Consider the following 288,358-nt stretch of genomic DNA (forward strand, 5'->3'; position numbering starts at 1 on the left):
CTGGCTCATGCTGACCTGGAATTCACTATGTAGTCTCAGGGTGGCCTTGAACTCGTGGCAATCCTCCTACCTCTGCCTCCCAAGGGCTGGGATTAAAGGTGTGCATCACCATGCCCAGTCTATCTTTCCTGCATTTCTTGTACTCCACAATACCATGTAGGGTGCCAATTTTTTTTAAAATCAATTAATTAATTTATTTATTTATTTTGTTTTATTTTTTGTTTTTGTTTTTGTTTTTTTTCGAGGTAGGGTCTCACTCTAGTCCAGGCTGACCTGGAATTCACTATGGAGTCTCAGGGTGGCCTTGAACTCATGGTGATCCTCCTACCTCTGCCTCCTGAGTGCTGGGATTAAAGGTGTGTGCCACCATGCCCGGCTATTTATTTATTTTGAGAGCGACAGACACAGAGAGAAAGACAGATACAGGGAGAGAGAGAGAATGGGCGCGCCAGGGCTTCCAGCCTCTGCAAACGAACTCCAGATGCGTGCACCCCCTTGTGCATCTGGCTAACGTGGGACCTGGGGAACCGAGCCTCGAACCGGGGTCCTTAGGCTTCACAGGCAAGTGCTTAACCGCTAAGCCATCTCTCCAGCCCTCCAATTTGTTAATCTAGGGGGAGAATAAAGCAGACTTTGAAGAACAGGACACTCCTTGAACACTCAGACCCCTTCAAAAGAGTCTATATTCTTCCTGTTGCCCCTGTGCAGGTCAACTGGCCCAATCTCAAAGGTTGTAATCTCTCAGTTGCAGCTGAATGGGCAGCAGTTCACCCAAAGATTTTTCTTTCTGTGCCATATCCCTCTGTTCACACCAGTCCATTTCTATGCAATGCAACCCTGCACAAGTTCTCTGGACATGGCCACAACAGCAAGCCTCTCACAGAAACTGCTTCTAGCCCAGTCCAGGTAAAGCTCTTTCTCATACTCACAAGCCAGACCTCACAGTCCATAGTTCTTACTGCATTCAGTCTTTCAACTCTGGCTATTCTGGTCAATATAAGTACATCAAGCTGTACTTACAGCACTGTAAGGCATCTCTTAGGCCAGGTTTCAAATCCTTCCACATTTCTCTTGAAAATCAGCTCCAAAAGGCTAGAGTCACAGTAAGGTGTCTAACAGCAATACCACTCCTTGGTACCAACTTTACTATTGCAGTCAGGTTCGCTTTGCTGGCAGAAATCACCTGACCAAGAGCATCTTGTGGGGAAAAAGGTTTATTTTGGGTTATAGACTTGAGGGGGAGCTGCATGGTGGCAGGGGAAAATGATGGCATGAGCAGAGGGTGGGTATCACCCCCTGGCCAACACAAAGTGGACAGTAGCAACAGGAGAGTGTGCCAAACACTGACAAGGGGACACTGGCTCTAATACCAATAAGCCCACCCCCAACAATTCACTGCCTCCAGCAGGCATTAAGTCCCAAATATCCACTAGCTGGGAACATAGCATTCAGAACACCTGAATCACCACCACACCCATCCCATCAGGAGCAGCTTGTGGAAGGAAAGGGTTCTATTTCAGCTTATAGTTTCAAGAGGAAGTTTCATTATGGTAAGGAAAGCATGGCAAAGCAAAGTGTCATATCTTGTCACATCAGGTAGGAGGCAGCAGGAAAAATGAGTTAGTTAGCACTGGCATGTACTATAAAATCTCAAGATCTAATTCTAGCAACACTCCTGCAGTATTTTATTGGAGACTCTACCTCCCACAGACCTCACCAGCTGGGGACTATGTAAGAGGCTTAACCAAAAACATAGGAGGCTGTGGAGGACATTTTACATTCACACTATCTTCAAGCTTTTAATTTTTTGTTGTTGTTGTTGTTTTGAGGAGGTAGGGTTTCACTCTAGCCCAGGCTGACCTGGAATTTACTCTGTAGTCTCAGGGTGGCCTTGAACCCACAGCGATTCTCCTACCTCTGCCTCCCAAGTGTTGGGATTAAAGACGTGTACCACCATGCCAAGCCAAGTTTTAATTTAATTTAATTTTAAAAATACTTTTATTTAAGCCAGGCACGGTGATGCACGCCTTTAATCCCAGCACTCAGGAGGCAGAGGTAGAGGATCACTGTGAGTTCAAGGCCACCCTGAGACTACAGAGTGAATTCCAGGTCAGCCTGGGCTAGAGTGAGACCCTACCTTGAAACAACAACAACAAAAATTACACACACACACACACACACACATACACACACACACACACACACACATATAATTTATTTGTAAGGAGAAAGAGAGAATGGGCACTCAAAGGTCTCTTGCTACTGCAAACAAACTCCAGACATATAAGCTACATTGTGCATCTGGCTTTATGTGGTCACTGGGGAATAGAACCAACCAAGGCCATTAAGCTTTGCAAGCAAGTACCTTAAACATTGAGCCATCTCTCCATTCCTATTTTATTTTATTTATTTTTATTTTTTTCCAAGGTAGGGTCTCACTCTAGCCCAGGCTGACCTAGAATTCACTATGTAATCTCAAGCTGGCCTCAAACTCATGGTGATCCTCCTACCTCTGCCTCTCGAGTGCTGGGATTAAAGACATGAGCCATCACACCTGGTTCGGTCCTATTTTATTTTTGAGGCAGGATCTTACCATCACCCAGGCTGACCTGGAACTCATTTTGTACCTTGAACTCATGGTGATCCTCCTGCCTGAGCCTCCCAAGTGCCAGGATTAAAGGCATGCACCACCACTGCCAGCTCCATCTTCAAGCTTTTATTGAACATGGGCTAAGTGCTTCAAGAGATCCCAAAGGGGCTGAGGAGACTGCTCAATTGTTAAAGGCCTAAAGACCTGTGTTCAATCTTCCTCAGAGCCTATATAAAGTCAGACACAAAATGGCACACATGTGTTTGTGATCTCAATGACCTATAGGAATGGGAGAGGCAGAGCCAAGAGAATCTGGAAGCTTTCAAGCAGCAGTGTCAGGAGAGACCCTGTCTCAAAAGAGTAGAAGGGCTGGAGAGATGGCATAGTGGTTAAGGCACTTGCCTGTGAAGCCTAAGGACGTAGGTTTGATTCCACAGTGCCCACATAAGCCAGATGCACAAGGTGGCACATGCATCTGGAGTTTGTTTGTGGTGGCTAGAGGCCCTGGCATGCTCATATTCTCTCTCTCTCTCTCTCAAACAGGTACAAAAAAAAAAAAAACAAAAAAAAAACTTTGGGGGCTGGAGAGATGGCTTAGTGGTTAAGGTGTTTTGTCTGCAAAGCCAAAGGACTTAGGCTTGATTCCCCAGAACCCAGGTAAGCCAGATGCACAAGGTGGTGCATGCGTCTGGAGTTCTGAAGGCCCTGGTGTGTCCATTCTCTCTCTCTCTCTCTCTCTCTCTCTCTCTCTCCCTCTTTCTATCTCTGTCTCAAATAAAAAAAAAAAACCTTTTATAAACAGAGTGGATGGAGAGAAGAAACACCCCAAAGTTGTCCTCTGACAGTCATGCATGTGCTGAGCGAGAGCACAAGCATACGTAGACATTCACATACACATACATACACGCAAGTGACTTATAAAATTGTAAGGACTGGGCTGGAGAGATGGCTTAGCGGTTAAGCGCTTGCCTGTGACACCTAAGGACCCCGGTTCAAGGCTCAGTTCCCCAGGACCCACGTTAACCAGATGCACAAGGGGGTGCACGCATCTGGAGTTTGTTTGCAGTGGCTGGAAGCCCTGGCGCGCCCATTCCCTTTCTATCTGTCTCTTTCTCTCCCTCTCTCTCTGTCACTCTCAAATAAAAGAAATAAAAATGACAAAAAATATTTTTTTAAAAAATGTAAGGACTGATAAGTAAAGACATGGCAGGGGGCCTGCTGTTACGTAAATGTAGCTCCCCGCACTCATTCCACAGAACACAGTGGCCCAGCGCAGACCTGCAGCCCTCCCCTGGGAAGCAGGGTTGCACTCCTGTGTGTGTGCTCCTGAGTGTGGCTGCAGGGGCTGGGCCAGGTGTGGCCACCTGTGCTGAACAGTATTAAGGCTTCACCCGGACATCGTGATGTGGGGACCCAGATTACTATAAGGAGGAGAGTGGAAAATGGAGACAGGGAGGCTGGTGGCTGCAGATGGACTTTCAGTCAAGACGGCTGAGTCAGCGGGAAGAGGAAGCCAACATGTGTGTATTTGCACACGCACATACTCTGAACGTATAATCTCGCTGCACAAAGGTAAGAGAGAGAAGTGGATTCGTAGGCCTTGAACTGGAGGAGGCTGGGCTACAAACCCAGGGATGAGAAATCGGTCTGTACCTTAGAGGTACACACACACACACACACACACACACACACACACACACACACACATGGGAACAGAGTTCTGGAAGTGGCCCTCTGAGTACAGCTGGAGTCTGACAGGAAATACTCCTTTTTTGTTGTTGTTTTTGAGGTAGAGTTTCACTCTAGTCTAAGCTGACCTGGAATTCACTATGGAGTCTCAGGGTGGCCTCGAAGTCACGGCGATCCTCCTACCTCTGCCTCCCGAGTGCTGGGATTAAAGGCGAGGGCCACCGCACCTGGCTGTAAAAAAAAATTTATTGACGACTTCCATAATTATAGGTAATAACCCAAGGTAATTCCCTCCCTCCCCACACTTTCCCCTTTGCAAGGAAATGCTCCTTTTTTAATTTTTTTTTCAAAATTTATTTATTTGCTAGGAGAGAGACAGAAATAGAGAGAGAGAGAGAGAGAGAGAGAGAAGGAGAGGGAGAGGAAGAAGGAGAGAATAGGCATGCCAGGGCCTGTAGCAGCTGCAAACAAACTCCAGATACATGTGCCCCTTTGTGCATCTGGCTTTACATGGCTACTGGGGAATTGAACTCTAGCCGTTAGGTTTCTCAGGCAAGCACCTTGACTGCTGAGCCAAGTCTCCAGCCCCCTTTTTTAATTTTTTTGTTTATTATTTTTATTTATTTATTTGAGAGCGACAGAGAGAAAAAGAAGCAGATAGAGAGAGAGAGAATGGGCGCACCAGGGCCTCCAGCCACTGCAGACAAACTCTAGATGCGTGTGCCCCCTTGTATATCTGGCTAATGTGGGTCCTGGGGAATCAAGCCTCGAACTGGGGTCCTTTGGCTTCATAGGCAAGCGCTTAATCACTAAGCCATCTCTCCAGCCCAAAATGCTCCTTTTTTAAATAAAAATTATTTATTTATTGAGAAAGGAAGAGAATGGGAATGCCAGGGCCTCTAGACACTGCAAACGAGCTTCAGTTGCATGTATCACCCTGTGTATCTGGCTTACACGGGTACTGGGGAATGAAACCTGGGTCTATGGCCTTTGCAGACAAGTGCCTTAACTGCTAAGCCCTTCCTCTAGCCCTGTAATTACCTTCTTGTTGTTGTCTCGAACTTGCAGCGAACCTGATTGTCCTACCTCTGCTTCCTGACTACTGGGATGAAAGGCAAGCACTACCATGCCCAGCTTCTTGTTTTTATTTATTTATTTATTTACTTACTTATTTACTTTTGTGAGGTAGGATTTCACTCTAGCTCAGGCTTACCTGGAATTCACTAGGTAGTTTCAGGGTGGCCTTGAACTCATTGCAATCTTCTTACCTCTGCCTCCCAAGAGCTGGGATTAGAGGCATATGCCACCATGCCAGGCTCCTGGTTTTGATCTTTTTGTTTTGTTTTTTGAGGTAGGATCTCGCTGTAGCCCAGGCTGAACTGGAATTCACTATGCAGTCTCGGGGTGGCCTTGAACTCATGACAATCTTCCTACTTCTGCCTTCCAAGTGCTGGGATTAAAGTCAAGCACCATCGCACCCAGCCTGTTTTTGATTTTTTGAGGCAGGGTCTCATTGTAGCCCAGGCTGACCTGGAACTTACTCTATAGCCCCAGGCTGGTCTCAAACTCATGGTGATCCTCCCGCTTTGGCCTTCTAAGTGCTGGGACTACAGATGTGCACCAGCACACCTGGCCCTGGTCTTGAACTTGTGAGCTTCCTGCCTCCACCTCTCCTCCTGAGAGCTAGGATTGCAGGCACGCATCCCTAAACCCGGTTTATACAGCGCTGAGGCAAAGCCAGGGCTTCGGGCATGCTATGCAGGCACTCCATCACCCGAGCTGCATCTTCAACCTGAGTTTTGTACTTTTGCACACTAGGCTGGTACCTAGTCGTGATGCCACAGGACAGCTAAAGCTTCAACTCCTTCATGGCAGCCGGGCACCTCAGACGGGAGCCATTCTCAAGCCAACAACCAGCTTTCCAGGCATGGGCGGTGGCTTCACCTCTGCTGCTGGCACCCACTGCAGCTGTGGGCTGTGTGCTGTGCAGCCTGGCACAGGCCGGGTTATGCCCTCCCTGAACCTTGGGGGAAGGAAGCAAGGCTGGGCCCTTAGGCCTGGCATTTCCTCCAGGAGCCCGGCTAGCCAGCCTCAGCAGCTTGTCACAGCTGCTAAGAGGCTGAGAAGACAGAGTTTTAGGAGTGCGCCCACAACCAGGACAGCCTGCAGCTCTGGGAGGGTCTCAGCAAAGGGCTGTGGCGGCTCAGGCTTGCACACGGCCTCACCTAACCAAGAGCTCCAAACTGGAAAAGCAGTAAGCAGGGCGCTCATGTTGCAGTTACATTCGGGGTGCTGGACAGACATCCGAGCAGAAACCGCTTATGGGAGGAAAGGGTTGGTTTCAGGCTTACAGAATCCAGGGAAGTTCCATCAGTGACAGAATCATAGCAGGGACACCACCAAATAGGAAGAGCCAGAATTCACACTGCTTTTAACACTCCTTAGGGCTATACTTAAGATCCTCTGCCAGTGACATGCCTCTTCCCCAGCAAGAGACTCAAGTTGCAAGCTCAACCTTAATTAAAAATAAAAATGTCTGAGAGGCTGGAGGGATTGCCCAGTAGTTAAGGCACAGGCCTGCAAAGCCTATAACCTGGGTTTGATTCCCCAGCACCCATGTAAAGCCAGATGCACAAAGTGGCACATACATCTTGAGCTCATGTGCAGTGGCAAGAGGTCCTTGCATGCCCATTCTCTCTCTCTCTCTGCCTCTTTTTCTCTGTCTATTAAATAAATAGATAAGTAAATTATAACTTTCCTTTAAAAAGATGGCTGAGTTTATGAAGCTTTACATTCAAGCCGTCACACACGTCCAAGGTGATTTAGCACAAAAACTTAGTTGACAGTATAACTGTAAAGCCATCAGTTAAACCTCTGCTGTCATTGATACTTTCCTTTTAAAAACATCCCAGTGGAGGCTGGGAAGCAGCTCCTGGGTATAGCGTTGTCTAGTGGGAGTGAGGCCCTGGGGCCCATCCTCAGTACCACAAAAGAAAAACAGATCCTAGAGATTTACAGTGTTTCTACTGCCTGAAGTTTCATCAAGATGGTGTACAGTGTGGGATCAGGCAAGTGCTGTGTGACTTCCTTAAGCCAACTGTTGTGTGGCTTTTTTTTAGGTAGGGTTTCACTCTAGTCCAGGTTGATCTGGAATTTACTATGTAGTCTCAGGGTGGCCTTGAACTCATGGCAATCCTCCTACCTCTTCCTCCTGAGAGGTGGGATTAAAGGAGTGTACCACCACGCCCAGCTTTTTGTTCTTCTTTTTTTATAGAGAGAGAGCATGAGAGAGAGAAAGAGGAGAGAGAGAATTGGCATGCCAGGGCCTCAGCCTCTACAATTGAACGCCAGACACTTGCACCACCTAGTGGGCATGTGCAACTTTGTGCTTGCCTCACCTTTTTGTGTCTCCCTAATGTGGGATCTGGAGAGTAGAACATGGGTCCTTAGGTTTTGCAGGCAAGTGCTTTAACCACTAAGCCATCTCTCCAGCCCTGTAATTTTTATTATTTTGTTTAAGTTTTAAATCTTTTAAAAAAATTATCTATTTAAGAGATAGACAGAAAGAATGGGTGCACCAGGGCCTTCAGCCACTGCAAACAAACTCCATACACATGTGCCATAATGTGCATCTGGCTTACATGGATCCTGGGGAATTGAACCTGGGTTCTTTAGCTTTGTAGGCAAGTACCTTAACCACTAAGTCATTTCTCCAGCCTGATTTTAATTTTTTTAATATTTCATCTTTTAAAATTTATTTGAGAGAGAGAGAAAGTCAGATAGAAAGAAAGAGAGAGAATGGGCATGCCAGGGCCTCTAGCTGCTGCAAATGAACTTGACTCATGCACCACCTTGTGCATCTTGCATTTGGCTTATGTGGGTACTGGGGAAATTTAATTTCCTCCTCCAGAACCACAACTGGGTCAGAGGTACTTTCTGTACCTCCTGTCAGCTGTGAACAGATGTTTTTGGTCATCTGTCCTTATCACACCTCTGTTCTTCACAGACTCAGACTTCATTGCCTGGCTTCACCTTGATGTGCAACTCAGCCATGGACCACTGAGCCCACGAAGTTCCCAGCACCAGCGGCTCATTTCGCCCTCCCTTCCTCATTCTTGGTTCCTGGGATTTTTCTTCCTTCCTTCCTAGGAATGCAGCCATGAATTTAAAAAGGCTGTCAGGCATGTCTGTGTGGTCTTTCCAAGTGACTGGATTAGGAAAGCTGCCCTCCTTCAGTCTGGTATGTTTGAGGCAAGACAATTTCAAGCCCATCGTTCTCAGTCCCAGGGGAACTGTCCAGAGCATCTGTACTTGGACTTCTTTGGGGCAGGGGCAGGAGTCTGATGAAAAGGTAAAGTGCTTGCCTCCAAAGCATGAGGACTCAAGCTCAATCCCCAGCGCCCACGTAAATGCCAGGTGTGGTGGTCTGCACCCTGGAGCCCCAGCGCTGGGAGACAGAGACAAGCCAGTCCCTGGAGTTCACTGGCTGGCTGGCTGGTCCAGTCTAATTGGTGAACTCTAAGTCATGGAGAAACCCTGTCTTTTGAAGTTGTCCTCTGGCTTCCACATGCAGGTATGCGTGCACACATGAGCACACATACATACACACAGGCACATCACACAGAAGAGAAGAGAGGAGGGAAGAGAGAAAAAAAATGAAACGAGGAAAGAAAAATATATATAAGAGGCCAGGCGTGGTGTCGCACGCCTTTAATGCCAGCACTTCTGAGGCAGAGGTAGGAGGATCACCTGAGTTAGAGGCCACCCTAAGACTACAGAGTGAATTCCAGGTCAGACTGGGCTAGAGTGAGACCTTACCTCGAGAAACAAAACCAAAACAAACAAACAAACAAAAAATGTACATGAAGCCCGGCATGATGGCGCACGCCTTTAATCCCAGCACTCCTGAGGCAGAGGTAGGAGGATCGCTGTGAGTTCAGGGCCACCCAGGGACTACATAGTAAATTCCAGGTCAGCCTGAGCTAGAGTGAGACCCTACCTCGAAAAACAGAAAAACAAGAACAACATATATATAATGGAAAGGAAAGAAGAAAAGAAATAAAAAAGGAGAAGAGAAAGAAAAGAAAAGAAAAGAAAAGAGAAGAGAAGAGAAAAGAAAAGAAGAGAAAAGGAAAGGAAAAAGACCTGGCCTTACGGTGGGTCGTCACAAGTACACTGGTTTGGCCTTCCGCCGGCCCAATCTCCTCCACTCCCTATAGTCTCGCGCTGGCCCTGCCAACGATGCCCGTGCACACTTGTGCCGCCTGTCTGTCCCCATTCTCGCGGTGGCTCTCCTCCTGGCACCTCTGGTCCCCGCAGCTGCGCAAGTCTCCACCAAGCGGATCCTGGCCTCCGACCCCGCCGCGGCCGGGACGGGGAAGACTCGGCCGGGCCCCGGGCGCCAGGGCGCGAGCGGGTGGTGGGCAAACAAGGCGGTCAATTATTAACCACCAGGAAACCCGAGCCCGAGCCGGCGCCGCCGAGCGAGCCGGGAGGAGAGAGGCGCGAGGACCCGAGCCGCCGGCGCGCCATGGACGCAGGTGAGGGGTCCCCGGGTCGCCGCGCCCCGACCGATGGGGACTCGCGGTCCCCGCACACCCCGCCCACAGCACCCCCATTCCCGGGGACCCGAAGGCTGCGGTGGAAAGTTCAGGAACTCGCGCTGTCCCGCAGGCCCGGGGACTGCAGGGGAAGGGCAGCTGGGGGCGGGGTGGGGTGGGGGGGGCAGCAGGGGTCCGGGCAGCCTTTGCGAGGTGGCTTTGTTCACCCCCTTGGGCCCGGCTGACGACCCTCCCCGAGCTGGAGGAAGGGGCGATCTTGGCCCGGGAGGCAGGCAGAGCCGGACTTAGGAGAGGTAGGGAGATGCGGAGCGACCACGCAGGCCGGATCCCAGCGACGGCTGGGGAGGCGCGCCGGAGCCGGGGCGGGAGGGATGTGCAGCCGAGGCGACACCTGGAGGACCTCACCGCGGCCACACACCCCAGCGGCCGGTCGGGGGCCGAGACCCCCATTTCCGCGCTCGGGAGTCCCAGGCCGGCCGGGAGAGCCTGACCGAGGCTCATCGGACTACCTGCACCTGCGCCAGGACATGCTGGGTCCGCTGTGCTTCCTGGGTCCTCCAAACTTGGGACCCCCACCCCAGACTCAAGGACCCCCCCCCCCGAGATCTGAGAGCATTCCTCCCCCCAGCCCCGCCCCAAGCCAGGCTGGAATGTCTCCGCCGGCTCCAGTGTCCTGAACCCGAGAACCCCAGGCCGAAGCGGGCAGCGCTGCCAGCAGGTTTATTTACTCGGCGGCTCTATCTCCGGGCAATCGGGCCAGGTATTTGCCCTGGCGGGATCCAGGGAAACTGCGGTTTTTGTTATGATAACTGGGTCAGGGGCTCGGCATTCCTGGGACCGAGTCCTCAAGGGACAGACTCCCTCTGCAGTGGCGCTTGACGTATCCCCAGTTCCCTCTCTTGTGTGATGGGGAGGAAAGTGCACTTGGGGAGTTCTACACCTGGAACCAAGCCTGGATACAGGCTCGCTGTTGCTGTTCTAACCGGACGATGGAAAGAGGCCAGAGGGTGAGCTCCAGGCCCCAGGTCCCATATCTGCACCTGCCAGACCAGCTCACCTGGGCTGGTGCGAAGGGGACTGGCAGGCTGGCTGCTGGGGGGTCCCCATTCTTTGTGGTCTGCCTGGTCACTGAAAGAGTCCTCATAAAAAAGTGGACCTCAACGTGCAGTCCTTAAACCAAGTTGTTTTTTTTTTCATTAAAAAAAAAATTATTGAGAGAGAAAGAGGGAGGGAGGGAGGGAGGGAAGGAGAGGGAAAGAACGCGCATTCTAGGCCCTCCAGCCTCTGCAAACAGACTCCAGATGCATGCACCACTTTGTGCATATGGCGTACTTGGGTCCTGGGAAATCGAACGTGGGTCCTTCGGCTTTGCAGGCAAGCACCTTAACCACTAAGTCATCTCTCCAGCCTAAGTTTTTTTTTTGTTTTTATGTCCCCCCCCCCACCCCCGTAGGGTCTTACTCTACCCAGGCTGACCTGGAATTCACTATGTTGTCTCAGGGTGGCCTTGAACTTACGGCGATCCTCCTTCCTCTGTCTCCCAAATGCTAATGCTAGGATTAAAGGCGGGCACCAGCAAAGAAAGAATGAACGCAACAGGGCCTCTAGCTGCTGCAAACAAACTCCAGGTGCAGGTGCTACCCTGTGCATCTGGCTTTATGTGGGTACTGGGGACTCATACTCCAGTCATTAGGCTTGTCAGGCAAGCACCTTAACCGCTGAATCATCTCTCCAGCCCAAACCAAGTTTTAATTTCTTGTCTCTTAAAAATTTTTGTTTGTATGTTTGGGTGTGTGTGTTAGGGTTGCTTGCTGCTGCAAATTGATGCCTGTCAGGCTTTTTGGGGGGTTGCTGAGGGCTTGAACCCAGCCCCCACCAGTGTTTCTATCCCCCACTTTCACTTCTTCCTTTTTTTTTTTTTCTTTTAAAAAATTTTCTATGAGAGAGACAATTGGCACGCCAGGGCCTCCAGCCACTGCAATAGAACTCCAAACATGTGGGCAATCTTGTGTGCATGTGTGACCTTTTGTTTGCATCATCTTGTGTGTCTGGCTTATGTGGAATCTGGAGAGTCGAACGTGAGTCCTTAGGCTTCATAGGCAAGTGCCTTAATCACTATGCCATCTCTCCAGCCCTCTTTTTTTGGTGTGTGTGTATGAAATATGTGTGGTGTAAATGCCTGGTGCCTTGTGTTTTAAACTTTTTTACTGACAACTTTCTTTTTAATTTTTACTTATTGGTGGGGGGGGGGGGGGCAGGTAGAGCATCCCAGGGCTTCCAGTTGCTGCAAACAAATTCCAGATGCATGTGCCACCTTGTGCATCTGGCTTACGTGGGTCTTAAGTAATTGAACCCTAGGTCCTTTGGCTTTGTGGGCAAACACCTTAGCCATTCAGCCATCTCTCCAGCCCTTAATAACTTTCTTAAATATAAATTATGTCTATAATTCCATCCTACCACCCTCCCACAAACCTCCCCTCTACTGAATCTACTGAATTCCTTCTTTTTTTCCAACTAGTCTCTCTCTCTCTCTTTTTTTTGGTTTTTCAAGGTGCTATCTCACTCTAGCCCAGGGGAACTGGAATTCACTATGTAGTCTCAGGGTGGCCTTGAACTCACAGCAATCCTCAGTTTCCCAAGGGCTAAAATGCATCACCACACCTGGCTTTTTCTATTCTGATGTCATTTTTCTCCCTCCTCCTATTATGCAGGTCTTGTGTAGGTAGCATCAGCCACTGTGAGGTCATGGATGCAATGTATGGCAAAGCAGTTCTCCCGTCCTTTGGCTCTTACATTCTTTCTGTTACCTCTCCCGCAATGTCCTTGGAGGGTGTGATAGAGATGCTTCACTTAGCAGGAATGGTGGCTCATGCCTTTAATCCCAGCACTTGGGAAGCAGAGGTAAGAGGATCATTGTGAGTTTGAGGCTAGCCTGAGACCACACAGTGAATTCTAGGTCAGCCTGGACTAGAGCTACTCTACCTTGGAAGAGGGGGGGGGGGAGAGGAAGGGAGGGAGGGAGGGATCTCAGTGCTGAACACTCCACTGTCACTTCTCAGCACTTTGGTGAGTTTTGAGTTTTGCCTTCTGTCTTTTCTTTTAGTTGTTGTTGTTGCTTTTGGTTTTTCAAGGTAGGGTCTCCCTCTAGCCCAGGCTGACCTGGAATTCACTATGTAGTCTCAGGGTGGCCTCGAACTCATGGCAATCCTCCTACCTCTGCCTCCTGAGTGCTGGGATTAAAGGCATGTACCACCATGCCTGGTCCTTCACAAGTTTCTTTTTTTTTTTAAATTAATTAATTAATTTATTTATTTGAGAGCGACAGACACAGAGAGAAAGACAGATAGAGGGAGAGAGAGAGAATGGGCGCGCCAGGGCTTCCAGCCTCTGCAAACGAACTCCAGACGCGTGCACCCCCTTGTGCATCTGGCTAACGTGGGACCTGGGGAACCGAGCCTCGAACCGGGGTCCTTAGGCTTCACAGGCAAGTGCTTAACCGCTAAGCCATCTCTCCAGCCCCTTCACAAGTTTCTTAATGCTTTGACTATGAGGTATCTAAGTACACACTGCACATAGTTGACACATGCATTTTGGTCAGTTTTGAAATATCACACAAGCTAACGTTTACGCTAGGTCAGGACTAATGAAACACCACCCTAGCTTCCTTTGTCCTGGCAATTCCTCCTTCATCCTGGTCTTTATCCACCACTATCTTCACTCTAGATCACATTTTCATCACATTTTCTTTCTTTCTTTCTTTTTCTTTTTTCTTTTTGAGGTAGGGTTTTGCTCTAGTACTGACTGACCTGGAATTCACTATGTCGTTCCAGGGTGGCTTTGGACTCACAGTGATCCTCCTACCTCTGCCTCCCAAGTGCTGGGATTAAAGGCATGTGTCACCACACTCAGCTAGGTCACATTTTCTAGGCTTTTTGAAAATGGAGTCCTGGCTCAAAGTTCCCTGTGGCAGCTTTCTGTGGTGTGGTATGGGTGATTTTGAGATTCAACCATGCTGTGTGCTTTCAGTTCATTCCTTTTATTGTGAAGCAATCCCATCACACCCTACTGCTGCATTACAAATTCCCTCTAAACGTGAAGCTTAAAACAAGCCATTTTTACTTGGAGCCGGGACTCAGGAGTTTCGCTACGGCTCATTTCTCATGAGGCACATTGGTCATCTCAAGACTCAAGAGGGCCTGTGGTGACACATGCCTGTACTCCAAACACTCAGGGGACAGAGAGGAAGACAGAGAGTTCAGAGCTAGCCTGGGCTCTGTAGCTAGACCATCAAAAACCAAACCACAGGCTGGAGAGATGGCTTAGCAGTTAAGTGCTTGCCTGTGAAGCCTAAGGACCCGGTTCAAGGCTTGATTCCCCAGGACCCACGTTAGCCAGATGCACAAGGGGGTGCATGCATCTGGAGTTTGTTTGCAGTGGCTGGAAGCCCTGGCACGCCCATTCTCTCTCTCTCTATCTGCCTCTTTCTCTCTCTGTGTCACTCCCAAATAAAAATGAACAAAAATTTAAAAAAAAACAAACCCATAAGCCAGGCGTGGTGGCACATGTCTTTAGTCCCAGCACTTGGGAGGCAGAGGTAGGAGGACCGCCTGTGAGTTCAAGGTCACCCTGAGACTATCAAGTGAATTCCAGGTCAGCCTGAGATAGAGCAAAATCCTACCTTGAAAAACAAACCAAAAAAAAAAAAAAGAGGGAAACAAAACAAAAAAACCAAACCACAGAAACATGAAATTTATTAGGGCAGAAGATCTTGCTTCCAATCTCACTGCCTGGCTTTTGGCTGTAGGCCATTGGCTGGTTTCAGTTCTTTGGCATCCTAGGCCTGAGGCCCCTGCAGGGGGACTTCGCACAGTATGGTGCCTTTGCTTCCTCTTAGGGAGACACTGAGACAGTAGGAGAGCAAGTGAGAAGCCACATACCTTTATTTTATTTGCATGCATGCATGCCACTGTAAATAAATACCCATACCGTGTTTTTTTTTTTTTTTTTTTTTATTAGGTGGGTGGCTGGGGAATTGAAAATTGAACCCTAGGATCTGGGGAGATGGTTCAATGGTAAAAGGTGCTTGTTTGTAAAGCTGGGAACCCAGGTTCAACTCCTCAGTACCTATATAAAGCCAGATGTACAAAGCAGCGCTTGTGTCTGGAGTTCTATTACTACAGCAAGAGGCCCTGGGCACGCTCTCGCTTGCGCGCCCGCCCGCCCTCTCTCTCTCTCTCTCTCTCTCTCTCTCTCTCTCTCGATATAAAAGGCAATATGTAAAGAAAGAAATAAAGAATATAAATTGAACCTGGGCCAACAGATTTTGCAAGCCAAGTGACTTTAATCAATCTCAGCAGTGACATCCCATGTCTCTTGCTATGTTCTCTTCATGGTGTATTGGTCATCCATTTCTAAGCGTCCAGGTATCCTTGCCTTGCCCGGTCAGACCTTTGCCACTCTCCACCTCCAACTGACCCTCTGCATTCCTCCCCAGCCAGAGAGACACTGTTGTAAAGCTCTTTCTTGCAAACGGTGACAGCGTCCACTCGGTTAGAGCTCGTGGCAGGCTCTTGCCCAGACTGGGAAGCGGAGGGCCCAGCTCTGGTGCCACTCGGCTGGGGGAAACAGCACCCCAGATGCGCGCGGGGATCAGCCTGGGTGCTCTAAGGCTTCACATCCCTGCCATTTCTGCCCTAGATCCGGACACGAAACGGGGCGACGGCTCTGCAGCCCCAGAAGACCCGCGGAGTCCCGAGCACCCTGCAGCCGCTGAGGACCCCCAGAGCGCTGCGCGCCCCGAGCTCCCGCAGCTCCCGCGCCGCCCGCAGCTCCTGGATGAGGACGCGGGGCCCGGCGAGGACGAGGCCGCGGCGGCCGCTGAGGACGGCGAACGGGATCCAGGGAACCCCGCGCTCATACCGGGCGAGCCTGGGCCCAAGGCGGCGGGTGGCGCGATGCCCCCCATCGGGTTCGTAGGTGAACCTCCGCCCTACGCGCCGCCAGACCCCAAAGCCGTGGCGCTGCTCTACCCGCCCTTCCCGCAGGTGCCCGTGCTTTTCCAGCCCGCACCCGCGCCCTCGCCCGCCGCGCTCTACCCGCCGCCACCCGGCCCGCTCTTCCCGCCGCCCACCGCCGCCGGAGCCGCCTTCCCCTTCCCTGCGGTGAGCGCTGGGCAGCCGGGTCTGCCGGGCGGTCATCCTGGTGCCTCTGGGATGGACGGGGTTGAGTGTGGTGCTTTGGTGCCTGAGGGGAAGGTCCCTGGAGGTGATGGCCTGACACGGGGGTCTCATGTAGCCCAAGCTGGCCTTGAATTCGTTGTGTTGCAAAGGATGGCCTTGAGCTCCTCCTCCCTCTATCTCCAGCAACTATATTCACTTTCCTTTGTTCCCTCCCTCATTCCCCTTCCCCTCCCCCTCTTTCAGACAGGGTCTCACTCTAGCTCAGGCTGACCTGGAATTCACTATGTAGACTTAGGGTGGCCTCGAACTCACAGTGATCCTCCTACCTCTGACTTCCAAGTGCTGGGATTAAAGGCACGCACACGCTTTTAATCCCACATTTGGGAGCTAGAGAGGTAGGAGGATTGACTTGAGTTGGAGGCCAGCCTGAGACTACATAGTGAATTCCATGTCAGCCTGGACTAGAGCGAGACCCTACCTTGAAAAACCTAAACAAACAAAAACAGGAAAAAAGAAAAATAAAATAAGGGGTCTAGGAGATGGCTCAGTGGGTTAGAGAGCTTGCTGTGTAAACATGACAATTTGAGTTTGATCCCAGCATCCGAATAAAAAGCAGGGCATGGCCCAATGCTGAGAGGAGAGGGGTTGAGACAGGAGGCTCACTGGGGCTCTCTGGTCAGCCAGTCTAGTGGAAAAACAGGGAGCACCGGGTTCTGTGAGAGATTCTGTCTTGGGAAGATCGAGTGCAAGATCAATAGAGCAGTCCTGAAGACCTGTGGTCTCCACTCCTGTGCGTCTGCACATACACATACACACACCAAAGAAAGAAGAGAAAAGGCAAGGCAAGGCAAGGAAAAAGGCTTCCTGTGGAGAAGAGGTTAGAGGTCCCCAGGAGGTGTGGGGGCTGGGACCCGTCCTAGGCAGGGCAGGGTGTACTGGGTGGACCTGAGGGGCTTTATTGGGGCTGGGGAATGAGTGTCTGCTCTCTTGAAAGGGACTGTAGAGACAGGGTGACCATCCATGGATCCTCACCGGGGTGGCTTTGTCCCAGCAGTACAGCAGCCCCGTGGTGGCTGGGCCGACGCCCACTGTGGAGCATAGGCCACTGCCCAAGGACTTCATGATGGAGTCGGTGCTGGTGACCCTGTTCTGCTGCCTGCTAACCGGGCTTATCGCCATCGTGTACTCCCACGAGGTAGGGGATGGGCCGGCCCGGCCAGCCTCAGGCAGCATGTGGCTTCTGCCAGCAACAGGGTGGGACTGGGGAACTCCTGCCCACTGGCGAAGCTTACTCATTATTGTTTGGGTGCCTACTTCTCTGTCCTTTCAATGACCCTGCCCTTCAAATTCATCCTAGAAAGTTCTGAAATAACAAACGTATTATTTACCTTTAGTAAATAGTTATAAAACAAAAAAGGTTTCGTCAACAATAGGTGGGCATAGAGTGTGCACATCTATCCAGCCAACTCAGCTGTCCTTCTGTCCAATTACCTGGTTGCATTGGTACCTATTCACCAACCATCCTGGTAGCAGGCATGTGTCCATGACTATATCATCCACTCACCCTCAATACTGCTAGCATGAATTTCTACGTGACTCTATCATTACGCTCCATCCAGCTAGCACACACGTGTTCATGATTCTGTCATCCCCTCCATCCAGCTAGCACACACGTGTTCATGACTCTGTCATCACCCTCCATCCAGCTAGCACACACGTGTTCATGACTCTGTCATCACCCTCCATCCAGCTAGCACACACGTGTTCATGACTCTGTCATCACCCTCCATCCAGCTAGCACACACGTGTTCATGACTCTGTCATCCTCCTCCATCCAGCTAGAACACACGTGTTCATGACTCTGTCATCTCCCTCCATCCAGCTAGCACACACGTGATCATGACTCTGTCATCACCCTCCATCCAGCTGGAAAACACACGTGTTCATGACTCTGTCTTCCCCTCCATCCAGCTAGCACACACGTGTTCCTGACTCTGTCATCACCCTCCATCCAGCTAGCACACACGTGTTCCTGACTCTGTCATCCCCTCCATCCAGCTAGCACACACGTGTACATGACTCTGTTATCCCCTCCATCCAGCTAGCACACATGTGTTCATGACTCTGTCATCCCCTCCATCCAGCTAGCACACACGTCTTCATGACTCTGTCATCCTCCTCCATCCAGCTAGCACACACGTGTCCATGACTCTGTTATCCCCCTCCATCCAGCTAGCACACACGTGTCCATGACTCTGTCATCCCTCCATCCAGCTGGCACACACGTGTCCATGACTCTGTCATCCCCTCCATCCAGCTAGCACACACGTGTCCATGACTCTGTCATCCCGTCCATCCAGCTAGCACACACATGTCCATGACTCTGTCATCCCCTCCATCCAGCTAGCACACACGTGTTCATGACTCTGTCATCCCCTCCATCCAGCTAGCACACACGTGTCCATGACTCTGTCATCCTCTTCCATCCAGCTAGCACACACGTGTCCATGACTCTGTTATCCCCCTCCATCCAGCTAGCACACACATGTCCATGACTCTGTCATCCCCTCCATCCAGCTAGCACACATGAGTCTATGACTCTGTCATCCCTCTATCCAGCTAGCACACACGTGTCCATGACTCTGTCATCCCCTCCATCCAGCTAGCACACACGTGTCCATGACTCTGTCATCCTCCTCCATCCAGCTAGCACACACGTGTCCATGACTCTGTCATCCCCTCCATCCAGCTAGCACACACGTGTCTATGACTCTGTCATCCCTCCATCCAGCTAGCACACACGTGTCCATGACGCTGTCATCCCCTCGATCCAGCTAGCACACACGTGTCCATGACTCTGTCATCCCCTCGATCCAGCTAGCACACACGTGTCCATGACTCTGTCATCCCCTCCATCCAGCTAGCACACACGTGTCCATGACTCTGTCATCCCCTCCATCCAGCTAGCACACACGTGTCCATGACTCTGTCATCCCCTCCATCCAGCTAGCACACACGTGTCCATGACTCTGTAATCTCCTCCATCCAGCTAGCACACACGTGTTCATGACTCTGTCATCCTCCTCCATCCAGCTAGCACACATGTGTTCATGACTCTGTCATCCCCTCCATCCAGCTAGCACACATGTGTCCATGACTCTGTCATCCCCTCCATCCAGGTAGCACACACGTGTCCATGACTCTGTTATCACCCTCCATCCAGCTAGCACACACGTGTCCATGACTCTGTCTTCCCCCTCCATCCAGCTAGCACACACGTGTCCATGACTCTGTTATCACCCACCATCCAGCTAGCACACACGTGTTCATGACTCTGTCATCACCCTCCATTCAGCTAGCACACACGTGTTCATGACTCTGTCATCCCCTCCATCCAGCTAGCACACACGTGTCCATGACTCTGTCATCCCCTCCATCCAGCTAGCACACATGTGTTCATGACTCTGTTATCCCCCTCCATCCAGCTAGCACACACATGTCCATGACTCTGTCATCCCCTCCATCCAGCTAGCACACACGTGTCCATGACTCTGTCATCCCCTCCATCCAGCTAGCACACATGTGTTCATGACTCTGTCATCCCTTCCATCCAGCTAGCACACATGTGTTCATGACTCTGTCATCCCCTCCATCCAGCTAGTACACACGTGTCCATGACTCTGTCATCCCCTCCATCCAGCTAGCACACATGTGTTCATGACTCTGTCATCCCCTCCATCCAGCTAGCACACATGTGTTCATGACTCTGTCATCCCCTCCATCCAGCTAGCACACACGTGTCCATGACTCTGTTATCACCCTCCATCCAGCTGGAAAACACACGTGTTCATGACTCTGTCTTCCCCTCCATCCAGCTAGCACACACGTGTCCATGACTCTGTCATCACCCTCCATCCAGGTAGCACACACATGTTCATGACTCTGTCATCCCCTCCATCCAGCTAGCACACACGTGTTCATGACTCTGTCATCCCCTCCATCCAGCTAGCACACACGTGTTCATGACTCTGTAATCACCCTCCATCCAGCTAGCACACACGTGTTCATGACTCTGTCATCCCCTCCATCCAGCTAGCACACACGTGTTCATGACTCTGTCATCCCCTCCATCCAGCTAGCACACACGTGTTCATGACTCTGTAATCACCCTCCATCCAGCTAGCACACACGTGTTCCTGACTCTGTCATCCCCTCATCCAGCTAGCACACACGTGTCCATGACTCTGTCATCTCCCTCCATCCTGCTAGCACACACGCGTCCATGACTCTGTCATCACCCTCCATCCAGCTAGCACACACGTGTTCATGACTCTGTCATCCCCTCCATCCAGCTAGCACACACGTGTCCATGACTCTGTCATCCCCTCCATCCAGCTAGCACACATGTGTTCATGACTCTGTCATCCCATCCATCCAGCTAGCACACACGTGTCCATGACTCTGTCATCCCCTCCATCCAGCTAGCACACACGTCTTCATGACTCTGTCATCACCCTCCATCCAGCTAGCACACACGTGTCCATGACTCTGTCATCCCTTCCATCCAGCTAGCACACACGTGTCCATGACTCTGTCATCACCCTCCATCCAGGTAGCACACACATGTTCATGACTCTGTCATCCCCTCCATCCAGCTAGCACACATGTGTTCATGACTCTGTCATCCCCTCCATCCAGCTAGCACACACGTGTTCATGACTCTGTAATCACCCTCCATCCAGCTAGCACACACGTGTTCATGACTCTGTCATCCCCTCCGTCCAGCTAGCACACACGTGTTCATGACTCTGTCATCCCCTCCATCCAGCTAGCACACACGTGTCCATGACTCTGTCATCCCCTCCATCCAGCTAGCACACATGTGTTCATGACTCTGTCATCCCCTCCATCCAGCTAGCACACACGTGTTCATGACTCTGTCATCCCCTCCATCCAGCTAGCACACACGTGTCCATGACTCTGTCATCCCCTCCATCCAGCTAGCACACACGTGTTCATGACTCTGTCATCCTCCATCCAACTAGCACACACGTGTTCATGACTCTGTCATCCCTTCCATCCAGCTAGCACACATGTGTTCATGACTCTGTCATCCCCTCCATCCAGCTAGCACACACGTGTCCATGACTCTGTCATCCCCTCCATCCAGCTAGCACACACGTGTTCATGACTCTGTCATCCTCCATCCAGCTAGCACACACGTGTTCATGACTCTGTCATCCCTTCCATCCAGCTAGCACACATGTGTTCATGACTCTGTCATCCCCTCCATCCAGCTAGCACACACGTGTCCATGACTCTGTCATCCCCTCCATCCAGCTAGCACACACGTGTTCATGACTCTGTCATCCCCTCCATCCAGCTAGCACACACGTGTTCATGACTCTGTCATCCCTTCCATCCAGCTAGCACACATGTGTTCATGACTCTGTCATCCCCTCCATCCAGCTAGCACACACGTGTCCATGACTCTGTCATCCCCTCCATCCAGCTAGCACACACGTGTTCCTGACTCTGTCATCCCCTCCATCCAGCTAGCACACACGTGTCCATGACTCTGTCATCTCCCTCCATCCTGCTAGCACACACGCGTCCATGACTCTGTCATCACCCTCCATCCAGCTAGCACACACGTGTTCATGACTCTGTCATCCCCTCCATCCAGCTAGCACACATGTGTTCATGACTCTGTCATCTCCCTCCATCCAGCTAGCACACACGTGTTCATGACTCTGTCATCCCCTCCATCCAGCTAGCACACATGTGTCCATGACTCTGTCATCCCCCTCCATCCAGCTAGTACACACGTGTTCATGACTCTGTCATCCCCTCCATCCAGCTAGCACACACGTGTCCATGACTCTGTCATCCCCTCCATCCAGCTAGCACACACGTGTCCATGACTCTGTCATCCCCTCCATCCAGCTAGCACACATGTGTTCATGACTCTGTCATCCCCTCCATCCAGCTAGCACACATGTGTTCATGACTCTGTCATCTCCCTCCATCCAGCTAGCACACACGTGTTCATGACTCTGTCATCCCCTCCATCCAGCTAGCACACATGTGTTCATGACTCTGTCATCCCCTCCATCCAGCTAGCACACACGTGTCCATGACTCTGTCATCCCCTCCATTCAGCTAGCACACATGTGTTCATGACTCTGTCATCCCCTCCATTCAGCTAGCACACACGTGTCCATGACTCTGTCATCCCCTCCATCCAGCTAGCACACACGTGTCCATGACTCTGTCATCACCCTCCATCCAGGTAGCACACACATGTTCATGACTCTGTCATCCCCTCCATCCAGCTAGCACACACGTGTTCATGACTCTGTCATCCCCTCCATCCAGCTAGCACACACGTGTTCATGACTCTGTAATCACCCTCCATCCAGCTAGCACACACGTGTTCATGACTCTGTAATCACCCTCCATCCAGCTAGCACACACGTGTTCCTGACTCTGTCATCACCCTCCATCCAGGTAGCACACACATGTTCATGACTCTGTCATCCCCTCCATCCAGCTAGCACACACGTGTTCATGACTCTGTCATCCCCTCCATCCAGCTAGCACACACATGTTCATGACTCTGTCATCCCCTCCATCCAGCTAGCACACACGTGTTCATGACTCTGTAATCACCCTCCATCCAGCTAGCACACACGTGTTCCTGACTCTGTCATCCCCTCATCCAGCTAGCACACACGTGTCCATGACTCTGTCATCTCCCTCCATCCTGCTAGCACACACGCGTCCATGACTCTGTCATCACCCTCCATCCAGCTAGCACACACGTGTTCATGACTCTGTCATCCCCTCCATCCAGCTAGCACACACGTGTCCATGACTCTGTCATCCCCTCCATCCAGCTAGCACACATGTGTTCATGACTCTGTCATCCCATCCATCCAGCTAGCACACACGTGTCCATGACTCTGTCATCCCCTCCATCCAGCTAGCACACACGTCTTCATGACTCTGTCATCACCCTCCATCCAGCTAGCACACACGTGTCCATGACTCTGTCATCCCATCCATCCAGCTAGCACACACGTGTCCATGACTCTGTCATCACCCTCCATCCAGGTAGCACACACATGTTCATGACTCTGTCATCCCCTCCATCCAGCTAGCACACATGTGTTCATGACTCTGTCATCCTCTCCATCCAGCTAGCACACACGTGTTCATGACTCTGTAATCACCCTCCATCCAGCTAGCACACACGTGTTCATGACTCTGTCATCCCCTCCGTCCAGCTAGCACACACGTGTTCATGACTCTGTCATCCCCTCCATCCAGCTAGCACACACGTGTCCATGACTCTGTCATCCCCTCCATCCAGCTAGCACACATGTGTTCATGACTCTGTCATCCCATCCATCCAGCTAGCACACACGTGTCCATGACTCTGTCATCCCCTCCATCCAGCTAGCACACACGTCTTCATGACTCTGTCATCACCCTCCATCCAGCTAGCACACACGTGTCCATGACTCTGTCATCCCATCCATCCAGCTAGCACACACGTGTCCATGACTCTGTCATCACCCTCCATCCAGGTAGCACACACATGTTCATGACTCTGTCATCCCCTCCATCCAGCTAGCACACATGTGTTCATGACTCTGTCATCCCCTCCATCCAGCTAGCACACACGTGTTCATGACTCTGTAATCACCCTCCATCCAGCTAGCACACACGTGTTCATGACTCTGTCATCCCCTCCATCCAGCTAGCACACACGTGTCCATGACTCTGTCATCCCCTCCATCCAGCTAGCACACATGTGTTCATGACTCTGTCATCCCCTCCATCCAGCTAGCACACATGTGTTCATGACTCTGTCATCCCCTCCATCCAGCTAGCACACACGTGTTCATGACTCTGTAATCACCCTCCATCCAGCTAGCACACACGTGTTCATGACTCTGTCATCCCCTCCGTCCAGCTAGCACACACGTGTTCATGACTCTGTCATCCCCTCCATCCAGCTAGCACACACGTGTCCATGACTCTGTCATCCCCTCCATCCAGCTAGCACACATGTGTTCATGACTCTGTCATCCCCTCCATCCAGCTAGCACACATGTGTTCATGACTCTGTCATCCCCTCCATCCAGCTAGCACACACGTGTCCATGACTCTGTCATCCCCTCCATCCAGCTAGCACACACGTGTTCATGACTCTGTCATCCTCCATCCAACTAGCACACACGTGTTCATGACTCTGTCATCCCTTCCATCCAGCTAGCACACATGTGTTCATGACTCTGTCATCCCCTCCATCCAGCTAGCACACACGTGTCCATGACTCTGTCATCCCCTCCATCCAGCTAGCACACACGTTTTCATGACTCTGTCATCCTCCATCCAGCTAGCACACACGTGTTCATGACTCTGTCATCCCTTCCATCCAGCTAGCACACATGTGTTCATGACTCTGTCATCCCCTCCATCCAGCTAGCACACACGTGTCCATGACTCTGTCATCCCCTCCATCCAGCTAGCACACACGTGTTCATGACTCTGTCATCCCCTCCATCCAGCTAGCACACACGTGTTCATGACTCTGTCATCCCTTCCATCCAGCTAGCACACATGTGTTCATGACTCTGTCATCCCCTCCATCCAGCTAGCACACACGTGTCCATGACTCTGTCATCCCCTCCATCCAGCTAGCACACACGTGTTCCTGACTCTGTCATCCCCTCCATCCAGCTAGCACACACGTGTCCATGACTCTGTCATCTCCCTCCATCCTGCTAGCACAAACGCGTCCATGACTCTGTCATCACCCTCCATCCAGCTAGCACACACGTGTTCATGACTCTGTCATCCCCTCCATCCAGCTAGCACACATGTGTTCATGACTCTGTCATCTCCCTCCATCCAGCTAGCACACACGTGTTCATGACTCTGTCATCCCCTCCATCCAGCTAGCACACATGTGTCCATGACTCTGTCATCCCCCTCCATCCAGCTAGTACACACGTGTTCATGACTCTGTCATCCCCTCCATCCAGCTAGCACACACGTGTCCATGACTCTGTCATCCCCTCCATCCAGCTAGCACACACGTGTCCATGACTCTGTCATCCCCTCCATCCAGCTAGCACACATGTGTTCATGACTCTGTCATCCCCTCCATCCAGCTAGCACACATGTGTTCATGACTCTGTCATCTCCCTCCATCCAGCTAGCACACACGTGTTCATGACTCTGTCATCCCCTCCATCCAGCTAGCACACATGTGTTCATGACTCTGTCATCCCCTCCATCCAGCTAGCACACACGTGTCCATGACTCTGTCATCCCCTCCATTCAGCTAGCACACATGTGTTCATGACTCTGTCATCCCCTCCATTCAGCTAGCACACACGTGTCCATGACTCTGTCATCCCCTCCATCCAGCTAGCACACACGTGTCCATGACTCTGTCATCACCCTCCATCCAGGTAGCACACACATGTTCATGACTCTGTCATCCCCTCCATCCAGCTAGCACACACGTGTTCATGACTCTGTCATCCCCTCCATCCAGCTAGCACACACGTGTTCATGACTCTGTAATCACCCTCCATCCAGCTAGCACACACGTGTTCATGACTCTGTAATCACCCTCCATCCAGCTAGCACACACGTGTTCCTGACTCTGTCATCACCCTCCATCCAGGTAGCACACACATGTTCATGACTCTGTCATCCCCTCCATCCAGCTAGCACACACGTGTTCATGACTCTGTCATCCCCTCCATCCAGCTAGCACACACATGTTCATGACTCTGTCATCCCCTCCATCCAGCTAGCACACACGTGTTCATGACTCTGTAATCACCCTCCATCCAGCTAGCACACACGTGTTCCTGACTCTGTCATCCCCTCATCCAGCTAGCACACACGTGTCCATGACTCTGTCATCTCCCTCCATCCTGCTAGCACACACGCGTCCATGACTCTGTCATCACCCTCCATCCAGCTAGCACACACGTGTTCATGACTCTGTCATCCCCTCCATCCAGCTAGCACACACGTGTCCATGACTCTGTCATCCCCTCCATCCAGCTAGCACACATGTGTTCATGACTCTGTCATCCCATCCATCCAGCTAGCACACACGTGTCCATGACTCTGTCATCCCCTCCATCCAGCTAGCACACACGTCTTCATGACTCTGTCATCACCCTCCATCCAGCTAGCACACACGTGTCCATGACTCTGTCATCCCATCCATCCAGCTAGCACACACGTGTCCATGACTCTGTCATCACCCTCCATCCAGGTAGCACACACATGTTCATGACTCTGTCATCCCCTCCATCCAGCTAGCACACATGTGTTCATGACTCTGTCATCCTCTCCATCCAGCTAGCACACACGTGTTCATGACTCTGTAATCACCCTCCATCCAGCTAGCACACACGTGTTCATGACTCTGTCATCCCCTCCGTCCAGCTAGCACACACGTGTTCATGACTCTGTCATCCCCTCCATCCAGCTAGCACACACGTGTCCATGACTCTGTCATCCCCTCCATCCAGCTAGCACACATGTGTTCATGACTCTGTCATCCCATCCATCCAGCTAGCACACACGTGTCCATGACTCTGTCATCCCCTCCATCCAGCTAGCACACACGTCTTCATGACTCTGTCATCACCCTCCATCCAGCTAGCACACACGTGTCCATGACTCTGTCATCCCATCCATCCAGCTAGCACACACGTGTCCATGACTCTGTCATCACCCTCCATCCAGGTAGCACACACATGTTCATGACTCTGTCATCCCCTCCATCCAGCTAGCACACATGTGTTCATGACTCTGTCATCCCCTCCATCCAGCTAGCACACACGTGTTCATGACTCTGTCATCCTCCATCCAGCTAGCACACACGTGTTCATGACTCTGTCATCCCCTCCATCCAGCTAGCACACACGTGTCCATGACTCTGTCATCCCCTCCATCCAGCTAGCACACATGTGTTCATGACTCTGTCATCCCCTCCATCCAGCTAGCACACATGTGTACATGACTCTGTCATCCCCTCCATCCAGCTAGCACACACGTGTCCATGACTCTGTCATCCCCTCCATCCAGCTAGCACACACGTTTTCATGACTCTGTCATCCTCCATCCAGCTAGCACACACGTGTTCATGACTCTGTCATCCCTTCCATCCAGCTAGCACACATGTGTTCATGACTCTGTCATCCCCTCCATCCAGCTAGCACACACGTGTCCATGACTCTGTCATCCCCTCCATCCAGCTAGCACACACGTGTTCATGACTCTGTCATCCTCCATCCAGCTAGCACACACGTGTTCATGACTCTGTCATCCCCTTCCATCCAGCTAGCACACATGTGTTCATGACTCTGTCATCCCCTCCATCCAGCTAGCACACACGTGTCCATGACTCTGTCATCCCCTCCATCCAGCTAGCACACACGTGTCCATGACTCTGTCATCCCCTCCATCCAGCTAGCACACACGTGTTCATGACTCTGTCATCCCCCTCCATCCAGCTAGCACACACGTGTTCCTGACTCTGTCATCCCCCTCCATCCTGCTAGCACACACGCGTCCATGACTCTGTCATCACCCTCCATCCAGCTAGCACACACGTGTTCATGACTCTGTCATCCCCTCCATCCAGCTAGCACACATGTGTTCATGACTCTGTCATCTCCCTCCATCCAGCTAGCACACACGTGTTCATGACTCTGTCATCCCCCTCCATCCTGCTAGCACACACGCGTCCATGACTCTGTCATCACCCTCCATCCAGCTAGCACACACGTGTTCATGACTCTGTCATCCCCTCCATCCAGCTAGCACACATGTGTTCATGACTCTGTCATCTCCCTCCATCCAGCTAGCACACACGTGTTCATGACTCTGTCATCCCCTCCATCCAGCTAGCACACACGTGTTCATGACTCTGTAATCACCCTCCATCCAGCTAGCACACACGTGTTCCTGACTCTGTCATCCCCTCATCCAGCTAGCACACACGTGTCCATGACTCTGTCATCTCCCTCCATCCTGCTAGCACACACGCGTCCATGACTCTGTCATCACCCTCCATCCAGCTAGCACACACGTGTTCATGACTCTGTCATCCCCTCCATCCAGCTAGCACACACGTGTCCATGACTCTGTCATCCCCTCCATCCAGCTAGCACACATGTGTTCATGACTCTGTCATCCCATCCATCCAGCTAGCACACACGTGTCCATGACTCTGTCATCACCCTCCATCCAGCTAGCACACACGTGTCCATGACTCTGTCATCCCCTCCATCCAGCTAGCACACACGTGTCCATGACTCTGTCATCACCCTCCATCCAGGTAGCACACACATGTTCATGACTCTGTCATCCCCTCCATCCAGCTAGCACACATGTGTTCATGACTCTGTCATCCCCTCCATCCAGCTAGCACACACGTGTTCATGACTCTGTAATCACCCTCCATCCAGCTAGCACACACGTGTTCATGACTCTGTCATCCCCTCCGTCCAGCTAGCACACACGTGTTCATGACTCTGTCATCCCCTCCATCCAGCTAGCACACACGTGTCCATGACTCTGTCATCCCCTCCATCCAGCTAGCACACATGTGTTCATGACTCTGTCATCCCCTCCATCCAGCTAGCACACATGTGTTCATGACTCTGTCATCCCCTCCATCCAGCTAGCACACACGTGTCCATGACTCTGTCATCCCCTCCATCCAGCTAGCACACACGTGTTCATGACTCTGTCATCCTCCATCCAGCTAGCACACACGTGTTCATGACTCTGTCATCCCTTCCATCCAGCTAGCACACATGTGTTCATGACTCTGTCATCCCCTCCATCCAGCTAGCACACACGTGTCCATGACTCTGTCATCCCCTCCATCCAGCTAGCACACACGTTTTCATGACTCTGTCATCCCTCCATCCAGCTAGCACACACGTGTTCATGACTCTGTCATCCCTTCCATCCAGCTAGCACACATGTGTTCATGACTCTGTCATCCCCTCCATCCAGCTAGCACACACGTGTCCATGACTCTGTCATCCCCTCCATCCAGCTAGCACACACGTGTCCATGACTCTGTCATCCCCTCCATCCAGCTAGCACACACGTGTTCATGACTCTGTCATCCCCCTCCATCCAGCTAGCACACACGTGTTCATGACTCTGTCATCCCCTCCATCCAGCTAGCACACACATGTCCATGACTCTGTCATCCCCTCCATCCAGCTAGCACACACGTGTCCATGACTCTGTCATCACCCTCCATCCAGGTAGCACACACATGTTCATGACTCTGTCATCCCCTCCATCCAGCTAGCACACATGTGTTCATGACTCTGTCATCCCCTCCATCCAGCTAGCACACACGTGTTCATGACTCTGTAATCACCCTCCATCCAGCTAGCACACACGTGTTCATGACTCTGTCATCCCCTCCGTCCAGCTAGCACACACGTGTTCATGACTCTGTCATCCCCTCCATCCAGCTAGCACACACGTGTCCATGACTCTGTCATCCCCTCCATCCAGCTAGCACACATGTGTTCATGACTCTGTCATCCCCTCCATCCAGCTAGCACACATGTGTTCATGACTCTGTCATCCCCTCCATCCAGCTAGCACACACGTGTCCATGACTCTGTCATCCCCTCCATCCAGCTAGCACACACGTGTTCATGACTCTGTCATCCTCCATCCAGCTAGCACACACGTGTTCATGACTCTGTCATCCCTTCCATCCAGCTAGCACACATGTGTTCATGACTCTGTCATCCCCTCCATCCAGCTAGCACACATGTGTCCATGACTCTGTCATCCCCTCCATCCAGCTAGCACACACGTTTTCATGACTCTGTCATCCTCCATCCAGCTAGCACACACGTGTTCATGACTCTGTCATCCCTTCCATCCAGCTAGCACACATGTGTTCATGACTCTGTCATCCCCTCCATCCAGCTAGCACACACGTGTCCATGACTCTGTCATCCCCTCCATCCAGCTAGCACACACGTCTTCATGACTCTGTCATCCCCTCCATCCAGCTAGCAACACGTGTCCATGACTCTGTCATCCCCTCCATCCAGCTAGCACACACGTGTTCATGACTCTGTCATCCCCCTCCATCCAGCTAGCACACACGTGTTCATGACTCTGTCATCCCCTCCATCCAGCTAGCACACACATGTCCATGACTCTGTCATCCCCTCCATCCAGCTAGCACACACGTGTCCATGACTCTGTCATCCCCTCCATCCAGCTAGCACACACGTGTTCCTGACTCTGTCATCCCCTCCATCCAGCTAGCACACACGTGTCCATGACTCTGTCATCTCCCTCCATCCTGCTAGCACACACGCGTCCATGACTCTGTCATCACCCTCCATCCAGCTAGCACACACGTGTTCATGACTCTGTCATCCCCTCCATCCAGCTAGCACACATGTGTTCATGACTCTGTCATCTCCCTCCATCCAGCTAGCACACACGTGTTCATGACTCTGTCATCCCCTCCATCCAGCTAGCACACATGTGTCCATGACTCTGTCATCCCCCTCCATCCAGCTAGTACACACGTGTTCATGACTCTGTCATCCCCTCCATCCAGCTAGCACACACGTGTCCATGACTCTGTCATCCCCTCCATCCAGCTAGCACACATGTGTTCATGACTCTGTCATCCCCTCCATCCAGCTAGCACACATGTGTTCATGACTCTGTCATCTCCCTCCATCCAGCTAGCACACACGTGTTCATGACTCTGTCATCCCCTCCATCCAGCTAGCACACATGTGTTCATGACTCTGTCATCCCCTCCATCCAGCTAGCACACACGTGTCCATGACTCTGTCATCCCCTCCATTCAGCTAGCACACATGTGTTCATGACTCTGTCATCCCCTCCATTCAGCTAGCACACACGTGTCCATGACTCTGTCATCCCCTCCATCCAGCTAGCACACACGTGTCCATGACTCTGTCATCCCCTCCATCCAGCTAGCACACACGCGTCCATGACTCTGTCATCACCCTCCATCCTGTAGCACGCTCGCGTTAATGAATATCCGTCTGCCTACTCACCCTGTTCACAGCCTTCTATAATCCCACCTCCTCCCTTTTCTCTAGCCTTCATTTCCTCCCTTCATTTGTCTTCTCTATCTTCCTCCCTCTGCCTCTGTTTTCTTCTTTTTCTTCTTCTTCTTTTTTTTGGTTTTACAAGGTAGGGTCTCACTCTCGCCCAGGCTGACCTGGAATTCACCCTGTATTCTCAGGGTGGCCTCGAACTCATGGTGATCCTCCTACCTCTGCTTCCTGAGTGCTGGATTAAATGTGTGTGCCACCACGTCTGGCTGTTCTGTTTTCATGTTTTTATTTTCACACCTTTTCATCTCCTCTCATTCACCTTCCTTCCTCCCTTCTTTCTTCCCATTCTCCTTTATTGACCACATGCCTGGCACAGGGTCAAGCTTCAAGGGCTCTGTGATGCTGGTGTGATGACACTGACCTTCTGATAGAAGAAGGCAAGGCCCCTCTCTGGGTGGTGGCTTGTGATCACAGGCCTTGCTTGGTTGGTCAGACCTCTCCTTTGGGTCATCAAAAGCCAGGCTTATGGAGAATTAGCAGCTGTGTGGACAGCTGAGAGGTGGGATTGTGAATTCTGGCTAACCCATTAGTTGACCCTGGGCAGGTCACTTAAGTTGGCTGACCCTTTGTTTTGTCACTGGTAAAGTGGGGAATAATGATCCCATCTGAGCACTGCTGTAAGGTGGCAGAAAGGGAGGCTGGGAGCATGTGTCAGTGCCAACAGTGATGTCCACTATCCCTCCTGCCCTCCTATGAGCTATGGGCCTGGTGGGCTACTGACCTTCCTGGGGTGTGAGTTTTCTGGTGGGAAGCAGGGGCCTGGCTCCAAGGGCATGGTGGGAGGGAGACAGCAAGGTTCCTGGTCTTGCCTTCACAACCTGGCCCATCTCATTACAGACCCGTGCAGCCCTGGGCAGGGGTGACCTGGCCCAGGCGGAGGAGGCCTCGCGGAAGGCCCGCTCGCTTGTGCTCTTCAGCCTGCTCTTCGGGGTCTTTGTGTCCACCAGCTGGGTCATCTATGTGGTGGTGGCACTCTACCTCCCCTGAAGGGGTCACTGGCCAGGCTGCTCCCTTCCTGTGGACTCTGATCCCCACTGTGGCCAACTGCTGTCTACAGGGGTAAAGGCAAGAGCGAACGATGCGGCCTGCAGCAGGCTATGTTTGAGCCTTGAGCCCCACTGAGCCCTCAGGTGGATCCTAATCTGAGAGACGGGCTCCCAGCAGAACCCCCAGTCTTCCTGGAACCTCTGCCTTCACCTTTACCTCTGGGATCACAACCACCAGGGGACTGACATGCTCATTATCTTCAGAATTGTCTGAAGGACATGGCCAGTTCCGGGATTGGCTGCCAATGTGCACACTCCCTGGAAAGAGTTGAGAGGAACACAGCTCCTCTCTTCCCAGTTCTCTTGCCCATGCTGAGAGAAATCAAATCAGCCAGCAGGAAGCAACACAGCATGCTGTGTGTAACCTGCCATTGCTACTGTGGAGGAATACTTTGGCTTTCTTGCTTCTCCCATCTGTGTGCAGCAGAACCACAGTCTGAGTGGCCCTGGGCACACAGGCCCCAAAATGGGTTGGCCGAGTCTCCATTTGGGAAAGACTGCCCTGACTAGAGAGCATTCAGAGCCCAGGCCCTTCCCGCCCACATGGCCACACGCCTACTACAGAGAGATACACAGGTACCCTCACGGTCCTGAGAAAGGCCTTCCATTTTCACAGGATTCACATCTGTTTGCAGAGAGAGAGAGAGGGAGAAAGAGAGAGAGAGAGAGAGAGAGACAGAGAGAGAGAGAGAGAGAGAGAGCGCGCGCGCACGCCAGCGAGGGAGGGAGGGAGGGAGGGAGGAGGAAGGGCTGAGCTGAACCCTCGAGGCTGGGCGGCTCCGATGGAAGCTGGGGCTTTCTGGTGGCTGCCCGGTGCCGCTCACAGCCCTCTGTGGCAGGTGCTGAAGAAAGGCCCAGCCTGCTCTCCTCCAAGTGGCAGAGACTGGACATCAGTAAGGAAAGGCTTGGAGTTCTGCCACACAAGGACGGTCTGGAATCGGGAACTTGAGCACCAAAATGCATGATCGCCACAGGGGAAGGAAGTGTCTTGAAGGATTGGTAAATGACAAAGTGGCACTTGATAGCACACAACAGCCATGCTGCTCTCACCAGACTCCTGAATGGGTCGCACACCGTGGAATATCATCTAGACGGTCGCCCCTTAGAGGACCTCATGAAAATGCAGACACTCGGTGGGTCAGGGTGCCAGCTGAGCAAGCACGAGGGCCCGAGGTTGATCCCCAGCAACCCATATGAAAAACTAGGTGGGGCCACACATACCTGTAACCCCACTGCTGAGGGGCACAAACAGCATCATTGCGGCTCACCAGTCACCTAGTCTCGCTGAGAGGCAGCCCCTGGTTCAGTCAAGGACATAAGGCTGATATGTGCACACTCGCAGATGTGTGCGCAGGTGCGCCCACGCAGCGTGGTTCTTTGTAGCAGTGTGGGTCCTGCAGCTCTGAAGTCCTGCATGTCTGGCGGGCTCCCTGCTGCCGCAGGACACCGAAGGTGGAGATTACCAAGCTTGCCACCGCACTCACCCCAGGCCCATATCACCAGCGCCAGTGTCCCTAACTCAGCACTTGTGGGATTCCAGCTAATGTAAGAAACACAGCTGGGCGTGGTGGCGCACGCCTTTAATCCCAGCACTTGGGAGGCAGAAGTAGGTGGATCGCCGAGAGTTCAAGGCCAGCCTGAGACAACAGTGAATTCCAGGTCAGTCTGGGCGAGAGTGAGTCCCTACCTCGAAAAAGCAAAAAAAAAGAAAGAAAGAAAGAAAGAAAGAAAGAAGGAAGGAAGGAAGGAAGGAAGGAAGGAAGGAAGGAAGGAAGGAAAGGAAGGAAGGAAGGAAGGAAGGAAGGAAGGAAGGAAGGAAGAAAGAAAGAAAGAAAGAAAGAAAGAAAGAAAGAAAGAAAGAAAGGAAGAAAAGAAAGAAACACAGAACTGGCTGGGCATGGCAGCACACGCCTTTCACCCCAACATTTGGGAGGCTAAGTTAGGAGGATCACTGAGTTCGAGGCCACCCTGAGACTACATAGTGAATTCTAGGTCAGCCTGGGCTAGATAGAGTGAGAACCTACCTTGAAAAACCAAAATAAAAACTTTATTATTTTTTTTAAATAAGAGATAGGCAGATTGCTGTGAGTTTAAGGCCAGGATGGAACTACAGAGTGAGTTCCAGGTCAGCCTGTGCTAGAGTGAGACCCTACCCTGTAAAAAATCCAAAGACAAAGAAAAAAGAAACACAGAAGTGAAGAAATGAAACTCAGCACTGTGTACAAGGAATCTATAACACTGTAAAAGAAGAAAGAAAACCACATGATTCTCTCACTAGAATACTCAGAGTCCATGACAAACTTGGCAAAGTGGCTGGATTCAAAGTAAATATTCAAAAGTCAATAGCAGGGGCTGGAATTATAGACCTGTGGTACAGTGCCTGCTAGCATTCAAAAAGCTCCACATTCCACCTTTAATTCCAGCACTCGGGAGGCAGAGGTAGGAGGATCACTATGAGTTCGAGGACACCCTGAGACTACATAGTGAATTCCAGGTCAGCCTGAGCCATAATAATGATAAAAGAAGTAAAATCTAAAATATACTTCAGGAAAAAAAAAAAGATCTGGATAACTTTCCACACTGTCTTCTCTGTACCTTTATGTGAAGAAATTATATACTATTGCCAGGTGAAGTTTGTAGTAATTGTTCAGTCTTTGATTAGATGTGGAAATTTTTATTTTTTGTTTCAAGTATAAAATAAATTATTTGTAAAAAAAAAAAAAATCTGGGCCAGGCATGGTGGCGTACGTCTTTAATCCCAGCATGTAGGAGGCAGAGGTAGGAGGATTGGTGTGATTTTGAGGCCACCCTGAGACTACATAGTGAATTCCAGGTTAGCTTGGGCTAGAGTGAGACCCTACCTTGAAAAACCAAAAAAAAAAAAATAAATAAATAAATAAATAAATAAATAAAAAATAAATAAATTAAATAAATAAATAAAAAATAAAAAATCTGGGTCCAAATGAAGACCTACTTGTTAAGATTGGGCTTATGGGCTGGGAAAATGGCTTAGCAGTTAAGTGCTTGCCTGTGAAACCTAAGGACCCCAGTTTGGTTCCCCAGGACCCAAGACCCACATAAGTCAGATGCATAAGGGGGCGCACATGCCTGGAGTTCATTTTCAGTGGCTGGAGGCCCTGGCATGCCCATTCTCTCTTTCTCTCTGCCTCTTCCTCTCTCTCTCTCAAATAAATAAATAAATAAAATATTTGTTTTAAAAGTGGGCTGGTGGGGGCTGGAGAGATTGCTTAGTGGTTAAGGTGCTTGCTTGCAAGCCTGACAGCCCAGGTTCAAATCCTCAGTACGCATGTAAAAAGCCAGATGCACATAGTGGCACATGCATCTATAGTTTGTGGTGGCAAGAGGCCATACTGTGCCCATTCTCTCTCCCCTGCTTGTAAATGATAATACATTTTTTTAAGTGGGCTGGGAACATAGCTCAGTGGCAAAGTACTTGTCTGGCATAAGTGAGGCTCTGTGTTCAATTCCCAGCACAGGAAAAGAAGATCATCAAAACACACAAAATAGCTAATAAGATATCTGGAAAGAAAGATGCAATATCATGAAATGTCTAGTGCAACTCTAACACAAAGTAAAGATTTTAAAAATAGGGCAAAAGCCAGGCATGGTGGCACATGCCTTTAATCCCAGCACTGGGAGGGAGAGGTAGGAGGAGAGGTATGTGAGTTTGAGTCCAGCCTAAGACTACATAGTGACTGGGCTAGATAGAGACCCTACCTCAAAAAGCAAAAAAAAAAAAAAAAAAAAGGGGGGGTGCGGGGGAGAGGCACTAGAGAGATGACTCAGCAGTTAAAGCACTTGTCTGCGAAGTCTAAGGATCCATTTCAACTTTCCAGGTCCCACATAAGCCAGTGATGCAAGGTCACACATGCGCACAATGTGGCACGTGTCTGGAATTCGGTGGCAGTGGCTGGAGATCCTGGTGTGGCAATTCTCTCTCAAAACATAATTTGAAAAAGGGCTGGAGAGATGGCTTAGTGGTTAAGGTGCTTGCTGCAAAGCCTAAGGACCCACATTCAACTCTCCAGATTCCACATAAGCCAGATGCACAAAGGTGAGGTAAGTGCAAAGTCACACATTCTCACTAGGTGGTGCGGTGTCTGGAGTTTGATCGCAATGGCTGAGGCCCTGGCACACCAATTCTCTCTCTCTTAAAAAAAAAAAAAGGATGGGCTGGAGAAGATGGCTTAGCAGTTAAGGCATTTGCCTGCAAAGCCAAAGGATCCCTGTTTGATTCTCCAGGACCCATGTTAGCCAGTTGCAACACAAGGGGGCGCATGCATCTGGAGTTCATTTCCAGTGGCTGGAGGCCCTGGTATGCCAGTTCTCTCTCTCTCTCTTTCTCTTTCTGTCTCTTTCTATCAAATAAATGAATAAAATAAAGGAAGAAACTGGGCTGCGGGTTTAGTGATGGAGTGAATTCCCGCATATACAAGGTTTCAGGTTTGATCCCAAGCACGACAACCAATGTGAAAACCTTAATGAAGAAATGAGCCAGGTGTGGTGGCGCACGCCTTTAATCCCAGCACTCGGGAGGCACAGGTAGGAGGATTGCCATGAGTTCAAGGCCACCCTGAGACTACAGAGTTAATTCCAGGTCAGCCTGGACCAGAGTGAGACCCTACCTCGAAAAACCAAAAAAAAAAAAAAAAAAAGAAAGAAATGAGGGGCTGGGAGGGTGACTGTGGATAAAGCGCTGGCCATGCAGGCATGAGCAGCTGAGTGTCACTCCCCAGCACCCATGTCAGAGTGCTGGGTGTGGTAGTGTGCCCTTGTAATCCCAGTGCTTTATAGGGAGGCAGAGACAGAGGGCAAGTTGGCTAGCTAGTCTAGCTGACTCAGTGAGAAACCCCTTCTAAAAAAAAAAAAAAATGAGGGTGTACACCTTTAATCCCAGCATTTTGAAGGCAGAGGTAGAGTTGCCATGAGGTTGAGGCTACCCTGAGACTATATAATAAATTCCAGGTCAGCTCTACCAAACCTACAAAAAAAAAAAAAAAAAAGAAACGCCAGGCATGGTGGTACACACCTTTAACCCCAGCACTGGGCATGCAGAGGTAGGATTGCCATGAATTCAAGGCCACCTTGAGACTACATAGTGAATTCCAGGTCAGCCTGAGCTAGAGTGAGACCCTACCTAGACAAACCAAGAAAAAGAAAAACCATAAAACCACATCAACAGTCAGTTTTGGCATCGCCACATATGGACTGTCAGTGAAAAATGACAGAAAGTCTAGAAAACATCCCAAGTAAAAATTAGAAAACATTTCAAGTATATGTGGAAAGATAGCAACTGAAACAATGCCATTTGATTGGAGGGAGAAAGGATTCCTAACAGCAGAGTTGGATTAAAGGTCTAAGAGCGGGCCTGACATGGTGGCACATGCCTTTAATCCCAGCACTCGGGAGGCAGAGGTAGGAGGATCACCATGAGTTCAAGGCCACCCTGACACTAAATAGTGAATTCCAGGTCAGCCTGGGCTAGAGTGAGACCCTACCTTGTAAAACAAAACAAAACAGCGCTAAGGATGGGCTCCAGCGTGTTAGCATCACAGAATCACAAAAGTGCGCTGGGGAGTTGGCTAGGCAGGCAAAAGCACTGGCGACCTGAGTTTGGGTTCCCAGAACTCAGGGAAAGCCAGACTTGGCGGTGCACAGTTGTAACCCCAGGGAGCCTCAGGGCAAGATGGGAAGTGGACACAGAATTCCTGGAAGCTTGCAGGCCAACTCTCCTGGCCTACAAGACACCCTGCCGCAAACAAGGTGGGAGGTGAGAACCAACACTTGAGTTTGCTGTCTGGCCTTGACAAATTTGCTGTGGCATGTGCTCTGAACACATAGTGATAACAGGAGAGGATAACATGCCCCTGTAGTGCCAGCTGCTTGGGAAGCTGAGGGAGGAGGACTGTTTGAGTTCAGAAGTTTGAGATCGGCCTGGGCAGCATAGTGACACTATCTCAAGAGTGAAACCCCTTAGGAAAATACATTGTGTTGTGGCCGCATAGAAAGTGAAGGCTTCTTGGGCTGGAGAGATAGCTTAGCAGTTAAGATGCTTGCCTGGTAAAGCCTAAGGACCCAGGTTTGATTCCCCAGTACCTACATAAGCCAGATGCACAAGGTGGTACATGTGACTGGAGTTCACCTGGCATGCCCATTCTATCTGCCTCTTTCTCTCTCCCCGTCCCTCTCTTAAAAAAATAAAAACCAAAAATATTGGCTGGGTGTGGTGGCCCACACCTTTAATCCAGCACTCCAGAGGCTGAAGTAGGGGGATCTCCATGAGTTCAAGGCCATCCTGAGACTACATAGTGAATTCCAGGTCAGCTGGAGCTAGAGTGAAACCCTACCTAGAAACACACACACACACACACACAAAGGGAAAGTTTGTTTTTTGAAATTCCATAGAGAAAAAGACTGAGAAAGATTACACTCTGTGCATCAGAGAAGTACAGATTTAAACCATGAGACACAATTTTTAAAAAATTTATTTATTTGAGAGAAAAAGAGAGGCAGATAGAATGAACACACCAGGGCCTTAAGCCACTGCAGACAAACTCCAGATTCATGTGCCACCTTGTGCATATGACTTATGTGGGTCCTGGGGAATCAAACCTGGGTCATTTGGCTTTCCAGGCAAGCGCCTTAACTGCTAAGCCGTCCTTCCAGCCCTCAATTTTCTTTTGAGACAGAATCTCATTATGTAGCCCAGGCTAGTCTCACACTTGTGACCCTCCTGTCTCAGTTTCCTGAGTGCTGCTGGAATCACGCACTCATCACCACACCCAGCCTTCAACTGACACCTTTACAATGCCATTTTCTAATGGAAATGATGAATTCTCTTATTAGCTCGTGTGTGTGTGTGTGTGTGTGTGTGTGTGTCACTGGGGATTGATCTAGGGCCTCATGCATGCTAGTACACTCGACCACTTATATCCCCAGCCTTTAGTTAGGTCTTTAAAATTTCTTCCTCTATGTACTTTTTAGTTTTCTGTGAAAATATAGCAATTTCATGTGTGAGGGTTTTTTCTTCTTTGGTGTTACTACAGTTATAATTTTTTTTTTTTTTTTTTTGGTTACTTGCTAGTCTGAAGAAATACGTTGACATTTTTCTTGTCTCACTGCATTGTCTGGGGTCCCCAGCACAGTTCTAAACAGGAGCACTGATTATGAGCAACTTGGTCTCCTAGGCTCCAAAGGAAGCTTTTGTGAAAAAGCAGACAGAGGGCGGGAGAGATGGCTTAGCAGTTAAGGTGCTTGCCTGTGAAGCCTAAGGACCCAGGTTCGACTCTCCAGGTCCCATGTAAGCCAGAAGTACAAGGTGATGCAAACATGCAAGGTTGCATGTGTGCACAAGGGGCCCATATGTCTGGAGTTTGATTTCAGTGGCTGGAGGCCCTGGTGCGCCAATTTTCTCTCTCATAAAAGAATTACAAAAAAAAAAAAAAAAAAAAAAAAAGCAGATTAAACCAGGTGTATATATTTAATCCCAGCACTGGGGAGGCAGAGGTAGGAGGATCACTGTGAATTTTAGGTCAGCTGGGGCGAGAAACCCTGCCTTAAAATAAACCCTCCAAAAAAAGCAGATTAAAAAAAATAAAGTACTCTTGTGTTTCCAGTTTTCTAAGAGCATTTTTAGATAACACAAAAATACTGAATTTTATTAAATGATTTTTTTATGAATCTACTGGAAAAACTGTAAGATTTATTCTATTAATGTTAAGTTTTCAAACGTTAGAGTGATATTTTTTGTTCTTGGAATAAACTTATTCTGATCATGATGTAAAGTATCCTTTTCATATAACACTTGGTTCATTTTGCTAGTACTTTGGCATTTTTCCTACTGTGTTCAATAGTGAAAGTGGACTGTGATTTTCATTCTTAGAGTTTCGTTATCAAGGCTGAGCTGGTTTCCTCACAAGAATTGAGGACGTTTCTCTTGATTTCATTTTTTTGGCGGTGGTGGTGGGGAACTGGTGGTGGGTAGGATTTACTTATCTATTTACTTCTTAAAAAAAAGTATTGGGGCTGGAGAAATTAGTGGTTAAGGCGCATGCCTGCAAAGCCTAAGGACCCATGTTCGATTTTCTAGGTCCCACGTAAGCCAGATGCACATAGTGGCGCATGCTTCTGGAGTTTATTTGTAGTGGCTGGAAGCCCTGGGGCACCCATTCTCACAATACTCTCTCCTTCTCTGTCTCAAATAAATCTTTAAAAAACTTTCTTTGTGCATGTGTTCATGTGGGCATGCATATTCCACCATGTACATGTGGCACTTTGCAGGTGACCCTGGGTGTTGGTTATCCTCCACCTTGTCTGGGGCAGACTCTCTTGTTCACCACTGCACGTGCCAGGTTAGCTAGCCCACCAGCTTCAGGCTGTCTTGCTTGCATAGCAAGCACTTTTACACACACAGCCATGTCCATAGCCAAGATTTCCCTTTGTGTGGAATTTGCCTTTAATTTCTTTTTTTATGAGCAAGAGTGAGAGAGAGCAAGAGAGAAAGAATTGGCATGCCAGGGCCTTAGCCATGGCTAATGAATTCCAAATGTGTGTGTCTGCTTGTGTGCATGTACCATTTGTGTGCATGTGTCACCTTGTGCATATAGCTTACCTGAGTTCTGGGGAGTCAAACCTGGATCCTAGGCTGGAGAGATAGCTTAGTGGTTAAGGTGCTTGCCTGCAAAGCCTAAGGACCAAGGTTTGATTCCCCAGTATCCACATAAGCCAGATGCATAAGAATTCCCTGAAGCTTGTGGGCCAGTTTGTTTGCTAGAGGACCTGACACACCCATTCCCTCTCTATCTGCCTCTTTCTCTCAAAAATAAATAAATAAATAAATAAAATATTAAAAAATATTTTGAAGCCAGGTGTGGTGATATATATCTTTAATCCCAGCAGTTGGGAGGCAGAGGCAGGAGGATTGCCATGAGGTAGAAACTCTTAGCTCAAACAATGACAGAAATCAAGACATCTGGGCGTAGTGGTGCCTGCTTTCTCAGCACTTGGGAGGCAGAGGCAGGAGAATCGCAGTGAGTTCAACGCCAGCGGGAGTCTACATAGTAAATTCCAGGTCAGCCTGGGCTAGAGCAAAACCATACCTCGGAAAAAATAAGAAACAAACAAAAAAAGAATCAAGACTAACAAAAGCAAACAAACACCACCCAGAGGTAGGGGAGGGAGGCATGAAAGAGAACATAGAACTTTAAAATGTCTTTATTGTGTCTGGGAAGGTGGACTGTGCAATTCACACCTTGATTTTTTTTTTTAACATCGTTTTTTCTAAGGGGTGTTGGTGAGGTTCCTGCACACTAGTGAACAGCCGAGAGGGCAGTGGATGCTATGTAAAACTCGTTTATGTGTACCGCTGTGTGTGACAAGGCACGCACATGGAGGTGACGGGATAAGGTGTTTTGCGCTTCGCTTTCTTTGACACAGGCTTTTGCCACTACAAGTGAACAGTGGACTAGCTGGCCTCTCAGCTTCTGATTCTTCTGGCTCTGCCTCCCACTGTCAGCGATTTGGGCTCACATGCACGTGCCACTTTGCATCTGGAGTTAAGTGGGTACAGGGGAATTGAACCTGGGCTGGCAGGCTTCACAAGCAAGCCCCTTTAGCCTCCGAACTACTTCCCCAACCCTCCTCCTTTTTCATTTTTTGGTTTTTCGAGGTAGGGTCTCACTCTAGCCCACTATGTAGTCTCGGGGTGGCCTCGAACTCATGGCGATCCTCCTACCTCTGCCTCCCTCCCACTTGGGAGGCAGAGGTAGGATCACCCTACCTCAGAAAAAAAAATTTTTTTTAAAGAGGAGGAGGAAGGGAGGCTGTCTAAATATGTTCACCACCACGCCTGGCTCCTCCTCCTTTGTTAGAGGAACAATTGAAGCATTTCACTATTAAATAGAATGCTTGGAAGCTTAAGGAAAATATAAACTTTAAGTATATTTCAGTAACAGTCACAACCTGGGTGTTGCATTAAAACATATATGTGGGTGCGTGTGTGTGTGTGTGTGTGTGTATATTTTATTTATCTGAGGGAGAATGGTTGTGCCAGGGCCTTCAGCTATTGTAAATGAACTCCAGATGCATGTGTAACCTTGTGTACCTAGCTTACATGGGTTCTGGGGAGTTGAACCTGAGTCCTTAGGTTTCGCCATCTCTCCTGTCCAAAATATGTATTTTTTACTTAGTTATCTGTAAGGGAGAGAGGCAAATAGAGAGAATTGACACACCAGGGCCTCTAACCACTGCAAATGAACTCAATATATGTGCCTCCTTGTGCATCTGGCTTAGCACAGGTACTGGGAAATAAACCTTGGGTCCTTAGGATTTGCAGGCAAGGTGCCTTAACCACTAAGCCATCTCTCCAGCCCAGGTGCTGCATTTTTTGAGGAAGGCTGTTCTGTGACTTGAGGGATTGTAGTTGGTCCTTGCTACCCATGGGGAGGGCTCTAGGACCCACAAAGATACTAAAGATACTCCAGTTCCATACAGAAAATGTCCCAGTGTTTGTGTGGAAGTTACACACATCTGTAAATTACCTCTAGATTATTAGTGTTGCCTACAGCAATGTAAACACTATGGTAATAGTCTTTACCCTGTAGTATATAGGGAATAGTGACATGAAAAAAAAAAAAAAAACCCACAAAGACCCAGGGCTTGGGATGTAGTTCAGCCATAGAGTACTTGCCTAGTATGTGCAAGGCCCTGGGTTCAATCCCTAGTAATGGGGGTGGGGAGGAGAGGGGTGGGGAGGAGGTGGAAGAAGAGGTACAGGAGGAGAAAAAGGAAGAGGTAGAAGGGCTGGGCTTGGTTTCACACACCTTTAATCCCAGCACTTGGGAGGCAGAGGTAGGAGGATCACCCTACCTCAGAAAAAAAAAAAAAATTTTAAAGAGGAGGAGGAAGGGAGGCTGTCTAAATATGTTCAGTACAGGTGTATTTTTTTTTTTTTTTTAAGTAGGGTCTCACTCTAGCCCAGGCTGACCTGGAATTTACTAAGTAGTCTCAGGGTGGCCTCGAACTCACAGCAGTCCTTCCATCTCTGCTTACCTAGTGCTGAGATTAAAGGTGTGTGCCACCATACCTGGCACCATGCTCAGCTTCAAAAAATTTTTTTTATGTGAGAGGAAAGGGAGAGAACTGGTGCACCATGGCCTCCAGGCACTGCAACTGAACTCCAGACACATGCTCAATCTAGTGCATACTGTGCAACCTTGAGCTTGTGTCATTTTGTGCATCTGGCTTATGTGGGATCTAGAGAGTTGAACACAGGTTAAGACTTTACAGCAAGCACCTTTACTGCTACGCTGTCTCTGCAGCCCTCCATGCCCAGCTTTTATGTGGTTCTGGGGATCTAAACTCAGGTCCTCATGCTTGCCCTTTACCAAGTCAGACTCCCAGATTTCATTTGTGTGACTTCCTAACTATGGAGGTTAAATGAGGTGAGGCAGTATTAAGAGCACCTGGGGCCCAAGAAATTCCCCTGAAGCTTAGTAATGGAGAAGGAGCGCTCACCCAGCACCCTTTGGGATGTGTTATGGTCAGGACAGAGGCCCTGCAGCTAAGAACTCAATTCCTGTTACTGCCAGCAAATGCAGGACCCCAATGGGCCTATCAACAACAAATACTCTATTCCTAAGCCACACGCCTCCAATGAAGATCTACAGAACCATGGTCTGAGGGAGCAGCCACTGTACCTTAGAAGTCCAGCCTTGGGTCACTGGGGGTCTAGACAAACCGTTACTGCCTCTGAGGCCTGAATGGCTCAGTCCCCTTGATACCACCATGGTCTCCATTGGAGTGGTACCAGAGCCTCCTGTGACTGGATGAACATTCAGATTCCCAGGCCCAGACAGAAACTTGTTGGAACCTGGTTTGTTAACCTATGACTATGACCACTGTCTAGTGATCCCTGTGGTCTCCAGTCACCAAAGACTGGTGTGTGTGTGTGTGCGCGCGCACGTGCGTACACACAGGGGTGGCAGGGAACTGCTGTATCTCCCCAGGTCTGGGTGGAGGAGAAGCCTTAGGGCCTGCACCTGGCTGCTCACTGGTCACCTGGGGTGTTGGGCAAACAAAATCCTTGGCCTTGCTAGCAGGTGAGGAGCGGAATGGAGGATTCAAATTTCTCCCTGGGCCTCAGACACATCCCAGGGAAGCTGACTGTCTAAGGTCACAGCCAAACATGGTCAGTTTCATTCCAAGAGCGATGTGAGGCTCCCTGATGAGGACTCTGGACACCTGGGCGATCAGTAAATATCTGGACAGTGATGGAGCGGCTGGCCTGTTGTGAGAGGCCCTCGTGTCAGTCCACAACAATGTGACCAGTCAAGGAAATCTGTCCCTTTCTTTAAAGGGACAGGCTCAAGTTGGCCTTTTGGGGTGGGTGAGAGAAGGCCATCTAGGGTGAGACTGATGGCACAGGGGATCAGAGTGCCTGAGTTTCCAAGAAGGCCCCAAGCAAAAGCTGAGCGACGGGACTGAGTGCACGTGAGACGAGGGTCTCCAGCCACTCACTACCCTCTGCTGCTGCTCTTGCGCACAGCGTCGCTGCAGTAAAGGTGCTGGGGCCAGGGCCTCGGAGGTGATGCCAGGACGAGTAAGCAAAGGAAGATAGGAAATGGTTCCCAAGTTCCCGTGTGGTGGGACACAACTTACCTCAGGCAGAGGAGGCATTGGAGTCCACACTCCTCACATGGCCTTCCTACTTATGCACAAGGGCTGTCCCTGTAGCTGGGCCTAACAGTTGGGGTGCTGTCTGTGGACAGGAGAGTGGAACCCTTCAGGATGCACCCTGTGAGGGCAGCAGCTTTAGGGCCCTGTGCTCTGAATCCAAGCAAGCCTAGATGACTTTTTTCACAGGACCCTTGGGGTGGGCTGGTGCAGCTCTTGGGCACAAGCCCACTTGCAGGGTACGTGCAATTCTTATCCATTTGAATGTCTCTGGGACTAAGAACCTGGAGGGAGTTCTGAGAAGAGCGGCTGTGGGTGACATCCACTCCACCCAGCCATATCTATCCCAACTACAGCAAATGGGTCTGAGGACTGGACCACTGACCTGAACACTTAGCCCCTAGCTCAGGTCACAGGAAAGGCAGCCTGGCACACACAGCCTGTATGCACACATGGCATTAGACAGCTTTTGTCTATTTATTTTTCTTTCATATAAAAGTTACACGTCTGAAATGTTGTTGGAAGATGCCACTGTCAGACGGGTTAGTTGGGGATATATATTACAATGTCACACAGGGGAGGCCGTGGGACAGAAGATGTGTCTTGGTTCATGGTTCAGTCAGATGTGGCATATACCTGCCCTAGCCATGGCCCCACCACACCTGCAGGTGAGGGCTGGCCTCTGCAGGGAACCGGATCGTCTATGTGGCTCAGTCTGTCTGTAAAAACCGATCCCCACAGCTCTCTTGGCCCCCAAGAAAAGAGAAGTTGCAGCTGGGCTGCGGAAGGACTCAGCCATAGCCAGAGGCAGGAGACTGGGGAAGCCTTTCGGCCAATAAGTTAAACACACACACTGCACCGTGCTGTCCTCCCATGGAGAGCCGCCACAGCACCCTGCCCATCTGCTGCCCGGCCCTTTGCTCAGGCCTCCAAAGCATCCCCATGAGCGCAGGAGGGCCTGGGTACTCTGGGTCTGTTATGAATGGAGGAGGCGAGCCTCTTGCCACCCACTTCATGCCTGGGAATTGGTGAAAAGGCCTGACTGCAGACTCATTCTGTCCACTGTGGGCACCCGTGGATTGGGCCTGAGTTAAAAGCCAAAACTGGCATTGGCTTTGGCTACAGAGGAAGACTGCAGGAGCCTCTCAAACACAGGGAGGATTCTACTTTGCACACACAAAGGACCTTGTGTGCACAGTGCCCCCTACCCCATGCACACCCAGCAGCACTCACAGAGCCAAGCAAAGGACGGGGAGCAGGAGGCAAAGATTGAAATGAAAGGACTCGCAAAAGAGGGGACAAAGTAAAACACCCCACCCCACACACAATGCTGCTCATAAACCCTGACTGCACACACACACACACTCCTTAAATAATAAAGTGACGGTTCTGTGGGCCGCCAGCAGGACTGCTGCCAGAGGGGAGCAGAAGTGACTGTTCACAGATGTCCTTCCCCTCCACTTACAGGACAAATAAACATAAAGCTCGGGGAAAAACAACCCATGTTTTCTTTTTGATCAAAGCTGCTCAAAAACCAGGAGGGACCCAAAGGGGCATGGCTGTTTAAACTGGTTCCCTGTTAGCAGATGCTACTTTCTACCTTTTCCTCTGCTGTAAAAACTGGGCGGAGGAAGCACAGTGAGACCCTGGTATCCACCTGACCAAGCTCCGAGCCTGGAGAAGAGAGTGCTCATTCATGCTCAATAGGCCCAGGAGGCCTGGGGTGGGACTGGCAGTATGTCTACAGATCTATGGTGGTGGCCATGGAACCATGGGCAAAGAGGTTCCAGTGGCCCCCCTGCTTGGTGAGCTGTGCAAAACCTGCCCTGGATTGTCAACCTCAGCAGCAGTGAGTGGTTCAGCATGGAGGGAAGAACACCTGCCTGGAGTCAGGAGGCCTCAGGAGTGCCTCCACACCAGGCCTCTGACTCCCCACATCCAGGCTTGTTCAGGGATGCCTGACAGTTCCAGTCAGCACTGGCAGCAAGGTACTAAGACCCTGCTGGCCACTAGAGGTGGGACAAGTTAGGAGGGAAGTCCATGGGCCTAATAGGGACAGGAGATGGAGTTTAAGGCACACAGCAAGCATGGAGGGGGGCTGCTGGCCTCTCCCCAGGACAGCCAAGATCCTCCCCTCTCCTCTCTCCGAATCCACTGACTCTGGAGCTTAGCCTCAGCCCCAGCTCAGCAGTGTTTCTGTGATGATAAAGCTCTCCCTGCCTCCTGCCACTGCTTCCTGCTCCACAGAGTACTGGTGGCTATGGGCAGGGAGCATGGCCTATGATAGGGGCTAAAGGGGCAGCAGGAGAGCTGACACTGCTGCTGCTCAGGGACCAGCAGGGGAGCAGGTCTGCAGCCACTCCCTCGAGGAGCAGCCTTGGCTCCACAACTGCTGAAGGTCGCCCGACACTTCCTGGGCCAGCTGAAATTGCATGCCTCATCCCCAGTTAAAAAAAATGGGGAATGGACAGCAAAAGGTACCTGCCCTGACCCTTCTCTGCCTTCTGCCACTGAGCTGCATCTCCCCACAGTCTGCCCAAGGGTCCTAGGGCCTCCACTCATCTTGAGCTTGGGGAAAGTATGGCCTGCCTTTCCCTGGTCTGCTGCTCAGTTCTCTGCTGCTCCCAGCTGAAGGGGGACTGTGAGGGACGGAAGGGAGCAAAGATGTCAAGTAGAAAACAAAACCAGACCAGGGGCCACCCTGTTCACAAGCCAGTCCTGAAGCCCACCAGCCAGCTCATTGTTCCCACAGGGAGGGAGGCAGGAAGCTGCCAGCAGGCTCGGGCTCTGCCACACAGTTGAGCCATGGAAGAGCTCTGAGACTGGGACTCTGCAGCCCACCTGGCTGGTCCTAAGTCCTCTCCAGGCCTCTCGAGTGTTCTCTTCACACCCAGACCTATTCCTAGGTCTTCTCTTCCCGGTCTGTTTTCCTCCTTGTTATATTCCTGGGTTTAATTTTCAGAGAGAGTTCCCATAGGGCCTCCTCGGCCAGGTGGTCACTGAAGTCATTGAAGAAGTTTATGATGTCATCATTTCTCCGGATGTCATAGTGCCTGGTGGGAGATGAACAGTCAGCCAGGCTGGGGTTGGCTGGACAGCCCAGGTTATAGCCTCAGTGTGTGTGATCTGGATCACTCCATGTCCTTACAGCAAACCGCCTGGCAGGGGCCACTGCTACCCAGTATGACAATGGATGCCAGCACTGAGGTCAGAGCTGTCGGCTTGCTCGGTTGACCCCCAACTAGCATCCGTGCAGCAAGGCTCCCCATGGGAATCAGATTTGCCTGGTTACACTGGGTGTCTTCTGATGCCCTAGCCTCCTCCTGCTGCCCTAGAGCCAGACAGGCCAGCCTGTTTCAGGGAGGTAACCAACTTCCCAGATTGTAAATGGAGGACAAGCTGGCTATTGACACCAGGCCAGGCCCAGGCCCAGACAGGCTACAGAGACCTTTCTGTGAACTTCTCCATAATGTCCTTACAAAGCCTGCATCCAACCCACAGATGCAGGGCCCCGCCCCTCCTATAGGGGCTGGCCTGTTACTCACGCCTGCTGGAAGCACCGCATGCTGTCCAGGATGTTGAACTGCTGCCACCGCTTGGAAAAGTTCACTTTGCCATCAATGTAGTCTGGATTTCCCAGGTGGACAAAGGTCAGGTCCTGCAGGATCAGACCCCTGGACGGATGAAGGTAGAGGCCTGTTAAATCACTGCAGACAGACTCAGAAGAAACCTGCTTCACAGTGGACCAGACAATGACCAGGCCAACTACTGAACCCCAGGGTAAACCAGAGCCCAAGTTTATGGGCCTTTGTCCCCATGTGATTTCCTGCCTCCTGCATTCTGAGTGCCTCACAAGACAGCTCAGCACTGGAGGACCAGCTCAGAACACCCATGGGCTGGCCTAGTTATAGGATGAGGGCAGAGTTGTGGTTGCTAAAGAATTAAATGATCAGTAAGACCAAAAACAAAACAAAACAAAACACCTCAAAACTAAGTGGAGACAAAGACCTCCTTTATTTTTATTTATTTTTGAAGATTTTATTATTATTTATGAGAGAAAAAGAGAGAGAAAGAAAGAGAAAGAGGCAGATAGAGGGAATGAGTGCACCAGGGCCTCTCTGCAAATGAGCTCCGGACGCATGCACCACCTTGTGCATCTGGTTTATGTGGGTCTTGGGGGACACGAACTTGGGTCCCTTGGCTTTTCAGGCAAGTGCCTTAACTGCTAAGCCATCTCTCCAACCCAGAGATCCCTTTATTAACAGAGGTAGTGACCAAATAGTTGTAGGAGGGGGCTCCACTTACAAGTAAGGGATGCATGGTGGCTCCACTTCTGAAAGGGCTGCCCGGTAGGCTCGGAAGGAGGATGAGCTGTCAATTAGTGTGCAGTATTCAGCCAGGCCCTACAGGATAACAGGTGGTTAGTGATGCTGGGATGGTTAGATCCAAGTTCCACTGACACCCTTTTAATAGTGCCAGCTAAGGCCCTAGAGGCAGGAAATGCCCCGCTGGGCTCACTCCACATCTTGCTTTTTCCCTTTAGTAGTCTTGCTGCAGCCTACCCAAGAGGGCTATAGAGCGTCCAGGCCAAAGTGGCCTCTCTGGAAGGACAGGCTGAAGAAAGGACTCAGCAGTGAAGTTGGAAGCCAGGCACAGGCAGCCAGACACAGAAAGTGACAACTCAGAACCACCCATGGAGCCTATTGACTGGAGAACACAAATAGGAAGCTGGGGTGGGTGGGTGGCAACGGGGACCTGTATCAGTTTCCCTTGGGTCTATGCTGACAGGCGAAGCCTTCACATGCTGCCCACCTCTGAGGTCTGCCTCTGCCACTCTAGCCTGCGGATGGGTGCTGAGTCCAGTGCTGAGAGGATGGCCAGGTAGGAGTTGAAATTGTTCAGCTTCCGCAGGTGCTGCAGAAAGAGGTGTGTTTGTGAGTGCAGGCGCAGGGCAGCCCAGCTTCCCTGAGCAGGGTGGATTGGCAGCAGCTGTGAGAACAGGTATGGGGTAGCCTGGTCTCCCTGAGCGGGGAGCATTGGCTGTGGTGGCTCTGCGCATTACCTTCATGATCTTGATGAACTTCAGCAGCAGCCGCTCTCGGTCCTGGGCCTTCTCCTGAAGCATAATAATGGACCGCACCCTACAGGCAAGGTCAGAGAAGCAGCAGCTGAGCTCACTACCCGCGCTCCCTAGACTCAATGGCTCCGGCAGAGAGGATGTGTGGCCCTTGTGCCAGCTGGCCATAACCCCTCACCCACTGGGGGCCCAGGCATGGTTCTGGTCTCTGTTCTTAGCCCAGGGGTCCAGAATAGAAAGCTTAGCTTCTGCAGTGGTGGCTTGGGGAATGAACACACTTCCTTTCTGGAAGGGAAAGTCCTCATGGGTCTCAGCTCTGGCTCAGGAACCAGCTAGCAGCCAAGTAGGAGGCTCCCAAGCCATAAAAGGGGGAATCTCTTAGAATCTCAGCAACAACAATCAAAACCAAAACTAAAGGCCAAGGCCAGGGCTGGAGAAATTGCTTAGTGGTTAACACATTTGCCTGAAAAGGACCCAGGTTTGATTTCCCAGGACCACAAGGTGGTGCATGCGTCTGGAGTTCGTTTGCAGTGGCTGAAGGTCCTGGTGTGTCCATTCTCTCTCTCTCTCTTTCCTTCTATCTCTCTCAAATCGAATTAAAATTCAAAAAGATGAAAAAATCAAGAAACCCAAAGCCAGTCTCACGTGTGCTTTGGGGAACTGATGGTGGCTTTAATTTCCTTTAGTTCACAGGGGCCCCTTTAAGGTTAGGTTACTTGGGGAGGGCACACTGTGCATTACCTCTTCTCTCCTGTGCTAGGAACAGCTCAAGGACTGTGGCTCCAAAGGCGACTCTGTACTTTTAGCCCTCCAGGCCCAGTGTGGAGTGCCTGGAGTACTCTGCACCCAGCAAGGGACTGTGTCAGACTAGGCTCAGAGGGTTTATGCATTTCCTGTCTGCTCTAGAAATCACACTCCAACTGAATGCCTGTGGCTATTGCTGAGCTGTACAGCTGAGGGGAGGGTGCATCTTGTGCAGGGGAGAGAGGCAAGGAAAGGATGAGGTGCTATCTGCCTCTGGGAAGCAGTGTGGGGAGCAATGAAAACCATGAGACAAAGACCCTATTACTGAAGACTCCATGTGCCTGGGCAGCAAGGTCACTGAGAAATCAAGCTGGGGCTGAGCTGAAAACCTCTTCACTGTATACCAGCTAACAGAAAGCTGGAAAAAGTTACACTGCATACAGCCCCATGGGAGACAGAAATCACCAGCAGTGAAAACAGTGGATCCTGGAAGCCTCAAATTAGGCCAGGCAGGACAAATGACCAAATGGGTGCATAGTGCCATGTCTATTCTGGGGGAAAGCAACTGCTCTCTAATTAGACTGAAGGCCTGCTCTATGGGAGAGAATACATGCCTGGTACTGAAAATCTAATCAAAAACCTATGGCGGGGGAGGTCATGAGCCTTAGTGGTGTAAAGTCTGTTTCTGTCTGGCTAGATGCATATATTATGCTCACCAAACTGTCCTGTAAGCACTACACTTAATGCTCATTCACATTCACATGTCAATGCTACTCTTTTTAGTTAGAGAAGCTTCTCTTTTCAGATGGCAGTGACTACTGGTATGACCCAGAAGGCAACATAGTGCTGCAAAGAAGTGGTAGAGGAGTGCTCAGCACTGAAACATCTCCATCACATGCTCCAAGGCTCAGGGCTCATTGTGGAAGAAGTGGCAGAAAGAATGTAAGAGCCAAAGGAAGGGCAGGACTGCTTACAATGCAACTATCCAGAAAGAAATTGGCCTCTATATCCATGACCTCACAGTACCTAGCAATACCTTCACAAGACCTTCATAATAGGAGGAAAAGACAAGGACATCAAAATAAAAGAGAGACTAATGGAGAGAGGGAGGGATATGATGGAGAGTGGAGTTGTGAAAGAGAACATGGGGGAGGGGAGGGGATTATCATGGTTTATTGTCTGTAAGTATAGAAGTTGTTACTAAAAAAAAATTATACACTAAAAAACGATAAAAGAGAGACTGATTGAGATGGGGAGGGGGTATGATAGAGAATGGAGTTTCAAAGGGGTAAGTGGGGGGAGGAAGGTATTACCATGGGGTATTTTTTATAATCATGGAAGTTGTTAAAAAAAAAAAGAGACACTTCCTTGGGGTTACAGTAGACATGTGGGTGGGGCCTATGGTGGCACTTCTGACCAGCTGGTCCAGAGCTGAGAGGCTATAGCACTGAGTCATATCTCTAAAAAGCACTATTTCTAGTTTATTTTTTATTTTTATTTTTTTCTGAAGTAGGGTCTCACTCCAGCCCAGGCTGACCTGGAATTCACTTTGTAGACTCAGGGTACCCTCAAACTCACAGCGATCCTCCTACCTCTGCCTCCCGCGTGCTGGGGTTAAAGGTGTGCGCCTCCATGCCTGGCCTATTTCTAGGTTTTTATCATACTATTGGGCTTCATTTTACTTTAAGAATTAAAGGGCAAATGAAAGTGCTCATTAGTGGATCCCTACCAGGCAGCTGGGTGAGCATGAGCCCTGACGGATGCTGTTGTAATCAGCAGGAGAGGGAATGGCAAAGAGCTGTCCACGTGAAAGGACACCTGCCCTGCCACCACCCACTGCAGATACGAACGGATCCTGGCACTCTTCCTTGCAGAGCCTCAGCCAGCCTAAAGGTGGCCATCCCATGCCTGCCTTTTCTCTTTGGCCCACAGGACCCTGTAGTTCAGAACTCTAAAAGGTAGCTCACTATCTCTGTAGACAAAGCCTGACAAATGAGCCTTCTCAGGCAGGCCACTGCCCACATCAGCAGAGTTGTGCGGCAGCCCCTTCTTACCAGTAGGACATGTTGTTGAAGTGCTCCGTGAACTGGGTCAAGTTGGGGCTCTTCTCCTCGTTTTGCTCTTTGGCCCAAAGTAAAACCTCAGGAATCTGACAGGAAACAGAATATAGCACTGGAGCCTCTGGCTTTCCTGGGATCAGAGGCTTTTCACTCAAGACAAAGAACAGCAGCTCCCTGGACAGACAGCTGCCTCCCTTTGCTGGGTACCTCATGTTTTTTTCCCCAAGGTAGGGTCTCACTCTAGCCCAGGTTGACCTCAAACTCTCATTGATCCTCCTCCTACCTGTCTCCTGAGAGCTGGAATTAAAGGCATGTATCACCATGCCCAGCTTATTTTTTTTTAACAACTCTTCTTGACAGTCTTCATATATGTATGTAATATATTTTGATCATAAACTCTCAATTTACCCTCTTTTGCTCCCACAACCCATTTAAAAATCTGTGTGATAGCCAGGTGTAGTGGCGCACACCTTTCGGCACTCAGGAGGTGGAGGCAGGAGGACTGAGGAGAGTTCAAGGCTGCCCTGAGACTACATAGTGAATTCCAGGTTAGCCTGAGGTAGAGGGAGCCCCTACCTCAAAAAATCAATCCCCCTCCAAAAAAAAATGTGTCTGTGTATGAATGCATATACCATGGAGCATGTATGGAGGTCAGAGGACAACCTGGGTGCTTGTCTATCCTTAACCTTTCTTTGGAGGCAGGGTCTCTGGTTTTGCCACTGTGTGCCAGTCTAGCTGGCCTGGGAGCTTCCAGATTCTCCTGGCTCCACTTCCCATTGCTGTAGGTGTGTTGGGATTAGAGGTATGTGTCACCACTTTTGCATCATGCTTTTTTTTTTGTTTTGTTTTTCGAGGTAGGGTCTCACTCTGGTCCAGGCTGACCTGGAATTAACTCTGTAGCCTCAGGGTAGCCTTGAACTCTCAGCGATCCTCCTACCTCTACCTCCCAACTGCTGGGATTAAAGGTGTGTGCCACCACGCCCGGCTTGCATCATGCTTTATGTGGGTGCTGGAGAGTAGAACTTGAACTGGCAGGCTTGCAAGCAAATGCCTTTAAGTGCTGAGCATCTCCCCAGCCCTACCTCTATTTTATAGAAGAGCTCGGCATCCAGCAGGGTCAGCTGCTCGGCTATTTCATGGCTGTGAAAATCATGCAAGGTCCCTGGCCTGGAAGACAGAAGAACAAGGTGGTTGGGGATGGTGAGAGGGGCACTATGCCACAGGCTCTAGGTCCTTGTGCCCTTCTGGCCTCAAGGCTCTCTCTGGCATGATGTCTACCTCCTCCTTTTTGGTTTTTCGAGGTAGGGTCTCATTAGCCCAGGCTTACTGGGAACTATGTAGTCTCAAGGTGGCCTTGAACTCATGGCAATCTTCTTACGTCTGTCTCCCAAGTGCTGAAATTAAGGCGTGTGCCACCACGCCTGGCTACTGCTTCCTTTTTTACCTCTGCAGGTGCCTTATAGCCTTTGGAATCAGGAGACTGAGCCTTCCCTGTGTGATCACTGACAGTTTGGATGCTTTAGAACATATGCACAAGCTGACCCCATTCCTGGTGGGTGAGAACACAGCCATGAATGAGGGCTTGGTGTCTACCTCGAGGAACTGTTCAACACCATCTAGTCTGAAGCCCCTGCTCCTGGCAGAGGACAGGCAAGAAACCTGACCATTATCCATGTTCTCAAGAAGAGCCAGAATGGTGTAGGAGGTAACGTGTCACATCGCTGCTAGGAGAGGCCAGGGCTGACTACAGCCCGAGCACATTTGGTTTCTGTTTATCCAGTCCCACAAAGCTAGCATACTCCCCACTCCCTTTCCTGGTAACAAATGACTCACTGCCCACATGGACCTCCTGGGGGAGAGGCCAAGACAGGGGCTAGGCAGAATCAGGATATGAGATGGGGCAAGGCAGACTGAAAAAGTGGACTAGAGATGGAGCTACTGACCATAGCTCTTGTATAAAGTGACCAAAGGATGTTATCTTCTCACCTGGCTGCGACACCCCTGGCTGCCAGGGGCTGGTCGGAATTGGCACACCTGAGTAGCTTCTTCTGGTCTACCTTGTCTAGGATGTTCTTCCGGAGCACACGAGCCAAACTGAGCTCACCACTGCATACCAGGCGGAAGACCAACTCCATCAGTAGCTTCAGGATCTCCTCCGTCAACTCCACGAGGCTAAGGGACCAGGGGTACAGGTTGAAAGGCAGGCCACAAGGACCCACCTAAGGGGTGAAGGCCCACGATAGCATCAGCAAAACTGAGGGCCTACTATGGGAAGGAATGAGCTAAGGTCTTTGGGCAGTTCCATGACCGCCTCCCTGTCAAGAGGTCCCTTCAAAACATACTCACTGGCTCCTGCTGGGGAGAACCTCCTGGTCTAACCTGGGTGGAGTCAGGCAGTGTCTGAAAGATACCCTTTACTGTCTCCACTCGCCTTGCCATGTAGCCAGTCACTGCCCAAGGCCAAATACCCAGAGGATGCTACCAGAAGGCAGGGACTCTGTCCTGTTCACCCACCTTGTCATACCCAGGAAAGGGATTGCCACCATGTGCAACTGTTCAGTATGGAAATAGCAGGGGCCAGGGCAGTTCACAGTGAGCAGAGTGGGAAAGGATGCCTGTCTACACACCAGCCTCCGTTTGGCCTTTGCTGCTGCTATAAGCATGGCCCTCCATAAACTAGTCCTAAGACACTGAGGGGAGGGTCCCTCCTAAGGGCCCAGGACAGACTATGAGGAAGTCCTGGGTCTAACAGCTTGGTCTACAGAGTTGGTCATCTTTTCATAAGGTTACAATGAAACAGAGAAAAGCTCCATTCAAAGCTGGTGGGCACTGCTCTGCATTGTGGACACACCTCCCCTACCCCTGAGAATGCCATCAACCCGCTGAGCTGTGTTCAGGTTAGACCCTTTGCCACCCTCCCCCGGGACAGGGGTGGGGTGGGGAGGGAGTGAGGGAGGGGCGAAGCACTTACCAGAGCTCATCTACTACCCGCACCAGCACAAAGAACGTGTTCTTGCTGACACGCTTCTTGAATGTGTCCGCGAAGGGAGAGAACTTCTCATATGTGGAATTCACGTTAGTTAAGGAAACAGTCTATAAGGCAGATGATGTGTGGGGTGCTAATTTTGAGCTGCCACTACAGGGACTTACCATGTGCTGGATGAAGTGAGTGAAGGCTCAGCGTCTGGACGCAGAAACAAAGCCTAGCCCTGTGCACAGTGCCGCAGCTGCAAAGCTGGAGTTAAGCCCAGGCCACTGACCGCAAAGGCCATTCCCAACTGCCACCCTGTCCTGTCTGCAGGACCCCCGGCACCATCCAGGCTGTCCGTAAGTCTGACCCACGTTCCTGTGAGAGTGGAAACATGCTGAGAGCCATGGTGCTAGGCTTCAGGTAGAGACAGGGAGTCCTCTTATAGACAGTCTCAAAACTCCAGAGCCAAGGGAGTGTACAGGCTCAAAGGACTTTCCTCCATGCTCCACGAACTTCCCCTTAGACTGTCTTTCAGGGCTGCGTGGCCAGCTCTGGCTTGGGCGTTCCTGGGGAGCATGCACCTGCCTCAGAAAGCTGGGCTGGCTCCTCCAAGAGCAGCGCTCTCCACAGCTGCTGCTTGGCCCTGCAGCAGCCTTCGAACAGCGGACCCTTTCTCATCTCCTGAATCTGGTCTGCTGTGGAGACTGTGGCTTCCTGATGCTGTTCTGTTCCCCATCAACTCCCCAAACCTTCCTCTACCCCATCCCACTCCCCAGTGAACTTGTGGCCTTCTGCACGGTGATGCTCAGGATGGAGTCACATGCCAGGGATGTGCTTGGCCCTCAGCAAAGCAATGCCCTGAGACTTGCAGGAGCAATGTCTCCATGAACAGGCTGGATATAGCCAAGTGGAGAAGGGCTGAGAACCTGAGTGCTGGTAGCAGAGGAGGGAGATGGGGCAAAGCCAGTCAGTTACTTTTAGTTGCCAAGCCTCTGTCTCCTCTATGACACAACTGTAAATGGTATAACAAAATAAACTGTGCCCACGGGCACACCCACACCAGCCTGACGTGTGGGCAATAACCATTTGTCAGGCCAGGCTCTAGCAGGTGCTTGGAGTAACAACATGTGAGGCTGGAGGGGAGCCCAAACTTTACAAAGGGGAAGTGCCCTGACAGACCAGGGGTGGTCAGGGCAAGGAGAGGAAGTTGGAGGGGATACTGATGGGAATGGGGAAGAGAGGACTCAGGACTTTCTGCCCTGGTGATAGTAGCTGCCCAGCAGATGGCAGTCACAGGCTATGCTGCTGTGAGGTGGCCCAGGAGGAGTGGTCCCTGGGCTTCTGAAGAAAGCACTCCTGGTGGTCACTGGCAGTCTTAATCCCTTGGGTTCTTCCAAGACCCCAGGGGCTTCCTTGGTCACTACTGCAGTGTCAATTCCCAAGGGTGAGGCTCTGGGGCAGTTCTGGTGGAAGGCAGAGCCAGTTGTAGCAGAAGAAGAGTTGTATATCACCAGGCTAGCCCACGCAGAGGGGGTCAGGCCCACCCAGAAGCCATTGAGTCTTCTTTCAAGTCCAGCCCACTGGTGCCCACCAGCCTAGCCAGACACCCTGGGGCCACGGAGTAGAGAACCCACACTCTCCCCTTCCTTCCCTAGACTTCTATGTCTTTCCTGGTCACCTCATCCACCAACCGTAGCATGTCGGGACTCTGTTCAGTTAGTCTGCACTTGGCCGGAGGCAGGGCCCGGCTGAGGGAGGTGGGAAGCAGCCCCATTGTGCCAGTGACAGTACTGCTGCCGCCTGAGGGAGGATATCGGTACTGCAGCTTCTTGATGAGCTCCTCCGGGCTGATGAAGGTCCGATAGGTGGTCAGGAAGGCCTCACAGTACAGCACCAGGTCTGCAGGGGGGCAAAGAAGCCATTCAGGCAGGGTGCTAGCCAGCGCCAAGTCCTCTCTGTTAAGTAGGCCAGTGAGGCAGGGTGGGGCCCCCAGCCTGTGTCCTAGAGAAAGCTATTCGTGTCCATCTCTCACAGGAGTGGGCGGATCACAGTCTCAAGTCATCTTATAAGCACACTCCACAGATGACTGTGCTGTTTGGGGAGTCATGTAGAGGAGGGTCTAAGGCCCAATGTGGTCTGGTTGGGGAAACAACTTGAATCAGTTAGTGATGTCTGTGCTGGCAAGAGACAGAGACTGGAGCACACTGGCTGTAGGTTGTTCTGCCCTTGATTAGCCTAAGGTTCATGCCTGTCCTAACAGTGGCTTTTTTTTTTTTTTTTTCTTGAGGTAGGGTCTTACTCTAGCTCAGGCTAACCTGGAATTCTCTATGTAGTCTCAGGGTGACCTCAAATTCACAGTGGTCCTCCTACTTCTGCCTCCTGAGTGCTGGGATTAAAGGCGTATGCCACCATGCCCGGCATCCTAGCAGTATTTTTACATGACAGGGTCAAGTCCTCAAAACTGGGGGAATTCCATCTTGAGTCCTAAGGAGGGGCTACAGTGGCTGGCTGCTGGAAGGTATCACTAAAACGGAAGGGCCACTTCGACCCACACAGCACAGTATCTGGAAAATTCTAGCTCCCCAGGGTCCTGACAGTCCTGGGCATTGCTGTGACTCACCTCCCACCATTCTGTCTGGTATAGGCAATGCAGCATGCTGTGTGAGACAAAGTGGGCTGGAAGCTATGTTTCCTGGGCATGGACCAACTTCTCCTATAATCCCTCATTTCCAGGGAGGAATTTCAAGGAAGCCATTGGCATAGGTGTAACATTCACCCCATCACCCAGAGGCTCAGGAGGGCATGCCTGCTCCTGTACTTGACTACATGGGAACTGATCCCTGTAATGTGCTGAGGCTTGTTGTCAGACCCCAACCTACCAGCTGGCACGCTGCAATTTTTGTACAGAAAGCACTAGCAAGGAAGCAGGATGGGGCCTGCACATGCCAGCACCAAGTACTCACGTCACGGCAGAGAGGACCACTGGCATGAGCCATAGTGACCTCTTGAAGGGTGTCCCAGACATGCTAGTGAGCAGTGAGTGGGCCACACAATACACTCACCATGTCTTTTGATAACTGGCACAACTTCACCAGGGTAGGGAATATTGTTACCCAACTTGAGAGACCATGCCATTCACAGACAATGAGTGTGCCCAGGTCTGCTAACACCAGAGCACGTAGCCATCTAATGGCTGTAGTTTCAGGAACAGGTTGTCACCAGTGTTCACATGGCTCTGTTTAGCTAAGGTCCCTTTATCCCTCATGTCCACTGAGGAATGACAGCTTGGGGGTCAGATAACAGGTACAGCACAACCGGCTCCCAAGGAAGTCACAAGATTTGAGCTGCAGCCTAATACCACTCCCTACCTGGCCCTTGCCGACATGGCTTCTGTAAGAGCCATCCAGGAAAAGAGCTGTGTAATGACAGGTGCCTCCCCACCTGTTCACCTCCTGAGCTGAGCCTTACTTGCATGGTTGAGTCCCAGACATCTCTGAACCAAGGGACGCCCTAGTCAGTGGTGTCCTGGGTGCAGGAAGCCATGTGCTTGACCATCTTGTTTTTTTTACCTGCCATGGGCACCTTGCCCCCTCAGGTGTCTGCCTCAGACAGGTAAGACTTCCAGATAAAAACAACCAGTTCAGGACTGTAGAGATGGCTTAGCGGTTAAGGCACTTGCCTGTAAAGCCAAAAGACCCAGGTTCAACTCCCCAGGACCCACTCATGAAAGCCAGATGCCCAAGGGAGTTGCATGTGTCTGGAGTTTGTTTGTAGTGGTTAGAGGCCCTGGTGTGCCAATTCTCTCTCCCTGCCTATTTCTGTGTCTCTCTGTGTCTCTCTCAAATAAACAAACAAACACACAAAAACTGGTTCATCTGGGTGTAGTGGCACACACCTTTAATCCGAGCACTTGGGAGGCAGAGGTAGTAGGATTACCATGAGTTTAAGGCTACCCCGAGACTACACAATGAACTCCAGTTCAGCCTGAGCTACAGTGAGACCCTACCTTGAATAAACCAAAACCCCAGGTTCTAAAGGGTCCCCAGGTCCTTCCACTGAACAAACCAGGTAGAAGCTCCAGCCGAGCAGTCTGTTGTCAGTAGACCCAGGGGGCAGATGCAAGGTTCTTGAGTTCACTGTCCACTGAATGCTATGGCCTGGCTGCAGCTAGCACGACAGGGCTGCTGAATGCCCACTGAGCAATGCCTGATCAGCCAAGGGGGCCAAGGGGAAAGGACTGCCCTGTAGCTGTGTGGCTGTGAGGCTGTGGTGGGCTTAAGTAGAACTCAAAGTCTCCAGGATGGGCCTCCTTGTCTGGCTGGAAGAAACAGATGAAGCAATGCTGGAGGCAAAAACTGGCTGTGGTGACGATAAGTTTGTTGGAGCCATTTCTTCCTATTCTCTATTTTTCAGTTTATGCTAGGCAAACTTTTTCATAATATTCATAATACAGAATTTCCCCTAATCATCTGTGGGAAATCTGCTATAAAAGTACAGGGACAGGGTCATTTATAAATTGGTTAGGTTTGGATTTGAACATTGAAATACTTATTCATTTTACAATTTGACAGTATATCACTTTTTCAGTTTTTTTTTTTCAGTGTGTGGGCTAAATTTCATGGTCTCATACATGGTGAGGTAACTACTTTACCATTGAACTATAACCCCAGCTCCTTTTAAAAATAACTAAAAAAATGTAAGAAGAAGGCTGGAGAGATGTCTGGATGTAGATAAAGTGTCTGTCATATAAGCATGAAAGCGTGAGTTCATATTCTCAGCACCCACACAAAGGCTGGGGTGGTGGTGTGCATGTGAAATCCCAATGCTGCGGAGACAGACACAGAATGATTCCTAAGACTTACTGGCCAGCCAGTCTGGCCAAATTGGTGGGCTCTGGGTTCAGTGAGAGTCACTGTCTCAAAAAGTAAGGCGCTTCCTTGCCAAATCTGCTGGCCTGGGTTGACTCCCCAGCACCCATTAAAGCCAGATGCAAAGTGGAGCATGTACCTGGAATTTATGTGCAGCAGCATGAGACCCCGGTACACACACACAACACACAGACACACACACGCACATAAAATAAGGTGGAAAGTCATTGAAGAAGACACCTGACATCAATCTCTGTCCTCCACACGTGCACACATGTGCATCTATACATACACACACGCAAAAAATGTAAAAAGATAAGAATACGGAGAGGTAGACCCTGTTGGTGATGACAGCTTGCTAGAGTGTGGGCACAACAGTCACCATCCTGCCAGAACATGATTGTAAGGATAGCACCTCTGCAAGCAGAGCGTACCCAGACCTCTCAGATGACCAGGCTGTGTAGCGGGGTGGTGAGGTTGGGGCAGCTCTTAGACATAATAAACTTTGTTCCCAGGAGCTTGTGAGGAGAGTATATGAATTAAATTACATGAATACAGCCAGGCATGGTGGCACATGCCTTTAATCCCAGCACTCAGGAGGCAGAGGTAGGAGGATTGCTGTGAGTTTGAGGCTGCCCTGAGACTACATAGTAAATTCCAGGTCAGCTTGGGCTAGAGTGAGACCTTACCTTGAAAAAAAAAAAAAAAAAAACAACACACACACACACATGAATACAAGAATGGCTTGAATATTCAGAAAGGTATAAAGAGCTGCTCATGTGATACCATAAATTCTTTTGAGACTGTCTTATTATGTAGTCCAGGTTGGCCTTGAACTCATGATCCTCCTGCCTCAGCCTCTTGAGTTCTGGGATTGCAAGAATGTGCCACTGTGCCTGCTTTAACACTGATACCACTATCCAACGTGTCATTTTAGCAAGCACCACTAGGTATCCTAGCCCCCAGGATGTCCATAGGGTTGGAGGCATCGCCAACTTGTTCCAAGACAGGACACGCTGGGGGATGGCTTTGACAGTCGCACCATCTCCCAAGGTGGGCTCTCCTTTCTCTTACCCAGTACCCCCAAGGCCTGGTGTTCAAAGCTGCTCAGGGTCAGGGCAGCTGCCAGGAGATAACAGCATGGTAGGGTCATGTGGAACCTGTGGTGGGAACACAAGGGCAGCTATACCTTTCCTGTCTGTCTCAGTAGCATGGACCAGTAGGATGTCTCCTGATCCTCCACGGACATCTGGCCCGTCATCACCCTGGAGTGAAATCAGCAAAGAGAACATTAGGCAAGGCTGAGGTGACACATGCACTGTGCTTCAGAGACCCCAAATCGCCCCCCTCTGTTCTCCTCAATCTCTATAGCCTGCCCTCTGCAGCAGCCAGAATTCATTTGAGAACCAGGCACCCTGAAGGCTGTCCAGATGTTGTGGGAACCAGAGCAACTCACATTCTTGAGGACACATGGGGTTAGGGGACATGGTGTCATTTCCCACTCCTTGGCTCACCGATTCAGTCACACTGGCATGGGAGGTAGGCAGAACCTAATCTCCCCCAGAGAGCCTGAGAAGCAGCAGGACAGGTCCCAAGCATATTCCTGTTTCCTCCCTGTAGCACCCTGCCTTTCAGCTAAGTCTCTTTTCCCAGGTGGAAGAAGGAATTACCTGTGGTGACAATGCATCCCAAAAGCTCTCTGAGTGCTCAATGACATTGGAATACTCACATGATCACCAATCCTGTCTGACAAAGGGACAAAGTCCACAGGGCAAATAGGCTTTAACTTGGTTGGCTTAGCACAAGAGAGCTGCAGTGGGCTGGGAGCAGAAGCCAACCCAGTGGCCAGAGTTTCTGCCACTCCTTTGGTGTTTTAACCTTGAGTCCTGAGGGTTCTTGGCTTCCCACTAGGGATGAGGACTATGTTCATGACCTGATTTTCTGGAAGACATTTAGCTCTCTCCTCTGTAGCAGGGCCCATCTGTTCCGTGCTCTCTACCAATCCTGCTGTCTACCTGATGCCTCAAGGTGCCACTTCTTCCTGGGCTACCAGGAAGCCACTCAGGTTGGCCCAGGAACATGCTCAAGGTAGCATCTGCCTTCTTGTCCTGCATGTGTGTGTGACAGCCATCAAATCAGAGCCCAGACACATGATCAGCTTTGTAGGGGGGCAAAATAGCTCATGAATCTTTTCTTCATGTTTCCACCATATGTAGGAGGGAGAGGCAGGGCTCTTGGGGCCTAGCTTTTCCCTCTATCATGACAGGCTTGAGTGCTGCTCTACACAACTAAGAGATAGCCACTGAGTCCAGGCCAGGCTGAGGTGAGGAGGGCTGTTGGACCAACTACTTAGACATGACTTGCACAGCTAAGAGCTTCCTGTGCACGCAGCTGCACTGAGTGTGGTGTGCTTTTCTTGCAGCACCCTTGAAAGTGCCAGACTTTTAATGCCCAAGAACACTTTGTGGAAGCAGCAATATGGGGAAGAAAGCTTACTGGAACCCCTCCCAGCTGGGAATCTGAGAGTTCTGGTGTTTGCATCTTGCCTGACTCAGGTGTGCAGAAAACAGCCCAAGGCCACATTTTTTGGACCTTCCCTCACTCTTACTGTAAAATCCTCGAGTATAAAATCCAGGCCTGGGGAGTCCTCACCTCTTGCTTGAGTGTCAGCCTGGCCATAATTTCGTTGTGGTCAATGAGGGTCAGCTCATCCACTTCCTCCTCTGACTGGGATGACTCCAGAGCATCAGAAGAGTTTGGGGACCTGGAGGGAGAGACAGTTGGTGTTCTAAGTGTCAGCCAGATCCCAGGGTCCTGACCTCTAGAGGTCAAGGCAATGCTAGTCTAGGTATCGGTCAAAATGCCAGAGTTTCTGGACAAGTGACAGAGTTTCTGGCAGCTATGATATGAGGTGGGAGCAGTGGGTAAAGCCAGACATAGGCTCTTCTGGTGCTTAGCTGACTTGCTGGGGGCTTTCCTAGTCTCTCTGTAGGCCTCATCTGCAGATTGAAGGAATGAAGCTGGGTAGTGAGCTCTTTATGTGAGTGGTAGTTTCAGCCATCCTTAGACCAGCTCTGCCTGCAAATGCATAGTCAGCAGTTGAGGAAAGCACAATAAGGATAGCAGGAAGGGAGAAAGTCACACCATGTAAGTGCTCTAAGCTCTTTCCCAAGGTGAACTCTTGCTAAGTCTCCCACTCCTTACCCAGCCCCTTTGCTCCCACTACCACCTGGCCACACTAGTTCTGGGAGTCTGGGACAGCCTCTTGGTATAGTAATTGAGGACACGTCTGGGCTGAGAGGAAGGAAACTTCTGCACACTACCCAAGGCCCCTCGCTTGCAGGGCAGTTTCCTCTGTAAAACTCTCCCAGGCCCTTACTTTCTTTCAGCTTGCTCACTCACATACTCTTTCCAGGTTTTCTTTTCCCCTCACTCCCTCTCTCTTTCCCCCTTCCTTCCTCTCCCCATTATAATAAAATCTTGTATCCAAGAAATTTTCAGTCTATGAGTCTACTGAACCAAAGCTTCCTTCCTAACCTTTGTTGGGTCACACCGGTCTATCCTGATGTTAAATAAGACCCTGAACCCAAGAATCTGTCCCTTATTGTGAACCCCAAACCTAAAACCTATGTGGACCCTCTGCTCAGCAGTAAGAAAAACCAGGTACAATCCCAGATCCTCAGGTGCTCAGTCTCCCAGGGGATGGACTTTAAAGCAAGCAGCCCTAGCATCGGAGCAGTAAAGTACAGATGGGGCTGGAGGGTTGGCTTAGTGGTTAAGGTACTTGCTTGTAAAGCCAAAGGACCCAGGTTCAATTTCCTCAGGACCCACATAAGCCAGGTACACAAAGTGGCACATGTGTCTGGAGTTTGTTTGCTGAAGGCCCTGGCGTGCTCATTTTCTCTATCTGCTTCTCTCTCTCAAATAAATAAGCAGCACAGATGGATCTGAGGAAGTGAGCCACTCTCTGAGAGCCCCTGGAGGGGGAGGGAGGACAGACAGGCTGAGACTTATGTACAGGAGCTGACTGAAAGACAGGGAGGGAGGGACTCTCCCCAGTGTGGGCAGCTAAGGATGTCCAGGGAAGGTACAGGCTGAATGTGCAGTAACTGGTTCTCCCAGCCATCCCATGTTCCCTTGACTCAGGTTCTCAGAATGGGTCTTGTGAGGCACTGATTGGCCTGGTGGTCACAGGGCACATTTTCAAGCCACCTCCCCCACCTAAATCTATGAGAACATGATAGGCCAGAATTGGTGACCCTAGGTTTGGGAAGACCTGCACTGCCGCCTTGGGAAGGCCAGCCTATGGTATGGCCTTTGTGTAATGTCTCAGGAACCATTTCTTTTCGTGTGTGTGTGTGTGTGTATTCATGTTTATATACATGTGCAGATTCATGTGTGCATGTGTGTGTGGAGGCTACAGGTTGATGTCTTCCTCAGTTGCTTTCTACCTTGTTTTGAGATATGGCAGCTCACTGAACCTAGAGCTCACCAATCTGGCTAGGTAAGTTACTCAGTGGAGCTCAGGATCCTCCTGTCTCTGCCTGCGCAGGGCTGGAATTACAGACATACACCAGCACACCAGGCTTTTATGTGGATACTGAGAATCTGAACTGAGGACCTTATGCTTGTGCAGCAAGCACTTTACCTACTGAGCTGTCTCCCTAGCCCAGGAACTGCTTCTGATGGCCATGTACACCACTGGAATCCTACTGAGCTCTGAGAGTGGTTCCTGGGATAGTTCTCCCTTAGGAGATGGGTAACCTGAACATGTGAACTTGGAACACAATACTTCAGGCTCAGAGAAAGTGGGTGTCAGAACCCACAAGCTCCTTTTGTTTGGCATACACAGATTTTTTTTTTTTCGAGGTAGGATCTCACTCTAGCCCAGGCTGACCCAGAATTCACTAGGTAATCTCAGGGTGGCCCTGAATACACGGCAATCCTCCTACCATTGCTTCCTGAGTGCTGGGATTAAAGGTGTGTGCCACAACGCCCAGCATACACAGATTTTTGTTGCTAGGTGTCAAACTAGAAGGAATCACCAGACAGACTAACTGTGGAAAGCACCCAAGAGTGACCATGAAGCAGGAGGGCAGGTGGCCCTACCCAACTGGCTGCTGTTTTCGGGTTGTTTACTTTTTTGTGTTATGTTTTTGCTGTCTCTTCATAACTGTTGATTATCTTAGTTACATAAAAACAACAACAAAAAAACCCCCCAAAAAACCCCAAACCCAATGCCCTGTAAGATATTTTGGGGAGGATAGGGAAACTGGAACATGGTTTGCCTTCTAGATGCCAGGAGAGAATTTACATGTTAGGTACTGTGATCAGGATTTTCACTTGTTAGGAGAGGTGTAGTATATATTCAGGGGCCAGGTCACAACAAAGTAGTTCACCTTCAAAGTGGTTTAGCAGCACAGTGCACACAGATGACTGGAAATGTACACAGTAACAAGTTTGAGGGTGGGCAGGTCTTTTGTACTTCTATAGTATCTATCTCAAGTTGGAAGAAAAGTGGGTATAGGGTTTGAGACAGAAAAGGTCTAGCATGGGTGAGTGGGATGGGGGGGCCACACAGGTACGTACAATTAGGAAGGAACGGTGGACTCCTGGGGACTTGAAGGGTAGGGTTATTAATGACTGCTTGTGGACGATTTTGAGAGTCAGAAGACTCTCAACATGAAACAGGAAATCGTGGTGGGCTGGCTGACCCCAAGGCACTTGGAAAGGCTCTTGGGTGACCTAGACGCTCCCTGATCACGTCCTACCTCTCCCCGCTGTCTCTGCTGTCCTTCCCAGGTGCACTGCTGGCTGTGGTCTGATCTCGAAGAGGTCCATCTTTCCCAGCTGGTGGTTCCTGTGAAGAGAAGGAGTTTTGGGCTTTGGACAGGTAGTCTACACCAGGGTGATCTGACTCCCCAGCACTCCTGCCGGCAAGCGGCTGTGGAGTGTGAGTTCCTATGGAGCAATCTGAAGTGGGAACAATAATAAATGGAGTTAAGTACAGGAAATACAAATTTTCTTGAGATCAGTGCCTGCCTCTGGAGAAGATAGAGGACTCCTCCTTATAACATCTGTCACCTGTCAGCCTGGATATAGCCATCTTACCCACTTCCTAAAGGAATGTCTCTTCCACAAGGGAGCCCCATTCTGAGTTGGCCGGTACTGAGCTGAGGGCTCTGCATACCTCTTCTCTTTCACCTTCACAAATAAGCTAATACCAACATCCCTCATCCCTCCATAGAAAAAGGCACTGGGGTAAGGGGCTGCCGAATGAGAACACACAGCTGGTCCATGGCAAATGACAGAGCTGTCTGACGCCAAAGACTGGGCACCTCCATCATGTAGCAAAGCTCTGCTGATCTCCTAGAGTCCTCAGGGTTCTAATGCCCCGCCAGTGACAGTACCAAAGAATCTAGCTGCTCAGGCACGTGACTGTGAGCTGTCCCCAGTAACTCACTGCTGCCCTACTCACTGACAATATGGTGCTGGCTGCCATAGAGGCAGTGGTGGTGAAGTGAGGCTTGGTAAATGCAGGCACGTCAACAAAGAGAGCATTTCAAAGTGGAGAGTTGGCATTAGTGGCGACTGTTGGCAAAGGGAGGGCTGTGGAAGCTGGGCATGGACTTCCTTAACCACAGATGAGCCAGATGCTACTGGTGATACTGATTCAACTCCTACAGGCAGAGTCAAATACCACTGGAGTAAAAATTCCCCACTATTCCATGAGGTGCTGATGTCTGAAGGGGAGGCTTCCTTAGTGTAGCAATCTCAAAGCCCTAGGGGGCTACAGCTGGACCTTAGCCTGCTGGGGAAGAGCCCAGTCCTTGGGGAACTGCCTTTCTCCCTGGAGGAATTTGTCTTGCTTGGACTCACAAGGACAGTGTCTCTGAAGCCCTTCTCATTTTGCTGTGGTTTTGCTAAAGCCAAAAGTAGCAAGCTAACTGCTCAACACAACTCTGTCTCTCAAGGTATTGAGCTGGGCAGTAGCATAATATGGGTGCCAATGACAGGGGATTCTGCTCTCTCAGAAGGGAGAAGCACAGATGCCCACCAGGGCTTTCTGCCACTTGTCCTGCTTCCTCGGGAGCAGCTAAGAGGAATGTAGGGAGCATGCTGGTGAGGTGGATGGAATAGGACAAGCATCCCTTAGAAGAGAGCTTAGCACTAGAAGGACAGATAGAAAGAAATCCCAGGAAGCAGTTGGATCGTGGTTGAGGCCCATACCAAGTGGCTCCTGGAGATTTCTGAAAGACCCACCTGCCAGGTTCTGAAGAGTACCACACCCAATGAAAGCAGGGGCAAGGGCAAACTTTCACCTAGAAGCCAGCAAATCTTCTCCCACAGGGCTCAGTCTGCCAGAGGCCAGGAAGGGCTCAGCCAACACAAGCATGTGCAAGGGAAGCGGCCTCTAGGAGCAGGGACCCGGCCCTGCCAGGCCAGGCCACATGCAGGAGGCCACCCGCCCGAGGTTACTTACTCCTCGAGAGGGAGCCAGTTCCTCGCTGCTCTGGCCAGAGGAGTACAGACTGACATATTCACCCTCACCAGCTTCCTCACTGGCGTTTTCACTCTAGGGGAGACAGGATGAGAGGAAAGACAATGGGCCAAGTCCTCTGGCCAGGCCCCCAGCTCAGAGAGGGCAGCTGCTCAGAGAGGACGTCTGGTCCTGGCCTGGACCAGGAAGGCTACTCCTTTTGTGAGAAAGGAAAGGAGAGCCACCTTAGCTTTCTCTGGGAAGTGCTTCCCCTGGGGTGCAGGATAAAGCTGCTTTTGCCACCTCCTGCCTCTGGGTTAGCAGGGCTCCAAGTTTCCTGCAGGATCTTCTCCAGAGGCATAGAGGGCCATTGTGGAAGCTGACCTGAAAGCAGATTCCCTGTGGTGGGAGGTATGGGGCTCTTAGTGGGGTGGGAAAGCAGCAACATACCCAGACAACACAGGGAAGCAGATCCTCTCTGCCCTTCCACCTGCCCCTTCAATCTGTGAGGTGGCTCCTCTCTGTTTGGATGAGGCATGAGGCACAGTCTGATGGGACAGGAAGGCAGCCTGTCTTCTAAGCCAAACAGGCAACTGAGCAAGCAGGTGCCTTGCGTTTGTCACTTCCACACTCCACAGGGGTCTGGATTTTTCTCTACAAACAGACTAACAGAAATATGGCAGTATTTTCTATCTTATCCTTATGACTAGTCCTTTGTAGAAAATCTGATTCCTAGTGGGATGGGAATTTTGTATAAAAGATTTGATTTCTGTTATGGAAACAGATGGGTTACTACTGCAACTTGAGGAAACAGTGACTGTCAGTTTTCTAACCCCTGCAAGCCCGTATGCAGATGTGTGTGTGCCGAGTTCTCACCGAGTCAGTGAAAGAGGTTTCGGAAGGAAGGCAGACAGGGTTCCCATGAAAGCTGCTCTCCTGAGAAGATGAGAGAAGACCGTCCACGGTGCTGGGAGGCGGACTGGCTATGGTGGGCACCGCTAAGTCCGAGCTCTGGGACGCGTGGACAGGTGGGAAATGTGGAGAGGAAGAGGAGGTAGGCGGAAGGAAAGGTTGGACGGAAGCTTGGTGGTGAGGCACGAAGTCCTGGGAGTAGGACCTAAACACAGATTTGTACTACAGAATCCAAGTAGAAAACAAACACAAAAACGAGAATGCAGGAAGGAGAAAACAAGACAGACAAGAGAAAAGGTGGTTAGGTTAACTGTGGGTGAGCATTGATGGCCTCCACCTTTTCTTAACTGGGAACTGCTGGCTACACCAGACAACCCTTCTTCGTTCCCCATGCTTGCAGCTGGTTCCTGGAGAGGGTCCTTGTGGCTGGAGACTGTCCGGCACTGTCTTCTATGTTTGGCAGCAGGACGAAGAGTGTAGTTCTCCGGAACCCAAGGACAGGCCATGCCATTCACCAAACTGATGTCCACGTTTCTTTGTGATGGACAATAAAACTGCACTACCTGCCTATCATCTCTGTGCCTTTCAAGGGACCTTAGAGCTAAATTCACCATCATGTCCATATTTACTGAGACTCTTATGGACACCCTGGCTTACCCAGTGAAAGGCAAACAACGCAACCTCATCCACCTTAAGTCCTTCCAGAAAGGAAGGGATGAGTCCTAGAAACGGCTGCAAGAACTGTACTACCCACACACTCATTTCCCTTTCTACTCACTCATTTTTTCTGTCCTTCAAGCTCTGCCCCCCCCACTAAAACTCTTCTGATGTCACCCTGGAGTTACAAGGGAAGACTTTTCCAAATTCTCATGTGACAGACAGGTTTGATGCCCTGAGAGGTGTCTGCAGGTCTCCACAGATTCCAAAGTCCAATGAGCACTCTCCTTAGGCTGGCCACCAAGATGAAGACCGGCAGCCAACACACTGCTGACCACCAGAGGACCTAGAAGAGCAGCATGTAGAAGGGCCACCTAATGTTCTTACCAGCCTCATGTGCCCACCACAGATGCCAGCACAGGCACATACATAGCTCATCAAGCATTCTCTGTATTAGCTGTGGTACAGGATTTTTAGGACCCACAGAAGGAAGGAAAGGGAAGAAGAAATAAAGTTTTAAACTAACATGAATTAAACAAGAGAAACATTTCCCACAGGCTTGTGTGTTGAAAGCTTGGTCTCAGCTACTGGTGCCATTCTGGGGAGCTGTGGAACTTACAGGAGGTAGAGCCTGGTGGGCAGAGGTAGGCCGCTGGGGATAGGCTTTTGAAGGTTTCACTGGTGCCTGGCTTCTGCCTTGCTCTCTCTGCTTTCCAGTCTGCTGGGATTCATGTCACAGGCTGTTTCCATAGCCTTTGACACACTCCTGCCACTTCGCTATGCTTTCCCCACCATGAAGGACTGAAAACCTCTAAAACTGTAGGCCATTTTTTTTTGACCTTAAGTTACTTCTGTCAGGTATTGAGGTCATGCAAAAGTAATGAAAACAGAGGGTCAAAGCTACTCACATCCTCAGCTTTGCAAACTGCCCTTTCACCAGACAAAGCTGCTGTAGCTCATGGGACAAGGCCTTTCTTCCTCTGTCTAAACGTGTGGACGGCCGCCCCGGCTGGCTGCACTGGTCAGTCTGAAGCTCTTTGCTCCTCCCCTGGGGGGGCCAATACCCTCCCACCCTGCGAGCTCCAGCAGCTGCTGGCTCGCTGCAGACTCATGAAACTTGCCCAGAGTACCTATGCATTTTATCTTCTTATCTAACTCACAAACTCCAGGCCAACCCTTGGCCACTATCAGATAACTTAGTGGCTATATCATATAAGTTCTGACCAACCAATACTGAATCCTCAGATATCTGGATCAGTGAAGCTAGGGAAGGTCTCAGCTTAGCACCCAGAGACAGCAGCTCTCCATCTAGCCACTAGCAGGCACCACAGTGCTCATGAACCTCTGTAGTTGTCAAGAAAGGTCCTATAGTCCTGGGAGGTCTCTGGGCCTTTTGGGGTAGTAGTGGGCTAAAGGGCTAGGCTTCTTTAGTTTCCAGCTTACCCTTTGAGGATGCCCATTCCATAGTGGGGCTCTCACTGATAGCTGGAAAGGCACAGTACCCAAAGGATTCTCTTGGGGAAAGACTCTGGGGCAGGCAGTGGCCCCACCTTCTGCAGGAGCTGCTCCCTTCCCACACCCAGCTTGGCCACAAACCCACCTGCAAGTCAACCTTCCCTTCTAGAGTCTGGTATGGCAGTGTTCTCACTGATGCTGCCTCCATGAGCCACCTTACATCAGCTTGCCCTGTAGTCATGAGCCCCTGACTTCCCTGTGCACGCTGGCTCTCGTACAGTCATGCATGCATCATGCTTGGAAAGCAGCTTCCTGAGCCTTTGATTCCCTTAGTTCACATGGGCCTCTTCTTGAAGAGGGTACAGGGTGCAGGTTCTCAACACTGCACAGTCACGTCAACATAGGCTCCCATGCCTGTTACTTTTATGTGTGACCTGGGCAAACGATTGTTCTTGAGCCCGTCTCTTCATCACTAAGATGGGATGAAAAGGCCAGCCCTTCTCTCTGAGGGCAGTCACTGGCCATTCAATGAAAAAATGTCCTGTTGAGTCCTCAGTATGGCTGGTGTAATGAGCTTTTGGTCAATGTCATCTGTCCTCTCCTGCTCTCTAATAGAAGTGTAGGACTTGTTCCAAATACCAGGGCTGAGGCACCTCACAGGGACCAAACATTTTGGCTGGAAGGAAAAACACTTGAATAGATTCTATTTATTTATTTATTGAGATAAAACATAGCTGTGTAGCCCAGGCTGTCCTCAAATATGCAACCCCCTTGCCTCAGCCTCCTGGGTGCTGGGGTTACAGCCGTGTATCACAATGTTCAGCTATTGTTACTTTTTTTTTTTTGAAATGGGGGTCCATTGCTATGGTGCCCAGGCTGGGTTCAAATTTACTTATGACCTGATCTTTCAACCTTAATGCACCCCCTCCCAAGTTAACTGAATTGCAGGCATGTAAATGGTGTCTGATCCTATTATTAACCAAAGTGCTGAGTAGTATCTCAGCTGAGTAAGGGCCAGAAGAAAAAAGGAGGAAGGCAGGCAGATAAGGCATCTCTTAGAACAAAGCCCCAGCCCTTCCTCCCCAGCTTCTAGTTGGCTCTGGTATTCCAGTTATGCAGTCATGCTGGGATAGGAGCCAAGCTTAAAAGGTACCTTCACAAGGGAGGGAGATGTCAGGGAAGACTCTCCAAACACCACCAAGTACCTTCTGGGCTCTGGGCAGCACAGTAGGGCTACACTGGGGGTTGGGGATCAGGATATGGTTTCTATCAGGCCCTTTGAGATCATGTCTCCAAAGCAGGGAGGACACAGCTGGCCAGTCACTTAGCCATGCTGCCCCATGGCAGCCTGGAGTCTATTTTTGGATCTGGGGAGTGCTCGACTTTGCTTCTGCTGAGCTACTCCTCTCTGCAGCAGGGATTTTTATTTATAGTCCGAGAGAGGCTGTTTGGGTTGAGGATTTTAGAACATTCAGCGCTCCTGTCTGAGACCTGTACTCTTCTGCAAGAGATCTGGAAGTGACAGAGTAAGTAAGCAGTTAGGGCAGGGGTATCTGGCCTCAGTGTTAGCTCTGGTCATACCAGAGTACCAGTAAGAAATATCTGAGAACCAGGATAGCTAGGATCACCTGAGGATCACCTCATTAAGCCCACTTATGATCTGTGACCCTCTGAATAATGAAGGTACAGCCACCATATCCCTAATAACATATGGTGCTAGAGGTGGCACAGGGTGGCCTGTGTCACACTCAGCTCTGAGATCCTGGCCCTCACCCATAGTCCCACAGCTCTGCAGGATGCAGCCCTTCTGACCCACTCATGGGTTTCCTCAGCTGACTGCTGTATGATACTAGGTGTGACATTCAAGACAGGGGTGGTTCAATGCCCTGACTGAGGCTCCAGGACAGGGAAAGTGGAAGCAGCAACTGGCTTTTCTAAAAAGCCATGCTTAGAAGAGCTACTGAGCTCTGGAATAGAAAAGATGGTGGAGGATGATGGACAATCTTGTGTTAGCTTGTGACCAACTCACTAAAGGCAAAGCCACCAACACAGGGCAGCAAAGTACACTTCCTGTTTGTCCGGGTATGAAAAACACCAGGGGATGGGGCCCTGTGCTGCCTTAGCAAGAACACAGGAGAGCAGATCTCTCAGTGAAAGTCCATGTCCTCATGTACCAGGTACTTGGCCGACTTCCGCTGGTGGCCAGGCAGCCCCAGATGTGAGAAGGCAGCCTGTGCATTAGCACTGGATGACTAGAGCCTGGACTAGGGATCTGACATGACTGCTGCTGCTCAGTGACCTGAGCTCCTTGCCCTGCAGAGCTTCCAGCTGTAAACGACAGACAAAGGCAGCCATGCGACTAAGCAGACTTGCTGTGCTGCAAAGTGTCAGGGGGAGCTGCCAGAGATGGGTTATTCTTGCATTGTCCTCACTCAAGCAGGCTCAGGAAGGCAGGGGTTTTAGATGTATTTAGCAAAATAGATCAAGCCGTTGAAAGCCTCAATATTGTATTCCTTGTTTGTGAGAAAAAAACACATTCATGGGTGGCTGGGGTGTCCTCCCTGTGGGGTCTCACCACCCGTGCTCAGCACTGTCGCTGGGCTCAGAGCACACTGCCTTCACTGGGGTCCCAGCAGCATAACTCTAGGCCCTGTCAGGCTTCTGCTGCTGCACAGCACCCTGCAGCTCATGTGGTTCCTGTGGAGATGTTCTATGAACTCTCCTACGGTGCTGAGGGGTCTTGGGCTAACACTCCTCCTCCCTACTCCATGTGGCAAACTGGAGGGAAGATGTCCTGTGTTCTCTCCCTTCTCCTTCCTGCTCCCAATTAGCTGTTTACAAAAGCCATTCTTTGGGTGGCCTTAGGACCTGTGGCAGCTCTGTCCTTTGATACTCTGTTACTTTAGAGTAACTACTTTCTGCACAGTGACAACAGATGGGTCTCCAAAGCCAAGTGGTAGATTGTGAGGCTACTGTTAATGTGCACGTAAGCCTGAGTCTTGTTACAGACTGCTTGTCTTTGCTCCTGGCTAGGAGAGGTGCTTTTGTGGGTCATTCTGAGAACGAGGAGAACATCAACCTTACCAAGAAAGGCAACATTAGTGTCTTGCTAGGTCCAAAATATACCCTACTCCTTGTTAAAATAGACTTTTTTGTGGGTTTATTTTTAAAAACCATTTGAAAATTCTGAAAACAAAGACATAAAAGAACAAAAATGTGTGTAACATTTTTTTTTCTTGCTTGGGAAAATACTGGGTAGTAAGTTGAGTGAGTATAAAAACAGATGAAGTCCTTTCTTCTGTGACATGCTCCTATACCTCTGTCATACAGGCTTCCATGAAAGCCTGGCACCCATGCTGTGGTTTCACACTGGCTGTCCTCTTGCAAACCCTGCTGCATCTTAGGGTACCATGTGTGCTCATTAAGGGATGACCTGAAAGGTATCAACTCCACAGACAACTCTAGCAGAGATTAAAAGGGATCCACACTCTGTCAACCCAATGAAGCATTAAAAAAAAAAAAACTTTATTTACTTGAGGAGGGAGGGAGGAAGAGAGGAAGAAAAGAAGAGAGAAAGAGAGGAAGAGAGAGAGAGAGTGCAGTAATATAGGTGCACCAGGGCCTCCAGCCAATGCAAAAGAACTCCAGATACATGTGCCACTGTGCATCTGGCTTATATGGGTAATAGGGACTCAAACCTGGGTCTTTAGGCTTTGTAGGCAAGCGCCTTAACCACTAAGCCATCTCTTCAGCCCCCAATGGAAGTATTTTTATGCAGCAACATAAGGGCTCTAGCTTATTTTCAGAACTCCAATTAGAACCTGTAGCCACACTCAGTGATAAATGAGAACGTGGAAGTCCAGCCAATAGGCTGCACTTGATCTCAATATTTATTTGGCAATGAAGTAGCTAATAAACATCAACTTGATACTATATTTTTCATAAGAAGGATCTGGGTTCTAATGTTGGCATTACCTTAAGACTGAGTAGATGGTCTGGCCTCTCTACTCCATCACTGAGTTAAGGAAGGTCCTGGACTAGGGGACAGGCAGTGTGACATGGAAGAAAGGCTACATACCCACTGTGTATAGAGTAGTGTCCTTAGGGTTCATGAACTTCCTGGGAACTGGATCCTTTGACCCCTGGCCTGTTGGACATCAGTTGTAGCGAGGTGCTATAACTGTGTTTCCATGTCCAGGGTGAGTCTGAGGGTCTTGGGCTGCTAAAATGCTTGGGTGCAAATAAGAAGTCTAGAACCAAGGAGGGATCCCTGAATCAGAGGACTGCTTGTGAAAGCCCCAAGGCAAGGAGTACTCAGCTCTGGTCTCAAGTCAGGCTCTATCCCCCCCACCTTGCTATTTCCAGCGGCAGGAGGTAGCCTGGCCCAGGCCCAGTTGGTTCTGTCCCCTCTAAAGCTGGACCTTTCTACAACGGGGCTCTAGGTTCTCTCCTGAGGTGGGAGAAACATGGGAGGGCTGGTCTGCAGGTTAAGCCTGCTCTTTCAGGAGGCTGTGACAAGGTGCAGAACAGGGTTTAATCTGTAATTCACACTTCAGAAGCAGCTGTGGATTGAGGGAAGGGCGGGCCAAAAAGCAGGTGAACCTATTTCAGCCTATGGCCCTGCCAACGAACTCCAGATGCAGGTGCCACCTTGCACATCTGGCTTACATGGGTCCCGGGAAATCAAACCTGGGTCCTTTTGGCTTTTCAGGCAAATGTCTTAACCACTAAGCCATCTCTCCAGCCTGGGAGCCAGAGTTTATTTATGTCAAGGGTCAATCAGACAGGAACTACCTAAAATCCAAGGTTGAGTCAGCAGAGAAAACGACAAAGAAAACAGGCTTCTGGGGCTGGGATGCAGCTAAGGGGTGGGGTACTTGCTTAGCATAGGTGAGGCTCTGGTTCCATCTCTAGCATGACAAAAAGAAAAGAATCCTGGCCATAGCCTGGGCCCAGTACTTTTGTTCTAAGGGACAGGAAGCAGCTTTGGCCCAGAGCAGTACCAGGATGCTCTGGAAATGCTAGATGCAGTAAAAGACATGATAAGTGAGGCAGAGAAAGAGCTCAATGCTTCCCTCACAGCTTGCTGCCTGCATGTGCACCCATCCTCCATCCAGGGCCTGTGAAACTCACCAGCTGGTGCTGGGCACGGTACTGGCTTGCACATTTGTGGAAGCTCAGTCTTGATCTTCAGAGGGCTTACAAGTTTCAGAAAAGGAACATTACAAAAGTAACAACCTACTTAATTTAACAAATATGATAACATGTTCTTTTCTATTAGATGCTGAGTGTGCATCACATATGCCCCTGCATAGGTTCTCCTACTTTCCCTCACCATGGTCTCATGACCCATCTGACAGGTGAGGGAACCAAGGTCAAGTGAGCTGGGTGGCCTGTTCAGGTTCATATTGCTAGTATGGAGGAAACCTGGGGCTGGGAGCCATGGGGAAGACTGTGACAGGAGAGAAAAACAAGTGACATTGGAGTGATGAGGGTCCATGCAGGGAACAGTCTCATGGACAGGAGTAAGTCAGCTGAGGCCTTAGAAGATGACATAGAAGTGCTGGCTCTGGTGCTGTGGGCAAACAATTAAAAGTAAAACCCTGGAAAGACTCTGAGCCCCAGGAGATCAATCCCTGAGGTCAAGCTGGCTCCGTTCTTTCCTCCTGTCACTTATAGTCACTTATAGCATTGCCTGAGCACATCATGGAAAGAATGGTGGTTGGGTTGACTCCAAGATAATGCACATTGCAGAGAGCTGAGCCTCATGTGTCAGCAGAGAGCGGTCTATAGACTGAACTGACCTTTGCCATGCTGGCCTGTGTCTAGATAGCAGGCAGTGTCTTCCCTGTCTCTTGAACCTATTGGCCTTGTGATTCCATTGAACATGTATTAGAAAGCAATACCCTAGCCATCCTGAGCTTGGGCCTTAAGGCACCTGGCACACTTTCATTTGTTACCTGAGAACCCCCCCAATTGCTATGAGAATAAGCCTGGGCCAGCCTGATGGAGGTGACAATCAACCCAACTGTCTCAGCCCAGGTTCCAGAGATGTCGGCCACATCGGCCAGGCAAATCAGCACAGCCAGCCACCTGACCTTGTCCTGAGCCACGACAAAGGGTTTTATGCCATGAAGCATTGGGGTGTTGGTTACAAAGATAAGCTAACAGCCTTAAACTTTCAACTCTCACACACCTGGCCACCTGCTCTGTCTCCTGGCCCCGCTATCTATGTAAAGAATGTATCCTCTTTAGCTCAACCTCAGGCTCCTGCGACAGCAGAGTGCAAAGGCCGAAGTAGCCATGCACTTCTTGTCCTAGTGTCAGGACTCCAGACATGACCGCTCATGCCCCGCACTTCTGCCCTACCCACCTGGGCAAGAGCAGTCTGAGGCACAAAGAACCTAGTGTTCTGACCCTTTCTCATGGTCAGGAAGGGCCTGCAGAAGGGCAGAGCAAGCGGTGGGCAGCAGCATCCATTATGGGAGGCACAGGCTACAAGCATTAACTTCATGCATTTCTAAGCAAAGAACAGCAGAGAGCAACTCACCGAGGGCACAGGCAAACTGCCGTGCCGGCTGAGAAAGGAGTTAGACACGGATACACTGAGGCCCTGAGCGGCACTGCCGTCCTCGGGGGTGAAGGCCACTTTAGTTTGCTGGACACAGTAGGAGACAGAGGAGAAGGAAGAAGCAGCATAGGAGGCCTGCTGGGCAGAGGATAAGAGGCAGGGAGGAGGAAGAAAGCAGAGAATGGTCAGCATGGGCAGTGCAGGTTGTGGGGGCTGCTACCTAATCCCGTGTAGGGACATGCTGGCAAGGGATGGCTCAGTCCAAGGGCCTAAAACACCTGCCAAAGGCTGCCTGAACTAGAGGGATCATCCTTTTCTGCCTCCTGAGAGATTGAAAAGTGAACTGATAGGACCAGAAAAAGGGAACATAAGAGAATATGGCCAATATGCAATATGTTTATACAATAAAGTTCTTAGTTTTCATCATCATCATTATTATTTTGGTTTTTTGAGGTAGGGTCTCATTCCAACCCAGGCTGACCTGAAATTCACTATGTAGTCTCAAGCTGGCCTTACGCTCATGATGATCCACCTACCCCTGCCTCCCGAGTGCAGGGATTAAAGATGTGTGCCACCACACGTGGCTATTATTTTTTGAGGTAGGATCTCACTTTAGTCCAGGCTGACCTGAAATTCACTAGTGTCAGGTTGACCTCTACCTCCCAAGTGCTGGGATTAAAGGTGTACACCACCGTGCCTGGCAAGTTCTCAGATAAAAAAGTGAACTGAACTTTCATATAGATTACAGTGGAAAGGAAAGGAACTGGAGTCACATGGACCTGAGTAGACACGGGGCTCTAACCTCCTCTGTGGATAGTGGACTTGTATAATCATTCTGGCCCAAGTTCAGGCCCAAGTCAGGCTATTTATGCCTGAGTCTGGACCCCACCAAAGACCACTTGTTGACATGGGGCATTCCTTAAAGACCTCAGTGATCCCCTTGGACACTGGCCCAAGCTCTGGAAACTTGTGTGTAGGACAGTGGGGAGCTGAATGACACACGAAAAGCATGGAATCATGTCTATCTCTGTATGTGGACCAAGTGTGATTACCACTACCATTTGTGTGTAGCATGTGCACTGGAGATGGGACATGACCAATAGCAGGCATGGCCTGCTGCATGGTGAGTTGGGCTCAGGCAGAGTTGGGCTTGGTTCTTAGGTTTCTGGATAGCTATGGGCTGTGGGAAAGTGTCTGGTTTTTGGCCTCCCTTTACTTGCAATGGGATACCAGGAACTGTGATGAGGGCCTTGAGGAACCAGGCCAGTGCACCTGGGCCTGACCGAGGAGGGGTTTAGCAAGGTGTTCCTAACAGGCTGACCTTTCCCTACTGCAGCATGGTGGAACAGGCCACTCTACTTCCCCAGAACACATCTGGTTCCAAACATGCTCACGAGGGACCTGCCTCCAAATGTTGAGTCAATGGCTTCCTCAGCACAGAGAGGCCCAGGATGGCATATGGGCCACAAAGGAGAATTCTCTTGATGAGATAGGATCAGCAATGTTCTTGGGCCAGGCATTTATATTTTCATAGAGAAGATCCCTTTAGGAGAGCAATTTAAGATTCTCATGTGTGTCTATGGGATGGAAAGGCAGACCAAGAATAGAACTGCCCTGAGCACAGCTCAATAGACATGCTTGTCAGCAGCAGGACTGGCACTTAGGGCTCTTAGCTCAGGTGGTTATCTCTAGACAAGGCAGCCTTCACCAGGCTGCCTGTGCTCAGAGAAGGTAAACAAACAGCCCGCTTGACTGGCCAGGGCCCACAGAGTGTTTGTCCTCTAACTGACAACTGTTTCACAGAAACATCAGGATATCACCTGTATTTTTCTCTCACAATGGAAGAAAACGGCCCAGCTTGCCATATTTATCCACTCTCAGCAGAAAGCTACTGGACTGGCCAGCATATGAACAAAGCAGCACACACAGCTCTTCAAAGGTCAAGACCTCCCCTTGGGAGAACACAGATGGAGTAGAGACTGGTACCCTTATCCTGGCAAAGCCTAATGGGTCTGGCCACTGGCAGGCAGCAAGAAGAACAAGGTTGGAGGCACCTGAAGGCAAGTATGCAGGCCATGCAGGTCCTCCTGGTGGGACAGCCTACTTTCAACTCAACTTGCTAGGTCCTGAATGGGATCCTCAAGAGAGGTGTCTAGAGGACAGTGCTGTGTCTGCAGCATAAAATGCCTCCATTTGGAGCTACTGCTTCAATAGAACTTGTTTTCATGGAGCCATCCCTGGCCAGGGACAAGATGGAAATCACTCTGTACTGTCAGGCCCATTTTGCAAGTCAAGTCCACAGATAGCTACACACAGACTATGCTCTGTGCTTTGATTGAGTCCCTCCTTTCTGAGAGGTCTATGTTTGAGCCAAAGAAAGAAAAAATGTAAGAAATGGTCAGCAGAGAAAGCAGACATTCTGAGCACAAGCCTGTCCCAGCTGCCTGTACTGCTCTGGGAAAAAAAAACAAAACAAAAACAAACCTATGGCCTCCAGGATGGGGAGATAATGAGGACAGGCTGCTGGTGAGTATCTGGGGATGAAATAGAGGCACCCACACAGGACATTTCACCTTCAATATCGAAGCCCAGGGCACTGCCATGGATGAAAAGTTGGCTCAATCTGCCCTCAGGAGGCTCCAGTTCCTATAGGCCTGCCTAGGACTAGAAGCTCTGGCCACTCATGGCAGTGCCAAGGACACATGATGGTGAAGGACCACTTACCAGCTGCCGCTGCTTGGGGGGCAGGGCGGGTGGTGGGGCCAGCTCCTGCATGGAGTCCCCACCACCAAAGGAATCGCTGAAGCCGTAGACCTCCATTAGCATCTTGTTCTTCTGCTGGTAGATGTGTTCACTCTGCGGTGTCTGGTAGAACATGGAGGGCTGTGGCTCCGAGTAGTCCTCCAGGAGCTGCATGTAGGCCAGCACTGTGGGACAGAGGGAGGCCCTGCTGTCTTCTTGTGGGAGCTGAGCCCAACAAAAAGACCCCCACCCAGGATCTCACACAGGAGGAGGAGGAGGACAGGCTGAGTGTGGAGACTCTCAGGGCAGGAATGCTACTCTGGATGATACTACAGGGTAGACATGTGTCACTATACAACTATGCATGCTCACAGAATGTCCAATGTCCTGAGGGAACCCTCCTGTACACTGGGGGCTCTGGGGATGACGACATGACAGCTAGGTTCATCAGTGGAACAGAAGTCCTTCTCCGCTGAGGGTACTGACAGTGGGGAAGGGCAATGTTCAGGAATATGGGGAATTTCTGTACTTTCCACTTCATGTTGTTGTGAGCCTAAAACCACTCTAAAGAAAATACATGGGGCAAGTTGCTCCTTCCTGTAGATCTCTTGGGGGTTTCCAGTGGCACTTCAGCAGGTTCATCTTTACGGCCATCCTTAAGGTTCTACAGGGCTTTTCAGTCCTGACCTGCACTGTCCCTGGCAATTAGGCTTTTCCCCAGCCATGTTACTTTCCTCCAGCTACTGAACACCATTTGGGGACTATGCTGATGCTTGAAGTTTCTGCCCTGGACTTACTGTACCTGGGGATCGTATGAGCAGCTCCCCTCCCCATGGCCTTTTTTATAGCCTTCCTTTTCAGCTTCCCCACAGCTCTAGCTAGCTGTCTGCTCTTTCCTCCCTCATGCAGTGTTTACTAAGCACACACTGTACAGTGTAGGTGGTGATGCAGGCACTATGCCTACACCAGGGCTAGCAAGGCAGATCATCAGCCTCATGGCCTTTACACTGTTATTGGGACAACAGAAAACAGAGGCAATATGGTATAGCAGTGGGAAAAGAGGTCTACTGGGAAGAGTAAAATGCAGTGGCCCACAGGGTGCCACTCTAGATATGGAAGAGCTATGATGAGGACTGAAGAAGACCCTCCCACAGCTAGCCCACAGAAAGCAAAGGTTCAAGGCTGGGAAGGGCAGGTAGAGCACAGAGGTCAGGGAAGGGAGGCCTGGCTCTGTTCCAGTGAGGACGTCTGTAGCCCATAGTTTATTCTGAACACCAGGAACCATAGCAGGGCTCCACTCAGGCTGTGTTTAGGATGACTATACCTTGAGGATATGACTTGAGGGTTCTAAGGTTGTTCAGTGAAAGGTTATGGTACAAGATTTTTTTTTTTTTTTTTTTTTTGGCTTTGATGGGAGATATTGATTCAGAATGAACCATTTAAGCTGAATGCGGTAGTGCATGCCTTTAATCCCAGCACTTGGGAGGCAGAGGAAGGAGGATCACTGTGAGTTCGAGGTCACCCTGGGATAGAGCAAAACCCTACCATGAAAAAACCAAAAAAGAACGAGCTATTTGAAAAATGGATGTAATAGCATTTACTGTTGTCCCCTCCAGGGCTGAAGCTCAGGAAGGGCAGAGGTTATATCTGTTCACCAATATGCTCATAAACATTTGTAGAATGAGTGAATGGAACATATGTTCCCGGCAGGCATCCATAAGGACTTGCTAACCTATAGGCATAAAAGAAATGCTAGCCATTAAGCCCATAGTGGAAGGGCACATGGCAGCCTAGTGAGAGAGAGCATGTGAATTCTAACATGCATCATCTCTACCCTTGCCGTAACTGTCCTTGCAGCTGGATGCTAAGCTACTGCCTCTTGGTGGAGGTGCCTGTCACAACTTGTCATAATCTTGCCACCTGGCAGTCCAGCCTTCCTGTCTAGGCAGGGTGGTAGCCAACAATAGCAGGGACTTCATGTGCCTGGGGAGGTGAGAAGCCAGAGAACAAGAGCTCAGCTGTCACCTCATGATCTCACCCTCACAGGCACCTCTCCACGCAGCAGGTGCAGAGCACTCAGTCTCGCGTAGGGTGTCAGTGTGTACTTTGTCCTTGACTCTGCGTCAGTAACATGGGCCCCACTTCCTCACAGAGCCAGAGATACTAGGTTAGGAATGAATACCAATTAATATACTCATAAAGGGAGCAAAAGCCATGGCAGCTGTGGAGAAAAGGGACCCTGGTATGGAAGAGCCAGAGGGTGCAGGGAGTGCTGCGGAACAGTCTTCTACACATGACATGGCTGCTGCGTTCAAGAGCTCACAGTGACTGTGGTTACCTGCACCAGGCCTGCACAGTGTTAGGCCCTTCACCTTTCCATTACGGATGGAAGGAGGGCCTAAGGTTTCCATTCCTCCCTGAGGAATTACTGGTGGCCAGTGTTTGCCGGGAAAGGGAAGTCATTTTCTTCAGCGGTGTGGTCACTGATAGGGTGCATGTGCTCTGGTCAATAGCCTCTCATGCATGTGCATGTAAACAACCCTAGTTAAACTCAGCGGGTCACACATACACGCAAGGAAAAAAAAATCCAAGTAGAAGAGGGACTAGTTGTGAAGAGGAAGGGCTCAGTAGGAGGGTAGGGAGGGGAGACCAGAGAATACTAACAGAAGCTGAGAGTGGTGGCACACACCTTTAATCCCAGCACTAGGGAGACAGAGGTAGGAGGAGTGCCTTGAGTTCGAGGCCAGCCTGGGACTACACAGTGAGACCCTACCTTGACAAAAAAAAAAAAAAAAAAAGAGAATGGTAATGGAAGGGGATTATGACCAAAATAATTATATACATGTATAAACTGTCAATAAATAAAATAATTACCAAAAAGAGACCCTGGGTTTGGAACCCAAGGAACTCAGTTGGTGTGGGGCAAATACAGTGACTACAGGTCTCAACCATCTCTAGAGTCAACATGTTCCCCTCAGTTCACATCATAAATACCATTAGCACCTGCTCTGCAGTGTGAATACTGTTTCTAATCATCAGAGTCTAGAGCTTCACTGGAAACCTAAACTAGTCAGAAAGTAGAGGAAGCCAGACAAAGGTAGGGATACACTTCTCCCTGGCATCCCACATGGGGTCTGGTGGTCAGCAAAGGCACTCTCCAGGCAGGTCTTTCTGGAGCCCTTTGTCAAAGGAGGGGGTTGAGGGTTGCCTTCTCTATTCTAGGAATAAGGAAGAGTGCTCACAGGCCTGTCAGTAGCTGTGAAAGATGGCAGGAGGAGCTCCTCACAGCTGAGCTGTGCAGCCCTGGAAGACAAGTGCAGCTCCCAGCATTCCTTGAGCTCCAGGGTTGCTGCTTTGTCCCTGCACACCATGACACCGGGTTCTAGGGAAGTTGCTACCTGGGAGGCAATACCAGAACCAACAATGGCTCCCACAAAGACCACGCAATACCTTCTACCTGGTGTACACCATCAAGATGGGTCACTCAGGTTTCTAGAAACTCCTGATGCTGAGGTTCTGCTAGAAACCTGGTGGCACAGAGGAACCACAGATGCCCACCTGCCGAGAACAAGGGGGACCAGCCATTTTCCAAGGCAGCCAGCAATAAATTAGATGCCAGAGCAGCCAGAATTGTGGGGAAGGGTGGGCTGCGAGTGTGTTCATTTGGGCACTCCAGCTTTGGGGACATCAGGGACAAATAGTATTTCAGTAGCTCCTTTGGTACCAAGGACCCACTGACTGCACTCAGCAAGAGGAACAAGGTCTCTTGTGATGTCAGTGCATCCCACATGTTGAGAATAAGCTGTGAAACCGGAACTGACTATGAGCTTGGTCTTTTCTAGACTGGCAACATGTGCAACCATTTCATACTGAGTTTTAGTAAGTGATTTTTGTGTTGGGCCACATTTGTAGCTATACTGGGGCATGTGGTTGGACATACCTGGTAAAGGTGAGGATAACATTTTCATTTTTCCTCATTCCAATTCTGTGAGGCAATCCCACAGGGTGACAGGCCAGAAAACTCCAAGGGTCCCCTCAGGGGGAGGAGTGGACTCTAGACCAGGACTGAGCTCAGGGTACTCAAGATCAGGGGCTTTTTCACCCATTGGGCCCTACATATGTCACTACTGAAAATAGGTGGGTTTCAAGGAAGGCTGCTTAAAGCCTCTCCTCCTAGGTTTAGATATGCTGCTACTACCTGGGCCTAGCTCAGATCTTACACTATCTCTTGCTTGTTCATCTGTGCAGGCCCTGCCTGAGGATGGCCACCCACACTTGTTCTAAGAGCTGCAAGGGGGGATGCCCTGGCTTGACAGCACTGCCTATCTGGTAGTTTACACAGATGCAATCCTGTCTCATGGCTGGGTTCAGGGAACTCCTATGACAAGAGAGGGGTGGATTATAATGGCATGATGCTCTGGGTAAGGTAGAGGGAGGGAGAAGAGCCCTAATTTCTAACAAGTTAGCTTACATGATAGATGGAATGACATCAGCCTACATATCCAGCTCTCCCTCCAGCCAGAGACTTCCCCACCAAGGTCATCACACAAGTTGGGTGACACCCAGTGAGGAGCAAGGGTGGGAGTGTGCAGTTACACCCTTGGTCCCTCTGGTCTTGCTGGGTGAAACAAGTCAGGAGCAGAAGTCCACATCTAGATTCTCTGCTGGATTCAGATTGAGGCCAGGGAACCCTGGAACTGTGAGGCTGATGTGGCCATACATCAGAATGGGGACATCTGGTCTGCTAGGGAAAGTCTGAAAACTTGGCTAGTGAAGTTGGGAAAGGGTGGTGCAACGTAACCAGCCACTTTCCAATGCGGAGCACTTAAGGGAGCAAGGAGAAGGAGGGATTTCCACAGTATGACTCAGTAATTATATGGCAAATTTAGAGTTGGAAAATATCCCACATATAAATATTCAATGTTTCAGATCCACCCTCGCCCTGACATCCATCTACTGAAACATCTAGTCCAAGAAGGGCCCTGAGCCCTCTGATATAAGCATGCTGCCTCCACGTCTACCCAAAGAGCAGCACATTCCCTGCAAGCACCAAGACAGCTCTCTAACCAGGGATCCTCAGGGAACATCCAGGATGCTAAGTAAGCTCTACTTATACTCAAGGCCCCTGCATTTCACATGCATGTTGCTTCATTGCTGTCTCGTGTGTCATGATACTCATTTCTCTGTTGCCATGTGTCCAGCCCAGAAGGTCAGCTGACTACATCTAAAGGGGTTACCCAGAGGGGCACCAAATCAAAGATTTCATACCACAAAGGAAAGGACAGCTTATTGGGCTTTAAAGAATTACCTCCTCCACCCCCAGTAATGATAGCACTGGGCTTCCAAAAGTATCTATGTGTATACCTAAAGTCCTTTCTTTCCTTTATGACAGAATAAGGCCACTGGCTTGATTATGGTCTAATTTCTAAGATAAGCAAAACACATCACTGTTCAGGGTTATGAAATGAACTTCCAGAGAAGAGCTCAAAGAAAGCTTACTGTGCTTGTTTTTCTTCTCTGGTAGAGGTGGTGGCTTCTCTGGGTCGCCTGCTGACTCAGGAGCACTGAAGTCACCCACAAACTCAGCAGGGGCTGAGGAACCTCCCTGCTGAAAGGGGAGAATAGCAGCAAAGGGTGTGTAGGAGGCAGACTGGACTGGGGCTGGGTTCTGCAGGTCGTCCTCGGAGATGTTGTCATACTGAGAGGGGTGCCGCTCATAGGACACCCTGGAGCCAGAACTGTCCGTGGTCTGGGAGGCTGCGCTCCTGCGCTTCTTCTCGGGAAGGGCAGGTGGGGTATCTGTGAGCTGCCCTGTGGCTGAGAGCCCCTCCAAGTGCGGCAGCTGGAAAGAATGGCCAAGCAAGGGAGGCCCAGACTCCCCTAGGGACTCGGGCAGTGGGCTGAGGTTGCAGGCCACCTGCTGAGGGCTCTGGTCTGCATTGGAGAGGTCTTGCTGGAGGAATTCGTAGTCAGGATCGTAGTGATCTGTAATTGCACAGTAAACTGTTAGCTGTAGGGCCCAAAACAATCTACCCGCCCCTCTTGCTTTGCTCAATCTTGCTCACACAGAGAGATAATGCCTCATTTCTTCTGTGAGCTTTTGCTTCTTTGGCTAGTCTTTGTTAGTGCCCTAAGTAGGCAGAGAGATGGTGTTTGCTAGGCTAATCTTGGTACTTTTCTTCATGTGTGTACGCCTGTCTGTTTGTTTTTTTTGTTCTGGGAATGGAACTCAGAGTCTTACCCATGTGTTCTATCACTGAGACTCATCCCCAGCCCATACATTCTATAAATTTGTTACTTTAAGGAAAATAAACATCCCAGAATCTACCATCTATGTTTATATCTTGATGTCTTTCTTGAAAGTTCTTCAAGTTTCTTTTCCCTCTAGGCTTTTTTATCCCCACCATGTAAATTTCCTGAAGCTTGTACTTTTTCCCTAAGTTATCCCCACAAAGGAAAGTACCATTTTTCCTCTGATTCCCACCAGTAGCTCCTCAGAGTGTCTCCAGATAATCATCACTCCTGATACTACAGCGATTAACCTTCTTGGACAGAAATCTAATTATGCTTTTAGGATCCCTTCTTAGAAGTGAAAATATCTAGTTCACAGGACACAAACAGCTAAGTGCTTATAAGACCTGGCAGTCTGTCTTGTCCTCCTTAATCAGCCCTCATAGTTGTGGTCATTGGTGACCAATGAGTCCAGCCAGGCTGTTCACTGCTTTCAACCTGTCAATGCCATCAGGGGGTTCACCCTTTCACTGAATGCCCTAAGTGCAGATGGACAGAGAAGAGATGACACTAAGGTCAGTGACTGGGCATCTGCCATGTGACTTTGTGTTATGATTCCATAACTCTGCAACCTTGTCCAGAGTAGATGCCATCTTATTCTGCAAATGAGACTTTGGCTCAGATTTTAAATGAAAAGGGATGGCAATTAGCTGGAATCAAGCTACTTGGAGAAGCCCCAGAGAAGGGGAGATGGATGTGATAACTTACCTAGTGTTTCACAGCTTGTGTTCCGGGAGCACTGCCCACTGTCCCTGTCCAGGGAGGACAGCTGCTCATCTGACCGGCTGAGCTTGCCAGTGCTGCTGCAGGGGGAAAGGCGGGGGGACTCACCCCCGCAGGAGCGGCTACCTCCGGATAGGCGCCTCTGGGTGTAACAGTCAACATCGAAATCCTCGAGAAGAATAAAAATGAGCTCAATCACCCTGGGAAATGGTGGGAGGCAACTGGAATGCTGACTCAAGAGAAGAAAATACTGCCGAGCTCAGGGGCCATTTCTGATGTTGGACATAGGATGCCACAGGAGACAAAGGAGCTGAAGGAGATATATCATGAGGAGATGTCCTGTAGCTTGTCAACCCACTCGCATCAAGGAGAGAGAAGGACAATCATGGCAGCCCTCCCCCACGCCTCTGGACATGATTAACAGTGTACCCAAAGATCACTTGGGGGCAATCAGCTTTAGGATGCAAAGCCCAGGCCCAACTCCCTCCTGACCCCACAGGAAACAGGGCTGCACTACCTGTCTATTGATTCCAACAGGCAAGCTGGAACCACTGGTGGCTCGACTCATGGGGGCCACCACGGCCACTCGGGTAGGGGACGGAGCCGACTGTCTTTTCTTGGGTGGCAATGCTGGTGGACTGAGAGAGACAAAACACCCGGCAAACTGAATACAATAATGCTTTAGAGTGGCTTTAGGGAACAGGATGTGGGTCAAGCTCTTCTATTACCAGATTCTAAGTTTCACACTTTACTTTCCCCCATTCTCCTCCTGCCAAAATCTCTTAAGTACCAAAAGTTAAAAAAAAAAATAATTCTTTTCCTTCCACAGTAAACGACACAATGTTTCATTTAACTTTAATCAAAAGGTCACATTATAAGAGTTCAGAGCATGTGGACGGGCTCTGGGACAGAGCCTGGACATCCCAGAGACAACCTTCCTGAGCACCCCAGAACATTTAAGGATCAAGGGACTTAGCTCCTTCCAACTTTATCACTATCCTTTTGGCTTATCTACCATATATTCCCCACATTATGTTATGAATAAAGGATAACTACCTATTATCAACCACCCGAATACCAGGTAAAGGAGGCTTGGGGGGTGCAACCTCTTCATTGGTAGAGTCTGGAAGCAGCTCGGTGGGGGCCGACACACCTGTCGTCTTGTTTAGAATCTCCATCTCTCGTTCTGTCAGGGGGAGCTCAGATTGGCTGGAGAAATGAAAGAACTCTGGGTAACAGGCAATCACAGAGCACACCCAGGTGCTGAAGGTAAGAGCATGAGGGGTAGGGAAGAGATAGGGTTGATGAGGAAGAGCCCCATAGACAGAACTCTGGGCTGCTCCTGAAGTTTGGTCACTAACAAATTATCAGAGCTGGGCCAGGAACCCCAGCCCTTCCCGTTACCTTGACTAGCCGACATAGAGATGTTTTAATAATGCTATAAATTAGTGAAGTCTTACATATGCACCAGGGCCTGGTCCTTGGAACTATTTAATGTAAGGGAATTAGGCTGTCCATGCAGCCTTCAGCTGTTCAGTTTGTTTTGACAAAGCTAATTCCAAAAGCCCGAGACAGCTTTCCCCAGACCCCTGAGACCTCGAGAGTTCTCATAGCAAACTTCAGCTACTTAGGACATGCCACCAGGGGTGGCTGAGAACAGGTCATCATTTCCTTCTCTGCACTCGCTTGCACAGAATTCTCATACACAGTCATGCTAAACCAAGGCAAGGCGACATTCTGAAACTTAAAGCGCACATGCTTTAAAGTAACAGGTACTCATGCACCCAGCACTTATTACCAGACAGGAAACTTGGGCTGTTCCAGCCTCCCCCTGGCTCTCATCCTTTGTCAAGTATGGGCTCTGCCCCAGTTGGAGCAGTGACTACAGTTACAGTTCAGCACTTACCCATCAGGCTTGCTAGCTGGGGAACTGGGCTTCACTGGGCTTGTAGGTGATGGCCGCCCCTGTTTCTCAATGGTCAGCCTCACAAGCTCCTGAATACAGAGAGAAGAGGGAGGGAGGGAGAAAAGTAAGAAGGAAGGGAAGAGAAAGGAGGAGGAGGAAAAGGGGAGAAGGAAGAAGAAGAGGAGAGGGAATGAATGAGAGAGAATAAGACACTGACACTGTTACACCTTTCCCAGGAGGCAAGATGGGTGAGTTCCTCTTTCTTGTCCACATACAAGGGTTATTTGCCTTAGGCAATATGCAAGACTTCCTAGTGACTCCTGTCCTCCAAAAATCGCTTCACAGCACAGGTTTCAACTGCACAGTGGCACTTCCTCTTGGAAAAGGGAACTGGCAAAGCACTCAGTCTGTAAGACTCGGTTAGTACACAAGTTCAATTCCCAATAGCATTTCTGGGTAGTCTGAGGCAATCATGCTTTTGGTTCTCAAAGCTATCATGTCATGTATACAAAGGTGTCCTTAAAGATGCAGTCTCTAGCTTTGCATGGTTTCCCAAAATGTGTTGGCTCAGGTGAGGCAGAAAACAGTGTCCCAAAGTGACTGCTGGTCAACAGACTTGGAGTTAAGGTCACATGACTCAGTAGAACCATTAAAACAGGAGAAGGGGAAAGAAAGACACTTTGAAATTAAGGGGAGACAGCAGAGATCAGTGCTGCAGCTTTTCAACTGGCACTCATTTCCTCAGTTTGGTTAAGCTTTCCCAATTGCCTGCCGGTGTGAGCACCTCCCAGGACTCCTGAGATGCACAGGCCTTCTACAGCGCTGTCCCTTGTCCTACCCCTGCTTTACTTCTGCTGTTGGGAATACCCTGGCCATGGAGGGTACAGAAGCAGCCTGCAGGGTGCACTTTTCTTCCAGTGTCTCTTACTCTGGCTGAGCCACACCTCCATTCAAATGGAACTATACGGCGTGCACACTTCTCTGTCCACCTTTCTTTCTAAAGCTTTTATGGATAGGGCGGGGAAGATGGTCCAGGGGTTACAGGGGCTTGCTTGCCCGTGTGAGTCCAATCATCTCTAGTACCCATGTAAAGCCTGATGCAAAGTAGCACAGCCTGAGTTCATCAGCCCACTAGACTGGGACTTGTTTGCAGCAACAAGAGACTCTGTCTCAAAGAAGGTAGGAGAAAAGCACAGATATGTGAGTTATCATGTGACCCCTACGGGCACACTATTGCATGTGTATCATATTACCTATTATCAACCGCCCGAATGCCAGGTGGTTGATAATAGGTAATATTACATACAGACAGACACATAAATAAAATTTTAAAAAGCTTTATGGACAGCCTGGAGTGGTGGTGCACACCTTTAATCCCAACATTTGGAAGGCAGAGGTAGGAGGGATAACCGTGAGTTCAAGGCCACCCTGAGACTACATAGTGAATTCCAGGTCAGCCTGGACTAGAGAGTGAGACCTTACTCAAAAAACAAAACAAAGAAAAAAGCTTTATGGAGAGATAACTTACATATCATGAGGACAAAGGATGTGGCTCAGTGATGGAATACTTGCCTAGCATGCACAAGTCCCTGTGTTCTTTCCTTAGTACAAAAAAAAAAAAAAAAAGATAATAAGGTATATGATTCCATGGTTTTGTTCACAGGGCTGTGCAACCCTTAGTGTAGTCAGTTTCGGGAGTTTTTACCAGCCCCGAGTAAACTCTATACCTTTACAGTCCCTCAATTCCCTGCCATCGGACAACTACCACTCCACTCTGCTGCTGCAATCTGCCTCTGCTAAGAGCTTTACTTCTGAGGATGAGTGGACTGTAGGGCAGCAGCTCCCTAAGCAGGAGATGCAAAGGTTCTTCAGACTAGCACACACCACAAAGACTGCAACAACACAGAGCCGAGTCTCTTGAGCTATAAAGAGGGCGCTGACAAATGTAAACAAGAACCATCATGACCACAGCTTTGCCAGCTTTGATAGCAATAAGATAGAAACCTACAGACACAGGGTGGCGGTGGCAGGGGTGAATGAATCACTGTGGGCAGAGATGACTGTCCGGAGGATGACCTACCAGCGCATATCAAAAGTCTCAAATATCTGTTATAAGAATTTTGCCCAAGGAAAATGTCATGGCTGTGTGCAAGAACAGCCAAGGAAGATGGTCACTGCAGGGGAGAATTTGACTATTCAATATCCCATATTAAATATATACTGGCAGTACTGATTACATATGCCTTGACAGAACCTAACAAGAGAACCACTTTATGACAATAAAGAACAAAGTCACAAAGAGTATGTGATACAGCACAGAAAGATGCTGTAATATAATAGCAGGTACAAACAAGCCCAGGCTGGTTCACTGGGATGGACTCTATGTTTTAGAAACAAAGCCAAATTGAGAATACATGTAATAGAAAAAATACGGCTAAGAAATATCCTTTATCTTCTTGCTTTTGCTTTTTTAATGTTTTCTAAATTTTCTAAAATGGACAGGTATTAATTCCGAGAGAATGACCTTTCATTAAAACCTGAAAGGCACATCCATATGACCAGGCTCAGCCCATCCTTTTTTTATTTTTTTGGTTTTTCAAGGTAGGGTCTCTCAGGCTGACCTGGAATTCAAGGTGTGTGCCACCACGCCTGGCCTTCCCATTCTGTTCTTAAAGAAGCATGGGAAGGAGGGTCCCTGGGAGCCCTTTGCCAGGGCTGGCAAAGGAAGGGGAGCCATCTTGCTTCTTGTCAGCACAATTTAGAGCTTAATATTCAAAGGACTTTGCTAGCTGGTGATTAAAGGCAGGATGCAATGGAGAGGTGAGAGGAGAAAGCATTTAGAGGGAGGCTGCCCCTGCGTCCATCTCTGAAGGATGGTAGGAGAGGCGGTTCATCTTGAAAGCCCCACAACCTTGGCTGGTGTCAAAGCACAGACCCAGGTGACTTGGAAGCCCTACTTCCAGGTTCAAGCTTCTTTTCTTCTTTCTCTTCCCTTTCTTCATTTCCTCACTTTTTATTTTGAGACCACATTCCTTATATAACTGAGACTAGCCTTGAACTCTTTTTAAGTTTTTTTTTTTAAGAGGTAGGTTCTCACATTAGCCCAGGCTGACCTTGAACTCATGGTGATCCTACCTCTGCCTCCCACATATTGGGATGAAGTGCCACTAGGCCTTGGTGTTTTTTTTTTTTTAAAGCAGGGTGTCACTTTAGCCCAGACTAACTTGAAACTATTGCCCAGGTTGGCCTCAAACTCATGGTGATCCTTCTACTTTGGCCTCCTGAGTGTGCTGGGGTTAAAGGTGAGTACCACCATACCTTGGCTTCAAGCTCTTTACATACATACATACATACATATATATATATATATATATATATATATATACATATAATTTAAATATAATTTGTTTATTTATTTGAGAGAGTGAAAGAGGCAGAGAGAGAGAGAGAATGGGTATGCCAGGGCCTCCAGTTACTGCAAACGAACTCTGGATGCATGCGCCCTCTTGTGCAATTGGCTTATATGGGTCTTGGAGAGTCAAACCAGGATCCTTTGGCTTTGCAGGCAAATGCCTTGACCTCTAAGCCATCTCTGTAGTCATCACACACACACACACACACACACAAATTTTTTTTGTTTGTTTTTTCAAGGTAGGGTCTCCCTCTAGTCCAGGCTGACCCAGAACTCACTATGTAGGGTCTCACTTTAGTTCAGGCTGCCCTGGAATTCACTATGTAGTCTCAGGGTGGCCTTGAATTCATGGTGATCCTCCTACCTCTGCCTCCTGAGTGCTGGGATTAAAGGTATGCACCACCATGCCTGGCTCTATTTTTAATATATATTTATATTTACTTGCAAGTAGAGAGATAGCTGTTACAAACAGACTCCAGATGCATGTGCCACTGCATCTGGCTTTATGTGGGTACTGGGAAATCCAACCTGGGGCCTTAGGCTTTGCAGGCAAGTGCCTTAATTGTTGAGCCATCTCTCCAGCCCTTGAACTCTTAATTATCCTCAGGAGTGCTGTGATGACAGGTTTGCGCGACCATGCTGGGCCAGGCATAGTCTTTGACAGCAAGGCAAAAAGACTAGACAAGTGTGCACACCTGCATTTGGAGATGCAGGAATAAATTCCACCAGTTCTTCCTGACTCATGGGCAGTTAGAAATGCAGGAATAATTCCACCAGTTCTTCCTGACTCATGGGCAGTTAGAAATGCAGGAATAATTCCACCGGTTCTTCCTGACTCACGGGCAGTTAGAAATGCAGGAATAAATTCCACCAGTTCTTCCTGACTCACGAGCAGTTAGAAATGCAGGAATAATTCCACCAGTTCTTCCTGACTCATGAGCAGTTAGAATGCCTTCCTTCTGGAATGGCAGCTGTGACCTCAACTAATGAGCCATGGCAAAGGAATCCGGGGTGACAGGCCCGCATGTGCAAGCGTGCCCCTAATTCTAAGATGACGCCATGATGCAGTGATTTCCTTTCTACCATGTCCTGACTGAGGCTGGCAAAGCGGTGGGCAGCTTTTTCATTCTCTACCAAACTTCCTGCTCAAACAGAAGGGCTTTCAGTCTCAACTTGTCTTAACTACCATACACAGAAGACTATAGAAACTTGTACTTCCTAGCTAACTTCCACACCCTGGTCTCACCAAGCACTGACCCGATACCTGCTGAAGAGACAAATTCTCTGAAAAGCAGGATTCTGAGAGGAACCAGTAGCCTTTTAATTAGCTACTGTCACAGGTTAGGAAAGACAAGTTCTAAAGATTGCTCTGGACTCTACTGGTAGCAAGTAAATTAAACCAACTCTCAGTTGAAAATCAGCCTACAAGCAAAGTATTTCTGAGAGCATCATACTTTGTTTCCCTGTTCATTTTGTTCACACTGGCAAAGTTCATAGAGGCAGAAGGGCCTAAATGACTTTTTTTTAAATTTATTTTTATTTTTTTTAACTTTTTAATTTTTATTAACATTTTCCATGATTATAAAATATATCCCATGGTAATTCCCTCCCTTCCCACCCCCACACTTTCCCATTTGAAATTCCATTCTCCATCATATTACCTCCCCATTACAATCATTGTAATTACATATATACAATATCAACCCATTAAGTATCCTCCTCTAAATGACTTTTGAAAGATCAATGCACAGCTCTGGGACTTGAGATATTCCACCTATCTCTCCACCTTCTCCTGGGTTTGAGATGAAGGTACTACACTGTCGTGCGGCCCTGCCACATAGGGCCAATGACAGCATGGTGGCCAATGTCCTCTGGGTTCTCACAGTGGGCAGTACCTTTTCTCTGGAAAGCATGACAGCCTGCGGTTCGAACCCTGTGCTACCACTCAGGCACCATCTGTCCACCCATCGTTCTCTGGCCCTGAGATCTCCTGGGTGAAATAGCAGGATGTAGGAATTCTGTGGTCCTGGACCAAGACTATGCCCCCCGCCCCGCACTACTTCTTCACATGCTTTGGACAGGTGTCAGTCTGGCCATGACGCCACAACAGACCAGTAAAGTAGAGCAGCTTCTAATGGCTGAAGTTGTACAGATAGTAACAGGTCACATATGGCCTGGAGTTTCCTTTTATTTTATTTATTTTCGAGGAGAGAGGGAGGAGGGAGGAGAAAGAAAAGAAAGAATGAGTGAATGTATGGCGTGTTAGGGCCTCTTGCTGCTGCAAATGAACTCCAGATGAATGTACCACTTTGTCCATCTGACTTAGTAGTAGTGAAGAACTGAACCCAGGCTGGCAAGCTGGGCCATCTTCACAGCCCTGGAATAACTTTTTAGGGAGATAAAAAGAGCTTCCCTGCTCATATCCAAAATGGCAATGGCAGGCAGTAAGAAGACAGAGGAAATGTACTCCTTCCTACATGCAGACAGGCAGCACAAGGCACAGAACTAGCTTGGCAATGATGGCCCAACCCTGAAGCATACCTGGAATTCATACAGCCCTAAAACTGGAGCCCACAGATCTCAAGTGGCACCCTACCAATAGGCTGACAGAAAAGTGATATCAGGAGTTATGGGCACTTTTTTTTTTTTTTTTTGGTGGTTTTTCAAGTTTGGGTCTTGCTCTAGCCCAGGCTGATCTGGAATTCACTATGTACTCACAGGCTGATCTCAAACTTACAGAGATCCTCCCACCTCAGTTTCCCTAGTACTGGGATTAAAGGCATATGCCACCACACCTGGCTTTTTTAAAAAGGTTTTTATTATTTATTTATTTATGAGAGACAGAGAGAGGGAGGGAGGGAGAGAGAGTGAGTAAGAATGGGAGGGGTAGGGCCTCTAGCCACTGCAAATGAACTCCAGATGCATGCACCACCATGTGCATCTGGCTTACATGGGATCTGGAGAATCAAACTGGGGTCCTTACGCTTCATAGGCATTTAACCGCTAAGCCATCTCTTCAGCCCCTGGCTTTGTTTTGAAAATTAACAGTGTAGGTTGGTGCCAGAAATGACAATGCAAATAACTGTTTGCAGAAATCATACCACAAAAAAGGCCCTAAAGAAGCTAACGGAGAGCTGGAGTGGCAGTTAAGGTGTTTGCCTGCAAAGCCTCACAGCCCAGGTTAGATTCCCCAGTACTCACTTAAAGCCAGATGCAGAAGATGGCGTAAGTTTCTGGAGTAGAACTGGTTCAAAACCTAACAAAAGTAACAAACAAGGACTATGTGGTAGGCTGTGGTCTCAAAGACCTAAAATATTTACTACCTGGCCCTTACAGAACAAAGGTGCCCTGTCCCAAGATGGGCACTTCAGTGCTTATGGGAAGACTGTGCTGTCTGGGTCTTTCTTCCCACAATCTGGGGAGCCAGTGACAAGACAGAAGAAATAAACCTGGCCGTGCCATGCACGGACCACATGGGAAACTGGTGGTACCTCATGAATCTTCCAGGCTCTTTGTCCATATGCATACATACGTACATATGTGTGTGTGTGTGTGTGCATTTTTTTTTTTTTTTTTTTTTTTTGCTTGAGCAAGAGAGACAGAGAGACTGGGCATGCCAGGCCTCTTGCTACTGTAAAGGGACTCCAGGCACATGCACTATATGGCTTTTTGTGGGTACTGGGGAGTTGTACCTGGACTGCCAGACTTTGACAGCAGGTGCCTTTAACCACTGAGTCATTTCCACAGCCCCTGCTCTTTCTTTTGCAGGTATATGTGTGTGGATTTATATGCATAAGGGTACATGTGTGCGTGGATGCATGCAGAGGTCAGAGGTTGTCAGGTGATCTCGATCACACCTTCTAAAGCTCAGGGTCCATTGCGGAAGAGGTGGCAGAAAGAATGTAAGAGCCAAAGGAAGGGTAGGACTCCTTATAACGTGCTCCTCCAGACACAAAATGGCCTGGATATCTATTACCTCACAGTGCCTGACACTATCTACACAAGACTATCATAATAGGAGGAAAAGATGATGACATCAAAATAAAAGAGACCAATTGAGAAGGGGAGGGGATAAGATGGACAGCGGAGTTTCAAAGGGGAAAGTGGGGGTAGGGAGGGAATTACCATGGGATATTATTTATAATTATGGAAGCTGTCAATAAAAAAGAAGTTGTCAGGTGTTTTCCCTTTTTGCTCTCTCTCCTATTTTTAAAAGTATTTAATTTATTTATTTGATATATATACAGAAAGCAGACAGAGAGAATGGGCATGCCAGGGCCACTAGCTACTGGAAATGAACTACAGATGCATGTACCACCTTGTACATCTGGCTGACTTAGGTACTGGGGAATTGAACCTGGGTCCTTAGGCTTTGCACACAAGTGCCTTAACCACTAAGCCATCTCTCTATCCCTCTACCTTATTTTTATTTTAATTTATTTTTTGATTTTCTAAGGTAGGGTCTTACTCTAGCTCAGGCTGACCTGGAATTCACTATGTATTCTCAGGGTGGCCTCGAACTCTCGGCAATCCTCCTACCTCTGCCTCCTGAGTACTGGGATTAAAGACGTGCGCCACTACACCTGGCTCCTCTACCTTATTTTTGGAGACAGGGTCTCTCATTGAATTTAGAGCTCACCTATTTGGCTAGACTAACCGGTCAGTAAGCCTCAGGAATCCTCCTGCCACCCCAGCACTGGGATTTCAGGCATATGCTAACACACCAGAGATTTTTTTTTTTAATTTTTTGTTCATTTTTATTTATTTATTTGAGAGTGACAGAGAGAGAGAGGGAGAGAGAGACACAGATAGAGAGAGAATGAGCGCGCCAGGGCTTCCAGCCTCTGCAAACGAACTCCAGATGCGTGCGCCCCCTTGTGCATCTGGCTAACGTGGGTCCTGGGGAATCGAGCCTCGAACCGGGGTCCTTAGGCTTCATAGGCAAGCGCTTAACCGCTAAGCCATCTCTCCAGCCTCACACCAGAGATTTTATGTGGGCTCTGGGGATCTGAACTCAGTACTTTACCCACCGAGGCATTTCCCCAGCCCCTTCTAATTCACTTTAATCTCTTTATTGCAAGTATTTGAAATTATATATAATAGAAAATTTGAAAATGGGCTCAAAAGGAATAAAAGTGATGGCTTGCTTGTAAACATCAGTTGGCAAAGACAAGCAAGCTGCTCCACAATATAGTCTTCCTAATAAATTTTTGGCAGTGCACATGACCAGCTCTGGCTACTAAAATGTACACAGAAGCTTTGTGAAGTTAAGAAGCCTCCTTAAAAGGAGAAGGCACAACTTCCTACTCTTACTTGAATCATGAGGTAGAACCCATTCAGGATGTGAACATGCCACACTTGCCCTTGACTTGTCTATCTCTGGACTTTACACATGAAAGTACAAGAGTTTTGTCCTTTTTTAAATAATTACATTATTTATTTATTTATTATTGGGTGGGGGGAGGAAGAGAATGGACGCACCATGGCCTCCAGTCACTGCAAACTCCAGAGGCATGCACTACCTTGTGCATCTGGCACACACGGGATCTGGGTAATTGAACCTGAGTCTTTAGCCTTTGTAGGCAAATGCCTTAACCAGTAAGCCACCTCTCGAGCCCAAGAGATCTGTCTCTTAAAAGCCACTACTTTTAAATGTTTTCTTGCAGTCAGACTTAATATTAACTGAGACAGTGAGAAAACATTGTTTCCTTTAAATATTCCTTTTTATACAAGTTGAAAGTCGAGTCTAGTACAGAAGCTCAGTTTTGGATGGATATAGTTAAATGACAGAATTGTGGGTTTCCACAAAGTTTTCCACCAAAGCTTTCAGTATAAGAAGGCATTTTATTTTATTTATTTTGGCATTTCAAATTATAGAAAACATTTTGGAGTCTGGGGTGGCAGGGGATCCTGACATCCTTAGCAAGGCCTGGGGAAGGTAACGCTGAGGGCAAGGAGCTGGGTGGAGTGTCATAGCTGAGGTAAGAGGGCAAGCAGGAGTTTAATTGGAATGTCAGGAAGGTATGAAATATGCACTCTCACCTAGAAGGGAGCCACAATTCCTGCCCAGGAAGGGAAAAAGTGATCTATTGTAGAAGCTAAGGTTTCTATGGAGAAGCCTGCTTACTCTGGCCTCATGGGCACTCAACACTTGCCAGGTATTTCATGTATATTAACTTGTCTGTACTCATACTTTCAAGGTAAATATTTCAAAACCTACTGGCACCTCAGAGAAGTAAGTTGTCCAAGGTTACACAGCTACCAAGAGGTATTTAGGCAAGGGTGTAAATGATAAGTGACATTACTCATTCAGGGACAAAAGCAAAAAATTTGGCTTTAAAACACTTTTTCAATCCTCCCTCTCCCCCTAAAAAATTGCATTAAAAAACTGAATGAGCTTCTTGAAAGACGCTGAGTCAGTTTAAAGGAATGTGCCAAAGTTTCTCCTTTAAAAAGGATGATGACAGCCCAGTGAGAGCATTTTGTGTCTGTATACTCTTGTTCCTACCAGCCGAGGGAGGCTTCCTCATATAGCAGGACTTGAACTTATGATGGGGACAGCAAAGCAGGCTGGAAGCCAGCTAGCTGGGAGTGTGAACATAGAGACTCCTCTGGGCTGGATTTACTCTTAGTAGGTGGCAGAAGGGTGACTAAGTGCCTAGGTTCTACAGGCCTGTGTGTGAATCATGACCTCACCACTGACTATGAGTCTGCCTCAAACCTGGTTTCTCTACCCGTGAAAGGGACAATCATGCTTACCTCAGAGGGCTGTTAAGAGTATAAAGCTGGGGCTGGAGAGATGGATCAGCTGTTAAGGTGCATGCCTAGCTTAACAACCCAAGTTAGATTCCCTAGTACCCATGTAAAGCCTGATGCATAAAGTAGTGCATGCATCTGCAGCAGCTGGAAGCCCTGGCTCGCCTATTCTCTCTGATCTCTTCTATCTCTGTTTGCAAATAAACAAATAAACATACATACATACATATAAAGAGCCAGGCATAGTGGCACATGCCGTTAATCCTAGCACTTGGAAAGCAGAGGTAGGAGGATCACCATGAGTTTGAGGCCACCCTGAGACTACATAGTGAATTCTAGATCAGCGTGGGCTAGAGTGAGACCCTACCTTGAAAAAGATAAAAACAAAACAAAACAACATTAAAACCAAAACAAAAATGAGTATAAAGCTGGACAGTGTAAAAAAAGTACCCAATAAATGTTAGCTCTTATTAATGTAAGGCTTAATCACAAATGCCCACAACACTGACCATCCTTGCTGCCTTGACTGACTCCAGCTATGAGAAGCTTGCAGCAATACAAGCCAAGTAGCCTGTCTCTCAGAGAAGCTAGCAGCATGAGTTCTTGTTCCTTGAAGTATCACATTATGTAGTTGCAGACTTCCCCTTAGAGAACTGTAGGCTTTCTTTTATCTTTTAAAACAATTTAATTTTTATTTAATCATTGGAGACAGAGAGATGGAGAGAATGAATATGGGTGTGCCAGGGCTTCCAGCCACTACAAGCTCCATACGCATACACCACTTTGTGCATCTGGCTTTACATGGGTACTAGGGAATCAAACCAGGGTCCTTAGGCTATGCAGGCAAGTGCCTTAACCGCTAAGCCATCTCTCCAGCTCGAGAACTGTAGATTTTCAGGGCCAGGGCTGGTACCAGTTTTGCTCATCACTATGTTCCCAATTCTGTGACTTTGCTGGGTACACAGAAGGCTCTTACTAAATGCATCTTAGAGAATATAGGCAAAACCAAATTTATAGTGCAGAATCTTTGTTCATATACAGTGTTTTTATTTTTCACTTATTTTGTTTATTCATTCAAGCATGCATGCATTTATTTGGTGTGTGTGTTCAGGCATGCATATACCACATCTTCCAGCTTTTACATGGGGCCCGGGGACCCAAACTCAGGTACTCAAGAAATGTGCTTGATCCACAGAGCCATCTTCCCAGCCCACAGATGCAGTATTTTTTTAAAGACACTATTGGAAATTTATTTGCTCTCAGGCAGGGACAAGTTCAAATTCCATGGGCTGGCATGGGTGTGCTCCCCTACATCAAGGTCACTTTGAGAAATCAGAAGTTTTTCTTTCAGACATGTCTTTGAACCTGTACAATGGTACTTTAGTGATTCCATAAAGAAAGCCTACCTGGGCATGCTACAAAGTTTGTGTGGAAAAGCTGTTCTGATTTGTTTTGAACATTTCATGAAAATCAACTTGGTAGAAGGAAACCTGAACAATGTCACCTGGAAAGTAATTTTCAACAATAGCATTTCCAGAAGCCCAGACAGGAATAGCAAGGGAGGGTGAGCCAGCTCTCAGATGAAGCATGTTCCAGGTCACGTTTCACAGTGCCCTGCTGGCCACAAGGAGTTATGATAAGGACTGACAGGATGATGTGACTGATCTCCAAATTTTGCAGTAATTATGGTCTATACCCTTAATTCCCACTGGCCCAAACAAACAATATGGGACCTGGCAATTTGGGGATGAAGAGAATCTTGGAGCAGTCAGGCAAAAATACTGGTGCCATGTTTCATATATTTCCTCCAAAGTGAATCCATGAGTCTCCAGCAGACATACCAGCCTCCAATTAGGGTGTAGGAGGGAGCTGCCAGGACTTCAGCCAACACAGTCTAGTCAGGAGTGATTTCTCTCACTAAGCAATGCTTTCTTAGTCTTCTTTTTATAACTTAAACCCTTTAGGGTCCATATTCTGGTCTCCAGAGCTGCTGGGTAATGTCATACCAAGGAGGCAGCTTTCAGGAATGTGATAGCCTGGTTGAGTAGGAAAGACTTGTTTTGATTGAGGCTAAGCATAAGTAGCTATAATTCTGGGTTGAAGGGTCTAGAAAGGAAGGAGATACATTTTTTTTTCAAGCCACATTTATAAAGCATGCATTTAACACCATGCAATTAATAATAAACAGCTGCTAATGCCCAAGTGCTTAGTATATTCCAGGTACTGTTCTAAAAGCATTTTATACTAATTTAATCTTTCCTACAATCCTGTAACCCAGGGAACTGTTGTTATAGCTATCTATTATGGCTGTTGTGACGAAATAAGGTAAAAAGAATATTACAAAACTGCTTAAATCTACAATGAAGTGGTGAACTTGGGATTCAAAGGTAGCCAGGCCCCAAGACTAGCCTCTCTCCTCTACATGGCATGTCATCTCAGAATAGTAAATAGTGGTAGGTTCCAATGCTCCTACTGCCCTCAGCCCTAGTCCTGATCCACAGCCATCATTCTGTTTCATACCCCCCTCTGTCTCATTCCATTAAAAAATTATGTTTATTTATTTGAGGAGAAGAGGGAGGGAGGACACACACACCCACACACCCACACACACCCACATACACAGAGAGAGAGAGAGAGAGAGAGAGAGAGAGAGAGAGAGAGAGAGAGAGAGAGAGAGAAAATGGGCATGCCAGGGTCTCTAGCTACTGCAAACAAACTCCAGATGCATGCACAATCCTGTGCATCTGGCATATGTGGGTCCTGGGGAATTAAACTGAGGTCCTTTGGCTTTGTAGGCAAGTGCCTTAACCACTAAGCCCTCTCTCCAGCCCATGTCTTGCTGCTCATTGATTAAGATTTACTTTTTCAATTAGGATTGGTCCCTTAGACTCCAATTCCAGATTTTCTTTTGACTCTCACCCTGACCATGACTCCTAAGTTCCTATTAGGTTCTTTCTGATGTCCCTGGAGAGTAGAGATACAGATCACATCATGGATATAAAGTCATTAAGTACCTTTCTTACTCAGCTCAATTCTGTTTTTCCAACTGGACTACTGGCAGTTGCCATACATGAAACAGGAGTGGTTGACACCCTAGGGGTCTCACTAAAATAAAAGCCAGTGCAAACCACCTTTACTGCACTTTTCGTTTAGCTAGTGGGATGCTCGGCTAGAGCTGGGACATGATGAATGAGGACCAGGTACAGGAAGGCTGATGGCCTCTGGCAACCTTTCCACCTATCTGGAGAGGTACTGCAAAAGCTTGCAAGAGCCATTCCTACTGGTCCTGAGAGAGAGAAGCAGAGCCCACCCACACCACAGCTGCTGGAAGATACTTATTCCAGTGTATTACATTTATGAACCTGCTCTTAACTTTCAGCTGGCTGGCTGCTCTGCACCCTTGACTAGGGCTGTCCAACACCCAGTTTAGTACCTTCACTCCATCCAGCACAGCCTTGATGACCCCTTTCACTGTCGTCACCATCTCTTTATCTTCTGAGTTCACACCTTCTAGCATCACCTGGTCAGACCAACGGATGAGATTGGCAAGGCTTTGGTACACGCGGCTGTAGCAGGAGGAGAGGGCCGAGCTAGAACAGAGATATTTTTTTGAAGAATGTTAAACAGTAATCCAATGCATGACCATTACATTCAGACACCTCTTTACACAGGTGGCCATGGTGTTTTATCTTTTTTTTTTTTTTTTTTTTGAGGTAGGGTCTTCCTCTAGCCCAGGCTGACCTGGAACTCATTCTGTAGTCCCAGGCTGGTCTCAAACTCACAACAATCCTCCTACCTCTGCCTCCAAGTACTGGAGTTAAAGGTGTGTGCCACCATGCCTGGCTTCTTTGTTGGTTTTTGAGGTAGGGTCTCACTCTAGCCCAGGCTGACCTGGAATTCACTATTAGTCTCAGGGTGGCCTTGAACTCATAGCAATCTACCTCCATCTCTGGCTTCACTTTTTTAAATAACATGTAAGCTAACCTCTTGATTCTTTTGCCTCTGCCTCCTGAGGGCTGAGATTACAGGTGAGTGCCCTAGTGCCCGGCTGATCCATGCCTTTTTTTCTTTTTGGTTTTTCCACATAAGGTTTCACTCTAGCCCAGGATGACCTGGAATTCACTATGTAGTCTCAGGCTGGCCTTAAACTGATGGCCAATCCTCCTACCTCTGCCTCAAGAGTGCTGGGATTAAAAGCACACCTGGCTTCTTTTCTTTTTCTGAATATTTCATTTATTATTTGTGGCGGGGCGGGGGGGGGAACGGACGAATAGGTATGCCAAGGCTTCTTGCCACTCCAAACAAATTCCATATACATGCATTACTTTGTGCATCTGGCTTTACATGGTCACTGGGGAATCAAACCTGGGTGGTCAGGTTTTATAAGCAAGTACCTTTCATGCTGAACCATCTCTCCAGCCCAATAAACATATCTTTTCTCCTTATACCCAGTAAAGACTTTGTGGAGGCTTATATCCTAGTCTGTGTTATAAATTTTTTATATAACATGACCATCTCACATGGAATGCTCCATGTTTCTTTTTTTGAAAGAAAATTTGCATTTTCTTCTTGTGAATCACTGGACTGGGTCAAAGCTCTGTGTACTACCTGTTGTGATCAACACAAAATAATTTTGGACAGGTCACAAAGAATCAGCAGGCTTGCAGGATCCTCAAGGAATAGCCATGAATTCAGAACAGAGCTTTGTCCTGTGACTGTGAGGAGGGACGTGCCACCATGATACTGTGTATGTGTGTGCGTCTATGTATAATGCACCAATTTCCAGTCATACTGTGATGCCAGTAAAAGCAGGAAGCTTTGGGAAAACCTTAAAACCAGAGTAGCAGCCAAACTATGTAATGTTTACCTCTTCTACATATTTTTAAGTAACAGATTATTTTCCTTAGGATTCTGGAAAGCTGTTTTTCCATTTTAAACTTTATACATTACAACAGAAGGGCAAAAACATTAAAAAAAAAAAGCATTTGCTAACCCCTCTTCCACTCCACAAGAGTGGGACAAACCAAAAGCATAATTTTTAGAAAAAAATATGTAATATTGTAAGATGTGACTAAAACTGCTTCTAACAACTATGGCATTTAAAGAGAAGTGTCAAGCCAGGTGTGGTGGTGCACGTCTTTAATCGCAGCACTCGGGAGGCAGAGGCAGGAAGATCGCCGTGAGAATTCAAGGCCATACATAGTGAATTCCAGGTCAGCTTGGACCAGAGTGAGACCCTACCTCAAAAAACCAAAGGAAAAAAAAAAAATAAAGAGAGAAGTGTCAGAATGAAGCAAATAGTGCTCCACAGATTTCCTCAGCATCAGGTGGGTTGGAGGAAGCTTTCCAGGGATATAAGCTTTCTGTCAGCCACGGCTCCATTCTGCATGTTCCAACAGAACAGTCAGCAAGAAGGAAGGCAAACCTCCAGTGGGAGGAACAGGGGAGTGGTCAAGAGGACCAGAGAGTAAGGAAACCAGGCAGGGGCTCCCAGGGCTGAAGAAGGTGAGGTACTGACTCTCCCTTCTGCAGAGTACCTGCCTGGCAGGTGAGGAGGTGTCGCCCTTGGGGCTTGTGCTGAGGACAGGTGGGGTTTCTCTAATAGCCTGCTGCCTTCTGCACTGTTCCCGTAAGCAGAGTCCACTGAAGCAGTGCACACTGGGTGCCTGGCAATAATTAGGCAGCAGAGAAACATTTCTATTTCACACTTCATTTCTCAGGACAACAGGGTGCCATTTTCCCTGGAGCCCCACCTTTCCCATCATGAGCTGGAAGTGGTCTTCCTGTACCAAAAGGCCAAACCAGGACAGAGAAAGGGGGTGTGGCACTATGAATATGGCCCCAGAAGCCTAGCACTAGCTGATTTCTGCACGGAGTGAAACCGTTTGCCAATGCTAGAAGGCAGCCCACACTGCTGGACCTTCTACTGGAGACCAGCACGGAAGAACCCACTACTCACTTCCCTTTAGCTTCTCCAGGAAATGTTACAGACATTAAACAATTTTCATTAATTCTAAGGAAATCCTCCACAATAGATAAAGCATCCCTCCACCATGGCCCTGTGGCTGGCTGGGTTAATTGATACTTGCATGTATCTACCCTTGCAGGACTGTATCTGCCACTCCAGGAAGCAACATACTGTGGCTATAACTGCCACAGGATTCAGTTAACTACCATGGACTTTCTTTCCCCAAGAGGCTTAGCACTGGTGGTTAGTGCCCCAGGTGACCCTTCCTTCTCTTACTGCTCCCAGTCCTGGAGACACAGCCAGCACTGGCAGCAGGACCTTTGCTTTTCTCCCCAACCCCTGCCAGTTCAGCTCCTTAGGTCAGCCTCCTCTAGGAAGCTGAAGAGAATCATGGCAATTCTCTTATCACTCTTCCTTCTTCACTGTGCAGGGGACCATCAGTATTCTGTCAAATGTGAGGGAGCTGAATTCTCCAACTAGATTTTAACAATTCCCTGGTGGAGACCATCACATGAAAATAGAAGTAGGAGAGCCTGACCATGGCCTAATGTCATGTTTGTTCCTTCAAATGAGACCACTGAGCCCTCCTAGGAGGTAGGCACAGGGTGTGCTGTGAGAAAGTCACTGCAGACAGCAGCAGGCCAGGCACACCAGCAAGCACCAGGAGCTTTCAGCCCAAAGGTCACAATCTCTAGGGGTCAACAGAAACTGAGTAGAAGGAAACCCAGGCAGAGAGTTTCCTACAAATAAAGATACACCGCTTGCTCTATCTCTTAGAAGAAAATTATGAGCATTGTTGCCAAGTTCTGAAAACTGTTCATACGAGCCCAGCCTCATGGGACTAAATGAACACTAAGGCATCTCAAAGAAGTGACACAGAAATGCACTGATCCTGAAAAGGTACTATGGCCAAAAACCAGAAAACCTCTCAGCCTCTTCAGAAAAGCTTCTGCCAGCTTTGAGATCACATCTAATACTGCTTTTATTTTCATACCTAACAATAAGTATGGGGCAAGCTGCTCACTAAGCTCTAAGAGGAAAACGCACTCTGGCAATCAAAGCTGCTGTACTCAACAAAAGCTACCTGGGGAAAAGCCTGACTCCAGTCCCCCACACTGCTTGAGAAATCCTGGCTTGATCAACCTGGAGTTCATCATCCAAGCAGCTGAGGACCTGACTGACAAGACTGAATGGCATGACACGTGGTAAAGTATTTTAGGTGATGGAAGGTACTAGAGAGAGCGGGCCACATCAATGCAGTTAACAGCCTACTCTGTGGCTGCATCCCCCTGGGATGATGGAGATCTGCCAGGGCCGAGGCCTCAGATCTCAATGCTGGGAGGGCGCTGGGGGTAGCTGGGGAGTGGGGAGGGGCTGAAGAATCCTTTTCCCAAAGTTTCAAGTGTTCTAAACCAAGGTGACTCTAAGCCTTCCACTACTACCACAGCCTAGTTTGGTGCAACTCACCTGTGCTGGATCCGAGGGTCAGTCTGCACCAGGGGTAAGATGGCCTCCAGCACCTTGCTGGCAGACCCTGGAAGCATCTCTAGAACCTTCTTGTCAATAGCCATTTTGTCCACAATGGTCTTAAAGTAGCGCAAGGCACTGACAACTTCCTTCTCTTTCTCCTCCAGCCAGCACAGGTTCTGAAAGGAAACATTAAGCATAAGGAGGGAGGAGATAGATTAAAGGGAGCTATTTTGAAAAAATACAATTTCCAGCCGGGTGTGGTGGCACATGCCTTTAATCTCAGCACTTGGGAGGCAGAAGTAGGAGGATTGCTGTGAGTTCAAGGACACCTGAGACTACATAGTGATTTCCACATCAGCCTGGGGTAGAGTGAGAACCGACCTCGAAAAACCAAAAGATAAAAAAATTAAATTAAATTAAATTTCCTATAAACTGTCTTGAGATTGCTACAAATAGAAGGCTCTGGAAACCAAGCCAGATTGTTTTTCTAATGACTGTGACCAGGAGACAGGGGCTATACCTGAAGAAAAAGAGCTTTGGACAAAAAAAGATTATTTAGAAACTCATGAATTCCCTTCCCATACCCTGAGGTCCTGAAAACATTTTCACCCCTGTCCTAATCACTCATCCCATTGCATGCAGCAAGACCACATTGCTGACAAGGAAACACTGGCTACACCCCAGGGCACACATACATACTGGAATCAGATCCAGAATCCAAAGATCTAAGGGACTTATAGGCTGGCTGGGAACCTGAGGAACCAGTCCCCCTAGGGCTCCTCCCCAAACCCCCACATTGTCCTATAAGTCCTGCAACCCTCACACCCCAATAAAATGATACATGACTTCCAAAGGATCCAGAAGCCCCAATATGGAATGGGGAGAATATAAGGAGGCCAGAGCAGATGGCAATAGGTCAGTGACTACTTGTGCAATGGCTGCTAACAGCGTTTGGAGCTCTCTGATTCTAAGGAAAGCCACCTGGAAGGAAGTAAAAATACAGAGCCCTGTATCCAGACCACTTCCAATATTTTTTCCTTGACTGTGGGAGACACTGGGCCCACAAGCCCTGTCAGTCCTTATTGCCAACCTCCCTCTCAAGTGGCTCTAATGGCAGTGGTCCAGGTCTCAGTTAACAGGTAAAAGCAGGGAAATCAAGAATCATCGACCAAATGGATGAGCCCACAAATGGACAGCCCACACTCCAGTAACTAACTACACAGCTAGTGAAGTGTAGCACAGATGAGGAAAGCTGCTACTGTGGTCTCCTGAGGCCCAGAGTTCAAACGAAGGTAATCAAGGACAGGAGATACTTCCGGAAACAGCTGATTTGATTTATACAATAATTCCAAAAATACATCAACAAATGACAAAAGTATCATAAAGAGTGATTATGGAAGGGGGGGAGTTGGAGAGATAGCTTAGTGGTTAAAAGTACTTGCTTAGAAGCCTGACAGCCTGGGTTTGATTTCCCAGTACCCATGTAAAGCCAGATGCACAAAGTGACTGCATGAATTTGAGGTTCAGTGGCACACCCATTCTCTCCTCTCCCTCTCTCTGTCTGCTTGCAAATTAATAACATTTAAAAAAAGTGATTATAATTTTGAATACTAGCTCTCTGATAAAATGGGGAAATATCCATTTTAAAATTTAAAACATTCAGTAGTGGAGGTTATTTTATAGGAATACCAAAAAATACATCTATAGGGTTGGGGAGAGAGTTCAGTTGACAAGGTGCTTATCTTGCAAGTGTGAGGATCTGAGTTTGGTTCCCACTATTCATGTAAATTCCAGGTGTGCTGGTGTGCCTGTAATCCCAGTGCTGGGAAAGTAGAGAGAGATCCGGCCACCCTGTATAGTCTAATTGGTGAGCTCCAGGCTAATGAGAGGCTTTGTCTCAAAAAAAAAAAAAAAAAAGTGGATAGTGTTCACGGGGACGACTCCTGATGTTGACCTTGGTCCTTAACACTGGCAGCTACACACACATGGACATGCATCCATATATGCATGCTACACACACCTATATGTGATGGAATCAGCAAGTTAGCAGTATTTTGTGTCAGGTTGCTTCCAAAGGTTCAGAGTGGTTTCTCCAGAGTATTCCCCAAAGGTGCTGTATGAACACAGTGGAAGAGCACCCATTCTTTGTGCCCTTCACTCTGAACCTGCTTTTCTCCTTTCTCTATTTGACATGTTCAGTTATTGTCTGTCCCTAAGAAGCCCAGTGCTGGTTTTTCCACTGTGTGGACAAAATCTCTGGCTTTGCCATCATCCACCCACGGCCAGGGCAGCCTGAGGAGTCAGGCTGCACAGTACTTGCAGATAGCAGTGTGACTGGAGTCGTGATCAGGCTGCAGCAGGAGAATGAGGACAAACACTGGCATCTTGGCACATCAGAAAGTGCTGGAAGGCAGTGACGATGACACTTTGTGAGAGTTTTTTTTTTTTTTTTCCCCAAGGTAGGGTCTCACTCCAGCCCAGGCTGACCTAGAATTCACTATGTACTCTTAGGGTGGCCTTGAACTCTTGGTGATCCTCCTACCTCTGCCTCCCAAGTGCTGGGACTAAAGGCATGTGCTACCATGTCCGGATCTCCAGCTCATTATCTATTAAACAGTGAATGTGTCTGCCCTGTGTAATTAAAGAAGTCAAAGTGGGGACTGGGGTGGAGGTGTAGCTCAGTGGTGACTGCTTACCTAGCATGTGAAAAGCCATGGGTTCAATCTCCAGTACCAAAAAAAACAAGACAAAACAAAATAAGAACAAAGGTATAACACCATAATGGGAGAGTATATCTCTACTGGCAATAAAGGAGAACAAAGGATATAAAAATCTGAAAAGGAAGTGGGGTTTGGTAGTGCATGCCTTTAATCCCAGCACTTGGGAGGAAGAGATAGGAGGTCCACCTGTGAGTTCAAGGCCACCCTGAGAGTACATAGTGAATTTCAGGCCAGCCTGAGCTAGAGTGAGACCCTACCTCAAAACAACAACAAAAAAATCTGAAAGAAAAGGGCCAGGTCAAAGCTACCATGCACTGATGCTTCAAGAGCAACTTGTTTCAGATGCAATGTTTCATTAAAGGCTCTAACCATTCTATAGAACAGATGCTATTATTTCACAAGTGAGGAGACTGAGGCATGCTGAGGAGTGAGGACTGGTGGGAAACAGGCAACCTGCCCAGGGTGGAGTGACAGAATTGGAATATGAACATGATCTGCTTAATTCCAGAGTCTGGAGAGGTGGAGAGTATAAAGAACAATCAGCCACAAGAACAGCAGAAGCAAGCCTGGCGATACACACTCATAACCCCAGCACTAGAGAGGCAGAGGCAGAAGTGTGAGGGAGACAGCCTGGGCAACATAGCAAGATTCTGTCTGCACACCTGGTCTCAGCTACTCAAGAAGCTGAGACAGGAGGATTACTTGAATCTAGGAGTCCAGGACAGCATAGGCAACACAGAAAAACTTCACTATATATAAAAAAAGTCTTAGGTGAGTTAATAAAATGACAGAGAGACCTTGGTTCAAAGCTGTATTTAGTAAATGAGTGAAACGAGACTCAGGTGGACAGAAGCTGAAGCTGTATTCCTGCCAGGTGATGGTGTCATCAGAGCATTTGAGCTTTACTGTCACCACACAGGACAGGGTATGGAGGAAAAGGAAGGGGTGCAGACTGGTCTTAGTCTTCGGCCATTGCTCCACAGAACAGCTGCAGATGCCCAACAAGCACCTTCAAGGACTCACTCCTCTGCAGCCTGGCCTTCTGTTCAGTGGAAACCAGGCTGCTCTCCCAGCCCTGCAGGATAGGGAACCATTAAGCTCTAGGCCAAGATAGGGGCGGGGGAGGGGGGTCATCAGCAAATTAGAATCAGCAGACAGAAAACTGAAACCAAGGCTGGAGAGATGGTTTAGTGGCTTAAGGCACTTGCCTGTGAAGCCTAATGACCCATGTTTGACTCTCCAGATCCCATGTAAGCCAGATGCACAAGGGTGGGGCAAGTGCAAGGTCACACATGCCCACTAGGTGGCACAAGTTTCTGGAGTTAGATTTCAGTGGCTGAGGCCCTGGCATGCCAATTCTCTCTCTAGCTCTAAAGTTTAAAAGAAATTTTTTTAAAAAAGAGAAAAAAACTGAAACCAGGATTGTGTAAAGGCAATGCACCATCATTCCCTTCCTCTGCTCCACACAGCCAGGCTCAGAAGCAGGGGCATCTCTCTGTCACCTTCACATACGATCTGCAGAATCAAAAGGGAAACCCCTCAGGCGTCTACTCAAGAGCCCCAGGATCCAATGCTTGCAGAGTTGGAGTACTCATCCCTTTTGAGACATTTCTAGACAGTGATAGCTGACCACACAGCTTGAGTTCCCAGAATGGGGCTAAATTTTCTCTCTCACTAGCTTACTGCTAGGCTTGTCACAAAATTATGGAAAAGGGGATGAGGATGTAGCGCAGTGGTAGAGCTTGTCTAGTATGCATGAGAGTCTTAGGTTCAATGTTCAGTACCACCAGACAAAACAACCACCACTACCATTACAAAAAACAACACAAAAGCTGGGCGTGGTGGTGCACACCTTTAATCCCAGCACTCGAGAGGCAGAGGTAGGTGGATCGCCGTGAGTTTGAGGCCACCCTGAGACTCCATAGTGAATTCCAGGTCAGCCTGGGTCAGAAGTGAGACCCTACTTCAAACAAACAAACACCAAAAACAAAAAACAAAAAAACAAAACAAAACAAAATAGAAGACAGGCTGGAAAGATGGCTTAGCAGTTAAGGTGTTTGCCTACAAAGCCAAAGGATCCCTGTTCAACTCTCCAGGACCCACGTAAGCCAGATGCACAAGGGGACGTATGCATCTGGAGTTCGTTTACAGTGGCTGGAGGCCCTGGCATGCCCATTCTCTCTCTCCCTTCTTCCCTCTTTCTCTGAAATAAATAAATAAATAATATATATTTTTTAAAAAGAACAAAGAAAAATGTTGTGAGTTTACAAGTACATTAATGAGAAGACTATAAATATATCTAAATGAAACCAGTCTAGAAAGACAATTGACTACACAGTAGAAAAAAGAAACCTTAACTAGAAAACTTGGATCACAGCCAACACTGTATATTACAAATAACAGAAGCCTTCCTCACACAGTTATAAAGAAGAGTAAATAAAACAGCAGGTGTGAAGCCACTAGGGCAGGGTCTGGGCAAAGAGAAACCTCAGGAAGTGGCAATGAATGTGAATCTGTGTTTCCATCTAACTGCTCCAAGTTCCCATGCATTTCAACAGGAAAGGTCATGCACATGTGATAAAATGAGAATGTGTATATAAATACTCTGAATGGTGAGAGAGCCAATGAACACATGATGAGAGCAAGTGACAGACCCAGTTCGTGGCCTCTAGGACACTGTTCTCTCAGTCCATATGCTGTAACAGATTTCAGCATTTCCAGTTCTGAAAGCCTCCACTAAGCAGTCCACTTGTTCTTACTCTGTTTAGTGTAGACAACTTGTTATAGAGCACAGTAATTCAACCCCTGTTAATGGACACAGAACAGGAGGAGTTGAACTGTAACTGAGTGAGGTCACACCTGCAGCTCCTTGCTACTGAGCAGGTCTCTACCTCAGAACTATAATATGTGGTGTGCTCTGCTCTAGGAAGCCATGCTGTGCACTGAGAGACCAGCTCCCCTGGTCCCTGCTCAGTGGATGACCCATGACTCCTGCTTCACTGGTCTATGGCGACAACCAAAAATGTCTCCAGGCATTGCCAGATGACCCATGTGTTTTCTAACCACCCTGCAAGTTAGGGATGCTTTCACACCAAAAATTTCCTCTATGACCTCTCTTGGGATAAAGAGAAGGGGCTAGAGAGATGGCTCAGTGGTTAAAGGTACTTGCTTGTAAAGTCTCACAGTCATTATCATACCTGATACCCCAGCACCCATGTAAAAGCTAGACACACAAAACGGTGCATGTATCTGGAGTTTGTCTGCAATGGCAGGAGGCCCTCATGTACCCATTTTTTCTCTTTCTATCTCTCAAATAATTTAAAAAGATAAAAGTATGCAAGAGCCAGTGTGGTGACAAATGACTTTAATCCCAGCACTCGGGAGGCAGGCAGAGGTAGGAGGATCACTGTGAGTTCAAGGCTACTCTGAGAATGCATAGTAAAGTACAGGTCAGCCTGGGCAAGAGATAAACCCTGCCTCAACTGCCTCGTGTTGGATGGTGGCTTACACTGATGAGTGTGCTTAGACATGGTGACAGGCTCAACCTTCCACCTCACTGCTCTTTTTCCACCTGTTCTTGGGTCTCTGGCAAGTGATAAGCATTTCCCTCTTACTTGTCAGCCTCTTTTTGTTGACAGGGTGGGCACTCATTCAATAAGACTTTTGGGCTTACATCCTCTGTTTTCTTTACTTTTAACTACACTTTTATGATATTCGGCTTGCCAACACAAACAGGGTAGAGTATGTTGGCTGCATTAAAATGACAGGTATGATAATGGCTCTACAATGAATATTACCCTTTGGATAATCACCAGAGGATTAAGGACCAATTTGTCTTCATAGCTTGGTTTTCTCTTACACTGCCAAGTGTAATTTTATGCATGAGTTCTGTGATATGGCAACAGATAAACTCTGGCTTTATGGGTCTACACCTGGGATCCTAGCACTCAGAAGGTAGAGGCAGGAGAATGTAGAGATTAAGGCTAGCTCAGGTTACACAGCAATGCCCTATCTCAAAAAAACAAACAAACAAACAAAAAAAAAAACCAAAAAAAACAGCTCTGGGAATGTAGCTTGGTCTAAGATGCACAAATGTGCAAACGCATGCACACACAACAACCCCCCCAACAAGAATTCAGGCTGTCTGAAAAAAAAAAAAAAAGAGTTCAGGTTGTTTGACGTCAGGTAACCTACATTCATATATTGACTTTAACAGCTTTTGCTTGTGTTCATATCTTTATAGCCTCAGTTTCCTTTTCAGCAAAATAGGCTTTCACCTGTCAGGCTGTTAGGAAGGGAACATGTGCAAAGACTCCTCACAAGGCCTGGGAAGGGTCCCAGTGGTGTTGGGGATGCAGGCATCCTTGGCTTAAAAGAGCCTTGCAGATGGCTGAGATGGCTCACCGTTTACATCATGTCAACAACTCAAGACAAAAACAATTGCTCCTGAGAAGTGATACGTGCCCACCTGCCCCACACCCACTGGACCCAAAAAGCACAACCACCTCACCCAGGACCCTTTGGCTGTGGAGAAGTGGGCTCCATCCACACATGAGGGCCATTTGAATGAGTACTTCCTTTTATCCAAGTATCATCTTGAACACTTCAGCCCACAGTTGCCACCCAGCTGAGACACACACATTGCCATAGGTGTTTTTCCATCCCAAACCATGGATCAGGATTCTGCAGTAGAAGGCAAGGTAAACCCAATTGTTCTTAACGTCACACTGACCTTCTGCCTTTGAGACCTGGAAGCCACAGCACTGGTGGACATAAATTCTACTGCCTGCTGCTCCAGATCCAAGGGGTTAGGGTAGCCCTCTGGTAGAAATCTGTCTCTTGCCTCCTGGAAGAGAGGAAACCTGGATTCCTACAGAGCTTGAAATGGCCGTTGTAGGCTGAAGGGAGGGGTTGATGGAAAGTCAACAGCTGTCTTACACATTGGGCTCAGCTGGCCCTGCCCAGGTTACGAGTGCTCTAGGACATTTTTGTCTGGGATTCAAGGGATGAAGAATTTCAGAGATGAGCCCTGAAGCTGAATGATGGGTGGTCAGGCCATCACAGACCTGTGTGTGAGTGTGCCCCAGGACAATATGGGGGCCTATGGGGAGCGAGGCAGCACCAGGACATGAACATAGTGCACTGAGCTACTTTAAATGCCCAGAGAATAACAGCTGGAGGAGAGCTGTTCTGGCCACTAGCTGGACTGATCAGCAGGACAGACACCATCCTAAAGGTCCCAGGTCCCAGGGACACAAATAGCCCCGGGGAGCTCACTTACACACAGCTCAGCTCACAGTGCTGGCCGCAGGCTGGGGCCAGAAGAACACCTAGCAAGGCAGCTTACTTTGTTCACAGGCTTCTCGGGAATCTTCACAGACACCTCTGCTGGCTTTCCCTTCTTGGATGGCGTTCTCTTGATTTTGGGAGAATGAAATTTGTCCATCAGCTTCATGGTGAAGGAAGAGAGATGAGAACGCTGCGAGTCTGAAAAAATAACACTGGCTGTTAGAAGGTAGGGTGGAAGAAGCTACAGTGTCTTCAATCTCATCTTTTCTTCCTGAGAGGGCTTGGAGATTCAAAGAAAAGGAAATATGTATTCATTAAGACAGCTCTGCTTTCATACATATTAGTTTTGTAATTTCCACCCAGGCTAGGCTGATTAGAATTGTAAACATCCGAAGCAGTCAAATGAATATGAAAATAGAACTTGCCGATCTGTTCCTGTTCTTTTTGGATTTATATAATGATGGAGCCAGTACAAGGGAAAGAAATAAGAATGAACACTAGCAAAGTTAACACAGGTGTAGGACATTAAGAACTAGCAAGGAAGGTTCTTTTGCATCAGGATCCTCATTCTTCAGTGTCCAAAACTACAAGTGACAGAGGCAATAGAGACAGAAGTAGAAGAAAGTGCTCAAACCCCTCTGGGCCGAGGTGAAATTTCCTTCTCAGATCAAGACAAGTCATGAGTGTCTGTTGTTACCAGTCCTATTGAACCTACTACACATAAGAATTAAAACCACAAAACTCTTAGTGTCTGTGATCTTGGGATTGTCCATGTTATTTATAAATGTAACACCAAAAGCACAAACAACAAAAGTAAAGATAAATTTAACTTCCTCAAAATTTAAAACAAAAAAGTGCCAAAATAATACTATCAAGGGAGAAGAAACGCAACTTGGCAGGATGGGAAAAATGTTTTCAATCATGTATTTGATAAGGGGCTGTATACAGAAATTAAAAAGAACTCTGGTGCTGGAAGAATGGCTTAGCTGTTAAGGAATTTGCCTGTAAAGCCAAAGGACCCAGGTTCAATTCCCCAGGACCCACGCTAGTCAGATGCACAAGGGGGTGCACACATCCTCTGTCAATTAAAAAAAAAAAAGAACTCTGGAGGAAGCTGGGCCTGGTGGTGCCAAAAATCTCAGCATGCTGAGGGATCAGAGTTTGAGGCCAGCCTAACCTTCACTGTGGGATCCTATCTCAAAAAACCAAACAAACAAAAAAAGAACTCCAAGAGGCTCTAGCTCACTGTGGCAGTGGCAGAGACCTTGCCTTACATCCACAGGCTCAGCAAATGATCTCCAGCACTGCAAAAGCAGGAGCTGCAGCAGCAACATGACTCTTATAACTCAACAACAAAAACAAGTAATCCGGACTAGAGAGGAGGAGTACTGTGAGTTCAAGGCCACCCTGAGACTACATAGTGAATTCCAGGCTAGTCTGTGCTAGAGCAAGACCCTTCCTTGAAAAAAACAAAACCAAAACCAACCAAACAAACAAACAAAAAAAAAATCCACTATGCTAAATGATGCTAATTAGTCACTAAAGACTACATAGTATATGATTCTATTTATCTGAAATGTACATAATAAGTCCATATAGGCAGACAAAAGATTAGTGACTGCCTACGACTGCAGGGGAAGGACATAGGATGGAGAATGACCAATAATAAACATGAGTTTTCCTTGGGGGAAGGGCATTGTAAGATTAGGACTTGGTGATGGCTACACAAGCCAGTAAATTACTAAAGGCATATTCAGTTGTATGTACCCTTTAAGTAGGTAAACTCTAAGATACATGAATTATATTTCAATAAAGTTGTTAAAAAAACAAACAAACAACTGAAACCACTGGGCAGACTTTCTTCACACCAACATTCCAGCATCTGAAAGTAGCTTACTGATTTAATTAGGTGTCTCCTCACAAGACTACTAGCTCCCTGAGGGTCTGACCTGTGTTCTTCATACCCGTTTTTCCTAGTGCTGACAGTGTCCAAACACAGATGTTCAGCAAATAGTCACTCAACAAATGAACAAATCAACCAACCAAACAAAAAAATGGCCAAAAGTCAAAAGAACAAAACTGTTGTGCCATGGAAAAATAATTTAAAATAAGTAAAATAAAAAATAATTTAAAATAAATAAAAATAATTTAAAGTATCCCATCAAATTTTTAATTTATCTTAGACTTTTTTTAAAATTTTAATTTATTTAAGAGAGAGAAGAATGGGCATGCCAGGGCCTCCAGCCGCTGTAAATGAACTCCAAATGCATGTGCCACCTTGTGCATCTGGCTTACATGGATCTTAGGAAATTGAACCTAGATCCTTTGGCTTTGCCGGCAAGTGCCTTAACTGCTAAGCTAACTCTCCAGCCCTTTTTTAAATTTCTTCTTTTAGTACTAAAAAAAGTCCCCTCCAAATAAACCATACAGCACCTTTATTTCAGGGCTGTCACTCTGTTGATTACTGTTGCATGTGACTTAGTAAGACCAAAGTTCTATTTCTGGTCAAAGGGCTTCCTTCCAGGTGGCCAGGCAGGATCAGATAAACTCAGTGCCCTGTGTAAATTACCTAGGAGCCCAAAGTACTTAGCATCAGCCACAGAGAAGAGGAGCCAGCCAGCCAGAAGAGTCAAACCTCACAGGACCTCAGCTGGTTGCTGTCAGAGCTATAGGCACAGATGAGAAGGACGCAGTGCATGTACCTGGCTCACTCACTTGGATCAGCTCAGGGCCCTGGACGGGCTCTCAGCAGTAACCTGAGAAGCCCAAGGTCACTTCTGTGGGTCAGAGTAGGCAAAGTGGGATGGGAGGATTTATTTTTTGGCTCACCTTTGCCTGTCTCTCCTCCCTATCCACCAGAGCTGGGTGGGTCCTATACCACTTCCTTCTTTAGGCATCAAAGCCACGTGAACTAAGTGACGTGAACATCTTGAGTTGCTTGATCTTCGAAAATGAGGCTGAGAATATTCTCCTTGAAATAGCTGATGTGGCAGAGGCTGAAGGAGATATGCTGGTGAACAATGCATGCAGTAGGAATTGCATTTTATTTATTTTAAAAACATTTTATTTTTATTTATTTATTTGAAAGAGGGAGGGAGAGAGAGGAAGAAAAGGAAAGAAGGAAGGAAGGGCATACCAGGGCCTGTAGCTGCTGGAAATGAATTCCAGACGCATGCACCACCTTGTGCTTCTGGTTTACGTGAGCCTTTAACAGCTGAGCCATGTACTCAGGCCTGGAACAGCATTTTAAATTCTGATCTTTTGTGCTAGAAAGATGAGATATGCTTCCAGCTGGCCATGTCACTGTGAAAGCAAAAATGGATGCTAGAAAGCGACCTATGTGATCAAAAGCTCTTCAATACAGGTATTCAATAAGTTACCTGAGATATTTGGCACTTTATTATAAAATAGGATTTGTGTTGGGTAGTTCTGCCCAACTATAAACTGATGCTAATGTTTTGAGCATATTTAAGGCAGGCTATGTTTTGTAAGCAAGGTATAAGAAATCCATTTGTATGTGTATATGTGCATAGAGCATATGTGGTATGTTTTTTAATTATGTATGGTGTATGCACGTGTGTGTGCAGATGTGTGAGTGCCAACGCCAGAGGCGAGCTTCGTGTGTCCTCTTCTATTGCTTATCCAAGTACTTCCTTCAGACGGACTCTCAGAGCTGCCCTTTTCTGTCACTGAGCATCTCCACACCCCCTACTCACACGTGTTACAGACCTGCGTGGCAAAGCCTAGGTTGTTTGTTTTGTTTTTGACATGAGTTTGTGAGATGGAGGTGAGGGTCAAACTTGGGCAATCTCAGGCCCTCGTGCTTAAGGGGCAAGTGCCTTTAACTACTGAGCCATCTCCCCAGCCCTCAATTTTTTTTTAAAACATTTTAAAAATTTTAGTTTTATTTATTTATTTGAGAGTGACAGGGAGAGAGAGAGAGAGAGAGAGAGAGAGAGAGAGAGAGAGAGAGAGAGAGAGAGAAAAGGCGTGCCAGGGCCTCTAGCCACTGCAAATGAACTCCAGGTGTATGTGCCATCTTGTGCATCTGGCTTACATGGGTCCTAGGAATCGAGCCTCAAACCAGGGTCCTTAGGCTTCACAGGCAAGCGTTTAACCGCGAAACCATCTCTCCAGCCTGTCCTCAACTTTTTCAAAGATTACATACATACTGTGTAAACAATTTATGGAGGATGAGTCAAATCCATGCATCTACCACCTGTCAAAAAGGACTAATCAGCCGGGCATGGTGGCGCCTGCCTTTAATCCCAGCACTTGGGAGGCAAAGGTAGGCGGATCGCTGTGAGTTTGAGGCCACCCTGAGACTACATAGTTAATTCCAGGTCAGCCTGGACCAGAGTGAGACCCTACCTCGAAAAACCAAAAAAAAAGGACTTTCCATTTAACTGTATACTTTCAGCATCCACACCGGGCTAGAGGCCATCATACTGGAGGATAAGCACTACAGGTAGGATGTATGTACCAAGTGCACTGATGTCACCACATGTACCTTTGTAATCACCTCTCTCTGCCCTGTAATGACAGCCACCATTCTGATGTTCAAGTTTACCATCCCTTCCTTTTTGATCATTTACATTTAACATGTGTTTATATAGGTGAACATCACATACTCGTTGGCACAATGTAAAGATTCCAGTTCTCTTGCTGATTCATCCATCAGATATGACATTTAACCTGTCATGATGAGATGGTACCTAAGGCTTTCATTTGCTGTGCTAAAAATCCGGGAGTGCATTTACCATTTTATCAGCTCTCTTGTTGATGGATAGTGGCTTATTCCCAGCCTTTGCTTTTATAAAGAATGCTGCTGCAGGGCTGGAGAGATGGCTTAGCGGTTAAGTGCTTGCCTGTGAAGCCTAAGGACCCCGGTTCGAGGCTCGGTTCCCCAGGTCCCACGTTAGCCAGATGCACAAGGGGGCGCACGCGTCTGGAGTTCGTTTGCAGAGGCTGGAAACCCTGGCGCGCCCATTCTCTCTCTCTCTCTCCCTCTATCTGTCTTTCTCTCTGTCTCTGTCACTCTCAAATAAATAAATAAATATTAAAAAAATAATAATGCTGCTGCAGACATGCTCAGTGCATTTCCTGGACATGTATAAGAATGTTCTGAGTAAACTGGTAGGTTGCAGAGTATGTCCTTTCTTAAACTTATAGACAGTGTCAAACAATTGTCAAGGGTATGTATGACTTTGTAGCCTTACCAGCAAGGTTAAGAGAGAGGGAGAGGAGGGAGGGAGAAGGGGGTGGGGAGAGAGACTGACTCCCAATTGCTATACATACTTGTAATACTTGGGGTTGCCAGACACACATTTTCCACACAGCCATGTCTAACCACAGGAAACCAAAGCCCTTCTCCATGTGGAAATGCCAAACACTGGTATTCTGTGACCTATACATCTGTGAAAGCAACTTGAAAGGTCATTGATAGAAGCTAAAACCAAGTGCCATTACTGTTCCACGTAGCAATCACACCAAAAAAGGTCAGTGATTCCCAAGGACTAATTTGTTAGTAATTTCTTCCAGAGAAAGAGCAAGTTACGTGACATCACAAACAATTTCTGAGTAAGTGACCATGGTGTTAATAACCAGTCACTTTCATGGGCTGCAGATTCCTGTCTAAGAAGACGAGGTGGAGGAGGGTGCTTGCACAGCCCACTCATAGGATCAAGTCTCAGAGTAAAACCAAGCAGAACAAAGCCAATTAGTTTCTTCCAAAGTGGCCTGCCAGGTGCCAGTATTTCATCCTTAGATCTTCAACTTGCCCCTTGCAGGCCTAGCAACAGTCCTGTCCATTGCCAACAAATGTGCATGTCAACTAGCCTTTCAAATGTCACTTCAAGCAGCAGCTGGGATCCCAACTTAGCAGCGGTTTCTGTCAGGGCTTAATTTCACCCTGAGATGAGGGAGTCTCTGAACAACAACCACACAAGGGACCACAAAGTCAAGGTCATGGTGGACAGCACTCACTTTGAGGCAGCTCCAAATGACTGTGGCCATCTTGACAAACCTTGCTTTGGCTGCTAGTCTATTGTTGCTTACCATATACTGAACTCAGAACTGTAGCCCTGGGAAAGATTTAGAGATCACCAACTGAACCCATACCCCTACTTTCCAGATGAGTGAGGACAACTGGAGTTGAGAAGGACATGGAAGACATTAGGAAGATCTTGCTTGAGGAGGATCTTACTGACTGAAAATGAGGGTGGGCTGACAGTGTCACAAGCACACCAAGAAATACACATGGATGGGGAGTCAGGCAGTCTTAGTTACTAAATTAGACAAGCCTCTCACTTCTCTGGGCTTCTCAATTCTCACCTATAGAAAAGGCCTAACTTCAGATCTGCCTCCTCTTCAGGTGGCTGTGGGGATCAAACATTTCCCTGTGTGTTGAGGATAGAGCCAAGGGACCTGATACAAAACAAATGTTTAATAAATGGCAGCTGTTACAGTTATCTGATTACATCACCAGGTCTCTGCCAACACTTAATAAGGCAAAAGCTAAAAATAGTTCCAGACGAGTAGAGCCAAAAGCAACCGGTGTTTCATTTTTTCTTAACAATTTCCACATTAAAAGATCCTCTGCCTTACTCAATATAGAGCTATTCATGTGAGAACAGAGGGAAAGCAGTATTTGAAATTTTGTAATACCAAAGGCTTTCTGACATGAACTCTGTCCACATTACCCATGGCTGGCACCTGTGAATAGAAATACAAAGTGGAACTTTTCTCTCTCTCAACAACAAAGGTAAACCAATCTCATTATTAAAATGTAAGCACTATGGGCTGGAGAGATGGTTTAGAGGTCAAAGTGCTTGAAACCAAGCCCACAGTGACCGGTGTGGTCCTACAGGTCCAGCCTCCTCACTGCCCCCACTGGACTGCACAGGGCAGCTGAGGCTTCTCCTTCTAGACAGAGAAAGTTTCTGGGACTAGGCTGGATTTCACTACTTCCATTTGTATGCTGTGGTGGTTTGATTCAGGTGTCCCCCATAAACTTAGGTGTTTGGACTGCTAGGTTCTCAGCTGATGGAGATTTGGGAATTAATGCCTGCTGGAGGCAGTGTATTAAGTTGGGGGTGGGCTTATGGGTGTTATAGCCAGTTTCCCCATGCCAGTGTTTGGCACACTCTCCTGTTCCTGTTGTCCACTTATGTGGGCCAGAGGGTGATGTCCACCCTCTTTGCTCATGCCATCATTTTCCCTGCCATCATGGAGCTTCCCCTCGAGCCTGTAAGCCAAAATAAACCTCTTTTTCCCACAAGCTGCTCTTGGTTGGGTGATTTCTACCAGCAATGTGAACCTGACTGCAACATATGCTGAGGCAGTGTGCGACTGCAGAATGAAGGTAGATCAGCACACCCTCAGCTGAGCTCCAGGATATGAAGTCCTCCTTCCACTTCCTACATGAGGTACTAACTTTATGGTCTCAGAGCAAAGAGCTCTGGATGGAGTATTGCAAGGGCTGGGAGGCAGAACTCAGAGTAGAGGAGGTAGCTTTCCATTGTTTCAGCAGGAAAAACTGAATCTGAGCTTCTCAAAACCACAAACTGATTCTCCTTGGGGACAGGGACCACAGACATTCACCATGTTACTACTACTATGTGGAACTGCCATGGAGTATGTACAAAAAGGAGCAATGCCATTTCTACATGTGGCCTAAGAGAGCCCATGACCATTACCACACCCACCTTCTCTTTCCTTCTCATGTTGGTGTGAGGATGGGAATGTGGAAGATCCCCACATGGTTCCACTTCTAAAAGCAGCTGCCATTTTAGTTTTCATTGGACTCCATGAGAGCTCTTGGGCCTAGAGCTCTCTTTTTTCCTTTATATCTGTATGTCTGTCTGCCAGGGGATAAGTGTGATTCTGAGGAAACCATGTGAAGGACCTTAGCCAGAGTCACATGGTTAAGTCAAAACCTTTACCTGCCCAATTCCAGACAAAAGATGAATGCACCTCTAGCAGGTATCTGAGCCTCCCAATGTCTGCTGTCCCCATAGAGGCCTTCTTTGAGGAAGCCCTTTTTTTTTTTGGTTTCAAGGTAGGGTCTTGCTCTAACCCAGACTGATCTGGAATTCACTATGTAGTCTCAGGCTGGCCTCAAACTCACGGAGATCCTCCTATCTCTGTCTCCCGAGTGCTGGGATTAAAGGTGTGTGCCACCACGCCCGAATGAAAACCATTGTTAATTGTCAGTGAGCACACAAGTTATTTCCCAGGCAACAAGGTTTTGATAAACTGGGAGCACAGTTTCTTAGCAGCTTGGAATGTTTCAGAATAAACCCCCTGGACAAAGAGAAGGAAGGGAAGGTACAGGGTCCCCCAAGAAGGACCATCATCCCTCGCTGACCCATGCAGGAATATAGACTGAACCAAGCCATGCGGAATAGGCACTAAGTGGCATCTTCAACTACTCCTTCATTCACTCCACATATGGAGTGAGGACGAAGACCCAGCTGAGAACTCCACTTCCTGGCTCAAGCCTGCACAGCTCCTTGCTCAGTCATGGCCGAAGCAGCATCGACTTGCCTCCCACAGCCACCTCACCTCCTTAGGAGGCCACTTTAGCAGCACCAAGTGTGTTCAGAGAGCTGTACTAAGGAACACTCTTGCCTCTGCTCATGCTCATGCTTTCGAATTACTGCTACAGACAGCTTCATAGTCTACCAGAGACTTCCTAAGAAACTCTGGAATGAATATTCGAAGTCACAAGGATTTAGGCAAAGCCAGAACTTCATTGGCCTTAGGCCTGAAATAAAATGCACTTAATTTCAGTCAGGGTCCCCTTCATTAGGCACTGAGTCATACATGACCCTGCATGCTGTCTAGGAGATGACAAAGACAACATAGCATCAACTAGGACTATCCCCGACTGCTTCAGCCTGTCCACAGCCTTATCTCACTTGATCCCACAGTGAACCTCCACCTCACTTCAGCCAATAACACAAGCTGGGAAGTAGATAGTTGCCAGACTTGAGCGCAGCCAAACTGCAAAGGGTAGTCATCAGGGTCTAGTTTAGTACTGGGAGAGTGGTTACAGATCTAACAGATGGCTCAAACAAATCAGAATCCATGTCCACAGATGGGAGGATATAGGTCTGCTTTTGTCTCATTTCCTTCCAGTCAGCTCAGGAGTTGTCTCCTTCTAAGAAGTCAGCACTTACTAAATGCAGAGTGTAGATCCCACCTCATTCCCACCCTGGTTTCAAACAAAATGACACCAAGTTTGGACAGGCCTCCCATTCCGCTCTCTGAAGCCAATGCCCAACACAGATGTTTGTTAGATATGCTCACAGCCTTGAGCCAGAGGGAGCAAGTCACCACTTTCTGGCCAGCAGCACTTGTAAAAAGTGAGTCAACAGCTAGTGGCTGTTCATAGCAGCAGTACATCAAACGCCCTGGTGGACCTAGCAGGCACCTGCCAAGAGCACTCAGGCCTGAGAGGAAGAGAATGAGTCACACCCTGCTCTGGGGGGGGGGGGGGAGTGGCGGCTAAGGAGAATGGATATTGCAGGGATGCGAGTCACCAATACTTGCCTACAAAGCAGGGAAGGGGACTTTCCAAAATCAGAAAGGCTCTGGACATCCAGCTCACTGAATTTGTATCAGAACGGTGTGTGAATGACAAAAGTCTCATAATACTGATTGAAAGGCTCATCAATGCTGTGCTTGTAAGAGACAGCTAAAACTCTTAAGATGCTAACTAAAGCTTCCACTTTTTCAGAACTTGCCCAACCCAACATCATACCAGGAGAGGGCTTCAAGAAAAATCAAGGGGTAACCCAACTTCAAACACTTGCCACAGTAGGGATCTGGGAAGGCTAAGGCAGAAAGATGGCTATGCCAGAGAACTCAAAGCTGACATGTCTGAAAACAATACAACACACATCAAAAAACCCCTTCCTGGGGCTGGAGAGATTGCTTAGTGGTTAAAGTGCTTGCCTGTGAAGCCGAAGGACCGATGTTCAACTCTCCAGATCCCATGTAAGCCAGGTGCACAAAGGTGAGGCAAGCGCAAGGTTTCCCATGCCCACTAGGTGGCACAAGCATCTGGAGTTTGATTACAGTGGCTGAGGCCCTGGCATGCCAATTCTCTCTCTTGCTAAAATAAATAAACTAATTAATTAAAAAAAAAAAAAACCCTTCCTGGCTTTGTCATTGTTCTCCCTCAATGCCTTCATCCTTTAGGCCTCATTTTAAAGGGGCTAGCCTCACCACAGATGGTGGCTTCCTGCATTTGTTGAAAGGCCCACAAGGCCTTCTACAGACACAAGGTAAGCAGGGAAGGAAGGCAGAAGCCTGTTTTCTCCAAAGTAAGATTTTGTCATCAGAACCCTCTTGTGCAATATAGCAGTTGCTAACAAGGGAGTTCAGGTTCTGAGCACCTACTCCATTAAGCACAATTTGAAAAAGTGTCTTCAACCACCAGAGCAATGCTGACCACTTATAGCTATAGGAGGATCCTAGCAGGACAGGAGTGCAAGCATAGCATCTGGAGTTCATTTGCAGTGGCTAGAAACCCTGGTGTGTTTTCTCTCTCTTCTCTCTCAAATAAATAAGTAAATAAATAGTGCTTGCTTGCAAAGCTTAATGGCCCCAGGTCCAATTCCCCAGTACCCACATAAAGCCAGATGCATCTGGAGCCCATTTGCAGTGGCTAGTATACCCATTTTCTTTCCTTCTCTCTCCTTCTGCTTTCAAATAAATAAATAAATTTAAAAATAATATTTTGTTTTGTTTTGTTTTTCAAGGCAGAGTCTCACTGTAGCTCAGGCTGACTGGATTCACTATGTAGCCTCAAGATGGCCTTGAACTCACATTGATCCTGCTACCTCTGCCTCTCCAGTACTGAGATTAAAGGCAGGCACCACCACACCTGGCTTAAAACATTTTTTTTTAACCTGCCTTTGCATCCATTTCTTTCTTTAATATTTTTATTTATTTATTTATTTGACATAGAAAGAGGGAGAGAGAGAATGGGTGCTCCAGGGCCTCCAACCACTGCAAATGAACTCCAGACATGTGCACCCCCAAAACATTTTTTTAAAGGAACAAAAGTTAACACAGGAAGACCTGAGCTGAGCAAAAACATGTACCTGGAGAGACATAAATGGTCCTGGCCACACACAGTGGCCTATTAACACTGCTAACCTAAATTACATATCACAGGCCCCAAAGTCAATTTTGTAAGTTAAACCATGAAACAGTAAAAAATTGGTATCAGAGGGTCTTGCATGTATAAGGCTGAATACTGTGTGATGAAACTTCCTGTAGTTGCGATGAACTTCAGACAGCCCTTCCCACCACTGGCAGGAAGAGTTACTGCTGCAGCTCAGGGGAGAGCCAGGTGGTAGGGACACAAACATGGCCTTTAGCCACATCACTAGGATAGTCAATCCTAGAACTTAGGACTGTGAGCACACAGGTGAAGGGGAAGGGTAGGCCATTTCTGAGGGAGGCTGAGAGATGGTGGAAGCTTTGGATCACACTGAGAAATGTAGTTCATACCACAATCAAGCACACCAAGGACATTAAAAAGTCTAAAGGGCTGGAATGGCTTAGTGGTTAAGGTGCTTTCCAGCAAAGCAAAAGGACCCAGGTTTGATCCCCCAGTACCTACATAAGCCAGATGCACATGGTCATGCATGTGTCTGGAGTTCCTTTGCAATGAATACAGGCCCTGACATGTCCACTTGCAGTGGCTAGAGGCCCTGATGTGCCCATTCTCTCTCTCAAACCAATAAAATTTTAAAGAGGGGGGTTCTGCAGAGGAGACATAAAGCTGCTAGTAATTCTTGGACTAAAGAAGGGCAAAGGCTCAGTGTAAGCCCAGCAGAGCAAGTGCACATGCAAAGTGACAGATAGGTGGGATCCCTTGAGTGACAGCAGAGGAATGGGCCTCTACTATTGGGGAATAAATCTGAACCCATAAAAGGTCTGCATTAGCAGTGTGTATTTGAGTATGAGTGTGTGTTTCTAACTGTTTGGCCACCAAAGTCCAACTAAACAGGCAGCCTAAGCAAGGAAGTTTGGCTGTGCCAGTACTCCTCTAGCACAGGCACAGAGCATCAAACAGCACCCAGCATTTCCTGCACGCCCTGCACACTGCATGCACACGCAGGTGATGCCATACATGCTTCGGAGCACACAAGTCAAGCTGCCCTGCTTTCCCTCTTTCCTAGTGATTTAAAGTTTTTATAGTCATGGTGTTTGCTTAGCGCCTACTCTGAGCTTGGCAAATGTGCATTTTGCCCTCAGGTCCTGTCTTAGAGAAGTAATTCTTCAGAGAGGAAGGTGGGCTAGAATGGTAGGGTGCAAGAGTGTGCAAAAAGCCACTGTGTCCATTCATCTTTGCAATCAAGCGAGCAGGTGCAGGCAAAGTAGTAGTTCACCTCTCATGGGAAATCACAGTGATGTTCATAAAGAACTCCTAAGGTGGAGTGATTGGGGTGTGAACCTGTTCAAAATTAAGATAAGGTGACAAGTCAAGCAGCCTCAGGAGCAGGCCAGAGGAGGCAGGCTAGGCCTTAAATCTTACGGCTCACCTGGCATGTGGATTAACTGTATTGTCAGTGAAAATGAAATAAGTTTCTCTAGCACATTTTAAGGTAATAACCACATTTTACATTTGACATGGAAAACCTTGGATTTTCTAAATAGGAAAACAAAATCAACTGGGAAGGAAAGGACTGCCAAGAGCCCAGCAGCCTGAAGCACAGGCACTCCAGATCGAAGGGAAGAAGACCTGGCTTGCTGATGTGACACCACAGTAGCTCTTCCTCAGGGGAGGAAGGCAGAGGTTGGGGAAAGTCCGCATACTGTTTAAGGGAAATTTCCAAGAGCCATCAAGTGACCATGAAGGGAAACATACTTCCTCTTCTTCCAGGAAGACAGGCCTGCTGTAATTCACCATGGCCATGTCTCTTTAAACAGGTTTTCATTCCACAACTGGCATCTTCTAGGCACCATGACCTCAAAACTAAAGCACCTTAATCAGAAGCACATGTAACTCAAAGGGCTATCAAGCATGTTTGAGAACACATGAAAATTCTTGGCCTGAATCTATAAATGAATCTTTTCTCTATAAAGAGGAATATTACAGAGTCAGTAAGCTATGCATATTTTTGAGGCTACCTTTTCAATCATTTTGGTTCTAACTTGATTTATAAATTGAAGTACCACCACAGAGTGGGAACTAAAATATGTCTAGTTTCTTTATAATAATATTTTTATGTTCCTGTGGCAGGGGTTGAGAGTAGTGTTTTAAAACTTTTCACCAAAACAAAAACATAAGCACAGAACAGTGTGTCCTAAAGTCTGGGTAAAGTCCGGGCAGCTTCTAAGGGCTGCTTGTCACTTTATCTTCAGAATCCATTTCCATGAGCAGTGGACCAAACCAACCATGGAAAGTGAAGGGGTGTTTCTGGTGTGCATATATGTGAGCACATGTGTTGTTCCTGTGTATGAGAGGGGGCGCACAAGCAGAGGTTGGAGGACAACTTTCAGGGGTTGGTTCTTACCTTCTACCTTGTATTGAGGCAGGGGCTCTTCCTGTTCACAGCTCTCATTTCCAACTAGCTGGGTTCATGAGCTTCTGGGAAATTGTTTAGTCTCTACCTCCCCTCTTATTACAGGTACACTGGGATTACAGAAGTTTGCCACAGCTCTTAGCTTTTGGGATGTGGGGATCTAAAGTCAGGTACTCACGCTTATACAAGTCACCCACTGAGTCATCTCCAAAGCTGAAAATTCTTGAGTTTTAAGATGCTACAATTGCTGGGCGTGGTGGCGCACGCCTTTAATCCCAGCACTGGGAGGCAGAGGTAGGAGGATCGCTGTGAGTTCGAGGCCACCCTGAGACTGCATAGTGAATTCCAGGTCAGCCTGGGCTAGAGTGAGACCCTACCTCAAAAAAAAAAAAAAAAAAAAAAAAAAAAAGGATGCTACAATAGGCAATTGCTTCTATCCAGCCTGGCAGAGCACTGCCTGGCTTTAAACTTCCACTTCTTCCACAGAAGTCAAACTGACCTAAAAATAAGCTCGAACTTCTGTTGTCATACACTGACCCTGGGCCAGTTCCAAGGGCACCAGAGGATGCCATTGTGAAAGGGGACACCACTGCAGACCCTATTTCCCTATGACCCCTTCTAAGGGATAGCAAAGTGTGTCCTGGGAGGTTCAAGGACCACTGGAGCAAAGTAGGGAAGGAGAATGAAGAAAAGGTATGGAGTTTCCACAAAACTCATTGCAGCTGGCAAGATGTGTACTGTGTTGGGTGTGCATGGAGAGGGAAGAGTATGCTAGGTCAGGTGGGCTAAGAGAACCACCAGAGACCAGTCTGGAAAGCTTCAATGTGGATTCTAAAATGCGTTTTCTGCATAGCTAACTCAGAAGTCTAAACACGGTTACCCAGAAGCCATCTGTCCTCTACTGAAGAGATTTGTTACTCACATGCTATTGTCCTGATCTTTAGACAAAAACCAATTACAATTACCTCAACCTTGTCTTAAAGCAAATGACAAGGCAAAATTAAAAGTCTACTCTGGAAGAGTCTATGACAAGAGAGGGTAAAGAAGAGGAAATTGAGGCGAGAGGCCAGCCACATGCTGCCTAGCGCCTGACCTGTTCCACTCTCTGACCTAAAGCTAGCCCTAATATGCAGAGCACCAGCCACCAGCCCAACAGGAGCATTTTCTTTCAACAGCCACATTACAGATGTTGAAACTAAAGCTCAGGGAAAAGAAAACTATGCAGACCACAGCTGCACAACACCTTGGAGACACCCTGAGCCCAGATGCTGCTCGGCTGGACCACATGCTCGGTCATATTCATGTCCCTTCACACAGCTGGTGACCACGTCCTTTACAGTGGGCAAGTGCTGGGGAAGTGGCATAGTCAGGGCCATGGAAGGAAAGTGAAAGAAAACCATAGACAGAAAAGGGCCACAAGAGCCACCTTCTGCTCTAATTCCAGAAGTCCTGTGGGCAAATGAGGGTTTGTGGGGGTGCTCCTCATCCCAATGCCAACCACAGTAGCTGGCTTACTGGGCCAAACTGAGATCTCCAAGATGGGAAGAAACTTCAGAGACACAGCTGTCAAGTGAACACAGGATTTCACTGTATCCCCAACCAAACTTCTCATGGAATATGGCAGATGCTACCTGATCCCACAGGTCCACAGGCTGGTTGGTGTGCAGGTATATCTGGTGCCTGGAATAGCATTGGCTCTGCTCTGAGGCTGTCAGCTGACTGGAACTGAGTCCGAGGAAGGAAACAGGCATGTGGTCACCACACACCAGTCTGCCAGTTTGAGGACACTGGTACACAGTGGAGGTGGGCTCCGTCACTAACTTGTTTTGTCAAAGAGGCAAACAATTCCTTCAAGCCTCTTTTCTCACCTACTAAATGAGGGCAACTAGCCTATACCAGGGTTCTCCAAGTGCTGCCTTGGCCATGCAGAAGAAGTAGCTGCCTCTGTGAGGGACTTCTTAGAAATTATAGTCTTGACCCACCAAGAAACAGTCAGGCCCAGCATTCTCTGTTAATAAGCCCTTCAAGAGGGGTTGTGCCCACTAAGCTTGAAGACAGCAGCTTAACTGACTTTTCAGTTTACCAAAAATCCTTCTTTTACCTTTTTCCAGGCTATTCTACTGCTGATTTCATCACCCAACAAAGACAAAATAGCTATTGTATACTACATATCAGGGACCCCTAGTGATGGACCATGTTCAAACTCCAATCACAAGAATGAACACATGGCTTGGTCTCTGGTTGGTTCTTGATGTGCAGCTTAACTGTATTTTCCAGCCACTCTTCTCTTCAGCCATAACATTCTTCCAAAACATGCTCACTTTTGAGCTGGGCGTGGTGGCGCACGCCTTTAATCCCAGCACTTGGGAGGCAGAGGTAGGAGGATCACCGTGAGTTCAAGGTCACCCTGAGACTCCATAGTGAATTCCAGGTCAGCCTGGGCTAGAGTGAGACCCTACCTTGAAAAACAAAAAAACAACAAAAAAAAAAAACCCAAACCAAAACATGCTCACTTTTAATCAAGTGCTCTGAATACAAGATATGTATTATGCTGGCAAATAAAACATTATTGTCACTGGTCAAAGAAATAGATTATGTGAGACAGGCATGGTGGTGCACACCTTTAATCCCAGCACTTGAGAGGCAGAGGTAGGAGGATCACTGAATTTGAGGCCACCCTGAGACTACATAGTAAGTTCCAGACCAGCCTTGAAAAAAGAAAGAAAGAAACACATTATGCATGTCCAATTTGATTCTTTAAAATTGTTTTGCAGTGCTGAAATGGAACCTAGGGGCCTTGTGCTTGCTAAGATAAACACTCTGGCACCAAGTGACACCCCCCAGCCCTGTGTGTGTCCAATTAAATAAGCACGGAAAAGGAACTTGAAATAGTCTAGAAAAATGTGGAAAGGTAACACAAATGACATTTCTTTCTTTTAAAACTATTTTAGTGACTCACTGTGTTTCACAGGTCTTGAATGTTATTCTAGGCACAGAACCACAAACACCAAGTGACATTTTCAGCAGCCCACTTTGTTTTAGTTGTACACCAGAAATGCAAAAGCAAAAACAAACCTAAAATGCTCTACCCTAGAAGAAAGCTGCAACTCAGCTTGCTCCTTCACACCCAAGGATCCTATGGAAAAGCCTTTGCCAATTACTCCAGTGAAGGCAAACAGGCTGAGCTTCTGCACAGCCTGTCAGGAACAAGAGTCTTGGCCTGCACCAATCCTTCACATCCCCTCTGGGTTAAAAGCAAATTCTCCTAAGTCAAAACTGCAGCAGGGATTTGGTCCCATGGGGAGAAGCAGAAGTTCAGAGTTCCCCAGTACAACACAGGTCAAAAAGCTCAACTAATAATTAGTGTAACATACTTATGGTTGCTTCTGCTCTGAAGGAGGGTCAGAGCAAACCACAGCTAACGCAAAAAATTAAAAACAACTCTTCCCTTAGTGGCAGGTATTTATTTTCGCAACGCTCACAAGACAGTTTAAAAGCAAACAAAAGCAGAAGCTTAGAACACAGATTTACTGCAACTGAACTATGGCTGTTTAGCTCTTAAGTTTCCTAGTGGCAAAAATAAAAAGGTAGAGCCGGGCGTGGTGGCGCACGCCTTTAATCCCAGCATTCAGGAGGCAGAGGTGGGAGGATCGCCGTGAGTTTGAGGCCACCCTGAGACTCCATAGTAAGTTCCAGGTCAGCCTGGGCTACAGTAAGACCCTACCTCAAAAAAACCAAAAATAATAATGATGATGATGATAAAATAAAAATAAAATAAAACCAAGATGGGTTAATTTTGCCCATTAAAAGAAAGTATATGAACTAATAAAAGAAGGTGACTTTTCCTAGTACAGCATTCTAGAAGGAATTTCAAGGAGGATATACAGTAGCTATAAACTTTGTTTTTAACTCTGGTTGTACAAGACCTTCTATAATGTTCTTCAAATGGCCATCTAATATCTGCACTTTATGAATAATCAATAGTCCAATAACTTTATATCAATAGGTATTTCATAGGAAATCTCAACTATTAATATAACCCAGCCATTGTTTCCAGAAGCTCCAATTTAATACAGAAATAACTCTTTGCCAGACATGGTGGCTCACACCTTTAATGCCTACACTCTGGAGGCACAGGTAGGAGGATCACTATGAGTGTGAGGTTAGCCTGGAAGTATAAGAGTGAGCTCCAGGTCAGCCTGGGCTAGTGTGAGATTCTACTATGGGGGATAAAAATGAGAAAAAAGAAAGGAAGAACTCTTAAAGAACTTAACAGTGGGCTGAGGATATAGCTCAGCTGGCAAAATGCTTGCCCAGCATGCACAAAACCTTGGGTTTCCACCCCCAAGGCCCCATAAACTGGATGTGATGGTGCACACCTGTAATTCTAGTACTCAGGAGGTAGAGGCAAGAGTATCAGAAGTTTTCAGCTTCATAGTGGGAAGCGAAGAAGGGAGGGAGGGAGGGCAAAGGAGGAAGGGAAGAGAAAAGGGGAAGGAGAAAGAGTAAGACAAACAAGGAGAGAGGGAGGAGGGAGGGAGGGAGGGAGAGAGGGAGGGAGAAAGGGGGAAGGAAAGATAAAGATAAGAAAGAGGAAAGAAGGAAGAGAGAAAGAAAGAAGGGAGGAAGAGAAGGGACAGAAATGGAGGAAGGAAAAAGGAAAGAATGAGAGAAAAAACCTTAGTGGAAAGCCATGTATGTGGTTAATTCCTATAGTCCTAGAACTTAAGCGGCTAGGGTAAGTAAGAGGACAGCCACTAGTTCAAGTCACTTTGGGCTATGGAGGAAGACCCTCTTTCAAATAAAAACAGAACTTAATGAAAAGATGCCTCAACCCACCTATCTTTGGAAGAAACTACCACTTGATATACCCAGACCTATGGACAACTTTCAGGGGAAAACTACCTAGTGCAGATTCCTGGCTTGGATTTTTATGTCAAATATGTTCCACTACTGTGTAAATTCCTTACATGCTTTATTTCCTTTTGCTGCATAACGAAGTTCCTCAATTTGGCAGCTGAAAACAACACATCCTAGGGCAGAGATGGTGGTACAACCTAGCAAGGTCCAGGCAAGGCTACAGTCTGAGGTCAATGCTTCCAGGCTCAGTTCTCATCTGGAGGGGCCAGCAGTAAAAGGTTTGAATGTGACACCCCAAACAGCATTCTATGGCATGTTGCAAGCTGGCTGTGAATTCGAGGTCAGCTTGAGACTACAGTGCGAGTTACAGGCCATCCTGGGCTAGAGTGAGACCCAACTTTAAAAAAAAGACAAACAAGGGCGAAAAGGCCTAAGTGAGGTCAGGGGAAGAGACTGAGTAAAGGAAAGGTGGAGGGAGGGCTAATCAAAATTTAAGAGGATATAAATAAATCACATGAAAACCTACTTTTTGGACAGTGGGACCCTCAGGAGCCATAGATTGTTACACATTTACACAATGAAGTTCTACTCAGCGGTAAAGAAAAATGAAGTTATGAAATTTGCAGGAAAATGGATGGATTTAGAAAGGATTATACTAAGTGAGGTAACCCAGGCCCAGAAAGCTAAAACATCACATGTTCTCTCTCATACATGGATCCTAGCTACAGATGACTAGACTTCTGTGTAAGTAGGAAGAAAACTCAGTAGCAGAGGCCAGTAAGCTAGAAAAGAGATATAAAGGAGGAGAACGGAAGGGAGAGGGGTATTTAGTAGGAGGGTATTGTATATATGTAAGTAGAAGAATAGATTAACGGGGGTGAAAAAGACCAAGTGAGGCCAGGGGAAGAGATTGAGTAAAGGAAAGGTGGAGGGAGGGTTAATCAAAATCTAAGAGGATATAAATAAATCATATGGAAACCTACTTTTTTTGGACAATGGAACACTCAGGAGCCATAGATTGTTTCTAGAAAAATTTCAGTGCCAGGGATGGGATACCTTCCAGTGAGTTGTTGGCCAGGGAGGTCCCTGATGCCCCCAAAACATTATAGGCCATTGTTAAGACCCTTGGTTTCCCACCAGGAACAGATGGTAAGACCCTATTGCTGAAGACTCCACATATTTGGGCTGCAAGTCCACTGAGAAATCCTACTGGAACTGAGCTGATAACCTCCTCCATGTAGCCCAGCTGACAGAAAGCTGGAAAAAGCCATGCTGCATGCAGTTCAATGGGAGAAAGAAAAAACACCAGTGAAGATACTCAACAGTGAACACTGAAAGCCTTATATTTGGTCAGCCAGGCCAAATGAGCCAAAGGATGCAACAGTGGCACGTCTGTTATGGGGGAAACCAACTTCTCTCTAATTTGACTGGAGGCCCATGCCATGGGGGGGAAATATATCCCTGATACTGAAAACCTACAATAGGGATAGCCATGAGCCCTAGGGGTGTAACGTCTGTTGATGTCTGGCTAAATGTATAAAGTATGCTCAACAAACTGCCCAATAAGCACTTCTCTTAATGTTTATACCCATATATTAATGCTACTCTCACTTTTGGTTACAGAACCTTCTCTTTTCAGATGGGAGTGACCTTGGGATGACTCAGAAAGCATCATGGTGCTGAGAAGAAGTGACAGAGGAGTGCTCAGCACTGCAATATCTCTATCACACCTTCCAAGGCTCAGGGTCCATTGTGGAAGAGGTGGTAGAAAGAATGTTAAGAGCCAAAGGAAGGGTAGGACTCCTTTCAACATGCTCCTCCAGACACAAAATGACGTGGATATCCATGACCTCACAGTGCCTGACACTACCTACACAAGACCATCATAATAAGAGGAAAAGACCATGACATCAAAATAAATAGATACTGAATGAGAGGGGGAAGAGGTATGATGGAGAGTGGAGTTGCAAAGGGAGGGAGGGGATTACCATGGGATATTGTTTACAAGCGTGAAAGTTGTCAAAAATAATAAATAAATAAAAATTTTATTAACAAAAACAAGCAATTGCCTGGATTCAGCCTATCTGAAGAAGCAGCACTTTGTTCCACCACTGAAGAGACAAGTAGCCGTTTTGGACTTCAACAGGATTTTCAACGGTAACTCTGACTACTCACCACTGCCGCCTGCCTTGTTCAGCCTCCCTCACGTATGTAGAACACACTCTGCCACATGCTGGGATGTCTACACCAAAAGCTGACAATCTATCCTGCAATTTCTGCCAAGTCACAATCCAGTCCATTCAGATATGCTTAGATTTTTCTGTTCAAATCATTCTTTCCTCCCTAGACCTTGTGGACCTCCTAGACTAAGTAACAAGGCAGGAGCTGTCAGCTAAAACTCACTTCACTGCTTTGCAGGTTCAAGTTTCCTGCTTCTCTTTCCCTAGCCAGCCAGGGTATGGCCAGCTGTTTTGCTTAATGCTGATATCTAGTGCCCAACTGAGAGCGATAGTCTAAAGACAGTCCCCCCGTTACTACCTGTTCAAAGGAGCAGAGGACATTTTATATTCTGTGCTTTTGAGGCCCCAGGGATCTTAAAATTTGCAGAACTCAAATGCATTATATAGTCATATCATAATTATTTAGCTGAACTATAAATGGGGTTCTGGTGAAAAGATCTAAAGTAAGCTGAACATTTCAATGTTTGGGACTCAAAATTGTGCTGGGACTCAAAATTTTGCCAACAATAACATTACCAATCTTATTCATTCTTTTAAATTAAACATCAGGGCTGGAGAGATGGATTAGTAGTTAAGCACTTGCCTGAAGCCTAAGGACCCGGTTCGAAGCTCAATTCCCCTGGACCCACACAAGCCAGATGCACAAGGTGGTGCATGCATCTGGAGTTCATTTGCAGTGGCTGGAGGCCCTGGAGCAACCATTCTCTCTTTGTCTATCGCTCGCAAATAAATAAAAATAAACAAAATTTTACTTTAACATCATATGAAGTCACTGCTAGTCTCTGGTGTCTCAACAATACTGGAAATTTGGGAAGGCAAGCCTGCACCACTGATTGGATTAATAGCTTGTCAGTAATTACTCTGAATGGCCAATAGAGTAACTTTCATGGGCTTCTACTCATCCTTCTGCATAAGACTGTTTTCAACTAAGCATAATCTGTGCAATTCCCTCCCAGGGCAGAGCTGCCTGAGGGTAAGACATGGAGACATCATAGCAGGCAAAAGGAACTATTCTTCAGGTGAGCTGGGTGTACTGTCCCTCCAAATTACTCCCATCAAAGGTCCCTGAAGCCTGTAAGGAATTTGGGGGAAGAACTAAGGTCAATTATTCTCCATCTATGAATACCTATAGCCAGCAGTTCAGACTTCTGTGGCTAATAAAAACTGACCAAGTCCAAGCTGGAGAGATGGCTTAGCAGTTAAGGTGCTTGCCTGCAAAGTCTAAGGACCCAAGTTCAATTCCTCAGTATCCACATAAGCCAGATACACATGTACTCATTCTCTCTCTAATAAATGAATAAAAATCAAAAATATAATAAAAATGACAAAATCCTAAAGTACCACCATTCACTGTCTACACATAAATCCAAGAAACAGCAAGAGGCCTCCTCTGGTACTCTGCACCTCAGTGGATAATCACCTGTCCACACAAGCCAAAAGCCTGGGACCATTCTTGATTCCTTTTAATACCCCAGATCAACCCATTTCCAGCCTGTTTATTTTGGTTTTGTTTTGTTTTTCAAGGTAGGGTTTCACTCTAGCCCAGGCTGACTTGGAATTACTATGTAGTCTCAGGGTGACCTTGAACTCATGACAATCCTCCTACCTCTGCCTCTGTAGTGCTGGGATTAAAGGCGTGCGCCACCACGCTTGCCTCCAACCGGTTTTTATTTTACCTTCAAAGTATCTAGGACTTCTGTCCCATTGCCACCACTCTTATTATATGCCTGGAAACATACCTCAACCTGTAAATTCCATTTGTGCTCTTGAATGCCTTATTCCACCACTTAGGGTATGCTTTTCATCTTCCCAAAGCACCAATCTGATCACGTCTCACCTTTTTTTTTTTGTTTGGTTGTTTTTTTTTTGTTTTGAGATAGAGTCTCACTCTATCTAGCTCAGGCTAACCTGGAATTCACTATGTAGTCTCAGGGTAGCCTCAAACTCCTCACAGCAATCCTCCTACCTCTGCCTCCTGAGTCCCGGAATTAAAGACATGAGCCACCACACCTAGCTCCTCTTACTCTCTTATATACATGCACACATCATTTAAAACACTTCAAGGCTACTACTGGGCTTGTCGCTGCACTGGCAGAGCACTCAAGGCTCTGACGAGGTTACAAGCCATAACGTGGCCACCCACACCGCTGCCTCACAGGGCCTGCGCCCACAGTTTCCTCCTCCCATAAGTGTCACCTCCTTCCTCTCCAAGGGGCCCACTGACACTTAACCTCATTAACTATGACTTGGTTTTCAGATCTCAGCTCTGATCATCCACAGTATTTATTGGTCTATAATTATGTACCTACCCAGCTATTTTCATTCTCATGGGTTCCCTAGCACCCTGAGGCATCCATTGAACTAAAAAAAAAAAAAAAATGACACTTTAGCTGGGCGTGGTGGCACACGTCTTTAATCCTAGCACTGGGGAGGCAGAGGTAGGAGCATCACGGTGAGTTCAAGGCCACCCTGAGACTCCACAGTGAATTCCAGGTCAGCCTGAGCTAGAGTGAGAACCTACCTTGAAAAACAAACAAACAAACAAAGGCACTTTTTATGTATCTAGAACACTAACCATATGCTAGGCCTGCAATGAAACAACCATGCAGTTCTGCATCTTGTGGTTCAGACAAAGAGCCCAGGTTTGGAAAGGTGTGTGCCTGATAGCACTGACATACAATAGGTGCTCAAATGTTTGCTACACTACTGACAGCCACAACACCTGTCAGCAGAAGCTCAGAAGGAGACATGACAGGTTCCATCAAACTGGGCCTCTGGTCCCCAATTTTGACCAGCTGAAGGAATGAATGAAGTACAGAAAAGCAGCATCCTATGCTCACGTAACCTGGCTACCCTCCCAATTCATCCTTCCCACAGATAGACTTGTTGACTTGTCCGTATAACTGGTACAGACAATACTGAAAAACACAACAGTAAAAATAGTTACTTTCTCAGACAAGCAGTCATTCTTTGGAATTCCTTGCTGTCCCCCACCCTTACTGCTAATAATTTTAATTCTACCTTGAGGGCAGAAGGTCATCCAGTGGCTCTGGCGCAGGGGTTCCAGAAAGCTGCTGTCACCTGAGGCTGGCAGGGGCTTATCTCACCACATGCCCTTGGCAAGAAGCCCCAGATCCTTGTTACTTGGTGGCTGCTCTCCCCCAGGAAAGAGAGGAGGGCAGAGGGCAGAGCTTTCTGCAAGATCCCTCTGGGCACAGGAACTAAGCTTGACCCAGCATGGGAAGCACTGTGTCTGAGCATATGAGAGAGGATCATCATGTTGTCAGTGAGCTCACAGAGACCAATGGGTGTTTTAAGAGCCCATATCTAACAAAAGGTTACTTCTGTCCTTTCCTTCCCCCTCCCTCCCTCCAACAGGGTCTCACTATTTAGCTCAGTCTTGCCTCAAACTTGCTAAGCAGTACAGGCCAGCTTGCAACTTAAGATCTTCCTGCCTCTGCCTCTTGTGTACTGGGATTGCAGGTGTGTATCACCCTATGTAGCCCAGGTTTCTACATTTTAAAAGACTGACTATGTATATCTATCTATCTATCTATGGGCTGGGGAGTTGGCTTGGCGATTAAAGGTGTTTGCTTGCAAAGCCTACAGGCCCAGCTGTGATTCCCCAGTACTGACATAACACAACATAGCACATACATCTGGAGTTCATTTGTAGCAAAGAGGCCCTGGCAGCCCCATTCTCATTTTCCCTCTCTCTCTCTCAAATAAATAAAAATATTTTTTTAGGGCTTTAGAGATGGCTTAGCAGTTAAGCGCTTGCCTGTGAAGCCTAAGGACCCCGGTTCGAGGCTTGGTTCCCCAGGTCCCACGTTAGCCAGATGCACAAGGGGGCGCACGCGTCTGGAGTTCGTTTGCAGAGGCTGGAAGCCCTGGCGCACCCATTCTCTCTCTCTCCCTCTATCTTTCTCTCTGTGTCTGTCGCTCTCAAATAAAAAAAAAATTATTAAAAAAATATTTTTTGAAAAATTAAGTTACATTAAGAGACCCTTTGTGGCCTTCAAAGTCTACAAAAATATCTGACTTAAACCTTACATAACAATTACTTAAGAGACTTTCCAGAGGGAGGTCATCACTGCCTATACTCCTCTTACATACTGACTTAGAACCTAATCTGAAGAGCGCAAGCCTGCAGAAATAAGTGTACAGCAAACCATAGCTTATAAAGTCATAAAGTCCACCACAAAGAAATGCACAGCTCATCAAAGCCTGGACAGAACAGTGATCCCTTTCCCTTAAAAGGTGCCTGATAAGTACAAACTTAGGGTAGGAATGAGTAAGTGAATAAGAAACACAGGATGAACCTTGGAAAGATAAAGCTACAGTAAACGTATGAAAATTCTTTAATAAGTTATAATACTGACAGGACAAAATAAGAATCCTGTAACAGCCATGACCACAGCTGGCCCTATGCCAACTATCGCCAACCATTCTGTCACATGCTCTCCTTCACAGTCCATTTTACAGTTGTACGAAGTAAGGCTGATGGAAATTCATCGCCCCTCCCAGGTCCTGTGATAATTAAGTAGCAAGTGACTACTTACTCTCACTGCAAACTACATAAGCAAGAAAACACCTCTTAGCCCTAGCAGCATGGCTCAAAGCAGGGCAAGGCAGCGCTGCCCTCCCTGAGGGCTCCGTTCCAGGCCTCTCTGCCTGGGAAGTGCCCCTTAAACTCCTCCTCCCACCTGCCAGCCACTCCACTGGTCCGGATTTTTATCTAGGACTTCAAAGAAGGCAACGTTCTTGAGCTTCCTACATAGGCAAGGGTAAAGGGACCTGCATATCTGACCTGCTCCCTCTGCCCACAAAGAGCTCTCAACCTGCATTCACTAAGATCTCTGCTTTCTAATACAATGCCATCTCCTCAGATACCACAGAATCAGCTCTGCCCAGCAGTCCCTCTAGCTGCATTCCTAATGAGTAGAGTGGCTGGCACCTGTTCTAAGTGCTGAGGCACCAGGGTTCTGCTAATGAATGAGGAGGGGACTGAGCAAACAGAAGGGCTGTGAGATGCAGGGCACAGAGTAGTTACTGCACAGAGAACAGCCCCAGGCCCAAGGCTACAGTGTAAACACCATCAACTCTCCCTCTCTTCAAATAACCCCTGCCACTGCTCCTCGGGCACATTCTTCTTGGTATCACAGACCTGAGGGGAAATGCCTTGCCCAAGGCTATACATGCAGTGACAGAACCAAGGTTCATTGATCATAATGCAAAGGTCTTTTTGGATTCCACACTTGGGAATTTTGAGGCCCAGCGGGCTGAGGAGACAGACCGATTGCAACAGATTTCCAGAGGGAGCAGGGCCTGAGCAGAAAGGGCTAATCTTGCTGGACTAGAAGCAAGGTGCCCCCATGCCAGAAACAGAGAGAAAAATGCAGAAAATAACCAGTTAAGGGAAATCAGAAGGCCTGTAAGCAAGAGGCCTAGAGGGGGTTGTGTGTGGCCACCTGGGCAGGAAAATCAGCTGGACCAAGGACAAGTGAAGGGACCTACTGAGAGCACAGACAGGAATAAAAACCTTAATCAAATATGCCACTGTGACCTCAATGGGATTCTAATAAATGCAGTCATTCAATTGCATGCAATAAACAGACAAGCTGCAACAAGATAATCATGGGCCTGGTCCATTCCAGTGATCAACAATCACTTACCAAAACATGGTTCCCTGCCCAACTAGGAGAGTGGGGCATTCCTCTGCTCTGCTCTGTGGACAGACACCATCAGGAAGACAGGACAGAAAAGAAAAGTATTCTGATATCAGAATCAGACCTGAGTGTGGGTCCTAACTCTGCTACCCACTAATCTGTGACCTCGAGCACAGAGCACACTGGAGAGGCTCGGACACACCTTCATAGAGCAGAGGCAGCCAGTGTGCAAAAGTGGCAAAAAGCATTCTCATATATCTAGTCTCCCATAAAGAGCCAGGGTCTCTTCCCTCTCTCTGCTGGTCCCTAGGTGACCAGCTGGAGGTACAGAGTGGAATTCTCCCCACAGCTGCCTGCATACACTTTAGGGGCCCAAGCCCAGCAACCCTGGTTTAAGGTGCCAACTTTAGAAACACAGACTAAATACCAATTGTTTGAGCTCAGTAAATATTGGGGTGTCTGTTAGCTAGCGCTGACTGCTACAGTGATACACTATGGAACAAAGCCAATTATTGCCTCTCTGGTCCAGTGATTCCCCTTGTCATCATTCATTTTCCCCTCTACACTGGAAAACCCCCATGAGCACTCACTCCGTCTTGCTGCTCTCTGAAGCACTTCTCCTTGGCCACGCTACTCTCAACTGCCACTTTGTGTCTTTGCATAGCAAAGCTTTTCAACTGTCCTGGAGGCCACTTCCTCAGTGAGGCTCCCTTTTACTTGCTATCAGCCCCAAGTTCCACTGGAACTGACAAGGCCGCAGTGACGACCAGGTCCTGAGTTCCAAGGTCAAATGATGGGCCCCAAGTCAGCATTACCAGTCACCTCAGCTCCCTCTCTTTCCTTCTCAACATTTTTATACTTGGCTTCCAGACCCTACAGTCTGCTCCACTGGCCTCTTCAGCTGTTGGCACCAGCTGCCTTCTAGATGTTTAGGCCAGAAACACTGGAGTCATCCTTGATGCCTCCCCATCCTGAGCTCCCACCCAAACCCTCTGAATCCCGAAGCCTCACCATCTCTATAATCACCTCTAAGGAATGACCTCATCTGCTATCACACTCCAGTCTAGCCTGCTCCTGCCACTTTGGCCTCCAGGGCTCCCATCTCAGGCCCTCTGCACAGACTGTCTCTGCTACAGCTCAGTGGCACAGATGGGTATTTGCAACATTTGGACTCCCTTAATGTTGGGCTCTCATGATCTCTGTTCTGTGTAAAATGAACAACTCTCCTATTCCTGGGTGTCCTGTGACATTTTCTGCCTTCTATACAAGACACCTCTTACCTGAGAGACAACCCTTTACTTGTTTGTATCCAAACTCTAGACTCCAGGGGGCAGCAGTGCTTTCTGCTTTTTATCAGGTTTCCCCACTGAACCTAGAACAGTGCCTATGGGAAACATTCTCTGGACAGTCCCCTCTCTCTTAGTAATGGAAACAATGGAAGTGTTTAGTGCCATGTCCCATTTAATGGCAGAGGGAAAGCGCACAAAGCCCTCTACAGTCAACCCATCAGGTTCCTAAGCCTTCTCAATCTCTCTCTCCTTGTTCTGACAGATGTACATGGCCTGCTGGACAGCAGAATGTTCAACTAAGCAAACTAGTAGTAAAAGCAAGGCACTACAAGGTGAAACTAAAGTCCTTCTCTAGAAGTCCTTCTCTGGAAACAAGAAGATTCTCTGACCTTCTGAAATGCATAAGGAATCTGTTTCTTATTTCCAGAGTAACACAAACTGCAGAGAATACTCAAACTAGAAGACCTTGGAGGTCAGGGGTTGTCAAACTGCCCAAACAAACACTCGTAATACTTTTTGTGTAGTTTCCTTATTTACAGCCGGCAAGACAGAATGGTTTTCACATTTCTATTTTGTCTCTTCTGAAATATTCACCATTTTATGGACCCTTAGCCCAGATGAACTAATGAAGAGCAAACTCCTCAGCTTTTGTCTATAAGGCTCCCTGAAAGAACCACCCTGGCATTTCAACATGAAGTGACATCAAGATCAAGTGTCTTATAAGCAATCCAGTAACTTGAAAAGTAATGAGATAGGAAGTGGCTGTTGGCCATTGCTATTTTCTTAAATAAGGGTGACACCCTCTATGCATCTGGAAAAGAAATAGTCAAACTCGGAAATGAATTTTACGCATGTTCCCAGGACAGAGCACATCCTACGGCCAGTGGCTAGGGATAGACATTGTTCTAAATTTGGAGCTATCTGATGACAGAGCCAAGTTTCCTTCCCTTTTCTTACCCACACCCAAAACAACACCCCACACTTCTCATGAGAAAAATTCCTTCACACTTATGGCTTTCATTTCCCACAGCTGATCTTTTGCTTAAAATTATGGAATTACATGTCAACTGTGCACAAGCACAAGCCACAGGGCACACAATTCTTTTAGTACCATCCATGCCTGGCACACAGGAAGCCACTGGCATGACCTAACATCACACTCCAACACATTATTGCTGCATTCTGTCACATTCTACATAGTAATATATGGTATATATGACAGATGCTATATATTATTATATTTTATAATATGTTGAACATGTTACAGTTGGCATATAGAACATTTTACATATAAACTCTTTTTTTTTTAAGCATTTTGTTTTTGTTTATTTATTTATTTATTTGAGAGCGACAGACACAGAGAGAAAGACAGATAGAGGGAGAGAGAGAATGGGCACGCCAGGGCCTCCAGCCTCTGCAAACGAACTCCAGACGCGTGTGCCCCCTTGTGCATCTGGCTAATGTGGGACCTGGGGAACCGAGCCTCGAACCGGGGTCCTTAGGCTTCACAGGCAAGCGCTTAACCGCTAAGCCATCTCTCCAGCCCTACATATAAACTCTTTATAAATATAACATGTAAGTGTCATATATAATCCTAACTACAAGGTGTTGTATTTCATAGCAGCACTATATTATTATATCACTGTTATTACACTGTCCTAACAGAGGGTACTCTGTGCAGGATTTAACTTCTTCCGGCCTCAATCTCTTTACTGCTAACATTGGGGGATTATTTTAGAAGATTTTTAAAATCCCTTTACCTCAAAGACATCTGTGATTTCAAATGAATGTTTTTAAAGCTTTCTCCCACCCTGAACCTACCTGTGATAAAATCAAGCATGGCTTCCGCCCTCAGACATATCCTCATCCATCACGTTTACTGACACCCTGAGGCACCACATGCACTAAAAGCCAAGCAGTCCTCACAGACTCTGGTTAAAAGCACTAACAGCCATTTTATTTATGTACGTATTTAGAGGGAATTGGCGTGCCAGGACCTCTAGCCACTGCAATCGAACTCCAGACATGTGTGCCACCTTGTGCACATGCGTTACCTTGTGCATCTGGCTTACATGGGTTCTGGGAGAGTAGAACCTGGGTCCTTAGGCTTTGCAGGCAAGTGCCTTAACCGCTACGCCATCTCTCCAGCCCTCATTTTATTTATTTTAGGACAAGGTCTCACTAAGTAGCCCAGGCTGGCAGTCACCTTGAGACCCTTCTGCCTCAAGCCCTGGCACTAAGACTTCTGGGGTTACAGTCGTGTGTCACGCCATCCTGCTCTTTTTTTAGTTACAGTGTAGTCGATGCTTCATCATTTGTAAGCAACTAGGAAAATGGCACCAAGTTGGTTCTCAACAGTAAACAGCAAATAGGGAGAACTGGATGGGCTGCCTTTCAGCCTAACACTCAGCATTGCATCAAAGACAGTAAGTATGCTCTGGGCTCCCTCTGAAGCTTTCATGAAGAAAATATTTGATCATTACTAGAAGTGGATGTCCTTAAGTAAACTTCTCATCTTGGCACTTGAATTCAACCAAATCAAGTCCAAAGCAAAACACTGCAGGAAGTGAGAATATTACAACAAAAATGGACTCTTCACATCAAGACTGGCTCTTGGGTTTTCTATAGTCTTCTCCTGAGTCCCATACTATCAGACAACTCACCATTATGGCATCAGCGAGTACAGTTTGTTTCCTAAAAAGCATTTGAAAATTATTGTAGTATTGGATGCTGATGTGCTTGCGACAAGTGGTGATAATACTCGTGAAAATGTTAGCAGCCACATCCCTTCTGGGAAACAACATGGCAACATTCTTGAAGCTACACCTACATTCCTGGCTTGGAAACATGATGCTAGAAACTTATCCTAAGGAAAAGAAGTCATCCAACAGCTTCAAAACTATGACAACAAAGCCTCTTGCTGCAGTCAAAAGGAGAAATGATTTCAACATTCAACAACAGTTGAATGATTTTAAAAGGTGGGGAACATTCACACAACAGAATGGCAGAGTCATTACAGTAGCTATGGGGCCAAACAGAAACATGAAGCTAAAGAAAAAATTACTTGCACACATGAACACTACGTGTGTATGTGTGCATGGCAGCTCTGGAAAGATGGCATCAGATAATGCTTTTCTCTCATGATGCTCTAGGTCATGTAGGTTTAGGAACTGAACATACATTTTCTTATCTGCATTTTATCCCTTTTTTTTCTTTGGTATGTAGTATCACAGGTGGGATTAGCTCAGTTGTAGAGTACTTATCTAGCATACACAAAGCCCTGGTTTTAATCCCCAGTACCCAATTCACCTAAAATAAAATGTAACTTCTCTGTAACTGACCTCAAAACAATGCCACTTATGGAAACACTCTTCTAAGCACTTTACATGCACAATTTCCATGATCTTTGTGCTATCCTGTGGGGTAGGTATTATAGAAGATAAGGAAACTGGGACTCAGAGGTGAAGAAACTTGTACAAGGCTAGCCAACTGGAAAATAAAGGATCTAACCCTAGCTCTCAGGTTCAAGTTCATGCTCTTAACCATTGTGTAACTGAAAAACAAAACAACCTTTCAATACTCCAGTGTTGGAAAATAGATTCTCCCAGGTAGTTTAGTAGAGGATAAACATTCTGAGAACTTACAATACAAACAACAGTGACTAGGTATGATGAAGCCTGGTACCTAGACTTCAAGGCGTTCAAGAATGTCAGCCACGTCTTCCCTGTAGGAGGGCACAGGCAAAGAACTATCCAAATTTTGGGACAAAGCCAGTCCCAAGTTCTGTCCATGGAACCAGTAAATGCAGGGGTTCTTTCTAGTATGTAATATATGACAACAAACATTACTATCTATTATTATCATACTATTACTATGCTAAGGGATATACCCAATTTACAAATGAGTCCCATCATTAATCAAATCTCACTTGGACACCAGGAAACAGGATTGGAAATGCAAAGCTGGGACCAGCAGTCCAAGACTGACCCCTGGCCCTTGCGTGCTCAGGACGGGTAGTTGCTCTCTGGTATGTGGGCATCCAGCTGCCCCAGGTGCTTTTTCACTATCTAGAATGCAAAAGCAGGTCTAAACACCCCTGCTGGCTGCAATCCAAATCTCCAGTAGGGATCCCTCTAGTAGAGGAATGCGGGTACATGGAGCTGAGGCAGAGCCTCAACCACAGCCCACCCTCTCTGTCTACATAGCTCCCTCCTAGAACAGCAAACCTCACTCTCTCAGTCAGCCAGTGGGCAGAAGCTTTTTATTGTCAGCCCTTCCACGTGGATGTTAATTCCATTCACTGACACCTACACTTTGTACAAACATGCAAATCATTAACATTTCCATGGCCCCAAGCTGCTGGGATTTTTGAACGAGATAACAATTGAATTTACAATTGCTGCTGCATTTTTTAATTCCCTGGGACACTTCTCCAGTGTTGTCCTTCCTATAGCCAATTCAAACACTGTAAGCAACCTTACAGAGAGAAAGCAGGTCCGCCTGCCTGCCTTCTGGGAGGGTAGGATTCTGTCTGTTTCAGTAATTCAATTTAGCTCTAACTTTCCCAGTCTTCCCCAGGAGTCTGGATCAATGAATCAACAACTAAACATTGACTTATTTTTGTTTTTGTTTTTTCAAGGTAGGGTCTCACTCTGGCCCATGCTAACCTGGAATTCACTATGTAGTCTCAGGGTGGCCTCGCACTCATGGCAATCCTCCTACTCTGCCTCTGGAGTGCTGGGTAAAAGGCATGTGCCACCACTCCTGGCCTCTAAAGAGTTATTTTTAAAGGTATAGTAAGCCAGGGGGGTATACGATGTTGGACCTTCATTGGATGCATATCCCATACTGTCTAAAATAATTAGAGAAGTATCTTAAAGGCACAGAAGGCTCTGAAGGGCAGCAGCACACAGAGCTGGTGAGAATCAGGTCTCTCTTACTGGCTTCCAACCACTTCAGTTTTCCAACTTCCCCATCCTACAATATGGAAACAAACTGAGGGCAGACATGACTTCCTTTAAACTGGCCTTCAGAATGCATCAAGGCTTGACCTTGGCTCTGATTAAAGTCTGTCTGCTCAGAGCACCAGCCAACACAGACAACAGGGGCTGAGGGGAGGTCAAAAGCTGCCTCCCAGTGGCTAGAGTAAATCCAGACACTGGTTTCCCATTCATTCACCCAGTTGCTTGCATGCAGAGACCATGATTGTGTGGTCTGCTTGGAACCACTAGGCCTTCATGACCTCATTGAAGGTGGACTGTAAAAGGCACTTTAGGTAAGGGTCAGGATGGTACCTGCAGTTCATCATAGCCAGTTCCTAAATATTGTTCTAAAACTCCACTTTCAAAATAAAGACCAACATCAACTATGAAAGATCATCAGCAGGACACTGTGCAACTCTCAGTTCCGGATGGGCTTTGGGTTGAGAAGACAAACTAAGTCCCAGGGTCAATTCCACAAAACAAACCAACCTTACTGGCAAAGGTGTGCTGGAATTCATAGACCCTCCAGTTGCTCTCCTCTCTTGCCCCATCCAGGGCAGTCCTACAACTGCTCTTACTTCAGTCAACAACACAACTAACCAAAAGAACAAACAAACCTTTCTGTAATCTGTAAACCAGCTGTTTTCAATGAAAAAGTGAAGGGTTGGAGAGATAGCTTAGCAGTTAAGGTGCTTGCCTGCAAAGCCAAAGAACCCTGGTTCAATTCTCCAGGATCCATGTAAGCCAGATGCTCATGGTGGCGCATGCGTGTAGAGTTCCTTTGTAGTGGCTAGAGGCCCTGGAGCACCCATTCTCTCTCTCTCTCTCTCTCTTTAAAATAAATAAATAAAAATAAAATGTATATATTTAAAGTGAGTAAGTTTTAACTCTCACATCTACTACAGAAGGCAGCAGCACAATCAGCAAATGGCTTGTTGAAGCTTGTTTTATTTTTTAAAATATTTTATTTATTTGAGAGAGTGTTAATAGAGGTAGAGAGAAAGAGAAAATGGGTGTGCCAGGGCCTCCAGACACTACAAAAGAACTCCAGATATATGTGCATCTGGCTTATGTGGGTACTAGGGAATCAACCCTGGGTCCTTAGGCGTCACAGGCAAACACCTTAACTGCTAAGCCATCTGTCTAGCCCTGCTTTATTTTTTATTTTTATTTTTTGGTTTTTCAAGGTAGGGTCTCATTCTAGTTCAGGTTAACCTGGAATTCACTATGTAGTCTCAGGGTGGACTCAAATTCACAGCAATCCTCCTATCTCTGCCTCCCAAGTGCTGGGATTAAAGGTGTGTGCCACCACACCCAGCTCCTGCTATTTTTTTAACATGCAAAAATACACTGAAGAGGGCTAAGTAGCTCAGTAGTGGAGCACTTGGCTAACATGTATGAAGCCCTACATTTCTTCCCCAGTATTTCAAAAGAAGGGAGGGGAGGAAGGTAGGGAAAACCAGAAAGTATAACTGTCATATATCCCTCACACCTGGCTCCTAACACTTGTTAAAACTTATTCTATTTGGGTAGTATGAGAATATGGCTTAGTGGTTAAAGCATTTGCTTGCAAAACCTGCTGGCCCAGGTTCAATTCCCCAGTATTCAGATACAGCCAGATGCTCTGGCATGCCCATATTTACTCTCTCTCTTAAATAAAAATATTTTTATAAAAGGAAAAAAAAACAACTCACTTTTGCTTATCTGTAGGTCCTCACTTACTTTCACATGTATTATTTTGCTGAACCATGTTAAGTTAAATGTAGAGTGCATAGTTCTTCAATCCGAAGTACTTCAACTTAAGCTATTCAAAACCAAGAACAGGGCTGGGGAGATGGCTCAGCAGTTAAGGTGCTTGCATGCAAAGCCTAATGACCCAAGTTTGATCCCAGTACCCACATAAAACCAGATGCACAAAGTGGCACATGTATCTGGAATTTGTCTGCAATGGCCCTGGCATGCCCGTTCTCATTCATTCTCTCTCTCTCCTTGCAAATAGACAAAATATTTTTTTTTTTAAAAAAAAGAATATTTTCCCATGGCTCAGGAACATTGCCACACCCAAGAAAAGGAAAAGCAGCAGGCTGGGAGTGTGGTTTATAGGCAGTGGGCCAACAAGTAAGCCTTGGGCTCAATCACTAGCACCAAAGAAGTATCAGTTCCCATTATAACTTCCTATCTACTTCATATTTAAATTTCTCTAATTGTCCCTCAGTTTTGTTAAACCCAATTCAATGGAGGACTACTGAGGAGTACTTCAAATACAAAGAATGACTAGGAAGGTTAGAAAGGCTTGAACTTGAGATCAAATTAAGACTCAACTTACCTACAACTACCACCCCAAAAAGTGCTATTAACATTTCCAGATTAATTTTCATTTCATAAGCATTTTTAGTCATAAAGGGACTTCCACAGATCAAATGCTACCACAACTGTTTTCAGCAAGTACAGTCGAGACATGGTGCATGCAGTTCCTCCATGCCAGGTGCCTGTAATCCCAGACAGGCTGAGACAGAAAGACTTCTAGGCCAGACTGGACTACATAAATTCACAAGGCCAGTCTGGGCTACATAGTGAGAAAATAAATAAATAAATAACCTGGTGAAGTCAGGCAGTGCCAGGTCACAGGCCTGCCAGTCACTTGTCTGCTGAATTAATACCAGCACATCTGAGACTAAACTGCTCTGGGTCACTGTTAGCACTGTGTGCAGTATTGCCTTGGGCCAGGCAGCTTTCTCTGACCAACTCTGACCAATGTGCTGCCCACATTGTGGTGCCAAAAACAGATGAACAAGGGTTTTTTTTTTTTTTTTAATGGGGTACGTAAGAAATTTTTAAATGTCTCTCAATTAAAACTACCACAAAAGACAAACTCCTGTGTATCAAAACTTTTACTTGCTCTTAAAAATCAAAGATTTCAACAAACCAATGTGCAGCACTAAACAAAATACCCCAAGCCACACCATAAACAAAACCTAAAGTTGCCTCTGCTCTGGAAGGTGGCTTCCCAGGGCACTTTAGCTATGGTGGAAGTCTTCCATCAGGAAGCTGATTTTTGGAGATGAGCCCAGCTTTCTTACCTTGTCTCCAGGGGCACAGATGGCTTCTTCTCAGAGGCTTCTGTTTCTCAACAGCATTGCCCATCCTAAAGCCAGGGGTTATAGCACCTTTCCAAACCACAGTGTCTTTGCTGAACAGCAAATAAGGACCGTGTCACTGGTTAAAACGGGGTTTATCTCTGGAACATCCCGAGTCACCCAACAGCTATGATGAAGCTCAAGGAATACTGGCACACCCAAATTAGAGGAATTCTATCTACTCTGAGAGATCTCCGCTTTCTGCCTTTCAAACTCTGGTGGGGCCTGAGAGGAAACCAGAAGAAAGGGCTTGTTACCGCCCTGCCGGTGGGTCACAGTAATCCGCTATATTAAGCAGCTCTTTCCTCAGCCCTCCTTTGACATCATTACTCACTGGCACAGCAGCAGCCTCAGGAACAGAGTGCAATACTCAGTACTGCTCTCTTTGCAAGAACTGGCAATCAGGTGATGCAGATCCAGAGTATGTGGTGAGAAACCTCACACAAACCCACATGTCACACCTTCTATTTAGGATAGGGACCTTGTCACAATGGCTACAGGAAACAAGCTTTTACTAATACCTTGTTTCTGAGGGAAAAGCAAGCTATCCAAAAACAAGTATGCCTTTATTTCCAAAGAGAATATGGCACCCAGGCAGCTAAGAGTCTGCAGTCTCAAGTTCTAACCCTCTGTTCCATTTTGGAAACTTTTTTTTTTTTTTTTGAAAGAGATAGAAAGAGGCAGATACAGAGAGAGAATGGGTGTACCAGGGCCTAAAGCCGTTGCAAACAAACTCCAGACACATGTGCTACATTGTACATTTGACTTATGTGGGTCCTGGGGATTTAAACCTGGGTCCTTTGGCTTTGCAAGCAAATACCTTAACCACTAAGCCGTTTCTCCAGCCCCATTTTGGGAACAATTTCGCTAAAAAAGGTGCTACCACACTTAAATGGTGAACAATGGTTTTTTGGAGAAAAGGGAAAAAAAAACAAGTAACGTGAAGCCACAGATTCTGAATAGGCCAATGTGGTTGAAAGATCTAATTTATTCTGACCCCCAAGTTTGAAGTTAGAAAAGCTGTTAAGCAATGCCTTGAGTATCAGGGAGGAAGTTCAGCTTTAGGGCACATCACCTGAGCTCCAAGCCCAACTCTGCCACTGATATTGCCAATGATCCCAGCAGCCATGGTTTCCTCTCAGGCTAAGTCCTGCTTCCTCAGTGGTCAAGAGGACCAGATGGAAGATGCTTGGGAAATACCCAACAAGCTGCAGCATTGGGAAGGCCTTGGGAAATATTCATCATCACCACTGTTTTTGTTTTTGTTTTTGAGGTAGGATCTCACTGTAGATCAGATTACCCTGGAATTCACTATGAAGTCTCAGGGCGGCCTCGAACTCATGGTGATCCTCTTACCTCTGCCTCCTGAGTACTGGGATTGAAGGCATGCACCACCACGCCTGGCATCATCATCATTTTTTATAATCTCAGAATGGGAAACTGTATTAGGTCAGAAGGGAGATTCCTGGTTTCAACCAGACAATACCTGAGTCTGGGTCATGAGTCATTCCTTGAATATGATAGTGTTACCTACCATGAACCTCAAAATCCTGACTCAAAACAATAGAGCCCTAGGAGACTCAGATCATGCCTTCTAGTCAACCCAGTTCCTAAGCTAGATGCCCCAGGGAGGGGCAGGGATCCAGTCTATAGAGCTCCTGAAAGGATCCTATCCAGCTCCCAATCTTCATCCTTGGCTAGGAAAACTTCAGCTACCTATTTCTTTCTGACCAGAGGGGAACAGAGTAGAGTGGCAGAAACTGGCTTTAAAGGCAGTTGGCCAAATTTAAATCTCGGTGAGCTTATTCTGATTTTACCCTTATCTTCTCACATATGTAGATTATATACAATTGTACCACCTATGCCATTCATAGGGAAGCTTAAAGGCTGAGTACAACGTTACAAAATGTTGGCACACAGCAAATACCCAGTGAAGACCAGCCAGGAATGCTATTTCTACTGAGGTTACTACAAACTATTAGGCTTTAGCTATGACACACAGGAGACACATCACTCACAATCACACAAGGTCTGCTGCCACACTAGCTAGTAACTCATTTCTCTGTGCAACTTACATTTCACTTATAAATATTTGTGCCATAATAATAATTTGGTTGAGAAGGCAACATAAACAGAATTATTGTGGCCTAAACTTTGAAACATTTTAGGAAAAGTCTTCTCCTACATTTGAGAAATGCTGGATTTAGAAAGCTGAGTTGAGAGTTCTGCAATGTGTTGCTTATTACGGGGATGCCTTTAAAACTGAAATGGCTCAGAGGGAAAGGCCGGGAGGACTTGGGGCTCAAGAACCAGGACTGGGCTCCCGGGCAGGTGCCCAGAAGCTGACACAGAGCTTTGTGTGAGTGCCGGGAGGAAAGTCTGATGTTGGTCACTTCCCTCCTGGAGGAAAATGCAACAATACGAGGAAGCGCAGAACCTGGTGAGAATGTTCCACAGGAGAGTACCAGTCTGGTCCCGCACATGCTCAAAGCGGCTGAGCAGCAGGAGGTCAGGCCCCATGGGCAAGAAAAGGAGCTCAGGGGCAGTTTTTCTGGGTCCTCTACTATGATGGCATTTCTCTATTTTGTGGGAGATCATGGCAGGAAAAGGCATTTGTCATAGGGTGAATCTCAAGAAGTACTGGGATTCTCTTTGGCGACACATTTGCACACTCACATTGCACACATATTCATGCTGCAGCCTCAGAATGTCACAGCTGGAGGAGCCTCTGGATTTACTGAAGCATTACCAACAGTTCAAGAGGCATCAGGTAATACACAAAGACTCACTTGGTTACCACTGGCTAGACACTGAGGCTCAGGCAGGAAAGCATGACACCTAATCCAACTGGCAGGTGGGAGAAAGATGAAAATTGAAGGACAAGCAGGAGGGGAACATGTATAAAGGCCTTATGTAATTGGAGGTATATGAAGGGAGGAGGTTGTTGGGATTAGAAGGGCCTTACAGGTCCAAGAGCTTTGTCTCATGGTGGAGGTGGAACCTAAGTTGTCAAATCATGTGTGTGTATTTTCTGGGAAGCAAATTCATGATTTTCACCAAAGCACTGAGGAGTTCCCAAAAGTTAAGAATCACTGAGCTTGTTTGAATCATTACAACAAAATGGGGAAACCAAGGCTCAAAGAAAAAGGTTTTCCCAAGGTGAGTGGAGAACCTGTAGCTGACTTTCAGGGTGGTATTTCTCCACAGCTGGCCTGCACCTTGCTTCTGCAGGACACATTTTAACCACTGCGAATGCTAGTCCTCCTTGAGTACTGGTGGGATCCCAAACAAGACAGCTGTGTTGCTCCTCAGCAGGTCCAAAAGTGACCCCTCGTAAATTATGAATGCACTGACAGCTCGCCTGCCTATCGTGCAGGGCTCAGAACCTGCCCTCAACTTCCAGGCCTTCTCAAGGACATGTGGCAATGCAACCCACTGAAGGGAAACATGCAGAGACTGCACGCGTTGCTACTGACATCCAGTCTCCCCAAGCTGCTCTTGTTCTTCCTAAATTGACACTGGCTTAAGGATTTAAATCCAAGGCTGGCCTTCAAGTCCTGATCCTCTTGCCCCACCTTCCCAGTACTGGGATCAGCAGGCATGGGCCAACAGGCTAGCTTTGAAAGGAAGCTTATTATAGAAGTTTTGGGGGATGGGATAAAACAGGTTAGGAGGGAGGAGGGTTAACAAAAACTAAGGACGTGTGAGAAAGCTATACAGAAACCTACTTTGTTAGTTGATTTAAAAATATAATAATAGCCAGGCATGGTGGCGCATGCCTTTAATCCCAGCACTCAGGAGGCAGAGGTAGGAGGATCACCCTGAATTTGAGGCCACCCTGAGACTACATAGTGAATTCCAGGTGAATCTGGGCTAAAGTAAGACCCTATCTCAAAAAACCAAGGTGTGTGTATATGTTTAATATATACTATATATGATATATAATAATAGCTGACATTGTGACACACACCTTTAATCTCAGCACTCAGAAGGCTGGGGTAGGAGGATAGTTATGAGCTAGCCTGAGGGCTTCAGAGTGAGTTTCAAGTCAGCTGGGGCTACAGTGAGACCTTGCTTCAACCCCTTCAATAAATTTGGGCAGATTGTGTGGTAGCTCATGCATTTTTATTCCAGTACTTGGGAGGATCTCAATGAGTTTGAGCCAGCCTGGGCTATAGTAAGACACCACCGCAAAAAAAAAAAAGTTTGGAGAGTCAGAGGGAAATTATCTCACATAGTGGCCCTACTATCTGCAGGATACTGCAGAGCTGGAATTACTCGGGTACATGTGTTCAAGTCCAGCCCCTTCTGTATAATAAGTCTGGCTGCTCATGAAGGTTTCAGTGAGCTTTTTTCCCTTTTCCTGCTCCTAGGCTGTTCCCCTCCCAGCCCTCGAGGTTTCTGCCACCCGTAAGGCTTTGTCCTTCCCACCGTGGCAGCCAGGCTCTGCCAGGATGGGAAAGGATGATGTGTTGTTATTGTCTTATTTTTAAAGCCACTCTTTTATATTCTTTTTCTAGGCCCATGGATGTACCCACTGCTCACCCTTTAGTTCCTAGATGAAATAAAGTGGAAACAAAAACAATTCTTCTTAGCCCAGTATGGTGGTGCATTCCTTTAATCACAGCACTCAGGAGGCTGAGGTATAAGAACTGCTGTGAGTTCGAGGCCAGCCTGAGACTACATAGTGAATTTCACATCAGCCTGGGCTAGAGGGAGACCCTACCACACAAAGCCAAAAAGAAAAAAGAAAACTCAGTCTTATTTCTTTTTTTTTTTTCCCCTGAGGTATGCTCTCACTCTGGCCCAGACTGATCTGGAATTAACTATGTAGTCTCAGGGTGGCCTTGAACTCATGGCGATCCTCCAACCTCTGCCTCCCGAGTGCTGGAATTAAAGGCATGCACCACCACACCTGGCTCTCAATTCTTTTTCTTTTTTTCTTTTAAGGCAAGCCCAACAGACTCGCCTTTTTTTGTAACGAGAGAGAGAGAGAGAGAGAATTGTCATGCCAAGGCCTCCAGCCACTGTAATCGAACTCCAGATGCATGTGCCACCTTGTGCATCTGGCTTACGTGGCCATGGCTACAGAGTTTTACATTTTCCTTGTTTAAATCTTGTATTAGTTGAGTTATTTCTTTACTATGCCCAATGCCATCATTTGCACTGTGAATGTTTATTCTGTGCCATTGTGGTTTTTTGTTTGTTTGTTTTTGTTTTTTTTGGGGGGGGCATTATGGCTCAGTTAAAACATCTTGGACTATGGGAATCTCGTGGTTCTGGCATCTCCACTGCAGCCCACGGTTCATCCTCACAGCTACATCAGGTCTCCACGCAGGCATCCAGCAAAACTGCTTCACACTGCCCATAGCTTACGTGAGATCTGGGGAGTCGAACATGGGTCCTTCAGCTTTGCAGGCAAGCACCTTACCATCTCCCTAGCCATCTCCCTAGCCCTTTTATTTCAATTCTTTAAATAAGTACAGCAAACACAAGCTCAGGTTTGGGGTTTGTGTTTGAACTTCCAAAATAAGTCCTGTTCAGAAGCAGGACTAGTGGGAAAGAGCAGGTTTAGCATGAGTGGGACAAGATAAGATAAAAAGGGATGAAGGACCAAAACATATACATGTATAAAATTGTCAATAATTTTTTAAAAAGTGAACAACGGTGTGGTAGTTCAAATGCAAATGTATGTTCCCCATAGTCTGAGATTGTCTTTTTTTTTTTTTCCAAGGTAGGGTCTCATTCTAGTCCAGGCTGACCTGCAACTTTGTAGTCCCAGGCTGGCCTCGATCTTATAGCAATCCTCCTACCTCTGCCACCCAAGTGCTGGAATTAAAGGTGTGCACCACCACGCCAGGCTACCTGAGGTAGTTTTAAGACTGAGCTTGCAACTTGTGTCTCCAGCAGCCTGCTGGATGAGGTGCCACTGAGGGCAAATCTTGTAGTCCAGCCCTACTAGATGTGTTCACAGCCAGTTTGACCTTTGGCTGTTTCTGCTTCCTGGTGTTAGTTTCTCTCTCTGCTGTGGATGCATCTATAGAAGTGAGACAGCTTCTTCCACCATAATGGAACTTCCCTGGATTCTGTAAGCCAAAATAAATCATTTCTTCCCATAAGTTGCTTCTGGCCAAGTGTCCGTCCGAACGACAAGAAAGTAACTGCAGCAAGAGGGCTGGGAAGATGGCTCAGCAGTTGAAGGCTCTTCTTGCTTGCAAGCCTGCCAGCTGGAGTCCCCAGCATTCATGTAAAGCTGGACACAAAGTGGCACAGGCATCTGTAATCCCAAAGAGTCTATGGCAATGGGAGGAAGAGCCTGCAGAATCCAGAGCTCATGGGTCAGCTAGACTAGGTGCCCAGGATGCAACAAAAACAACAAAGGGGCTGGAGGATGGTTTAGCGGCTAAGGCATTTGCCTGCGAAGCCAAAGGACCCAAGTTTGATTCCCCAGGAGCCACGTTAGACAGATGCACAAGGGGGCACATGTGTCTGCAGTTCATTTGCAGTGGCTAGAGGGCCTGGTGTGCCCATTCTCTCACCCTCTTTCCCTCTTTCTCTGTCAAATAAATAAATAAATAAATAAATAAATAAATAAAACTAAAAACAACAAGCTGGGCGTGGTAGCTCACATCTTTAATCCCAGCACTTGGGAGGCAGAGGTAAAAGGATCACCATGAGTTCAAGGCCACCCTGAGACTACAGAGTGAATTCCAGGTCAGCCTGGACTAGAGTGAAACCTTACCTCGAAAAAGTATCCCCCCCCCCAAAAGGGAGACCCTATCTCAAGCAAAGCAGAAGGAAAGAACACCCTGAGATTGTCTTCAGGCCTCCACACATGTTCTGTGGCATGTGCATTCCTCACACACATAATATACACACACACACATGCACATTCACACACACAAAATTGAACAGAATAAACTTCTGTCACTTTTTTAAAAATTTTATTTATTTATTTGGGGGGTACAGATAGAGAATGGGCACACCAGGGCCTCTAGCCACTCCAGATGCATGTGCCATCTTGTGCATCTGGCTTTACGTTGGTACCGGAGAATTGAACTCAGGTCCTTAGGCTTCATAGGTAAGTAAGTGCCTTAACAACTGAGCCATCTCTTCAGCCCATCTGTCACTTTTTCATAGTGTTTTGTTGTAGTCACGTTCACATTGCTGGCAGAAATCACCCAACCAAGAGCAGCTTGTGGGTAAAAGGGCTTTTTGGCTTACAGACTTGAGGTGAAGATCCATGATAGCATGGGAAAATGCTGGCATAAGCAGAGGATGGACATCACCCCCTGGCCAACATAAAGTAGACAATAGCAACAGGAGAGTGTGCCAAACACTGGCATGGGGAAACTGGCTGTAACACCCACAAGCCTGCCCCCAGCAACACACCTCCTCCAGGGGGCTTTAATTTCCAATTGCCATCAGCTGGGAACCTAGCATTGAGAACACCTAAGTTTATGGGGGACACCTGAATCAAACCACCACATTCTGCCCCTGGCCCCCATTACTGGTATCCATACATGACGTAAGATGCAATGCATTCTTCCAACTTTAAAAGTCCCTGTAGTTTTTACCAATCCTAATGATGTTCAAACATTCCCACAATCCAAGATCTTTTAACTGAGCCATAATACCAAAAAAATAAACAAACAAACCCTACAATGACACAGAATAAACATTCACACTGCAAATGATGACATTGGGCATAGTAAAGAAATATTCTACCTATACAAGATTTAAAGAGGAAAAACATCAAACTCTGTAGCTCCAAGTCTAGCAACTCTAGTCAGTGACAAGTCTCCACGTCCAATAATTCTAACCAGCAACAAGTCTCTCGAGTTCCAATTCCACCCCTCCAGCTAGGCTGCTCACAATCCTGGAAAACTTCATCTGGGGCCAGCAGCTCTCCTTAGCAGCCATCTTGTGGTTCTGGCATCTCCACTGCAATCCATGGTTCATCCGCCTGGCTCCATCAGGTCTCCATGCAGGCATTCAGCAAACCTGCTTCATACTGCCCTTGGCCATTTCCAAAACACAAGACCACATTGCAAACTGAATGACCATCTCTTTCCTGCATTTCTTATACTCCAATTTGTTAATCCAGGGGGAATAAAGTAGACTTTCCAGAACAGGATACTCCTGGAGCACTCAGGGCCCTTCAAAAGAGTCTACGTTCTTCCTGTTGCCCCAGTACAGATCAGCTGGCCCAGTCTCAAAGGTTGTAATCTCATATAATTGCAGCTGAACAGGCTGAAGTTTCAACCCAAAGGTTTCATTTCTGTGCCATATCCCTCTGCTCACACCAGTCCATTTCTACACAAAGCAACCCTGCACAAGTTCTCAGGACATGGGCATAACAGCAAGCTTCTCACACAAACTGCTTCTAGCCCAATCCAAGCAAAGCTCTTTCTCACTCTCATAAGCCAAACATCACAGTCCATAGTTCTTGCTGCATTCAAATCTTTCACCTCAGAATAGTCCATCAAGCTGTTCTCACAGCACTACAAGGCAGCTCTTAGGCCAAGGTTTCAAATCCTCCCACATTCCTCTTGAAAATCAGCTCCAAAAGACCAAAGCCACACAGTCAGGTGTCTAGCAGTAATTCCACTCCTTGGTACCAACATTACTGTTGCAATCAGGTTTGTATTGCTGGCAGAAATCATCTGACCAAAAGCAGCTTGTGGGAAAAGGGCTTATTTTGGCTTACAGACTCAAGGGGAAGCTTCATGATGGCAGGGAAAATGATGGCATGAGCAGAGGGTGGACATCATCCCCTGGCCAACATAAGGTAGACAACAGAAACAGGAGAGTGTGCCAAACACTGGCATGGGGAAACTGGCTGTAAGACCCATAAGCCTGCCCCCAACAATATACCACCTCCAGGAGATTTTAATTTCCAATTGCCATCAGCTGGAGAACCTAGCATTGAGAACACCTAAGTTTATGGGGGACACCTGAATCAAACCATCACATTTGAAGTAAGATATGTATGAAACAAGCAGGGGAGCCTAAATACATGGAGAAAATCCTTTTTCAAATTCTACATTTTCCAGAATACCTGGACATCTCAAATGTTAGTAGCATTAGAGACCACACTACTCTCCCCACCTTCCTCTACCACTTCCCCCTCAGAAACCTGTCCTTGCCCACCTGTCTGTATATGTGGGGCCTTTCAATGGCATCCTCAAGGGGTCCCACAATCTCTGAAGAGGCTCTGCACCTCTTCTCCTGCCCCTGCAACTCAGCCTCAGGCTACACTGCCTCCTGCCCTCTGCCTCTTTACCTCCAGAGATACCTACCACACTTAAGGCCTCAGGAGTTACCACAGAAAGCAACTGGCAAGGAGTGTACCACTTCTGAGTGAGGAAGTTCCCCAGAGAGAAGCAAAATAAATACTACCTGTAAACAAAATGAGGGGAAGCAGGGTGGGAACAGAATGGCTTCTGGGGTGACCTGAAGGAGCCAGGGAGCAGCCTATGCATAGAAGCCCATGTTTCCTGAGTACTCATATCTACTGTCCTAAGAAACTCATAAGCCCACCCCCTAATCTACTTTATGAGAAACTGAGTTTTAAGGTAGGAGAGTTGAACAACTTTCCAAGGTCGCATGACTGACTGTTGCCATGCCTCTCAGAAGGTGTCCCACAGAAAGTGAGGATGAACACCAATGTGCAGGAAACAGCATGAGCACAGGCTTGGTGGCAAGTAAAGCTTTGAGGAAAAGCACTGCAGCCCATGCGACTGGGATGTGGTGACAGGAGCATGTAAGCAAAAGGATGGGTGGAGGTCAACCAAGAGCAGGGGAGCAGGGACAAGACCACCACAGGAACACATGGGTAGAATCAAATTTTATTCTCTAGATGTTGAGACTGGCAGCTTTAGTGACCAGAGCCAGGATGGACTAAGAGGACTTGCTATAGCCTGGATGTGGACATGAGAGGAATCAAAGATAATGCAAGAAACACCTGAGCTGCAGCCACATGGTCAAAGAAGGCCAAGGCAGGGGAGAGGGATGGATCCTTAGATTAAGAACACCCTAGGCTATAGTGTGAGACCCTGTCACAAACAGACTCTGATGGGGTGCTGAACCTGAGCCATCAGGCTAAAAGGAAGTGGAGAATGGAGCACTCAGGTTTAGGTACATGAAGTCTAGGCACATTTGCCATAGTCTAAGGATGTTCATGTGCTCCCAAAATTAACAACCCCCAAGGTAGTGTATGAGGAGTGGCTGAGTGGTAAAGACAGAGCCCATGCATGTGTGGGCATAGCGTCTCTATAAGAAAGGCCAGAGAGCCTCAGGACCTCTTCCATGTAAAGACACAGCCAGCAACTGGGCATGGTGGTGCATGCCTTTAATCCCATCACTCAGGAGGCAGAGGTAGGAGGATTCCCAACAGTATGAGGTCACCCTGAGACTACGTAGTGAATTCCAGGTCTCACTCTAGTGAGACCCTACCTAAAAAAACAAACAAAAAAAAAACAGCCAAAAGGTGCCATCCCTAGACCCCAATCCACCCAAGGTTTTGTCTTGACTTCCCAGCCTTAGACCTGTGAGATGAATGTGTGTTGTTTATGAGCCCATGCGGATTAAGACAATAACCACAAGAGATAGATGTTCAGTAGACAGCTGATATGCACATGAAACTCAGGGGGAAACACACAACAACCTAGGTTTAGACAGACTAGATTGTTCCAGAAGCAATCAGAAGTCTTAGCCCTAGTACATTCAAATATTCCAAAGTAGAGAGCTCCAGAGACTGAGCACCCTGAAAGGGAGAGGGAAGAAGTTTTTTTTTGGACTATGTACATGAAGAGGACTCGGAAGAATCCTGTGAGGTCTTACCACTGCAGTTTTCAGAGGGTTGATATATTGTGTAACTTCAAACATAATGTAACTTTATAGAGTTTTTCTTCCACTTCAGATGCTTAGTTTTGTATATGGTATGTGTATGTATGTTCATATATGTGTGGATACTTGTATGTGTGGAGGCCAGACGTCAACATCCAGTGTCTTCCTCAATCATGCTCCACCTAATTTTTTAATTTATTTATTTTTAACATTTTTTTTGAGGCAAGCCCAACAGACTGGCCTTTAATTTTTTTTTTTTTTGTATTTTTATTTATTTGAAAGAGAGGGAGAAAAAGGCAGATAGAGAATGGGCATGCCAGGGCCTCCAGCTATTGCAAATGAACTCCTGATGCATGTACCACCCTGTGCATCTGGCTTATATGGGTCCTGGGAAGTTGAACCTGGGTCCTTTGGCTTTGCAGACAAGCACCTTAACCACTAAGCCATTTCTCCAGCCCTTAAAAAGTTTTTTAATCTTTATTTTAGAGAGAGCGAGTGAGAGAAAAAGAAAGAATTGACACTCCAGGGCCTTATCCACTGCAAACGAATTCACACACCTGTGCCACCTAGTGGGCATGTGCGACCTTGTGCTTGCCTCACCTAGTGCATCTGGCTTACATGGGACCTGGAGAGTGGAACATGGTCCTTAAGCTTCACAGGCAAGTGCCTTAACTGCTATGCCACCTCTCCATTAGCCTCCCCCACCTTTTTATGCAAGAGAGAGAGTGAATTGGCACACCAGAGCCTCCAGCCACTGCTATCAAACTCCAGATGTGTGCACCACCTTTTATATACATGTGCGGACCTTATGTGTCTGGACCTGGAGAGTCGCACATAATTTCTTAGGTTTTGCAAGTAAGAGTCGTAACTGCTAAGTCATCTCTTCAGCCCTAAATTTTTTTTTTTTTTAAGGCAGGGTCTCACTCTATTTAGCCCAGGATGACCTAGAGCTCACTCTGTAGCCACAGGCTGGTCTCAAACTGACAACAATCCTCCTACCTCAGCCTCTGGGGTGCTAGCACTAAAAGCATGCACCACTAAGCCCAGCTCCACCTCATATTATTAATTTTTTTGTAAGAGAGAGAATTGGCAAGGCAGGGTGGCTCTAGCCACTGCAATCAACTCCAGACATGTGCATCACCATGTGCATCTGGCTTACGTGGGTTCTGGGGAGTCAAACCTGAGTCCTTAGGCTTCATGGGCAAACACCTTAACCGCTAAGCCATCTCTCCAGCCCTATTACTAATTTTTTGGTAACTCACAGTGTTTTTACAAAATTAAAAGCTATATCAAAACAAACTCCTTACTGGAAAAAATAAATACAACAGAAAGATGGGTCTACACAAAGTAAATATTCACTCTGGTAGATTTCAGTGTAAGACAGTCACTTAAGAGCAAACATGCTCTAATCCCCCCAGAGCTATTCAGCTTCCAAGTTAAGGATTTTAAAAATTGTTTTGAGGTTTTATTATGCTGATATCTCTCATTCCACATCATCTTTGGCCAGGCTCTAAGCAGCACTTATAGTCTCTGACTAAGGGTTGGAAGCTTGGTCAGAAGGTTCTGGAACACTGGAGATGGGAGGACCTGCTGTAACTCTTGCAGCAGCTGATGCAGCTATTCACACATGGCAGTTGCATTTGCCAGGTTGTCCACAGCCTTTTCATATTCACCTTGAGCAACAACTCTTCGCCAAGCTATAGTTTCTCAAGGAAGAATATCTGAATAGCTTCAGGATCTTTATAGTCAAGTAACTGGAAAGCCCAGCTCTCTCCTTGGTAAGCTTCTGTTTCTTTCTTTGTTCTCAAAGCCTGTTCTTTTTTGTTGTTGTTGTTTTGTTTTGGTCTTTCGAAGTAGGGTCTCACTGTAGCCCAGGCTGACCTGGAATCCACTATGGAGTCTCAGGGTGGCCTCGAACTCACGGCAGTCCTCCTACCTCTGCCTCCCGAGTGCTGGGATTAAAGACATGCGCCACCACGCCCGGCTTCAAAGCCTGTTCTTAGTGTTGAGGTCACTCGCCTTTTGTGGCCAAGCAGATACCGTACTTCATGAAGAGGTGCCACACAAGCCTGTGACAGTGGCGCTGTTCCAGCCCACCATCTTCCCCACCCTGAGGCATGTGCTGCCTGTGGTGCTCATGAAGGTGCAGTTAGCCCCAAGAGCTCAAAGCATGCCAGCCAGCTGTGCCTCATACCTGCAGGCTAGCTCACCTTAGTTTTATAAGACAGGACCTCTCACTAAACCTGGAACTCATCAATTCAGCTAGATGAATCAGCTAGCAAGCACTTGGGAATCCTCCTGCCTTTGCCTCCCCAGCACTGGGATAAAAGATGCACACTATCACACTTGGCTTTTCCCGTGGGTGCTAGGATCTGAATACCAGTTTTCATGCTTTTGCAGCAAGTACCTTACCCACTGAGCCATCCCCAGCCCCTGATGCTTAAGTTTTTAAATGTCTTGTTTATCATGATGACTAATATATCATCCTAATTAATTAGCTAATATCTCAAGGCACAATATGCATTCAGTGTGAGATCCATCAACGAGTTTTCTTCACAGCGGCGAAACTTCCAGCCGCCTTCTTGTCAGGGCTAATTAGATCACTGCTGATTTCTCCCTCCAGTGCTACTGAGAAAAGCATGTTCTGGGCAAACACATTTATGCTCACTCTTGCTTACAAACTCTTGGAATCATCTTCACTCTGCAATGTCTTTTCAGGAATATTTTCAAGCTCCCTCTTCATGTTACCAGGGTTTGTTTCAGTACCAGGTAGTGCTTTCAACCCAGCTCTCTCCCATGTATAGGCAAGACCAGTTGGCTAAACCGCCAGGGCCACAGTTTGTCACTTTTATAATATAATAATGCTGCTATCCTCTCCTAGCATGCTGTTGGAGAAGTATGTGTCTTATGATTCTATAGGCTGCTTCTTTCTTCTTTGGTCAAATCTGTAGGGCCTTTCCTGTTCCCCTCCACATGAGGAGTGGCTCTAAAGTGTATTCCTTCCCAATGGCGGCGGCGGCGGCAGCAGCAGCAGCAGCATCTGGGAACTTGTTAGAAAGCCCACTCTCAGCCCAACCCTGGCAGCCCCAAGTTTCTAAAGTCTGAGAGCCCTTGGGAAAGGAGGCAGCATCCCAGACACCCTCCTACATCTGTCTCTCCCAAGTGCTGGGATTAAAGGCGTGTGCCGCCACACCTTTTTTTTTTTTTTTTTTAAGACTGGGTCTTTGTTTTGGTATGAATGTGAAATGTCCTTCTTAGGCTCAAGTGTTTGAACACTTAGTTCCCATCTGGTGATGCTATTTGGGAAGGTGGAGGAATCTTTAGGAGGTAGAGCCTTCCTGGAGGAAGTGGATCACTGGAGGCAGTTCTTTAGTCTCATCCCACTTCTCTCTGCTTCCCGACTATGGACGCCATGAGCAGCCCACATCCTGCTCCTGCTGCCATCCTTCCTTATCATCATAAAAAGTATTCCCTAGAAACTGTAAACCAGAATAAACCCTCCCTTCTTCCTGTCAGGTATTTGGTCACAGCAGCAAGTATTATAACTAATACAGTCTCTCTGACCCACAGCTCACCAATTAGGCCAGTATGACTGGCCAACAAGCCACAGGGATCCTCCTCTGTCTCTGCCTCTCCAGCACTAGGATTATAAGGGTGTGCCACCATGACCAGCATTTTTAAGTGGTTTCTTGGGTTTAAGTGGTTTCTTTTTCTCTGATTCTCTCATGCATGAAAGGCAAGCACTTTACTCACTAAGTCATCTCCTCGCCCTAAGAATTCTATTTTCTTTTGTTATTGTTATTGTTTTGAGGCAGGGTCTCACTCTAGCCCAGGCTGGCCTCAAACTCCCAGCAATTCTCCTTCTTCAGCCTCCCAAATGCTGGGATTAAAGGCAAGCACCGCTGTGTTTGGCTAATAATTCTTTTTGTTTGTTTGTTTGTTTTTTCAAGATAGGGCTTCACTCTAGCCCGGGCTGACCTGGAATTCACTATATAGTCTCAGGATGGCCTTCAACTTGTGGCGATCCTCCTACCTCTGCCTCCCAAGTGCTGGGATTAAAGACATATGCCACCATGCCCAGCAATAATTTTACTTTGTTAAAAAATTTTAAGGCAAAGGAATCTTATTTTTTATTTTATTTTTGATACAGAGAGAGGGAGAAGGGGGCAGAGACAGAGAGAGAATGGACGCGCCAGGCCCTTTCACCCCTGTGAACGGACTCCAGATGTGTGCGCCCCCTTGTGCACACATGCGACATTGCATGCTTGCGTCACAACTTTGTGTTTAGCAATACGTGGGACCTAGAGATTCCACCAAGGGTTATGAGGCTTTGCAGGCAAGCACCTTAACTGCTAAGCCATCTCTCCAGCCCAATAATTCTATTTTTTGAGAAAGTGTTATGCTGTTTTCACAATGAACTCTCCATATTCCAGTCACACTAGCAGTGCACAAGAGTTGTACTTTCTCCACACTGGAACCAACACCTGTTATTGTTAATGTTTTTGAAAGTAGACATCCTGGGGTGAGGTGAGTGCTTACTGTGCTTCCTGATGATGGGTGATGGTGGGCATATTTTCATTAGCCCACTGGCCATTTGCATTTTCTTCAGAGAAATGTCCATTTGAATCCTTTACTCGTTTCTTAAAATTAGGTTGTTTGGGGCTGGAGAGATGTCTCAGCAGCTAAAGGTGTTTGACTGCAAAGCATGAGGACCTGTGTTCAATTCCACAGTACCCACATAAAGCAAGATGCACAAAGTGGCACTTGCATCTGGAGTTCCTCTGTAGTGGCAGGATGCCCTGGCACACCCATACTCTCAATCTCTCTTAAATTAATTAATTATTTTTTTAAAAATTAGGTTGAGACAGACGTGGTGGCATATGCCTTTAATCCCAGCACTCAGGAGAAAGAGGCAGAAGGATCACTGTGAATACAAGACTAGCCTGAAGATACACAGTGAATACAAGGTCAGCCTGGGCTAAAGCAAAACCCCGTCTTGAAAAACAAAAAAAACAAAACAAACAAACAAAAAAATTTTTGCTGGTCCCAAACTATCCTTGATCTTTTCCTAGGAAACAGCTAGAGGACAACTAAGGTCAAATTCTCATGTAGATAAGAGATTATTAAATCAACTCAATAGAATAATACTTAACAATAAAAATGAATGAACTAACCTAACCATAAAATAATAACTTGGTAAATCTTAAAGCCAGTATATATATTAAAAGAATCCAATGTCCACAAGTTACATATCATGGTCACATTTATGAAATAGCTTGCAAAAAGCTGATCTATAGGGACAGATGGAAAATGGATCAGTAGTTGAAGAAGGGTTTGACTAAACTGGGCATGGTGACATTCACCTTTAATCCCAGCACTTGGGAGGCAGAGGTCGGAGGATCCCTGTGAGTTTGAAGCCAGCCTGGAACTACACACAGTAACTGAGTTCCAGGTCAGCCTGGGCTAGAGTGAGACCCTGTCTTGAAAATAAATAAATAAGAGAAGTGTTTTACTACAAAGACTTTGCAGGGAGGTTTTTTCAAGGATGATGGAATGGTTCAGCATTCTGATTATAGTAGCAGTTAAGCAAATCTACCTATATTAAGACTCAGAACTTTATGTCTCTAGAATTTTACTGTATGTACATTAAAGCATTCTCATCCAGGAGAAGAAAGTTCCCTTTGTCCACGCATGCCTGACTCTACTCATGAGCACCATTCATAGAATCCTTGCAAACCCTGGGAATGCACAATGACTGGTTCTCACTTGAACCCAGGTCTGACTGAACTAGGAGAAACTAAGTCCTGCTGGTTTGAGAGCCCAAAGACCCAGGGTGATTACAAATGACTCAGTAGCAGGAATTCACAGCAGGTGGGAACCTGTCTGCCCAGCCTAATGCTCCTCCTGAGAATGGTGCCTGCACTTCATCAGATCCTCAGCAGACCATGAGCTCAAGAAGCTGCTGAGCCATGACTCTACTTCAGAGTGGGACCTGACAGACATGGTGACTGACAGTGCCAGTCTGGTTCTCTCTGAACTGTCCAAAGGTGCCTCTGTTCCAAGCTTTGTTGGTGACAGTGACTTCCATGATGATTTCAGGCCACATCACTTCCTTGGCAGTAAGGGCTATCATCCTACCAAGCTGGAGCCAGGGAACTTTGGACACCTAAAGCCTAGGGTAGAAGTGTAGTCCAGGTCCCTAGCCTAGCTCCTATTTTTTAACATATTCTTCTACAACCTTTCATGTTTAGACTAATGAACAGAGACAGCTAGCTCTCTTGAATGTGGGGGGGGGGGGAGCAAGGACAGATCATGCAGAAAAGCACGATTTTGGATTTCTGATGAGCTCATAGAATTAATATTTTTAAGGCACTCTGGACAAGCTCAGGCAGAAGCACAAATTAGTGTGGTCATGCTAATTAAGTGAGATGTCCTGCAGCTCCAGGACCAAATGATTAAAGAAAGTGAAAGGGCTGAGCAGCTTTGGTCTCTTGGCAAACAGCATTTCAAGTGCTTCATGCCAGGTGTGCAGAGCTACACATGCAGGCTTCGACACAGAGGAAGACTCAGGAGAGCCCAGGCAAGGCAGACATGAGCAGGACAACAGGATTCCTCAGTTTGACCAGCTGGGAAAGGTAATCATGGGAGAAATACAAAGAGTAGGAGATTAGGCCAACACAGCATTCTATGTAATATGTGAATTACTTGTTCTAAGGACATTGAATAACTGGTAGTGCTTTAATAGTCACCAAATAGACCTAGCACATTGTGATCATGTCACCTCCAGAGCTAATCAGTGATGGTTTAATTAACCCTGACAGTCACCCCTGGAAGGAGAAACTGAAACAGACTCTTTTGGGATGGATCAAAAATACATCTGCTGAGGGATAAACCCACTGTGGCTCTAATATTAAGCCACAGCCAGCAGGGACAGGCCCATTACTTCTAGGCACTCGAGAAATAATAAAATCAGGGCTTTTCTTGCTTCGTCTGCATGCCCTTCATATGTGACTAAAATGATGCTATCTACTCTTTCCATGTTATCTTTTTATCTTTACTTTTAATTTTGTTTTAATTTTTATGAGAGAGCAACAGAGAGAGAGAGAGAGAGAGAGAGAGAAAGGGAGTGAATTGGCACACCAGGGCCTCTAGCTGATGCAGTTGAACTCCGCACGTGTGCCGCACTTGTACGCCTGGCTTACTTACATGGGATCTGGAGAGTAGGACATAGGTCCTTAGGCTTCACAGGCAAGCACCTTAACCACTAAGCCATCTCTTCAACACCCATGTATCTTTTCACAGGCTTACTACCTAACTGTAACTATGACAGGGCTGGAGTATGCCTCAGTGGCAGTACACTCAATATATTCAGATCCTGGTTCCATCCTGTTGCAGTCAGGTTCGATTGCTGGCAGAAATCACCCAACCAAGAGGAGCTTTTGGGAAAAAGTTTTATTTGGCTTACAGACTCAAGAGGAGCGCTCCACAATGACAGGGGTAAATGATGGCATGAACAGAGGGTGGACATCACCTCCCGGCCAACATCAAGTGGATAATCAGAACAGGAGAGTGTGCCAAACACTGGCATGGGGAAACTGGTTATAATACCCATAAACCAGCCCCCAACAATACACTGCCTCCAGGAGGCATTAATTCCCAAATCTCCATCTGCTGGGAGCTTAGCATTCAGAACACCTAAGTTTATGGGGCACACCTGAATCAAACCACCACATTCTGCTCTGGCCCCCATAAACTGATAACCATCCATGATGTAAAATGCAGTGCATTCAGTCCAACTTTAAACATCCCCATAATTTTTATCAATCCCAATGATGTTCAAACATTCTCATAATCCAAAGTCTTTTAACTGAGCCATAATAACAAAAAAAATCCCCCCAAAACCCATAATGGCACAGAATAAACATTCACACTGCAAAAGATGGCACTGGACATAGCAAAGATATATTCAGCCAATACAAAATTTAGAACAACCAGGGCAAACATCAAACTCTGTAGCTTCAAGTCCAACAACTCTAGTCAGAGACAAATCTCCAAGTGTGATAATTCTAACCAGCAACAAGTCTCTGGAGTTCCAATTCCACCCCTTCAGCTAGGCTACTCACAGTCCTGGAAAACTATCCGGGGCTAACAGCTTTCCTTAGCAGCCATCTCATGGTCCTGGCATCTCCACTGGGTCTCCACTGCAATCCACGGTTCATCCTTATGACCCCATGGGGTCTCCATGCAGGCATCCAGCAAACCTGCTTCCCACTGCCCATGGCCATTTCCAAAACACAAGACCGTGTTGCAAACTCAGTGACCCTCTTTCCTGCATTACTTTTTTTTGTTTGTTTTTGAGGTAAGGTCTCACTTTAGCTCAGGCTGACCTGGACTTCACTATGTAGTCTCAGGGTGGCCTCAAACTCATGGTGATCCTCCAACCTCTTTCTCCTGAGTGCTGGGATTAAAGGCGTGTGCCACCACGCCCGGCTTCTTTCCTGCATTTCTTGTACTCCACAATACCAGGTAGGGTGCCAGTTTGTTAATCCAGGGGGAAATAAAGCAGACTTTGAAGAACAGGGCACTCCTTGAGCACTCAAGACACCTTCAGAAGAGTCTACATTCTTCCTGTTGCTCTAGTACAGGTCAGCTGGCCCAATCTCAAAGGTTGTAATCTCTCAATTGCAGCTGAACGGGCAGCAGTTCACCCAAAGATTTTTCTTTCTGTGCCATATTCCTCTGCTCACACCAGTTCATTTCTACACAAAACAAATCTGCACAATTTCTCAGGACATGGGCATAACAGTAAGCTTTTCACACAAACTGTCTCTAGCCCCGTCCAAGCAAAGCTCTTTCTCACCCTCATAAGCCAAACCTCACAGTCCATAGTTCTTATTGCATTCAGGTCTTTCACCTCTGACCAGAATAGTCCATGAAGCTGTACTTACAGCACTGCAAGGCATCTCTTAAGCCAAGGTTTCAAATCCTTCCACATTCCTCTTGAAAATCAGCTCCAAAAGGCCAAAGCCACACAGGTGTCTAGCAGCAACCCCACACCTAGGTACCACTTTACTGATGCAGCCAGGTTGGCATTGCTTATAGAAATCACCCAACCAGGAGCAGCTTTTGGGAAAAAGATTTATTTTGGCTTACAGTCTCAAGGGGAAGCTCCACAATGACAAGGGAAAATGATGGCATGAACAGAGGGTGGACATTACCTCCTGGCCAACATCAGGTGGACAACAGTAGAGTGTGCCAAACACGGGCATGGGGAACTGGCTATAAGACCCATAAGCCAGCCCCCAACAATACACCACCTCCAGGATGCATTAATCCCCAAATCTCCATCAGCTGGGAACGTAGCATTCAGAACACCTAAGTTTATGGGGGACACCTGAGTCAAACAGCCACACATCCGCAGCACTGAGACAGAGAGAGACTCTAAAACACCTCACCAGTCAGAGATCTGCCATTCCTTTGTCAGTAATGAAGTCTGAATTTCACTTATTATATTACCATTTTTAAAAACATGGTCATTTTAAGGCAGAAGAGCCCTTATGTGAGAACATTATTATTACTTTTTTGGAGGTAGGGTCTCACTCTAGCCCAAGCTGACCTGGAACTCTATAGTTCCAGGCTGGCCTCAAACTCACAACAATCCTCCTCATTGTCTTTGTACCCTGCAGCAGGTCCTAGCTTGGGCGGGGAGGTGACTTGCCTAAGACCCCAGGACCGTCGTGTGGCCGTGCTAGCACGTGAAGCCTCATACTCAACCCTGGCACACGTCAATCACACTGGACAGATTGGGAGAGTTAAGGTTTGCCCAGGCACCGACCCAGGGCACTGGTGCAGTTCTGGAGCCACAGAAGGGTCTTCCTTGCTGTCACTACTAGGCTCACCTTAATTCTCCCACAAAAGAGTGCGTGAAAGTGAGACCCAGTCTGCACATAGCACAGGCAGCGGTCAAACTCTGACTCCCCAAGGACACTGGCCCTCTCACCTGTCAGGCTCCCAATTCCCACCACTACTGCATTATATGTGAAAGGTCACTCTAAAGCAGCAGTACTTCAGGCCACTTTTGTAACTAAGTGCCCAGAACCAGCTCTGTAAACAGGCAAACGTGCAGCCAGTCATAGTCATGTAGATGGGCTGGAAAGCCCCAGGGGAGTCCCACAGTGGGTTCTAAGCAATGCAACAGTGGTGCCTCTCTCCAGGCCACTCCAGTGACTCAGCAGATCAGCCGTGGACCCAGTTCTCTGCAATCTGAGCCCTGGGCAGTCATTTCCCCTTTCACTGCCTCCCTTTCTTCAACTGACTACTGGGTTCAATCCCTGCCACTTCTCTCTGTAAGAAGAGAATACAGTCAAGTACACATCTGAAGGTCAAGCTCAGAGCAAAGCACTGGGCACACAGGAAGTACTTAAATGCTAGCTGTCATCTTCCTCTCTTGGACAATGCTATGCAACTCCAACACTTGAAAGAAGAAACAAAGGAGTCAAAAAACCTACAACAGCTGGGCGTGGTGGTGCACACCTTTAATCCCAGCACTCGCGAGGCAGAGGTAGGAGGATCGCCATGAGTTTGAGGTCACCCTGAGACTACATAGTGAATTCCAGGTCAGCCTGGGCTAGAGTAAAACTCTACCTCAGAAAACTAAAAACAACAACAACAAACAACCCTACAACAACAAAGACACTCATGTCTAGAAGGTGCTTTGAAAGCTAAGAAGAATTGCATGGGTTTATTGTGATGGTGAATAGTAAAGCCAGGCGGCATCTAGTACAAGCCAGCTGTAGTCCTAATACTCAGGAGATAGCAAGGAAAATCAAGAGTTCAAGGCCAGCCTCAGCTACATACCAAGTCTGAGACCAGGTTAGACTACATGAGACCATCTCAAACAACAACAAAAAGGAAACCATCAACAAAGTACCCTTCCATGTGTCCAATTCTAATGTTACTACTACAGCCTAGACTCACAGTCAATACCTCTCAGTGGGGTGTGGAAGTGGCATGCCAGTAATCCCACTGAGGCAGGAGAATTGAGCTACATGAGTTCAAGGCCTGCCTAAATATAGAGCAAAAGCCAGTCTCAAAAATAAGAAAGAGGGCTGGAGTGATGGCTCAGCAGTTAAGGTACTTGCCTGCAATGCCTACAGACCAGGGTTCAATTCCCCAGTACCCACATAAAGCCAGATGCACAAAGTGGCACATGTATCTGGATTTTGTTTGCAGTGGCAAGAGGCCCTAGTGTGTCCATTCTCCCTCCCTCCCTGCCCTCTCCTTGCAAATAAATAAAGATATTTAAAAACAGAATGAGGGAGGAAGGAAGGGAGGTGAGAGAAAAAGGCCTCTTAGGAAACCCTGAGTAATAACTATTCAGCCCTGGATTGGACTGCCCCCACCCCCATGAAGTTATAATTAGAGACACAATGGGCTTAGAAAGATTCGACAATTTGCCCAAGGACACCCAGCAAGAAGCAAGGCACCCTAAGACCTGGGCCCTCCAGCAGGACAGCCAGGAGGAATACAACTATCTGTTCTCTTGAAGAATGTGGATAATCCACTTTCCTATGCCTCTGTCACCATTTTGCTGACCATGGTGACTCCATCTCGGCAGCCCCTCCCGACCTAACACCATGCATCCCTGCTGCACTGTAGGGGACTTTGTCATTGTACCAGCCAACTTGTGGACAGAGGGGATTTTAGAAATGAGAAAGGTCTTTGTGTTGTTGTTGTTGTTGTCTTGTTTTGTTTGTTTTTCGAGGTAGGGTCTTGCTCTGGCCCAGGCTGACCTGGAGTTCACTATGTAGTCTCAGGATGGTCTCAAACTCACAGAAATCCTCCTACCTCTGCCTCCTGAGTGCTGGGGTTAAAGGCATGCACCACCATGCCTGGCAAAAGTCATTTTTAACCACATCACAAGAGCTAAGAGACAGCTGTCTTCAGAACCTCTGAAAACCTGGGTAAGTGGAAGGCACTCATGAGGGTTTTGGTCCTACCTCTGTCCCATTCCATCTAATACATGTGTATCTTAACTACTTCATCTAATACATGCACCTCTTAACTACTCTAGATCTCAAGACAGCCCTGTGACTTAATATCTTCCTGCATGAACTGTAATGGTACCTTTCTCTCATTGTAAGAATTAAGTCACGCATGTGGAATGCACTGGGCAGAGCTTGGTACTGGCATGTGATGAGAAGCTAATGACTGTTAGCTGCTACTATTATTTTTACTTATTACTGAAAGGAGAGGCTGAGAGGCACCAATTCCTTGGCGCATTCACAATCACCCATCTATCTATTCACAACCAGCCACTTGAGAGGGACAGACACATGGGATTATCCATAACCAGCAAATAAATACAACTACTGTTTCTAACCAGGGTTTCACTTGTTTGCTTCGGGTCAAAGAAGTAGTGTCTGGAGCTACCACAGTCCACCGGGCTTCAGCTGTCCTCCCTCTCTTTCCATAGCTATCCTCCTCCTTCCAAATACTCCAGCATCACAGCCATCTGTAAGTGCAGTGTGCACCTGGGAGCCACACCTGCCAGGTCACACCCACAGTGCACTTTTTTTTGTTTTGTTTTCTATGCAGGGTCTCACGCTAGCCCAGGCTAAGTGGGAACACACTCTATGACCCAAAGTTGGCTTTGAACTCATGACAATCCTCCTACCTTAGCCTCCCAGGCGCTGAGACTAAAGGAATGTGCCACCAAATCCAGCTTCATGGTGCACTTTTTAACACTAAAAAGCAAGCCTGCAATGGGCCTTTCTTCCCAGCCAGAAGGCCTTATCTATATTTTCAAAGCGGAGCAGAGTTCTGACACAAAACTTAACTTGTAATGAAATGACTGAAAGACTCCTTCATGACTGAGGGCTGCAGCAGGCTGAGTCTTGGTGTCAGGAGCCTCCAGCAAGCAGCAGTGGGTCTGGCTCAGAGAAGGGCATGTGCCGCCCCACCCCAGCTTGAAAGGAAAGGGTAGAAAAGGAAAGACATCCTCACAGACAAGACCTCTAACTACTCAGGCTGGCCCCTCCACTGCATCTCCACTCACAAGAGACCTCCCCTCGCCCCATGCACACACACACACACACACACACACACACACACACACACACACGCGCACACACACACCCCGCTGGCCACTTGACAAAAACAAATGGAGAGCTTCCCTCGACTGCTCCAAGGCAGCAGGTCCCTCCAGTCACCCATAAGCTGATGGGCAGGGAGCTAGTCCTAAAAAATGTTCCAGGGCCAATTGAAAACCACAGCAAGTAACAACTGGACACCTGTCCTGGTGCTTGCTCTGGGTGCCGGGTTACACAGGACTGGCAGACACCTTACTGGGCAGCTGTATGGCACAGTGATGACTGCTCAGGAAGGATAAGTGCTGCCTGGGCTCTTTCTTTGCTTGTGTACAAACCAAGCAGCAACTAAAATGGCAGCTCAGAGTGTGCTGAGCAGCAGAGCTGGGCAGGTATGGGAGGGCTCTCCCCTTCTCTCTCTCTCTCTCTCTCTCTCTCCCTTTTTTTCTTCTTCAAGGTAGGGTCTCACTCCAGCCCAAACTGGAGCTCACTCTGCAGTCCCAGGCTGGCCTCCCTCAAACTCATAGTGATCCTCCTACCTCAGCCTCCTGAGTGCTGGGATTAAAGGCCTGCACCACCACACCCGATCATCCTTCCTTTTGACACAGGGTTTCATTATATGGCCCACGCTCAAGATATCTTCCTTCCTACCTCAGCTTCCCCGTAGCTGGACTAAAAGAACGTGCTACCCTGCCTGGCCTGGGCAGCCACATCATCAACTTCAGAGAACTACAGAAAAACACAGGCCAGTGTATACAGCTGACACATAAGTGACCACTGCATACCTTTCATCACAGTGGTAGTCCTACCAATTCTCTATGAAACAGCCTCACTGGCAACTCAGAACTAGAAGAAACTGTATCTAAAGTTAGCTAGGGCTGGGGTGTGGCTCATGGTAATGTGCTTGTTTAGCATGTGTTAGGCCCTTGTTTGTTCCCCAGCACCAAAGAAAGAAAGGATTAAAAATAACCAAAGACTTCAATCAGAAACCTAAACCCATTCTGTGGTAACATTAATTAAATTCATTCATCCTTTTCTTATTTTGCTTTTGTTTTGCAGGCCTTGTGCATACTAACACTGAGCCACAACCCAGCCTTCACTCATTCTAATAAATATACATTGGGCACCTACTGTGTGCTAGACTGAATGGCCATAGACAAGCACACAGTTCCTAGAGCAAATGCTCTATTTAAGGCTTTGTTGATTAACTTGCAAACAGGAAACTGGGGCTCTGAATTCTGAATGAGTTCAACAATACTGTTCTACCCACGTGTTTATGTGGGCCCTTCCCAGGATTTTACTATCTGCTAGGGAAGAGATGGCACTATGGACCTGCAGGGGCCACTTTTGGCTTTGGTGAAGGCCATTCAGGAAGTGAGTTTTCACACAGTGCTACTGGAGTGTCGAAGGAGGAGCTCAGCAAAGGGTTGCTTCCCCACTGGCAGTTATCTAATGATGTGTGTGCTTATTCTCTTGTGCTAGGGATCTAACCTAGAAGCTGGGTGCTAAACAGGTTATATCCCCCAGCCAAATGCAATGGCCTTCTTATGAACAGAAGAGACCTGCTTTAAAAAGCAAACAGGATCCGGGTGTGGTGGCACACACCTTTAATCCCAGCTCTCAGGAGGCAGAGGTAGGAGGAGTATTGCCGTGAATTTGAGGCCACCTTGAGACTACATAGTCAGCCTGGACTAGAGGGAGACCCTACCCTGAAAAAAACAAAACAAAAGCAAACAGGGAGGAATTAACTTCACAATTCCACTCCTCCCAAGCACTGATGGAGAAAATGAGACCCTGAAATGGGAAAGAATTATTCAAGGACAGAGCATCGGGTCTAAATGATCAGAAACTTTAAGATGGCATACTGACCAGATAACAGATCCCTTCATAATCCACAGATTCTAGTCTTTATTTACTGACATGTGGCACAGCCTCTGCGGCAGGGTAAAGGCAGAGGACACCTGTCCCAGCAGTCAGCAAGGCTGCTGTGGGAGGCCGCGTGGGTGTGGCAGCCCTGGTTGCCAGGCTCCTCCTCTTTCCACTGTGTCATCTTATTATGGCAACAGCGAACACATTCAGCTGGACTGAGGTAAGATGCAGCCTGGCACTCATGGCAAGCTACAGGCCAGGCTAATTTGGGAGATGACTTTTCTGCAAGCTCATACATGACTCATCTTTACGAGCCTCCTCGCAGGTCTCCTGGCTACAAGGAATCCCATTCAAACCGCCTCTGCCAACAGCTGCTTAGGAGATCAGGAAACATTTGGGGTAGCTGTGCTTGGGTTTTTTTTTCTTTTCTTTTTTTTTTTTTTTTTTTCAAGGTAGGGTCTCACTCTAGCCCAGGTTAACCTGGAATTCACTATGTAATCTCAGAGTGGCCTCGAACTCATGGTGATCCACCTATCTCTGTCTCCCAAGTGCTGGGATTAAAGGCGTGCACCACCACAACAAGCTGTGCTTAGTTTTTTAAAGAGGTTTATCTATGTCACTGTTTCTTATCTCTCTATAGTATTGTTAATGTTATTAGTACTATAAGCAGCCCCAAGGGCAAGCCTGGTCGACTGTTAGGTAGTTTTGGGTTGTTTTTCCCCCTAACATCAGAAATGCATAAACAGGAGCTAGAATTCAGAAGCTGCTGTGTCCCAGCTACATGGAAGGTTCTCAAGTAGTGGCCCAAAAAGGCCAGTTCCCCATTTCACTTCCCTAACCCTCAACTGCCCACAGGTGCAAAATGGGGATATTCTGCCCTGCTCTGACCCTTGGGGCTGTCGTGAAGCTGAAGGGCGATGAGGGAGTCTATAAATGCACTTTGAAAAACCACCGGAAATGGCAGAAATGTTCAAGGCCAGTTTGCTATTATACCTGGCCTGCCACCTTGGGAAGCCCAAGTTCCTTCAGGTTTCTGACACTATGAGGCATTGCAGGGTGTCTGCCAGTGAGGAGGCATGCAAAAAGTGCTGGATGAGCAGGCCAATGAAGGGAGAGCATTGGTGGTCAGAATTTGCATTGGGTAACTGAGCACACTGTAATCACTGTGGGGAAAGGGGAAGTATAAACTTTGAGGAGTTTAAAACTGATCAAAATACAGTGACTATCAATCTAAGAAGCCCTCTGAGGCCACAAAAAAAGGGAAAGTCCCACTTGTATTTAGTATGTGTTCTGAGAAAAGACATAATAACAAGTTACTAGGAATGTAGCCATTGTAAATTTCCTTTCCATTTGTAACTAAAGTATCTGTAAGAATTTGAAAAATGGACTTTGAGACTCCATATTTAGTGTGTCTGCAGTGTTCTGGGTAAGCCTGTGGCCATCCCCACCAACCCCAGCAAACTTCACAGGGGTGCCAGGATTTTAGCACTGGCCAGCTGGCTAGCTAGATTGAAGCTTTCAACAGAACACACAGGAAGGGATCTGAAACACACACACATTCTATCTTTCATGGAGGCAGGGACCCTTCTTATAGAATATGCTCAGTTGGGCTGGAGAGATGGCGCTTGCTGGCAAAGCCAAGAGATGGCACTTGCTGGCAAAGCCAAAAGACCCAGGTTTGACTCCCCAGACCCATGTCAGCCAGATACACAAGGTGACCCATGCATATGGCGTTTTCTTGGCAATGGACATTCTCTCTCTCTTTCTCTCAAATAAATAATGAAAGAAAGTTCAAAATTATTGGGGGGGGGAGGTTTTGAATATGCTCAGGTTTTAAGTGCTCAGCAAACTCTGATGAAGGAACCAAATGGAGCCAGGCGGAAGACAGGCAAGCAGGAGGGAGGCAGTAACTGGAACTCTGATACCAAGTGCACTGCATGAAGCAGAAGGGCGCCTGCTCCGGTGCAGAGGCCTTGCACGCCACGCCCCGGCAAGCTGCTCCTTCCCCTCAACTGCAGCAGCCAACTCCACTCATCACGCACATGCCCCCAAGAGCTCCACCAGTCATGACAGGAATTTACAGGTACCACCAGCACCCTGAGCCCAGTCGTAAAACCTCCCCAGCAGGCTATATGAGGCACATGCAGACACCATTCTGTTTTAAAAATTTATTCATCATTATTTTTATTAAGAATTTCCGGGCTGGACAGATGGCTTAGCGGTTAAGCGCTTGCCTGTGAAGCCTAAGGACCCCGGTTCGAGGCTCGGTTCCCCAGGTCCCACGTTAGCCAGATGCACAAGGGGGCGCACGCGTCTGGAGTTCCTTTGCAGAGGCTGGAAGCCCTGGCGCGCCCATTCTCTCTCTCTCCCTCTACCTGTCTTTCTCTCTGTGTCTGTCGCTCTCAAATAAATAAATAAAAAATTTTAAAAAAAAAGAATTTCCATGACTGTAAACAATATCCCATGGTAATTCCTTCCCTCCCCCACTTCCCCCTCTGAAACTCCACTCCCCATCATATCCCCTCTCCCTCTCAATCAGTCTCTTTTATTTTGATGCCATCATCTTTTCCTGCTACTATGATGGTCTTGCGTAGGTAGTGTCAGGCACAGACACCATTCTTATCGCAGGTGGCATAAGGTCTACTGAGTTACCGCGATCCCCAGGGTCGCACACAGCGCCTGGCAGAGCAGGTGCTCTGTGGTGCTGGATGAAGGAATGGGGGAGTCAGTCAATGAAGGAATGGGATGAAGATTCAAAGTCCAGATCACAAGTAAACAGACATGAATCATCTCTGACTCAGGGATGCAAATGTCAACAGTCCAAATGGGCAAGGGGCACCAGTAATACAGCTGGCAGGGGGAGGGGCAAGGACTTGCCAGTAGCCACCTCCTGGCTCCCACCCAAAGCTGCCCTGCACATTACCAGGAAGCGTTATCAGAGGTTCTCATTTTCTAAGAGAACCAGTATTGTTAAGCATTTTCCTGATTTTTCAATACTAACCAGCAGCTCTTTTCTTCCTTAGGAACACATGCGGCTCAATGGACTAAAGCCAGCCAACAGCTGCCCGTCTCACCTTAAGCTCCAGAAACGCTAGAGCATTATCTATCCTCACTTGGTGTACTTGCTGGAAGGGACAAGAGCAAGTAGAACCAGCACACCTGCTTCCACACGCCGAACCACATCTGCATGAGCCTGAAAGTGCCCATGGCCCTGCAGCATTTGTGCCCACCTCCCAGTGATCTTTCAGGTCGTGACCCTTTGGTTCCTGGAAAAGAGCTGTGATCAGCACACCCTAGGAAGTCTCCCTAAGTTATCTGGTACCCCTTACCTAACTATCCTTTCTCCTTGTCCTCCTGACAGCTCCAGCCACCCCTTCAAGGTACCCTTAAACTCAAGCTATCCTGATTTTCCATGGACACGTGAAGAAGATTAGTATGAGGCTGGTCCTCCTGTGTCCTCATGCCATTAGGACGTCCTCTCAGGACTGTCGCAGGCATACGCCTCTGGATGCCAGAGCAGCAGTAACAGGTTTAGGAAGCTCTGCTCCAGAGGTGAGCAAGAGAGCCTGCTCACTGTTCACAGGGAAGGCAGGATGGCAGTTCCACTGAGCTACAAGCATGAAAAGCAAGCCAAATAAATAGCTTTTCTGCTTATTCAAAACTCCCCAGATCACTAAACCATGAGAAGCAAAAACAGTGACCATTCTGTTTTCATAGGGATAGACCACAGACACATTTCAGCAACACTTGTTACTTCAAATGATCACAAAACAGCAACTACTATTTGCTGGGAGTTGAGCTGTATAATTACTGGAGACCTGTCACCTCACCAAAAGACCTCTCCTTGAAATAGGTCTCTGATGCTTAACAGAGGTCTACTTAGAAAACTCCACCTGAAACTGAACAGAAAATCAGGTGGACATGCACAGCTGAGCTCACCTCAGGTGACCTACAGAAGCTCCAGGAGGGCAAGCTCTCACTCCAGGAGCATCCCAAGCTTTCTGGAGAGGTGTGCATGGCCCTCCTGCTACATGTGTAATCCTCAGCACCCAGATGAGGTGCCAGCCTCAGAACTATCTCATGGCTACTTCATCCCAGATGACTCTTCCTGCAGCCCTTTCCTCTCAGCCCTCTTTCCTCCATCTCTACCTAGCGAACACTGTCCCCTCCAGCACCCCTCCACCCCCGCCAGGACCTGTGCTGCACATACACTGGGCCTAGCAGCCCAGGTTTTTACTAGGTTCAGCACCCCACCAAGGCTTCTCTCAGACAAACCCGACTACAGACCAGAGATGGCCTCAGGATGACCTGTGCTGAAATGGACTGGAGTGAGAATCAAACGAAGGGGGCTGTCATTCTGGGGGGGGGGGGGAAGCAGCTCATGAGATGCCAGGTAATTTTCCCTTCCTTTTGCTGGCTTCTCCATGACTTTCAAGTTTCTAACAATGAATATGTGATCTTCTGATAACCAAAGAAAACCCGGGTAATGTTATTTGAAAATAAGTTACTTCACGTTTCCCAACAGTGCATTCATATGAGATGCTCTACAGGAGCTCCGGAGAAATGCCGCACAGATAAAACCACAGAGATATTTCTAGATCAGCACGTAAGCAGGAAAACGACTCATAGTCACTAGGCAAGGCCCCGGGGCTGGAGAACAGAGAGAAAAACATACCAGAACTAACACCTGAAGCCAATGCCCCATCCCTAAGAATGGGTTCTGGACACAGGACCAGGTGTCAAAGACCAACTTGTCACTCCCGTGCTGGGTGAGGTATGGAAATCCACTAAGATTCTCCGAGCTGCTAAAACTGGTATATTATCACAGAGAATCTTCAAGGATCTAATAACCAGCATGCTGAAGGAGCTAAGCAAGAGACACAGCAAACTCTCAATAAAGGCTACAAAATTTTCTTTCCTATGCTTAAACAGTTAGCTGTAAAGATTACATTGCCTGCTGAATCCACTGCTGAAATGCATCCCAACTAAATATCTCTATTCAACCTAGGAGATACCAATTTAAAAGAAAAGGAAAAAAAAAAAAAAACTCAACCCCCTTGTACCTTCCTACAAGTCTGCCTTCTATAAGGCAGTTCCAAGCTAACCTGGCAACCCCCAGCACCGAAGCTCTGGACCATCACCATCGCCTACCTCACCTAGCATTCAAGGATCCGCCCAGCAAGGTGTCTCCGCCTGCCTGCTAATTAAGCTTTGGGCCCCATATGCACAACAGTAATTGAATCTTTGGAGAGTCTATTCCCAGAACAGGGGTGAAAAAAAAAACAGGGAGGGAGTCGAAAGGTAGCTCCCCAAGATTTCTAGGAACACACAAAGAGATGAGGTTTGCACTCAATATTGCATCACAATCTCTTCCAACCCCACTGGCTCCTACACGCCCTGCTCGAAGAGCAAGGCTGGGTATGAGACAACTTGGCTGCGCCCAAGAGAAAGGGGGGCTGGGAGAGAAAGAAAAGAAAGAAACCTCCAGCAGATGCAGCCGGCTTCCTTTGAAGCTACCGAAGTGGACACTTGTGGTTACATTTAAACTCGAGGCTCATTAAGAGTGACACATTTTATAGCTGGGCTGTGTCCACCTCCTCCTGAGCGCTGAGCGCCAGGCCGGGCGCGTCAGCCCGTCTGCAAGCATGCGGTCGCGGCCAGGCCTCCACCGACCTCGGCTCCAGCCTTTGCCCGAGGCTCCGGAGGCATCCAGAGCGCCGGCTGCAGGGCCTTCTCGATCCCCGGGCTCCCGCCACGGTCGCCGTCCCCGGCGCCGCCAGGCCCGGCTCAAGATGGCCCTGCGGAGCTGGCGCGCCAGGCCGGCCGGAGCCGGGGCCGCGCGTCTCGGGGAGCCCCGAACGCACGACGCTCCCCGTCGGAACGCGTCTTACCTGCTTTTTCGATCTTGCCGGACATTTCCGGGCTGCGCTGGAGGCCGAGGCCGCCGCTCATCAAGCCCGGGCCGGGCCGCTGCGGGACGACAGGCCGGCGCGCCCCGCCGCTCGCCTCGGCCCTGGCTCGGCTAGCTTCAGACCCGCGCCGGCATGGCGGGCTCCGTGCGGCCGCGGCCCGTGCGCTCGCCGACCGCGCAGCAGCCCGCCTGGGCCACCGCTCCCGCCGTCGCCGCTGCTGCTCCTGCCCCCGCCGCTCCGCCTCCCGCGTACCGCCGCCGCCGCCGCCGCTCCCGGCCGGAGAGCCGGCTGCAGCTCCCCGCTGCCGCCGCCCGCCGGGCCTGGGCTGCGGCTACGGCGCCACCTGCCGGAAGCTCGTTACGCCGTCATCGCCACAGCGCCCCCTGCCGGCCTGGAGCCGGTTTGAGTCTCTAGCTCCATGTGCAGCGCCCCCTGCCGGCCTGGAGTTTCCGCGCCAAAGCTTGGCACCGTCCCGCCCTTGCCATACAAGCCTGGGGACTAACCTTCCCAGTCCAGTCCCTGGTGCTTTCCGTTGCACCTCTGGCATGCCCCCTTACCTGAGATTCACAATCCCCTACTAACTCAGACTCATTGGATTTATTAATCTATTTATTTGTGTGAGAGAAGGCAGATAGAGAGAATGGGCATGCCAGAGCCTCTAGCCCACTGCAAACAAACTCCAGACACATGGGCCACCCTGTTTATATGGCTTATGTGAGTACTGGGGAATCGAACCTGGGTCCTTACACTTCACAGGCAAAGACCTTAACTGCTAAGCCATTCTCCATCTCTCTCTCTTTTTTTTAATGAGAGATAAAGAGAAAGATAGTTGGCACGCCAGGTCCTCCAACCACTGCAATTAAACCCCAGACATATGTGCCACCTTGTGCACATGTATCACCTTGCATATGCATCACCTTGTGCGTCTGGCTTACATGGGATCTGGGAAGTCAAACATAGGTCCTTAGGCTTCACAGGCAAGCACAATAACCACGAAGCCATCTCTGTAGCCTCCAGCCCTATTTTTAAAATGTTTTTATTGACAATTTTCATACATGTACATAATACATTTTGATCATAATACCTTCTTTTTACTTTCTTCTTTTGCCCCCTTCTTCCCAATGACTCGTTCTTCCAACTACTCCTTGCATTTTGAATTTTTTTTTTTTCCCTCCTTCATCACACATGATGGAATGTTGGTGCAGGTCTGTGCAGGTTAACAGTCACTGTGAGGTTTTGAATGCAACCGCCATTTCGTGTCTGGAAGACAGCGTTCCAAAGCATTCTTCCTGCTTCCTTGGCTCTTTCTTTTGCCTCCCTCTTCCACAATGTCACCCGAGCCTTGGAGGTTGTGATAGAGATGTTTCATTTAGTTCTGAGCAGTCAACAATCATGTGTTCTCAGACATTTGTGATTTGGAGTCTCCCCACTAATCACTCCCATCTCCAACAAGGAGCTTTTCTGACCAAAAGTGAGACCAGCCCTACTCAATGGGTATAAACATAAATATTTGGAGGGCAATTTGATGGGCACCACATACCCATTTTAGCTGAGATTTTTTTAAAAAGATATTTATTTGTTTATTTGAGAGAGAGAGAGAGGGACAGACAGAGAGAAAGACAGAAAGAGAGAGGAAGAGTAGACATACCAGGGTCTCCTGCCACTGCAAACAAACTCCAGATTCATGTGCCACCTTGTGCATCTGGCTTTACATGGGTACTGAGGAATTGAACCTGGGTCATTAGGCTTCTGTAGGCAAGTGCCTTAACCACTGAGTCATCTCTCCAGCCCTAGCTGAGATTTATTTTAATACTAAGACGGACTCATACTCATCATCCAAATTTAGCAAACCCATCCCCCGCCAGGCCAGAGGCTCCTCATCAAGGCCTAGAACTGACTTTATCTTGCACTCAACAACTTCTGCCAAGTGGGAGCCTATCTTGACAGTCCCACTGCTTAACCAGAATCCCCTCCTTAAGTAGACCTTGCACACTAAGCCCTAACCATCAAGGGTAACTCCTCAGCACCCCAGCCTGGTCATACTCCCTCTCAAGGAATGACTCCCACCACCCATAGTCCATGCCAAGGCTTACGACTAACACCTCCCCGTGTGTGAGTCAGCAGCCACTGTGGGGCAGAGCCCTCTGGCCAAGTTTGGATATGACATTACTCAGCCTGAGTGTCTAGAGTAGCAGAGCCTCAGAGCAAAGGCCTAGGTCCAAACACTGATTGACACAGCAATTCCTGCTTTGTTTAGACATCCCTTCAACAGGAACATGCAGCTTAGCTGTGGGCCTTTTCTAGTGTGCTAAGGAGTTCATTGACAAATCATCTTTTAGGTTTCAAAGACTAACAAGGGCTAGGCACCAAGTCATGTCCTTATAACATGGACACAATTGGGCTGGAGAGATGGCTTAGCGGTTAAGCGTTTGCCTGAGAAGCCTAAGGACCCCGGTTCGAGGCTCGATTCCCCAGGACCCATGTTAGCCAGATGCACAAGGGGGTGCATGTATCTGGAGTTCGTTTGCAGTGGCTGGAGGCCCTGGCATGCCCATTCTCTCTCTCTCTCTGCCTCTTTCTCTTTCTCTCTCTGTCACTCTCAAATAAATAAATAAAATAAAAATATTTAAAAAAAAAAACATGGACACAATTGATTTTTCCCTTCATGAAGTTCACAACTTAGGTGGGGAGTCAAATTACATCATGTGACTATTAAAGAAGACTGCATGGATGGCTGGAGAAACGAGTCAGCAGGTAAAGTACTTGCTGAGCGAGCATGGAAACTGAGGTTGGATCCCCAGAACCTATATAAAAGCTAAACTAGGTGGCATGAATCCATAATCCCAGGGCTGAGGCGGCAGAGACAGGAGGATCCCTGGCACTTGCTGCCTATCATGTCTAATTAAATTGGTGAGCTCAGGCTGGAGAGATGGCTTAGTGGCTAAGCACTTGCCTGTGAAGCCTAAGGACCACAGTTCAAGGCTCTATTCCCCAGGACCCACATTAGCCAGATACACAAGGGGGTGCACGAGTCTGGAGTTCATTTGCAGTGGCTGGAGGCCCTGGCGTGCCCATTCGCTCTCTTTCTCTCTCTGCCTCCTTCTCTGTCACTCTCAAATAACTAAAACTTAAAAAAAAAAATGGTGAGCTCTAGGTTCAGTAGGAGACACTATCTCAAAAACTAAGATGGAGCTGGACATGGTGGCTCACACCTACAATTCCAGCACTTAGGCTAAGATAGGAGGATCACTATAAATTCGATCAGCCTGGGGTTACATAGTGAGTTACAGGTCAGCTTGGGCTAAAGTGAGACCCTATCTCAAAAAATAAATAAGTAGAGGGCTAGAGAGATGGTTTAGAGATTTCCTCTCTCTCTCTCTCTCTCTCTCTCTCTCTCTCTCTCTCTCTCTTGCTTTATCTCCAAGAAATAATTTTCTTTTTGTTTTTTTGAGGTAGGGTCTCACGCTGGCCCAGGCTGACCTAGAATTCACTATGTAGTCTCAGGGTGGCCTCGAACTCACGGCGATCCTCCTACCTCTGCCTCCCAAGTGCTGGGATTAAAGTTATGCGCTACCACACCCGGCAAGAAATAATATTTTTTAAGAAATACTTTAAAATAAATAAATATAGGATGGAACTAGGTGTGTTAACTCATACCTCTAATCCCAGGACTTGAGAGGCTGAGGTAGGAAGATTGCTGTGAGTTTGGGGCCAGCTTGGGTTAGAGTAAAAACCCTGCCTAAAAAAAACACCAAAAAATGAAATAAAGTAAGATGGAGAACAACTACAGAAGACACCTGATGTCAACCTCTGGCTTCCACATATATGCATGAGCACCCACACATACACCCACATACATATGAATACACACACACACACACACACACACACGGAAGGAAAAGTATATTTTAGGGGCTGGATAAATGGCTTAGCAGTTAAGACACTTGCCTGTGAAGCCTTAGGACCCAGGTTCAATCCCCCAGGATCCATTTAAACCAAATGCACAAAGTGGCGCATGTTTCTGGAGTTCATTTGAAGGGACTGGAGGCCCTAGTATTCTCTCTCTCTCCCTCTTTCTCCATTAAATAAACTACACACACATATGTATGTATATTTGCCAGGCAAGGTATGTTCAAATGCAGGACAATCTGTTTCCTGCTCAGTGTTCAGACTTAGCCCAAGATAGAGTTCAAATAGATATCACAAAAGCAACTTGGCTGGTTTTCTCTCCTGCTTCTCTCAAAATACATAAACTAGCGATAGGGGCAGAATTAGGGGGAGGAGCAAGGAGAAAAAAAGATGTGTTCTGACGTCACTAGAGATTTTTATTTTCATTTCCTCACACTCTGATGGGTCACTGACTACATGATTAAGAGTTGGCCACAGTTCACAGCCAAATTTCCAGAGCTGTCAGTCGATCATTCCCAGCCCGCTGGAGGTCAAAGGTAAAACCAAAGATGCCCTCCCAAAGCTGCCTGGTCCTTCTAGCTTTCTCAGCTGAGAAGGCCAGTCTTTTTTTTTTTTTTTTTTTTTTAGACAGGTTCTCATTCTAACGGAAAGCTGACCTGAAACTCCGTCTGTAGTCCAGGCTGGCCTGGAACTCACGGCAATCCTCTTACCTGAGCCTCCTGAGTGCTGGGATTAAAGGCATGCGCCACCACGCTTGCACCGCGCTTCTCGGTTTTACTGTTTTTTTCTCTGTGCTCTGGTAGAGCCAGCTCCCTTCCAGTACTGATGAGATGCTGGAGTTTCACTATCAGAAACTGAGGCCCCAGTCAGATGCAAACAGATGGCCCGGGTCTGCACAGCAGCCCTCTCTTGTGCTGCTCGGGCTACACAGCGGCAGACCTGAAGTGGGACACCAGCAGTCCAAGGCCTGTCACCTATCCTCCTGACAGCTCCATAGTCCCCACAAGCAGTCCCATGGGGAGGCTCTCATTTAGCCCCTTTGAGTTGCATGTCTGTCCTCAAGCCAGTCACTGCAAGCGAAAGAGCAGACTGCATAAACGGCCAGGCCCAAGAATGGTGGCCACACAGCCAGTCAGTCAGTCAGTGGGCCAAGGATATTGCTCAAAGCAAGATCAGGCAGCAGTGCTGACAAGGCAAGTGGACATCCACCTGTCTCTGCATGTGGACAGCTGAGAGGCTTGCGACACCCTGAGCTTTTGCCAGACAAGGGTGCATCAAGTCCTTTAATGCTTCTGTCCCTTTGCTGTGGATCTCTTTGGGGCACTGTGAGCTCATAGGTTTTTTTTTTTTTTTTTTTTTTTTGAGGGTGGGGAGGTTGCTCTATTTTGTGGTACTGGCGTTTGGTCTTAGGGCCTCTTGAACACTCACTGCGTGCTCTACTGTCAGGCTAAGCCTAAGCCCCTTTGTGCCTGGGGCATTTTAATTTATGGAGGCGCTTGATGAGACAGAGGCCAATGCCACTGAGAGGAGACCCACTGCATTTCTTGAGAGAAGGGGGTACACCCCCCATGTAGGGCTGAAGGAAGAGTGCCAAGTTTGGTGGGGAAACAGACAAGGTTGGAGCCAGGGAAGAGCCTGAACCAGGGCCTTCATTTGGGATTCTAGGGGAGAGGCAAGAGTGGCCATGGGCTGGCTAGCTTGGAGGACTCAAGTGTGCCGTAGGCTCTGGGAGTGTTTCTAGCTGCCTGATGTCTGGTATCTGGTCCTGGGGTGAATTAGGTCAGGGGATATAGTGACTCAGTAGGTGAGAGTTATGTAAGGAAGCAGCAGCAGTTGGGACTATTGCTTTTTTGTTTTATCGAGGTAGGGTCTCACTCTAGCCCAGGCTGACCTGGAGTTCACTATGTAGTCTCAGGCTGGCCTCGAACTCACGGTGATCCTCCTACCTCTGCCTCCCAAGTGCTGAGATTAAAGGCATGTGCCACCACACCAGCTTGATAGTGTGTTGTTGTGTTGTTATTTTGTGATGATAGGAAATGATCCCCAGGGCCTCAGATATGCCAAATACACACTGGACCATTGAGCGATCATACCCCCCCACCCCAAGGGTGATGGGCTAGTTGCCCTATGAAAGTCATACTTCTGTGTACAGACCCATGAAGGGTCATCTCTCTCTGGCCAGCAATTTTTTTTTTCATGTTTAGGTGTGTCTGGTGTATGAATGTGTATATATGTGTGTGGGCACATGTGTGTGTGCTGGTGCACATGAACATGGGTGCACTTGTGTGTGGGGGCTAGAGGTGGATGTTCGGTATCTTCTTCAAATTGCTTTCCACATTGTTGTTGTTTTTTTTTCCAAGGTAGGGTCTCACTCTATCCTAGGCTGACTTGAAATTCATATATACAGTCTCAGGGTGGCCTCCAACTCGCAGCGATCCTTCTACCTCTGTCTCCAGAGTTCTGGGATTAAAGGCGTGCACCACCATGCCTGGAAGGGTGGGGGACGAATGTGCACACCAGGGCCTATAGCTGCTTCAAACAAACTCCAGCTGTGCATCTGGCTTTATGGGATACCAGGGAATTGAACTCAGGTCATTAGGCTTTACAGACAAGTGCCTTAAACCACTAAGTCATCTCTCTGGCCTCTCCACCTTATTTTCTGACACAAGGTCTTTCACCCAATCCTGAGCTCACTGATTTGGTTAATCTAAGTAGCCATCTTGTCTCCTCTCCCAGAGCTCTGGAATTGCAGGCATCTGTCAACATGCCAGACATTTACATGGGTGCTAAAGCTCTAAACTCAGGTCCCCATGCTCGTGTGAACAGTACCAACCCATTGAACCATCTCCTCAGCCCACAGCAAGATTTTTGTAACAAGCCAAAACATGTGAAGGCACAGAAAATGAAAAACATCATTCCTGCAAGAGGCTATGCTGGGTGCCTGCACACCACCCCCGGCGGTGGAGTTTGTTCAATCCTGCAGGGGTGCTCCTGGGCCTTCTCCCAGCATTCCAGGGGAGGACAGACTGTCTGATCCCACCTACCCCCAACCCCCAAATAGCCAGCGTGAAGCTGGTGGCCTTGGGGCTAACTTCAGCTGTGATTGCTACGGTCAGTTTCCCCATACCTGATTGCAGGCTCCAGAGAATATAGCTGCCTTACACCTTCATTGTGACGAGGGCTGACACTTGCAGAGTGTCACTGTGGCTGGCCAGGCTGACAGAAGCCTGCAGAATAGAACATGCTCTAACATAGACCACACATTAGGACACAAAGCACATCTTAACAAATACAGGAAAATTGAAATAATTCCTTGCATTCTATCCGACCACAATGGAACCAAACTCCAAATCAATAGCAAGAAAGGCTATAGAGCATACACAAAATCATGGAAACTAAACAACACACTACTAAATGATGAATGGGGCGCACGCGTCTGGAGTTCGTTTGCAGAGGCTGGAGGCCCTGGTGCGCCCATTCTCTCTCTCTCCCTCTATCTGTCTTTCTCTCTGTGTCTGTTGCTCTCAAATAAATAAAAAAAATAAAAAAAATTAAAATTGGAAAAATAAAGAACAGCATAAAAAAAAAGATTCCATCCTTCAGACATAAAATGGCCTGGATATCCATGACCTCTCAGTGCCTGACACTACCTACACAAGACCATCATAAGAGGAGGAAAAGATGATGGCATCAAAGTAAAAGAGAGACTGATTGAGATGGGGAGGAGATATGATGGAGAATGGAGTTTCAAAGGGGAAAATGGGGGGAGGGAGGGTATTACCATGGGATATTTTTTATAATCATGGAAAACGTTAATAAAAATTGAGAAAAAAAATTCCACCTCTGTGTATATGTTCCAAAGCATTGAGGTCTCGAGGAGATTTTTGCACCTTGCATTTCTGGGGACCCTCTCACCATAGTGAGAGCATGGGAACAACCAGGCATTCCTCAACAGATGAATGGCAAGTAACATGCACCTACGAGCAATGAAATGCTCAGCCTTAGGAAGTTCAATTATCATAAATACACCGTGAGTCACAGAATACGTAAATACTACCTGTGGGATGAGGATGAGGTCCTGGGAGTAGTGAAAGCCATAGAGCTAGATTTTAGGATGGTGGGTGCTAAGGGCGTGGATGAGGAAGAGGAGGGACTGCTCATCTGGGACAGAGCTTCCCTTTTACAATTCGGAGGGAGCTCTGCAGTGAAGGTGGGGCGATACTGTGTTTAGTTAGTACCACTGAACTGTAGTCAGTACCAGTGAACTGTATATACGTAGCCTTCTTCACTTGGTTAAGGCGCTTAACCTTAAGTGACGCTTACTTGAGCACCATACAAAAACAAAAGGTATTAAAGAAAAGTGGGATCAGTGGGCCATGGCTGAGGCGTTGGGGGGTGGGGAGGAGGGAGAGACCAGGGTGCTGTCATTTCCTGACACAGGCCAATAAACACAGCGGGTGGCCTGATGAATGGGGAAATTGTGTTGAGCATGGGTAATGGTGCAGAAGGCAAATGGCTTCTCTTCTGCCCTCTAGTGGACTCCAGCTGGAATCTTGCCTCTACAGTAGTTGGAACAAGTGCTCTCTACCATGCACAGCTACAAAATTTTAAGCTCTTAAATCTCACATAAAATACGTGCTCGTCATTTTAGAAAATTATACAGGTAATTAAAAGGTAAAATTCCCATTTTCACTTTTCACAACAGTTTAACATGCATTCTTCCAGAGTTTTCCCAACTGAAAACCCAGGTATGCATTAAAGGCATTTAAAAAATGTTTTTTATTTATTTATATATTTGCAAGCGGTGGGGGGTGGGCGGGAGGGGGAGAGAGAGAGAAAGAGAACGGGTACACCAGGGCCTCTAGCAAACAAATTCCAGACTCATGTGCCACCTTGTGCATGGGTACAGGGAAATTGAACTTAGGTCCTTAGGCATTGCAGGCAAGTGTATTAAGTGCTGAGCCATCTCTCCAGCCTGATTTATGGTAGCTCAAAAAATATTTATATATTTGAAAGCTGAGAGTGAGAGACAGACAGACAAAGAACAGAGATAGACAGAGAGAATGGGCATGCCTGGGCCTCTAGCCACCGCAAATGAACTCCAAAAGCATGCACCACTTTGTGCATCTGGCTTACATGGAGTTCTGGGCAATTGAACCTGGATTCTTAGGCTTCACAGGCAAGCACCTTAACCACTAAGCCATCCCTTAAAATGTTTTTTAATTTATGGCATTTCAAAAACATTATGAGAGACAAAAAGAGAAAGAATGGGCACACCAGGGCCTCTTGCCATTGCAAATGAAGTGCAAACACATTTGCTGTATTGTGTATCTGGGTTTATGTGGGTATAGAGAACCACTCCAGCCATCAGGCTTTCCAAGCAAGCACCTTTAACCACTGAGCCATTCCCTAGCCCCATTCATGGCATTTTATGTGATATGTTATCAGTTTATTTTTATTTATTTATTTGTTTTGGGCTTTTGATGTAGGGTTTTTCTGTAGCCTAGGCTGACCTAGAATTCACTATGTAGTCTCAGGCTGACCTTGAACTTGAACTCACGGTGATCCTTCTACCTCTGTCTCTGGCAGAGAGAGAGAGAGAGAGATAGGTGGGGAGAACACACCAGGGCCTCCAGCTGCTGCAAATGAATTTCAAGCTCATGTGCCATCTTGTGCATCTGGCTTTACATGGGCACTAAGGAATCAAACTCAGGTCGTTCCTTAGGCTTTGCAGGCAAGCGTCTTAACCACTGAGACAACCCTCCAGCCCTGTGTAAACTGTTTAAATGGTCCATACCAATTTGCCTGAGAGTGGTTAGCTAAATATTCACCAAATCCATTTGGTGGGTTGATTACATGCCCCAGATTCACTTTGTGGTGTGGACAGATGCTCAGATTCTGCACAATAATAGAATATAATAGAAAAAAATGACTGCAGGGGCTGGGGAGATGGCTCCGCAGTTAAAGGCACTTGCTCCGTAAGCTGGCCAGACAGAGTTTAGGTTCCCTGATACCCATGTAAATGTAGACATGGAGTATTACATGTATCTATATTCCCAATGTGCCTATGGCAATGGGAGGTGGAGCCAGGAAAATCCCAAAGCTTGCAGGCCAGCATTTGCAGTCTCAAACAGCCAGAGAGACGGTCTCAAACCCGGTAGAAAGAGAGGACTCACACCCTGAAGCAGTCCTCTGACATCTACACACAGGCCACGGTGTGCACGCACACATGTCCCTGCTGAACACACAAACACCCAAATAAAATGAATAAGCATTGGGAGGCAGAGGTAGGTGGATTGCGGTGAGATTGAGGCCTCCCTGAGACTACAGAGTGAATTCCAGGTCAGCCTGGGCTAGAGTAAGACCCTACCTCAAAAACCCAAAATAAATAAATGAATAAATGAATGAATACAAGGAGTAATGGGTACAACTTCCTTGGCCAGCCCACTGCCTAATCCACTCTTTCTCTTTTCTTGTGTGTGTGTGTGTGTGTGTGTGTGTGTGTTTGAGGTAGGGTCTCACTCTAGCTCAGGCTGACCTGGAATTCACTATGTAGTCTCAGGCTGCCCTTGAACTCACGGTGAGCCTCCTACCTCTGCCTCCCTACTGCTGGGATTAAAGGTGTGCGCCACCATGCCTAGCCTCTTTTGTGCTTTGATGATGTGCCCAGAATGGAAGGCGACTGGCCCTTGAGTGACCTGCCTACACAAGGCTGCTGCTGGGTGGCGGGACTGGCCACAGCCATTCTGTACTGCTCGGTGCAACCTCACTTTGCTTTTTTCATTAAGCATATAGATTGTGCATCATTCGTGCCAAGGCAGAAACAGCTTTAATAGTTGTATCCCATTCTGTGTGTGGACGTGACAAAACGTATTCAGTCAGGCTGGGGAGAAGGCTCAGTGGTGAAGGGCGCTGGTTTGCAAAGCCTGCTGGCCCAGTACTCAAAGTAAAGTCAGTTGCACAAAGTGGGGCATGCACCTGGAGTTTGTTTGCAGCAAGAGGCCCTGGCATTACCATACTTATGCTCTCTCCTCTCTCTCTTTGCTCACAACTGAATAAATGAAAAAAAATATATATATATGTTTGTTTTTCAAGGTAGGGTCTCACTCTACCCAGGCTGACCTGGAATTCACTATGTAGTTTTAGGCTGGCGTTGGACTCAGAGATCAGAGATCCTCATACCTCAGCCCCCTGAGTGTTGAGATTAAAGGCTTGAGCCACACACCTGGCAAAAATATATTTAAAAATATATATATTCAGGGGGCTGGAGAGATGGCTTACTGGTTAAGTGCTTGCCTGTGAAGCCTAAGGACCCGTAAGGACCCCTGTTCAACTCTCCAGGTCACACATAAGCCAGACACACAGTGACACAAGCGTGCAAGGCTGCACATGTGCACAAGGGGGCGCACGCATCAGGAATCTAATTGCAGTGGCTGGAGGCCCTGGCATGTCAATTCTCTCTCCTTCCCTCTCTCTTTCACTCTCTCTCTCTCTCTGACATATATACATACATACATACATATACATATATATATATGTATGTATATGTATATTCAATTACTTGTTGCTGGCCATTTACATTGCATCCTATTTCCTGGCATCATCAACAGAAGTGCAGGAACCTTGTGCACAGAGCATCTTGCGCTGATATTTCTGTAGGGAGTTTCTTGTGCACCATTGTCACAGGTTGGGAGACATAAAGAAATACGACAATCTAGGTAGTGGAGAATGATCTGGAATGATTCCATTTGGCTGTGGTACATACTTGCGGTGGTAACAGTGGAGGATATGTGTGTGTGAGGTGGCAAAGGACAGTGTCAGGTGTCATCCTCAGGCACCATTCAGTTTTTTGTTTTTGTTTTTGTGACAAGGTCTCTCACTGAACCTGGAACTTGCATTTTTGCATTTTTATGGGGTTCTGGCCATCCAACTCAGGTTCGCATGCTTACAAGGGAAGTACTTTCCTGATGGAGCCCTATCTATCTCCTCAGTCCCAGAACCAGTGTTTAAAATCCTTGAAAGAAAGAGACAAGGCTAAGTCCTGGGCCCTCTCCTTGCTAAGCAGCCTTGTACAGGTCTGTGAACTCTCTGAACCTCAGGGGCGACCGTACTGGTGTTACCTTCTTGGCTGCTGCCTCGTCTGTGCAGTGGGGATGACAGAACAGGGCTGTGAGGTGACTAAAGAGATTCCGGCTCAGCAACATGGTGGTAAGCATTGATTCAGCATCTATCACAGAGAGAATGAGGACACACAGTCTTTATTAAAAAAATGTTGGGGGGCTGGAGATGGCTTAGTGGTTGAGGCACTTGCCTGCTGAGCCAGAGGACCCAACTTTGATTCCCCAAGACCCACATAAACCAGATGTATAGGGTGGTGCATACATCTGGAATTTGTTTGCAGTAGTCCCTGGTGTACCCTTTTGCTCCCTCATCTCTTTCTCAAATAAATAATATTTTTAAAAACATTGGGAGGGCTAGGTATGGTGGTACACACCTTTAATTCCAGCACTCGGGAGACAGAGGTAGGAGGATCACCATGAGTTCGAGACCACCTTGAGACTACATAATGAATTTCAGGCCAGCCTGGGCTAGAGTGAGACCCTACCTCAAAAAATCAATCCAAAAAAATAAAAGAAGAAGAAGGAGAAGGAGAAGGAGAAGGAGAAGGAGAAGGGGAAGGAGAAGAAGAAGAGGAAGAGGAAGAAGGAGAAGAGGAGGAGGAGGAGGAAGAGGAAGAAGAAGAAGAAGAAACTGTTGGGAAGGACAGTCATGGTGGCAGACACCTTTAATCCCAGCACTCAGTAGGTGGAGGTCAGAGTATCACTGCGAGTTTCAGGTCAGCCTGGGATAGAGTGAGACCCTACCTCAAAAAAGAATTGGGGAGCTAGGGGTGGTGTCATACACCTTCAATTCCAGCATGTGGGAGGCTTAGGTAGCAGGATAGCTGTAAGCTGGAGGCTAGCCTGGGGCTACAGAGTGAGTTCCAGGTCAGCCTGGGATGGAGTGAGACTCTACGTCCAAAACAAAATTAAAACAAACACCCCCCCCCCAAAAGCCAAAAACAACCAATAAAATAAAATAAAATCACCCACATTGAGGGTTAGGGGTGAGTGAGATAAGCCAGACCCGTAAGGACAAATATATCATGTATTTGCTCATACGCAGAACCTAGATTTAAAAGTTACATATCCATGGACTGAGGAGGCGGCTCAGCAGGTAAGAGCATGGTTTGTGCAAGGGCCTGATTCACCATGAGAGGGTCTTCTGTCTGGAAGGGAACAGCGGGGTGGGGTGGAATAGTGATATCACCAGCACCCCCTTCCCTGGTTGTGGTGTTGCTACAGAAACCACAAAGCTGCTTCTCCCAGCTCTAGGGCTACCTTGGAGAGGAGTTCAGGACCTCCCGCAGAACCTGCAGTGAGCACTGTCTCCGCTTGGGGGGTGGGTCCATTCACCTGTCTTGCGTGTCTTTCTCTGTCCCCATGTGGCTTGGGAATCCCCAGCATAGGAAGTTGGGGGTAGGTGCACTTGGAGCATGAATGCTGGCCTCTAAGAGGCAGACAGCAGAAGCTTCTAGGCCATCCAGAGGCCACTCCTGTGACAGGCCACGGCCTCCCTTCCATCCTGCATTTAGTGTCAAAGCAGGATGGAGTCCATCCAGATTCAGGTGGGTGGCATCTCTTTTTAAAAATTATTTTTATTTATTTTTTTGGTGTGTGTGTAGCCTGTGATAGGTGCATGTGTGTGTGTGTGTATGTGTGTGTGTGTGTTTTATGTACATGCATGTATGCAGATGCACATGCATGAAGAGGCAAGAGGAAGACCTTGGGTGTTCTCTCTTCTTCTGCCTAATTTCCTTGAGACAGAGTCTGTCAATGAACTTGGAACTTAGATTGGCTGACCAGTGACCCTAGTGATCGTCCTGTCTCTGCTCCATCTTAGGGTTACAGGCACGTATGGCTATACTTGTATGTTTGTTTTTTTTTGTTTTTTGTTTTTTTTTTTTTGAGGTAGGCTCTTATGCTAGTCCAGGTTGACTTGCTTTGTAATCCTAGGCCTGGCCTCGAACTCCTCTCTCTGCTTCCTGTGTGCTGGGATTAAAGGTGTGCACCATCACACCCAGCTGTACTTAAAAAAAAAAAAAAGAGATTGAGAGAGAGATTGAGAGAGAGAAAGAGAGAGGGAGAGAGAAAGGGAGAGATAATTGGCACACCAGGGCCTCAGCCACTGTAATTGAACTCCAGGTGCTTACACCACCTAGTGGGCATATGTGACCTTGCGCTTGCCTCACCTCTGTGTGTCTGGCTTAGGTGGGATCTGGAGAGTCGAACATGGGTTCTTAGGTTTTGCAGACAAGCACCTTAACTGCTAAGTAATCTCTCTAGCCCTTTTTTTTTTTTATTATGTGGGTTTTGGGGATCTAAACTCAGGTCATGAGTATATAGAAAGTCCTCTTACCCCTTGAGCCATCTCCCAAGCCCTCTTATTTTGTGCATGTGTGTGTCCATGTTCATATGTGCATGGGTGCATATGTGTGCACTTGCAGGTAGAAGCTAGAGGTCAATGTAAAGTGTCTTTCTCAGTCAGTTGCCATAAGGCAACTCTTTCATTCTCGGAGGTAGGGTCTTGCTCTAGCCTGGCTGACTCAGGCTGTGGTCTCGCAGTGGCCTGGAACTCACAGTGGTCCTCCTATCTCTGCCTCCTGAGTGCTGGGATTAAAGGCGTGCACCACTGCACCACTACACACAAGGTCTCTCACTGAACCTAGATCTCACCATTTCAGTTACACTAGCTAGCCAGCAAACTCTAGGGATCCTCTGGTCTCTATCTCCCCAGCTCTGGGATTCCAGGCAGGCACTGCCATGCCTAGCATCTACCTGAATGCTGGGGATCCAAACAGGTCCTTATGCTAGTGTGGCAAGCACTTTACCTACTGAGCCGTGGCCCCAGCTTCCTAGATCGTACCTTTGGATGTGGGTATGCCAAGGTCACAGTGAAAGGACTGTGTGGGATGGCAGACAGTGCTGTGAGCATCTGTGACGGTTTAGATGTGGTTGGTCTCCCAAAACCTGTGTGTTGCAGGTTGGCAGCAGGATGATGATAAGGAGACAATGTTGGACCTTTAAAAGGAAGAGATTAGCTCCTGGCTTGTTGTTCTCAACCTGAGGGAGTGGGCCAGGTACTGTGAGAGGAATGGATTGGCTCCTAAGAGAGTTAGTTGTGATCCAAAATCAAGCCCAGCCTCTCCCTCTCTTCTCTGTTGCTTCGTTGCTCACAAACTTGAACCCCCTGAACACAGTGGTTTCCCTGTCTGCTTCTCCGCTGTTGTGATGTGGCCTGGGTGGGAGCGGGGGGAGAGGCTCACTAGACATCAGATCCCATGCCTTATGGATTTTCCAGCCACCAGAATTGTGAGCTAAAATAAATCTCATTTCCGTCTCCTCCTTTTCCTCCTCCCTGCCCCCGCTTTTTTGTTTTTTGTTTTTTTGTTTTGTTTTGAGGTAGGGTCCCACTCTAGCCCAGGATGACCTGGAATTCACTATGCAGTCTCAGGGTGGCCTCGAACTCACGGCGATCCTCCTACCTCTGCCTCCCAAGTGCTGGGATTAAAGGCGTGCGCCAACACGCCCAGCCTCTGCCCCCTTTTTTGAGGTAGACTCTTACTCTGGCCCATGCTGCACTGGACCTTACTCTGTAACCCCAAGCTGGCCTCGAACCCATAGCAATCCTCCCAACTTTGCCTCCAGAGTGTTGGGATTCAAGGTGTGTGGCTTTTCTTTTTTTCTATTGATCTTTTTTTTTTTTTTTTTTTTTTTTTAAGATAGGGTCTCATTCTAACCCAGGCTGACCTAGAATTCACTTTGCAGTCTCAGGCTGGCCTGATCCTACTATTTTAGTCACCCAAGTGTTGGATTAAAGATGTGTGCCACCATGCCTGGGAGAGAGGAGGGTGGCGGGGGCAGGGAGAAAAATGGGCACACCAGGGCCTCCAGCCACTGTAAACTTTGTGTATGTGGTTTCAGTGAGTACGGGGGAATTGAACTCCACTCACTAGGCTTTGCAGGCAAATGCCTTAGCTGCTGAGCCATTTCTTCAGCCCCCATTTTTTTTTTTTTTTTTTTTGAGGTAGGGTCTCTCACTTTAGCCCAGGCTGACCTGGAATTCATTATGTAGTCTCAGGGTGGCCTCAAACTCACAGCAATCCTCCTACCTTTGCCTTCCAAGTGTTGCCACCATGCCTGGCTCTTTTTTTCCTTTCTTTCTTTCTTTTTGGCTTTTCGAGGTAGGGTCTCACTCTAGCCTAGGCTGACCTGGAATTCACAATGTATTCACAAGGTGGCCTTGAGCTCTCGGCAATCCTCCTGCCTCTGCCTCCCAAGTACTTAAAGAGATTAAAGGCGTATGCCACCATGCCTGGCTTATTTTTTTATTTAAAAAATTTTTTATTTATCTATTTTTTGAGATAAGGTTTCTTTTTACAGTCCAAGATGTCTACATAAAAGTACATAGACCATGAAAAGTAAATTTCACCACCTCCTGGGAACAACCTCTGCATCTTTTTTTTTTCTTTTATAGACTTTATCTTTTAAAACATTTATTTATTTAGTTAGTTAGTTAGTTATTGGTCTTTCAAGGTACCATCTCACTGTAGCCCAGTCTGACCTGGAATTGACTACGTAATCTCAGGGTGGCCTCAAACTCATGGCGATCCTCACATCTCTGCCTCCCAAGTGCTGGGATTAAAGACGTGCGCCACCACACTTGATTATTTTTTTTAATTTATTTTTTTATTTTTGTTTTTTTTGTTATTTTGTTTATTTTTGTTTTTCAAGGTGGGTTCTCACTCTAGCCCAGGCTGACCTGGAACTCACTATTTGGACTCAGAGTGGCCTTGAACCCATGATGATCCTCTTACCTCTGTCTCCCAAGTGCTGGGATTAAAGGCGTGTGCCACCACGCCCGGCTAACGCTTGACTATTTGCATGTGCTCACCCCAGGGTCTTTTGCTGCTGCAAATGAACATCAGACAGTTGTGCCTGACTTTAAGAGGGTGGCTGGGTAATTGAACCCTGGACTTGCAAGCTTTGTAAGCAAGCATATTTAGCTGCTGAGCCATTTTCCCAACCTTTACTTTGTGTGTGTGTGTGTGAGAGAGAGAGAGAGAGAGAGAGAGAGAGAGATAGAGATAGATAGAGAGAGAGAGAGAGAGAGAGAGAGCCCCATACGTTGGGCTTGCTGTGGTGGTGGGCTCTTGCCTAGGGTGGTCTCCTTTGGTGCTTTCCCACCTGGTCTTTGACATGCGTCTCTTCTGATTCCAGAGCTTGCAGAGCTCCACTTTCCTGTGGGGCTGGGGTTAATAGCATGCGTGGCCATATCTAGCTGTTTACATGGGACATGCAGATTTGACTTTGGCAGCCTCAGCCCCCTTCAGGCACTTTACCACAGTCATTTTTTAAAAATTTCTTTTGTATTTCTTTTATATCTATTTGAGTGCTCATTGAGATTTCTTGGCGCTGCAAACAAATGCTAGGCATTTGTGCCCAGTTTTTGTGGGTGGCTGGAGAATTGAACCCTGGCCAGCAGGCTTTATAAGTAAAGGTTTCCTTTTCCTTTCTTTTCTTTTTTAATTTTTATGTATTTATTTATTTGTCAGAGAAAGAGGAAGACAGAGACAGAGAGAATGGGCATTCCAGGGCCTCCAGCAATTGCAAACGAACTCCAGACGCATGCGCCACCATGTGCATCTGGCTTAAGTGGGACCTGCAGAAGGACCTGGGTCCTTAGGCTTTGCAGGCATGTGCCTTAACTGCTAAGCCATCTCTCCAGCCCTGTGTAAAGGTTTTTTTTTTTTTTTCAATTTTTTTTATTAACAACTTCCATGATTGTAAACAATATCCCATGGTAATACCCTCCCTACCCCCCCACTTTCCCCTTTGAAACTCCATTCTCCATCATATACCTTCCCCTTCTCAATCAGTCTCTTTACTTTGATGTCATGATCTTTTTCTCCTATTATGATGGTCTTGTGTAGATAGTGTCAGGCACTATGAGGTCATGGATATCCAAGCCATTTTGTGTCTGGGGGGAGCACGTTGTAAGGAGTCCTACCCTTCCTTTGGCTCTTACATTCTTTCCACCACCTCTTCCACAATAGACCTTGAGCTTTGGAAGGTGTGATAGAGATATTTCAGTGCTGAGCACTCCTCTGTCACTTCTTCCCAGAACCATGATGCTTTCTAAGTCATCCCAAGGTCACTGCCATCTGAAAAGAGAAGATTCTCTACCCAAAGTGAAAGTAGCATTAATATATGGGTATGAACATTAAGAGAAGTGCTTACTGGGCAGTTTGATGAGCATAGTATATACATTTAGCCAGACAGTAGCAGACGTTACACCCCTAGGGCTCATAACTACCCCTGTTGTAGGGTTTCAGTATCAGGGATGTTTTCCCTCTCATGGAGCAGGCCTCCAGTCCAAATAGAGGGCAGTTGGTTTCCACCATGACAGACATGCCACTATTGCACCCCCTGGCTCATTTGGCCTGGCTGGCCAAATATAAGGCTTGAATGTCCACTATTGAGTATCTTCACTGGTGATTTCTCTCTCTACCATTGAACTGCATGCAGCATGGCTTTTTCCAGCTTTCTGTCAGCTGGGCTACATGGAGGAGGTTATCAGCTCAGTTCCAGCAGGATTTCTCAGTGGCCTTGCGGCCCAAGTATGTGGAGTCTTCAGCAATAGTGTCTTACCATCTATTCCTGGTAGGAAACCAAGGGCCTTGGCAATGGCCTGTAATGTTTTGGGGGCTTTAGGGACCTCCCTGGCCAACAACTCATCGGAAGTTATCCCACCCTGACACTGAAAATTTTCTAGCAACAATTGATGGATTCATTGTTCGAAAAAGTAGGTTTCCATATGATTTATTTATACCCTCTTAGGTTTTCATTAGCCCTCCCTCCACCTTTCTTTTACTCAATCTCTTCCCCTGACCTCACTTGGGCCTTTTCATCCCCATTAATCTATTCTTCTACTTACATATATATACAATACCATCCTATTAAGTAACTCTCTCCCTTCCTTTCTCTTCCCTTTATATCTTTTTTCTAGCTTACTGGCCTTTGCTACTGAGTTTTCTTCCTGCTCACACAGAAGACCAGTCATCTGTAGCTAGGATCCACATATGAGAGAGAACATGTGACATTTGGCTTTCTGGGCCTGGGTTACCTCACTTAGTATAATCCTTTCTAAATCCATCCATTTTTCTGCAAATTTCATAACTTCATTTTTCTTTACCACTGAGTAGAACTCCATTGTATAAATGTGCCACATCTTCATTATCGGGACATCTAGGCTGGTTCCATTTTCCAGCTATTGTGAGTAGAGCAGCAATAAACATGGTTGAGCAAGTATCTCTAAGGTAATGAGATGAGTCCTTAGAAAGCCGAGAAGTACTATAGCTGGGTCACATGGTAGATCTATTTTTAGCTGTTTTAGGAACCTCCACACTGATTTCCACAATGGCTGGACCAGATTGCATTCCCAGTGTAGCAGGGTTCCTCTTTTTTCTGCATCCTCACCAGCATTTATGGTCATTTGTTTTCATGATGGTAGCCAACCTGACAGGAGTGAGATGGAATCTCAATGTAGTTTTAATCTGCATTTCCCTGATGACTAGGGATATATGTAAGTAAAAGTTTTTCTTTTTTTAAATTTTTATTTATTTTTGAGAGCGACAGAGAGAGATAGAGAGCAAGATTGGGCGTGCCAGGGCCTCCAGCCACTGCAAACGAACTCTAGACACGTGCGCCCCCTTGTGCATCTGGCTAACATGGGTCCTCAGGAATCGAGCCTCGAACCGTGGTCCTTAGGCTTTGTAGGCAAGCGCTTAATCGCTAAACCATCTCTCCAGCCTGTAAGTAAAGGTTTTTAACCCCTGAACTAGCTCCCTATTCTTTTCTCTCTTTCTTTTATTCTTCTTTCTTTCTTTTTTTTTTTCTGGGTATGGTTGCACACACCTTTATGAGAGGAGAGAGGGAGAGGGAGAAAATTGGCCCACCAGGGCCTCCAGCCACTGCAATTGAACTCCATTCTTGTGTGTCATCTTGTGTGCACCTGCAACCTTGTGTGCTTGCATCACCTGTGAGTCTGGCTTACGTGAGACCTGGAAATTGGAACATGAGTACTTAGTCTTTGCAGGCAAGTGCCTTAACTACTAAGCTGTCTTTCCAGCCCTCTCCCTGTTTTTTTTTTTAAACTTATTTATTTGAGAGAGAGAGAGAGAGAGAGAGAGAGAGAGAGAGAGAAAGGCAGAGAGGCATGCCAAGGCCTCCAGCCACTGCAAACAAACTCCAGATGCATGTACCATCCTGTGCATCTGGACTACGTGGGTCCTGGGGAACCAAACCTGGGTCCTTTGGCTTTGCAGGCAAGTGCCTTAACTGGTAAGCCATCCCTCCAGCCCTCTCCCTGTTCTTTCTTTTTTCTTTTCTTTTTTTTTTTGGTTTTCCAAGGTAGGGTCTCACTCTAGCCCAGGCTGACCTGGAATTCAGTCTCAGGGTGGTCTGGAACTCTCTGTGGTCCTACCTCTGCCTCCCAAGTGCTAGGATTGAAGGCATGCACCGCCACACCCAGCCCCCAGGCTGGTCTCCTAACTGAAGCAATCCTCTTGCCTCAGCCTCCCAGGTGCTGGGATGGTAGGCGGGGGCCACCACATGTCTTTGTATCTGTTGGCTAGGAGTGAAATTTGGGGCAGAGAAAGACACAGGTGTGCAGCGTTGACCTATGTTGTCAGATTGCCCCTGGGATGTATCCTTATATACTTTCCCTAAGTGCTTTAGTTGCCACTCTCTCCTCACTAGCCTGAGCTTTACACTGAGGCTGAGATGGGGCTCAGCAGCAGAGCTCTTCTAGTGGGAGTGAGGGCCTGGTTCGATTCCCAGCGGAGGGGACAAAGCTCAGGTAAGAATCCTAATTGAACTTTATATTGTTTATAATCTGGGCAGCGTGAATATGAAAGCAGGTGTGCCCTCCTTATTTAACAAATCCCTAAAAGGCAAGTCTACCAGCCTATCACACAGCTTTAAAAAGTTTTAAATTAAGCTGGGTCGTCTTTAATCCCAGCACTTGGGAGGCAGAGGTAGGAGAATCACCATGAGTTCAAGGCCACCTTGAGACTATATAGCGAATTCCAGGTCAGCGTGGGCTAGAGTGAAACCCTACCTTGAAAAACAAACAAAAAAATTAAATAAAAAATATTTATTTATTTGCAAGCATAGAGATAGGGAGAGAGAAAGGGTGGGCACGCCAGGGTTTCTAGCCATTGCAAACAAACTCCAGATACATTCACTAGGTGCTGGGGAATCAAACCTGGGTTGTTACAGGCAAGAGCTTGAATCGCTGAGCCATCTCTCCAGCCCTGTATTTAAAAAAAAAAATTTTTTTTGTTTATTTTTACTTATCTATTTGAGAGTGACAGAGAGGGATAAAGAGGCAGGGGCGCACAAGGGCCTCCAGCCACTGCAAACGAACTCCAGATGTGTGCCCCCTTGTGCATGTGGCTTATGTGCGTCCTGGGGAATTAAGCCTCTGAACTGAGGTCCTTAGGCTTCACAGGCAAGCACTGAACTGCTAAGCCATCTCTCCAGCCCAGCCCTGTATTTTTTTAATTTTAATTTTAATTTTCTTTTCACAATTTTTATTAACATTTTCCATGATTATAAAAAATATCCCATGGTAATTCCCTCCCCACCCCCCCACTTTCCCCTTTGAAATTCCATTCTCCATCATAGTACCTCCCCATCTCAATCACTGTACTTACATATATATAATACCAACCTATTAAGTACCCTCCTCTCTTCCTTTCTCTTCCCTTTCTATCTCCTTTTTAACTTACTGACCTTTGCTACTAAGTATTTTCCTTCTCATGCAGAAGCCCAATCATCTGTAGCTAGGATCCACATATGAGGGAGAACATGTGGTGCTTGGCTTTCTGCAGCCCTGTATTTTTTAAATTACTTATGTACTGAGAGAGCGAGAGCAAGAGCGAGGGAGAGGGAGAGGGAAAGAGAGAGAGAGAATGGGCATGCTAGGGCTTCTTGCCACTGCAAATGAACTCCAGATACATGTGCCACTTTGTGTATCTGGCTTTACATGGGTACTGGGGAATCAAACCTGGGCCATCAGGCATTGCAAGCACCTTTAACTGTTGAACCATTTCTCCAGTCCATGCTTTTAAAAAAAGAAGTAAAATACCCAAAAAAAACCCCCAAAAATGAAAAGCCAGTTTTATGGACTTAAAAAAGATCACTCATTCCTAGTTTTGCTGTAACCTTTTCCTTTTTTCTTAGTTTTCTGAGGTAAGTTCTCACACTAGCTCAGGATGATCTGGAACTCACTCTGTAGTCCTAAACTGGCCTGGAATTCACAGTGATCTTCCTACCTCTGCCTGTTGAGTGCTGGGATTAGAGGTGTTTGCCCTCATACCCGGCTATAACCCTGTCACCTTTTTCTTTCTTTCTTTCTTTCTTTTTTTTTTTTTTTTTTTTTTGAGGTAAGGTCTTGCTGTAGCCCAGGCTGACCAGGAATTCACTAGGTAGTCTCAGGGTGGCCTCGAACTCACAGCAGTTCTCTTACCTCTCCTCCTGAGAGATGGGATTAGAGGTGTGTGCCACCACACTTGGCTGTAACCTTTTCACTAGGTTTCCCCCAAAAGAAGCCCCTGTGAACCCTTATGTCCTCACCTTTGCTGCTTTTTACCACAAACACTGTGACTTCTCACTTTCAGAAGAGAAAAAGTGCATTTTGAAAATCTCATAACCAGCTTCTGATCAAAGAACTAGAAAGTCAGTGACTTAGAGACTCTGCTTTGGCCCAGACCTACTCTGTCACTTGTACGTGGGGTGGTCTTGGGCATTTTTTTTTTGAAACAGGGTCTTCCTAGGTAACTCACACTGGCCTGGACCTCACAGTGATTCTCCTGCTCCAGCTTCTCAGGTGCTACGATGGCAAGGTGCAAGCATCACACATGGTGACTTTGGCTAATTATTTAATTTTTTTAATTTTATTTTTATTTATTTGTTTCAGAGAAGAGACAAGGAGTGAGAGAGAGAGAGAGAGAGAGAGAGAGAGAGAGAGAAAGAGAGAGAGGCTGAGAAATTGGGCACGCCAGGGCATCCAGCCACCACAAATAAACTCCAGATGCATGTGCTACCTTGTGCATCTGGCTTACATGGGTTCTGGGGAATCGAACCCAGGTCCTTTGGCTTTGTAGGCAAGGGCTTTAACAGCTAAGCCATCTCTCCAGCCCCTTTGACTAATTATTTAAATCACCTTCCATCTCCTCTTTTTACTGTCAAATGGGGTTGACAACAGAGACTGATCTATCTAATGCTTGTACTAAAGGAGAATGGGACAGGCAAGGGACGGGACCACAGCCAGATCTTCTAGTCAAGAGCAGGGTGAAGGCGGGAAGGATGAGTTCCCGACTTCCACCTATGGTCACTGAAGCTACGTTCACCAAAGCCAGTCTGAGCCAGACACTAGCCACACCACACACTCCAAATCAGCTGCCTTGTCCTCTAAATAAAATTGATGAGGGCAGTGGCCCTTCTAACTTGCTAGAAGGAGACAGAGGGGAGCGGGCTGGCAGCATTTGGCTGGAACAGTTGAAAGGGGCCCAATTTGGGCTGGAGAGATGGCTTAGCGGTTAAGCGCTTGCCTGTGAAGCCTAAGGACCCTGGTTCGAGGCTCGGTTCCCCAGGTCCCACGTTAGCCAGATGCACAAGGGGGTGCACGCGTCTGGAGTTCGTTTGCAGAGGCTGGAAGCCCTGGCGCGCCCATTCTCTCTCTCTCCCTCTACCTGTCTTTCTCTCTGTGTCTGTCGCTCTCAAATAAATAAATAAAAATTTAAAAAAAAAAAGGGCCCAATTTGATGATTCAGGAACTGTGTTAGGCTTTCACTTTTGTGTCAATAAAAAGCTGCTGCCTCCCAGACAGGCCAGGCAGACACGAGCAGTTTTGGCTCAAAGCCTTGAGATTTCCCCCACCCTTTTCCCAACTCAAATAACCTTAATGCTCTTGGAGTCTAGCCTTACTACCAAATCTGCTTTTTGTGCATAATGCATAAACCAGAATGTGCTCACACAGCCTTTCCCCTTTAATTAAAATAACTCTTCCTGCTTTTTAAAATTTTTGTATTACAAAAGGTCTAACACATTCATTGCAGAAAAAAAAAAAAAAGTCAAAATAAGAGAAGCCAAAAGAAGAAGGTGGGGGAAGTGACCAGTTTACTCTGCATGCCATGCTTGGATATCAGCTAAGAGGAAGACATGCTGAGACCCTCGGGGTCTGGGGAACAATGAATGAAAGTCAGCGGGGTGAGACCCTCTGAGGGCCCCGATTCTGCATGTGTTCCCTCCCAAGGCCCTTTGAATTTCCCAAGTCCATGCTCTCATGACCCCACGTCTCCATTGTCTCACCCTGCTGCTGTCAGGAGCAGAACAGGTCTCAGCTAGAACTCCTTGGCTCAGAACAGGGTCCCCTTCTTCAACCACGTCCCTCTGGCTTTGCTTTCTAGATGGTTGGTCAGAAACTGGTTGTATTAGACTCCCAAAATCAACGTTTTTCTTTCTTTTTTATTTTCATTTATTTATGAGAGAGAGAGAGAGAGATAAAGAGAGATAGAGAATGGGTGCTCCAGAGCCTCCAACCACTGCAAACGAATTCCAGATGCATGTGCCACCTTGTGTATCTGGCTTACATGGGTCCTGGGGAATCAAACCGAGGTCCTTTGGCTTTGCAGGCAAACACCTTAACCGCTAAATCATCCCTCCAGGGGTCACAGGGGTCACCCAGTCTCCTTTTCTTCGCTATCTCTCTCATTTTACTTCCTCTGTAGTTGGGGCTGGAGAGATGGCTCAGCAGTTAAGGCACTTGCCTGCCTTTCATTTTAGTTCTATGTTATCTTTAGGGTTTAATAGACATATAACAAAGCAGCATGTACCTTGATGAATTTTTCACAGTGAAATGACCATCATTCAGAGCAAAATCCAGAACATACTCAGCACCCTGCCCACTAAGACTCCCCTAAACCTCTCCTGGTAAGGATGCAATCTCTAATTTCACTAATTTTAGTATATGTGCTGCCAAAGTGAGCACTCTAATCTCACCTCTCAGATCTGTCTTACATACTTTTGGATGTCACAAAAAGGGAAAGTTTGGATCCACATCTTTGGCTCCATGTTATGTCGATGAGATTCACTATGTAATTATTATGTTGCACACAACTTTTTTCATAGCCATATAATACTTCACTATATGAAATTTACATGGCTATCACAATTTATTCATTCCTTCTCTTTTTTAAAAAAAATTTAGGAGCCAGGCGTGGTAGTACATGCCTTTAATCCTAGCACTCAAGAGGCAGAGATAGGAGGATTGCTGTGAGCGCAAGGTCACCGTGAGACTACAGAGTGAATTCCAGGTCAGCCTGGGGTAGAGTGAGACTATACCTCGAAAAAAAATTTTTTTTTTGTAGGGCTGGAGAGATGGCCCAGTGATTAAGGCACTTGCCTACAAAACCTAACTACCCCAGTTTGACTCCCCAGTACCCATGTAAAGCCAGATGCACAAAATGGTGCATGCATCTGGAGTTTGTTTGCAGCAGCTGGAGGTCCTGGGGTGCCCATTCTCTCCCTCCCTCTCTTCTCTCTCTGCTTGCAAATGAATAAAAATATTAAAAAATATTTTTATTGATTTGCATGGAGAGAGAGAGAGAGAGAGAGCCAGGGCCTCTTGCCACTGCAAATAAACTCCCAACTTAATGCACCACTTTGTGCATCTGGCTTTATGTGGGCACTGGGGAGTTGAACCTGGCTGTCAGGCTTTGCAAGCAAGCACCTTTAACTGCTGAGCCATTACCCCAGCCCCTTTCCTTCTTCTCTTGTTGGACATTTGGGTTATTTTCAGGTTGGGGCTGAGAGAATAAGACCTGATTTCTCAACCATGGTTTCTGTCTTTAGCAGGAAGCTGATTTGGCCCTAGTTATTACCTACTTCCTTTAAGCTTATAAAGGAATTACCCCACGGGGTCCACATGTGAGGGGTGTCTGACTCTGGACGCTCCTGGGGGAGGTGGGAGGGAGCATTGTAAGCTTTCCTCATCTGGGAAAGCCAGATCAGGAAGTCTTTTTTGTTTGTTTTTTTTTTAAATTTTTTTTCTTTGTTTATTTATTTGAGAGCAACAGACACAGAGAGAAAGACAGATAGAGGGGGAGAGAGAGAATGGGCGCGCCAGGGCCTCCAGCCTCTGCAAACGAACTCCAGACGCGTGCGCCCCCTTGTGCATCTGGCTAACGTGGGACCTGGGGAACCGAGCCTCGAACCGGGGTCCTTAGGCTTCACAGGCAAGCGCTTAACCGCTAAGCCATCTCTCCAGCCCTTTTTTGTTTGTTTTTTTGAGGTAGGGTCTCACTCTAGCTCAGGCTGACCTGGAATTCACTTTGTAGTCTCAGGGTGGCCTAGAACTCACGACCTCCTGCCTCTGCCTCCGGAGTGTTGGAATTGAAGGCATCACCACCACACCTGGCTTCAGGAAGTCTTATCTCTGTATTGCCTCCCTCCCCTTCCCCCCCTCCCCCAGTATAAGCCTTCATGTGGCTTCATTATGAGAGAATCTGAAATTGAGCCAAAGAGCCCAAGGCTGAGCTGATAACATCAGGAGTGACAGTGGCGGGTAACAGGGCTACTATTAACAAAGCAGTCTTTGGCATGCTTGTGCCTGTCTCTGAGTGTGTGCGTGCACACACACATAGAGGCACTCGGGAGTCTCTTGCTGCTGCAAACAAATGTCTGTCTTTTACGGCCACAAGCTACCATATCAGAATCGCTCTGCCCCAGCCTCCCAAGTGCTAGATTTCAGGCATGCACCATTATGCCCACTATGTGGCCATTTTTGGTAGATGTGCACTTCCAGGTGATATCTGTGAATGAATGGAGCCATTCAGTCTTAGAAGGAAGGTGACGTGCACACGTGTGTACACACACACACACACACACACACACACACACACAATCTGTTTAGCAGGCTGGGAGAGATGCAGTGAGATGGATTTTCTTTTTCACATTTTATGTTACTTTGCTACTCATTTTAAGTAGAATTAGGGACCTGGGTGTGGGGAGATGGCTCAGTGAGTAAGAGCACTTGCCACTCGAGCTCGAGGGTCTGAGGGGGCCTGAGCTTGACCTCCAGCACCCACATAAACAGCTGGGCCTGGCCACACACACCTGTAACTCCATTTCCTGTGATGGGACATGGGAGGGACGCAGAGATAGAATTACTAGGGCCTTCCAGGCCATCCTGAGACTACATAGTGAATTCCAGATCAGCAAGAGCTAGAGCGAAGCCCTGCGTGGTCATCTCCACAGATGTTCTCATGTGACCTGTTGCTTCTGCAAGACTTTGGCACACACAAGAAAGCAACGATGTGAGATGGTAGATATACTACTTGATTCACTCTAGTAATCATTTTATCTATGCATATCCCCCATAACATGTTATAAACTCTAGATATACCCAATAAAAATTTCCTTAGGGGCTGGAAAAAAAAAAAAAGTATTACTAGGGCTTACTAGTCAGCCAGTCTGATAAACACACACACACACACACACACACACACACACACACACACACAGAGAGAGAGAGAAAACACAACAACAGCTCTTGTGGGGGCGTGGGGGCATAACACCTTTAATCCCAGCACTCTGGAGGCAGAGGTAAGAGGATCGCTGTGAGTTTGAGGCCACCTAGAAAGTATATAGTGAATTCCAGGTCAGCCTGGGATAGAGAGAGACCCTACCTTGAAAAACCAGAAACAAACAAACAAAACCAACTCCGGGCTCGGTGTGAGACTCATCTCGAGGAAACAGCACGCAGGAGTGACAGAGGAGGATTCCGGACGGTCTCCTCTGCTCTCCTCGTGTGCACACAGGCCTCTACACGCAACAGGATCGGCCTTTCTCATGGCAGAGGTGGCTTTGTCCTGCTTCCCATTTCCTCTCAGGTCCTCAATGTGCCTGACCCAGTGTATCCGCTTTTGCATAACTGCTTCTTAGTGACCTCCCTAGGGGGCTCCAAAAAGAGGTCAGTGGGACCATCTCACGGTCTCTCCCAGCCTGCACTCCATGACCTCTGTGTCCCCAGGACCTGAGTCATCAAACAGTGACTTCCACCCATGTCTCCTGATCACTGAGGAGGACTTTCCAGTGCAGAGACCTCAGTTGCAGCCATTTTTGCAGTCTACAGCATGGACGGCTGGCTTGTGCCTCCAGGGTGTTATCGAGCTGGCATCCCGAGGGCTAGGTTTGGAGCAGGCAGGCTGAGTTCCAAGAAGCCATGCTACACCTGAGAGGTGGTCACTGTGACACGGCTGCCAGGTCATGCAGGGTGTGGGGGCCACTGGGGTCTGTCAAGCTGGCTGCGTTCAGGTGTTCCACAGAGGGTGGTCCCTAGGAGAAAGCTGCATATGGAAGAGCACTGGGGCCCATTACCTCAAAGAACAAGGAAGAAGAGAAGACCACCAGAGAGCAGCCAGCTCACAGTCAGCATGGACACAGCATCCCATGACAAGAACTGATTAGCTTGCAGGGCCAGGGAGGCGGCCCAATGGTTAAAGGTACGTGTTTGCAAAGCCTGCTGGCCCAGTTCAAACCCCAGTACCCATCCATGTAAAGGCAGTTTCACAAAGTGGTGCATGCACTTGGAGTTTGTTTGTAGTGGCAAGAGGTCCTGGTGTGTCTATTCTCTTCCCCCTCTTAAATAAATAAATAAGTAAGTAAATAAATAAATGCCAGAGAGATGGCTTAGCAGTTAAGGTGTTTGCCTACAAAGCATAAGGACCCAGGTTTGATTTCCTAGGACCCATGAAGCCAGATGCACAAGGTGGCTCATGCGTCTGGAGTTCATTTTCAGTGGTTGGAGGCCCTGGCGTGCTCATTCTCTCTCTCTCTCTCTTTCTCTGTCAAATAAATCAATAATTTTTAAAAATGATAAAAATTTAAAAATTTATTTATTTATTTATTTATTTGAGAAAGAAAGAGCCAGGGAGGGGAGAGAGAGAGAGAAAGGGAGAGAGAGAATGGGTGCACCAGGGCCATTTTGTGCATCTGGCTTCATGTGAGCACTGGGGAATCAAACCCAAGTCATTAGGACTTGCAGGCAAGCGCCCCAGTCGCTGAGTCATCTCTCCAGTCCCTCTCTTGGCTTTTAAAACGTGCATTGATGATGCTGTAGGTAGTGGCAAACCATACAAAAGTTGTCTGGGAAGGATTCCAGTATTTCCCTAAATCCCACTTCAGAATTAGTTTGAGAGTTTGTCTGGAGATTCTAGCAGGGGATGGCAGCTACTGAATACACTTGACAGAAGACCTGTCCTATTTTCCAAGAAGGTCACCCTCTTCCATCTAGCGCGCAGCTTCTGCAGAGACGCACATGGAGCTGTGAAGGAGGAAGGGGACAGCTGCCTCACCAGCCAGGGCAGCCAAATCAACACTGTCACAGCCAGATCACCCTTACCTCTCAGTGTTATTTCGAATTTGCATGCACTAGGTACACAGCTAAGATCCCATCTTCCTGATTCTCCTTTGCACATGTCTAGGCTGTTTCCACGTGGTTCCAGCCCACAGCAACAAGCACTTACCCACTGCACACCTGAGCCAGGGCACCTGGGCCAGGATTCCTGGCTGCCCCTTCCTCCAACATGCACACCCCATTTCTGGTTATACACTGGCCCAAGAGCCTGCTCAGCCCCCTCAGCCAGGCGCTGACCTCTGTTCCGGGCATGACACATTGTCGGGTGGTCCTTTCCCCACTTCATACACTGAAACAGGCACGGTCAAGGATGTGACTCTGTCCAGATGGGCCCAAGCCGCTGGCCAAGTCGAGCCGATGTGGCCGCTAGAGGGCAGCAGAGTCCGCAGAAGCGCCTCCTGGCCCGTCTCCTGGGCTGGGGCCCTTGGGAGAGGAGCCTGGAGGGGGCGCTGACCTTGCATTTTGCTGGGTCCTCTCTTGTGGTGTCCTAATGGGTGGGCTGAGCCCACGGAGGAGATCCAGAGATCACTTGTTTCTGCCAATCAGTTAGCTAGGGGACTTTGGGAAAAGCATCCAATCTCTCTGTGCCTCCGTTTCTGCACGTGTAAAATGGTGATAATGACATCCCTTTGCCCCCAGTACTAGTGAACATATGACAGCGAAGAGAGTAACTATAACCTACGCAGCACTTACTCTGTGCTGGGCATTGGCGGTGCTGCCAACACCTCCTCTCACTTAATTCTCTCAGCTGTCCCCTGTGGAGTGCAAGGTGGGGTTGAGGCGGAGGTTAACACCTGCTGGCTGTGTTCAGGTACGCTTCCTTCTGAATCCTACAGACAATCATGGCGGCCTCTGAGACTGTTGGCATTGGACAAAGGAGCAGACTCCGGGGCACACTACAGAAGCCTGGCTGAGGCTGCCCTGCTCACCCCACACCGTCTGCCTGCAGAGTCCCTGGCTAGCACTGGCTGGCCCTTTGGGAAGACTGAAGCTTGCACACACATGGCAGTCTTTTGCCCGTGCTACTGAGGCCTGAGCTGGCATAGTCTCCCGGGATCACTTCAGCTCCCTCCACTTCTGTAGGGTGAGGGGAGGAAGCAAGTCAAGGCTTTCCTTTTCTAACATTTATTTATTTACTTGAAAACACACACACACACACACACACACACACACACACACACACACACACACACACAGAGAGAGAGAGAGAGAGAGAGAGAGAGAGAGAGAGAGGGAGAAAGTTGGGCATGGTAGTGCATGCCTTTAATCCCAGCACTTGGGAGGCAGAGGTAGAAGGATCGCCGTGAGTTTGAGGCCACCCTGGGACTCCACAGTGAATACCAGAGTGAGTGACACCCTACCTCGAAAAACCAAAAGGGGGAGGGGAGAGAGAGAATAGGCACGCCAGGTCCTCAAGCCACTCCAAATTAACTCCAGATGTACGTGCTACTTTGTGCATCTGGCTTTATGTGGGGAATTGAACCTGGGTCCTTTGGCTTGGCTAAACCATCTCTCCAGCCCACGTCAGGGCTTTTCTATAGCGCCCCCTGGAGGACCCTAGAGGCCTTAGGAGAAGGCAAGGTGATGGCACAGGAAGGAGTCCTATAGATGTCCAGCCCTTTCCCCGCTCTCGCTGGCGCAAATCTTCTAGACTTTGCAATTTTAGCCTAAAAAAAAAATGCATGATGCTAAAATTAACAAAGAAAATTTCTAAAACCACCAGAGTAGATAATTCCTGAGGCCCCTCCTTGTCCTGAATATTTTATGAGAACCTTTCTTGAATCTATTTATAGTTTTAGATAGTAAGTCCAATGTACATTTTACTTACTGGGCGAAGATGTTGTTGTGTTTTTTTTAATCCTAAAATGATTTTTCCTCAGGTTTCAGCCACTCCCCACTGCCTACTCTATCTTGGCATTTCTAGATTTTTCTACGAAGCCTAGGCTCCATGTTTCTGGCTTCAACAGCTCGGCCTCACCCCCCTGACTACTCATTCAGATCACAACGCATAACCACACTTTGCGGTCACCTCTCTGGGCCTGGTCCGCATCCCCTCTGTGGTGTTTCTCTAAGAAAATAGCAACTGGCGGGTCGCGGGTCCCAGCGATGGGTCGCTGGGGTGTTGGTAAAAGCGAGTTGGTTATTCACAGGTGAGAGAGGAAAGCTGCTCTTGCGACAGAAAAGAAAAGGCGCCTCGTGGACAAACGCTTGCTTTTTCATCTTCTCTGGCCTACGCTTCCAGCTTCTCTTTTGAATGCAGAGATGAATCCGTCTTATTTGAATAAATTCCACATTTTGAGCAGTTTTCAAGGTGTATCAGAAAGAAGGCGAACTTTGGCTCCCGCCTATCAGAAAGCATATCAAACAGCACCTATTCCACAGAGGATACAGCAAGATGGGGAGAAAGTCCTCTTTGCTGGTGAATAAACTTCCAGACAGCTCTGAAGGACAGCCTAACACCTCCAGTGTCCCATCTCAGCAGGAGAATGACATAATCAGCACCAAGCAGTCAATCAAACATCAATCAGAGCTGGGCGTGGTGGCGCACGCATTTAATCCCAGCACTCGGGAGGCAGAGGTAGGAGAGTAACAGTGAGTTCGAGGCCATCCTGAAAATACACAGTGAATTCCAGGTCAGCCTAAGCTAGAACGAGACTCTGTCTTGGAAAACCAACCAACCAACCAAACAAACAAACCAACGACAACAACAAAAACCCCTGAAAAACCCCAAAACAGCAACAAAAACTCAGTCAGGCCTGGGGAGATGGCTCAATGGGTCCAGTGCTTGCCACACAAACATGAGGACCTGGGTTCAACCCCCAGGGTGCAGTGGCATGCACCTGTAATCCCAGTGCTGGGGAGGAAGAGATAGGAGGTTCCCTAAGGCTTGTTGGCCAGCTAGTCTAGCTGAATCAGTGAGCTTTAGATTTAGTGAGAGACACTGTTTTTTTTTTTTTTTTTAAAAAAATAAGGTGGAAGGCTGAAGAGATGGCTTAGCAGTTAAGGCACGTGCCTGCAAAGCCTAAGGACCCAGGTTTGATTCCCCAGTACCCATGTAAGCCAGATACACAAGGTGGTGCGCACATCTGGTGTTTGTTTGCAGTGCCAAGAGCTCCTGGTGTGCCCATACTCTCTCCCGGCAAATAAATAAATAGAAACATTTTAAAAAATAACTTGAGGAAGACACCCAATGTTGGCCTTTGGCTTCATGCCTAAGCACACACGTGCATGTGTCCATACACGCATACTTATCCTACACATACACACACATGCAAAAAGCACATAAGACATTTCAAATGTTTTTATTTATTTGCTGGGAGAGAGAGAGAATGGCTACTCCAGGGCCTCTAGCCACTGCAAATGAACACATGCATGTGCCACTTTGTGTGCCCAGCTTTACATGGGTACTGGGGAAACCGAACCCAGGTCATTAAGCTTTGCAAGCAAATGTCTTAACTGCTCAGTCATTTCTCCAGCCCCCATAAAACATTTTAAATTTCACCAATCAATCCATCCGGGAATGTTGTCATTTGCTTACATGTTACCAGCATGAAGGGGCATGAGAAAAGCAAGCATTACCCCCAAGTCCTATTTTCTTTTTAACAATTGTGTATGTGTGTTCAAGGTATGGGGGTACATGTCTGTCATCCCAGCACTTTGGAGGTGGAGGAGTTCAAGGCCAGCCTTCACTACATAGTGAGTTTGAAGCTATCCTGGACTGCATGAGACCTTGTTTCAAAACACCAAAGAGCAACACTTTAGCAAAACTACAGCACCTACAGTAAGCAAGATTATGTATATTCAGTGTCAGGAAGCCATTCCGGCAGTAAGACATTAGCACCTACATGTAAGCAAGATTGTATATTCAGTGTCGGAAGCCATTTGGCTGGCCTTAATAGTCTTTTGTACAGAGAAGTAATTAAAATACAAAAACTCTGTAACAGAAAGGAGTTTTTTTTTTTTTTTGATAGAAATTTGTGTGAAGCTCATAGAATTTTTGTCCATGGAAAAATTTTATAAAAAGAAAAAGACCCATTTGGGTACCAGCGAGAGACCTAAAATATTTGTCCCAACAAGGGGACACTGACAATCACTTCTAGGGAGTATCCCGCCCCTGAGGACTGTTCCTAAAATGGTCCTTCACCCTGCTAAACTAAATACTCCCTCCTTTGCGGAGGATTGCTGGCTTTGCCTCCGATTTGTGCCTCTCTGGCTAGTACAGTTGTCCATATGTCCTTAAAAAACTGCTCAGCCACCTTCCCCATCCCCGTCCAGCTTTTCCCAATGTTTCCTCTGGGCATTTGGGCCCCGCCTTCCCCTAATAATTCCAGTATAGATGTGGGATACATTCATCCTTCCTTCTGTACTTTTTTTTAAAAAAATTATTTATTTATTTATTTGAGAGCGACAGACACAGAGAGAAAGACAGATAGAGGGAGAGAGAGAATGGGCGCGCCAGGGCTTCCAGCCTCTGCAAATGAACTCCAGATGCGTGCACCCCCTTGTGCATCTGGCTAACGTGGGACCTGGGGAACCGAGCCTTGAACCGGGGTCCTTAGGCTTCACAGGCAAGCGCTTAACCGCTAAGCCATGTCTCCAGCCCCCTTATGTACTTTTAACACAGCTGAGCCCATAGCTCAATGCTGCCCACCTTCTGGAATGGTTTATATTTGTGGAGGCGGGATGGCCTATGACTTTCTGCCCACCAACTGGACGGGCCTTTGTGCCCCAGCCACCTTAATCCCAGATGTAGATATCATTCCTGGAAGCTGGATTCCCTGGCTAAGGTAGTCCTACAAAACAGGAAAGGACTAGACCTACTAATGGCCAAAAGGGGAAGCGTATGTTTGTTTTTACAGGAAAAATGCCGCTTTTATGCCAATAAATTGGGAATCATCCAGGACAAGATTAAGAGGCTCCAGGAAGACTTGGAGAGGAGGCAGCGGGACCCCCAGACAACCTGCTGCGGACGGGCTTACATGACTTCTTACCCTACCTCCTCCCTCTACCTGGACCCCTACCCTTCCTTCTTCTTCCCCTTCTCCTTATCCTCACTGTTGGGCCTTGTATAATTAACAAAATTACACAATTTATTTACCAGCAGCTAGAGGCAATAAAACTTCATCAGGTCAAAATATCACAGGCTGGCAACTCAGGAATTAAGTTCCTCAGATGACCCACTGCGACCTCCCCTGCCCTCCATGTGACCATGATGGGTAAGATCCCCAGAAGGGGACAACCTAAGACGGGCCATGGTAACCAATGCTCTTACAGAAACAAAAGGGGGAGATGTTGGGTTCTGAAAGGCCCAGGCGTGAGGCCTAGTGGAACTTCCTGAGCCTAGCTAAAGTTTGGCGACCTGTCTCTGGCCAGCTAGGACTCAGCAGGACGCCTAATGGCTTCTGGCCTACCACTTCTCTGTGGCAATTGTAATTACCATTTCAATGGTTAGTTTATTGGCCCTTAACTCTGCCCCCATCCTAAAATCCCCACCTTCATCCCCAACATGATATAGGCAACTGCTCAGAGTAATAAAGCAAGTTGTTTCTGCCCTGCATCCATTAAAAAAAAAAAAAAAACACAACGAAACACCAAAGATAGGGCTAAAGAGATGGATTAGCATGCATCTGTAGTTTGTTTGCAGTGGCTGGAGGCCCTGGCACACCCATTCTCTTTCTCTTTCCCTGCCTATTTCTTTCTCTCTCAAATAAAAATAAATAAATAAATAACCCACAAAAGATAGGGCTGGAGAGATGCATTAGCAGTTAAGCTGCTTGCCTGCAAAGCCAAAGGACTCAAGTTTGAACCCAGGACCCATGTAAGCCAGATGTACAAGGTGGCGCATGTATTTGAAGTTCATTTGCAGTGGCTGGATGCCCTGGCGTGCCCATCCTCTCTCTATATCTCTCTCTCTGTCTCTCAAATAAATAAATAAAAACATAAAAATAAAACACCAAAGATAAACAAGTCCCAAATTATAGCCTAAGCCTTGGGCACCACATGAATGATGAGAAAAAAGGGTTTAAATACAAAAAATAGGGGCTGGAATGATGGCTACTGGTTAAGGCATTTGCCTGCAAAGCCTGAGCCCCCACGCTTGACTCTCCCAATCCTGCGTAAGTCAGACACACAAAGGTGAGGCAAGCGTGCAAGGTTTCACATGTGTACAAGGTGGTGCACACTTCTGGAGTTCAATTGCAGCAGCTGGAGGCCCTGGTGTGCCAATTCTCTCTCTCTCTCTCTCTCACTTCCTCATTAAAAAATTACAAAACATGTTAAAAATTTTTTTTAAAAAAAATATGAAAATAGCCAGGCATAGAGGTGCATGCCTTTAATTCCAGTACTTGGGAGGCAGAGGTAGGAGAATTGCTATGAGTTCAAGGCCAGCCTGGATCTATGGAGTAAGTTCAAGTGATTCTGGATTAGAGTTAGATCCAACCTCACAAAAACAAAAACAAGGGCTGGGGAGATGGCTTAGCAGTTAAGGTGCTTCCCTAAGGACCCATGTTCAGCTCCCAAGATCCCACGTAAACTAGACGCGCAAGGTGATGCATATGCAAGGTCGCACATGTGCACAAGGGGGTGCACTCATCTGGACTTCAATTGTACTGGCTAGAGGCCCTGGACAATTCTCCCTCTCTCTCGCTCTCATAAAGACCATGTGCCACAGCTGGGCGTGGTGGCACATGTCTTTAATCCCAGCACTTGGGAGGCAGAGGTAGGAGGATCACCGTGAGTTCGAGGCCACCCTGATGATGTAGAGTAAATTCCAGGTCAGCCTGAGCTAGAGTGAGGCCCTAGTTTGGAAAAAAAAAAAAAAAAAGACATGTGCCACGTGCCCAGCAAAAATAAAATTAATAGCCGGGCGTGGTGGTGCATGCCTTTCATCCCAGCACTCAGGAGGCAGAGGTAGGAGGATCACCATGAGTTCAAGGCCACCCTGAGACTACATAGTGACTTTCAGGTCAGCCTGGGATAGAGTGAGACCCTACCTCGAAAAAATAAAATAAAATAAAATAAAAACAAAAATAAAAACAGTTGGGCATAGTGGCATATATCTTTAATCCCAGCACTTGGGAGGCAGAGGTAGGAGGATCACCATGAGTTCAAGGCCAGCCTGAGACTACATAGTGAATTCCAGGTCAGCCTGGGCTAGAGGGAGACTACCCAGAAAACAAACAAACCAACGAAACAGGACATAGAATGAACTCTGTATATCTGTCCTGGTCCCAAGGCGTGTCTGACCCCATCCTCTCTGGTCTCCTCCACAAACCATATGCACCATGCTGGGCCACAGCCAGCCTTCAGTCCAGCACTGGGCTTGCTGTCTGCTACTCTGCCATGTCCTATAGTCTCCCAGGCCCTCCTCAACCCTTGCCTCTGTTGGCAGTCATCGCTCAGCCATCCCGCCAAATAAACTGGGTGCCCTACCATTCCCTTTCTCAGGCCCCTTGTCTTCCCAGCCTGTGATAGCAGATCTAATGGGTTTGATTTTGACTTCCCTGAGGGGGCAATGAGTTCTGTGTCTGTCTGGCCAATGGTATTTCCAGTATGCCATGTGGTGCCCAAAGAGTGCCCAGTGGATGTTGGCTGAATCAGTAAGAGTTAGCTAAGGAGGGCCCTTGAGAGTGACAGGAGCATTTTTGTGGTCAGAAGTTGCTCAGATGTCTTCCTAATGGAGCAGTCCTGGCTCCAGGCAGCAGTGGGCCCTCCAGGGAAGGAGGGCGGGGAATGAGAATGGATGGAGGTGCAACGTACATGGATGAGGACATGTTCTAGCTGGTGTGCCAATGAGGCTGTAAGCCGTGGAGAAAGAGGCCAGTCTGGCTTTGGGGAGCAGGGAGAGTCCTTTCCGCAGCACAGACCTTAAAACAGTAACTCAGCCCCCGTCACTGATGGAGTGCTATGAGTCAGGCAGGGTGCTGGGGACACAGCTGTAAACACGATCCTGCTCTCAGGAAGTGCTCCTTGCGGATGGGAGAGAAAGGTTAACAAGTCAAGATCCATTCCTGTTGAGAGCTTTCCAGCTTTTGGCTGTCATTTTTTTTTTTTTTTTAACTGCCTGGGGTTTTATCACATCCCTGAAGTCGCACTAAGCAATGGAAAGGAATGAACTTTTTTTGTTTGTTTGTTTTTTGAAGTAGGGTCTCACTCTAGCCCAGGCTGACCTGGATGGAATTCACTATGCAGTCTCAGGGTAGCCTCGAACTCACAGCGATCCTCCTACCTCTGCCTCTCAAGTGCACCACACCCAGCAGGAATGAACTTATTTATTTATTTATTTGAGAGCAACGGACACACAGAGAGAGGCAGAGAGAGAGAATGGGCGCATAGGGCCTCCAGCCACTGCAAATGAATTCCAGACACGTGCACTCCCTTGTGCATCTGGCTAATGTGGGTCCTGGGGAAACGAGCCTCGAACTGGGGTCCTTAGGCTTCACAGGCAAGCGCTTAACCGCTAAGTCATCTCTCCAGCCCTGGAATGAACTTTTTAAAAAATTATTCATTTGCCAGCATAGAGGTACACACTGGGCGGGGGAGAATGGGCACACTGGGGTCTCTTGCCACTATAAACAAAGTCCAGATACATGTATCACCTTGTGCATCTGGCTTCACATGGGTACTAGGGAATTGAACTATGGTCATTAGGCTTTGCAGGCAAGTGTCTTTATTGCTGAGCAATCCCACCACCCCTAACTTTAAAAACATTTTTTAAATTTTATTTATTTATTTATGAGAGAAAGAGGGAAAGAATGGGAGTGCCAGGGCCTCTAGCCACTGCAAATGAACTCCAAGTGCATGTGCCACCTTGTAAAACTGGCTTTACATGGGTACTGGGGAGTTGAACTCTGGTCATTAGGCTTTGCAAGCCAGTGCCTTAGTCACTGAGCCATCTCTCAGGCCCTAACTTTTTTTTTAAAGTGTGTACAGTGTGGTGTATATGTATAGCGCATGCACGTGTATGTGCATGTGTAGTTGTGTGTGCCCTGTGTACATGTGTGCAGAGGCCCGAGGAGAATATCGGGTGTCTTCCTCTATCACGCTGTTCCCTTGAGATGGAGTCTGTCACTGAACCTGGAGCTGTCATTGCTTTTTGGTCAGCCTGGCTGATCGGTGAGCCCCAGAGATGCTCCTGCCTCCGCCTCCCTCAGGACTGGGGTTATAGGACTGCATCTGGCTGTTTATGTGGGCGCTGAGGCTAGAACTCATGTCTCACATCTGTGTGGGGGCACTCTTGCCTGCTGAGCCATCTCCCCAGCTCTAGGAGTAAAATGAAAGATATTCAGACCCGGAGGATTCACAGAACAGGAGGGATGCCAGGCCAAAGCCAGGCAGTGGTTGTCTGGGGACATTGAATGACAAAGGAGTGTGAGGAGCTCTTAGAGATCATGAGTCAGTTGGGGTCACCATGACAAAGTGCAACCCGCTAGTGGCTTTACTAGAAGCATTCTTTCATTTCTGGATCCACAAGTCCCAGATGTCAACAAGTTTACGTCACTTCAGAGCCATGAGATCTGTGGTAGCTGCTCCCCTGGACTTCTGCCTTCACTGGGTGTCTACATCTTTTGGTTCTTTGATTTATTTCTATTAAAAAAATTTTTTTTTGTTGTTTTGTCAGGGTCTCTAGTCACTGCAAATGAACTCCAGATGCATGCGCCACTTTGCCTTCAGCTTATGTGGGTTCTGGGGAATCGAACCTGGGTCCTTAGACTTCACAGGCAAGCGCCTTAACTGCTAAGCCATCTCTCCAGCCCCCATTTCATCTATTTAATGACAAGAAACCTTGTGTGAAGCCAGGCCTGGTGGTGTACACCTGTAATCCCAGTGCTCAGGAGATAGCGGTAGGAAGACTAGATATTCAAGATCATTCTGGGCTATCTGGGTCATATGAGACTCTGTCTCAACAAACAAACAAACAAACAAACAAACAAACAAACAAACAAACAACAAAAAACTCTAAGTAAGTAACTAAACAAATAAACAAACTCTCACATGTAAGAAACCTTTTATGGGCTAGACAGATTGCTCAGTGGCTAAACGTGCTTGCTTATAAAACCTACCGTTGTAGGTTCAGTTCCCCAGATCCCATGTAATGCCAGATGCAAATGTGATGTATGCATGTGGAGTTTGCAGTGGCAAGAGTCTCTGACATACCCTTTAACTCTCTCTCTCCTCTCAAATAAATAAATAATATTTTTAAAAGACCTTTATGGAGGTGGGGGGCAGCCACAGGGTATCCTGGGTAAGGTATGAATGTTGTCCAAAGTGCTCCTAGGATTTAGATGTCTAGTGTTTTTATACTCCCTTTCTTCTGGCTAGAACCACATGGGAATTTTTTTAATTCCTTTTTGCATAAGTCTTTTGAAAGGTAAATGTAGGGAAACCCAAAGAGAAGGAATATAGTGCTTATTGGAGCAGATAATGAGTATAAAACAAGGCTCGTAGGTTTGGGGCAGTCCCAGCACGCCCATCAGCTTGCAATCCTACTCACATTTCCACCCATTCATTCAGACAGGATATTACCTGAGCGTCTGCCACGGAGCCTGGCCCCCTTCGAGGCCCCGAGCACAGCGGGCAGTCAGAGCCGCTGACTGTGCGCGCTGTGGGATGAAGGTCCCAGCCTGGCTGATTGGAGGGCTTGGGTACTGGGGTCGGTAAGGAGGCTGTGGCCCTTTCCTGATGGTCACTAGGGGCCGCCGTTCCGGGTTCCAGTTGTCGTCTGCAGTGATCTCTCCTGTCTTCCCGTTTCTCCAGGTCAAGGGGTGCTGCCAGGTCAAGGGGTGGTCAGGTCTTTCCTTTGCCCTCTGTAGCCAAGGAACATGGCGTGAGGCATAGTGCCCCATGGAGAGCCCGGAAGTCTAGAAAGGCAATTCCTGGAGACTAGTGTTCAAATTTAGATTTTTTTCCTAGCCTTAAATATTAATTTTGTTGATTGTATTCTTTAGATCAAAACTGGAAGATGTCTGTCTCAAGGGGGAAAAATCCAATAAATTATAAATTGGAAACATTATTTTGAGGATAATGTCAGGAGGAAGGAATTATGAACTGTAGTGCATAGGGGATTGGCTTAAAAAAAGTCGGTGAGAAGATGTAAAACATGGTTTTGATTTAGAGTATCTTTTTAAAAATTAACATTTGTTGCTTTAAAAAATTGATCACCTGGCCTGTCCCTGGGACTCCAGCATCACAGTTACTTTTTCTTTTTCTCTGAAGTACTGTGAGGGATGTATTTTATCAGAGGGGGGAGCCTACCAGGCTTGGAGGAAGAAGTGGGTGAGGTTAAAAGAATCTATTTTGGGGACTGGAAAGATGGCTTAGTGGTTAAACGCTTGCCTGTGACCTAAGGACCCCGGTTTGAGGCTCGCTTCCCCAGGACCTGCTTAAGCCAGGTGCACAAGGTGGTGCATGCATCTGGAGTTGGTTTGCAGTGGCTGGAGGCCCTGGCACACCCATTCTCTTTCTCTCTCTCTGCCTCTTTCTCTTTGTCTGTTGCTCTCAAATAAATAAATAAAAATAAGCAAAAAACAATTTTTTTAAAGACTCTATTTTGGAGGAAGTATCTTACCTCCCTTAAAACTCTAAGCAGGTTTGATTGCTCATCTCTATCAAGAGGACTCTCAGCTTTTTTGGCGGGGTTTTCGAGGTAAGGTCTCACTCTAGTTCAGGCTGACCTGGACTTCACTATATAGTCTCAGGGTGGCCTCAAACTCAGGGTGATCCTCCTACCTCTGCCTCCCGAGTGCTGGGATTAGAGGCATTAAAGGCATGCGCCACCGCGCCCGGCAACTCTCAGTCTATAGTTCTGTCGCTTGTCAGCCTCTCCTCGGTGATTGGAGTGCTCTGTTTGCCAAGCTTATTCATTCACGACATGCTACATCATTTGTTCATTCATGCCAACATCATTCATGCCAGAGACATAAGGACACACAAGGTACATGTGGGCCCAAGCACAGGAAGCTGAGATCACAGGGATCAGATCACAGAGCGCTCGTGGGCTGGGATGCCCCAAGCCCAGGTCTCCCAGACATACACCTGGTCCTTTCCCAGATACACACCTGGAGGGATTCCTGAGGGAGGTGACAATAAGATTGAGACCTAAAGTCTGGGTAAGACTTACCTGGTCATAGTGAGGCAGTGAGAGTATGTCAGAGTGTGAACACAAATTTGGAGGAATGAGGAGGCATGGAAGTTTCTAGAAGCAAAGGAAGTTGAATCTGGCTAGAGAGTAAGAGTGAGACTATCCAAATGAAGCTGGAGATATGGGGATTAGAACTCAGTGATACAAAGTTTGCCTAGCAGCTCAATCCCCAGTACTATGAAAAATTTGGAGATAATTTAATTTTTTGTTGAGGCAAGCCCAACAGACTGCCTTTTTTTTTTTTTTTTTGAGGTAGTATCTTACCAGACTGCCTTTATTTTATTTTATTTGAGAGAGAGAAAGAGAGAAAGAGAGAGGATGGGTGTGCCAGGGCCTCCAGCCACTGCAGATGAACTCCAGAGGCGTGTGCCCTCTTGTACATCTGGCTAATGTGGGTCCTGGGGAATCAAACCTGGGTCCTTTGCTTTGCAGGCAAATGCCTTAACTGCTAAGTCATCCCTCCAGTCCCAGACTGCCTTTTTTTTGAGAGAGAGAGAGAGAGAGAGAGAGAGAGAGGGAGAATTGGTACACCAGGGCCTCCAGCCACTGCAATCAAACTGCAGACATGTGTGGCCCCTTGTACGCATGTGCGACCTTGTACACTGTGTCACTGTGTGTCTGGCTTATGTGGGACCTGGAGAGTCCTTAGGCTTTGCAGGTAAGCACTTAACTGCTAAGCCATTTCTCCAGCCAGATATATTTTAATTAAAAAATACATATATGTTTGGGGTCAGGCATAGTGGCATATGCTTTTAATACCAGCACTTGGAAGGCAGAGGTAGGAGGAAAGCTGTGAGTTTGAGGCCAGCCTGAGACTACAGAGTGAGTTCCAGTCTGGGCTACAGTGAGACCCTACCTCAAAAAACCAAAACAAAACAAATCCATATTTGGGGCTGGAGAGATGGCTAAGCGGTTAAAGGCACTTGGTTGCAAAGCCTGGCAGCCTGGGTTCAGTTTCAAAGTACCCACATAAAGCCCGATGCACGAAGTGTTGCACGTGTGCAGAATTCATTTGTGGTGGCAGGAGGCCCTGGGACACCCAAACGCATTCTCTGTCTGCCTCCTTCCTCTTTCTTCCTGTTTCTGTGTCAAATAAATATATAATATTTTGAAGCATGCACACACACACACACACACACACGCACACACACACACACATATATGGAAAGAGAGAGAGAGGGAGAGAGAGAGAGAGAGAGAGAGAGAGAGAGAGCGCGTGTATGTGCCAGGGTCTCTTGCCACTGTAAATGAACTCCTCACATATACACCACTTTGTGCATCTGGTTTTACTTGGGTATTGGGGAATTAATTGGGTATGAGGGAATTGGCCAGGCGTGGTGGTGCACACCTTGAATCCCAGCACTCAGGAGGCAGAGGTAGGAGGATCACCATGAGTTTGAGGGTAGCTGAGACTACCTAGGGATTCCAGGTCAGTCTGGGCTAGAGCAAGACCCTACCTTGAAAAAACAAAATAAAATAAAATAAAAATAAACTCCAGCTGGCAGGCTTTGCAAGTGAGCTCCTTTAACCACTGAGCAATCCTCCATCCTTTATTTTTTATTTTTATTTTTAAAAAACAACATTTTATTGGGCTTAGCAATTAAGGCACTTGCCTGCAAAGCCAAAGGACCCTGGTTTGATACTCCAGGATCCACATAAGCCATATGCACAAGGTGGTGCATGTGTCTGGAGTTTGTTTGCAGTGGCTGGAGGTCCTGGCTCGCTAATTCTCTCTCTCTGCCTTTTTCTCTCTCTCTCAAATAAATTAAAAAATATATATAAACCCATTTTTTTTCAAGGTATGGCCTCACTCTAGGTCAGGCTGACCTGGAATTCACTATGTAGTTTCAGGGTGGCCTTGAACTCATGGTGATCCTCCTACCCCTGCCTACCAAGTGCTGGGACTAAAGACATGCGCCACCACGCCCAGCAAAAAACCCATTTTAAAAAACTTTTATTTAGTTTTGTATGCATGGGTGTATAAGTGCGTGCGTGCGTGTGTGTGTGTGTGTGTGTGTGTGTGTGTGTGTGTGTGTGCATGCAAATGCCATGGTGCATGTGTAGAGGCCAGAAAACAACTTTTAGGTCAGCACTCTGTCTTTTCATTTTATTTATTTTTAAAAATATTTTATTTATTTATCCCTTGTACATCTGGCTAATGTGGGTCCTGAGAATCGAACCTGGGGAATCCTTTGGCTTGGTAGGAAAACACTTTAACCACTAAGCCATCCCTCTAGCCCTTTCTTTTCCTTTCTTCCTTCCTTTCTTAAATAGTTTATTTAAGGGGTTTTTCCACATTAGGTTTGTTTCTTTGTTTTTTTTTTTTCAAGGTAGGGTCTCACTCTAGCCCAGGCTGACCTGGAATTCATTATGTAGTCTCAGGGTGGCCTCGAACTCACGGCAATCCTCCTACCTCTGCTTCCTGAGTGCTGGGATTAAAGGCGTGCACCACCACACCCAGCCCCTTTCCACTTTATTTTAAGACAGGGTTCCTTCCTTCCTTTCTTTCTTTCTCTCTTTCTTTCCTTCCTTCCTTCCTTCCTTCCTTCCTTCCTTCCTTCCTTCCTTCCTTCCTTCCTTCCTTCCTTCCTCCTTTCCTCCCTTCCTTCTTTCCTTCCTTCCTTTCTTCCTTCCTTCTTTGAAAATGAGTTACTTATTTATTTATTTGCATGTGTGTGAGGGCACGCAGGGATTCTTGCCACTGCAAATGATCACCAGACACTTGCACTACTTTTTGTGTCTGACTTACAAGGGTAGCTTGGGACTTGGATCTGGGCCAGCAGGCTTTGCAAGCAAGCAAGCACCTCTAACCACTGGGCCACCACCCCAGTCTCCATTGCATGGTTCCTTGCTCTGGCTTCTCACTGTGGTGGTGTCCTTTGCTGCACTCACCTTGAGTTCCCAACAAATTCTGTCTCCACTTACCATTAGCAAGCTAGGATTACGGAAGTGCCCTCCCCGCACCCATGGTTTCTGTCTTGTTATGTGAAGTCTGAGGATTGAACTAGGGCACTCAGATTTGAGGGGCAGGCGCTTTACCCACTGGGCACCTTCCCAGCCCTAGAAATGCCATTTTAGTTGTAATGGCGGATTCTGGAGCACAAAGCCCACTGAGGGCTGTGAGCACCCTGAGGTAGCAGGGCCTGGCTTGACCAGAGGGCTCTGGGCAGGGGTGCCCCCCACACTGTCTTTGGGCTCCTGCTCGGCTTAGCCCACCCTTCTGCCGTGGTTGTCGCTGAAGCTTCCACAGCTTCTGTGAGCTCCTTGCTGGCTGCAGCCCCATTCTCCGCAGTGACTTCTGCCCCTCTGTGGGACCCGCATCTTTCCTGACGACGACGAGCCACAGTCACGCAGAGGCAGCCAGAGCCCTCCCCACCTCGCCTGGAAAGCAGAGCCACTGCTGAGCTGGAAGAAAGGCCTCCATCGACTGGGGTCTCCTTGGGGTCTTACCTTCCTTCCCTGCCTTTCTTTGTGGCCAAGGAGACCCTCCGGAGGGGCCGGCAGGACGCCAAGGTGACCCCAGCTTGTCTCCAAGAGGACTTGTCTGAACAAAAGCCTGACCGACACATAGGCAGGCCAGCAGGGAATACTTCCGATATTCCAAAGTCCAGGCACAAAAGCCATCAGGAGGCCGGCAGTGGCTGGCAGGCCAGTTCAAGGGGCCGTAGAAAGCTGCCTTCGTCATCCCACGCCACTACCAGGACCTGGCCTGGAGGATGGAGAATGGAGAAGGAGCCCTCGGAACCAGAATCCTGCCCTCTAGCGTGTGCAGCATCAATTAGCTCTGCAGCCTGGCGCACACCTCTGTCTTTCTGAGCATCGGAAGGGGAGAAAAGTGAAGAGATTAGCTACAAGTCTTTCTCTGAGGTCTTGGAGAGACTGGGTAATTTTCTCAGGGCAGTTAGATAGTAGTAGGCTTCATCCAACTCCTGAGCCCATGCTTTACACAGGCTCCACTGGCCTGAGATCTGTGGACCCAGCCTCTCTGAAAGGGAAAAGGAGGCCAGACCTGGATTTTTTTTTTTTTTTTTTTTTTTTTTTTTTTTGCAGGGGAGGCTGGATGAGAGCTGTCAGGCAGTATGTGTGGGTCCAAAAGTTGTGGCTGGGCTGACCGTCCACCATGCCAGTGTCCTGGCCTCAGGAGATTGCACAGTGCCACCCTTGAAGGGATCACTTACTGCCCATGAGCTTGGATGTTGTTGTCTCCTTTGCCCAGACAACTAGCCTCTGTATTAATCATGCCTTTTAATTTCCTATACTGTGTGGACTTTGACCTCATGGGCCCTTGCTGACACGGGAGGGAGTGTCCCTCTCAGGTCAATTATGAGGGTCAGTATTATTTGCATTGAGCTATGCAGACCACACAATCCAGAGCGCACACTGTAACCAAGCCATTCGTTTTTTAGAGCGAGCAAGCGAGAGAGAATTGGCATGCCAGGGCCTCAGCCACTGCAACCAAACTCCAGGCTTGTGCCACCCAGGGCACATGTGTGACCTTGTACTTGTGGCACCTTTCTGTGTCTGGCTTAAGTGGGACATGGAGAGAGACCAAACATGGGGTCTTTAGGTTTCTGAGCAAGCGCCTTAATCACTAAGCCATCTCTCCAGTCCCATGCCCCACCCCCTATTTTTGGTTTTTGAAGTACAGTCCTGCTCTAGCCCAGGCTGACCTGGAATTCACTATGTAGTCTCAGGGTGGCCTTGAACTCACAGCAATCCTCCTACCTCTGCCTCCAGACTGCTGGGATTAAAGGCGTGCGCCACCACGCTCAGCTTCCATGACCTTTTAAAAACTGCCTCTCTCTGTGTGTGATGTGTGTGTGAGAGAAGACTTGTGCTTCAGCACCCATGTGGACTGAGAACCACCTCGGAATGTTTGTCTTCTTCCACTTTGCTTGCCATAGGGTCTCCATGGTGGTTTTTTCTTTTTCTTTTTCCCCAAGGTAGGGTCTCACTCTAGCTCAGGCTGACCAGGAATTCACTCTGTAGTCTCAGGGTGGCCTTGAACTCCCAGCGATCCTCCTACCTCTGCCTCCCGAGTGCTGGGATTTAAGGTGTGCGCCACCACGCCTGGCCATGGTGGTGGTTTTGTTTTGTATCTTGCCACTTCATGTGTGCCAGTCTAGCTGGCTCTCGAGCTTCCAGGTCCTCTTGGCTTAGCCTCTCACTGCTGTAGGCATGTTGGGATTACACACACACGTGTGCCATTTTGTGTCTGGCTTTATGTGGGTGCTGGGGTGTTGAACTTGGGTTGGCAGGCATGCAAGAAAGCACCTTTAACTCTTGAGCCATCTCCCCAGCCACATTCCCTATCCCCACTTTTATGGTCTCTCACATTTTGAGTCACTGTCTACCTGCCCTAGTCACTGGAGAGACCAGTGAGACAATTTGGGAGCACACAAGGGGACGAAAGCCACAAACAAATGTCCTCAGTAAACCCCAGAATCTACTCAAAGAAAAATCACAGCACCTGCTCTTAATTCATTTAAAACCACTAATTTTGGAGCTCACAAAGCTGGGCCAGACATTACTAATTTCCCATGAGCGTGCTATAGATAATGTGTGTAATGTGTGAGTTGTGATAAAGTAGCCTACACTCCTTTGCAGAAATGTGCAGAAATTTTGCTAAGAACACCAACTCTTCCCTTGTGCCTGATGGGAACTAAAAGGGTTTCTGGGCTTCATACTTGTACCTGTTTTCCTGTCTTAACCCCAGGGTCCCATTCTGCCCACCTCTGCATATACACGATGATCATTTAAAAAATGTCTTTGGGTGCTGTCTGGGGAGATGCCATGCAAACATGTGAACTTAACTTTGGACCTCTAAAAACCCATATTAAAAAAAAAATCCAGGCATTGTGATACACATCTGTAATCCCAGCACAGGGTGGTGGAGGCAGGTGACTTGCTGTGGCTCTCTGGCCAGTGTACTTGGTAAGTCCTGGGCCAGTGAGACCCTGTCTCAAAAACAGTGGACAGGACCCGTGGAACTGCATCTGAGGTTGTCCTTTGGCCTTCTGTTTGGGCCTTGAGAGGCCTGGGCGTGAGGCCTAGTGGAACTTCCTGAGCTTAGCTAACGTTTGGTGATCTGCCTCGGTCAGACTCAGCAAGATGCCTAATGGCTTCTTGCCTGCTACTTCCCTGCAGGAGTTGGAATTATCATTTCAATAGTCACAGTTTACTATTGGCTCTTACCTCTCCCCCATCCTAGAATCCCCGCCTTCATTCCCAACATTATATAGATCCCACCCAGGATCACAGAGATGCTCTGAACGTATTCAGAGAAGCCAACCCTGAGCCCGCTCACCACGCCTTGCCTGTTCCTTCCAGCTTAAACCCTGTAAAGGCTCTTTTCTCTCTCCCTCCCTCTGCTTCCTGATCAACTCTGATGTTCCTCTCGGTGGCCCTGTGTGACATGGAATAGCACCTCCCTCCACCATTCCTTTAATTTTACTATTTTTTTTGTTAGAACAACTTAGCAAAATAAAATTCCAGTTTATTGTCAGACATTGTTTCACACATCAAACAGGCCAAAAATAAATAAATAAAGAGCAACTTCATAGACAGAAAAAAAAAGGAAAAAAGAAACCTTTTATCTTTGGCCTTTTTAACCATCTCTTACAAACCAACTACTTATCGTACAGCTAGGAACATACAAAAAAAGGATGCTGGGTTAAGATTGTTCTTTTGTTGCTGTTTTTCTTCTTTTTACAAGGTTTCCTTTATCTCCTTTGAGATTATAATGCACATGGTCCCACCACAAGTGGGAAGTAGGGCAGAGAAAGCTCCGAAGGCTGGTCCAGCCATCCGCTATCATTAGCAAATGGCTGACCCCTAACAATATGTTCAAAAATATAAAGTGTAAATAAAAAATACAAACAAAATTTCCTTTTTAATTTAATTTTTTAAATTTAATTGAGAGCAACAGAGAGAGAGAGAGAGAGAGAGAGAGAGAGAGAGAATGGGCATGCCAGGGCTTCCAGCCCCACTAAGCCATCTCTCCAGCCCTCCTTTAAAAAACTTTTTTTGGTTTATTCTTATTTATTTGAGAGCGACAGACAGAGAAAGAGGCAGAGAGAGAGAGAGAGAGAGAGAATGGGCGCGCCAGGGCTTCCAGCCGCTGCAGACGAATTCCAGACGCATGCGCCCCCTTGTGCATCTGGCTAATGTAGGTCCTGGGAAATCGAGCCTCGAACCGGGGTCCTTAGGCTTCACAGGCAAGCGCTTAACCGTTAAGCCATCTCTCCAGCCCTCTTTTTAAAGTAAGCAACAAAGCAGGGCCTCGGAAGTTTTGGTTTTCTCCTCCCTGTTGCAAATTCTCATTGGAGTTTCGGTGGGATGCTGACGAGCCGTGTCACCTGCGGGTGGCGCTGCCCACGGTTGGCAGCAGGCCTGCCTCGCCGCTGGAAGGTGACCACGTTTAGATCCTGAGATGGGAAGTGGAGGGTGAATAGGTCACAGTGGCCTTTTTCTTTTTCCAGTAACATTTATTTATTTATTTATTTATTTATTTATTTATTTATTTATTTATTTATTTATTTATTTATTTATTTATTTGAGAGAGACACACACACAGAGAAAGACAGATAGAAGGAGAGAGAATGGGCGCGCCAGGGCTTCCAGCCTCTGCAAACGAACTCCAGACGCGTGCGCCCCCTTGTGCATCTGGCTAACGTGGGACCTGGGGAACCAAGCCTCGAACCGGGGTCCTTAGGCTTCACAGGCAAGCGCTTAACCGCTAAGCCACCTCTCCAGCCTTCCAGTAACTTTTATAGGGCTTCTGCTTCTTGGTATCAGCACCATCGTCCTCATCATCTCCAAGCTGCCCACTTGCCCGAAGCTGCCTCAGCCTCCTTATCTTCATCTCCATCCTCCTCCTCACCATCGCCTTCTTCCTCCTCCTCCTCTTCCTCCCCACCTTCTTCTTCATCTACCTCGTTGTCAGCCTCCTGTTCCCCATGTTCCTCACTGGCCTTCCCTTTGACAGGGCCTTCTCTTCCATTCTCCGCCTGCTCCACAGCTTCCTTCACGTCCTTGGTGGTGGTCTCGGGGCTGGTGTCCACAGCCGTGTCTGACACCGTGGGGCAGCCGGCGAGCCAGTGCAGCGGGCCAGAGAGAAAAGCAGGAGTTCAAGGACTCTGGAGAAAACACTGCCAGAGTCCTTGGCGGGCCGCAGGGAGGGCGGGAAGGCAGGCGGCGGAGGTGTCTGCGGGGCGCAGAGAGATGGAGCATGGAACAGTGCAAAGATGGCTTTCCTGAGCAGCCTGTGGGGCCTTTTGTTTGTTTGTTTGTTTGTTTTTTCAAGGTAGGGTGTCACTCTAGCTCAGGCTGACCTGGAACTCACTATATAGTCTCAGGGTGGCCTTGAACTCAAGGCAATCCTCCTACCTCTGCTTCCGAAGTGCTGGGATTAAAGGTGTGCACCACCACGCCCAGCTACAAATATATATATATATATATTTACTTTCAAGGAGAGAGGGGTGGGGAAGAGAATGTATGTATGGGCACTCCAGGGCCTCTTGCCACACCAATCGAATTCCAGATGCATATGCCACTTTGTGCATCTGGCTTTATGTGGAGAATCAAACCTGGGCTGGCAGGCTTTGCACAAGCAAGTTCCTTTACTGCTGAACCATCTCACCAGCCTGCTTCCTTCCTCTTCTGATCTGGGATGGTTCACTTCTCCTAAGGCAACCTGGTGGTTTCCTACACCATATCGATGCCAAACTTAGGGCAGACACCCAATGGGCACAGCAAACTACAGCCCAGAACTTCTGGACTTAAGTCATCCTCCTGACTCAGCCTGTGGAGTAGCTGGGACTACATGTGTGCACCACCACCTGGGGACGGAACTCAAGGGCTCATACATGCTAGACAAGCTCTACCACTTATTCGAGCCACACACACACAGCCCAATAAGCTGTCTTTTGGTCTTTTGGGCTGCACCTGGACAACACTAAACCCTGCATTTAAAGCATAAATTCTGGGGGCTGGAGAAATGGCTCAGCAGTTAAAGGTGCTTGCTTGCAAAGCCTGCCAACCCAGCACCCATGTAAAGCTGGAGGCAAGGTGGTACATACATCTGGAGTTTGTCTGCAGCAGCAAGAGACCTTTGTGTGCAATCCCACCCACATGTGCAAATAAAGAAATCAAATCAAAAGAAAATGGCATCAGTCCCTGCCCCTGACAGAGAGGCTGGGAGAAGGACCCACTTCTGTCAAGGGAAGTCGGTGGAGTGAGATGGGAGCCTGGGGCACGGGCTGGGTGTCTGAGGATGGAAGCCTCACTTTAGCTTTGCAGTGGCTTTCACAGCTTACTGCAAGGAACCGCGGGGCAGTGGAGAAGGCAGCATCACCCACTTTTTGCCGAACAAAAGTTGGAAGGAGGGCTGCAGAGATGGCTTAGTGGTTAAGGTGCTTGTCTGCAAAGCCAAAGGATGCAGGTTCAATTCCCCAGGACCCACGTAAGCCAGATGCACAATGACACAATGTCACACTTTCACACAAGGGGGTGCATGTGTCTGGGGTTCATTCACAGTGGCTGAAGACCCTAGAGTGCCCATTCTCTCTCTCAAATGAAAAAAAAAAAAAAAGCTGGAAGGAGAGCCAGGCAACTTTCAGGTTGGCTCTTGTCTGTCCATCTCATCTTGAGCAGGGTTTCTTGCTCTGGATTTGCGTTCTGTTCTATGGTGGGTTTGCCTCAAGCTTTTGGGAACTTCTCCTCTCTCTGCCTCCCATCTCCCATCAGTGCTAGGATGATAGACGTCCATCGCATCCTGTGGCTTCTTACATGAGATTTGAGATTGAACTTGGGTACCCCAGCTTGAGCAGTAAGCACTTTATCCATGGAGCCATCTCCCACCCCCACCTCATTATTTTGAGACAGGGTCTCTCACAGAACCCGGCGCTCACCAATTTAGCTAGACTAGGTAGCCAGCAAGCTCCAGAAACCTTCCTGTCTCCACCTTCCCAGCACTGGGATCACAGGTGTGCACTGCCATGCCTGGCTCTTACATGGACGCTGGGGATGTGAACTCCGGGCCTCATGCTTATATGACAAGTGTTTTACCCACTGAGCCATCTTCTCAGCCCTCACCTGCCATTCTAATAATTGTGCTTACCACAGTTTGTGGGATGAGTACCACCCACCTCTCACTGACCCCATCATGATCCTGTGAAGTGGGTACCCCCCTTGTGCAGATGGAAAAATGGAGGCCTTCAGAAGTTTATCCACACGTCTGATGTCATTGGTGAGCAAGAGAAAGAGCTGGATTTGAATGCTAGGCTGTTAGATTCCCAGATACAAACACTGCCAAGCACCACCCCCTGCCAGCCCAGGCTCCTTTCAAGCCTTTTAGGAGTTAGGGGTGCCACCCCTAGGAGTCCTGAGCCAGTCCCAGCCCATCCCTGGCCTGGACAAAGGCAGAGTCTCCATAGATTCCCCACAGAGTTGCAGGATGGCACATTCCTGTGGGGGGGGGGTGTAGCCTTGGGCTTCAGCCACTGGGTTGGTGCCAGCCCTACTGTGGGCATCAGTTGAGAACGTCAGCAAAACCCTTGTTCCTTACGGCAGGCTTGCAGGCTGCTTACACAAGCATCCTTGTGGGACCCCCATTTGGTGTGTCCAGTCTATACTTGGTATTACCCTGTCATCGGGAGCCTGGACTTGGCGATGGGTGGGACCTCCTCAGCACACTATCCATTATCAGGTAGGCTTGGGACATGGGCTGGTTCAGCATGCTGGACAGCGCCTAGACCTGCTGGGCCATCTGGTTTTCTGGGCCCATGACAGGGTGTACGTAGCTGTAGGATTGTGGGGGTGGCGCCCCAAGAGCTGGTGCCCTCCCCTAGAGAAGTGATGCCTATGTCAGATGGAGTAAATAGAAAAGTGAGGATGAGTCAGAAGTCAAGGTTACATCACAGAGCCCATCAGCCCCAGAGAAGAAAGCCAGTGGTGTATTTCAGAGGAATTTCCCGTCTCCTCCTCTTCCTCTTTCTCCTCCTTTATCTCCAGTTCTGCCTCCTCCTCCTCAATCTCTGCCCCTTCCCTGTCTTCTTCCTCTGCCTCCTCGTCATCTGCCTACTTTTCCATCTCTGCTTCTTTCTCCTCCATCTCTTCTTCTTCCAATATATTTTATTTATTTATTTGACAGAGAAAGAGGGAGAGGGAGAGAGAGATTAAGAAAATGGGTGCGCCAGGATCTCCAGCCACTGCAAACAAACCCCAGACGCATGCACCCCTTTGTGCATCTGGTTAACGTGGGTCCTGGGGAATCAAACCTGGGTTCTTTGGCTTTGCAGACAAACGCCTTAACTGCTAAGCCATCCCTCCAGCCCCAATACCTTATATTTTAAATTTATTTTTTAAATTTTATTTATTTGCAAGCAGAGAGAGAGAGAGAGAGAGAGAGACAGAGAGAGAGAAGAGAGACAGAGAGAGAATGGGCGTGCCAGGGCTTCCAGCCACTGCAAACAAACTCCAGACACATGCGCCCCCTAGTGCCTCTGGCTAACGTGGGTCCTGGGGAATTGAGCCTTAAACTGGGGTCCTTAGGCTTCACAGGCAAGCACTTAACCACTAAGCCATCTCTCTAGCCCAATACTTTATATTTTAAACCTTCAAGAATGTATGTTCAAGCCAGGTGTGGTGGCACACACCTTTAATCCCAGCATTCGGGAGGCAGACGTAGGAGGATTGCCTCGAGTTCGAGGCCACCTTGAGACTACATAGTGAATTCCAGGGCTAGAGTGAGACTCTACCTTGAAAAACAACAACAAAAAAAATGTACGTTAGGAGGAGGAGGCCTCCCATCCTAATATATTACACTCTAAAGTATTCTGCAACTTTCCATACCTGTGATTCAATGCTGTGTGCTCAGTGCCCCTTTCTTGTGCCAAGCTGACAGCTCTCCAAGGGCACAGGCCCCATCTGTTCATCTTCCAGCTGCATCTGAGGGCTCGGTCGAGAGGAGATACATGATCAGCCCATCTCGAATGAAGGAGTGAGTGGGTGGAAAGCTGTGGTGCTCTGCTGATGGGCTCATTGGTCCCTGGCCTTGCAGCTCTCAGAGTCCTACAAGAGTATGAAGCCAGGCCTGGATGAGGCACCAGTCTCTCCCTAGACCCTGCCCAGCTCAGCTGTTAAAAGGAGGACTACTGGGTTCCAGGGACTATCCTTGGCCCTAGGAGAGGTCTCACCAGGGGTGGTCAGGGCTAATGTTTGACAAAGGATCACTCTGACCCTAACATAGGGTTTGTAATGGTTGGGGTGCCAGTGCCCCTCTCCAGCTTTTCCCGAGTTGCTCCCAGGTTGTCACTGGGATTAGCCTCCTGGCTGGGCTCCGGGTAGCTGATCACTGAAGTCCTCCTGGCTTTCCAGTGGAAACTTCTGCCCTTTGTCTCCTCCCCACATGCCCCACCCAGGGATGGTGAGCAGGGTTTTGGCAAGAAAGACACCTATGGGAGACAGAACAATACTCGCCACCAAGGATGCCCATGAGTCCCCTGAGTCTGAGTGTGACTTTGCAGGCGTGATTGAATGAAAAATGTCAAGACGGGAGGAGTCGTGACTTGAAAATGTCCCCCACAGGTTCATGTGTTTGAACACTTGGTCCATAGCTGGGGGCACTATCTTGGGAAGCTCTGGAACTCTGGGGGTGAGGGGGCCTAGTTAGCAGACATGGTACAGCAGGGGTGGGGTTAGCTGTCTACTCTTGGTCACTCATCATGGGGTGACCAGCTGTTTCATGACAGGGACTGAGCCACTCCTGCCATCATGGCTTCCCCTCCGCCATTGTCTGAAATCCCCTGAGACCGTGAGCCCAAATAAGTCTTTCCCCCTCTAGTTGCTTCTCTCTGGTACTGTGTCACAGCAGCGAGAAGAGTAACACAATTTGAGGTGGACTCAGTGGAAGCACAACGCTACTTATAACAGGGAGGTAAGGTCAAAATTTGAGAAGGAAGCTGGATGTGGTGCTCATGCCTCTAATGCCAACACACGAGAGGCCGAGGCAGGAAGATTGCACGTTCTAGGCTGGCCCATCAAACCTCTCCAGGGCTTAGTTCCGCCCTCTACAAAGATGGAGTCCCTGCATTGTGGTTCTCAGGCTGGGCACAGCCCTATACACACACTCTGTCTGGCCGGGAATTATTTTAGATAATAAGCATTAGCTGTCAATGTCCTCAATGTCCAAAAAAAAAAAAAAAAAATTGCAGAACTCATATTAAGTTTGCACCATTTCTCAAAAATGGTATGATCTGATACCCAATTCTTCCATAAGTTCCAAGGGGGTGTGTCTCCTATGCCAAGTGGCTCCCTGAGGTGCTCTGAGGTCTTAGTTGTCCTGTTGTAAGCCATCCGCCCTCTTTTCTACACTTTTTTTTTTAAAAAAATTATTTATTTATTTGCAAGCAGAGAGAAGAGAGGCAGACAGAGAGAATGGGTACACCAGGGCCTCCAGCCACTGCAAACAACCACCAGACGCGTGTGTCCCTTGTGCATCTGGCTTACGTGGGTCCTGGGGAATTGAACCGAGGCTCTTTGGTTTTGCAGGCAAACGCCTTAAGCATTAAGCCATCCATCTCTGCAGCCCACCATCCACCTTCTTTTTTTTTTTTTTTTTTTTTTTTTTTTGGCTTTTTCGAGGTAGGGTCTCAGTCTAGTCCAGGCTGACCTGGAATTCACTATGGTGTCTCAGGGTGGCCTTGAACTCACAGCGATCCTCCTACCTCTGCCTCCCAAGTGCTGGGATTAAAGGCGTGCGCCACCATGCCCGGCCCACCCTCTTATGCCTGGCTGCCTCTCCTCAGCTCTGCTATCTACAGAATATCATCTGCCCATGACTCTAGTAATTTTTACTTATTTTGATTTCACTCTGTAACCCACGTTGCTTGGAAGCTCACCACATAGTCCACACTGGCCTTGAACTCACAGCAGTCCTCTTGCCCCAGACTCCAGAGTGCTGAAATTACAGGTATGAGCCAGAACCTCTGGCCCATGAGTTATTTTTATTTATTTATTTATATTTTATTTTATTTTGGTTTTTCAAGGTAGGGTCTCACTCTAGCTCAGGTTGACCTGGAATTCACTATGTAGTCTCAGGCTGGCCTTGAACTCATGATGATCCTCCTATCTCTGCCTTCCGAGTGCTGGGATTAAAGGTGTGTGCCACCACGCCCAGCTATTTATTTTTTAAATGTTTATCATTTATTTGCAAGGAGAGAGAGAGAGAGAGAGGCACATAGAGAGTGCATGTGTGAATGGGTGTACCAGGGTCTCTTGCCACTGCAAACAAACTCCAGAAGCATGTACCACTTTGTGCATCTGGGTTTATGTGGGCACTGGGAATCAAATGTAGGCAGTCAGCCTTTGCAAACAAATGCCTTTAACCACTGAGCCATCACTCCAGCCCTTTTAAAATTTATTTTAAAAAGTATTTATTTCTTTGTATGTGGGGCGTGTGTGTGTGTGTGTGTGTTTGTGTGTCTTGCCACTGCAATCAAATGCCTGTTCTATTTTTTGTGGGTGGCTGAAGAATTGAACCTAGGCCAGCAGGCTTTCCAAGGAAGTGCCTTTAATCCTGAGCTTTTTTCCCAGACCTGGATTTACTTTTAACTTTATTTATTTAATTTTTTGGTGTGTGTGTGGTGTGTGTGCGTGCATGTGTACTTGGCATGTACACACGTGTTGGAGTGCATGCACGCACATATGTGTGTGTGTGCACGCTCGATGTCTTTGTCCATCTCTCGTCACTCATGTACTGAGAATAGGGTCTCTCAGTTGAGCCCAGGGCTCACAGATTCCACTAGTCTAACCAGTTTGCTCCAGGGACCCCCTGTCTTTGCCTCCTGAGCACACCCACCAGTATTTCCATGGGTGCTAGGGGCCCCAGTCCCTGGAGTTTTCTTCTGTGACTCCTACATTGCCCCCAGGCTAGCCTGGGAAAGCTGGCCTTGGGAGGTGCTCACTCATAAAAGGGACACTGAGGCCCATCCAGAAAAAGCTGATAGGGGCAGAAGCCTTCCGTGCAGGTTCCCAGCCCTGTCGCGGCTGGATGGGGGTCCCCCTGGCCTCCGCAGCGGAGGGCTGCAGCTGGCAGACATGGCATGGCTTTGTTGGGTGCAGCTCCCGTGGGAGGGCAGATGAGAGTCTATACCGCTAAACACGATTAGCAGCTCTCTCTTGTGTTCGTCTTCCTTAAAGAGAGGGCTTGTCAAGGCTTACATCAATAATACATGATGGTGCATCACGGTGGCAGGTTCCAGCCAGAGGCTGTTTTGATATTTTCTGGAGAATCTGTCAGCGATCTTGCGGTGGCAGGAGGGTGGGGGAGGGGCGGGGGAGTGCCTTCATTAATTTGTTCTCATTTGCATTCTTGCTGTTAAATAATATATTGATTGTCCTCCAAGTCTTTAGCCTTACCCTCTCCCCCCACACACCTCCTCTAGGTGCTAGGGTTCATGAGGGATGAGATTGTCACAGGCCTTTGACAGCTGGGTGTGGGGGTGGGGCAGGAACATCTCCATCCCACTGAGCCTGTCCCCAGGACCCCCATAGAGAGGGGCTTCCTGCCATCTGGACTGTTGTTATCTGCCATCTAGTGTGTCCTTGCTGGAGTTGATGCTGAACTGAGTGGTTTGCAGAAAAGCCCATGACACTTCTGGGGGACACATTGCGACACGTCGTGTATAGCTGTACTGGGTGGCATTCATAACTATCCTGGGACACACAGCACCGCTGGCTGCAGGTTGGACACACCTGGTACTGTTACTAACCCTAGTTATTGTTTTACTTTCGAGGTGGGTTTTCCCTTTAGCCCAGGCTGACCTGGAATTCACCATGTAGTCTCAGAGTGGCCTCAGAACTCACAGCGATCCTCCTTATCTCAGTCTCCTGAATGCTGGGATTAAAGGTGTGTGCCACCATGCCCGACACTACCCCTACTTGATAGCTGAGAAATGAGGCTCAGGGAGGTGGCCTTCCCTGGATCACACAGCCAAATCTCTCTCTGTCTCTCTCTCTTTGTTTTTTTTTTTTTTTTTCGAAGTAGGGTCTCGCTCTAGCCCAGGCCGACCTGGAACTCACTATGTAGTCTCATGGTGGCCTTGAACTCATGGGGACCCTCCTGCCTCTGCCTCCCGAGTGCTGGGATTAAAGGCGTGCGCCACCACGCCCAGCACAAATCTCTTAATAACTGAACCCTCACAAGTTCCCTTCCTTCAGCTCCGAGAGGCTTGTCCATGCTGTTGGGGAACGTGCTCTCCAAGCAAGATGTTGGAAAGATGGGGTGCAGTTGGCTTTGGGGTGGGGATTGTCATGCCTGAAGCACAGAATGGACACCGGTATGGGAGTTTCTTAGGTAACAGCTCAGTCTTGGCCTTGTTAAGGATTCTAACACGTGACATAGGTTGTGGCTGTCTCATGAGTAGTCACCTGCCACCAGGAGCATTTCAAAGAGACTGGATGTCTACTGCCCGGCCTCCTGTGGCCAAGGGATGGATCTCTGCCCAGCTGGGGGTTTATTGGTTTAAGTAAAAATCCAGGGGCTGGAGAGATGGCTTAGTGGTTAAGGGATTTACCTGTAAAGCCAAAGGATCCCGGTATGATTCTCTAGGACCCATGTAAACCAGATGCACAAGGGAGCACATGCATCTGGAGTTCATTTACAGTAGCTGGAGGCCCTGGAGTGCCCATTCTCTCCCCATCCCCCCCACCTCTTTCTCTCTCTCAGATAAATAAATTATATATATATATATATATATATATATATATGCATATATATATATATTTAAAAATCCATGCACATAGTGAACTACACTACAGCTAGTAAAAAGGTTGTGAGGCCACATTTTTGTGCACGCACGTGTGCATGTTCATGTGAGCGCAGGTGTGTGTGTGTGTGCACTCCAGAGAACAGTTTCAGTGTTATCAGTGCCCTCCATTTTTTTTTTTTTTTGAGACAGTGTATCTCACTGGCCTGGGGCTGACCCATTAGGCTAGATTCTCTGGTCAGTGAGCCCCAGAGATCCTCCTGTCTCCGCCTCCCTGCACTGGGATTACAAGTGTGGCCGCCACGTCTTGTGGGTTCTGGGGCTCAAACTCAGGACCTCGTGCTTGCCAGGAAAGCACTTTACTGACTGAATTGTTATGTCCTCAGCCCCTGCAATTTCTTTTGTCTTGAGGTAAAGAATGCCTGCAACGCCAGGCTAAAACCTAGGGGGAGCGTGATCTGGTTCATGTACACTCATCCACATGGGCACAAGGCCGTCCAAGAAGGACGGCAGGAAGGTGTGCGCTGCCGTCTCTCCGGCTGGTGGCTCAGGATGGTGGGACTTCAGCGGCCTTCCTTCTTTGCACGTCCCAGTTTCCCCGAAACAGCATTCCTCTGCCATTCTGTTCTCAGGCATGCAGGCAGAGCTGCTTGTAAGGTGGGCTTTAGAGTCAGAGGGATCTGAGGTCCCACAGGATCCACCCCTGAGCCACTGCAGTGAAACTCAGCACTGTTTTTCTGGGCTCGCTGATGGAAGTCACTCTCCTAACTTTTCCATGCCCCAGGTTTTCATCTTCCTAGCCACAGAACACAGATTGGTCAGAACTCACCTTTCTCCTTCTTCTTCTCCTCCTTCCCCTTTTCCTCTTCCTTCTCCTTCTTATTTTTATTTTTGTTTATTTATTTATTTATTTATTTATTTATTTATTTATTTATTTTTGAGGTAGGGTCTCACTCCAGCTCAGGCTGACCTGGAGTTCACTATGTAGCCTCAGGGTGGCCTCAAACTCACAGCGATCCTCCTACCTCTGCCTCCCTAGTGCTGGGATTAAAGGTGTGTGCCACCACACCCAGCCCTCTTTTTTATTTTTAGTATTTTATTTTATTTATTTGAGAGAGAAACAAGCAGATGGAGAAAGAGAATGGGTGCATCAGGGCCTCTAGCCACTACAAATGAATTCCGGACACACGCACCACTTTGTGTTTCTGGCTTATGTAGGTACTGGGCAGTCGAACCAGGTCCTTAGTCTTCATAGGCAAGTGCCTTAACTACTAAACCATCTTTCCAACCTCTCTCTCTCTCTCTCTCTCTTTTCCTTTCTTTCTTTTTCTTTTTTTGCTTTTTTGAGGTAGGGTCTCACTCTAGCTCAGGCTGACCTGGAAATTACTCTGTAGTCTCAAGGTGGCCTGGAACTCACGGTAATCCTCCTACCTCTGCCTTCTGATTGCTGGGATTAAAGGTGTGCACCACCACGCCCGGCATCCTTTGTTTCTTCCTTTTTTACTTTCTCTTTTGCTGCATTTATGTGTGTGCATGTTCATATGTGTGTGTATGTATGTAAAAGCCTGAGGACATCCTCTGTGTAGGACGTTCCAGGTGCTCCACAGCATTGCTAACACTTGGTGTTGTTGGCATTATATTTTAGCCAGTGGATTGGGCCCAGATTAGAGTCATAAAGCATGTCTTGGAGTGACTCAGAGAATATGGTGCTGGGGAGGAGATGTCACAGGTAGATGTGTGATGGACAAGAACCTTTGGGGGAGTCACCAGGGAAGGGTCTCATGCGAGGGCAGGCCATGGAGATGCTTGTCATGCCTGGTCTGCATGGGCCACCTGTGGGTCACTCCCCATGCTTCCCAGGCTACACAGGGCATTTTACACAGCCCAGGATTTGGGTTCATTTGTTATTTCAGGAATTCTCTTGATCCTTCTTGTGTAAGTCAGGCAGGACCATGACCAGTGTCCTCATTGATAAAGAAGCTCCAGGCTTCTTGCTCCACTTGGTGCCAGGACCCCGTGGTCTGAACTGTGTTATGTTCCTCGAGGAGACTGCCAAGGTTAGGATCTGTGTCATGCCCTCAAGAGACTCGCATTCTCATAGCATGGATGAAATCATTACAAGAAGGCAGAACCCCAATTATTGGCACCCTGTTATTGTGGCTGAGTGTAACATACTGTGTTGGGTGCAGAACTAGACTTCAGGATTCTGAGAACAAAAAGAATGAACTTGACGATGATAAAAACTATAGCTAGTGTGATAGGCAGCCTCCTGTGCACCAGGAACTGGGCTGATGCATAAGCTACCAGGAGGCAGTGAGGTGGGGCTCCGGCAGGCCGGGAACCAACTTGGGCTCCATCTCCTTGTGTGATGGAATAGGGGGTTTTGCCACCCTGTACCTCTGTCCATCTTCTGAAGAATGGGGAGGGGCAGTCATATTGATCCCTAACTTAGGGCCACTTGAGAGCATTTGGTGAACCGGTGTGGGCATTATACCAGGGTTTTCCAGTGCACCAGTTGGTGGCACTGCTTGGAAGACTGTGGAACTTTCAAGAGGTGGGCTCTTGCCTTAGGAAACGTGTCACTGGGGTAAGATCTTTAGGCGTTATAGCCCAGTCCTGCTGGGCCACTTCCTCCGGGCTCACGCCATGCCGTCTGTTCTTGCCGTGCTTGCCCCATCATAATGGACTCTTGCCCTCTAAACTGTAAGCACAAATGAGCCCTTTCCTTAAGTTGCTTCTGGTCAAATGTTTTGTTTCAGCAACTAGAAAGTAACTGATACACCTGCCCCTCAACCTCACCATTTCCTTGTACCCAGAAGGTGGCCAGAGGGTCAGGATGCTCATCTTGCCCAAGGTCAGACTAAATCTACACCCAGGAGAACTACAGGCTGTTTGTGGAATTGTGACCATCTGTTGTCCCTGTGGCTCAATCAAAAATAGGGTGTTTGTGGATCTAGCTAGTTCAATTATGACGGGGTCTGCTACGTCCACGGCGACCTCGCCTGTGTAGCAAGCAGAAATGCTTCTGCACTGGAAGAGAGCTGAGGACAGAGGGCCAGCACTCCTCGGAGGGATGCCCCCGGTGACCCCTTGGCAGTCAGTTACTGTAAAGGTTCCTGCTGCCCATGAAGTCACGACGACCTAATTGCTGGCGCCAATGCTGTTTCTTTCCTGCTTTCTTCTAGTTGTTTGTCTAAGAACAGCTAATTCAACACTTATTAATAATCATACACGCAATCAGAGTACAAGAAACAATCTGAGTATTGAATGTGCCCCTCCTATGATTAGGACAATGGAGGAAATGTATAACTCTACTAGGAATAAAAAATTGACTCTAAAACAGTTTTTAGATGGTGTAGAGTAAAAACAGCTTATGATGTTTGAGAACGATACTGAGCCTGAGAATATAAAAGTAAAAATGTTGATCGGTAGTGTTCATTAGAAGCATGACAGTTCTACAGATAAGGAGTTGTAAAACTTAGGCATTCCCACCAGGAAACTTCCTGGGGGGTATGTTCAGTACTTGATCAAGGGCAGATAGTAGACTCCCAGAGCTGGGAACTACCTAGATCCACTCCCCTATGAGGGAGGATATAATGAATTCGGTAATAGATAAATGAATTATAAAGGAAAAAGGAGGCTATGGCATTCTCTTCCATTTATGGGAACGCTTAGCAAGAAAGCGTAAGCCTTGGTGTTTATACAGTCCTTGGGGTATAAGAAATAAGTAACCTGTTATTCACCTTACACCTTTTACCCTAGTTTCTGTTCGTATAATGTTGTGGTCAATGATGCGAGACATGCTTCTCAGAAAATGGGTACATTCCTGCCTGATAAACATTACATGTATACTTACAATAGAACAATACTTAAGATTGTTTAGATTAATGATTTCTGAGATCACTTGTTGGCTTGCTAAGTTTCCCTGTTCAATCTGTATAAAATCTTCATGAAACCTTCAGTAAATTACAACAGCATATTCAACTTGAGTGTGTCTGTCTGTCATTTCCTCGCCGAATCCCGAGTTCTCCTTGAGCCTTTGCCCTTGTTCTCCCTCGGTCCTGATCTCCCCGAGAGTCAGTCCGCGGCAGGGGTCATCCTGGATTGGTGTAGAGGGGGATTAAGCCCAATGACAAGTGTCCTTGTGACAACCATGGAGCAGAGGCAAGGAGGCGGCGGGAAGCAGATGTGGAGGTGGGAGTCAGAGAGCACCTACAGCCACTGGGAGCCGGGAGAGAGGCCTGGGCCAGGCTCTCCTTTAGCCTCCTGAGGCACGGCCCTGCCAACACCCCGACTTCGAGCTTCCGGCCTCCTGAATGGAGAGTACATTTCCTTTGTGTTAAACATTGGTTTATGGTAACCTGTTGCAGTAATTCAGTAATAACCACACACGAGGTAAGGAGGTCTCTGGCCAGTGTCTTTAGTGTGGACTCACACTTTCATCTCCTCTAAGGTTTTTGCTAGAACCTTCTCATAGAGGCCATCCGTCTCCACCCTCTTCAACACTGTGGCACTCTGTACTCCTGACTTGATACGGCCTTATGTTCTCTCAGTGGCAGCAATCACTTTCTAGCACTCTTATGTTCCGTTAATCGATGGCCTTTCCCTAGAAGAGCAGCTCTGCAGCAGGGCTGGTTCTCCTTGCCTTCGTTGCATTGCCAGTGCATGGCATAGAGAAGCCCTCCCATCAGATGGATGGGTGGATGGATGGATGAGTAGGTAGATGGATGGGGTGGGTGGATGGATGGGGTGGGTGGATGGATAAATGGGCAGGTGGGTGAGTAGATGGATGGGTGGGTGGATGGATAAGTAGATGGATGAATGGGGTGGATGAATGGATAGGTGGGTGGATGGATGGATGGGTGGGTGGATGAATGTATAGGTGGGTGGATGGATAAGTGGATGGATGAATGGGTGGATGGATGGATGGGTGGATGAATGGATAGGTGGGTGGATGGATGAGTGAGAGGATGGATGAATGGGTGGGTAGGTGCCTGGAAGGATGGATGGATGGAGAGATGGTTGGGTGGATAGATGGGTGGGTGGATGGGTGGCTAGATGGATGGATGGGTGGGTGGAAGGGTGGATGGATTGGCACATGTACTCTGGGGCAGAGTGGCAGGCCAATTCCTGCAGAGCAAAGTTACCACAGACGGCTCCAGCATGCGAGCGGACATTGGGATGAAAAACCTCCTTCTCCTGTTTGGCTTCAGCTGACAGACTCTACTCTCCTTGGGGTGGGCGGTCAGCCTGGGCTTGATGGGCCTGGGGGAGCCTTGGGCCAGGCAGCCTTACTTACCACTTCCCTGATCCACCGAGGCCTCTCACCCGAGTGCAGGAAGAACTACTGTCTCTGCAGAAAGAACGTAGAAGCTGCTGGGCGCTTAACACCTGAGAACAGGGACAGTGCTTGGGGAAGCTTCTAGGAGGTGCTGTGGGCTCTGGACCATGGGCCCATGAGCCTCTTTTCATGGGTATCCAGGCAGCTGTGCATATCACTGTCCCCAGAGTCCAATCATCCTGGGAACACACAGGGTTGCCATGTGACACAACCCTGGACTTCTGTGTGAATGGACCCTTTGAGTTTACCTTGACACCCCTGCCCCCACCCCCATCAGGACTTCAATAAACGTGGGACATGGAGTCTGTACCTCAGCCAGTGTCTTGCTCAGACTCAGTGACCTCCCTAGACCTGGTCCACGAACCTGGGAGATAGGTGATTGCTTATTAGAAACTTCCAAGCCTTCCAAAGCCAGCTTCCAGTGCCAGCTCCTTCACCAAGCTCTTGGAGAGAATCAGTCCCCACTTCTGGCGGTGGCCTGCATGCAGACTCTCACTCCCATTTCCCTTGATGTCTGCCACCGTGTGGGTGAACCTTAGCCCACTCTTGCTGTGTGTGCCCTGCCCTGAACCTCGTTTCATCCTCAAACAACACAGCGGGCAGGTGCTTTGCTAGTCCCATCCTGCAGATAACAAAGCTGCAGGACTGGGCAAGTCCAGCAAATTGCCTCTGGTCACGTGGTCTGGATGTGGTGGAGGCAAAAGACCTTCTGCCCCAGAGCTGCCCTGCCCTGGTAATGAGCTCCGTAGCGAAGTTAGGGTGTGAGTTGGCTGAGCCCAGGGACACCGACTCAGGTTCTGTGTATTGGTCTGGAGCCTAGTGAGGGAGAGGATGGAGTCAGCTGGGCCTCCCCAGGCCTGAGCACAGGGGTCAGGGACCCATAGCCCACTCAGCATTTGGGGACGAAACTCCTGGGTAGAACACAAGGCCTGTTCCTGTCCATGTCACACTGGCTGCTTACCTGCAGCCTCCCTGAGAGTTGAGTCCACCGGGGCCTGGCATGAGGGGAAATGTCCAACCAATGGGAGCTCAGTTGAATTTGGTCAGAAGCACCAGTTCAGAAATGGGAAGTTGGCGAGTGATGAGTGACAGCAAGAAGTGCCACTGAGGGCTGAAGAGATGGCTTAGTGGTTAAGTGCTTGCCTGTGAAGCCTAAGGACCCCGGTTCGAGGCCGATTTCCCAGGACCCATGTTAGCCAGATGCACAAGGGGGCGCACGCGTCTGGAGTTCGTATGCAGAAGCTGGAGGCCCTGGCATGCCCATTCTCCTTCTCTCTCTATCTGCCTCTTTCTCTCTCTCTCTCTCTGTCACTCTCAAATAAATAAATAAAAATGAACAAAAAATAAAAAAATAAAAAGAAGTCCCAGTGATTAAAGGCAGCACCCCCGCCGCCACTAGCCTCCAGCTTTGCGTGTGTCTGCATTTTGTCTCTCTCGATGAGCCTGTGTCCTTTCTGACTTTGGCTTCTGCCCCTGCCTCTGTAACAACATCCCTTCCTCACACTCCAGGTTTGTCACACCCCATCGGCATGCACAGTGGCCTTTGCTTTAAGACTGGGAGAGGACAAGCCGGGGAGATGGCTCAGTGGATAACTGCCTGCTGTGCCGACTAAAAGCGCCTGAGATCAGATCCCCAGTCTCACATAAAGCCAGACCCAGCACCTCTCATGTCTGTAATCCCAGTGTGGCCAGGACAAGAAGGAAGGAAGAGACAAGACAACTGCCCAGCTGTTTGAGGGTCCATGAGCCCTGCAATCGCAATGGTGTACAATGGAAGAGACCTTGCCTCAGCTGGGTGTGGTGGCGCTCGCCTTGAATTCCAGCACTTGGGAGGCTGAGGTAGGATCGATTGCTGTGAGTTCTAGGCTAGCCTGGGACTACAGAGTGAGTTCTAAGCCAGCCTGCACTAAAGTGAGACCTTACTTTGACAACAACAAAAAGATCCTGCCTTGAACAAGATGGAAGTCAGGGACTGACACCCGAAGTTGTCCTCTGTCCTCCACATACCCACATACAGATTGGGAGAGGAGATCTCAGAGGAGGGTGTGGATTTGCGATGGCAGGCCCTGGGTGGTCTCTGAGCTCCCAGGAGATCAGCTGGAGGTGGCCTCAGGAGCAAGCGTCCCCTCACTGCATTTCTTGGTGTCCCTGAGACTGTGGGAATACCTCTGCTAGGCACTTCCCTCAGTTCTTTTGGGGTTGATGACAAGGGCAAGTTGTCTTCGTGGGCAGGATCCTGGATCGGGGGGAGCAGGGCTGTGGTGAAAATAGCTTCAGGGGCACCTGGGGCCCCCACTCCAGGAGTTGCCAGGTACACCATGGACAGCAAGGGGCTGGGGTCCTGGTGCCATGCACGGAGGCTGCCAACCCAGCTGGCACTGGGCATTCACTAAAGAAGCCCACCCTGGTTCTTGCTCCCTGGTTCGGAAGCTGCAGGAGACAAGGGAGGGAAGCGGCAGCCGAGGTGCGCGGCCCTCCTGGCTAATGAGGAGAGAGGCAGCGAGCTCAGGAAAGGGCAGAGCGGAAAGAAAGTCCGAGATAAAACACGCTGAAAGCGCCGAGTTAATGGAACTTCTAAGTGGTTCATATTTCCCAGCTAATGAGGGCCCTCCACAGTGGGGAGGGGACAGGGCAGAAAGCACCCGGGCTCAAATAACTGAAAGCACTGGTGCTAATGAAGTCACCCGAGACTCCGAATTCCATGGGTGCATCTGACTCGCTTGGTGGCGCCGCTATTTTAATTCAGTCCGAGGATGACCAGAGGGGAGAGATAGAGAGAGACGCCTGTTAGCATGACGAGCTTGGGGGACAAGAATGCTGGAGGTGGCAAACTAGAACAAGAGCTCGGGTGTTGTCTAGCTCGGGCCTAGGGTGGGTATGGGAAGGGAGAGGAATGAGACTGTGTTGTCTTGAGACACAGCGGGCGCACCACACATAATGCCAGGGCCAGCTGCCCGCTCACAGCACATGCACACCCAGACCATCAACTAATATTTATCTAGTGTGGCATGTACGAAGGGCGAAGACCAGGCAGGCTCTAGTCCCGTAGGGCTGGAGCCCATCACAACCCCAGCTTTAATCAGGATCCCATTCTTTTTTTGTTGTTGTTGTTGAGGTAGGGTCTCACTCTGGATCAGGCTGACCTGCAGTTCACTATGTAGTCTCAGGGTGGCCTTGAATTCTAGGCGATCCTCCGACCTCTGCCTCCCGAGTGCTGGGATTAAAGACATGCGCTACCATGCCTGGGCCATTCTTTTTTTTTTTTTTTAAAGATTTGTTTATTTATTTATTAGAGAGAGTGTGTGTGTGAGAGAGAGAGAATGGGCACACCAGGGCCTCTAGCCACTGCAAACGAACTTCAGACGCACGTACCAGCTTGTGCATCTGGTTTATGTGGGACCTGGAGAAGCGGACCTGGGTCCTTAGGCTTTGCAAGCATGCGCCTTAACCACTAAGCCATCTCTCCAGCCCATGGATCCCATTCTTTCAGCATGCATCTGCCCCTTTGCCCGGCTCTCAGGGCCAGGCTCTGTAGCATCTCTTCCTCCCTCTGTGCCTGCTTTCCAGGTTCTTTCTTCTTTAAGATTCTCCTTCCTGCCCCAGGGTCTTTGCACCTGCTGTCCCGAGCTCTCAGCTGTCTACTCCAAAACGTCTTTTAAGTTCCAGGTCTGATCAAATGCCACTTCCTCAAGGGGACTCTCCCTAACTCCCTAGGTGCACTGTCTTCTAGGAATGCTCTAAAAATCGATCACACTGGGTGGCTTAAAGCAATAGCAATTTGGCCTGGGGAGATGGCTCAGTGGCTAAAGGCACTTGCTCACAAACCTATTGGCCTGTGTTCAAATCTCTAGTTGGACACCAAAGTGGCTCATGCATCTTGTTTTTCCAATATGTCTATGGCAATGGGAGGTGGAGCCAGGAGAACCGTGATGTTCATGGGCCAGCTAGACTGGTGCATGCAGCAGCAAAACAATGAGAGACACTGTCTCAAGGAAGGAAAGAAGGAAGGAAGGAAGGAAGGAAGGAAGGAAGGAAGGAAGGAAGGAAGGAAGGAAGGAGAGGACAAATTCCCCAAGGTTGTCCTCAGACCTCCACACACATGCCATGTGTGCCCTCTACCACCTCATACAAAAACTAAAAAATAAAACAAAAATATTCATTCTCAGCTCTGGAGGCAGAAGTCCAAAATCAAGGTGTTGGCAGGAAAGTCCAGAGAGAATAGTTCAAACCTGTTCTATGTCCTCTGGGGCTTCTGTAGTCCTGGCCTTTTGGTTGCATTTTTCTTCTTCCTCTTCTTCTTCTTCTTTTTAGAGGTGGGGGGAGGGAGGGAGAGAGAGAGAGAGAGAGAGAGAGAGAGAGAGAGAGAGAGAGAGAGAGAGAGAAGTGGTGCCCCAAGGCCTCAGCTACTGCAATTGAATGCCAGGCACCTGTGCCACCTAGTGGGCATGTGCAAACTCACCTTTGTGCACTTAGGCTTGCAGGTAAGTGCCTTAACCATTAATCCATCTCTCCAGCTCATTGGTTGCAATCTTCTTGTTCCTACATCTGTCTTCACATAGCCCTTCCTCTGTCTGTGTCTTTTCTTTCCCTGTCTCTTAAAAATGACTCTGTTCAGGGAAGTCATGAGCCCTAAGGCTGTAACGTCTGCTGCTGTCTGGCTAAATGTATATACTCTGCTTATCAAACTGCCCAGTAAGCACTTCTCTTAATGTTCATACCTATATATTAATGCTACTCTCACTTTTGGTAGAGAATCTTCTCTTTTCAGATGGCAGTGACCTTGGCATGACTAAGAAGGCATCATGGTGCTAGGAAGAAGGGACAGGAGTGCTCAGTACTTCAATATCTCTATCACACCTTCCAAGGCTCAGGGTCCATTGCGGAAGAGGTGGCGGAAAGAATGTAAGAGCCAAAGGGAGGGTAGGACTCTTTACAACGTGCTCCTCCACGACCTCACAGTGCCTGACACTACCTACACAAGACCATCTTAACAGGAAGAAAAGATTATGACATCAAAATAAAAGAGAGACTGATTGAGAGGGGGAGGGGATATGATGGAGAATGGAGTTTCAAAGGAGAAAGTGGGGTGGAGGGAGGGCATTACCATGGAATATTGTTTACAAGCATGGAAGTTGTTAATAAGAAAGTAATTTTAAAAATCCAAAAAAAATGACTCTGCTCGATTCAAGATGGAAGACATGGAGGGACTCAGGATTACCCACCTCTAGGAATTTGTGTTGGAGCTGAGTACTGGGTACTGGAGGCAGAGGAATTTGTTCATTGCAGAGACTGCTGATCACCAAAAAAAAAAAAAAAAGAATGTGTCAGGGTGATCAAAAGCATAGGCTCCAACTGACCTGGGTTTGAATCTTGGATCACCTCTGGCTAATGTGAGGACCTCCATCAAGTCCTCCAACCTTCCTGAGCCTTAATCTTCTATCTGTGTGACAGACTAAGTGGAAATAATTTAAAAATTTCTTGGTAAAATTAAGAGAATATTATTGTGTCTCCTGGAGTAAGGATGCAATGTACAGTAGTAACGTGCAATAATGATGTATGAGAGGGGTCAGGGGGTGTTGGAGGAACTCAGGAAGTTGTAAAAAGGTTTAAATTCAGGATGGAGAGATGGCTCAGTGATTAAGGCACTTGCTTGAAAAGCTTGATGCCCTGGGTTCGATTCCTCAGTACCCATGTAAAGCCAAATGCACAAAGTGGTGCATGTGTCTGGAGTTCGTTTTCAGTGGCAAGGGACCATGGTGTGTCCATTTTCTCTCCCGCCTTGCAAATAAATAAATTAAAATATTTTAAAAAGCTGGGTGTGATTGTGCACGCCTTTAATCCCAGCACTCGGGAGGCAGAGGTAGGAGGATCACCATGAGTTCGAGGCCACCCTGAGACTACATAGTGAATTCCAGGTCAGCCTTGGCTAGAGTGAGACCCTGCCTTGAAAAAATAAAATAAAATAAAAGGTTCAAATTCCCTGAGCTTGATCTGCTTTCCTTCTCTCTGTGTTTGTATGTATGACTGTGGGTGTGATCTTGAAGGTCAGAGGACCACCTCAGATATTGGATCTTGTGCCCCGCCTTGTTTAAAGAAGCATCTCTTGTCCACACTGTGCTCGCCAGGCTAGCTGTCTCCCCTCCTTTCTTGCCCTAGGTGCTCTGGGATGCCACAACATCAGGCTTTATGTGGGTTCTGGGGGTCCAAGCGCAGGTACTCAGGCTTGCACAGCAAACACTATCTACCAAGTCATCTCTCCAGCCCCCCTGTATTTTTAGACAGTAGCTCATGTAGCTGGCCTCAAGTTTTCTGCACAGCTAAGGAAGAACTTGAACTTCCGATCCTCCTGATTGCTCTTCCCAATTGCTGGGCTTACTGACCTGCATCACTAAGCCCAGTGTATTAGGTGCTGGGGATTGGACTCAGGGCTTTGTGCATGTCAAACAGGCACTCTACCAACTGAGCCACTTCCTCTAACACTGAGCGTGATTCCAAATGTCTAGTTCAGTCACCAGTCCCAGCACCCAGTACAGGTTTCACATTTGGAGGACCTCCATAAATATGAATAGAATGAATGGAGGAGTGGAAGACACTGAATGCATGAGTGAATGAATGAACACTGTAGCAATCTTTCTTTCCTTCAGCTGCAGAGGCTGTTGTGTTATTAGGGCATGCGTTTTTCACTCAGTCCTGGTTTCTGGATCCAACTTCAGGTGCATTTAGACCATTGCTATTCACAGAATTATTTCCACATTAATGACTGAGACACTCCCCACCAAAGCTCCACTACCTTCCCTGCCTCTCCCCACCTAACCAGACTGCACCAAGCTTCTTGATTAATACCCCTTCACAAATATCTTGCTGAAGCCATGTGCTCACTCCAGGCAGCCTCTGGATCCTGGATCACTTCACAAAGCCACTTTTCTCTTTGTGATTTGTGTTCATTAGTTTTGGCAGGGGTTGTGAGGTCTGAGGTGGTTCAGTGGGGCCATTTCTGAGCAGGCCGTTTCCCTGAAGGGGAAGCCCTTCCCAGCTTACTCAGGGTAGAGAAGGTCACTGCTGGCTGGACCTGGTGGCCCAGAATCTGTGAGATGAAGCAGACACCTGGCAGAAGGGATGTCCTCAAAGAAGTGAATAGTGCACGGAGCTAGAGGACATTATGAATGACAGCCATTTGTGGATCCATGAAAATAGCAGTTCAATCGAATAGGATCATCTGAGGTCGATAGAGTGGGAAGAGACAGAAGAGTGGGTCTTTAGAATAAAATAGCTGTGGCTCACTGAGAAATCCTGCTGGAGCTGAGCTGATAACCTCCTCCATGTAGACCAGCTGACAGAAAGCTGGAAGAAGCCATTCTGCATGCAGTTCAATGGAAGAGAGAGAAGCACCAGTTAAGATACTCAACAGTGGACTCTGCAAGCCTTATATTTGGCCAGCCAGGCCAAATGAGCTGACTGGTGAAATAGTGGCACGTCTGTCATGGTGGCAACCAACTGCCCTCCATCTGGACTGGAGGCCCACTCCATGGGAAGGAATACATCCCTGATACTGAAAACTTAACGCAGGGGTAGTCATGAGCCCTAGGGGTGTAACGTCTGCTTCTGTCTGGCTAAATGTATATACTATGCTTATCAAACTGCCCAGTAAGCACTTCTCTTAATGTTCATACCCATATATTAATGCTACTCTCACTTTTTGTTGAGAATCGCTTTTCAGATGGCAGTGACCTTGGGATGACTCAGAAAGCATCATGGTGCTGGGAAGAAGTGACAGAGGAGTGCTCAGCACTGCAATATCTCTATCACACCTTCCAAGGCTCAGTCAGGGTCTATTGCAGAAGAGGTGGTGGAAAGAATGTAAGAGCCAAAGGAAGGGTAGGACTCCTTACAATGTGCTCCTCCAGACACCAAATGGCCTGGATATCTATGACCTCACAGTGCCTGACACTACCTACACAAGACCGTCATAATAGGACGAAAAGATTATGACATCAAAATAAAAGAGAGACTGATTGAGAGGGGGAGGGGATATGATGGAGAATGGAGTTTCAAAGGAGAAAGTGGGGGAGGGGGTATTACCATGGGATATTGTTTACAATCATGAAAGTTGTTAATAAAAAAATAAAATTTTTTAAAAAAAGAAAGCTGTGGCTGGATCTTGTTTTGCTACTTATTAGCTGTGTGGCGTGAGGAATATGGCCTCCTCTCTCTGGGCCTATGGGTCCAGGACAGATAGCCACAGCACTGCCTTGTAGGGAGGTTTGTGGCTTCAGTGTGATCCTGAAAGCACTTCTCTCAATGTTCATACCCTTATATTAATGCTACTCTCACTTCTGGTAGAGAATCTTTTCAGATGGCAGTGACCTTGGGATGACTCAGTAGGCATCATGGTGCTGGAAAGAAGTGACCAGAGTGCTCAGTACTGCAATAACTCTATCACACCTAATAAATAATTCTGTGAAATGATCCAGGATCCAGAGGCTGCCTGGAGTGAGCACATGGCTTCAGCAAGATATTTGTGAAGGGGTATTAATCAAGAAGCTTGGTGCAGTCTGGTTAGGTGAGGAGAGGCAGGGAAGGTAGTGGGATTGGAGGGGGTGCCTCAGTCATTAATGTGGAAATAATTCTGTGAATAGCGACATCAAGTGTCTGCCCCAGTGTCTGTGCAGAGATCCATGTGCACCCAACAGCAGTTACCTGAGCACTGGAAAGGTACGGCTGCCCACCAACTGGCTTCCAGGTACCTGTATTTACCGTTTTGGAGTCACTTCTCTGGCGAAGGCTTGCGGGAGCTCCAGAAAACTTGAATAAAATGCATGCTACCTGGATACCAGAAGATACTCTGTGACCTACTCCCATGGGTGTATAACACAGTGCCTGGCAATGAAGGCTTTCGGCTGAATGAACAGGGGCAGGTGTAGTGGCTGAGCTCCGAGAAAACTGAGCATTGGTCCTGAGAAGCATCAGGTACAAAAAAAAAAAAAAAAAAAAAAGTGCCAGGGATAATAAGCATTGGAGAGTTGGTTGAAGAGAGCGACAATAAGCTCTTGGAGAGTGGTTTGAGGTAATTTTTTTTCTTTTCAAATTTTTTTATTAACAACTTCCATGATTATAAAAAAATTTCCATGGTAATACCCTCCCTCCCCCCACTTTCCCCTTTGAAACTCCATTCTGCCCCTCTCAATCAGTCTCTCTTCTATTTTGATGTCATGATCTTTTCCTCCTATTATGATGGTCTTGTGTAGGTAGTGTCAGGCACTGTGAGGTCATGGGTATCCAGGCCATTTTGTGTCTGGAGGAACACATTGTAAGGAGTCCTACCCTTCTTTTGACTCTTACATTCTTTCCACCACCTCTTCTGCAGTGGACCCTGAGCCTTGGAAGTTGTGATTGAGATATTGAAGTATTGAGCACTCCTGTCACTTCTTTTTTTTTTAAATTTTTATTAGCATTTTCCATGATTATAAAAAAAATCCCATGTTAATTTCCTCCCTCCCCCCACACTTTCTCCTTTGAAATTCCATTCTCCATCATATTACCTCCCCATCACAATCATTGTACTTACATATATACAATATCAACCTATTAAGTACCCTCCTCCCTTCCTTTCTCTTCCCTTTATGTCTCCTTTTTAACTTACTGGCCTCTGCTACTAAGTATTTTCATTCTCATGCAGAAGCCCAGTCATCTGTAGCTAGGATCCACATATGAGAGAGAACATGTGGCGCTTGGCTTTCTGGGCCTGGGTTACTTCACTTAGTATAATCCTTTCCAGGTCCATCCATTTTTCTGCAAATTTCATAACTTCATTTTTCTTTACCACTGAGTAGAACTCCATTGTATAAATGTGCCACATCTTCATTATCCACTCATCAGTTGAGGGACATCTAGGCTGGTTCCATTTCCCAGCTATTATAAATTGAGCAGCAATAAATGTGGTTGAACACGTACTTCTAAGGAAATGAGATGAGTCCTTCGGACATATGCCTAGGAGTGCTACAGCTGGGTCATATGGTAGATCAATCTTTAGCTGTTTTAGGAACCTCCACACTGATTTCCACAATGGCTGGACCAGATTGCATTCCCATCAGCAGTGTAGAAGGGTTCCTCTTTTTCCACATCCCCGCCAACATTTATGATCATTTGTTTTCATGATGGTGGCCAGTCTGACACACTCCTGTCACTTCTTCCCAGCACCATGATGCCTTCTGAGTCATCCCAAGGTCACTGCCATCTGAAAAGAGAAGATTCTCTACCCAAAGTGAAAGTAGCATTAATATAAGGGTATGAACATTGAGAAAAGTGCTTACTGGTCAGTTTGATAAGCACAGTATATACATTTAACCAGACAACAGCAGATGTTACAACCCTAGGGCTCATGACTACCCCTGTTTTAAGTTTTCAGTATCAGGGATTTATCCCCTCCCATGGAGAGGGCCTACAGTCCAATTGGAGGGCAGTTGGTTTCCACCATGATAGATGTGCCACTATTGCACTGGTTGGTTCTGGCCAAATATAAGGCTTTGAGATATTTTCATTGTTGTTGTTGTTTAATGAGAAAATGGGAAAACAATTGGCATTTTTTTTTGAGCCTAGAGTTGCCTCAGCACAGGGTGTTGGGAGCTGTCCTTGGTGCTGAACTACCATTGCTTGTAGGGCCCAGCAATGTGGGACCTGCAGAAGACTGCCCACCTTCTTTGAGGAATCCTGAGCTAAGTGAGGAGGAAAGGAGCAGGGGAAGGGGGCAGAGTGAGAGGTGACCACGCACCCCGCAAAGGCTGCTGTCAGACACAAGTGATATCAGACTCCAGGAGGAAGGGAGGATATATATTATATTATGTACATAATATATATTAAATCACATTATATATATAATGTATATAATGTAATATATCTATATCTATCTATCTATCCATATAATGTATATGTATGTAATATATCTATATCTATATCTATCTATCTATCTAGCTATCTATCTATCTATAAAATTTGAGGTAGGGGCTCACTGTAGGCCAGCCTGACCTGGAACTCACTATGTAACACCCATACTGGCCTCAACTCACATCAATCTTCCTACCTCAGTCTTCTTAGTGCTTAGATTAAAGGCGTGGGCCACCAGACCTGACTTATTTTCACATTGCCTAACAATAACTCTTTTATGTGGAAAACACACCCTCTCCTTTCCTGCTATGTCCCAGACACCACCATAAAAACAAAGGTCAAGCCAGACGTGGGCTGCACACTTTTAATCCCAGCACCAGAGAGGCAGACGTAGGAGGATCACTGTGAATTCGAGACCATCCTGAGATTACATAGTGAATTCCACGTTAGCCTGGCCTAGAGTGAGACCCTACCTCAAAAAATCAAATCAAATCAAAACAGACAAACAAACCCTTTGATTTGCATGCACCCTCCTTCCTTTTGCCTGGAAGAGGCAAGATTACAGGCAGGTGCCGCCACACCTGGCATCTTGTGTGAGTAGGAGGATTGAAGTCCGGTTCTCATGCTTGTAAGGCAAACACTGATGGATGGAGCTCTCTCTCCAGCCCCAGCCATAGGTCTTTTGTCCTTAATGAAATATATGTACAAGTGACCATCACATGAGAACCCGTATCTGACAGCGAGGGTTGCACACATAGTGCATACGCACTCTATCTACAGGTGCCTCAGTATACTAGGATGCCTGGGTTTTGCCCAGCTTCTCCTGGACCCAGAACTCTGCCCCCTAGTACAGTGGTGGGCTCAGCCCAGTGAGGGACAGTGTAGGCAGTCTGTAGGGGTGTGGGGGAGTTGATTTTGTTTTTCAAGATAGGGTCTCATTCCAGCTCAGGCTGACCTGGAATTCACTATGTAGTCTCAGGATGGCCTCGAACTCACAGCGATCCTCCTGCCCTCTGCCTCCGGAGTGCTGGGATTAAAGGCGTGGGCCACCACACCCAGCCATTTTTTTTTTTTTTTTTTTTTTTTAGGCACATGATGATTTACAGAGGTCGACAGTTACCAGGATGCCACTGCCCATGGTCTGTTCCCGTCATCCCAGACCTTTGTGCATATGCCCCACCCCATCTTTTGTCCAACCCCTGGACTCCCTTGCCCAGCCCTGCTCTTCCAGAAAGCCTCTCTTGACCACTTCAGCCCACTCTGCCCTCTCACTCCTCAACCTCCTTCTGACCTCAGAGCTAAGTATAGCAAGCAATGCTTTTCAAGACTTTCTTTCTGAGCTCTCCTTCTCCCCAGCAGCTGCGTGCTCTCTGGGGACCTGGCTCCTGCTCTCTGTGTGTCCTTGCAGGAGAGCCAAGGCTGCTTCGTGCATGAATATCAGCAGCCGCTGCCGTTGTTGCCATTATGAGTGGGCACAAATGCTGTGCAGGCATTATTTGGTGCTAAATCTCACTGGAGCCTCACAGGAAGCAGGTCCTATTGTGTCTTTGTTAGAACCGGAGGCTCAGAAGGATTGAGTATCCTACTCACGCCATAGAGACACGAGAGCCAGGGTTCAACTGAAGGTCTGTCTGGCTTCAGAGACCAGCGCTTAACCAGTCAGTTCAACTGAGTCATGGCAATGATCCACAACTAAAACCACTGCCACTGTTTACTGAGGGTGAACCTGTGGCACCCAAAGGTCTAAAGCTGGACAGATAAGGGAAAGTGAAGATTTTTTTTTTTTTAAACCAGCAGGGAGCTGAGAAGAGACTGCATCCCTTTTCCAGCCCCTGGCAACATCATTCTCTTCCCTTAGGAATGGCGTTAATGTCTGCAAAAACTTATTGAGCGCCAGTGCAAGCCTTGCACTATGCATTATGACAAAGTGTGGGTCAGAGAGTCACAAATATAACACATGCCTGAGGGGTCAGTCTGTGATGGAACTTTAAGGAAATAGAAAAGAATGACCCAATACTATGGTTTATCTTGAGATTGTATAAAATCTTCCACCTTTTAGAAAAGAAGTGCCCAGCTCAGTTTCAGACCGTGGGCCCTGCCAGTAGGTGGCACTAACCTCTATGCTTTCTTTCAGGAAGACCCTGGAGTACTCTAAAAGTTGTAAGGACTCCCCAGAGAAACAGGGACACTCCGGCTGTAGCTCTGGAGTTTTTCAGCGAGTCTCATATGCCCCTTACCTGCTGGGCTCTATCAGAGTGTTAGCAAACATCAGGGTACCCATGGGGTTAAACTGGCCTATTTAGGATGGGTTTATGCGTGGATGTGGGTATGCATGCTCGTGTGTGTGTGTGTGTGTGTGTGTGTGTGTGTGTGTGTGTGTGGTGTATGTGGGGGATGGGTGTTGTGGTGGTGGGTAAACACACATCTATACACTTCTGTATTTCTTTTCAATTAGCAATATGTCAATGCTAACAAGGAACAGGGACGGGAACATGATATAATCAGAAGATTACTGAGGCATGGATGCCCTAAGGGAAAATACGATAAGAGGAAATCAATTCTCCCCTAGATCTGTATGCGAGCGTGTGTGCAAAACTCCAGTCAGGGAGAAAGTGTCTCTGGAACTGACTCTGGGCCGAGCAGAGGCTGTCTGGACAACCCAGGGAGGCTCCGGGTTGGGTGAGTAGACTGAGAAGGATGCTTGCTGAAGCAGCCTGGTTAAGTGTCTGCCCCCCATCCCCCGCTCTCTGCAGAGAGGCTCCTCTGAGCAGTTCCTTGATCTCTGCTGTCCTCATTTCAGCCCATCCCAAGCAGTGCTCTGAGACCTTTGCTCCGGGCCCCTGGGCTTCACTCTGTGTCCTCTTCCCCGCATCTTCCCCACAGGGGCTGTCACCATGTCAGAAGACCCACTGGATTTGAAAGACTGTGCTCTCCATCCTTTGAGGCTGTCTCTATGCCCCTCGCCCAGGTCTGCAGAACAAAGGCATGTCTGAGTGGCAGTGGGTCCCTGATGTCTGCCTGGAGTCCAGGCTCCTGTTGCTGGGGAGGATTTGGATCATTGAATTAGTGGCTTCCTCTTCCCCTGATGCAGGAGAGGTAATGCCCCATGGACTTCCTGAGAGTGAGGAGGGTCTCTTAGCCACCACCACTCAGAAGTAGCTCAATAAGTGCTCACTGTTATCTGCCACATGCACACATCATTATAGCTCAGGGGGACTGGGCAGCTGTCAGATCTTTAAACCGAAGCTTGGCTTGAATGAACCTTGGGATCTGATGGAACAGAGATTAGAGAGACATAGGGACAAATCCAGGCCCTGCCATTTTCCAGTCGCGAGACCTTGAGCAATGCACTTGCCATCTCCTAGCCTTAGTTTTTCCATTAAAAAATTAAATTTATTTATTTATTTGAGAGAGAGAAAGAGAGAGAGAGAGAGAGAGAGAGACAGAGAGAGAATGGGCATGCTAGGGCCTTCAGCCACTGCAAACAAACTCCAGATACATGTGCCACCTTGTGCACTTGGCTTATGTGGGTCCTGGGGAATCGAACTTGGATCCTTTGGCTTTGCAGGCAAGTACCTTAACTGCTGAGCCATCTCACCAGCCATTTTCCCATCTTTGAAATGGAGGCAACAGGAGTATATCAGCTACCTATTGCTGTAGTAAGGCTGCATAACAGACAATCTCCAATTCTTGGCAACGTGTAATAGTAGACATGGTTTCTCTAGTAGCTGCTGTCATCCAGGAGGAGGGCTCAGAGGTCTTGCAGCTTGGCAGGACTTGATGGGCCCTCTGCCCTATCGAGGGGCCAGCTGGCTACAGGTGAGTATGAATGGGTGACCCAGCTCTGCTTCATGTGTCCCTCATCCTCCATTAGACTTTCCTTGTGTGTTCTCACGGTGACAGAGAGGTGCAGGACTCATGGATGGCTTCTGTGCTGACATCCCACCAGCTGAAGAAAGCCTCTTGGAGAATTATTTCAGAAGATAAGGAACTACAGAGTTGCACTGCAAAGGGCGGAGATGCAGGGGAGTGTGAAACATTAGCTCCCATCTGACCATCTCCTAGGGTCTTTTCTCCCTGGCAGTTGCAGGGGTGGGGCCGGGTTGCAAGAGAAGGGGCTGAGGTCTGGAGCCCAGTTCCCAGCTCATAAATATCACTTAACCAAAGGTACAAATCGGAAAGGATGGAGGGGGGCTGTAGAGATGGCTCAGTGGGAAGGGTGCTGGCTGTTCAAGTATGAGAACCGAGTTTGGAATCTTAGCACCCACGTAAAAAGTGGGCATGACAATGAATGCTTATAATCCCACACTGGGAGAGTGGTGGCCCAGGCGGGGGGTAGAGACTGGAGGATTCCTGAAGCTTATTGGCTTGCTAGTCTAGCCGAATCAGTGAGCTGTAGGGTCAGTGTGAGAGACACTGTCTCCAAAAGGAAAGTGTTGGGCCAGGTTGTTCAGTGGTTAAGAGCACTTCCTGTGCAATCATGAGGGCCTAAGGAGACCTGAGAGACCACATGAATGGACCCTCAGGACACACATAAACAGCTGGGCGTGGTCACATGTGTCTGCAACCCGGTCACTGTAGAGTAGCAAAATCCCCACAATCACAAGATCTCATGAACACAGTTGCAAACTCCAGGGGCGCTGGAAGACTCTGGCTCAAACAGGAGCAGGCTGAAGAGTGACAGGGCAGGACCCCTGTCTTCCACCCGGCCACTGTGGGTGAGCGCACCCTGCTGCGGCAAGGCACGGGACGCCACCTCACACATGTGCCTACAGCATAGACTTCACACGTGCACGTACACCATGCCACACACAGGCAAAAAAATAACAATAAGGTGGAGAGTAACTGAGGAAGACATTCAACATAGACTTTCTGCCTCCACTCACATGTGCCCTCTCCCCACACATGTATACACATGTGTACACCATATACGCACACCCAAAAAACAATGGCGATTTGGGGAGAATAAGGACAGGGTCCAGGTAGGTCTTGCTCATAGTTCTGTCCCCTAACAGTAGCTGTTGAACGAGGGGCCTGAGCCAAGGAGAGCTGTTCTAGCGATGTAGGCAGCCAGTCCCAGCAATCTTCTCGCCCTGCTTGCTGGGGACCGGTGCTATCCCTGGCGGGTCCTGGATAGAGCCATTCTTTCACCACTGTGGAGACCCTAAGCTCTTGAGGACCATCAGGTTTACAGCAGTGAGTAGTTCCAGGTGTGGGCTCGTAAAGCATTCCTGCTGTCAAAATATTGTGGCTTGAGAGTGCTGGGGAGATGGCTTAGCGGTTAAAGCACTTGCCTGTGAAGATGAAGGACCCAAGTTCCATTCCCCAGGATCCACATAAGCCAGTGCACTAGGGGATGGATGCAGCTGGAGTTCTTTGCAATGTCAAGAGGCCCTATTTTGAAAGCTACAGAGCTTTTTGGAGGTGGAGCCTGGCTGGTGGAAGTGGGTCACTGGAGATGGGCCTTTGAAGGTCTTACCTGCTTCTGGTTCTGGCCTGTGTGCTTGGCTTCCTGCTCTGTCCTGATGAAGGCACCTCCACCACATGCCCCCTCCCAGTGCCACGCCTTCCCTGCCACTATGGACTGACTGAGACTCTCTGAAGCTGTGAGCCAAAATGAATCCCTCCTCCCTAAAGTCGCTTGTGGTGGGGTGTTTTCTTATAGCAGCGAGAGCCATCACAAATCCACAAAACTTTCAGGGTGAGGAGGGGAGCCTCCATCTGGGAGTGACTTTGGCCAGAGGCAAGACAGGAGGAGGAGAAGCAGGTGTCTCTCCTGGACACACAGGAGAGTAACATGTCTTAGCCTTCCTTCCAGCAGGCTGGGGTTGCTTCACTGAGTTCCAGCCAATTGGATGTGGTCCAATGAGGGATTTCAGAAACTGAGAGCCCACCAGCCACCCTCAGGCTTCTGCCTGCTCTTGTAAATAAAGCTTTATTGAAACATGGTTGTGTTGTGTTGTCTATGACTGCTTTCAGGCTACAACGGTAGAAACGGGCTGTTGTCACTATCTGAATAGAAAAGCCTATGTTATCCCTGCCTGACCCTTTATGGAGAGAGCTTACTGACTCCTGCTCTAGGGGCTTGGTGGGAATTGGAAGGATCTTGGAGAACTGCCTTCCTAATATCAGACAAGAAAGATGCCTTTGTGTGTGTGTGTGTGTGTGTGTGTTGAGCCACCAATGTTGTGGGCACTGGCTGGTGTAGCATTCAGCCTACCCTGAAGGTCTGATTCTGTGATCAGGGTACACGCCATCATTCCATCATCATCCGGGGACTCTAGCTCCTTCAGGAGGCTAGCTTGTCTCCAGACCAAGATGCAAAGGAACTTCCCAGGCTTTCAGACCTGATGACTTTGCATTGCCATCTTGGTGGTATCACTTTTAGACTGGCAGCACCCTTTCCTTCTCAGAAGATGGCAAAGCCAGGACAGTAGAGAGGAAAGGACTCCCCTCTCCCCCCCCCAACACACACCAGGCTGCAGGCTCTGGTGCCAGCCTGCTTGTGTTAAAAAGAGGCGCCAGGCCAGGCTCTTAGGCTCATCAAGCTCAGCAACTTGAGCTCAAGGGCTTGTCACTTTCAGAGCAGTACCATCTAGATAAGTCACTTAGCTCTCCCCCAGCCGCAGCATCAGGTTGCTACCTGTGAAATGTGAGAGCCCCAGAGTTGCTGGGGACAGCAGCCCTCCAGTGCCACCCATAGACACAATGCCATCTCCTATCCTCCAGGTCTGTTTTAAGGAAGCCTGGAGTCTTGGCCTTGGCCTTGGCCTCCCAAGTGCAGTCTTAATGCTCTGGTACAGCCACGTGAAACCGGCAGCCAGCTGCTCATTGCAGGAAGGGCCAAGCCATCTCTCTTATTCTCTCTGGAGATTACGACCTGAGAGGGTCTTGAGGTGGTGGGTGAGTCCAGAGAACACATGGGGCTGGTGGGCGTACTGGCTCATTTGCCAGAGAAGCAAAGGGAAGGACATAATGAGAGAGGAGAGCCATGTCTGATGGAAATTGCCCAGAAGCAGGGTAGCCAGCCTTCTTCTCATGACTGCTGTACCAAAGGAGCCCCCCGGCCCCCTCTTTTAGCTTCCCTAAGTGAAATGAATTTAAATTGGACTTAAAGGCATCTGAACTCTAGGAGACTACTGTTGGTCACGCTGGGGTATGTTGTTTGATGCTTCTTTGATTTCCTCTCCAGGGTCCTGGGTCTCCTGCAGGGCTTCCCAACTTCTGCCTCCAGTCACTTGAGCTGTCCTGAGTGGGGATTCCCTAGAAACCTGGGTTGCCAAAGGTACGGTTGTGCGGGCTTGTGTGTGTTGTGTGAGCGTGAATGTGTGAGTGTGTGGGTGTGCACACACGTGTGCACGTGGTGGGGGAGGCGTGGCTTGGAGCCGGGCAGTTGAGGTGAGCGCAGGTCCTCTTGGAGGTGTGCCTGTGGCCTGGTAGGCGTGGCCTTGAGCTTCACCAAGAACTTTCCAGACTGGAAGGTACACCAGCACTTCTCAAGGGAGCTGCTCTGGAATGTGGCTCCAGGCTGTGAATTCCTTACCCCCCCCCCCCCCCCCCGCACCCAGTGTTTGCGGTGCTCCTTCTCAGACCAGCTCTTCATTTTGCTTCTCAATCTGGCAGCTCCAGAGGTGGCAAAGAGAGCAGGTGGCTCTGGAAGGGATCTCAGATATTTCCGGAGACTGTGGTATGTTGGAGTGGCAGGAAGACAGACTGGAGCAGAGCAGAGGCGCCATGTGGTGTGTCGTGGTCAAGTGTCCCGGGTGGTCCTTGGTTTGCTGGGTGACCTTGGGCAAGGTAGTTAACCTCTCTGGGTTTCTGTTGTCTCATCTGTTGATGGGGGTGGGGGTAAGTAAAGCAAAGCAAAAGCCTTCCAGGAGGCTGGAGGCGGGTGTTCTGCCTGTCAGGCTGCACCCCCCTCCTGAGTTCAGAGCTGGCCAGCAATTTGCTTATAACCACCCAGTTAAGAACAAGCATGACAGCCATAACCCAGTGCCTCCTTATTTTGAAAAGGAAGAAACTTCCTTGTCAGAAAAGATCTGAAGCCAACACTTGAAAGAAAGGCTGGGGAGATGGCTCAGCAGTTAAAGGTGCTTGCTTGCAAAGCCTGCTGGCCTGGGTTCACATTCCTAGGACCCCTGTAAAGGCAAATGCACAAAAGTGCCTCATGCATCTGGAGTTCATTTGTAGTGGCAAGTGGTCTGGTGCGTCCTTTCTCTCTAACCAGTCCACAAATAAATAAAAACACTTTTAAAAAAATATTTTTTATTTATTTGAGAGAGAGAGAGAGAGAGAGAGAGTATGGGCGCAGCAGGGCCTCCAGCCACTGCTAATGAAGTCCAGACGCATGCGCCCCCTTGTGCATCTGGCTTAAAGGGGTCCTGGGGAATTGAACCTGGGTTCTTTGGCCTTGCAGGCAAGTGCCTAATGGCTATTTTTATTTATTTATTTGGTTTTTTGAGGTAGGGTTTCACTCTAGCCCAGGCTGACCTGGAATTCACTCTGTAGTCTCAGGCTGGCCTCGAACACACACCTATTCTCCTACCTCTGTCTCCTGAGGGCTGAGATTAAAGGTGTACTCCACCATACTCGACCCAAAAATACTTTTTATAAAAGACAAAAAGTTAAATAAATAAAAGAAAAACAGAGAAAAAGAGAGAGAAGGGAAGAGCTGAGGTGAGGAGGTGGCTGAGATGAGGGCACCTGGGGGAAACTGAGGCCTGGTCAGAGCCACTGGGGGAACTCCTGGGGCTGTGTCTCTTACTCTTGGTTGAAATGTTGGCAGATTCGGTAATTCTGAGCCTAGGTTTTGTCATTAACACGGGGTTGATGATAGCATCTAGTTCCTGGAGGTGGGTGCGAGCATCCCTGGGAAGGGGCACGTTCAGTGCTCCGAAAAAGCTGAGAGGAAGCCTGGGGGGGAGGGGCAGGGCGGTGACCTTAGGCTACCCCTTCCCCTGCGGAGCCCCGCCGAGCCCGCATTGAGAGCAGGGGGCAGGGACCCGCGGAGCCCCCACTGCGCAGGCTCCCCGCCCTCCCTCCCTCGGGGGATCCGCTTGGCTGAGTGGGAGGGAAAGAGGTCTGGCTTCTTTCCACCCAGACGTGCCCTGGGGTTCCCGAGCACCTTGAATTCATTAGCGGCTGCAGTTCTGAGCGTTGATTAAAAAGATGCCGCTCTCCCTCCCTTTCTTTCTCTTTTCCCTTGATTCTTTCCCGGAGCACTGATTTCAATTTGCAGCCGGCTGTCCCGGGGGTGGTGTTGGGGGGACGGAGAGCGCAGCTCGGTGCGCCAAAGGGGATGGGGTGGAGGCTGGGTGCGGCTCCTTCCCTCCTTCCCCTTTCCTGTCCTCTCTCTCTCACTCCACTCTCCATCCCCTTCCCTCTCTCCCTGGTTCTCCCTTCCCCGCCTCTCCTCCCTCCCCAGCGAAGCCTGCCCTCGCTCCTTGCTCCCCGGGCCAGGGTCGGACACACCTGCCGCGCGGTGATTGCCTGATTAAGAGCGGATTGATTGGCCCCAGCTCGTATTAGCATCTAGTTAGCAGCGACCCTCTGCCAGGCCTGCGGCCTGCACTGACCCGAGTGGATCTGCCGCAGGTGGGGAGGCGAGCTCGGAACAGGGACTCAGCAGGGCGAGCTGGATGAGCTTCGCAGGGGGCTGGGGACTCCAGGGGCCCCCTCTCCATACCTTGGCCCAGGACCTGCAGCATAGGGCGCCCACAGGCCTTCCACTCCTTTGGGGAGATGAGCCCTAATGCTTCCTCGGAGCTTTGTAGAATGAGATGGTGAGGGGCCTGACCTCCTCAACTCTGGGTGAAGGGAGCCAAGGGGTCCCAACCTCCCAACCAAGCCCTAGGCGCCCATGACCTGGAGACCCCTTGGGGCTTCTTTATCCAATTTACTATACCTGTAACAGAAGCTGCCCACTTCTTGATTAATGACAGTCGGCTACGTTGGTTCCCTAGTTAGGGACCCTTGGTCTCTGTGGCCCAGAACAAACACAAAGATGGGCATGGGAGCCAGGCGTGGTGGCACACACCTTTAATCCCAGCCCTTGGGAGGCAGAGGTAGGAGGATTGCTGTGAGTTCGAGGCCACCCTGAGACTACAGAGTGAATTCCAGGTCAGTGAGACCCTACCTGGGGAAAAAAAAAAAAAAAAGAAGAAGCTATGGAAGGAGTATGGGCCCTTCAGCACTCAGAGGAAACAACTTCAAAACTATCAAGAGAGTACAAAGTACAAGAAAGAACTTTGTACAAGAGTACTAAGTGTTTTCTTGGTGACTGTAAAAAGTGCACTTTTTTTTCCCCTATAGAATGTAAAAATCAGAGATACCAGGTCCTCTGGGAGGAGCCGTAGCCAGAAGCTCTTAGTCTGGTTTCCCACAGGTGGGCTCATCCCGGCTCCCTGTGCACGGTGTGGCCAGGGCCTGGGGGAGGGCACTGTGCACCAGTGTGAAGACGGTTCAGGGTCAAGTCACTTAGGTGGCTTTGTCGTCACTGCGAGCCTGCCACTTCTGAATCTCCTTTTCCTTCTCTCTAAAATGGGGTGATGGTTCCCTAGAAGGATGCTTGAGAGGCTTAAATGTGATCATCTGTGAAGCGGGCGTGCTTGTGCTCAGCAGCATGGACCCCTGGGGCCCCAAGGTGACTAAACACAGAGTGGAGACCCAGTGTGTCTACCTTCACTCCGAGTCTCTCTCCTTGACTCTGGCTGAAGGCACAGAGATAAGCCATTGTCCCAAACCTTCAGTCACGTCAGATTCCAGAGAGAACAAAAGCCCGCAGGACAGAGCTGAGGATGGTTTCCCACCATGGTGAGGCTGTGTCTTGGAGCAGAAGTGATTACCCTGTGTGAGTCCCCTCAAGACTTCCTGGGACCACCTCGCAAGAACCCAAACTGAGACCACAACAGAAATCACACCTGGATCAGGACTGTGCAGTCACGCGTACCTGCCCTCAGCGTCATGTCAGAACCCCAATGATGGACGTGGGTGTCACGGGACCCTTTATCTGTCCTTTCTGGTGGGGCCACATTGAATAAATCTCCTTTCTCCATTTTCCACCGTCGCTTGTCTCTGTGTGTGGGGTGTGTGGAATGGGTGGCTGAGCCTAGTGCAGGCTTTTGCCCCCAAACTGGGGTTACATACATGTGTGGGGCATAGTTGGCACTCAGCAAATGATCCTCAGGGGGAGAACGGGCACTGAATACTTCCACTGTGTGTTCAAGTATGTCAGCTGTGATGATCAAACTGTAAGCAGGTTTATTGATCTGATATGTATTGTATGATTGTTGATTTGCAGGTCCTGTGTGTGTGCATGTTTGAAAAAAGGCCTCACTGTGTGGCTTAGGCGAGCCTGGAACTAGGTAGCCAAGGCTGACCTCACACCAGCCATCCTTCTGCCTCCGTTTCTGAGTGCTAGGATTACCATGCTAGTCACATCGCCTGTCCCTTCTAGAAACAGGCTTTTTAGACAGAAGAGGCATAAATGGAGAAAGCTACCAGTGGGACAAGTGACCACTGTCATGTCATATGGGTCACATATTAAAAAACTGTCCTTGGGCTGGAGAGGTGGCTTAGTGGTTAAGGTGTTTGCCTGCAAAGCCAAAGGACCCCGGTTCGATTCCCCAGGACCCACGTTAGCAAGATACACAAGGGAGCACATGTGTCTGGAGTTCATTTGCAGTGGCTGGAGGCCCTGGCACGCCCATTCTCTCTCTCTCTCTCTCTCTCTCTCTCTGTGAAATAAATAATAAAATAAAATAAGCCGGGCGTGGTGGTGCACGCCTTTAATCCCAGCACTCAGGAGGCAGAGGTAGGAGGATTGCTGTGGGATCGAGGCCACCCTGAGACTCCATAGTAAATTCCAGGTCAGCCTGGGCTAGAGCAAGACCCTACCTCAAAAAAACAAAATAAAATAAAATAAACTGTCCTGCACAAAAGAAGAGTGGCTAATCTCTTGTCACACAGGGCATATATTAACTGGGTTTGCTTCCTTGCAATGCAGAACCTCCCTATCCACAGAAAACCTTACAAAGAACAGTTTTTGCTCTCCATGCATGGCTGAAGCCTTACTTCAAACCCTGCCAGGCTGTCAGTGATAACCAGCCTATCGTCTAACAAGACAGTTCCTCTCCATGCTTCATTCAAACTGCCTCTCCCTCTCAAAACCGAACAGAGCCTGGTACTAGCGCATTCTTTGAAAACAAGAATAAATGGCTGTTAGCAGCTCCGCAGACACAGGGAACGGCAGGTGAGCAGGTGTTGGTGTGGATTGGTGCATTTTGGACTCCAGGTGATCTAGAGGCCTGTGCAGAGGCCCTGGATAGGGAAGGGACCGTGTGGACTCGACTCTTAGAAGGTGACATGATGTACAAGGTGAAACCCAGGCAACTCTTCCAGCTTGGTGACAGAGGTGGTAGTGGGAACCCACAGAGGGGACTGGCAAAGAGAGAAGGCTTGGCGAGCAGCAGTCGGTGAACACAGAATAGACTGGCCCTGCCGGGCTGGGCAGATGTCCACATCCCAAGCTGTGTGCTGGAGTCTCTGGGACATCGAGCCTCTTGGGTCAGACCACTTAATGCTCAGGTAGGACGGCAAGGATGGCCACGAGAGAGCCAATGGCTTGGTTCAGTTTGTGGGTGAGCAAACGGGAAACCCCTGGGCTCCACCAGCAGTAAGTCTTGGGAATAGAATGGGGCCAGTAGGCACCTTGCTGTTGTGCCCAGGATAGAGGAGCCTCCGGCCAAGCCAGGCAGCGCCAGTTTGGGAGGTGAGGCAGTCCCAGCTGTCTGGACCTGAGAAGGCTTCCGATGATGTGCAGCCCTTTGAAATACTAATAAGGGCTTCTTCTCTTTCTAAGTTGAATGAGTCAGTCGCTTCATATAGGGTCCCATCTGTCTGCTCCATCGCTGCCAGTTGGTTTCTAGGACTCTGGCCAATTTAAAAAAAAAAAAAAAAAACAACCCAACTAGCTCAGTGTGAATCTGCTCAACAGCTAGTTCTGGTGCGTGTTGTTTTGCCTCCGTGGAAGGAGGCCTCTTGGCTGCCCTTGTGGGTCCTGCCTTGGAAGGAATCTCAAGGCGAGTGACAAGGAGCCCTGTTGGTGCTGGACTTAACCAGGAGGAGGCGAGCTGCAAGGGGATGGATGCTAGCTATGTAGAGGGGAGATGCTCTTCAGCAAACTGCTTGGGACGGAAGTGGCCATCCATACACGGCCAGTCCTGATGATGAGCTAGCCCCACCAGCACTCCTCAGGAGAGTCCATAGCTCACTCACCCCCTACCTATGTCTGACACGATGTCCAGGGTCCCTTGAGGGCACTCGCATGACACCAGGCCAAGTCCTGAAACTCGCAGGCCCGTGTATGGATTTTCAATCCTGTTCATGCCTCTCGGCCAGTTGGCCTTGACAATGCCCTGGAGTAGCCTCAGGCTAAGCAAGCTGTTGAGGCTGGGGGCATGGGATGGACACCTGTTTGCTGCTGATTACAGGTGACAGCGTGCAGCAACTGATGTTGGGTACCACCCACAGGCAGATTTCAAGAGAGTTTACAGAATCCCTTAGGGGCTGGGAGAACTACGCCCAAATCCACGCAGGTGGCTCACACATAGCTACTGAGCAGTAGGATGTAGTCTGAGTTTTAGGGCAAAAGCAACAGGGTCTGCTTGACCACCCTCCCAATATCCTCAGAATATCCACTAGAGTCAGGTAATGGTGAAGAGCAGGGAGAGAAGGCTTAGGCAGGGCATTGTTTAAAGGGGTTCAGTGACCTCAGGTTTGTCTTTGGAATAGTAGCATGAACTTTAGACTCAATCAGAAGAAGAACTGGGACAGAGGACAAGAGGTGTACACGATTGAACAGTCCTGTCACGGTGTGGTCTGGCTGATCACAGTCTCAGTTCTGGTTCTCCAAGGTGCCCCAAGGCAGTCCTTATTGCCTCAGGGGACACGTTGATTCTCGGGAGATTATTTTCCCTGCTCCAGGGTGCAGTAGCATCATCAGGGACACTTACCTGCATCTGGGAAGTGCTCTGTCCCTAGAGGCTCTGCGGTTTCTGGAATTTAAGGTGACTGCAGGTTTAGGACAATGACTGGTGGCCTTTAGGCACTCTATAGGAGATGGAACAGGATGCTGTAAAAAAAAGGGGGGGGTCACTGGAGAGATGGCTTAGTGCTTAAGGTGTTTGCCTGCCAAGCCAAAGGACCTCGGTTCTATTCCCCAGGACCCAAGTAAGCGAGATGCATAAGGGGGCGCATGCGTCTGGAGTTTGTTTGAAGTGGCTGGAGGCCCTGGAACACCCCTCTCCTTCTCTCTGCCTCTCTCTCTCTCAAATAAATTAATAAAAATAAAGTTCAAAAATTTAAAAAATGGGCTGGAGAGATGGCTTAGCGGTTAAGTGCTTGCCTGTGAAGCCTAAGGACCCTGGTTCGAGGCTCGGTTCCCCAGGTCCCACGTTAGCCAGTTGCACAAGGGGGCGCACGCGTCTGGAGTGCGTTTGCAGAGGCTGGAAGCCCTGGCGCACCCATTCTCTCTCCCTCCCTCTATCTGTCTTTCTCTCTGTGCCTGTCGCTCTCAAATAAATAAATAAAAAATGAACAAAAAAATATTTAAAAAATTTTTTTTAAATGATAGCAAGATACCTCCATTATTCTCATCTTGTGCTTCAGCATTGATAGGCGTCGAGGTGGGTTAGGTTTCCCCAGGTTGTAGATAGACAGTCCTTGAAGGATGAATGTGCCCATCTGCAAGGGTCTCAGGTAAAGGAGGCTGACATAAGATGAAAGCCCACATGCCAGCCTTTCATCCTGCTTTTAGGCACTTTGTGGTCCAAGTGAGGGGTCAGCGCTTAAAAAAAAGAATCTAAGTGTCTGTTATAACTCTGGACAGTGAGGGGCCTGTGCCTAGCCTACTTTGAGCAAAGGACTTAAAGGACTCAGTTCCTGTTAGAGGTGGCTCTGTGTGCCTGAGGTGACATCTGTCCACAGAGGAAGTAGATATGGACCATACAGGCAGTCCTCACCATGGTCCAATGCAGCCGGCTCCGCCCTTCATTCCAGCCTCGCCTCATGTTCCCTTTGCCTCCAGCTTCTTTGGCCTTGTTCCCAGGATCTCCCCATGTCTCATTCCCATCACTCCAGCGCCTTTGCACACACATGCTTTCTGCCCCAGAGCTCTTACCTCCTCAGACCCAGCTACCGATCTTATTGCCGCTACAGGGCCAACGTTAGCCCAAGCCCTCCCTGGCCCTGGGGAGGTCCAGGCCTCTTCCTCCTGGACTCCCACTGGGCTTCCTTGTTTTTTTCCCTGGAACACAACTGCTGGCTAGAAATTCCACATAGATTTCTGCCTTGCCTGGTTGTAGGACCCATGGGATGGGGGAATGTCATCTCACTTTGTCATTGTTTCATTCCAAGCCTAGGACAAGGTTTGGCTCAGGAGAAGGTGGGCTTGACAGATCAAGGAGTCCATTAGTGTGGCTTCCGGGAAGTATCCAGCAGCCTCCATAAAGGACTCCCATGATTTCTTTAGACAGTGTTTCTATATCCTGCCCTGAGTTGGATAATCCATTCTGATCTAGGCTGGCCTTGAGTAAATAGCATCACCTCTATGAGCCAGTGTTATCCCTCAGATAGAGTGATGGGAAGAGGGGATGAGGGATTCAGCAGCTGGAGGCTGGGAAGGATCCTGCATGGGTGCCCAGCAGGCAGAGGTGCCCAACAAACCCAGTCTGCTCCTCAAGACGGAATGTCACTCAGCTCTGGCTAAGGGCTCACTAGGGCTGGGGTAAAGATTTTATTTGGCTGCCCCAGGGCTGTCCAAAGCAGCAGCTGCCCTGAGCTGGCGGGGCAGCGAGGCCCTGTGGGGACCTGGAAGACGTTCAGACCAAGGACTGCAGGCTCGGCTGGTGGCACTGGCTTTGCTCCAGCCCAGTGACCTCTGCCTATGACCCCCTCTGGCCAAGTTGCATCGTCAACAATCACAGCCCAGGGAAGAACGAGCAAGAGAGAATGTAGTTCCTGTGGGACATGACACCTTCCCTGTGCCTCCAGGGATCCAAGGGTCTCCCAACCCCACACTTCTCCCTTCATCAAGAGACCCTTGGCACAGTCTCAAGTGACTGACTTGAGCCTGGACAGTCAGTCTTCTTATCGGAACGCTGGGCACAGTAGCCCCTGCCAGGGACAAGGAGATTCTCATAAAATGCCTGGCACACGGCGGGCCTTGGTGACGTCACTTCCCTCCTCTGTCCCCTCACCGTGATGACATGTTTGTGAGGCTTTGTCTCCATCACCTCCATTCAGGAAACACAAACTTCCCGCATCCTTTCTCCCAGAGTGGGTCACCAGCCCATTCTGTCCCACTGAAGATTTAAGGCACCTGCCCTAAGAGTCTGCAAAGAAATCGAGTAGTGCTGGAGCGATGGCTTAGCGGTTTCGGCACATGCCCACAAAGCCTAAGGACCCAGGTCCGATTTCCCAGGACCCACGTAAGCCAGATGCACAAGGTGGCGCATGTTTCTGGAGTTCATTTGCAATGGCCAGAGGCCCTGGTGTGTCCATTCTCACCCCCCCCCCCCCCGTCTCCTTCCTCTCTCTCTCTCTCTCTCTCTCTCTCTCTGCCTCTTTCTCTCAAATAAATAAATAAAATGTATTTTTTAAATAAACTGATCGGTAGCAGTTAAGTTTCAGGCACTGGTATTTGTGTGGTGAGTCTGGAGGGGCTCTAGGACTTTGGGCAAAAGAGGAAATGCTAAGCGAGGTGTGGTGGTGCACGCTTTGAATCCCACCACTGGGGGGAGGGGCAGAGGTAGGGGGAGATCCATGAGTTCGAGGCCACCTTGAGGCTACATAGTGAATTCCAGGTCAGCCTCAGCTAAAGTGAAACCCTACCTTGAAAAAAAAAAAAAGAAAAGAAAAAGAAAGAAAGAGAAGAAAAAGGCAAAACAAGCAAACAAAGAAAATAAGAGAAAAGATGAAATGCTAGAAGAAACAGGAGGAATCAGTGTCCCCAAAAGAAGTGGTACGAGTCCCAGCTTCCCCACTGCCTGGAGGTGTGACTTTGGCCAAGCCTCCTGACCTCTCTGAGCTTCCTGCTCTACGAAGTGCTAATCCCTGTCTCTGGGTGAGTGTCTAGGCTCACCATAGGTCCATATTAGAGCCTGCAATGCAGCCTCCAGCACGCAAGAGCTCAGTGTGTCATGGGCACTGGGCCATTACGTTTACTTTCATGAGCAGGGGTTCAACAAATTCAGCAACCCCAAACCCTGTCTTCTCCGCAGCATTGGTGAGAGGACACATCTCCAGGCCCGGGGAGGGGCCGATGTGTCCAGACACATGCCAACCTGATTTCTTTGATAACTCCTGAATTCTCTGCCCTTGGTCTGGACAAGCTAATAGAGGAATAGAATGCCAGTCAGTTCAAGGGACATGGTCAAGATCACAGAGTCCCACACCTCCATTGCTTCTTATGCCAAGTCGCCTTCCAGGGCTGCCCCAAGTTCCCTAGGGCCTAGCTGGTGAAAACAGAGTGAGCCCAAGTGACAGGAACAGGCCAGAGGGTTGGAGAGAGGTGAATGGGGAGCCCTCTGGATACCCAGCAATTTAGGCCTGGCAGGGCTGGAATTTTCCAGGCCCTGCCTGCAGGAGCAGCGATCCTGGCCAATCTGCCACTCACACACAGTTCCAGGCACTCACCCAGAGGCAGCTTCCAAAGGCTCTCAGGCAGAGGGAGGACCCCAGGGAGCAGGGACCTGAGCCCAGGCTCCATGGCCTCCGGGCTGGGGCATGGGGAAGCTGGCAGGTTCTCGGGAGGAATCCATCAATCACAAGGCAGGGGGAGGCAGAGTAGGGTCCCCCAAGGTGTCAAGCTTGTAACCTGCTGTGGAGACCGACTTACAAGGACTAAATAAGGAAATCCCTTGGTCCTTGTGTCTCAGGCCCATGGGGCAGAAAGTCAGGATGAGAAAGAAGGGTGAAGGGAGGAAAGAGACAAGGGGAGAGAGAGACAGTGACAAAGAGACAGATGAGAGATAAAGAGAGACAGATGCAGGACTGGAGAGATGGCTTAGGGGTTAAGGCGCTTGCCCGAGAAGCCTAAGGACCCCGTTTGGCTCTCCAGATCCCATGTAAGCCAGACGCACAAAGGTGAGGTAAGCACAAGGTCACACATACTCACTAGGTGGCTCAGGCATCTGGAGTTCAATTGCAGCGGCTGGGGCCCTGGCGTGCCAATTGTCTCTCTGAAATAAAATTTTAAAAAATTTTTAAAAAGATAGAGACCAGATAGACAGAGACACAAAGCTGAGGGAGACAGAGACAAGAGAAAGACGGAGATGAGGCAGGTACAGTGACAGGGGCTGGGGAGACGGCTCAGTGGTTGAAGGTACTTACCTCATAAGCCTACCAACCAGAGTTCAAAACCCCAGTACTCACGTGAAGTTGGGTGCAAAGTGGTTCATGCGTCTGTGATCTCAACACACCTACAGCCGAGGGCGGCACGGCCAGACAATCCCAGAGCTCATGGGCCCGCTGGCCTGACACTCATAGCTGCAAACAAGAGAGGCCCTGTCTCAGACAAGGTGGAAGGAGAGAACCAACACCACAGCGTTGTCCTCTGCGCCCATGCGTGTGTCACGGCACGCGCACACGCACAACATCCGAACACACATACTGTGACAGAGATACGAATAGAGAAGAAACAAAGAGCCAGAGATGACAGGGATGAGAGAGAAGCAGATGGGAGAGAGAAGAGATGAAGAAAGAGAAATAAGAGAGACAGAGGTAAGAGATCGACAAGAGATGTGAGACAGAGAGAGAGAGACAGAGACAGAGGGAGAGAGAGAGGGAGTGAGGTGAAATGTCTCGGTCAACGTCATCGCATGCCATTGTGGCCGGGGAACTAATCTCACCCCTGAAAAGCCTGGACTTTCTCTTCCCTCCCGCAGCACCATTTCCCATGGGGTTTACTACTATCCTGGTGGGAGGAGCAATTTGGTGACCAGGTGGCCCCCATCACACTCCTTTTGTCCAAGACAGTTCCTCTAGGCCACCTTTTTGGGTCACCTCCCTTCACCCCACTCGCCCTCTGGTCCTTACCATGCTCTGAGCCATTGCCATGGGGCCATGGATGGGGGTTATCTCAAATGTCACATCCATGCAAAGGCCAGCCCTTCCTGGTGACTCTCAGAAGTCTGAGGTGCTACATGACGAGGCCCTGGTCCATGGCAGCTAACGAACAGGTCCTTCCTCTGAGGTGCTGCATGAAGGGAAGGGAAGGGCGGGGGAGGGCAGGGCCGACTGTGACTCCACAGCAATGATAGAAGGTTCTTTAGGAGGCAGAGTAAGAAAACAGCAGCCTAGTAGTTTTTAGGCTCTTAAAAACTATCAGGCCAGGGCTGGGCTTAGGGCTCCCCTTACATATGTCCACAGCGACATTTGAGATACCCTCTCACTGTCCCCACTTATGGAATGGGAGGATCAAAGGCCTGTGCATGGTGCAGGGCCTAGCGATGGTCCTGGGCGCCAGCTCTCACAAGGATGTCCTGAGGGAGCAGAGAGCATGTGAGCCTGTTAGTGATCTGTCCTTCCCCATGCTCACACCACTTTACAAACCAGAAAACAGAGGTCCGTGATTCCAAGTTATCATGGGTAATCGGGTGGGTCTGAGACTAGGCACAAGTGCTTGCTTGGAAATCCAGTGCTCCTTCACTCTACTGGCTGTCAAATATTCCACAAGCTAATGTCTTCAGTCAGGCTGGCTGCCTGGAGCCTTGGACTAGGAAGAATGTGGAAGCCATGCTGGCCTCAATGGGAAGGAACACTGGGATCCATTTGCAATGTCTGTCAAGGGAATGGGTCTGGAAGCAGTGGTCTGCCTCCGCATGTTGCCCTCCTGGGTCACACCTGGCTTAACCCGATGCCTTCTGCTGAGCAGCCCTTTGATTTCACAGAGACCATAATAACAGAGCTGGGTGTCTAGGGGAGTCACAGGGACCTTGGTGACTGCCCCTGAGCGGGGACTTGAGTGGATGCTGCTCGCTGAGCACTAGCAGCGATGCCTCTGTTTAGACGTCTCTGCACTTGGTGGCTTAGACTGAGCTGAGCAGAGAGGACGCTGGGATTTTCCTAAGCCTTCCCAGAGAACATCGTTCAGAGTAGTCTCTATTATCCTGGAAGAGTTCCCAGAAGTCTGGTCTCTGGGGTCAGGGGCACTTGGAAGCTCCTGCCTCACTTTGGTAGCGAGAAGAGACCTCAAACTCCGATAGCTGCTACAGTGATCACATCTCCCCTGCTGAGCCTGGGCAGGTGGGTGGTGGGGTGACTGAAATGTCCCCCATAGCCTCAGGGGTTTGTAATTATGCCTCATACCCAGTACCCAGGTAACACCTCGCTGGAAGAGGACCTTGGGGTTTATTAGCCCAGCTCTGCTGGGCATTAGCTAGTCTGCTTGCCAGGACTGCTTCCACCCAGATACGTAACAAGATCCTGTCCATGGCCCCCATTCAAGCATCCCTTTGAAACTGTAAGCCTGAAAGAAACCCTTTACTGCAATAAGCTGCATGTGGTTGGGTGTTTTGTCCTAGCAACAAGAGGGTAACTGCAACAAGGTGCTACCCAAGTGGACAAACTTTTGAGTTTGAAAGCCGGGTGTGGTGGTGCACGCCTTTAATGCCAGCACTCTGGAGGCAGAGATAGGTGGACTGCCGTGAGTTCAAGGCCACCCTAAGACTACATAGTGAATTCTAGGTCATCCTGAGTTAGAGTGAGACCCTACCTCAGAAAACCAAAACAAACAAACAAAAAACCAAAAAACAAAACAAAACTTGTGAGCTTGAATTATAGGTGTGCAGGAGGGAGTGAACATCAGGTGTCACACCAATTGGGTTCTGGGGACCTGTTCTCACCATGAAGGTTTGAAATGGCGTTTTCCCCTTTTCTTGGCTATGGCATTACAGGTGTGAAGATAGGTGGGTTCACAGAGCTCACCCTGAGGGTGCAGGTATGGACAAAAGCCTAAGACAGGAGTAAAGTTGGGCATGACAATGGCAATGTTCAAAGGTACGGTGAGCTGCGAGCTGTGGACTGGCCTGTGTGCTAAGTGAGGGTGCTCCAGCGATGCCGGTCCAGCCCCACCTTGCATGATGCTGATGAGAACACGGAGATCCAGAGAGGGTGAAGGACCTGCTGAGGTCACTCATCCAGGCAGAGGCAGGGTGGAGATAGTGAAACTGGCCTCTACACCCTTTCCTCTAGCCCCTCTGCGCTGGGTCTGCACCGTGCTGGCTTTGCTAGGACCTGGTCATCAGGCGGCCTGGAGAACTCTCCTTAGAGAGGCATAGATGGGGTAGGATCTTCTCAACTCCTTCCTTCCACCCCCCTAATTTCGGTCTTGAACCCAAACCAAGCCTGAGTGAGGACTGGGTCGCTGCTAGAGCTTCCCTGACCACACCCTTGGCAGACATTACTAATCTATTGCCGTATTCTTTCCCACAGAGCCAATCTCCTGATCTACCAGAAGCTTGGTAGTTACCAGTACCCCCACAATGCCATCACTGTTCTGGGATCAACAACATTTTGACATAGAGGATGGAGGAGAAGAAGAATGAGACGACAGAACATCAGAAGAACTGCCTTGAAAGACGAAGGTCATTAGGGGATGAGAGGAGAGGAGAGGAGAGTGGGGGCAAGAAAGATAAAGGGATGGGAACACAATCAAAGCACTGTTTGTTCATATATTAAAGTTCTCAGTAAAAAATGTCAGTTGGGGGCTGGGGAGATGGCTTAGCAGTTAAGTGCTTGCCTGTGAAGCCTAAGGTCCCCGGTTCGAGGCTTGATTCCCCAGGCCCCACGTGAGCCAGATGCACAAGGGGGCGCACGCGTCTGGAGTTCGTTTGCAGTGTCTGGAAGCCCTGGTGTGCCCATTCTCTCTCTCTCTCTCTCTCTCTCTCTCTCTCTCTCTAGCCTTCTCTCTGTCTGTCACTCTCAAATAAATAAATAAAAACAAACAAACAAAAAGCCTGGAGGCTGAGGAGCAATGGGAAGCATGTGACCCTTTCCCAGTCCTACTCCTATCTAATACCCATGTAACTCGCAATAAAAATAACATAAAAATTGTCAGTTGGAAGCAATTATTAAGAAAAGGTTAAACAAGGGCTGGGGAGATGGCTTAGTGGTTAAGGCCTGTGAAGCCTAGGGACCCATGTTCAACTCTCCAGACCCCGCATAAGCCAGATGCACAAGGTAGGGCAAAAACAAGGTCACACATGCTCAGTAGGTGGTGCAAACACTTGGAGTTTGGTTGCAGTGGCTGAGGCCCTGGTGTGCCAATTCTCTTTCTCTCTCTCTCAAATAAAAAAAAGAAAGAAAAGATAAACAAAAAGTGAATTAAACAAAACAATAATTGGGGCTAGGGAAATGGCTTAGCAGTTAAGGTTTTTGCCTGTGAAGCCAAAGGACCCTGGTTCAATTCCCCAGGACCCACATAAGCCAGATGCACAAGGGGGAGCATACATCTGGAGTTCGTTTGCAGCAGCTGGAGGCCCTGGTGTGCCCATTCTCTCTTTCTCTCTCTGCATCTTCCTCTCTCTCTCTCAAATAATAAATAAATAAGCAGAATATTAAAAAAGTTTTAAAAAACCAATAATTTAAAAAGAAAGAAAGAAAGCAGAACACTATGGTACTTGAAGTAATGTTGTGGCTGGAATGAGGCTTGATTCTGCATTGCAGTTGGGAACAAATACATTCAACAGGAGGCTGCCAGGTATAGAGTGAAGGGACCCTAAGTTAGAAGTCACCATGCAAGGACCAATGCTGTGGCATGATAAGCCAGAGTCATGTCCAGTCTTCCTACTTTTTACTGTGGCATAATAGGAAAAAAAAATTCCTAGCCTCCATCCCTGGCTCCTGGCACGGGAGTGATGGTGACAAGAACACCTTGTATTAATGATAATTGATCTCATGCAGTCCCCACTCCTGGTACTGGAGATCCCAGAATCTCAGGGGTGAGAAGAATGTCTGCAGGTACACTGATGAGGTGGTTGGCGGCCGGGGCCCTAGATGGCTTCAGGACGGGGCTAGTTGCCCGAGGAAGCTTCTCCTGGCTGAGGGTTGGACCATTCAGCATTCCCAGCCTCCAGTCTGGGGAACCCGAAGTTCTCACTGGTGCCCTGTGATTCACTTGAATGTGCTCTTGTGATGGCATCACGGGGAGCAGACGCATCCTGCCTGCAGCGTGGATGGCAGCCGCTGGAGCGAGGAGGTCTGCAAAGAAAGAACATCACAAAGTGGCCAAGACTAGAGATGGGAGAACAGGTCTGAGGTCAGCCTTCCTCCCACAGGACAGAATTGAAGGTATTTTTGTTTACTTATTTATTCTTGGCTTTTCGAGGTAGGGTTTCACATTAGCCCAGGCTGACCTGGAACTCACTATGTAGTCTCAGGGTGGCCTCGAGCTCACGGCGATCTCTGCCTGCTGAGTGCTGGGATTCAAGGTGTGTGTCACCACGCCCAGCAGGGGTTGAAGGTGTTTATGAGATGATGAGGAAGGAGGCAAGGAAAGGTGACATCACCGAGGCTTGCACATGTGCAATCCAATTTGTGGCTCTTCAAGAGACCTGCTTAGAAAATGGTGGTTTCACTCCTTACAACGTGCTCCTCCAGACACAAAATGGCCTGGACATCCATGACCTCACAGTGCCTGACACTACCTACACAAGACCATCATAAGAGGAGGGAAAGATCATGACATCAAAATAAAAGAGAGACTGATTGAGATGGGGAGGGGACATGATGGAGAATGGAATTTCAATGGGGAAAGTGGGGGGAGGGAGGGCGTTACCATGGGATATTTTTTATAATCATGGAAAATGTTTTAAAAAATTGAGAAAAAATAAAATAAGATTACAAAAATAAAAAATAAAAATAAAAGAAAATGGTGGTCTCAGCATGCTCTGCGGGTGGAATTTCAGGCCTCTGTGGTGAAAAATTTGTTCATTGGTACCTGGTCCAAGAGAAAAAAAACCATAATGAAATGGGATTCTTTGTATTCTTTATTAGATAAATAAAAGTTTTAAATTCTTTCTTGAAAAATGTTTCTGTGATTTTTGTTTTTGAGGTAGGGTCTTGCTGTAGTCCAGGCAGACCTGGAACTCACATAGGCATTGGAGGGAGGAGAATCAGGAGTTCAAGGTCAGCATAGGATATCATGAGAGCCTGTCTCAAAAAAAAAAAAAAAAAAAGCTAGGACTGAGGAAATAGCTAAGTGGCTAAAGGTACTTGCTTGCAAAGCCTGCCAGCCTGCGCTCAATTCCATAGTACCCACATGAGGCCAGAGGCACAAAGTGGTGTGTATGTCTGGAGTTTGCATGCAGTGGTTAGAGGCCCTTGCATGCACATTCTCATCCATCCATCTATCTATCTATCTATCTATCTATCTATCTATCTATCTATCTATCTATCATCTCTTCATCTCTATCTCTCTGCTTGCAAATAAATAAATAATATACTTAAAAAAATAACAAACTATAATAGAATGTCCCAGTTCACACTGCCTTCATCCTAGGAGGAAACAGATCTCACGCCTGTCATCTCTGAATGGAGAAATGATGGAAGATAGCTTTTTCTCAGCTTTCCTATATTCTACTCTTTTTGGCCTGAAACACACATGTATGTTGAAAAAATGTTGAAAAAAATTTAAATAGAGGGCTGGGGAGGTGGTTTGACACTTGAAACACCTGCTTGTAAAGCCTGATGGCCTGGATTCAACCTCCCATTACCCATGCGAAGCCAGATGTACAAAGTGGTGCATACATCTGGAGTCCGTTTGCAGTGGCAAAATGCCCTTGGTGCCTATATTCCTTTTCTCTCCCTCCATCCTTGCAAATAAATAAATACATATTTTTAAAAAACTCAAATACAGAAAATCATGGAGAAAAATAAAACATTGGTATATGCATTACTTTTGCAATTTGGAAAAACCCCACTCTACTATGAGAGAAAACTTAATGTTCTCCACCTAACAGGAGCATTGGAAAGAAGAATAAGCTCATTATTCACAGAACATCTCTGGCCAAGCTCCAGCTAGAGAACATGAGGACACAGGTTTTGGGTCTCCTCCCAGGGCCTGTTTCTAGCTAAGCAGGGGCCCACCTGGGTCACTTTGGGAAGATTGGGTGGATCTCTGGGTCCCTCTCCCCCAGACCTGTGAATCTGAGTCCTCGGCTGGGGGAAGGGGTCTAGGGGCTTGTTGCAGTCAGGTCCGCATTGCTGGCAGAAATCACCCAGCCAAAAGCAGCTTGTGGGGAAAAGAGGTTTATTTTGGCTTACAGGCTCGAGGAGGAAGCTCCACGATGGCAGGGGAAAACGATGGCATGAGCAGAGGGTGGATGTCATCCCCTGGCCAACAGAAGGTAGACAATAGCAGCAGGAGAGTGTGCCAAACACTGACAAGGGGACACTGGCTATAACACCGATAAGCCCGCCCCCAATAATACACTGCCTCCAGAAGGCATTAATTCCCAAATCTCCATCAGCTGGGGAACCCAGCATTCAGAACACCTAAGTTATGGAGGACACCTGAATCAAACCCCCATAGGGTTGTATCTAGCTACCTGGGAGGCTAAGGCAGGAGGATCTTGAACCTCAGAGGTCAAGGTTAGATTAGGTAAAACAACAAGACCCTGACCACCACAAACAAAAAGCAGGAAGGAAGGCAGGGAGAGGAAGGAAGACGAGTCAGTGCCCAGAGCTAGGGCGATCCTGACAGTTGCCGGGCTTGGGAACTCACACCTAACCAGCGCACTGGGTTTGAAAGGTGTTCTGACCAGCTGCTGGCCCCGTTTCAGCCCTCCTGGCTTAATTAGGATCCTTGTCTGTGCTTCCAGCTGAGAGTCTGAAGCTGTCCCAGGACCCTGTCTATGGAAAGGCAGGGCTGGCTGGGAGAATCTGAGTGACCACACTTCTAGCAGTGCCCTCACCCATCAGAAATGACAGACCATAGGCAGGAGACATTTTCTTTCCTTTCTCTGTCTCTCTCTCTCTTTTAATGTGGTTGTGTAGGTGCACGCACATGTGTGTGGAGGCCAGAGGACAACCTTGGGTGTCATCCTCAACTACTGTCCACCTTCATATTTTTTGGAGACAGAGTCTATCTCTGACCTTGAGCTCACCAGTTAGGCTAGACTGGCTGGCCAGCGAGCTCTAGGATCCACCTCTCTCTGCCTCCCAGCAATGGGAGTATAAGTACCACATCTACACCCATCATTTAAAAAGACAAATAAGGGCTGGAGAGATGGCTTAGCAGTTAAGCGCTTGCCTGTGAAGCCTAAGGACCCCGGTTCGAGGCTCGGTTCCCCAGGTCCCACGTTAGCCAGATGCACAAGGGGGCGCACGCGTCTGGAGTTCGTTGGCAGAGGCTGGAAGCCCTGGCGCGCCCATTCTCTCTCTCTCCCTCTATCTGTCTTTCTCTGTGTCTGTCGCTCTCAAATAAATAAATAAAAAAATTAAAAAAAAAAAACCTTTAAAAAGACAAATAAGAACTTTTGCCGGGCATGGTGGCGCACTGCTTGAATTCCAGCACTTGGGAGGCTGAGGTAGGAGGATCACTGTGAGTTCGCGGCCAGCTTGAGACTAATTCCAGGTCAGCCTGGGCTAGAGTAAGACACTACCTCAAAACAACAATAAAAAACTTAAATAAAATTAACTATTATTTATTTATTTATTTGACAGGGAGAGAGAGAGAGAGAAAGACAGAGAGAAGAGAGAGAGAAAGAGGCAAATAGAGAGAGAATGGGCCTGCCAGGGTCTCCAGTCATTGCAAACAAACTGCAGATGCATGTGCCACCTCATGCATCTGGTGTTATGTGGGTCCTGGAGAATGGAACTCAGGTCCTGAGGCTTTGCTGGCAAGTGCCTTAACCGCTGACCCATCGCTCCAGCCCCCCAAACAAAAGCTTTTAAAAAAAAATTATTTATTTATTTGTTTGACAGAGAAAGAGGGAGAGAGAGAGAGAGAATGGGCATGCCAGGGCCTCCAGCCACTGCAAACAACTCCAGACATGTGCGCCCCCTTGTGCATCTAGTTAACATGGGTCCTGGGGAATCAAACCTGGGTCCTTTGGCTTTGCAGGCAAATGCCTTACCCGCTAAGCCATCCCTCCAGCCCCAAACAAAACCTTTTTATTACATGTCTCATTTTTACATGGGTCCTAGGGATTGATCTCATGCTTGTGAGACAAGTACTTTATCAACTGAGCTGTTTCCCCAGCCCAGCCTCCCCTTTTCAAGGATCACCTTTTCTAAGCCCTGGACCCCCCCATCTGCCCTTCACATGTACCCCAAAGCATCTCCTGGGTCGGCAGCAAAAGGACAGGGGTGGTACCTTCTATCCCACATCCTTCGCTTTGGCCCAGTTTCGCCTGTGCTGTGGCAGAGGCCTGCTCAGAATTCGTAGTGGATGGGGATTCATGAATTATGTAGAGTATCAGATCAATCCGTCAGCACCCTGTCAGGGTGGAATCAAAGGCCCTGCGGCCAGCGGCGGCTCTTTCTGCACAGCAGAGAGCCTTTTACGGGAGCTGCGCTGCCGAGTCATCGGAGCCCCGTGCTCTGCTCCCCGCCCCTCCCACATGTCCGTCTCTCTGTTTCTCTGCCAGGTACAGATTTGACAGATGTCATTAAAGGCGGGGGAGGGGGCGACAACAAAAAGCCCACCCCATGTTTTCCAAACGTGTTCCAAGATGCTCAGTGTGAATAATTGATGCCAGTACCGCTTGTGTGAGGAAGGTCACCTTGGCGCACTGGTCTCGGTCACAGCGCGAAAGCTTCCCGCAGCTGAGCAGGAGCAGGAACAGGGTGTGGGGGTGCACATAGTTTGGAATCGCGGCACTCAGGAGGTAGAGGTGGGACGATCAGGAGTTCAAGGCCAGCTTCAGCTATGTAATGAGCCCCAGGTCAGCCTGGTCTACAAGACACCCTGATTCAAACACAAAATCTTCCCACAGTGCTGATACCATAGCTTCCGTGGCTCAGGCCATTTTGATGCCAGGCAAGCCGACTAGAAGGAAACAGAGACTTGTGCCCGAATGGTGTTGTGTGTGGCTCCGTCTAGGCTTTGTGCTCCAGCTGAGGTGGCAGAAGGAAGGCTGGGGTGGATGGGGTTCATGGGGCACTGCTGCCCACGCAGGAGGTGCAGGGCAGTGGATTCTGGTCCTGGGGCTGCCTTAACACACTGGCAGATGAGTGGATTCATACGTGAAAATGTCTTCTACTGCTCTGGGGCCAGAAGTCTAAGGTCCTCATGTCCTGTCACAGTGTGGACGCTGCTGGAATCTCACAGGAGAGTCTGTCTGCTGGTTGCTTGCTGGGCCTGGCTCAGGATGTTTCATATCAGGCTCTGCCTGTCTCCCCCAGCCTGGTCCTCCATGTGTCTCTACTTGTCCTCTGTCCTAAGCTCACTGTGGTGGCTTGATTCAGGTGTCCCCCCACAAACTTAGGTGTTCTGAATGCTAGTTTCCCAGCTGATGGAGATTTGGGAATTAACACCTCCTGGAGGGAATGTATTGATGGGGGCAGGCTTATGAGTGTTATAGCCAGTGTCCCCTTGCCACTGTTTGGCACACTCTCCTGTTCCTGTTGTCCACCTTATGAGGGCCAAGGGTGATGTCCATCCTCTGCTCATGCTATCGTTTTCCCCTGCCATCATGGAGCTTCCTCCTTGAGCCTGTAAGCCAAAATAAATCCTCTTTTCCCTACAAGCTGCTTTTGTTTGGGTGATTTCTACCAGCAATGCAAACCTGACTGCAACAGTAAATTGGCACCAAGGAGTGGGATTGCTGCTAGACACCTGACTGTGTGGCTTTGGCCTTTTGGAGCTGATTTTCAAGAGGAATGTGGAAGGATTTGAAACCTTGGCCTAAAAGATGCCTTGCAGTGTCATAAGTACAGCTTGATGGACTATTCTGGTCAGAATTGCAAGACCTGAATGCAGTAAGAACTGTGGACTGTGAGGTTTGGCTTATGAGGGTGAGAAAGAGCTTTGTTTGGACTGGGCTAGCAGTTTGTGTGAGAAGCTTGCTGTTATGCCCATGTCCTGGGAAGTTGTGCAGGGTTGCTTTGTGTAGAAATGAACTAGTGTGAGCAGAGGGATATGGCACAAAAAAAAAAATGAAATCTTTGGGCCTAAACTGCCACCCATTCATCTGCAAATTGTTTGAGAGATTACAACCTTTGAGATTGGGCCAGTTTACCTGCACTGGGGCAACAGGAGGAACGTAGACTCAGGGACCTGAGTGCTCAGGGAGTGTCCTGTTCTTCGAAGTCTGCTTTATTCCCCCCTGAATTCACAAACTGGTACCCTACCCTACCCTGTATTGTGGAGTATAAGAAATGCAGGAAATAGAGGGTCATTGAGTTTTCAACAGGGTCTTGTGTTTTGGAAATGGCTATGGGCACAATCTCCTGTTCCTGTTGTCCACCTTATGTGGGCCAGGGGGTGATGTCCACCCTCTGCTCATGCCATCATTTTCCCCTGCCATCATGGACCTTCCCCTCAAGCCTGTAAGCCAAAATAAACCTCTTTTTCCCACAAGCTGCTCTTGGTTGGGAGATTTCTACCAGCAATGCGAACCTGACTGCAACAGTCACTATCCTTAGATTTTTTTTTTCTTTGAGGCAGAGGCTGACCTGGAACTCACTTTGTAGCCCAGGCTGGCCTTGAACTCATGACAGAGTGCTGGAATTGAAGGTATGTGCCACCATGCCCAGTGGATATTCTTTTCTCATGACAGATTTAAGGACCTTTGTTGCAAATATAGTAGAATCTGAGTCTGTGTGGACTTGGCTTTGAGTCACTACAGCAGCATCAACATAGTAGGGACAGGGCTGCCTGGGCCTGATGGCTGCTGTGATCGTCTCATCTTAGAGAATAGCTGGGTCCAAGCCTCATGTCTGGATAGAGTCGAGAACACACACAAGAGCCAATCCAAAGAGTGCCTCCTGCCTGGCTCCCTGGAGCAGCATGTTCCCTACACCAATTGGTGGTATGCCCACTCAGCAGATGATCAAGGTGCGTATCAGACAGGTGGCTGGGGAGCTTGCTCAGTGGTTAAGGCACTTTCTTATAAAGAATACTGATCCTGGCCTCCAACACCTCAGCACTGAAGCAGACCAAAAATGAACCCAACATGCCTCAGGGAAATTTTGCGGAAGAGGGGGCGGAAAGAATGTCAGAGTCACATGTTGGGTCATGATTTGCAGAGACATTTATCATACCAATAACTGGGGGCTAACGCCACAATGCACGACCCATTTTCATTAACAAGGAGGGTCTAATGGGAAGGGGTAGATCACAGATGAGCCTAAATAATGGTACCAAACTGCCTGTATTTACTGAAAAGAAAACTAATAAATTAAATTACAAAAAAAAAAAAGAATACTGATCCTGGCTCAATTACTAAGCTGTCCACATAAGCTGGACACAAACACGTGGTGCAGGTGCCTAGTATGTGTTTGCAGGGGCAAGAGGCCCTGGTGTAAACATACATACATACATACATACAAATCAGACAGGGGAGTGGTTTTATCAGGGTCCTACAGGGAGTGGGGGCAAGGTCAGGGTCAGGGTTGGGTATGCAGGCCAACCGGCCTCCCCTGGTGCTGGGCTGTCTGGCTGTGTGAAGCTTTTCAGCTCACTTCCTCTAGGAGGCGCTATCTGTAATGCACCTTCTCGACACCTCTGCCAACTTCAGAACTTCCTTCCTGTCCCCAGTCCCCACCTAGCCCTGCTTCAGGCCACATGGCCACACGTTTAGGTCCCCGGCCCGGTACATACCACTCTAATCTGAACAGAGCAGGTGCTGTAACCGTTGGAGGCTTCCCATGTGGCCCCAGTGTGCCCAGAGAGGTTCCCCTGGTCCCTACCTTCTCTCTGAGGATGACTGTTTTTATCCTGGCATCTTTTCAGTTGTCACTGGCTGCCCTGATGGCGCTGAGCAGGTTTTGACCCCTTTCATTATTTCTTTTCATTATTTTGTGTGTATGTGTGGTGTGCATGTTTGTTCATACATGTGCACATGCATTCATATGTGTGTGCATGTGGAGGCCAGAGGCTGATGTCAGGTGCCTTATTCATTTACTTATTTATTTTTTATTTATTCATTCATTTATTTCAGAGAGAAAGAGAGGGAGAGAATGGGCATGCCAGGGCCTTCAGCCACTGCAAACGAACTCCAGACACATGTGCCACCTTGTGCATCTGGCTTACATG

General features: G+C 48.0%; 2 protein-coding genes across 9 annotated transcripts; one reads left to right on the top strand and one right to left on the bottom strand.

The window, feature by feature from the left end:
• Positions 1–10,829: 10,829 nt before the first annotated feature.
• Prrt1b (proline rich transmembrane protein 1B) lies at positions 10,830–32,955 on the top strand. The gene is made up of 5 exons (XM_045133281.1): positions 10,830–10,847; positions 14,645–14,714; positions 15,538–16,001; positions 17,074–17,214; positions 32,057–32,955. The coding sequence occupies exons 1-5, from the start codon at positions 10,830–10,832 to the stop codon at positions 32,204–32,206; spliced, it is 843 nt and encodes a 280-aa protein (XP_044989216.1). The 3' UTR covers positions 32,207–32,955.
• Positions 32,956–45,399: 12,444 nt separating this feature from the next.
• Positions 45,400–182,548, bottom strand: Rapgef1 (Rap guanine nucleotide exchange factor 1). Of its 8 annotated transcripts, none has more exons than XM_045146295.1 (27): positions 182,454–182,548; positions 115,089–115,228; positions 114,474–114,587; positions 107,019–107,197; positions 103,017–103,173; positions 89,416–89,504; positions 88,566–88,718; positions 88,027–88,147; positions 87,495–87,678; positions 85,995–86,480; positions 80,478–80,680; positions 77,733–77,888; positions 69,035–69,292; positions 68,162–68,254; positions 66,450–66,538; positions 63,331–63,442; positions 61,868–61,943; positions 57,625–57,709; positions 55,811–55,903; positions 54,826–55,011; positions 53,922–54,006; positions 52,834–52,928; positions 50,021–50,099; positions 49,771–49,872; positions 49,264–49,361; positions 48,504–48,632; positions 45,400–48,011 (listed from the first exon to the last, which is right to left on the bottom strand). In XM_045146295.1, exons 1-27 carry the CDS (start codon positions 182,512–182,514, stop codon positions 47,861–47,863), a joined length of 3,774 nt encoding a protein of 1,257 aa, XP_045002230.1. In that variant the 5' UTR covers positions 182,515–182,548; the 3' UTR covers positions 45,400–47,860. The 8 variants fall into 8 exon arrangements, with proteins under 8 accessions (XP_045002230.1, XP_045002226.1, XP_045002236.1 ...); XM_045146291.1 differs by having other exon boundaries at positions 77,733–77,891; XM_045146301.1 differs by lacking the exon at positions 114,474–114,587 and having other exon boundaries at positions 77,733–77,891.
• Between the last annotated feature and the right edge of the window lie 105,810 nt (positions 182,549–288,358).

The sequence above is a fragment of the Jaculus jaculus genome, chromosome 1, assembly GCF_020740685.1.
Source record: "Jaculus jaculus isolate mJacJac1 chromosome 1, mJacJac1.mat.Y.cur, whole genome shotgun sequence".
Taxonomy (NCBI): domain Eukaryota; kingdom Metazoa; phylum Chordata; class Mammalia; order Rodentia; family Dipodidae; genus Jaculus; species Jaculus jaculus.

Coding starts and splice junctions, on each gene's coding strand:
- Prrt1b (XM_045133281.1), top strand. Junction 16,002..17,073: donor CCGCCTTCCCCTTCCCTGCG/GTGAGCGCTGGG, acceptor TTGTCCCAGCAG/TACAGCAGCCCCGTGGTGGC. Junction 17,215..32,056: donor CCATCGTGTACTCCCACGAG/GTAGGGGATGGG, acceptor ATCTCATTACAG/ACCCGTGCAGCCCTGGGCAG.
- Rapgef1 (XM_045146291.1), bottom strand. CDS start 182,514: ATGAGCGGCGGCCTCGGCCTCCAGCGCAGCCCGGAAATGTCCGGCAAG. Junction 63,443..66,449: donor AGCAGAGACAGCGGGGAGAG/GTAGGACGTGAT, acceptor CTCTCCCTCCAG/GTCCCCAAACTCTTCTGATG. Junction 52,929..53,921: donor AGCTCTTCTATAAAATAGAG/GTAGGGCTGGGG, acceptor GTTTCCTGTCAG/ATTCCTGAGGTTTTACTTTG.